The 288,358-nt window shown below is 38.5% G+C and overlaps 13 protein-coding genes across 32 annotated transcripts in view; 8 read left to right on the top strand and 5 right to left on the bottom strand.

The window, feature by feature from the left end:
- BMY3 (beta-amylase 3) overlaps positions 1-6,266 on the top strand; it is an 8,147-nt gene extending 1,881 nt beyond the window's left edge. Inside the window, exons 2-5 of the mRNA XM_077376472.1 lie at positions 1,761-2,246; positions 3,526-3,806; positions 4,477-4,709; positions 5,443-6,266. Coding sequence (XP_077232587.1) covers positions 1,761-2,246; positions 3,526-3,806; positions 4,477-4,709; positions 5,443-6,044 — 1,602 coding nt within the window. The 3' untranslated portion in view covers positions 6,045-6,266. The remainder of the gene's footprint in view (positions 1-1,760; positions 2,247-3,525; positions 3,807-4,476; positions 4,710-5,442) is intronic.
- A 5,046-nt stretch (positions 6,267-11,312) lies between these two features.
- Positions 11,313-48,325, bottom strand: LOC143869892 (uncharacterized). 5 transcript variants are annotated; one of them, XM_077376452.1, is made up of 13 exons: positions 48,172-48,325; positions 37,837-37,932; positions 37,640-37,726; positions 35,526-35,612; positions 31,053-31,099; positions 20,268-20,325; positions 18,800-18,913; positions 16,350-16,475; positions 15,620-15,728; positions 15,159-15,250; positions 14,624-14,841; positions 13,514-13,739; positions 11,313-11,546 (listed from the first exon to the last, which is right to left on the bottom strand). In XM_077376452.1, exons 3-13 carry the CDS (start codon positions 37,719-37,721, stop codon positions 11,494-11,496), a joined length of 1,212 nt encoding a protein of 403 aa, XP_077232567.1. In that variant the 5' UTR covers positions 37,722-37,726; positions 37,837-37,932; positions 48,172-48,325; the 3' UTR covers positions 11,313-11,493. The 5 variants fall into 5 exon arrangements, with proteins under 5 accessions (XP_077232567.1, XP_077232575.1, XP_077232582.1 ...); XM_077376460.1 differs by having other exon boundaries at positions 15,159-15,245; positions 15,651-15,728; XM_077376464.1 differs by lacking the exon at positions 11,313-11,546 and adding an exon at positions 11,659-12,484.
- An 8,384-nt stretch (positions 48,326-56,709) lies between these two features.
- LOC143869886 (eukaryotic translation initiation factor 5-like) lies at positions 56,710-63,257 on the top strand. The gene is made up of 2 exons (XM_077376447.1): positions 56,710-56,867; positions 61,305-63,257. Exon 2 carries the CDS (start codon positions 61,662-61,664, stop codon positions 63,021-63,023), a length of 1,362 nt encoding a protein of 453 aa, XP_077232562.1. The 5' UTR covers positions 56,710-56,867; positions 61,305-61,661; the 3' UTR covers positions 63,024-63,257.
- Positions 63,258-67,932: 4,675 nt separating this feature from the next.
- Positions 67,933-75,225, top strand: LOC143869876 (acyl carrier protein 1, chloroplastic-like). Of its 2 annotated transcripts, none has more exons than XM_077376442.1 (4): positions 67,933-68,120; positions 73,408-73,518; positions 74,094-74,216; positions 74,858-75,225. In XM_077376442.1, exons 1-4 carry the CDS (start codon positions 67,956-67,958, stop codon positions 74,981-74,983), a joined length of 525 nt encoding a protein of 174 aa, XP_077232557.1. In that variant the 5' UTR covers positions 67,933-67,955; the 3' UTR covers positions 74,984-75,225. The 2 variants fall into 2 exon arrangements, with proteins under 2 accessions (XP_077232557.1, XP_077232552.1); XM_077376437.1 differs by having other exon boundaries at positions 74,091-74,216.
- Positions 75,226-79,557: 4,332 nt separating this feature from the next.
- LOC143869864 (uncharacterized) lies at positions 79,558-88,458 on the top strand. 3 transcript variants are annotated; one of them, XM_077376432.1, is made up of 4 exons: positions 79,558-79,692; positions 81,249-81,346; positions 87,095-87,480; positions 87,586-88,458. In XM_077376432.1, exons 2-4 carry the CDS (start codon positions 81,268-81,270, stop codon positions 88,327-88,329), a joined length of 1,209 nt encoding a protein of 402 aa, XP_077232547.1. In that variant the 5' UTR covers positions 79,558-79,692; positions 81,249-81,267; the 3' UTR covers positions 88,330-88,458. The 3 variants fall into 3 exon arrangements, with proteins under 3 accessions (XP_077232547.1, XP_077232543.1, XP_077232539.1); XM_077376428.1 differs by having other exon boundaries at positions 87,101-88,458; XM_077376424.1 differs by having other exon boundaries at positions 87,095-88,458.
- A 13,749-nt stretch (positions 88,459-102,207) lies between these two features.
- LOC143869856 (protein RESTRICTED TEV MOVEMENT 3-like) lies at positions 102,208-107,295 on the top strand. Of its 2 annotated transcripts, none has more exons than XM_077376416.1 (4): positions 102,208-102,446; positions 105,374-105,482; positions 105,604-105,767; positions 106,636-107,295. In XM_077376416.1, coding segments are annotated over exons 1-4 (837 nt in total). In that variant the 5' UTR covers positions 102,208-102,445; the 3' UTR covers positions 107,199-107,295. The 2 variants fall into 2 exon arrangements, with proteins under 2 accessions (XP_077232531.1, XP_077232534.1); XM_077376419.1 differs by having other exon boundaries at positions 102,211-102,446; positions 105,604-105,761.
- A 1,991-nt stretch (positions 107,296-109,286) lies between these two features.
- LOC143869842 (MATH domain and coiled-coil domain-containing protein At3g58200-like) lies at positions 109,287-116,200 on the top strand. Of its 4 annotated transcripts, XM_077376408.1 has the most exons (6): positions 109,287-109,427; positions 110,506-110,554; positions 114,431-114,548; positions 114,672-114,829; positions 115,486-115,973; positions 116,004-116,200. In XM_077376408.1, the coding sequence occupies exons 1-6, from the start codon at positions 109,302-109,304 to the stop codon at positions 116,076-116,078; spliced, it is 1,014 nt and encodes a 337-aa protein (XP_077232523.1). In that variant the 5' UTR covers positions 109,287-109,301; the 3' UTR covers positions 116,079-116,200. The 4 variants fall into 4 exon arrangements, with proteins under 4 accessions (XP_077232523.1, XP_077232519.1, XP_077232516.1 ...); XM_077376404.1 differs by having other exon boundaries at positions 114,440-114,548; positions 115,486-116,200; XM_077376401.1 differs by having other exon boundaries at positions 115,486-116,200.
- Positions 116,201-123,346: 7,146 nt separating this feature from the next.
- On the bottom strand, positions 123,347-134,356 carry LOC143869837 (kinase family with ARM repeat domain-containing protein). The gene is made up of 11 exons (XM_077376397.1): positions 134,102-134,356; positions 133,816-133,905; positions 130,940-130,992; positions 130,724-130,799; positions 129,031-129,092; positions 128,864-128,942; positions 128,659-128,718; positions 126,891-128,552; positions 125,430-126,275; positions 123,723-124,892; positions 123,347-123,627 (listed from the first exon to the last, which is right to left on the bottom strand). The coding sequence occupies exons 1-10, from the start codon at positions 134,147-134,149 to the stop codon at positions 123,762-123,764; spliced, it is 4,107 nt and encodes a 1,368-aa protein (XP_077232512.1). The 5' UTR covers positions 134,150-134,356; the 3' UTR covers positions 123,347-123,627; positions 123,723-123,761.
- A 2,443-nt stretch (positions 134,357-136,799) lies between these two features.
- Positions 136,800-141,683, top strand: CSD1 (copper/zinc superoxide dismutase 1). 3 transcript variants are annotated; one of them, XM_077376392.1, is made up of 8 exons: positions 136,800-136,908; positions 139,048-139,165; positions 139,334-139,435; positions 139,564-139,659; positions 139,856-139,887; positions 139,991-140,066; positions 141,311-141,364; positions 141,474-141,683. In XM_077376392.1, the coding sequence occupies exons 2-8, from the start codon at positions 139,090-139,092 to the stop codon at positions 141,494-141,496; spliced, it is 459 nt and encodes a 152-aa protein (XP_077232507.1). In that variant the 5' UTR covers positions 136,800-136,908; positions 139,048-139,089; the 3' UTR covers positions 141,497-141,683. The 3 variants fall into 3 exon arrangements, with proteins under 3 accessions (XP_077232507.1, XP_077232504.1, XP_077232501.1); XM_077376389.1 differs by having other exon boundaries at positions 136,831-136,908; positions 139,077-139,165; XM_077376386.1 differs by lacking the exon at positions 136,800-136,908 and adding an exon at positions 137,220-137,244 and having other exon boundaries at positions 139,077-139,165.
- A 1,521-nt stretch (positions 141,684-143,204) lies between these two features.
- On the bottom strand, positions 143,205-168,263 carry PEX1 (peroxisome 1). 4 transcript variants are annotated; one of them, XM_077376368.1, is made up of 18 exons: positions 167,903-168,262; positions 166,754-166,927; positions 164,878-164,977; positions 163,401-163,895; positions 160,851-161,612; positions 160,628-160,719; positions 158,714-158,787; positions 158,238-158,460; positions 157,968-158,064; positions 157,671-157,825; positions 154,625-154,855; positions 153,854-154,054; positions 149,777-149,902; positions 149,613-149,674; positions 148,683-148,800; positions 144,740-145,024; positions 143,713-143,908; positions 143,205-143,633 (listed from the first exon to the last, which is right to left on the bottom strand). In XM_077376368.1, the coding sequence occupies exons 1-17, from the start codon at positions 168,095-168,097 to the stop codon at positions 143,870-143,872; spliced, it is 3,429 nt and encodes a 1,142-aa protein (XP_077232483.1). In that variant the 5' UTR covers positions 168,098-168,262; the 3' UTR covers positions 143,205-143,633; positions 143,713-143,869. The 4 variants fall into 4 exon arrangements, with proteins under 4 accessions (XP_077232483.1, XP_077232487.1, XP_077232495.1 ...); XM_077376372.1 differs by having other exon boundaries at positions 157,971-158,064; positions 167,903-168,261; XM_077376380.1 differs by lacking the exon at positions 167,903-168,262 and having other exon boundaries at positions 164,882-164,977; positions 166,754-166,797.
- A 2,218-nt stretch (positions 168,264-170,481) lies between these two features.
- Positions 170,482-214,604, bottom strand: LOC143869802 (protease Do-like 2, chloroplastic). Its single transcript, XM_077376363.1, has 21 exons — positions 214,317-214,604; positions 210,188-210,361; positions 207,663-207,716; positions 205,822-205,895; positions 205,582-205,645; positions 205,249-205,293; positions 199,644-199,751; positions 193,274-193,351; positions 193,087-193,153; positions 192,838-192,896; positions 188,794-188,893; positions 186,791-186,870; positions 184,431-184,487; positions 172,873-172,976; positions 172,079-172,166; positions 171,863-171,948; positions 171,661-171,685; positions 171,452-171,523; positions 171,236-171,286; positions 171,091-171,151; positions 170,482-171,007 (listed from the first exon to the last, which is right to left on the bottom strand). The coding sequence occupies exons 1-21, from the start codon at positions 214,506-214,508 to the stop codon at positions 170,772-170,774; spliced, it is 1,875 nt and encodes a 624-aa protein (XP_077232478.1). The 5' UTR covers positions 214,509-214,604; the 3' UTR covers positions 170,482-170,771.
- Positions 214,605-226,438: 11,834 nt separating this feature from the next.
- LOC143869782 (cellulose synthase-like protein H1) lies at positions 226,439-240,794 on the top strand. Of its 2 annotated transcripts, XM_077376340.1 has the most exons (9): positions 226,445-226,805; positions 227,025-227,349; positions 228,284-228,409; positions 229,017-229,133; positions 229,365-229,577; positions 230,332-230,452; positions 230,613-230,800; positions 231,458-231,808; positions 240,044-240,794. In XM_077376340.1, the coding sequence occupies exons 1-9, from the start codon at positions 226,549-226,551 to the stop codon at positions 240,599-240,601; spliced, it is 2,256 nt and encodes a 751-aa protein (XP_077232455.1). In that variant the 5' UTR covers positions 226,445-226,548; the 3' UTR covers positions 240,602-240,794. The 2 variants fall into 2 exon arrangements, with proteins under 2 accessions (XP_077232459.1, XP_077232455.1); XM_077376344.1 differs by lacking the exon at positions 231,458-231,808 and having other exon boundaries at positions 226,439-226,805.
- Positions 240,795-241,894: 1,100 nt separating this feature from the next.
- Positions 241,895-268,632, bottom strand: MEE32 (dehydroquinate dehydratase, putative / shikimate dehydrogenase). 3 transcript variants are annotated; one of them, XM_077376349.1, is made up of 11 exons: positions 268,477-268,632; positions 268,126-268,364; positions 257,802-257,907; positions 251,787-252,005; positions 248,122-248,477; positions 246,098-246,161; positions 245,633-245,741; positions 245,358-245,504; positions 244,452-244,600; positions 242,817-242,979; positions 241,895-242,216 (listed from the first exon to the last, which is right to left on the bottom strand). In XM_077376349.1, exons 1-11 carry the CDS (start codon positions 268,495-268,497, stop codon positions 242,173-242,175), a joined length of 1,617 nt encoding a protein of 538 aa, XP_077232464.1. In that variant the 5' UTR covers positions 268,498-268,632; the 3' UTR covers positions 241,895-242,172. The 3 variants fall into 3 exon arrangements, with proteins under 3 accessions (XP_077232464.1, XP_077232468.1, XP_077232473.1); XM_077376353.1 differs by having other exon boundaries at positions 248,122-248,468; XM_077376358.1 differs by lacking the exon at positions 268,477-268,632 and adding an exon at positions 262,902-263,005 and having other exon boundaries at positions 268,126-268,240.
- Positions 268,633-288,358: the final 19,726 nt, after the last annotated feature.

The following is a 288,358-nucleotide window of genomic DNA, read 5'->3' as shown; positions in this document are numbered from 1 at the left end:
TGCGTTTGTAATTAACAAACAAGTGGACAAAGTCCACATAGTGACTTTTTTTCTTGGACAAATTAGAGACAAAGGGTACCAATATATGACAATTACGGGACAAACTACAAAGAAGATGTATAGCAATATGACAATTACGAAAAAACTATTTCTCCTGAATATTTTTTTTAGGATATTATGAATGCTGGACACCTTTAAAAATATTTACGAATTCCGGAGACCTTAAGAGGAACAACATATTATGGAAACCTCTATAGATTGGAGGGCTAGGATCAGCCTATAGAAATGATTTTACGGCCACAACCTATTGATGTTGTGTTCCATCTCATGGACGGTTTGGATCAACCTATGATGTGGTCTATACAGTTCTTTGTCAGCCCGTGCATTGCACTGGCTTTTTACTAGTATATATATATATATATATATATATATTGCATTATACTTATTGCATTATACTATATGTTTTAGGGAGATGATTTTTTCGCACCCCGGTAGAATAATACGCACCCCTGTTAATGTGAATTGTCGGCAGAATTTAACGCTTTTTGACGTCAAATCACGTTAAAAGGAGTGTGATTTATAATACAGGGGGTGCGAAAAAATATCACCCATGTTTTATTGGTAGGGATATCGGTAGATTTATTAACTAAAAAATGATTGAAAATTAGACAACTAAGGATTTGTTTATACCATGCTTATCCGTCTGCCAAACATATAAACATGGGGAAGAGTTAGATTGAAAATATAACACATAATGACAGATTTTATGTGTTAAATTACAAGTGGGCCCACTTTTTTAATGATCCAAAACCATGCACCTGTTGATAGCCGTGTTTTAATAGGAGACAGGTTGTCTTTTCTCTTTTAACCGTGTTTTAATAATTGCACAAATCCAGCTTGTCTTTTCTTTTTTAATTGGCTTACTCTTATGAAGTGTAATGACCTTTGATAGCTCTTTAAATATAAGAGACAAAATGAGTTAGTGCAAATATCATAACATGGTTGTTCTGATATCATTTCCCATGGTTTATTTATGATATGTATGCTACTCAAATCACTGCTCAAACCAGTTCAAACCATAGTTGCCGGAAACTCCTTGGGCGGGTGGGAAACCCGTTTCCCCTAAAACATGTTTCTCGTGGGTGGGAAACTCGTTTCCCCTAGAACGTGGGAAACACGTTTCGGAAATGTTTCCGAAATATGATAAAAAATTGGAGAAATGTTTTCAAAATGCATAGGAACATATGAGAAACTTATGTGAATCATGTGTGCAATGCACAATAAACGTATGCAACACTCGTAGAAAACGCATGTGAAACGTGTAGGAAACATATGTGAAACTTACGAAAATCATTTTAGAAAAAAACACATCAAAAATTGTGGAATAGATATTAAAAAAGAAAACAATAGCATATATTGTAAGAAAAATAAAAATAAGAAAAATTCAAATAGAAATTTGAAATAAACAAAATGTAAATCTACAATACCACATATTTCGTGTTTTCATTGTGTTTCATGTGTGTCTTGTTCTATCGTTTCTGAAACGTTTCTAATGTTTTCCTAAGACGTTTCTTGTACGATTTTCTATTGTTTTCTCGTTTCTCGTTTCTCATAATATTGTTTTCAAGCATTTCACGTTTCGTTTCCCGAATTCGTTTCCCACCTTGGTAACTATGGTTCAAACCATAGTACTTGAACCAGTTTGGACCAAACCGTTTCAATCTTCTGTTTTGATAACTCTTTTGTTTATATTTTTCCAGGCAGATGATCGCGTTCGGTTATTCGTTGGGCTTCCATTAGACGTAGTTTCCCACTGCAATAACATTAACCTTAGCAGAGCCATTACTGCTGGATTGAAGGCCTTGAAGCTTCTAAACATAGAGGGAGTTGAGCTTCCCATCTGGTGGGGAATTGTAGAAAAAGAAGAAGCCGGAAAATATGACTGGTCTGCCTACCTTACCCTCGCCGACATGGTCCGAGACGCGGGCCTCAAGCTCCGTATCTCGCTCTGTTTCCATGCCTCTACTGATCCCGCCATTCCGCTCCCGATATGGGTGTCTCGGATCGGTGAAACCCGGCCTGATATCTTCTTTGCGGATCGGGCCGGAAGGCGTTACAGAGAGTGTTTGTCTTTGGGAGTTGATGATGTCCCGGTGCTTGAAGGAAAGACACCTATGCGAGTTTTCAAGGAATTCATGGAGAGCTTTAGATCTTCTTTTTCAGGTTTCATGGGCTCTACGATCACGGTAAGCAAAATCACAAAGCTGGAATTTGATATTTGAACCTGTTTTCTTATTTTTAAGTTTCAAATTAAACCGGGGTCGATGAGAAGGTCGAAAGGAAGTCTACTACTTTGCTTTATTTACAAATACAGTCAGTTTCACAATTTAGAAGCAGAGTAATCACATTTGAGTCAATTTTGTAAATCCGGTCATGCCATAAGTTTGTGACCAAAACCCCCATGTCATATTGTTTAGATTCATAAAAAGATCAAAATATCCTTATATGTGATTACCTTGTAAAAAGACCAAAATACCTCAGTGATATGGGAATTTCATTTCTACCCTAGTGGACAACCCGTGCTATGCGTGGGGTAAAAAATAAATAATTCGCCAAAATTTTGCCAATATACGTAGGATATTGAAAGATAGAAACAATTTTGCTAAAATCGTGGGACATAGTGGAGATTTTTTCTGCAATAAATGGAAACAATTTTGTGAATATACGTGGGATATTGAGTGATAGAAACAATTTTGCTTCAAACATGGGATATGATGAGATTTTTTCTACAATCCAAATATATCACCTTATAGAGAGAGTTTTACGATTTTTTTAGATGGGTGCCATCTGGCGCACCCACATCGTCCAGGATTCTGTTTAACATATATATTATATGATATACTGGCATTCTTGCCCCATGGTATGCATGGGTGTAAAAGAATGAGCTTCCCCATCAAAACATGAGGGGTAAAGTCATGGGGCCACCCTAAGCATGGGCTTGAGTTGGCGTGACACACCCTATCAAAATACATCATTTAGCATTACGAGTATTTTTGTCATTTTACAAGGTAATTTTCGACTTTTCATGTATAAGGTTATTTTGGTCTTTTTATGCTTAAAAAAAATTCTAGTAACCAACCCCGCCTTATTTAGGTCACAAATTGATGGCATGACCTGATTTGCAAAATTCACTCAAATGTGATGACTTTATTTGTAAATTGTCAAACTAGAAGACTAATTTAGAAGACTGTTTGCAAAATTCACTCAAATGTGATGACTCTATTTGTAAATTGTCAAACTAGAAGACTAATTTACAAGACTGTTTTTTTCAAATAAAGCAAATTATAAGACTTCTTATTCGTAAGTTCAAACCTTGAATGGTGTCAAAGGTTACAGGGAAAATTATCGAAAAAGGCTTCTAAATTTTAGATTCTTTACTAAAAAAATATAGAGGATGTCTCTATCAAATTAAGTTCCTTATTTCCTACTGAAACTCAAACTTAAAATGGTACTTGTAATTCACAGGACATCACTGTGGGTCTGGGGCCGGACGGCGAGCTCCGTTATCCCTCCATCCCGTCGGTGAGAGGCAGTCGTCAGAATCCGGGAGTCGGAGAATTCCAATGCTATGACAAACACATGCTCAACCACTTAAAACAACACGCTGAAACCACCGGAAACTCTTGTTGGGGCCACTCTGGCCCACATGACACTCCGGCCTCCGACCAGTCACCAGACTCTAACAGCTTCTTCAGGGAAAACGGAGGTTCGTGGGAGACTCCATACGGCCATTTCTTCCTCTCTTGGTAAACAAGCAATTATGCCAAAAGATTTAACTGTTAAGAGTTGGTGTTATTTAATCATTCATACTTAAACACTCCCCTCGCGTGTGGCCCCTTTATTTTAGGGTTGGCCATGCACGTGGATTTTAGCTCTTAAGGAATTGTTGGGTTTTGAACCGAGGACATTACTCCAAAGCCTAAGTTGGTAGAGGTTGTTGGATATTTTTAAAATATTCTATTTTTTACAATAGAAAAATGTGTTTTTACAAAGAGACACTTCTCTCCGTGCGAAATGGTATTTCCAATCAAAAGACACTTGTGTTGTAAAAAGGTGTTATTTTTCAAAATAAAAGGGTACATTCATTTGAAGGGTTGCCTTCATATCCTATAAAAGAAGGGTTGGGGTCTCATTTGAAATAGTTTTCGTTCACTTTTACTCTTCTCTATTTTTCTTATTATTTCAAGGGCAACTTGGGGTGCAACCCTTGTTCTTAGTGTAGGCATTGTATCCTCGGGACTTATTTCCATGGTAGCCACCTGCATAAGTGGGGAAATTAAAGTCTTTAAGAGAAAGCCTTTTGCTTGCCTTGCCTACTTCTCTTCCTCATTCTCTTTCTTGGTTCTAAACACTTCATCCACCATACCAATTTGTCCCAACAGAGGTGGTGTTATTTAATTTTTTATACTCTAACAGGTACTCCAGCCAGCTCTTATCTCATGGCAACCGCCTTCTCTCTCTTGCCTCGGCGATATTCCGCGATTCTCCGGTCATGCTCTCCGGCAAAGTCCCACTCATGCATTCATGGTACAAAACCCGGTCTCACCCGTCGGAGTTGACCGCTGGATTCCATAACACGGCCACCAGAGAAGGATACAATGCTGTAGCTGAGATGTTTGCTAGGAATTCATGTCAAATGATCTTGCCTGGTATGTTGAAACAACCTATTACTCCAAAAGCTTAAGCTGTTAGAGTTGGTGTTATTATTTAATCGGGATTTGCTAGGGCCCATCTCAAAAGGCATTTCGCAGATGGTCAGTTGCATGCCAGAGCAGCCACATAGGCTCATTCTTGTCTTCATTAACTGTGTGGCTGCTCTGACATGCATTAAACCATCTACGAAATGCCTTTTGCGATGAACCCTAGCAAATCCCTATTTAATCATTTATACTTCAACACCACCCTCACATGTGGGCTCTCTTTTGGGTTGGCCTTGCACATGGGTTTTTAATATTAAGGAGTTGTTGGGTTTTGACCATAGTCAACAAAACGTGGTTTAAAAGGATTTTTTTATTTTTATTTTTTTTGTGAATATTTGTGTGCCTTTTATTAGACGTGTTAAATGTGTTTTTTGTCAACTTTCCAACTTTACCCCATTATATTTTGTAAATGACTACATTTTAAACGCATTTTTTTGTGTTTTTGTTTTTTAACTATGTTTTTTTTTTAACCGCGGTATTAAACTTGAACATTTCCCATCCCATTTTTTAATTTAATTTTATTTTTTGCCTAATCGCATTTTGCTAACTTTGATTTTGAGCTGCAATGAGGCAATAGCTCTGATACCATGTGAAACAACCAATTACTCCACAAGTATAAGCTTAAGCTTAAGCTGTTAGAGTTGGTGGTATTTAATTAATTTAATCATTTATACTTAAACAGGTATGAACCTCTGTGATGAAAACCAGCCTCAAGGATTATATTCGAGTCCAGAGTCTTTACTCAGGCAGATCATGGAAGCATGTAAGAAACATGAGGTGGGTGTTACCGGGGAAAATTCTTCAATTACCATAAATAACGACAGTTTTAGAAAGATTAAGGAGAGATTATCACCGGATAATGTGGGGGTGCATTCATTCACGTATCAGAGAATGGGGGCTTATTTCTTCTCTCCAGAACATTGGCCTCTGTTTATGGACCTCATCAGGAGCCAAGCGGCCGGAGTTGGATTCAGACGATTTAGTTGGTTCTTCGACAATCTCTTTAACTTATGTTTCAGAATCAGGAAAAAATTTACAGATGCAAACAGCTTAGTTGGTTTTAGAAAGATTAAGGAGAGATTATCACCGGATAATGTGGGGGTGCATTCATTCACGTATCAGAGAATGTGGGCTTATTTCGACCTCATCAGGAGCCAAGCGGCCGGAGTTGGATTGATCAGACGATTTAGTTGGTTCTTCGACAATCTCTTTAACTTCAGTTTCAGAATCAGGAAAAAATTTACAGATGCAAACAGCTTAAGAAACCCATTTACTTTTCTGTAAATATCATTATCCAGTCGAACTGTACTTGAAGAAAAATACCAGTGAAAAGTTCATCTAACTACATGTCTTGTATGTTCTTGAATTTAGGTACAAGATTAGACCATGAACATAACTTAGGGTACATGGAAACGCTACAATTTTATGTGCAATAGTTCAGAAGAAAATGGCCCAACTGGAAGAACTGCAATTTTTTTAGCTTCTTATCCTTGAATTGTGTAACCAGAGATTTGCGTCTACATAAAGTCATGTTTGAAAACCATGAAAAATTATTCCATGGAATATTCATGAGCCTAAGGGCACATTGGCAGCCAAGATTTTGTTTTTTTTCATGTTGAATCCATTTCTCCAAGTGGTGAGAGAGGGGCAGAGCTGGTGAAGTGGCTAAAAAAATCAGGAAACTAGTGTTGAAGTGGCTAAAATCAGGAAACAGCCTATCCTATTTTGAGTAGAATTTTATGTTTCCCAATTTTTTGTCATTTCTCATCTCTGGAGACACTAGTTTCCTGTGTTTTGTTTCTTGATTTTTAGCGACTTCACCTTCATCTCCACTGGAGACACCAATTTATCATGACAAAAAATTCATGGTAGCTCAATGTGCCCTAATTGTATGGAAGGCGCTAAGGAGGAAGGAGAGGGATCTTTGAAAAAGGTAGGTCCCACTCTAAAAAAAATCATGTGCACCTACTTACGGAAACCATGTAACATGTATTTATTAAAAAAATTCATTGGACCTACCTTGTTCGAAGATCCAAACATTTCACTTATTTGGTCTAATGTAAATTATAGACCTGGCAAACGGGTGGGTCGGGCCGGGTCAACCCGCGGGTGATGCGGGTGCGGGTCCACGGGTCGGGTGAGAAAATGACCTGCATTTTGGCGGGTTAAAATTTACGTGACCCGCGCGGCCGCGGGTGGGCCGGGTCACCCGCAAATATGCCACAAATATGGGATTGTAATAATTATTTTGATTTGGCAGCCTCTATTTTTCCCGTAATTGTCATAACCTTCGATATGTGATTTGGTATTTTTTTCGTAATTTTAAAATTTTATAACTCTTTCTAGGTAATTTTTCATTCAAAACTTTATAATTTAGCTAATTTACTTTTTGTGGTGTAATGATTACTTTTTTACGGAACATTTTAGCAACATTTGGATGCGGCGCATCTTTGCATACACAAAGGCCACTTGCCGAGAAATTGCCAAAGGAGAAGCTTGATAGCAAATTCTAATAAAATAAAAACCACATTTAAATGTTATCAACACTACTGGGCACTCTCACTTTATGTATGGCCCACACCATAGGATGATCCAAACCGTCCATTAGTTGGGCCATAGCCTAAATAGGTTATGCTCCAAAAATCATTTCCATAGGATGATCCTATCCCTCCAATCTAAATGTTAGAGGGTTGATCCTAACCCTCTATAGATCGGAGGGTTAGAATCAACCGATGGAAATAATTTTGGGGCATAACCTATTTAGGGTATGGCCCATCTAATGGACGGTTTGGAACTTTGGATAATCCTTGCAGGACATACCGTACTTTTTATAAAGTGAGGAGTTACTCATAAAAAACAAACAGCAGTGATGATAACATTCTCAAAAAGATTAAAAAATACTATAAAAATGCGGGTGCCCACGGGTGCCCGCGGGTTGACCCGACCCGACCCGTGTTTTTGCGGGTTGGGTCACCCGCGGGTTGGTTTTTGACGGGTCACGGAAACTTAGACCCGTGCCCGCAAATTTGCGGGTGGGCCGGGTCGACCCCGGGGCACGGGTCACTTTTGCCAGGTCTATGTAAATAGGCCTTTCCCCCAAAAATAATCAAAACTCCAATATGTAGAGGTTTGTACTTTGTAGATGGTTTCGTCCATCTACAGATAAGAGGGTTACATAGTTTTCGTCTGTATACAAATCGAAGGGTTAGGATCATCCTAAAGAGATGATTTTGGGGGCACAAGCTATTTACATTGCGGCCTAACAAATGAACGGTTTGGATCTCCAAACAAGTGGGCCCCACCAACCACTTGGTTTAGATCTTTGAACAATGTGGGCCGCACTTTATTTTAAAAAAAAATACAGGCACCTACTACAGACTCCACATAACACTTATTTGTTACAAAATTTGTTACAAACAACCTTTTTCGAAGATCCAAACCATTCTTTTGTTGAGCCCCAATGTAAATAAGCATATCCCCAAAAATAATCTCCATTGGATGATACTAACTCTTCGATATGTATATGTTTATATATGGTGTTGTCCGTCTGCAGATTAGAGGGTTAGGATCATCCTATGGAGAAGATTTTCATTAGCATGCCTATTTATGTTGAGGCCAACAAATGAACGGTTTGGATCTTTTAACAGGGCGGCCCATGTGAGTTTTTTTTTTTTTTTTTTTTTTTTTTTTTTTAATATAGTTTATACGGTGTTTGTACATGGGTAAGATGAGGTATGCTTAATTACTTTTAAACTGTTCATTTGTTTTTCAAATACAATGAGGCCCATCTCCAAAAAATTATACAATTAAATGTTCGACCCAGTGCCCCACCCGAGAATCACCACGCGGGGGTCTTTTACTTGGCACGAAGGAAGTTCTTCATGCATTGTTCAACCACCACCTTCTCTCGCAACTTCCCTCTCTCTTTCTCTCATGCAAACCAACACCCCCATGCAACTTCCCTCTAGGGGTGTAAATGGATATTCGAAAATTCGATTACCGCCCGCATCCGAATCCGTTTAAAGCGAATATTATCCGAATCCGCTTCAAGCGGATATTATCCGAATCCGTTTATGAGATATCCGGCTCTTAGCGGATGCGAATCTGGTAAATGGTATATTCGATCCGTTTAACATCCGAATCCGAGAAGTAAATCCTTTTTATTTATTATTAATAATATCATTAATATTTATTTTTAGTAATGACACACTATCTTTTGTTTCTATAAGAAAAGTGAATATTCTTTTTAGAAAATATATATAAAAACAAAAATAGCCCAAACCCATTCCATCAAAATAGCCCAAACTCATTCCATCATATACAAAAAAAAAAAGGAAAAACCCAAAGACCACTACCAACACTATCATCCATCCCCATCGCCTCCCTCTCTCTCTCTGCCTTTGTTTTAAAAGGAAGAAGATGATCTCATATATTTTAGGGTTTGGGAGTTAATTTTGTGAAGAGAATGTAGATGTCTATTTTTAAAGTTTGGAAAATTCATTCGAGTAAGTAGGAGAAAAAAGATAAAGTGGTGCAATAAAATGTTCGAATTTACCGGATAAACGGATACGGATAATATCCGAATTCGAACAATATCCTACAGATACGAATTTGGTAATAGATATTAAATATCCGTCGAATCCGAATCCGAATCCGAATTCGGATAGTGTATACTGTAATCAAATTCGGATATAGCCATATCCGCTCCAAATTCGATACGTTTACACCCCTACTTCCCTCCATCATCTTTTTACATATAAGGAGAGAGAGAAGTTGGGTGGTTGTTGAACAACGCATGAAGAACTTCCTTCATGCCAAGTAAAAGACCCCATGGTCTCTCTCTCTATGTTCAACCACCACCTTCTCATGCAACTTCCCTCTCTTTCTCTCATGCAAACCAACACCCCATAAGGGTGTTCCAGTTTGATAATTCACAAATAGACCCCCACATGGTGATTCTCTCTCTCTCTCTCTCTCTCTCTCTCTCTCTCTCTCTCTCTCTCTCTCTCTCTCTCTGGGTTAGAGAGAGAGAAAGAGGAGAGAGATAGAGACACAGGGGGTCGATGTATCACTCCCTTAATATTTTGGTGTTAATTTTTACTGGTCGTGATCATGGCACGAGATCAAGGCCATTGTATGTATCAATGATGCATTCATTGACCAACGGTGGAGATGTTGGGCCCACCCTTGGATCCTCATAGCAGAAATCAAAAGATTTTGTGTAAAATTAAAAGTGGGCCCACTTTTTTTTAGTGATTGAAATTCGAAGGATCAATTACCAATGGGGAACAAAAATTAGGTGGAATTATCAACAGACCCATGCTTTTCAAAAATTATCAACGAGGGACAAAAGAGGTCTTGTCATTAAAAGCTGGACGAAAATGCCATTTTCTTAACCAACACGTTTTGCTTTTCCACTTTCCCTCTTCTATCTTCTTTCCCTCTTTTTTTTTTTACTTTTTCATTTTCAACTTTGTTTTTTTTTACCTTACCAGTCATCTTCTTCATCATTTAGCCACCATTGGAGGTGGGAAAACTCAAAATTTTGAAACGTGAGTTCATTCCCATCTATCTTTCAATTTCTAGGTTTTGTTTTTCATTTGTTTTAGGGTTTTGCATTTCTCCTTCTCCCTTTCAATGGAGGATGAGGAAGATTAATCGTACGATAGAAAGAAAAAAAACGTGAAAATGAACGAGTGAAAAAAACAGGAAGCAAAAACGTGTTCATAAGGGACTTGATAAGCCCATTCGGAATTTAGTAACCCCATTTTGATACTGGATAACCCCAACCCCAGAGACTTGAAAACCCCCTTCCAAAAGTCCAATACCCTTGGGAAATTTTAAGGGACTTGATAAGCCCATTCTTAAGTTGGTAACCCCATTTTGATACTAGATAACCCCAATCCCAAATACTTGAAAACCCCCTTCCAAAACTCTAGTACGCTCGGCCAATTTTCAGGGACTTGATAAGCCCATTCGGAAATTGGTAACCCCATTTTGATACTTGATAACCCCAATCCTAGAGACTTGAAAACCCTCTTCCAAAACTCCAATACCCTCGGCCAATTTTCAAGGACTTGATAAGCCCATTCAGAAATTGGTAACCCCATTTTTTATACTAGATAACCCCAATCCCAGAGACTAGAAAACCCCCTTCCAAAACTCTAGTACCCTTGGCCAATTTTTAGGGACTTGATCACCCCATTCGGAAATTGGTGACCCCATTTTTTATACTAGATAACCCCAATCCTAGAGACTTGAAAACCCTCTTCCAAAACTCCAGTACCCTCGGCCAATTTTCAAGCACTTGATAAGTCCATCCGAAAATTGGTAACCCTACTTTTGAGAGTTACTAACCCCCTTCCAAAGAGTTGACAAACCCCATCTGCTACAAAACCCCCTGCCTATAGCAACTCTTCTAATGGCAAAACACCTTCTCGGCAAATAACATTTTTTAAAATTTTCCATTCTTTAGAACTCCAGAATCAGAGAATCACTCTAGAAAATGGTTACCAAATGCAACCGCTGCAAGTTTCTTGGTTAATCAGAGGCTATCGAAGACTAAAAATTTTTAGAAACTCAATTTAATTCCACCAGAACAAATTAAGATGTCATCCTAAATCACTGACAGTCTGGGGAATGTAAGAAAAATGATGTATAACACACAATGAAAGAAATCGTGATGAAAACGTGTAAAAATTTTACCTCTGCAGCAAGCATTTTCCTGCCACTGCTATATAACAGAAACACTTCCATTTGGTTGCTGCACAGTTCCCAGGGCGGTACCTACAAAATGAGAGATTTGAGAGTTGGAAAAACCATCATCGTTAACATCTTTTTTTTTTTAAAGTTGACAAAATATATTTATACTATGAGAATTACATTGGGGACCAGAGGTCCCAACTTGCATTTACATGGCATAACGGTCAAGAGCATACTCCTCCTAAACCATCAAGTGAAACAAAAGTAGAAACTATTCATAATTACATCAAGATAAAGATGACTAATCCAGCCTGCCAGTTCAACAGCAAAAACCATCTAACAAACAAGGCTACATGCCTACCAACTTCCGCAAACCAAGAAACAGTTCTCCTTCACTCCAGACTTCCCGAGGACAAGTATAGGCTCAAAGGAAGGATATCACCCAAAGCGAATGACCGGAGTCTATCAAGCTAAGGGGAATCAACTTCATTGCGTATTCTCCACAGCTTCCAAGATCAGATTAGTGCCTGAAACAGCCCAGGCCAAAGAATTTGAAGCTTGGTGAAGATCTACATCGTTTCATTCGCTCGCGTACTTCCTCTGGATTAATTGATGCAACAATCTTAACAAAACAATTCCTCAAGAAGAGAACCACAATAAAGTGCCTCATAAAGCGAAAGACCAAATAGTCTCTCAAGCTTAGTGAGGATCTTCCACGCTTAATTCACTCCCATGGCCTCTCCTAAGAAATTCTAAAAGACTTTTAAACTAACAACCGGTCAATGAAGCAACCACCCTCCCACAAATCTATAAACATCACCAACAGCCTTACCCAAAACACCCAGAAGATACAGCCCACCTATTTAAGCTGACCTGCTTAATACAACCAGGAGTACGTCCCAACTAGATTCTAGAACCAAATCTCTACTCACCAGTAGCAACAAGGATCTTAACACAGCAGGCTCAGACAATCCGCTAACTATAAGTGGCCAGTCTAGGTACCATTCCAAAATCCACCTAACCTAGAGAAAAAACATCATCATTAACATCTGATCCCTACCATTCAAAAAAATAAAAATCTGATCCCTCCTCAAAAGAGAGTTAAACATATTGCCTGGAAAAATGCAGATCCAAGGAAAATAGACTGAACCCATTTAAACCAATTATAGTTGAACATGGCACCGAGAAAGGTCGATTCACAAATCTACTTAAAACTATTTATAGGTGAACATCAGAAAACAATACCCGAAAGGAGATGATTTCATACTGTTTCCCCTATTGTAAACCTCTCTGATTAGAGAGAAATTTTAAATAGAGAGGAGCAAATACATCAAAAACATGGGAGTCAGGATATGCCATGTGGACATGTATAAGTTGCTCACCCATGAAAGCAGTGGGTAATCTTTGATGGAAACAAATTGGGAGATGCTTTGCACTTTGCAGCACTTCCAAAGGCTGCAAATCTATTTAGTTTTGGGCAGTACATCTCTCCCTTTATCACTATCCAATCTTTCATACCCATCAAATGAATCGTTTGGTCACCCAAACAATGTGGGCCCCATGTGTTTCTGGTTGATCGACCAGATAAGTGATGTATGAATGTACAAGTATGTATGTATGTATGTATGTATGTATGTAGAGGTGCTCATAAGCACAAGGACAAATGGGACAAATGCATGTGTGCAAGTTGTAGGCATTGACATATTTTTGTAGATGATCATGCTGTAGTCTATGTATATGTAGTTTACCTGGCATTTTCCTTTCAAAACAAAAAGGAAGTCCTAGGAGGAAATAATAAGAAGGTAAACATTGAGGGAACCGAGAATTCAGAAGACTAACCATTCAAAAAAAAAAAAAAGGAATTCAGGAGACTAAATCTAGGAGTAGTACAGGAAAAGAAACATTGCGAGCTAGCTTATTTTAATGGCATTATGACAAATTGTCTGCCATCTTGTCGATGAATATGAGAAAAAAGGAAATGCACAATAACTTTTATGAAGAAAAAAGGAAAGATCCCACATAATAATATAACAGAAATTGTTAGGAACTACCAGAGTTGCCAGGAAACGAATAAGGAGTTGGAAGATATCTTGTTCTCGTCATTCCCATAGGCGCAGTATCAACGGCCACTGCAGATCTTGAGAAGCCATTGTCCCGGAACTGGTTTCCAAAACTCACGGACGATGAACACCCCCCTGAGGATCCCAAGCATAATTCCGAACTTTGTGCAAGAATCTGATCAGGTTTTCTTAGGACAGACATGGTATATGCATCTTTCTGTTTTGGAAGAAGAAGAGTTAAAAGATTATATTTACATTATCTAGCTATGCAGAACATTTCACACACTACATAAATAGGGAAATGAATCATGCACTATTGTTTTGATAAATATGAGCCCCACCAAAGATTGCTTATGGCCCAAAGATCTCACCCATTGGTGAGACATCATGTGTCTGACCAATGCCGTTGAGTGCAACTGTTGGACATGTTATTAGCATCTCACTAATCAAAGAGATTTTTGGGTCGTGGACCATCCACAATGGACCTAACTATTGTTTGGGCTCCAATATGCCCAACCATGCAGCAGTCTATAATATAATTATAGTCATGTACATTGTTGCCGGAAACATCATATGAAGGTGAGAAACACGTGGAAACGAAAATCCTTCCAAAAATAGGGGAAACGTTCGGATATCACTTCTATGAACCGTGGGCCATCCCTAAGAGGATCAGTGCCTCTTTCTCAATTTATGAACTGATTGATTGCTTCTTTAGTCATAAAAGAAACACAATGTTAAGATCTTGATATTACTTCTATGAACCAGGGTGTCACTGGAAATTCATGCAAATCAGGGGGACAACTCAGCAGATACCCCTATCACTTTCAAGATTTGCATTAACAACTTCAATCAAAAGTATTAGGGACCTCAAGGATAAGCAATCAATATCAATTTTATGAATTGCAGTAATGATTTCAATCAAAAGTATTAGGGGGCTATTCAGTAAACCCTCAGACTGATTCTACGTATTTAGGGACAAAGTGTCCCCTACAACTAACAAAAATATGCAACTACCAGAGCTAAAAAGAAATCCATTAAAAGAAGGAACCATGCATTAGGGGCAAAAGGGAAAAAAATTAAAAGCGGGAAAGCAGTTCAAACCTTCTTTTGAGGCAAATCATCCTTTTGCACCTCGAGCAACAAATTATTGGGTGATGAAACCTGTGAAGATAGCATAGTGTTGCCTTGTACTAGTTTTGGACTCAGTGAGTCACTGCCATGCTCCTTTTCCAATGCCTCATAATAAAGATGGCTAAGTGCAGTCCGTAGATGATTTCTTTGCGAGTGGTATATTTTGGTTGCAAGAGGAACTGGAATATCTGATTTTATTAACAACCATGATAGTAAAAGTCAAAAAAACATGGGACTCAGAAGTTCAAAACAAATCCAGATGTTAAATAAATGGGATAAAAGTATAAATATATTTCTTCAAAATTTTTAATTTTATATTTTTTCAAAATTTTTTAGTGATTTAACCAAAAGTGAATAACAACACAGCACTGCAACAAAGTTGTGATAATCAACAAAGAAGTATATGATAACCCATTCACCAAGGGCTAATTTTTTATTAATAATGACTGCGTCAGTGTTTGGACAATAGCTCAATAAACATCATAAAATTGAAGGTTAGCCTTACAGGTTTGTGCCTCTTGACTACTTCCCATTTCTGTTGCTACACCACACACCATTTCTTGACCGTCAGACACTAGCAAGGACTCCGTTGCTACTCTACAAGACAAAAAACAGACCTTCATTAATTTCTAGAAGAACAATGTTCTATAATGACCTAGGATTTTAGCAATGTAATTAATCCTAATCAGGAATAACTGGTTTACACAAGGAGAAAACAAATGAAATATCAAGCATGTTGTTGCCCAAGATTCCTATGAGATCAAATAATTTTTCAACGGAACTAAAAAGAGATCTCATGCAACACAATGAGACCTCTGGCAAAAGTACACAGTTACTTCGATGACCTTGGCACATGAAATATAACCAATTACCAACTATTCAAATATCCATTCAATCACATGATGTAGACAAATGACTTATTAAAATTTTCAATTATAATGTCACAGAAGTGTGTGAACATACAACCTAGTACGTTTTTTTGAAGGAGACATTACACCTGCTGAGTAGTCTGTACATCCAGGACTAACTCCAGAGCCATTCATAACAAAGGCACCATCAACGGAAGTTGAGGTTCCTGAAGAATGTGAAATAGAATGAGTCAAGATCCAAGTTCTGAATATTCAAGAGAAGAAACTCATTCTGCAAATTTATGTACCAAAGTAATAAAAAGAGGATAAAATAAGCATTCAAAAAAAAGTTAGTAAGAGGTAGTCATCATCATCATCATCATCAAGCCATATGAAATACTAAAATTAAAATCTCAATGAGGTTGATTACATAGAAAGCCTTCTCGTTGCGAAAGGGGCAAAGATATACATATATCCGTGTTGAAGACTCAACCAAGGTAAAACCGATTTGACTCAGGCAAGTCAAGATTGACACTGTCAATTTTTCATTAACTTCGGCAGATATAAAGTAAGCATGTTTCCATAACATGTAAAACAGTTAGGTCTCAGAAGACTCATATAATACTGGGATACATTATACATAGTCCTGAGTATGTTTTCATATCATAAAAACAATTAGGTCTCAGACGACTGATATAGTACCTGGATATACATCAGACCTGAGACTACTCTTTTAGTGCATATTGGGTGTCCATAAAATCGACTAATTGTGCTAAATTGCACAACTTAACCCGATAAAAAAGAAATATCAAACAGATGTCAGAAAAGAATAAGAAACTTGGATTTACTTTTTGCTTCTCTAGAGAGGGAAGAAGCCATTCCAGCCTGGTCATCCATATTTGACTCTGAAGCAGCGGTATCATCCACATCGATAGACTCAGATCTTTCTTGCTCCCCTACTGCTGTACCTTGGTCTAGGAGATTTTAAGGACTTAACAATTAAGAACTTTCACCGAAGGAATCATGAATAACACCGAAATAAATCCAACAAGCAGGCAACAATGAAAATGGTCTCTCAAGATTCAAAATACAACAGGAATAGTGAGTGAAAATTAAGTTTCACATAGGTATTGATCCTGACTTTGTGATTTAACCAACCTCTAACATGCTCAGCACAGAACGTATTGGGAAAAGAAGAAAATAACGGGAGAGAGAGAGAGAGAGAGAGAGAGAGAGAGAGAGAGAGAGGGACGCAGTATAGCAAGTATTCTATAGATCATAACTCCAAATCATGACAGTGACATAGATGGCAGGAAAATATTTGATTACGCACGAATAGATAATAAGTAGAGAGAGAGAGAGGCAGTATGGAAAGTATTCTATTGGAGTTTTTATATGATGCCCGACCGTGAGAATCACAAGGTGTTTTGACCAGATGAAAAATCAAGGGCTAGGTGGTTTGCTTTGACGGTCGGGCATCATATAAATTCTCATTCTATTGATCAAAACTCCAAATCATGAGTGACATAAATGGTAGGAAACTATTTGATTACGCACAAATAGATAATAAACTGCAAAATTCGTGGATTAGGAAACAGTTTACAGTTTTATTTGCAAATGTGAAGATAAAATGAATGAATAAAATTCCACCAATCACTTAATTTGTCACTTCTTGTAAACTGTTAACCTAGGTTTTGCCAACTGAATTGATTCCAGTACTGGCTATAATGACTTGATTTGAAGAGGTTGAAAAGAAAGACTAAAGATTGAAAAGAAAGACTAAAGAGGAAAAGAAATGACGACAACTAGCCTCTAACAAGCTCAGCACAAATGAGGTGTAAGAAAAGAAGAAAAAAGAGGAGAGAGAGAGAGAGAGAGAGACGATGTACAGAGTGTATTCTATTGATCAAAACTCAAAATCATGACAAAGTGGCATAAATGGCATGAAAATATTTGATTACGCACATATAGATAAGAATCTGTGTAGAAGAATTAGAGGTAGTGGGGGCCATCATTGTACACTTGTACATACATTTCATGGGATTTATTGGGGATTTATGGGGATCTCCGCTAACATTATGTAATGTTTTCACTTAAGTGCAATTAAGCGATTCAAGTGTGGGACTACTTTGGGGTTTCCCACTTACGAGAGAAATATAATGTTTGTGTGTTGGGACCTCCAACCTTACGATTCTCTTCCATAGCTTTTCTTCTCTTTGAATCTTGTGACTGGTTTGTACCCCCTCATAGGATTGTATTAGAGCAGATTCTGATTTAGGCCTAGATATAGATCATAATCCTAAGATTCCATATCTGGAAGGGAGATCACATAGGGTAGTTGAGGTCAAATAACTGGGAATCACATCCATGGGAAATAGTCATAATAACCACCCAGGATTGATGGTTGCCACAGTTAGATTTAACAGGGGAAAAAAACTACTTGGAAAGGGCACAATCGACCAGGATGTTTATTTGTAGCTGAAGAAAGTTAAGATTACATAAATGGGGAACTTAAAGAACCCAAAGAAGTTGAACGAACCCATGATGATTGGAAAGGCGGTAATCATATCGTGATGACCTGGCTCGTGCATTCAATGGAGTCAGGCAGCAGTATAAGTTTTCTTTTTCTTAGAAAAGCAGAGGATATATGGAACAGTGGCATGAACGTACTCTCAATAGGAAGATCAAGCCTAGATCTATCAAGTGCATAGAGAGATTGAGAGTGAGCAGCAAGGGAGCCTATCTATTGAAGATTCTTTTGAATTTTTAGCCGAAAAATGGGAGGAGCTTGACTGCTACCAACCTCCAGCCCCCCAATTCTTAAGATATAAATAAGCAAACAGTAACAGTGGAGGATCTTTGAATTTCTAGCCGGCCTAAATCCAGATTTTGAACTGCAACGAGTTCAAGTTGTTGGGAAAGATGAACTACCTCCCCTTGAATCCATCGAAATTATATGACAAATTCAGTTGGTCCTCATGGAAGACAAATCACTCCTCTTGGCTGGGCCAATGATGGCCATAAAAAAATTAAGATTTTGGCACCAACGTGGCAGGATCCAAATCATCCAATTCTTCCACTAAATATGTCAAAATGGCCCAACCAAAGTGACGGAGACGAGAGACAATTGACAGCATTAACTGCAATGCTATTTACCACAACCTGTGAACCCAATGTTTTCTAGGTGTTTAAGCCAAGCCTAGCAAAAGCATGATATATAAAGCAGCAAACGACAACAAACATTATCCACTGCCCATGTATATGAATGGACAGGAAAAAAATGTGGAACAGAGGATACTATCAGGGGCAGTTTGTAATTTTTTCCTTCCCTTTCTTGGAGGCTTCTTATGCCCAGTACCACCATCAAGCTCCAACCCAATGTCTTCTGTAGAATTTAGTGACCTACAGCGCTCTGCAGAAATTAAATGATGTTTTTTCAGGGCAGCACAACACAGTTGTTGCAAATATTGTTTATTTTGCTCATGGAGAAAAGAATTCAACAAACATATTTAGATAAATAGATGAAAAGGTCAGGATATTTAGGTGACAAGGAGACTCAGTTTACTTAAAAACTGCCATTCCAACTGAGGTCTCAGAGGCATCAATGCATCTTTTAAGAAACCTTTAAATTTTTGTCATTGTATCTAAGTGTTACTAATGTACTACTTAGATAGCTTAATGTATTTCAAGTTATGTAAGCAGCTTTTTCAGAATCTTTTTTTTTTTAAATTGCTTTTTCAAAATCTTATTTTCTATGAACTATAGTTTGTATGAAAAAATACTTTATTCAATATCATTATGTATTTTGCACAGAATATAAATAGAATATAAATGCACATATTGTCACCATCTCAAGCTTTCCAATGTTAGCATGTTCGACAATTCATGTCCATGGATCATGGATGATAGTAATACGTATGGCCATTGCTACAGTTGTATGAGGATACACATTTATGGATGAAAAATTGGAAAATCCTGGCTTGTAACTATGATATATCAATCATGGCAACTGCTTAAAACAAGTGGAGGATGTGTACACATGGATATAAGGAAATAGATGCCACAAATTTACACAAGGTAGCAAATGCTTGGATGGTGTAGCCCCGGATGTTAATAGTCAATGAGTTATACAAGCATTTAGTTTACTAATGGTTTCAATGTCAATCTATACATCTTACAAACAAGGTAATGAGTTCCATTTTCTAGAATAATCTACGAAGTTGTAATATGTTGATTTCCTTAGGTATTTTAAAATGAACTACTGTCCTGGAAAATTAATATGGAAAAGTGAATAAAGAAAAATGATTTCTCAAAGGGGATCAATACACATGAAGAACGTATTCAATAAATGTAATAATTTTATTGGCAGGATCTTATGGACCTTATCTTAGACAACAAGCTGTAGTTTTCGCACCAGTGCAGAGAAGGTAATCAAGTAGATTTCCTTGCCAATCTTGCCTGTGACATGAGATGCAATAAAAAATTTTGGAAGCGGAAGAACCTCCCTAGATCTGCAAGGGGGACTTTGAGATGTGATTTATTGGGTATTCCGAGTAGTCGTTTTAGTTGATTTTTTCTTCTGTTCGTGGGTTTTGACGCTAGGCGGCATGTCTTCCTCTAGTATTATTTTCTTATTATTAATAAAATTTAAGGTGCTGGTCCTGGTTACTAGAAAAACTTCGGGTTAAAAAAATAAATGGAATGATTTTATCACAGCGATTTTAGGTACTAGCAACTATATGACGGCAATAAAGAAAAGCCCAAACCTGCATGAGCTGCATATTGACTGGCTTTGACTGGTCTCTTACAAGCATTGCAGCAAACCTTCAGCATAATATTAAATCAGATGCATGACAAGCATATATAGACAAATGACACATCAAAACGAGAAACTCAGACATGTATCGACAACACATGTCATGCTTTAAAAAGTTAACATAATCAAAAGACAGACTTTATCTAATTAAAAGGCATTTTCCAATAGATGAACACCATAAGCCACTCGATATTCAAAAGAATGAATATTATGCTACTCTACTGAAAAACAAACAAGGATGTTACGAAAATTTGAGGGCAACAAACAATACGAAATGTACTTGTTAGGTGTTCTGATTCCAGTCACTGAACCTGCCTATATGATGTTCGAGGATATTACGGATCCTTAGGTCAGCAGTTATGTAACAGTAATTGACACTGCTAAAGAGGTTTGGGACTCCCTATGTGAATTATATCCGCTTAACAAGAATGTTTCATGTATTTAGCAATTAACCAAGAAACGTTTGTCTTGCAAGAAGGAGACAAAAGTGTTAGAGAACACTATGCTACTTTGAAAGGAATATGGGAGGAACTTGTGTACCAAATCTCACGAGCAATTCATTCACTCAAAAACAACAATGTGAAGAGTTTAGAATAGCCAAATTCCTCTCTGGATTGCAATCTGAATATCAACTTCTCAAGGCACAAATCGTAGGGTGTCTTTTCCTTCTTGTCAGGAAAATTGTCAAATTATTTTGTTTTCTTTAGTTCATTCAGATGTTTGAGATACATATTACAAGTTTATTCGGATTCAAATGCTTTGTTACCTTTGTAGGTGATTGTTCATGAATGACATGGATTTATTTAATGAAGGATCGTTCTGAATTGTTTACTATTTTTAAATCCTTTTATATCAAGTGAAAAACAAGTTCAGAATGAATGTTTGTTTTTCATTTTGATAGAGCAAACGAGTATAAAACTGCTCTCTTTAAATCTTATTGTGACCAGCATAGAATAATGCATCAAACTTCGTATGTGGACACTGCTCAATAGAATGGAGACCTCGGACAAATAATCAGCCTCTTCTTGATCAATTGAATGTCGTCATCTATTATTTATAGTAAATATCCATAGTCAATTTTGTTTCCTGATGCTCCTCTCTTTTCGCTACCTTTGTGTGTGCATGGATGTTTATGCTTTCTCCAACATCCTGGTCAATCGACTGCAGTCATCTATTATTTACCATAAATCTCCATAATCAATTTTGTTTGCTGATGCTCCTCACTTTTCGCTACCTTTGTGTGTGCGTGGATGTTTATGCTTTCTCCAACATCGATGGAGATCGATGTCCCTTGCAAACTTATTCTCGGTTGAGCCGCCCTCGAGGAGCCCCGAAGAGATTTTTTTTACTGTTATTTGTGCCCCTTAGGGATCTTTTTGTTATTTTTAGTGTTATTAAGGGTCTTTTAGGGCATAGTTGATTTATTAAGGTTATGTTAGTCTTTAGGGTGTTTTAGTCTTTCAGGGATTCTTAATTTAGCAAGTTTCTTTATTTTAGGACTCTTAATTGCCTGTATATAGGCTAAACTACAGCTTTTTGGTAAGTTTTGATGAATTGAAAATTTAGCCTCTTATTAGCCACCCATAGGCCCTTAAAATTCAAAGGTAACTTACCCTTACTAACCCCAACGGAATCCTTTTATTTTTCAGAAATTGTACCCGAACTCCCTGAACCCATACCTTCCCACCCACAAACTTACCTCTGAGAGCTTTATAATTTAAACCACACCTTACCTTGTTTGATAGATTCATCCATTAGCAAGTTTTTTCTTCAATTCCTTACCCAACAACCCCTTCCCCTCCACCAACCCATCTTCTACATAAATTCTTCTCTTCTAGTTCTAATTCTTTCTCCGCCTCTTCTAATTCTTCTTTCTTCTTCTTCTTCTTCTTCTTCTTCTTCTTCTTCTTCTAATTTTCTTTCCCAACCCTACATCCGTTAGAGCTTAGTGCATTTAGGAGAGCCATACAATTTCACGTGGGACGAGATGAGGACCATGTTATAAACAACATATGTTAAGAGATTTATTAGGTTTGACGCAGTCGAACTCTACTGTCAATGAATACTTATCTAAGTTTGAAGAGCTTATGCTAAGATGTGATATCTCTGAAGAACTTTCCATGACTGCAGGCAAGTTTGTATATGGGTTGAGGACCGAGATTAAGAGAGAAGTCGAACTCCATGCCCCTGAGAGCCTGAGACTATGGAAGAAGCCTGTCATAAGGCTCTTGAATTAGAAAAATATCTTAGGTACCCCAACCCTAGAGGTGGAACTTGCCAAATGAGAGAAACCCAAACGACTAGATCATGGTCATCACAGTAAACTAGTAGAGTCGTCCAATCAGGACGAGTTGCCTCAAGAAGCAATAACACGGTAGCAACAACTTTGGTCCCCCAGTTAGCACTAATCGGGATATAGGACCGATAACTTCTACTTCTCGTCAAGAACATATAACTTCAAATTTCTGACAAGTACAACAAGGTCCTGAGTGTTTTAACTGCCACCAGAAAGGTCACATTGCCTCCCGTTGTCCACAGCGCACCCTTACTATAGAAGAGGAGCATGGTGACCCCTTCGAGGACCAAGAAGTCGAGCCACTTGATCCGGTCGACTCAACAGAAGGAGATGGCCTCGATGGAGCATACGATGGCCTACGTGTTGGTGTAGTGCGTTGCATCTTGTCTACATCTGCAGAAAAGGGGAATTGCCAGCGCACTAACACTTTTCACACTTATCTTGAATGCGGAGGCACAGTGTGTAAAATCGTCGTCGACGGTGAGAGTTCAATGAATGCAGTCTCCCAAGCGAGTGTAGCTAAAATGAAACTCAAACTTGAACCACACCCGCAATCGTACAAGGTCGTTTGGGTTCAAGCCATCCCTCCCTGTTTCACAAAGGTGTCTTGTCCCCATCAAAATGGGAGATTACTCAGACAAGATATGGTGTGATGTCCTCCCCATGGATGTTGCCCACGTGTTACTTGGCCCTCCTTGGATTAATCATATGGGCGTAGTTCATTATGGGAGAGAAAATACCTATGTTTTTAAACATCGTGGTAAACAATTAAGCTGAAACCTGCACAACCTAATACCTATGTTTTTAAACATTGTGGTAAAACAATTAAGCTGAAACCCGCACAACCTACAGATAAATTTAAGGGTTCCAAGCTTAATTCATCTTCCAAGCCACCCAAACAAAAGGGTCTCCATATTCTGAATCGCAAAGAATTGGAAGGTGCCGATAAAGAGACAGGACATATGTTGGCCTTAGTGAATGAAGGAGCTCTTCAGTTCTCATCTGAGCAGACCATTGACCTACCACATGAGGTCAACCAGTTATTACAGGAATATAACGATGTGATTCCTGATGAGCTCCCTGCAGAATTACCACCCATGAGGGATGTTCAGCATGCAATTGACATGATCCCAGGTTCCCAATTGCCCAACTTTCCACACCACCGCATGAATCCTCTTGAGCGAACTCAGTTGCGTAGACAAGTCGAGGAATTATCAGAGCGAGGGGTGATCCGAAACAGTCTTAGCCCTCGTGTTGTACTCGTGTTGCTAACACCCAAGAAAGATGGGTCACGAATAATGTGCGTTGACAATCGCGCCATTAATAAGATCACAATCAAGTATAGATTTTCAATCTTAAGGACATGTTAGATCTTTTAGCAGGGTCTGGTTGATACAGTAAGATCGATTTACAAAGTGGGTACTGTTAACTTACCAACTTCTCCAATAGCTTAAGCTGTTGGAGAAAGGCGTTTTTAATCTTTTATACTTTAACACTCCCCCTCACGTGGGGCCCCTCTTTCTAGGGTTGGCCTAAACGTGGCACATGTGGCCCCTCTTTTGGGTTTGGCCATTGCATGTGGACTTTTGCTATCAAGGAGGTTTGAACTCAGGACCCTTGCTTTGATACCATGTGAACTTACCAACTTCTCCAATAGCTTAAGCTGTTGGAGAAAGGCGTTTTTAATCTTTTATACTTTAATAGGTACCACCAGATACGGATTCGTCAAGGTGATAAATGGAAAACTGCCTTTAAAACACCAGACAGATTGTACAAATGTTTAGTCATGCCCTTCGGTTTATCTAATGCTCCGAGTACTTTCATGAGGGTAATGACTCAAATATTACGTCCGTTTTTAGGCAAGTTTGTGTTGGACTACTCTGACAATATTTAATCTTTAGTCGATCAAAAGGAGTAGGGGTGCAACTTGGGTCGGGTTGAACCCGAATTTGGGTTGGGTTGGGTTTTTCTCAAAATCGGGTTGGGTTGGGTTGGGTTGGGAAAAATCAACCCGAATTGGAAATCGGGTTGGGTCGGGTTGGGGTGTCAGGCAACCCTACCCGACCCGAAACCCGATTTCAACTGAACACATTTCCCATTGAAGCTAGAAATGTGCTTAAATTTCAACATAAATTTATCATTCAGTTCAGTTACAGAGTTTTTATATGATGGATGCCTGTGTGGGAATGTGAGCAAAAAAAAAAAAAAAAAACAGTGGGGCCCACAAAAAACATGTGCATGAATTGGAAATCGGGTTGGGTCGGGTTGACCCAATTGCAAATCGGGTCGAGTCCAGCCGAGTTAGAAATCGGGTTGGGTCGGGTCGGGTTGGCAAAATGGGTTCCTCGGGTTGGGTCGGGTTGGCCTCAACCCGACCCAACCCGACCCGAGTTGCACCCCTAAAAAGGAGTACATCTGGATCAACTTAGGCAAGTTCTTGAGATTCTTTGAGAAGCCAAATTTTATGCAAATCTCAAGAAGTGCTCGTTTATGCAAACCCAAGTGATATTCCTTGGTTTCGTTGTTTCAGAAAAAGGGTGTTTCTACCGACCCTGAGAAAGTAAAGGCGATTGATGAGTGGTCGATTCCTAAGACGCTTTTAGAGGTTCGTAGTTTTCATGGATTGGTCACCTTTTATCGAAGATTTATTAAGGGCTTCAGTACCCTTATGGCTCCAATAACGGAATGCATGAAAAAATGAGAGTTCCGTTGGACCCCCGCTGCCACCCGCGCTTTCCAGAGTATCAAGCAAAAGATGATTGAGGCTCCTGTCCTAACTCATCCTGATTTTCTAAAGTCTTTGATGTTTCCTGTGATGCGTCCGGAGAGGGAATAGGAGGTGTACTTAGTCAAGGAGGACACCCTGTAGCCTATTTTAGCGAGAAACTTAATGAGGCTAAACAGCAATATTCTACATATGATAGAGAGTTGTACGCTGTCATACAAGCATTGTTTCATTGAAGGTATTACTTATTACCTTAGGAGTTTGTCTTGTATTCTGACCACGAAGCGTTGAAATACCTTCATTCACAAAAGAAATTAAATCAGAGGCACACTAAGTGGATAGAATTTCTACAAGAATATACATCCGTCCTCAATCATCGGGCCGGAGTTGAAAATAAAGTCGATGATGCCTTAAGTCGTGTGGTTATGGTCTTACAGTCTATGAGCGTCAAGGTCATAGGATTTGATAGGCTGAAAGACGAGTATGCCATATATCCCAATTTTGGCATCATCTTTCAAGATGTCCGTGATAGTAATCGTCGAGACCATGTTGATTTCTTAATACAAGACGGTTATCTATTTCGAGGATCTAGGCTGTGCATTCCCCGAACTTCACTTCGAGATTTCTTAGTTCAAGAATCGCATGCTGGCGGCCTCGCTGGACACTTTGGTAGAGAAAAGACAATCACATTAGTCGAGGATCAATTTAACTGGCCGTCTTTAAAGAAAGACATAGCGCGAATTGTGTCTCAATGTCACACCTGCCAATTGGGAAAGGCTACGAAGCAAAACACTGGATTATACACGCCTTTGCCTATTCCCCATTCTCCATGGCAAGATGTCAGCATAGACTTTGTCCTTAGACTGCTTAGGACAGCTAGAGAACAGGACTCTATCCTTGTTGTGGTAGATTGATTATCATATATGGCTCACTTTATTCTGTGCAGCAAGACAGCTAAGCCGTGCAGGTTGCTAAGTTGTTCTTTAAAGAGGTTGTCAAACTTCATGACTGCCTATTTCCACTGTGCCTGATAGGGATGCCAAATTCATTAGTTATTTTTTTAGGACACTTTGGAAACTTTTTGGAACACAATTGAAGTTTTCATCACATTTCACCCACAGACTGATGGTCTAACTGAGGTCGTTAATCGTGGTTTGGGTGATTTGTTGAGATGTTTGGTAGGAGACCGTCAAGGTACGTGGGATCTTTTGTTACCGACTGCTGAGTTCACGTACAATAGTTCCATTAATCGGACAACTGGAAAGAGCCCCTTTGAGAGTGTTCATAGCGTCAACCCTCGTCAGCCCGTTGATCTTATACCATTACCCCATGATACCCGTCCCTCTCAATCAGCCGATTCTTTTGCCCAGCACATCCGTGACCTCCATGCTGATATACGACGTAGGATTGCTGCAAGTAATGTTGACTACAAACTAGCCGATGATGTACATTGAAGGAACCTTGAATTTAAAGAAGGCGACTATGTTATGGTTCGTGTTCGTCCTTAGCACGTTACCCTCGTCATTCTTTCAAAAAGTTGCATGCTAGAGCCAATGGACCTTTTCATATTCTTCGCAAATACGGCCCTATGCATATTTAATAGACTTACCTGCTAATATGAATATTAGTCCCGTATTCAATATTGAAGATCTTATCACATATCGAGGTACCTTCGAGCCGTCTGCTATGCCGACAGATGTTTCTACAGGTCGGACTGCCAGCTCTTCTGTTCAAGCCCCAGTACCAATGGTTCCACCATTTCCACCACTTCCTGCTGACCAGATTGATGCGATACTTGCCGATGAGATCGTTTCATCAAGCCATGGTGGTTTTCAGCGTTATCAAGTGGCATAGACCAGATTCTGATGCTCCTTGGCTTACAGAGGAGGAGCTTCGTCATTTGGACCCCGATATCTTGGAGCAGTACCAGACTCTTCACTCTCCGGAGGAGAGTTCTTTTCAGCAGGGGGAAATGATGAAGATCGACGTCCCTTGCGAGTTTTTTCTCGGCGGGGCCGCCCTCGAGGAGCCCCGTAGAGATCTTTTTTATTGTTATTTGTGCCCCTTATGGATCTTTTTGTTATTTTTATTGTTATTAGGGGTATTTTGGGGCATAGTTGATTTATTATGGTTATTTTAGTCTTTAGGGTGTTTTAGTCTTTTAGGGATTCTTAATTTAGCAAGTTTCTTTATTTTAGGACTCTTAATTGCCTATATATAGGCTAAGCTACAGGTTTTTGGTAATTTTTAATGAATTGAGAATTAATTGATTGAGATTTCCTCCCTGAGTTCTTCTCGTTAATTTTCTCTTTTTCTTCTTCTTTCTTCTTCTTCTTTTAAATTCTCTTCCCCAACCTACATCAAACATCTTGGTCCCGGGTTAGATAAACTTGATCTTGTGTTATTAAATGCTATTTTCTTACGTTATTCCAGCTCTTAAAAGGGTTATCAATGTTACAATCCAATTATTAGAACAAAAAATAATTGTGTCAAGATGTTACAGTCTTTGAGCATCCACTAGAATCTTACGCAAGCTGATTAATTTGTTGATTATATTCCACTCTTAATCATCTTGTTATGAAAGTGCATATGCAAGTTGATTAATTTGTTGATTCTATTCCACTCTTAATCATATTGTTATGAAAGTGCATTATCTAGAGATTGCCAACACTACCCTTGTAATGCAAGAGTCTCAATAGGCACCTCTGCTCAGAGTGTACGAGAGAGATTCAAAGTTGTCTCGCAGACACCAGATTCACTACCTCAACAACAATTGACGCCGGACTCTAATGATCCAGCCAAGGTTGTTGAATGTTCCTTACATCTTCCTAATGCACTTTGAAAAGGTATGTGTCCTTGTGCAACCCATCCTATTTCTCAATTGTTTCTTTTCATCATTCACCTCCTACTTTTTGGAAGTTAGCTTCATCTTTTTTTCCCACTATTCCTTCTGCTCATATTCAAATCTTTGCCCCTCCTGATTGGAATAAGGCAATGGAAGAAGAGATTACTTGACTAAGTGAACGAAATGTGGCTGTTCTCAGACATTGTTGTAGGAAAAAGGGTTTTGGTTGTAGGTGGGTGAACACAGTTAAACATCACCCAGATTGGTAAATTCATTGGCCTAAGGCTCGCCTGGTTTCCAACTGTTAACTTACCATCTTCTCCAATCGCTTAAGCTGTTGGAGAAAGGCGTTATTTATCTTTTATACTTTAACACTCCCCCGCACGTGTGGCCCACTTGGCAAACACGTGGCACATGCGGTCCCACTTTGGGCCGACCATCGCATGTGGATTTTTGCTATCCAGGAGGTTTGAACTCGAGACCTTTGGCTCTGATACCATGTTAACTTACCAACTTCTCCAACCGCTTAAGCTGTTGGAGAAAGGCGTTATTTATCTTTTATACTTTAACACCAACTATTGCTCTAAGACCTATGGTATTGATTATATGGAGACATTCTCTAATGGGGCCAAGGTTAATTCTATTCGCTGCTCACCTGCTGCTAATATCCAAGCTATTTGTTTTATTTTATTTTCCTGTTTTTGTTGTATTTTTAGACCATCTCGGTCCTATTAATGAAACTTTACCATTCAAAAAAAAATATCCATTGGCTTCTCTTCTAGTTAGACGTCAAAAACTCCATTCTACATGGTGATTTGCAAGAAGAAATATTTATGGAGAAACCACATGGGTTTGTTGCTCTTTATGTGCTTCGTTTCAAAAATTCAAAGAAGCAGTGATTGCTTAGGGAATGAAGAGAAATGAGGCAGACAATTATGTCGTTTGTTGTGAGCATAAGTCAAGGATTATTGTGTTAGTGGTATATGTTGATGATATTGCTTTGAACAGAAACAAAGTTGCAGGTATTTAGAACCCAAAGGAATATTTTTCTAGCCTCTTTCATACCAAAGATTTGGGTCCTCTGTGCTACTTTGGGGGAATTAAGCTGTAAAGAGCAAAGCAACATATCAATTTGCCTCAGAGAACGCATGTGATTGCTTTATTTAAGGAAGCTACTAGTATGTGATTGCTTTATGTGAGGAAACATAGTATCATAGTTGATAAGCTAATCTAATTGACTATCACTCGACCAGATTTCTCCTTTCTTGTGTGGTTAGTTAATTTACGAAGTCACCTAGAGTTCCACAATGGGATAATGTTAGTGTTTTGAGATATCTAAAGGGAAGCACTAGCCAAGTAATTTTGAACAAGACTAATGGACATACGGAACAAGCCTAATACATACGGACATTGTAGGCTACACAAATGCAGGTCCACTATAGGATGTTGTACTTTGTTGGAGGAAATCTTGTCACGCAAGCACAAAAGCAAAGCATAGAGCTCTGGCAAATGCCACATGCAAATTGATTTTCCTTTTGGAGGAGTTAGCTTTCAACGTCAAGGCTCCACTCAAGTTCTATTGTGAAAAATCAAGCAGTTATTCAAATTACGAATAATCCCATGTTTCATGAGAGAGTAAATGTATAGAAATGGATTGTCATTTCGTTCGTGATAAAGTGATCAACAGTGAGGTCTCTACCCTAGATATTCTATCTCAGAAGCAGTTGGCAAATGTTCTCCCTAGGGTATAAGCTTTAGTAAAATGGATTTTATTTGTTTTAAGTTGGGAGTACAAGACATTTATGCTCCATCTTATTGGGGGTGGGGTGGGGTGGGAGGAGTTGAGAGTCTATTGTCTTAAGTTTATTGTACAGTACATGATAGGCCCCATCATATACGTCACTTGTGAATGGCATACTTGTAATTTGTGAAGTTGAGACATACATATATAAATATATATGTATGTGTGCGTGGAATACATGGGGCTTACTTTTTCACCCACACAAACTTCCTTCTTTTCCGAAACTTCCTTTTTATTTCCTCCTCCAGCCCTCCTCTCTAAACAAGTAACATAGGACAATGTTGATCATAAGTTATAGGGTGGTCCTTTGGCACCTCTTACAATTTGAAGCTTAGGTAGCACCCATATTCAAACACTGTTGAATTGCTATGCTCTGTAAGTGGTCCAAAGTACAGATTAATAAATTCATTGAAACCCATAACTAACTGAAGCCGAATCAAATTAGAAGTTTGATTAAGCTTTGGTTTGTCTACAAATCAATATTTGGTGCAGAAAATGTGTTCCAAGTCCCAAGTCACCATTCAGGAAAAAAAAATGTGTTCCAAGTTCCTATAGAGTCAGTGTTAACATTTAGAAATTCTAGTATCTGATAGTCATTTCCATGTCAAATAGACCTCCTAAGCCAAATAGCCATTTCCATGTCAAATAAACATCTCATATTTCCACATAAATCATGCCTGATGTCAACAATGCTAGGAGCTTTAAACAAGTGATCAATGTAGTTAGCAGATCCCAACATAAGAATACCAAGAATTTTTCAACTCGGTGAAAGAAAATAAGAACATCCTTCACTTTAGACTGAATACTTATATATTCATAACAAAGCAGCAATTGGAACAAATAGAGCAGATAGCTCCACAAAAAGAACAATTTCAGAAGGCAAGATACAGCATAGATGAAGAAGAAAGAAGTCCGCAGTAATAACTAACAAGTAATAATTCCAAGAAAGTCAATTAATTAGAAAGTTTAATAAGTCAAAGTCACTAGAACACAGTCTTATAGTTTTCCAAGGATAATAAGTCTGAAATTGATAATCCATCTAAAGATTCCAAATTATTCAAATATTACCAGATGCAAAGGATCCGTTAATGGCTTGCAATCAAATACATGCATATCTGCAAAAAAACAAGTGCCAAAAAACAGAAATTTAGGAAATTTAACATCAATCAATATGAGAATTTTTTTAGCTAGAAATTACAAAATAATTTCTTGAGCAGCAAAAGGTACCCCAACATCACTTTGATGAGTTTATGGCAAAATAGGGAAATAATATCAACTACCTACAATAAGATGAGTTACATCTTAAAATTTTCTAGAAAACACCGGAAATTTATAAACCAATGTCTTAGAATAAAAGTAAACATATGGCCAATCATTAGCCACTGAACGAGGTAAGCCATAAAATTCAGCCACGAAGGGAGAACTTCTATAAATATGCACAAACTTATACAAAATTTACCAATTTTTTCAAAACATCAGTCTACTTTTCTAAAAGTTCCAAAGTGTACAAGATGGTAGATCGGTGTACCCATTAATGTACCTGATGCTTTTCTCCATGGAACTAAACCACTGATTATGACCAAGAAAACCAACTGAAACTTTTCACTCTAAGTTTGAGTTCTCTCTAGGGGTGTTCATTATTCAGTTAAAACCGAATAACCAAACCGAACCGAATTGGTTCGGTCGGTTCGGTTCGGTTTTTTTCCTTTTCGGTTCGGTTTTGGTTTTTTTTTTTTTGGGGGAAATTCGGTTATTCGGTTTCGGTTTTCGGTTATTTCAGAAAAAAATTCAGTTAATCGAAATAACCGAAATTATGATAAAAACCGTTATTTTTTCAAAAAAAAGTGCTATATGGGCACTCCGTAGGATGATCAAAACCATCCATTTGATTGATCACAACTTAATTAGGTTGTGCTCAAAAAATCATTTCGATTGGATGATCCTAGCCCTCCGATCGAAACCAGGATTTTGCTTTTTTCCCTCTCTTTCTCCCACTATTCGGTTACTCGGTTATAACCGAATAACCGAATTTTTAATCAGTTCGGTTTCGGTTCGGTTTTTCAAATTTTCGGTTCGGGTTCGGTTACCGAAATTTGATAACCGAAATTATTTCGGTTATCAAATTTCAGTTATTTCGGTTCAGTTATAACCGAATAACCACCCCTAGGTCTTTCAAAAGAGAAAAACTAAAAGGATGTTTATTATAAAGAAGAAATCATCGCTCCCAAAAACATCCAGAAAAAAATAACACATTTGGTTGCGATCTTCTTACATCAATTGAAGTCAGACCCAATAAAAAAATATAGCATATAGAGGAAAAATAAAGAAGGCCAATTGCAGATAACAAATGAGGTATGGCATTTCATATTGTGTAGGGATTAGAAAAAAAATTACAAATGTGAACATAATGCATGCAAAGGGACATGCACCAAATGAATAATTTACAATGAATAGTACGTACATCAGATGCACACCATATAACTAATTTATGGAGAGGGCCTTAAGCCAGATCAATGTGTGCACTATAGGTGAACCATTTGCCTAATTTAAGTGGAACACATGGCTCATAACGATGGAATTAAATTTTAGCTTAAAGCAAGTTTATTGAAAAGCTATCAATTAGTTCTACAAAAAAAAAACAGAAAATCTATCACTTGCTAATTATTTTTTAGCACCAAATTTAAATAATAATATCAAAGATCATAGCAAAATATAATATATTGCAAGAAAAAACAAATTCATGCAATGAATTATATTTTGTGTGCGTATATAAAAGAAGAGTAGAGTAAGAAAACAATGTACTGTCCATCCAATCAGGCCCTAGCCTAAAGAAGAAATTTTTTGCCCCTCGATGGGTGGCACGTGCCATCACTAGTCCTATGCGATCACTTGGAGTCTATCCATTGACCTAAGATTGTGATGAGGTCCATAAAAGAGGACATCCAGACAGGACTTTGAGTATCCTAGAGTTTATGGAGGCCCAGCAGCCACTCATCACCTCCATTTGGTTCGATGAAGGATTTCTTAGCTTTGATTGAGATGGATTCCATAGCACATATTGACCACAGTTTCATAAAGCGGTTGATTTTTGTTACTCTCATTTTAATTTTTATTTTGCTGTCCTTATTATGGGGTCATGTGTCAATCTCTCTTTTAAAGAGAGAGCCTAGTTATACCCTACCATAACCACCAATTGCCATGTGTTAGTCTCTCCTTCAAAGAGAGTGCCTCAGGTAGTTATGTCCTATAAAAACCACCTATTGCCATATGACGCTCTCTCTTTTACAGGGAAAGTCCCAAGTAGTTACTTAAGTAGTTATGTCCTCCAAAAATCACCTATTGTCATGTGTTATTCTCTATAGTGACAGACCCATGTAGCATGTAACAACTAGAACCTCTCATCTCTTAAACAAGAAAGCCTTCTACACATTTTTTAAAAATGGTGGAATGAATACATAATTTTGGGATTGCCTCTCACTTTCTTGCAGGGTGTGACTCTTTGCAGATTCGTTGGTGTGAAAATTAAGGACTTCTTGGTCAAGGACACTAGTTTCACGTGTTGACACGGACAAGAAAGTGCAGAACATGGAAACCACCAAAAATCTAAAAACGAGACATAACATATACGAAAGAAGAGAAGAAATGAACAAAAAAGCATAGAAAAAGGGGTGTAAGGTGGGGAAACTACAGTTCATTGGAGAAGATGATGAAGAAGATGATGAAGAAGAAGAGGAAGAAGAATAAGAAAAGGAAGAGAGAAGATTCACAAATGTCTTCTTCATGTAGTAAGGAAGAGCTTCAAGCATCAGTAAGGTCAATAGCTCCCAAGCAGCTGCTATGTCCCATTCAAAGGCTTCAATAGTTTCCCAAGCAGTTTTTTAATGCAAAGTTTCCCAAGTAGTTGCAGCAGCAACACAGTAATAGAAAACCCAAATAGTGTGCAGGACCAAACCTTAAAGGTTAAATAACAAAAATACAAACGCCCTTATATTACTTACATTAGAAGAATAGAAGGAAACTTACGAATGTTAGTGTGCTTACGAAAGAATAAAAGTATAAAACACAATTTATCACTTTCTAGCGGCCGTGTCTAAACACGTGCTGAATGTCCACAGCAGTGTGTGTCAACACGTGTCGACACGCGTCGAGGATCTACGAATCATAGAACAAAATCCACCAATACTTAAGAAAAAATTGCCAAATAGTTAAAACTAAAATTCAAAACATTTCTTCTAGCCCAAGGTTGCCAGAGCTGGAATCGAAGGCTCCCAGGGAAGAATCCTGCTCAAGGTTGCCAGAGCGGGAATCGAAAGCAGGAATCGAAGGCTCCCAGGGAAGAATCATGCTTCCTTGTTCTAGCCAATCCTAAAAAATCAACATAACTATATGGAAAGCAATAGGCCACAGAGACACCAAAACCTCACATAAAATGAATGGAAGGCAACAAGCAACAGAGAAGTAAAATTCAGATTAAATGTTAGATTTTGATTTCTTCCATTAGTGAAACTAAAAACCAGACTAAATTGCTAAGAGATGTTGTGAATAGAGCACTCAACACAACTATAATGCATATAACCAGAAAAATTATGCACTAGAAAGTAAGAAACAGAATTTAAACTAAAAAATGGATATGAAAATAAAAATTATGAAATACAAAGAAGGAAGTAGAATATAAACTTAAAAATTGGGTAAATACTTTGGATATAGCATTAGAAATTGCACCAAGTTTTTGCATAGAGATCTCTAAACCAAAGAATGGATGTTATTATATTCCAACACACCAAATTAAGCAAAACCCAGTTTTTCGATAGAAAAAATAATAAAAAGGCAATTAATGGCAATTATATAAAAAGGGAAGACCAATGCAATTCTTACTTTATTGGGTGCAGATAATTTTTTTTATTTTGAACGGTAGCAGATTTCATTACTAAGGAGGGTGACTGAGAAAGTAAGAAACAGAATTTAAACTAAAAAATGGATATGAAAATAAAAATTATGAAATACAAAGAAGGAAGTAGAATATAAACTTAAAAATTGGGTAAATACTTTGGATATAGCATTAGAAATTGCACCAAGTTTTTGCATAGAGATCTCTAAACCAAAGAATGGATGTTATTATATTCCAACACACCAAATTAAGCAAAACCCAGTTTTTCGATAGAAAAAATAATAAAAAGGCAATTAATGGCAATTATATAAAAAGGGAAGACCAATGCAATTCTTACTTTATTGGGTGCAGATAATTTTTTTTATTTTGAACGGTAGCAGATTTCATTAATAAGGAGGGTGACTGAGAAAGTACGCCCCAAGAGAAACAAAGAAGAATGAAAATACAGAGCATAGAAACAAAAAATACAACCCACTTATGGGGGAAGAAAATCAAAAAATTCTAGACTCTGCTTATCTACTCCCTCCCCCTGGCTAATCTATCCGCAATCCCATTTGCTGATCTTCTTACATCCATATAATACACTACATAATATTATACACTATCAATAAGTATGGAACTCGATGAAATTTTAGAGCAAATAATGAAAATACCTTCTTCTTCAAGCAAATTTGCTTCATCTGCCTCACGCAACTCCCTACGGATGGATTGTGATGTTGCTTTCTGAAGGTTGGCTTCCTCTGCCAAGAAAAGGCAACCATTGTCAAACCACTCAGATGGCCAATATTTAAAGGAAAAAAATCATGATTAGCAAACCCAACACAACTCACCCAACAACTCAGATTGTAAAATAAAATCTCTGTTTCCACAAACCAGTTGTGGTATAGGGTTTTATAGGGTTTATACATATCTACATTGGTAAAATTTGTATTTTTTTACTCTCTTAGTTATTAGTTGCATTCTTGTAAATATTATGCATACTTAATATATAAGAGAGAGGGAGGGAGGTCGAAAGATATGTCCAGTCTCTCTCCCCATGATTTCTCTCATCTCCCTTCTCTACTTCTCTTCCATCACTCATCCTCCCTTCTTTATCCATCACTCTAGGGCTTTAATCAATATTTTCTGCAAGGTATCGGAGCTCTTTTCCTCAATGTCGAGTGTTGATCCCACCTCGCTAAGTTTGGTGTTTCTTCGAGTTTATTCCCGTGATTCAGCACCACTATATAACGTGCTGAACTATCAATAAAAGCACATAAACTATTGCAGAACTCCTCACAAGGATCCCGGAGATTGTTGGACGACTCAAACTGACTATTGTATACAAGGTTTGGTTGTGTTTCCTTTCAAGGCAGATTTTTAGGGTTTTCATTTACCCAACTTATAATCATCCAATTTAGATGAAATTTTAATCATGGAACACCCTTCGCATGAGTGAAAACACCCAAGAATTGTGGCCCCAAACACCAATCCTAAAGAGGGGGACAATTTCCATTTTGGGTTTTTCCAGGTTCCCGGCAGGTTGATTGAAAATCGATCATTTCTGATTTGTCCAATTGGCAAGTAATGATCCTTGAATTGTGGTCATTGTTGGTATAGATATACACAAGTTAATGAATTAGTACATGTGATTTGGAGTTTTTGAATTATTTAGTGTGTAAACAATCTTGTTGGGTGTTTTCCTGAGTTCTTGGTGTATGTCAAGACCTTATAAAACTATTGTTGCTTAAAGTTATTATTCGTTTATTGTTGCAATTATGAAAAAATTATACGTCAACCATCAGTACAACCAGTTCTACCAATACTGGAAATTCCAACATTATGGTGAATCTGGTGACTTTATGTTGATGCCTATGATTCTAGCCAAACTAAATGGACCATACTATTTATAGTGGTCACAAGCTATACATATGCTTGTTCGAGGACATGGCAAACACGGATATTTATAGGAAGATCCATAGAGCCAGAAAAGATGATCCAGCTCATGCTGGGTGGGAGACACAAAACCTCTCAGAAATGACATTCCTCAACAGTTCTTTGGAACCAGAAATTAGAAGCAAGGTTTTAAATTTCGGTTTTAGTTTCTGTTTCGGTCGTCACGAAAATGAAAATGTTTCAATTTCGGTTGTAATTTCGGTGGAAATCCTGTAAAGTCATGGAAAATATGGAAACATGTGTAAATGATAGAATTTAAAGATGAAACCTTTTTGGAAATTCTAGAATAAGCACAAATACACACTTACAAACCATCAAATAAGAAACACAATCATCCATAATGGTATAAAAACATCGAAAATTCAGTGACATACATTGTCACGCATGCCTGATAATTTAGCACTAAAACAAAAGAAGAGGATACAAAAGCAAAAATAAAAATCGCAGGGGAAGGAGCTAAAAAACCAAAATATCTGTAGATTATACATATAACACAAAATAACAGGGTCCTACAACAGAACTGGCAAGACAAACATCTCTTCTAGCTAAGCCCACTAGAATCCAACAAAGCTTTCCACCAAACCGCTACCATTCTAATCTTTCCCTAATATTTCACACTCATCAACACTCTCTCCAGCCAGTCAGTTAGTTGCTTCAAAAGTGCGAATCTTTGGTTTTTTTTCCTCTTCCTCTATCCCTATGCCATAGGTACAGCCTTTGAATCAAAAGAGTGAACAAAGGGCAGGGCAAGTTACAAGTCAACGCATGCCTTTGAACACTTACAGACACGATAGCTCAAAACCCATACATATCTACAATACTTTTGAAATACCTGTTGTTAGTTCTGGAAAATTTCCCGCTGCAAGAAGCCTCACCATTGCCGCCATTCTTCCCTTTACAAGTGTACATATCATCGAGACTAAGGGAAATATGTAATATATTAGGAAATATCAGCTTATAATATACTCCTTGTAATAAACAACAATCCTTCTAACTGAAAAAGGCATGCACATACAATATGATAATTACCTTACAGCGGAAAAGCAACCTTCTTGGAGAATAGAAGCATGAAATATCCAAGAACTCACATGGTTCAGCCACATTTGCTAGATATTACAAAGGTACCTAGAAATAAGAAAACAAAAACAGAATGTCAATTCGCATAGTAACACAAAAATCAGTCACATTTCCAGAAACTCAATGCAGCTGTACTCTTGAGAATGTTTAAGTATGTGTCCCTGATCTTGCTAGGTTTCCACCAAAATTCCCATCCATAACCAACATGTTTCCATTTCCATCGTGACTGAAATGCAAATCGAAACCGAAACTATAAACCTTGGTGTGGGGTACTGTTTTGTATTGGACCTGCCGCAAGTGTGACACATGTGGCTGTGGTGTGAACCACTATATGTGCATGCACTGCTGTAAGTGATGTACAAACTTGTTAGAAAGTTTTTCTGATGTGGTGTATGAGTCTGTAGTGGTACTACGGCAATGTAGTGCAGCTTTCAGCAAATTCTAAACATATGTAGTGCAGATCTGGATGTGACTGTGTGCTGATACAAGTACAGGTACTATGAACGAGTTGGGTAGAGTTGTGGGTCTACGAAGTGTGTCTACAAAGTGCAGGATTTCTGAAGATCTGTATCTGAGATTGTGCCTAAGCTGACCTAAAGCTATTTTTTTCTAAGAAATTATTATCCTCTTAGATTCGGATTTGTGTTGTGAGAAGTATGGCATCAAGTAGTGAATCAAAGATTTCCATCCTAAACTCTTCTAATACCTTGGTCTTCAAATAACATCTATGAAATTGAATGGTACCTATCATTTTCTTTGGGCACAATCTGTAAAACGATTTATGGGGCTCGTGGCAACTAAAAATATTGATTGACAATGCTCCAAGTGATGATGAGACAAAGTATGATGACTGGCTCCAGGACAATTAAATGTTCATGGTATGGCTAATCAATAGCATGGAATCTAATGTTAGTGTGAATGTGATGTTTAAGAAGTTGAAATTGTATTTGTTTCCATATAAAAAAAATCAGGTGTAAAAAAAATATAAATATATCAATAAGCAGATAAAAGTATTAAGGAGTGCTACAACACTCTTAAAGGAATCTAGAAGAATTTAGTCTCTATCAGCATCTTACCGCTGATATTGAAATGCAACGAAAACAACAGGATGACTTTTAGATGGCAAAGTTTGTCTGAGGACTGAATCCTTGTTTTCAGCTCATTCGGAGCCAAATTCTAGCCAGTGACCCTCTACCACCTTTCGTCATCACGATTGTGGCTGGGTCGTTGAACCAAATGATGTATAAGGAGGTGAGGGAGTCGGTGGATCACCTCCTTTTACATTGTAGTTTTGCTCACAAGGTGTGGAGCAAAATCCTGCAGCGGTTTGGATTGGATTGGGTGTTTCCAGAGTTGGCAAACCTTTCTAGCTGCTGGGAATTTTCCCCGTGGCATAAGAAAGGTAAAATTTTATGGAGGCCTTCACTGTTGGCTACAATTTGGTCCATATGGAAGGAGAGAAACACAAGAACTTTTAAAGGGCTGAGTAGGAGCCCCCATATTCTCCACCTTGGTTATTGCTCTTACTATTTCTTGGGCTAGATCCCTCCCCATGTTTAGATTTGTGTCGTCGTTTGACATGTGGCATGGTTGGAGGGAGGTTGTTTCTAGGGTTGAGGGTGTAAAGAAGGGTGGTCCACAATAGAGCCCTCCGCCGCCCCGTTTCCATGAAATCAATTCTGATGGATCTAGTCTTGGAGACCTTGGCCCGTCAAGAATTGGTGGCCTCCTTAGAGATGAGATGGGAGTTGTGATTTGGGCTTTCTCAGAACCGATTGGATTAGCGGATTCTAATGAAGCGGAGATTAGAGCGGCTTTACAGGGTGTTAGATTTGCCGAGTCTCTCGACTTGGCAAAGTTGATAGTAGAGGGAGACTCGCAGAATGTCATTAGTTGGTTGAAGGGTAGAAAATCTTCTCCTTGAAGATTCGTCGGTTGGATCAATGAGATTTGAGACCGGATTGGAGGAGTAGATGTGGTATTTCAGCATGTTAAGAGGTCAGCGAATTCTGAGGGGACGGCCTCGCTAGAGGCAAAGTGGGGAGGCAAAAGCAAGGTGTTGTTTGACTTCCTCCCCCCGTGATGATCGTCTTTGTATTGTTGTTCTCCTGTATTTGTTTTTTGTATTTGTTTTTTCTTCTTGTCGACTCTCTTAGTCGGCTTCTTCTTTTTGTACTTCTTGTTTGCTTTATTAAAATCATACCATTCAAAAAAAATTTGATGGATACGGATCGAATTTGAGGTCTTATTAAGGGTTTCAAATTGGGCGCTTCTGGTTGTGAGATTGCCCAATTATAGTGCGATGATGATCCTCTTCAGTATCTCCGAAGAGAAGGTTAGGAATTAAAGGCGTTTTTGGGATTCTACGAGCATTGTCCAATCAAAGGATTAACTTCTCTAAATCTTTTGTGATGGGTGTGCAATTAAGGAATGGAGAGGGTGGTGGAAGGCTTCACAAATCCTGGGTGTAGGGAGGCGATAATTCTGGACTCCCATTTGGGATTACCGTTGTGTCGGGCGTCCACTAAGGGTATATGGGCTGTCCACTAAGGATATATGGGACCCTGTGATCAATAGGGAGAAGAAGCTCTCCCCTTGGAAGAAAAGCTTGCTCCCTTTAGGGGGGCGCGGATCATGCTTATTAAAGTGGTATGGGTCAATCTTTTGCTTTACATGATGTTATATTCCAGTGCTTGATTAGTGTTATTACAAGGCAATTCAGTTTCAGATGAACGATTTTTGGAATGATAAGGAAGAGAACATGAAGTATCATCTGGTTAGCTGGTATCATCTGGTTAGCTGGGATGTTGTTTGTTGGCCTAGGTTTGAGGGTGGTGTCTTGGCATATGCAATTTAAGGGAGATGAATGAGTCCCTTTTTTTTTTGAATTATAGTGGATTATATTAATGAATGAAAATGGGGGGAAACCCTGAGACCGAGGTGGTCAATACAAAGATAGAATAAACAAATAAAGATACAAAAACAAGAGAAAGACCCCTCAAGGAGGGAGAAAATCAAAATGCTTCAAGGAAGCCCTATCAACTCCATCTCTAGAAGCCTATCATCCTCGGAGTTAGCCGATCTTCTCACATGGTGAAAAGAAATGAGAGACCCTTCGATGCGAACCGAGATCTCATCCATCTAATGAGTGAACCTCCACGGATGCCTAGAGGAACCTTGAAGCCATCGAATTACATTCAGCGAGTCGTCTTCCACCACAACCTTGTCTAGGTTGAAAGATTCTAATTTCTTTATCCCTTGAAGAACGGCCCGCACCTTCGCCTCATTCGAGTCTGCAACACCTATGGGACCTGAGAAGGCCCATATTGCCTCAAAATTCCTACAATACCAGATGGCCCAGGATTCCCCATACTTGAACCATCAAAGTTCAGCTTAAAAAATCCAAACTCAGGAGGACACCAATCCTAGGAAATAGATGATCTTTGCTCTCCTACCCAACATATCCCTCTCCACCCATGCCAAAGATCAAAGGCGGAGACGAATCTAAAAGGTGGAAGAATTCGCACCCAAACAATCGTTAACGATAGAATCTTTATGTAAAGGAAGATGGGGCTTCTTACTATTCCCCTGAAAACTCTCGCATGCCTTTCCTTCCAGATAACCCATAGCGTGGTTAACAATACCATTCTCCAAAGAATCTTCCCTTTCATCTGCCATGGAGCGAATTGCCAACTTTCCAACAATTGACTTAACTTTTGAGGAAATACAAAAGCCAAGCCAAACCTTTCTAAAATTCTACCCCGTATGAACCTTGCCAATTTGCAGTGGAGGAACATATGATCCACCGATTCTCCTGGTTCCACACAAGGCGCAATGGTCAATAATGAGCATATATCGACTACGAGGTGATCTACCGTGAGGATTTTGTCAAGACAAGCAAACCACCCAAAAGCGCAGACCCTAGGAGGGGCTGGGGTGCTCCACACTCCAGCCAGATGCGAAGAAGTAGGAAAAGGTGTGATTTGGTGAAAGAAAGATTTGACATTAAAGGTCCCAAAAGAGCTCTAGATCCAAACCCTACTGCCATCCCCATATCTCTTGATATAAACTGACTGCAGCGTCTCAAGAAAGCATGCTCTAGAGGACGGTAATTGGTGGGAAGAACAGTTCCATTTATGGTGGGTAGAAGCCAAACGATGAGTTCAACTTTCGAGGAGTTAAAATTTGGAGAGATATCCTGAGATCGACAGAGTTCTAGATGGGCATTAGGTTCATAGTAGATTATGGCATGTGGAATCATTTATGGCAAACCTTTGGTGCAATGATCGTCCTCTAATGGATGCCTTCTCTAGAGTCTTTTGAGTCTCCTCCAATAGAGGGGTGATTGTGAGTTAGTCCTTTGCCCATCAAAAGTGCAAAGTTGGGTGGAAAGTTAAGTTTTGCCAAAAATTCTACGTTAGGGAGACCGACATTGTAGTTTCTTTTGTGGTGGGATTGAAGTCAATCTTCATCCAAAAACAAAAAACAAATCAAGGATACGAAGGTTTGGATGCAGATTTTCAATATCTTTAGTTAGGTGGTGCTGCCCTTGGCATCCTCCCCTGCTAGGAGGTTGTGGGTGTCTCTTGCGTTTTGTCAAGTGTGTGCCCTTTGTTGATAAACTTATCTAGATAAGACTCTCACTACAGACCATCTCATCTCCGCTATAATAAACGGATTATGTATCATGTGTTGCACTACATAGAATACGGTGGAGATTTTAGCCTTCATTTTTTGTCGTTTGGTGTGTCATGGGTGATGTCGAACCATATAGAAAATTTATTTCAGGCTTGGGCTTATGATCTTTCTCGAACCGTAAGATTTCCAAGGGTTCAGGAAAGGTGTGTGCAGCATTCAGCAAAAGATCTTTTTGGTGGTCCGTTAGCAGCAGCGCTTCATGATTTCAAAGCTATTTCAGAGTCGGCTATTCAATTTTCCTTGGATGAGATCGATTTGAGCTCCCAGGTAGTCTCCCCCTCTTCCTGGGTTCATGGAGCTTAATTTGATAGTTGGTGCTCTTTTGCAAGGGATTTGTTTTCACTAACACTTCCCTTCCTTCACTCCCATACGGTGGAGGGTGATTCCACCAAACATCATCCATTGAGTGAAGGGCGGTAAAGGTTTTACATAGAGGTTTTGAGACGTTGTTGAGGAGGTCACGATTTCCGACATGTCTTTTGCTCCGCTAACAACTACCGTAAATGAGTTTGTCGGGAGTGGAATTGAGCAAGATGCATTAGACTTGTTTGATCAACTTCATCTTGAGGGACTTATGTACTTTTGGTTGTTTTTTTAATGTTGTCCTTGATCATCTCAAACAAGGGCCTCCCTTTTCTTTTCTTTATCAATAAAGCTTCAGCATTCAAAATAAAGAAAAACAGTTTGATTTGATTTGTTTTGCTCTTAGCTCCAGCATAATTGCTGTAAGATATTACATGCGCTAAATATTCATATATTTAGTATTTGAAGTAGGATCTAGAAAAGCTACAGCAAACACCAATTGGCGTTGCTACGAGCACAGCCATTCTGCCACTTGCAACAGACACAAGCCAATTATTCAATTTCATCAAATTGTCAGATATAAACAAATGAACCAAGAACCCCGTAGTTTTCAAGAAAAAAACTTCATCTTCCTATCTTTCTCAAGGAAAATAAAGATTCATTTATAAAAGAACGAATAGAAAAAAAATACAAAAAGAAACTGCTTCAATTGGTACAAGCCCGGAAAAAAAATTACAAAAGAAGCTGCTTCAATTGCTACAAACCATTTCAACTCTACATATCTAAGCTAATGCAGTTATTACGTCAGAGTTCAATAAAATGAACCACAATGAGACAAGGAAACTCGGAAAAGCAGAAGTGACAGTTAGAAGAAAAATATTAATTCACTTAAGCAAAGGGAATAAACGTTCAAATAATCTATGCAAAAAAGGTAACAGATAATTCAATGACCGAACCGTCAAAACATCATCTCTCCAGCAACAGCAATAGAATCAATGAGAGAATAATATGAAACAAAAACATAAACTGCACCCATTCAAATAGTAACAGCACTAATAATAATTTCAGAAATTTACAGAACCTATCAACCTTCATATTCCACGGCACCACCAAAACTGCTAGATCGGAAATTCCAAAAAAATATTTGTGTAAATTACATGGAATTAGCCTAAATCAATAAAGTATTAAAAAAACCAAAATCCTGTAGTTGTATCAAATAATCATATCATACAACAATCCTATAGCTATATCAAACTCCTACCAGCTAGAAATTTTCAAAAAGAAAAACATAATTATATCAAATAACACCCAAAAAATGAATCTGAATCGCACTAAATTGTCAAAATCAATAAAGCATTATAGAATCTAAATTTCAAGAGATCTTTCTAGTTTCTACCACATAAAAACAAACTCCTACCAGCCAAAAAAACAAAATTTCTAGAGCTAAAGCCATTCAAAAAAATCCTATAGCTAATTCAAAGAAATATATCAAACAAAAATCCTATAGCTATATCAAACTCCTAACAACCAAATATTTTTTTAAAAAATAACTAGATTAAAAAAACGCCTAAAAATAAATATTACCTCAATCAAAACAAAAAAAAACACATGAGATCGATCAAGAAACCCTCCAACGAAGCGTTCCAAATCGACTGAAAATCGATGTAACGTTGGGCAGGTCTTGATAGAAATAATTAAAAACGATGGATTTGTGTGAGAGATAAATAGAAACCCTAGGGCAGAGCTTTTATTTTTCTTCTTCTTTTTCTTGCTTTTTCTCTGTCTCTCTCTCTCTCTCCTTTAAGGAGAGAGAGAGAGAGAGAGCAAGAAAAAGAAAGGGGGAGACAGGGAGAAGTTGGGGAAGCTTTGTCCCGTATATGTAAATGGCAATCGGAGCACATGCTTGGGAGAAAGCGTATGGAAAAGCTAACAGATGCTTTTAATGAGGCAAAATTAGAACGAGATGGTGAGAAATGCAAATTAAGGAATGATTCTGTTGTAGGGGTAAGGGTGTCAATTTTGGCTGGGGTTAGGAAGCTCGCTCGGCTCAAGCTCAGCTCGAATCCTTAACGAGCCTTAACCAAGGTTTTAAATCTCGGTTTCGGTTTCAGTCATCAACGAAACCGAAACGTTTCGAAATCTGTAATAAATTAGGACAAAATCTTGTAAAAATTTCACCGAAACGAAACGTTTCGGCAGAAATTTCGGAAACGTTTCGGCGAAGTTTGGTACTTTTCCGACTCACTGTGAATTTCGTTTCGTTTTCCACCGAAACCGAAATATTTCGTTTCGGCCGAAATTTAAAACCATGGCCTTAACGAGCCTGGCAAACCGGCTCGGCTCCGCTCGTTAAGGATTCGAGCCGAGCTTGAGCCGAGTGAGCTTCCTAGCCCGAGCCAAAATTGACACCCTTACCCCTACAACAAAATCATTCCTTAATTTGCATTTCTCACCATTTCGTTCTAATTTTGCTCATTTAAAGCATCTGTTAGCTTTCCCATACGCGTTCTCCCAAGCATGTGCTCCGATTGTCAATTACATATACGGGACAAAGCTTCCCCAACTTTTCCCTGTCTCCCCCTTTCTTTTTCTTGCTCTCTCTCCTTCTTAAGAGGAGAGAAAGAGAGACAGAGAAAAAGCAAGAAAAAGCAAGAAAAAGAAGAAGATGAAAAATAAAAGCTATGCCCTAGGGTTTCTATTTATCTCTCACACCAATCCATCGTTTTTAATTATTTCTATCAAGACCTGCTCAACGTTACATCGATTTTCAGTCAATTCTGAACGCTTCATTGGAGGGTTTCTTGATCGATTTCATGCGTTTTTTCTTATTTTGATCGAGGTAATATTCATTTTTAGGCTTTTTTTAATCTAGTTAATTTTTTTTAAAATATCTGGCTGTTAGGAGTTTGATATAGCTATAGGATTTTTGTTTCATATATTTATTTGAATTAGCTATCGCAGTTTTTTTTATTGGCTTTAGCTCTAGAATTTTTATTTTTTTGACTGGTAGGATTTGTTTTTATGTGGTAGAAACTAGAAAGATCTTTCGAAATTTAGATTCTATAATGCTTTATTGATTTTGACTATTTTACTGCGATTCGGATTCATTTTTTGGGTGTTACTTGATATAATTATGTTTTTCTTTTTGAAAATTTCTAGCTGGTAGGAGTTTGATATATCTATAGGATATGTGTATGATATGATTATTTGACACAGCTATAGGATTTTTATTTTTTTAATACTTTATTGATTTAGGCTAATTTCATGTAATTTACACAAATCTTTTTTTGGAATTTCCGATCTAGCAGTGTTGGTGGTACCGTGGAATATGAAGGTTGATAGGTTCTGTAAATTTCTGAAATTATTATTAGTGCTGTTACTATTGGAGTGGGTGTAGTTTACTCAATAAGGCTCGCGAGCCTTATTGAGCTTGGCTTATATTATTCTCTCATTGATTCTACTGCTGGAGTGATGTTTTGGCGATTCGGTCATTGAATTATCTGTTACCGTTTTTGCATAGATTATTTGAACGTTTATTCCCTTTGCTTAAGTGAATTAATATTTTTCTTCTTACTGTCACTTCTGCTTTTCCGAGTTTCCTTGTCTCATTGTGGTTCATTTTATTGAACTCCGACTTAATAACTACATTAGCTTAGATATGTAGAGTTGAAATGGTTTGTAATAATTGAAGCAGCTTCTTTTGTAATTTTTTTCCGGACTTGTACCAATTAAAGCAGCTTCTTTATTTTCTTTGAGAAAGAGTCTTAGAAGATAAAGTTTTTTTCTTGAAAACTACGGGGTTCTTGGTTCATTTGTTTATATCTGACAATTTGATGAAATTGAATAATTGGCTTGTGTCTGTTGCAAGTGGCAGAATGGTTGTGCTCGTAGCAACGACAATTGGTGTTTGCTGTAGCTTTTCTAGATCCTACTTCAAATACTAAATATATGAATATTTAGCGCATGTAATATCTTACAGCAATTATGCAGGAGCTAAGAGCAAAACAAATCAAACTGTTTTTCTTTATTTTGAATGTTGAAGCTTTATTGATAAAGGAAAGAAAAGGGAGGCCCTTTGTTTGAGATGATCAGGGACAACATTAAAAAAACAACCAAAAGTACATAAGTCCCTCAAGGTGAAGTTGATCAAACAAGTCTAATGCTTGTCGCTCAATCCCACTCCCGACAAACTCATAAACAGTAGTTGTTAGCGGAGCAAAAAACATGTTGGAAACCGTGACCTCCTCAACAGCATCTCAAAACCTCTATGTAAAACCTTTACCGCCCTTCACTAAATGGATGATGTTTGGTGGAATCACCCTTCACCATATGGGAGTGAAGGAAGGGAAGTGTTAGTGAAAACAAATCCCTTGAAAAAGAGCATCAACCATCAAATTAAGCTTCATGAACCCAGGAAGAGGGGGAGACTACTTGGGAGCCCGGCGGTCCTCATGGACTGCACTCAAATCGATTTCATCCAAGGAAAATTGAATAGCCGACTCTGAAATAGCTTTGAAATCATGAAGCGCTGCTGCTAACGGACCACCAAAAAGATCTTTCGCTGAATGCTGCACACACCTTTCCTGAACCCTTGTAAATCTTACGGTTCGAGAAAGATCATAAGCCCAAGCCTGAAATAAATTTTCTATATGGTTCGACATCACCCATGACACACCAAACGGCAAAAAATGAAGGCTAAAATCTCCACCGTATTCTATGTAGTGCAACACATGATACATAATCCGTTTATTATTGCGGAGATGAGATGGTCTGTAGTGAGAGTCTTATCTAGATAAGTTTATCAACAAAGGGCACACACTTGACAAAACGCAAGAGACACCCACAGAGAAATAAAATCCAAACTTATCTTGAAGAGCTAAAAGCTAATCAAAAGATGAAAAAAGAAACGAACACGAATCATCATGAAAATAAGAAGCTGATGCTGCAAATCAAAATAATGATAATAATAAAACCTACGAGATTTGAAGATATTTCTACAGATCCAGATGAACTAAAAGAATCCAGATCTACAGATCCGAAACTGATTATTGGACTCAAAATTAAACGTAAAAATTTGAGTAGCATAATCAGTTTTAGACTCACAATCGGTTCTCAAAATGCAAAACAAAAAGGGCCTCAGACTTTTCATCCACGAACCGATTGCTTGCTTATAAAGACATACGATTTCTAGAGAAAAAAAAACAGTATCTGATTGCTAGATGATTAATGAAAGGAATAAATGAAAAATAAGGAGAAAAGGATCAATCATAAGGGCTAGGGTTTTACCTGAACGAAGTAGAGATAGAGAAATCGAAGGGGAAAAAAAATTCACAGTCGCCTTTGTCTCAACGAGAAGAGGCGTAGCGAAACCCTCATATGCTTGCTTGAATGAATCCTCACCGTTGGATGTCTACTAATCCTATCCGTTGGATGTCTCCCATTTGATGTGCCACAACGGTAATAGGCTGTGCCCAACAACTCATTTCCATAGGATGATCCTAGCCCTCCGATCTATTGAGAACTCCGTGATCAAACCTCTATAAAATGAACGGTTGGGATCATCTTATGGAGATGATTTTTTGGGTACAGCCTATTTACATTGTGGCCCACCAAATGGAGGGTTAGGATCATACTATGGTGTGGGCTGTGCAGTCCATTTTAAAAAATACGGGGATAATTTATCACTGCCCCATATTTTGTGTCAACAAAAACTAGTTGGATAGGTGGCAATTGGGAGGGATGTTTTAGTAGGGGGCAACCTCCTTGTGAAATGTTAGGATAATACTAAACATCCAATATAGTCACTTGTAATTGTTATTTTCCTCTCCCCCTTTGCTCTCTATTATACTATTATGACCCTTGGGGGCGTGTTTCTCGATTTTTTTTATTGCGTCTTAGATTCATTATTAATGAACTGGCAGGGGTCCAAACCCCAACTTGCCTACAAAAAATATATATGTAGGCTCTATCCATTTGGATTTTGAGAATTGATCTTGAGTACAAAATCTGATTCATGGGCTCAAAATTAAACACAATTTTGAGTTGAATAATCAATTTTGAACTCGAAACTAGTTCTCAAAATCCAAAAAGAGCACGGCCATAGCTTTTTATCAACAACAAAAAATTACTCATTCTTCGGATGATCAACTTGAATTTTGAGCTAAAGATGATCCAAAGCAAGGACTATCAGGTGGACGATTTGTAAGAGGTGGAACCCATTTTATATTGAAGTTTTTTTCATTTTAGGCCATGTGTTGGCTACCATGAAGTTCTTTGTAGCAGAATATTAACTTACCAATTTTGAGAGAGTGGTGGGGAACTAGGGAAAGTGGGAGAGGGAGAGGATTGAGAGGGCACGAGTGATGACGTGGTATGAAGTTTTAAAAATAAAGAAAACAAAATCTCTATTTTAAATAGATTTTTTTCCCCTTGTTTTTCAACCACTTCTCACCATCTCTTCACTCGTGCCCTCTGACGACGTAGGTTTCCGCCCTTGTGATCATGTGGTTGATAGCTCGCCGACTATAGACCTGCTCTCACAGGTAAAGCGTTAGGGGTTCAGGAGTTGTGGCTGCGGGAAGCCAATCTGACGCTCAAGTAAGAAATATGCACTACAGGATAAAACCAGCAAGGATACAACAACCAGACCTAAACTATTATTGTTCGGAACGTGTTACCAGACGGTGGCGATGTGGTGTTTAGTGGTGGCGATTGACGGAGAAGAGGGATGGTGAGCTAGCTTCCGCCTAGAGATGGAGATTCCAACCCCTCTATTTTGAGTGAGGCACTGAGGAGTGTTCCTTTTTTTTTCAGGGCACACTCCTTGGCCTTTTGTATGTCCTACGTGTCCTCCAATGACTAGTTAGGAGGTGATCATGAATATATACCTGAAAACTACTAAATTTGAAATTTCAGGATTTGATTTAAGTTCAATCTTATCTTAGGAGTTGGGATAATTTTGAGGCTTGAGGCTTGAGTCACTTTCTGCGAGTTTTAAGGTTCAGAGTACTAACCTGTTATGGTGAGCTTTGCTTGATCAATTAATTACAATGCCGATGTACAATAGTGAACTGATTTTTTTTTTTTTTTGGGGCTGTCTTAGTGCACTTTAAAATTCGTGACGAGAGGTGAAACTGAAGTCTAAGATCTGTTCGCCAGAGTGCATGCGGCACAAAAGGACCTGTTGGCTGTTTTGATGAGCTTTAGCGTGCGCAAATGGAGACCGTGAATGTCCTATGCTGACATGCTCTAAAAGAAAGGGAGATGTATTAAGTGTAGCAGTATGGTAAGAAAGACTGGTTTCTATATAAAATTTGAACTTGAATGAATGACAAAGTCAGACAAAGCAAAGGTCTACTATTGTAGATCAGTTGAAAGTACAAATGATATTGTTTTAGAAGATGATCATAAATAAATTAAGCAAAACATAAACATAACGACAAATTAGCATGGACAGATTATGAATAAGAGTATAAAGAGTTCAGGCCTTCCCCCGTTTGAGAGATGGATGCCGAACTATGCACGAGCCGGGCAGAGGAGGAGAGGTTGGAGCGGAGGGTCGTAAGGGGATGTTTGAAGGCCTTTTAGACTGCATCAAGCTGCTGCCCCGGTGATAAATGGTGGAAGGACAGTGAAAATATAGAGAAAAAATGAAAAAATGTAAAAGGCTAAGAGACAAAAATTGCAGATAATATAGAAAGAGAGAGCTTGAGAGAGAGAGAGAATTTGGAAGCTTGTAGTGTGAGGCTTGTGCCTTGTGGTTTTTTTCGTTCATCTTTTAGGGCTGTAGAGTAGGTATTTATAGGTAAAAAAAGAGGGAAAAACACACAATTTTTTAGGGATCAATTTGGGATTTTGAAGAATCGGATTTGGGTTTGATTTTGAAGTAAAGATGGCATCAAAGCAAGGATTTTGGTCCTAATTGAAGATTTGGAGGAGATTTATATCTCATTAGATGGAAAATGGACATTTTAAAACAAGATTCTTGGGCAATATTTTTTTAAAATAGATTTAGTGCTTGGAGGGATGGCGAATTTGCAAAAATACGTAGATTATGGCTGTTTAATTGAAATAAGAATGATTTTTGGGCAAGATTTGGAAGAGAAAAGGGAGGGAACATGGCTGGTTTTCCAATTTGGGCAAAAATTGCATTTTTGCTAAGAAAATCACGTTTTCTAGGGTTGATGGCAAGGTTTGGTAAATTTGGTTTGGTTTTTGGTCTTTTAAATACTTAAAATGAGAGGGGTATGGGGATGTAAATAATGGAAAAATCGTGGGTATTTTGAATGCTTTAGAAGAGAAGTGATTTTAGAAAATCATGTGCTTACAATACCGTGTATGTCCCAGACTCCCAGCTGGAGGAATGCGATTGGGGAACGCGCCTGTGTCTGAATCCTAACGGTTGCAGGTGATGTGGCAAGCAAGATCGTGGGGGATTACCTTTAGAGGAGTTGGCATTGAGGTCATGTGAGGTGTTAGCTAACATGGTGACACATGTCGTGATCTCAAAGGGGGTACCGATTTTACTCCTAATACCCTCCGAATTCTCTCCCTCTTTCACCTCCACCTCCCTCTCCCTGCATTTGATTAGCTAAAAAAAACTTTCATGGCCGCCAAACATGGCCTTATCCTTATGCTCCATTTTTTCGCTTGCATAAAATCGGCGTAAAACAAAATTTATGCTTTGTTTCACTTAAAATAGGCATAAATTTTGTTTTACGTCCATTTTACATTTAAAGAAACGGAGCCTTAGGACATGTCCCGGGATTTTTTTATTTTATTTTATTGATAAATTTGTTTCTCCGAGTGGCAATAGAGGTAGGGTGTGTGAGAGGGGAGACTTTAGATGGCACGATTGAGATAGGGGTGAGAAGTGGCTAAAAAACTAGGAAAAATCAAACATACTTTGAGTAAAGTTTTTTGTTTCCAGCTTTTTAGACTTTTTCTTACCTTCTCCTCATTGAATCCCTCTTGCATTCCATGAAAACAAATCCATCTCTCATCCTTCCTTACCCTTGTGTGAGCTAAGGGTGTGTTCAGAAAGGCCACGTTTGGATACCCACAAGATTAAGATTTGGATTTAGTTCATATTTTGAACTGGATCAGATCCTTTAGATTTCCAAATCAGTTACGACAGTGCAAAAAATTTCGATTTTGAAATCTGTTCTGCGAGACATTATTTGGAAATCAATATTTGTGGCAACTTCCTTCATCTCTCTCTCTCTCTCTCTCTCTCTCTCTCTCTCTCTCTCTCTCTCTCTCAAAACATGATCATGAAGATGATTGATGTAGTTTGTACTTAAAACTCAAATCCAAATTAAAATACAAATGCATGAGGTATCCAAATGGATTTAATATATTTAAATATATATATTATATATTAATATATACACTAAAAGAGTTGTCTATGGAGCGAAAGGGGGAGGCAAAATACGTCACTTCTTTTTTGGAACCCCATTTGTTACTTGGACCACCCCCTGTGGGGTAAAAAGAGTTGTCAAATAACACTAGATAGGGCTGTCCAGGGAAGATGAGGGGTGTGAATATATCATTGCCCTTAATATAAGCCAAGCTCGATAAGGCTCGCAAGCCTGGCAGAGCCGAGTCGAGCTTTTGAGCTTAACGAGCCGAGCAGAGTTGGGCCAAGCTCGGTTCGGCTCGGCTCATTTACACCCCTATGTAGGGGTGCAAGTTGGGTTGGGCTCAATCCGAACCCGATGGGTTCAACCCGATTTTCGCTCGGGTTGGGTTGGGTTGGGTTGTGCTAGGGTTGGGAAAAGCCAACCCGATTTGAATTTGGGTTGGGTTAGAGTTGAGGCATTTGCAAAGCATATCAATAGAAGGTTTAGACCATTCAGGTGTGGGACCCACTATTCCATTGTCTAACAGTGAGGTCTTGCCCTACCGATATGGGTGAAACTCAGGTTGGGTTGGATCAGGTTGAGGCCAACCCTAACCCAACACGAGATAGTATTCCCTCAACCTTAACCCAATCCAACCGAGTCTCAGCTTGAGGATGGTCAACCCTAACCCAACCCGCCTCTAAATCTCTCAGCCCTAATCCAACCCATCTAACCTGAAATTGGGTTGGGTCTGGATTCACCTACATCCAAGGTTGGCTATGGGGTCACCTAGTGCCAAACTGAAAAATATGATTACCTGAAGAAAACAAGATAAAAATTGGTAGACAGAGGTTTGGAGAGTAGATTATGAAGATAAGGAAAAATAAAACTCTATTTACTCAAAATATGATTTATTTTCCCTAATTTTTTAGCCTTTTTCTCACCCACTACTCATCCCTCTGAAGTCCTCTTCTCCCACCGTCCTTACCCCCACGCCCTTCTCGCGGTATTATAAACTATTCCAATGGAAAAACAATTCTTGCCAGATGCCAACCATGGCTTGAGGGTACGATAAAAAGGCCCGCAGATAAGCTCATATCTACAATTCCTATCTTTTAGGCGTAATGTGTGCGAAATAATGAGATTTTCTGAAGCGGACGAAGATACTCATTATCCAGTTTTCCATTAAATTGGTGAATCACAAAAACCATTCGGGCCCGTTTGGATACCTCATGCATTTGTATTTTAATTTGGATTTGAGTTTTAGGTACAAACTACATCAATCATCTTCATGATCATGTTTTAAGAGAGAGAGAGAGAGAGAGAGAGAGAGAGAGAGAGATGTCTCGCTGCTGCCGGAGCATCGTCGAGGAGCAGCGACGATGAAGGAAGTTGCCACAAATATTGATTTCCAAATAATGTCTCGCAGAACAGATTTCAAAATCGGAATTTTTTGCACTGTCGCAGCTGATTTGGAAATCTAAAGGGTCTGATTCAGTTCAAATATGAACTAAATCCAAATCTGAATCTTGTGGGTATCCAAACGTGGCCTTATTGAACACACCCTTAGCTCACACAATGGTAAGGAAGGATGGGAGATGGATTTGTTTTCATGGAATGCAAGAGGGATTCAATGAGGAGAAGGAAAGAAAAAGTCTAAAAAGCGGGAAACAAAAAACCCTACTCAGAGTATGTTTGATTTTTTCCTAGTTTTTTAGCCACTTCTCACCCCTATCTCAATCGTGCCATCTAAAGTCTCCCCTCTCACACGCCCTACCTCTATCGCCACTGGGAGAAACATATTTATCATAAAAAATAAAAATAAAAAAATCCTTGGACATGTCCTAAGGCTCCATTTCTTTAAATGTAAAATGGACGTAGAACAAAATTTATGCCTATTTTAAGTGAAAAAGAGCATAAATTTTGTTTTACGCCAATTTTACACAAGGGAAAAAATGGAGCATAAGGCCATGTTTGGCGGCCATGAAAGTTTTTTCATGGAATGTTAGTTAATCAAATGCTGGGAGAGGGAGGCGGAGGGTGAAAGAGGGAGAGAATTCGGAGGGTATTAGGGGGAAAATCGGTATCCATGTTAGCTAACACCTCACATGACCACAATGCCAACTCCTCTAAAGGTCATCCCCACGATCTTGCCTGCCACATCACCGGCAACCGTTAGGATTCAGACATAGGCGCGTTCCCCAATCGCATTCCTCCAGTTGGGACATACACGGTATATATTCATGATCACCTCCTAACTAGTCATTGGAGGACACGTAGGACATACAACATGCCAAGGAATGTGCCCTGAAAAAAAAAGGAACACTCCTCAGTGCCTCACTCAAAATAGAGGGGTTGGAATCTCCATCTCTAGGCGGAAGCTAGCTCACCATCCCTCTTCTCCGTCAATCGCCACCGTCTGGTAACACGTTCCGAACAATAATAGTTTAGGTCTGGTTGTTTTATCCTTGCTGGTTTTATCCTGTAGTGCATATTCCTGACTTGAGCGTCAGATTGGCTTCTCGCAGCCACAACTCCTGAACCCCTAACGCTTTACCTGTGAGCGCAGGTCTATAGTCGGCGAGCTATCAACCACATGATCACAAGGGTGGAAACCTACGTTGTCAGAGGGCACGAGTGAAGAGATGGTGAGAAGTGGTTGAAAAACAAGGGGAAAAAAAGAACTCTATTTAAAATAGAGATTTTGTTTTCTTTATTTTTAAAACTTCATACCACGTCATCACTCGTGCCCTCTCAATCCTCTCTCTCTCCCACTTTTCCTAGTTCCCCACCACTCTCTCAAAATTTGTAAGTTCGTATTCTGCTAAAAAGAACTTCATGGTTGCCAACAGATGGCCTAAAATGGAAAAACTTCAGTATAAAATGGGTTCCACCTCTTACAAATCGTCCACCTGATAGTCCTTGCTTTGGATCATCTATAGCTCAAAATTCAAGTTGATCATCCGAAGAATGAGTAATTTTTTGTTGTTGATAAAAAGCTATGGCCGTGCTCTTTTTGGATTTTGAGAACTAGTTTCGAGTTCAAAATTGATTATTCAACTCAAAATTGTGTTTAACTTTGAGCCCATGAATCAGATTTTGTACTCAAGATCAATTCTCAAAATCCAAATGGATAGAGCCTACATATATATTTTTTGTAGGCAAGTTGGGGTTTGGACCCCTGCCAGTTCATTAATAATGAATCTAAGACGCAATAAAAAAAATCGAGAAACACGCCCCCAAGGGTCATAATAGTATAATAGAGAGCAGAGGGGGAGAGGAAAATAACAATTACAAGTGACTATATATGTCTCCCTGTTTTTATCTGCCAATGGTCCACACATTGTATAACATATTCATTCATTATTGGATGTTTAGGATTATCCTAACATTTCACAAGGAGGTTGCCCCCTAGTAAAACATCCCTCCCAATTGCCACCTATCCAACTAGTTTTTGTTGACACAAAACATGGGGCAGTGATAAATTAACCCCGTATTTTTCAAAATGGACTGCACAGCCCACACCATAGTATGATCCTAACCCTCCATTTGCTGGGCCACAAAGTAAATAGGATGTACCAAAAAAATAATCTCCATAAGATGATCCCAACTGTCCGTTCTATAGAGATTTGATCACGGAGTTCTCAATAGATCGGAGGGCTAGGATCATCCTATGGAAATGAGTTTTTGGGCACAACCTATTAACGTTGTGGCCCATCAAATGGGAAGTTTGGATCACCCTATGGCGTGAATTGTACGGTCCATTTTGAAAAATATGCAGTGAATGGGGGTGAATTTTTCACTACCCAAACTAGGCTCTTATATTTTACCAACAAAACCACAAATATCACCTTATTTAGTATAGGAAAATGATATATTTGCCTCCTTTTTTATGTGGGACAGCCTTTTCTAGTGTAAAACAGAAGTCATAAGCCCACTAGATGGGGCTGTCCCAAGTGAAAAGGGGGCAAACATACCAAATACCTTGTAGTCAGGGTTTTAAATTTCAGTTTCGGGATGCGTTTCGGCCCTCACCGAAACCGAAATTTCAAAATTTCATCCGAAATGGGGTACACTACTAAAAAATAATATTTTATGGCTAGAAATTTGAGTTTTTTGGCTTGATTTTCTAGAAATTTTGGACAAAATATTAAAAAACCGAAATTTCGGTCAAAATCCAATACCGGTTCGGGCATCGGCGATTTCAGTGCTGACCGAAATCCGAAATTTTATCGGTCGAAATTTAAAACCATGCTTCTAGCACACATGACAATCTTATGACGAGGGTTTGGGACAACAAAATGACCTTGGTATCATTATGTTTTGCAATGTTAGAGCTAGGGTTTGGGACAAAGAAGTGACCTTGGTATCATTCTACTTTCTTTTTTAATATTTTATTTTTAGTCACCCTTCATCACACGTTTCTTTTCCGTTTTTTTATCCCGTCAATTTTCCTTGTTCAATCACGCATGACGTGGCATCTTCCACATCTTCAAATCAACGGATAGGATTAGTAGACATCCAACGGTAAGGATTCATTCAAGCAAGCATATAAGGGTTTCACTACGCCTCTTCTCGTTGAGACAAAGGCGACTGTGATTTTTTTTTTCCCCTTCTATTTCTCATCTCTACTTCGTTCAGGTAAAACCCTAGCCCCTATAATGGATCCTATTCTCCTTATTTTTCATGTTTTCTTCTCCTTAATCATCTAGCAATCAGATTGTGAGTCTAAAACTGATTATGCTACTCAAATTTTTACGTTTAATTTTGAGTCCAATAATCAGTTTCGGATCTGTAGATCTGGATTCTTTTAGTACATCTGGATCTGTAGAAATATCTTCAAATCTCGTAGGTTTTATTATTATCATTATTTTGATTTGCAGCATCATTTTCATGATGATTCGTGTTCGTTTGTTTTTTCATCTTTCGATTAGCTTTTAGCTCTTAAAGATAAGTTTGGATTTCATTTCTCTGATTGTAGATTTGATTTCCTTTCTGCGTGCGTGTATGATCGATCTTTGTAGAAATCATATGTTTTTTTCTAAGCAAACAATCGGTTTGTGGATGAAAAGTTTTTTGGAAGCTGTAGATCTGGATTTTGTTTTCTCTCTGGATTTGTAGAAATATCTTCAAATTTCATAGGTTTTAATACTATCATTATTTTGATTTGCTGCATCAGCCTCGTCTTTTAACGACTTTTTCCATCTTTCAATGAAGTTTTAGTTCTTCAAGTTCGGTTTGGATTTTATTTCTCTGATTATAGAATTGCTTTCCTTTCTGGTGTTCAATCTATGTAATCAGTTAATTTTAGGGGGAATTGAGATTGCAAGGATGTTTCGGTTTAGGTTAGGTTCATGTGAATGGATCTGGTTTAGAAAATATAATTTCATTCAATTAATCAGGGGTTGATAATCTGTCATTCTATACGATTTTCTGATTTCTGATTGAAATTTTGCTGGTGCATTGAAAATCAAAGAGATGAATGGATCTAGGCTGACTTTTTTTCCTGTGGTTAATCTATCAGGTTAAATGGATTTCTGTGATTAATCTATTTGGTTAAATGGAATTGATCTCATGATAATTTCTTTGATTAATAGCCGACTCCAACTAGTTTGGGACAAAGGCTTAGTTGAGTTGAGTATAATTTATGGATCATAACTTTGTCTTTTCTCGAATTCATCTGTCAACCTATTACTTCTTTTACTATTTATTTGAAGTCCAAGATACCATGGCCATAAGTGAATTTTATCAAGTAGTGAAGATCAAGAGCATGGTTGTAATTGGTTAGAAGTGGTTGACAAAATCATATTCTAGAATCTATTTTCTTATATCTAATGCCATAATTGTAATTAGATTGAAGGTTATTTTTTTGACGGCTCGCTCATGGTTACTGGATGTCCGATGTTCCTTCGAAGGGTCGGGAGCTTGCTTCAATGAGAGCTTGGTTCAGAAGCTAAATTATTCTTGCTTCAATGAGAGCTTGCTTCGGAAGCTTAAATTATTCTCGCTTCCAAAATTAGCAGAAGATCGCTTCCATCATACTCCATCTTAATTACAAGCTCCCTTGCTATATAGGTGTTAATATTTATTTTTCTAGAAGAGTATTTTTTTCCATTTGGTCATGCCAACTTAGTGTTTCGAAAACTAGAATTACTCTCCAAAGGAAAGTGTTTAAAGCATAAAAGAAATCATTGCAAGTTTTAACTGGTACTCATGTAAAATTTTCTTCAAAAGCATATCCAAATTCCTATGTGTCTTGTGCATTTCCAATCACGCCTCTTTGCTCAGTGCTTTCTGCTTCCTTCATTTTCTCCTTATAAAGCCCTCATTTATAATTTTCTCTTCAATCAATGTTTCTTGTAAATGCCTTCGACAAACTCAGTTCTAGCTTTGTGAAATATCTTAGTTTTTTCAGTATTTAATCCTTTTCAGTCCCAAACTTATTAAAATTCTGTTTCATGGCTGGAGGACACTTAAGTCAGTAACCTCACATCTCATTAAATAAAAAATCCACACAATCTAGCTGATTGAAACCTTTTTCTTTGTTACATTTCTATTTTTTATTGAGTTGTCATAACTCCAATTTTGATTTTCAACTTCGAGGATTCTTCTATACGGACATCGACAAGCTTAGACTCTGAGTTGTGTTTTCCACATTTTAGGGATGTCTTTTTGTCCCCACTATGGTTTTAAATTTCGGTCAGGAACGAAACCAAAATTTGGAATTTCGCGAAATACCGAAATTTCGAGAAAATGTGTATATATATTTTTTTTAAAAATGAAGATTACAAAATTTCGCACGAAAATTTGAAATTAATTAAATAATATTTTTTAACTATTACCAAATTTCGGACCGAAATTTCGGATTTCGGTGGGGTCCGAAATCGGTACCGAAACCGAAATTTAAATCCTTGGTCCCTACTACCGAAACCAAAATAAGTTGTTCATACTCTGTAGGCCATAGTTATACACACAGGTCCGATATGTAATTATTCGTAATCTATTTTATCATGTTTTAAGTTTTTCAATTTTCCATCTTACTTTTTCTTCAAGTCTTGCTGTTGACAATTTATTGTTTTTTAGTTGTCATTTCCGAGTGAGTGTGCTGTTGTGTGTTAAAGTAGAATTGCGGAGGGCTTGGACCTAATTACGTCTCCTCTGTTAAAATATGGTAGTGTTGAACAGGGATTGAGTTGAGCCATTTATTGTCTTCATGGCCATTGCTAGGTGCATGTTGTTAGGTCATCTGCACCTACCAATATCTATTATCTTGCAGTAAATGGAACTAGAACTTTTTGTCATATTACATTTTTTTCAAGAACAAGTTCGCTGATCTTTTGGATTTTCCTTTTTCTACCACATGATCTTACCTATTATCTACGTGCAAATTTTTTTTTACCAGTTCAAGATCTTCAAGCTTATACTGCTATTGTATCTTTGCAATCTTCACCAATTTAGCTTTACTAATGAGATTTCTAAATTTTAATTGCTGCTTCATTTAGAGGATAGAAAAAATGGTGTTTATTTATTGTATTGAGATTCTATTTAACTTTTTTTGTGGGAGTTGGAATTGTTGGCTCCCGTGGCCCACACAACATCATTAGAGATTGGTTTTTCTCACTTTACCATCCTGGATGCGCAATTGATGAAGCCAGTCTGCCGGTCTATATTAAATGCATCTTCCAAGTTTTTAAAACAATTGCTGGCTATCCTGTCTTTTTCTCCATGGATTTGCAATGTATTTAGTTTCGTGGCTGAGCCTCAAAGCCCCCGTACATACATTTCAGCGTGCATTCACACGACTTTGAAATATACACTGGACATGCACATTCACACATACATTTATGCCAACTTGAAATATTCTGGGTAATCTATCCTGCTTAGCTTTCATTTCATTAAAGGTTGTATTTATTTTTCATAGTATATTGACCTGGGCGAACTTTATGTGGCACGTCCTGATGATCGGCTTTGTTGATCTGGTGGGCAACCATTAATCCAGCCCATTACCTCTGTTTTAACTATGATCAGATGACTCTAAGTCATTGGTCAGCACTTGATTTAAAAAAGCATTTCGTTAGAATATTATATATTCTATGGAGCTTCAACCCTTCAAATATATGTGTGTGTGTGTGTGCGTGTGTGCGTGCGTGCGTGCGTGTGCGTGTGCGTGTGTGTCCAGAGCCAATGATCAAACTAGTGGTGACGTACCAGATCAGCCAATATCACCATAAAGTCCATGTATGTGGACTATGCCAAAAAAATGTTCTTTATTAATATTCTTTTGTTCATGTGATACCATGAGCCACCCTCACAACTTCCGGATGGCAAATCACTCAAGGGGCTATTGTTTGTGTCCAATTCAGTGAATTATACCCCTTTTAACATTCTGTGGGGTCTGTATGGCACATTCCCCAAGGCACCAGGGTTAGGATCTGCTTGGAAGATGGTGTCTTAGTTGAGGTTCGTGGATCACAAATTGGGGAATGCGGTTTTTGTCTCCTTGGCCTGCAAGGAGAGGTGGTGAAAGAATCTAATGGGGGCTGTGGTTTGTGGAATCAAATTATTGACACGAACCGTATGCCTTTTTTTAATGTGAAAAAATTCCTTGTGGAGGATACAGTGTGTATTAGTGATGAAATACTACGTTAATATTTCATACCCTATAAGCTGGTTTCGTTGTAGGAAAGTAATATTTAATTTAGGAAATAAACAAGTTTAGGGCTATGAGTTATCCGTCACTCTGAATTTATTGTTACAGGCAGTCGCTACCGTGTTGACATGGAAATGTGTGTCGACACATATCAGCATTCCTTTTAACACTTGTAAACCCCCCCCCCCCCCCCACCACACACACACACATGTTCGTACATACATGTTTCTGGGAATCCGTCCACATATTATAAGTTGTAGGTGAGGAAATTTTCTACTTAATTCTGTAAGCTTTGATTAAATTGGGGTTCTTATTGCATATCTCTTTGCGTTCTTGTCGCACTCTTTTGTGCTTAGGTAGATTATTCGATTTTCTATTGTATTTCTCTGAATTTAAATCATCCTTTTGTATTGATTTTGTTCTAATAGGAAGTTGTCTGCTTACCTGCAATCCTTCAAGTGCTCAAAGTGGAGTTCGTCAAGTTTGAAGCTTCTTTTATGTCTGAGCGGGCCTCTCTCTGTTTGGGATCAATTGGGTTGCTTGGAGACTGCTACCCTATATCAAGAAAAAAGTATAGGTTTTCTGCGGAGAAAGTTGGCTGTATGCATCTAGGGCCACTTCGAGATTTTACAGATTTTCGTGGTTGCACCTGGATGCAACCTTCTGCGATCTTAAGAGGTCAGCCTATTGAAGGAATCTCTTTGTTAGACAGTGCTACTAATTCTGTGTTGACCGCTAGCCTCTGCAGTCTCTGATACCATCATTTTAGCATTTCTTGAGAAAAGATGGCTTTACAGAACATTGGTGCTTCAAACAGTGATGATGCCTTCTATAGGTATAAGATGCCGAGGATGATAACCAAAATAGAAGGCCGTGGGAATGGCATCAAGACTAATGTCGTTAACATGGTGGATATTGCAAAGGCATTGGCCAGGCCTCCCTCTTACACCACAAAATACTTCGGTTGCGAGCTTGGGGCGCAGTCCAAATTCGATGAAAAGACCGGTGTTTCTCTTGTGAATGGAGCTCATGACACGGCTAAGCTAGCTGGGCTTCTTGAGAATTTCATCAAGAAATATGTTCAGTGCTATGGGTGTGGAAACCCCGAGACTGAAATTATCATCACGAAGACCCAGATGATAACCATGAAATGTACGGCTTGTGGCTTTTTGTCAGATGTTGATATGAGGGATAAGCTGACAACTTTCATTCTGAAGAACCCACCTGAGCAGAAAAAGGGTTCGAAAGATAAAAAGGCAATGAGAAGGGCGGAAAAGGAGCGGCTCAAAGAAGGGGAGGCTGCGGATGAGGAACTAAAGAAGATTAAAAAAGAGGTGAAGAAAAAGGGCACTGCCCCTTCCAAGGAGGTGGGTTCGAAGGTTTCGAGCACAAAGAAAAAGGCCAGTGGGTCTGATGAGGACCGCTCCTCTCCTGTTGCCAGTCAGAAAGATGAGAACGAAGTGGCCGAAGAAGATGATGATGATGTCCAATGGCAGACAGATACCTCATTAGAAGCCGCCCGCCAAAGAATCCAAGAACAACTAAGTGCTGTTACAGCTGAGATGGTTATGCTCTCTACTAATGAGCTTGAGGAGAAGGAAAAGCAAGCAAAAAATGGATTGAAAAATGGAAGTCCAAAACCTGAAGAAACATCTGAGAATTTGGCAACTGGAAATGGTAAAGCTGGGTTGTCTAAACATGAAATGCTGGTTTCGGAGATAAAAGACAATCTGAAAAAGGTTTCCACTCTGCAACAGATACAGTCCTTTGTAGTATCGTTGGTTGGGTCACCACAAGAGATTATGAATGCCCTGTTTGAAGCCCTCTTTGAGGGCATCGGAAAAGGATTCGCAAAGGAGGTGGCTCAGAAAGATGAGTTCCTTGCTGTGGCTATACAGGAAGTGGGGACAGAGATGATGCTGCTTCGAGCGATAGAAGTGTACTGTGGGAAGTCGAACCCTGATGTGGTGAAGGAGGTGGGCCTGGTTCTGAAAGCTCTTTATGATGGCGATGTGTTGCAGGAAGAGTCCATAGTAGCATGGTACGAGGACGGACTTGAGGGACGCAACAAGGACTCTCAGATTTGGAGGAATGTGAAGCCCTTCATAGAGTGGCTCCAGAGTGCAGAATCTGAAGAGGAAGACTAGACGAGATCCTCCTCTTGTGGTAAGAAAACTATCTCATCTAAATATCTAGTTTCCTTTCAAATTTAGTGAGTCTTTTTGCTGTGTGTTGGTTTCAAGACACTTGTGTCTGTGTGTGTGAGAATAAGGTTCCGGGGCTTGCCTGCTGATTTTAGTTACTATTATCAGAATACCTTAGACTTAAAGCTTGGCTTTTTGCCATATATTTGATATGAAAAAATGCAATTTGTGTTGTCATGTCTCTGGCATAGATGTTCTGCTGTAGTCTGGAATGATAAATGCATCTTAGAAGCATGGTTTAAAATTTTGACCGAAATCTGAAATTTCGGATACCGGTGGCGACCGAAACCGAAAATTTCCGAAATTCAATTTTTCTCCACCGAAATTTTGGTTTATAGACATTATTTATTAAAAAAAAAGTTTAATAAAATAGTTTAAGGGGCCATTTCTGTACATTGCATTTTATAATCCAGGAATGTAAAATCTGTGGTTTTATAAGCTAAAATCTGATTTTTCTAAGCTAAACGTGGATTTTACAATCCAAAAAATGTACAATCCAGGATTTACATCGTAAAAAAATCCAGGTTTTAGCTTTACAATTCTAAAAGAGTACAATCCAGGTTTTACCTTATAAAATCCAGGTTGTATGTGATAAAATCCAGGATGGGTTTTACAATCTTGGATTATAAAATTCCTTCATCACCAATGAAGCAGCTAAAGCACAAGACTCTTCACTCCCGTACCATCTTCCCCACCAGTCTGTATTTTCAAAAGTGGTATACTGTTTTTCTCATGTTGCAATACCCCCACTGGCCACTGTTGCTGAAGGAACCATATGATATAGAATATGGCTTCTTACTCCCATGATATTGGCTGTGCCATTCTTTAATAAGACGGTGGAATAAGCAAGAAACCGCTCGATCAATCTCAAACCAGTGAAGAAAGCTACTCCAAATGAGAAAGGACAATGAATGAGGAGGTGGTTGCAAGTTTCTATAGCATTTTTCCAACTAATGGACAAAGAATAAGGGTCTGTTCAGCTTCGCGAAGGAAACAGGAAGGAAAAGAAAATGACGTGGCAGAAGGAAATGGGAAGGAAAAGAAACTGTAAAGAAAGCAGCAGAATATGTTATTTACCACATATAAAGGAGAGCAAAAATAAATGAAATCATGAAGAAGAACAAATGAGACCAATAAGCCCCATATCATGAACCTTAACCAAAATGACGTAGCGGAAGGAAATGGGAAGGAAAAGAAACTGTAAAGAAAGCAGCAGAATATGTTATTTACCACATACAAAGGAGAGCAAAAATAAATGAAATCATGAAGAAGAACAAATGAGACCAATAAGCCCCATATCATGAACCTTAACCCTCAGTTCTGAAGAAGAACATGAAAATATCCCTAACCCTCGTATCGGATTTTTAGCAAAAACCCAAAACAAGAACCTAAAAACATGAATAACCCAAAAGAAGAACTCCAATGCAATACTCCTAACCCTCGAATTTTTAGCAAAAATAAAAAAACAAGAACACAAAAACCCGAAAACATGAAAAATAAAAACCCCAATAACCAAATCAAGTATGTTTGATTTTTTGTCGTTTTTTTTCCAGGGAATTGCTAAAAACCCACACACTATTAATATAGCAGATTTTGCTAAAAAACCTCGTACTACAAACCCTAAAATTCAGACGTTAAAATTTTTATATAAAGTAAAAAGAACTAAAAATTTTTGCTAAAAATCAGACGTTAAAATTTTGCTTCAGAAAAAATCTGGATCTTTGTCAAAGCACACATCCTCTACAATAGAAATCCGAAAAAAAAAAGAAAAAAAAGAAGAGGGGAAGAGTACAAAGGGAAGAGGAGACATACCTGTAGGGGAAGGAGGATGAGCGGCAGGAGCGGAGTCGTCGAGAATGGCAGCCATGAGAGAGCGAGAGGAGTGCAGATGCTTGGGGCGAAGAATATTGGGTTAGGACTTCTGTTTTGTTGAAGACAAAAAAAAAGAGACGTGAATCCTTTCCACGCGCTTTCCCTATCCCGAATCCAAGTCCAACGGACGGATTTTGAGTCGGAGAAAGTGGGTTGCCACGGCGGATAAGTGGGATTCCACGTAAGTCTCGTGCTTTCCGCTCTCTTTCCCTATCCCGCCAACAAAACATCCATTTTAGTGCTTTCCACGGAAAATAAGCCCATTTTCTTTTCCGTTTCCGTTACCTTCTGCCCAACTGAACAGACCCTAAGGGTGGGGGGTTGCAAGTTTCGGCACCATTAATTCATGGTTGCCAAACATGGCATGGCCTTAGCCAAATGATTTTTTTCCTTCCAACCGAAGCATTGAAGACTAAGGAGTACAAGGGGCCAATGGAAGAAAGATTTAATGGAGAAGCTATTTGGTATCGGCTCCAAATTCTCTGATCAACAACAGTCGACTCCCTTTGCTGAGGTCCTTTGGATTGCAAGAAATATTTTTTTCTCAGGGAATTTTTTTCATGATAAATCGGTGTCTCCAAGTGGTGAGAGAGGGTAGGGCAGTGGGAGGAGAGAGATTTGAGCGTGGTTTTAAATTTCGGTTTCGGTCCCAATTTTGGCTTTGGCCAAAACTTAAATTTCAGCCGAAATCCGGTAATATAATTTTTTTTTTATTTTTATTATATCCAAAATTTCAGTCGAAATTACCGAAATTTGGGAATAATACTATAAATTTTTTAAAAAGAATTCAATTTCCCCGAAATTTCCAAAATTTGGTAAACCCGGAATTTCGGTTTCAGTTTCAACAGAAATTTAAAACCATGGACTTGGGAGGGCACATCGACATAAGTGTGGGGAGACAAAAGCTATTGTCCTCATTCATGAGGTGGCTGGTCTGACATGCAACTGGCCAGCCGCGAAATGCCTTTTGCAATGAACCCTAGCAAATCCCTAATATGATTAAGGTTAATTTAGAGGCGTATCATAAGTGGAGGTCCCATGATGTAAAAAGTGAGTTTCTGTTCTCTCACAAATAAAGCTAATAACAACCCACGTTAATTGTGAGGAAAGTTATTTATTGCAATTATTTAATGGCGTGTTTTTGTGAGTTTGTTTCTTGGTAGGTATGTTGAGATTGAACCACCGCACTTACGGTTGAGGAATAAAGTCTTCACCAATTGAGCTAGAGAGGCCCAACAAAGTCTTCACCTATTGATCCAAGAGGTACAACAAAGTCTTCACCAATTGAGCTAAGGCCCTACCTTAGGCATGACTAAGTACCAAATGGGCGCACTTGTTCAACGATCTAAATAATTTATCTAGTAGGCTCCGTTCATTTGCTTCACTTGACTGGGAAAATACATGGATATGTTGTGGCAAATGGAAAGAAAATGGACGATTTTAAGCCACCAATTTGTATTTTTGCTGATGAATACAGACAATTGATTTCCCCCCTCACCATCCACTTAACAGCCACAGATCGGAGGGTTAGGATAATTTGTTGACGATTGGAGGGGGGCTGTTTGGATACGTGGATTTTCGAATCTAGGTTTTAGTTTGAAAACAGTGTAAAAGAGGGTTCATGATCAAGCTGCAGCATTTCTTGGATTTTAAGTATGAAATCCAGGTTTTAGATATCTCTCCCACATCCTGAGATTTCTAAAACCTGAAAACACGGGACGATCTGCTGCTCTCTTACTGTCGGAAAGAAGAGCGAAAAAATCAGAAAACGACGGCTGCTCTCTTCTCTCATCTCCCATCTACAATTTTGAAGAAATCAAGGATTCTAAAATCAGCATATCCAAACGGCCCCTTAGCATATAAATGGTAGGGGTTGTGGATCTACTTTAGATGGGATCCACCTATGTCTGGGCAGGATCCGTTTAGATCCCCTTACAATCTATTTTGAATCAGACAGTATTGAGTTCTCTAGGTCCTACTTATGTTGTACAGTGAAAGCTTAGGCTTAGAGAAGGGAACAAGGTTAGGCTTTGGATCTTATTAGGAAGAAAAGTTAGGGAAAATGAAATGTTATTAGTGATCTTGAATAGCTTTTTAAAATGTTCCTAATAAATGGTTTGGACCATTGAACAAATGCCTTCCAATTACACCTTTTTCCAGCTCATGTTTACGTGGACGAATGCTTAAGTGAGGTGTGAGTGACCCCATTGTAATACAATGAGGCTTATTTAATGCAGCTTATTGGGTCCCACCTTTGATGGATCTGAACCGTCCATTTGTTAGATTTGGCTTATGAACTATTCCCAATTCTAATTTCTAATAATATGTACTTCTCTGGTTGAATATACACAGTAATAACACTACATCTAGACAAAAAAAATATAGGGAAATGTTATCAGCACTACCATATTTTGATGAATGCAGTCCTAACTGTATTAAAAAGTAAGGTACGGCCTGCAGCATAGGATGATCCAAACCGTCCATTAGATGGACCACAGCCTAAATAGTTTGTGCCCCAAAAGATCATTTTCATAGGTTGATCCTAACCCTCCAATCTATAGAGGGACTGAATCTTAGAAGGTTGATCCTAACCCTCTATATATCCGCGGGGGAGGGGGCGAGATCAACCTATGGCCCATCTAATGGACGGTTTGGATCATCCTATGGTGCGGGCCATACTATTGTTGATAACATTTCCCAAAAAATAAATATTAACTATGCTAATGTTGACACGTGACCCAAAATGTACCTATGCTAATGTTGACACGTGACCCAAAATGTACCTATGCTAATGTTGACACGTGACCCAAAATGTACCAAAGAGGGGACTTCAAATGAAGCAGTTGGAAAAAGGGTCCCACATGTGGTTAAGATCAAAATAAAGAGAGAAATAGAGGGGTAGTTTAGTCATTTAGACTTCATTCCATTTCCAATCCAAGTCACGCACCCAGACTTCTCACACCTATTCGATATAAACAAGGCCAACAACAATCCTCTATATAAATGTGCCAACACCTCTTCCCTCCTCACGCTCTTCGTGCTCTTCGCTCTCTTCGCTCTCTCCAGATCTGTTTTAGGGTTTCGAATTTTATCAGATCTTTAATGGCTGCCGTTTCAGGGGCATCGATCTGCGTTTCTTCTAGTTCCCGTTTCTCGCAGCAGAACCAGGTATATTCTCGTTCCTCATATCTATTTTTTTCCCGCTAGATTCAGATCTAGGGCTTGCTTAATCATTGCGATTGGTGTTTCCGAAGTAGATCGGGAATTTGCATCGAATGATTTTTTTGTTGTTAAATGTGAACAATGATTTTTTTTTTTAAAGTGACGATGATGATCGATTTGTTTTTTCTTTTTCTTTTTGTCTTACTGTGATCGATTTGTTGATTTCTTTTAGCTTTTGGTTCGTTTGAATTTTGTAGAGTGATTTGGTGATGTTTTGTGCTAAATGTTTTTGTTATGATGATCTGTTGAGAATTGATCTATTTGAGAATTAAGTCGTGTGAATTTTGCAGAGTGATATGGTGATTTTTTGTAGTACTTCTCGTTTTTAGTTATGATGATCCGTAGAGAATTGATCTATTTGAGATTTGAGAATTAGGTCGTGTGAAATTTTTAGAGTGATGTGATGTATTTATGATGATCTGGAGAACAGATCTATTTGAGAATTAGGTCGTGTGAATTTTTTAGAGTGATGTGATGATGTTTTGTAGTCCTTCTCGTTTTTAGTTATGATGATCCGTGGAGAAGCGATCTATTTGAGAATTAGGTTGGCTAGAATGGCTCTCGATAGACCTGATCGGACTGGTTATAGACCTGGAGTGATTTGGTCAGCAAATCTTCGCTGTCTGACCGTAGCTATGAAGTGGATGGATGATAAAAAAAACCGTTGGAAAAGATGAGCAATTGTCCAATTCGAAGGGCAGAAATTGCACCGATCGAACTGCTAGGATTTATCTAATAACATAAATCTTTAGGCTGTCGTCCATCCACATGGTGATCTACCATATCAGAGTTTCCTATCACTATTAACATGTGCTAAATGTATGGTGGAGGCAGTGATGCATGGTTAGTGTGGTTCGAGCAAATACATTTTAGTATTTTCCTCTGAGAAAATTGACGCGGATTCATTTTAGCCATTAAAGTTTGGCAATTATGTGATATCAGGTGTCCATTATGTTGCTCATGTATGCTGGAGATGATCAGGGTTCTAAATTTCGGTTTTAGTGTCGGATTTGGCCACAACCAAAATTGAAATATTTTGGTTTAACTGGAAATTTCAGTCGAAATCATGTAAAATCAGGATAAAAATTTCGGTATTTTTAAAATTTTCACCGAAATGTCAAATTTTGTGTAAATTTCAGCAATTCGGTGGAAATTTTGTAACGGCGAAATTTTGTAAAAAAACAGTTCATGGTGTATTCCGTTTCGGCCGAAATTTTAAACTATGGAGATGATGAGCCTAGTTTCTATGGATCAACAAACCATGCTACTATATTCTTTGAGATTTTTTCTGTTAATTTATTTGATTTGCTACAATTTCAGCTCTTAAACCACTACACAGTATAATGACTGCTAGATCCATTTGTTGTCCATGAAATTAGGCAATCATCCTCTTGCTTTAGTTAATATGCATGTGATTAGTGCCAATGATGAGCTTGTGATCCCTCGTAGCTCAGTAAAACTTTCATGAATTTGAGGACTTTGATCAAGCATATTTTGCTGTTTTATTCAGCTCTAGAAATGTCAACAACAGTTGCCTGAAATTCTAAACGCCAAAACACTGGCTTTTTTCTGTTTTCTGCATAAACCAAATGACAAAATGAAAGTGAAAGTTCGATGTTTAAATCCTGACACTCGACTGAAAGCCATTAGGTCTAATGTAGAGCCAGGGGCTTCTAAAAGGTTCCGTACCCACTCCTTCCAGTACAGTTCCGTCTTTCCTGTCGTACCCTAGCATGGCAGTGGATGAAACATGGCTTTCTTGAGTGTGTTCTACATGCTTATCACATTTTTTGATAGAGTCCTTTGTGTTGATTGATGATTCTAATGGGAGTGGAATGTTTGAGACAAACCTATTGTTGTCTCCTCTTGGCTGGAAAGTTTGATGTTGAGCACCCACCCTCGACAAAAGGTTCCCCTTGGTGCACTTCAGTTTCTGTTGATCCAAAGTTGTACGCCTCAGGAGCTCTAGTTTTGTCGTGTATCATGAGCATTTCTTATGTTCTATATATGCTAACTGTAGTTAAAGGTGCTAGGCACACATCAGGCGGAAGGGCCCTTGGACTGCTTATGGAGCAAGCCATCACTTTGAAATGTGGGCACAATCTTATTATTGGATATCTTATGTTGTAACATAAGCATGAATGTATAACTTCCAAAAATCATTTCAACCCTCTGGAATATATTGAAATTTACATGAAGTTGTTTCTTATAGACACTAGTTGTTTATAAACTCATTGCCTAAATTTAAGGTATTTTTGGGACACAATCGTTCAATCAAATTCTAAAATCAAAGCACACCCATTTAGGCCATGAATTATAATCATTCAAGTGTTGTAAATGTAAGAAAATATCCACTCATCAAAGTACAAAACATTAAATTATCTGTTGCGATTAATAAAATTAAGGGTTTGGGTTTGAAAATCAAGCTGCGAAAATGGAGAAAACAACAGAGATACTTATCACAAACCAGAAATAAGGAGCAAAAGCTTACTAATCTTCAACAGTAAACTCACTTTTGGCCTCATCCCACAAAATGTGTCGTACAATTTTATTAGGGAAATGATTTCAGCGCTACCTTGGTTTGATAAAGATGCACGACAAATCTTGCGTTTAGTATTTAAAGGCCAGTAAGTGCTTTTTGAGAACCGAAATAATCTCCTGACAGCCCTTTAAATACTAAATGATAAGATGCTTCGCGCATCTTATCAAAACTTGGTAGCGCTGAAATCATTTCCCTTTTAAAACTTAAAAACTCCTAGATTTTTTTCCAAAAACTTAATATTAAATTTACATGAATTAGACATGTGAAGCTATTCATTTTCAAAAAAAAAAGAGAGTAAAGCTATGAGTCCCTAAAACTTGTAACTCTAATGAGTCGTGAAGTCTTGTTTACTAGTAATCGTTACCTACATTAACCCTTCCTCCCTAATCTACTATAACCCTAGTCTTTCATGCAATTCATGTTCGTTTCCAATGAGGAGTAATAGATGCTTCATGTTGACTTTCAATGACGCTTCCCACCCGTTTCCTCCTTTATTTAGAGCTCTTCTCTTCCCTCTTTCCTCTCCCGCATTGCTTCTCGCACTCGCTTCTCACCCTGGCAACTATGGGCTAAAGTAAGCAACTATGTATCTACTCATCAATGTTCAAAATATTAAATTACCTGTTGGGATTAATACAAATTAAGGGTTTGGGTTTGAAAATCAATCTGAGGAAATAGAGAAAAGAAAAGAACATAAATGCTTTAAGCTAAATTGGTAGATCATGAGTTTGATGCTTCATGCTTTTGTTTTTGCAAGGAATCCAAGGCAACGCTATACATAATATGAAATGCTTTGTTGGTCACACATTTTAAAACACCATAAGACGTGTGTCAGAGAAGTTGACGCTGATATTCGAAATACCCTTAATTTTTCCTTGTTCTTGGTTTCTGATAGCATTTTATATTATGTAATATCTATGTATGCATAGACAAAGGTGTATGGCTCGGGATACAATGGTCCCATGTCCAACTGGATGCAGATCTGTAATAAACAGGACACATGTTTGTTATGTGGAACTTATCGCTAGATGGGCTCATGGGCCCACCATGGATGGTCTAGAAACAAATCACTGGTTGGTGGGCCGCATGTGTTTGGGCACTGTGTATCAATTTCAGACAAGTGTTAGCAATTGATTATTTGCCTAGGATCACATTGGTTGATTTGATGTTTAGATAGTGAACAATCCATGATTTAATGTTCAGAGTCAATCTATTGATGTGAGTCACCATGCACAAATATTTCTCACATATACTCAACTCAACTCAACTCAACTAAGCCTTTGTCCCAAACTAGTTGGGGTCGGCTAATGAATCCTTTAGAAAAAATTCATGAAGAAGGTGAAAAGATTTACTCGGCTCAAATTGACTAAGTCTAATCCTGACACTAGTTGGGTTTGTCTACATGGATCATTTTCTTCCATTCTATCCTATCCAAGGTCGTGTTCTCTGCTATGTTCCTAGCCCTCAAGTCCTTCCTCACTGTTTCTACACCTGGGTTGTTTTCGTTCTACCCCTACCTCTTTTCTCACATATAGAATATAAAAATCCCTGCCTTATTGGACCTGGGACCATAGTATCCTGATCCCATATGTATATAGTTTTATTTCATCACTATTTATTTATATGCTATGCTTTTATGAAATACTTTTTGTGTGATACTATGACTTTCAATATTATAATGCAACTGTATGGATGGATGCTCCACATCGTTCGGTCTCTCTACTTTCTAGGGTCTGTTTGTTCCTATGCCTGACAGCTTTGCTCCATGCCTAACACCCACCCATATGTTTGTGGCTAAATTGTGATGCCTATAAAATTTGTATTTCACACGTTAACTATCATTTTATAGTTACAAATTAATATGTACTGCGCTTCGTATAACAACTAATGCTTATGAGTTATTAATTAATTGTAGTCCCTTTCACTTAATGAGATTTAATTCAAGTTAGAAACGTGGAAGAATTTCCTTTTTTACAATTTCTTTTTGCAAAGTTTTCTCTTAAAGACATCTAATGCTCATGAGTTATTAATTAATTATTCTCTTTAAACCAAATGCCCACCCATTGGCCATCCAACATTAATAATTTTGTAGCAATTTTTCAATCTTTGAGCGAATGTTTATAAACTTGTACTCCTGTCAAGAACTTGCCCAAGGCAAAACTGGGTTGACTCGTGTGAGTCAACAATTGACCTGTCAAATTTTGATTCAGTCTGGTCTGTTACGCATGTCTTCGATTGAACTGGTAGGGCCATCACTGAGTCAACTCGGGCAAGTCAATGAGAAATTTGAAACCTTCCTTTGAATATCCATTTATTATCTGACAGGACCCCCCCATTTCTTGTCAATTTCAAAATATTATGAAATATTTGTTTCTACTGTTGTGATTTACACATTATTTTTTATTAGACATTACATTTATATTTTGATTCCCAAATTCCATGTGAACGTTTGGTTTTACTCTGAAACAATGGAGGTTTATGACATCCTACAAATTGAAAAGGAAATATGAAGGCCATGACTCTTCTTTCTCTACAACTCTTTTTCTGATAACAAACTAAACATTTTATGGCCCTTTCATAGGCAAGAGAGAAAATCTGTTTTTATTAGATTTGAAGTTTAGTTAACGTTTTTGTTTCCTTGTTTCTCATAGAATCTAATAATCCAAAATCCTGGGGCTTACTGTTGAGCAGGCAGTGACTGCTATTTCTAGCCTGAAATCAGTCTCGCTTTCCGGTAAGACGAAAAGCTTTCCTTCAATCCGGTTGCAGCCAGTGCCATTGCGCTTTCGGGTTTCGTGTGTTGTATGTTTCTCTAATCCTGAAATGTTTTGGCTTATGCATTTCTTTTAATTGGCATTCTATCTTAGATACTGTTTTGAAACTAGGAGGAATGCTAAACTCAGGGACGGCCTTGCAGAAATCTGATGAAAGGGCACTCGCATTGGTTGCATGTCACCAAAGTGCAATTAATGCTCTTTGACGTTTACACATTATAAATGCACTTTGGTAACATGCAACCAATGGGTGCTCCCTTTCATCCGATTTCTGCAAGGGCGCCCTTCAGTTTAGCTTTCCTCTGAAGTTAGTAGTGCATTTAACTGCTAAGAGATTAGTCTTTTTTTTCCATATCAACTTGAGCATAGGTTATCTACAATTTTTTTGAATAACAGGAGAAACATAACATATGATACAATGTGTACATAATTACTCGTGGGCATGTGTTATATATACGCCAGGGGTTTTCATGTTCATGTGTTATTCAAGGGTTCCACAATCTTGTGGAAGCATTTAATCTGTACATAACTCCGTATCTAGTAGCTACTTGTAGATGCATTCTGTTGTAAGCAGCGACCAAGAATCTAAAATTTTCTTAGCAGGCCAAACCAGAGACAGTGGATAAGGTTTGTGAAATAGTGAGGAAACAGTTGGCTCTACCAGATGAATCCACTGTTTCAGGAGAATCAAAATTTTCTGCACTCGGTGCCGATTCTCTTGATACGGTACGCATGACCTTCACACCTATCCTCTTCGCAAGCCCTTACTAATTATGTTATTTAAATTGTGGATGTGCTACTGATGATTCTATTTTGCTTGGTATCTCCATATTATGATTTTATTTCCCAAATGTCATACCTTTTCTTTTCCACCAATTGACCTGCCCATGTTTGGCAATCATGAAAAATTATTCAATGAAATATTTATGGGCTCAGTTGTGTCAGATAGCGGGGTGGGAAAGATTTTGAGTTTCTAGGAAACCCCAAAAACTAGTGAAAAAATGCCTAATGAAAATTGATTTTCTGTTTTCCTGGTTTTTAGGACCTTTTCATGCACCCCCCCGCCCGCCCTAAAGTTTCTCCCTCTTGCATATCCCCTGTTTTTTTGGGAGCTTTTCATCCCCTCTCACCCCCACCCTCTAAAGTTTCTCCCTCTCCCGCCGACCTCTCACAATTGACCACACATTTATTTTTTAATGGTGGCCAAAAATGTCCTTGGCCTTAATGGAATTAGAATGCTCTGATGTTCGGCCAGTTCTGCGCTGTTGTTCTATAAAAGAACCAAACTGGTGCATTTAGAGATTGTGGTAGGCGTGTTTATTTATTTCTGAATCCTGATTAACATATTGCATTGTGTGCATTCACAGGTCGAGATTGTGATGGGACTCGAGGAGGCATTTGGGATCAGCGTGGAAGAAGAAAGCGCCCAAAGTATTGCAACGGTGCAGGATGCTGCGGATCTGATTGAAAAGCTCGTCGAAAAGAAGGATTAAAACAGGAAATTTTGGGGGGGGGGGCTTCTGGTTCGAGTTAGTTTCTTCGGTATCTTTATGTTTTCTCTCTTGTTTTTGCTTACCCTGTTCATGTGTTCCCATCATGATGATGATGAACACATTAGTTTTTCTATTTCCTTTTTTCCTACTCATGAATATTTAATATGTTGTTAAATTTTAATTAAACTTCTCCAGAAGATTTCTTGCATGAAGTGATAAAACTTAATCAGATACATTTTGCATGGAGTGTTTCTTTGTACCACAATTTGAACCTAGATTCTGGTATGAAAGTATAATTTTGATTTTGCCACTAATATCTCAAGATATTAGTGGGTTATATGACTAGGGCCATGTTTGGCAACCCTGAATTTTTTCATGGAAAATTTATATTTCCATGGAAATTTTTTTCATGGCTGCCAAAACATGGCCTAAGTGTCTGTCTTGCATGCTTAGGGCATGTTTGGCAAATGTCCTCTCAACGAAATAAAGAGGTTTGGCTACACATCTCACTCTCCTTAGCCCTTGTTTTAGATAAAATTTTTAGGAAGTGTTTGAATCAATCTAGGAAAAAAAATTATATTTCTATGAAAAAAATATTCCCTTTATCATGAAAAATAAAATTCCCGGGTCTAATAGGTTGAAAACAAGGAAACATTTTATTTTGGTAAAAAAATTCCATGAAAAATAAGTTTACCAAAAACTAGAAAAATCATTTTCCATAGAAAAATTCTGAAAAAAAAAGTTACCCGAGATAAGTAGGGGTGTCAACGGATCCACTTCGGGTCGGATCCACCTATGTCACAGTCACGATCCATTCAAATTCCTTATCGGTCGGGTCGGACTCGGATTGTTCTTCGGATCCTAATTTCCAAGTCATGATCACGATCCATTTTAATTCGGACCGTCCATCGGAGTGTCCTATTATGTCCCACTAAGCTAAGTAAACAACTATTTTTTTTTAAAACGAGTAAGAATGGCAGTCCACTATTAGTGTGTCTCTATGCATTTTCTTCTACTAAATTAAAAAATTATCTATGTTTAATCTATGTGTAAAATAATGCTTGTAAACAATAAAACTAATCAAAATTACATACACAAATATAATGTATAACTATTATCAAGAAATATGATTCATAACAATAACATTCAGTAATAAAAACTGATGAACTAATAATATATTCATGACGGCATATATGTTCAATAGACCAGCATAATGAAAGTAAAAACTGAGAAAATGAATCAAGAAAAAAAAAGACTCACCATAATAATCCTTTTCGTTACTAGGGAAAAACTGAAAGTCTGAAAATAAAGGAAAGGGAGCTGATATATTCGCCCCTTTTCATTACTAGGGACACCCGATTCAAAACCTCCTGACCGGCTAATGAGAGTATCCGGTTAGATATATTTAGTCCTTTTAGGAAATGACCAAAATGCCCAAGCAACACTCGTCCCGCATCTTTGCCCATTACTCTCGCCCAAATCCATAGGAGCCCAAGTTCAGAGATGCCCCAGGAAGTGCAGAAACGCCCTAGGTCTCTCTCTAGAAATCAACAAATCTGGAAATTTTGTTCTTTTAGAACATCTTAATTTGTAACCCACCAACAAAACGAGGAAGATAGAGACCATTGCTGCTTAGGAGAAGAAGCTTTTCTATTTTGACACCCTTCTCACTGCCACCCAAGATTTTTTAACATAAACATAAACTTGGAGGCAGATTTGGGCAATTTATGGGAGCTGATGGTTTTCTCTTTCGAAACCCTTTAATCTATAGAGAATTGTGAATGATTCACAATATATGATTCACAAGTTTTCTGCACAAATTGAAATTTTACTTACCCTTTTACCATCAGGGTCATCAAGCCTGAGGCAGCTAAGGAACTTTGTACAGAGAAAACTTCTCTGATTTTCTAGATACAGAATTTCGATATGATGGCCCCATGCCATAAGAATATCATTTTTATGCTTAGTTTCTATATCACATTTGGTTCCAACACCCATGTCCACCAATGAATAATGAGAGAGACAGGCGCTGGATTTGGTTTCTGAAGTTGGGCTTTGCATTTGGGCGAGAGGTAGGTGAGAGAGACAGAAACGAGATGGGATATTGGATGCCTGCATGGGTGTTTTGGTCATTTTCCAAAATAATCCCTACGTGTAATTGGCCACTTGCTTTAGCCGGGACAAATGTTTCAGAAAAGGTGTCCGCAGAATTGAAAGGGGCGTATATATCAGCTCCCTAAAGGAAATCCTGCTGCCTTATCTATTCATTAGTGATAAGAGATGTTTTGACCAAAATAACCTTCATAGAAATAATAGCATTTACAAAATTTGAAGGGTATTTTTGTCAAACATTTCGGATCGTGACTATCCAATGGGCATCTCTGCCGTGCCCATACCCAATCCGAAATTTTTCGGATCCCAGATTTTAGGGTCCGAAATAAGCCCATGGATCCTATTCGTATGTTTAGATCCCGTTCATTAATGTTCGGATTCGGACGATCCATTGGACCGTCTGGATCCATTGACACCCCTAGAGATAAGGTCTTTTACTGGAAAGTTTCAACTAAAATAATTTTTTACCTAAAAATTCATTGCCATACCTTAAAAAAGATTTCAGGAAAATTCTTTCATGGTATCTGTGGTTGGTATTACCCGTGGATCCTAATCAATGACCTACAAATCCTCTTCCCTTGGTTGCACAAAACCCGGGATGGCTTAGGGGTTTTGCTGGGTGTGCCATGTCTACAAACTTCTTGTTTGGTTAGCATTGAAATCCCTAGAGACTCCCAAAGATGTCTACTGGTTAATCCTTGCATGTCTGCTAATGCTTGTCTCTTACTAGTGACATCCAAGCCCAAAACCACAAAATGGTGTAATTTTGCTTGGATTTCTTGGGAATGATGTGTTTCTCTCTTTGCTTTCTATATTTGTAATGACAACCACTACCACTATTCTATGAGTCGGAAAACCAAATACTACTTGCCACTATTCTTCGAGGTAAGTTTGAGGCAAATTCTAAGCTTATCTCTATGAGTCTGAAAACCAAATACTACTTGCCACTATTCTCCGAGGTAAGTTTGAGGCAAATTCTACGCTTATCTCCTCCTCGTAGAGAATCTAACCGGGTAGAACTCAGCCCTAAAAGCTAGCTGTTAGAGGGAGGGTGCCCATTCCCTTATAACCCATTAACATCCATTTCACATGTCCAATGTGGGACTATTGCTTTTGGGTGGAACCCCCCCTTTATAACCCATCCACATCCATTTCACATGTCTAATGTGGGACTATTGCTTTTGCGTGGAACCCCAACAATCTCCCCCTCCACTTGGAAGCAACGTGGATCATCTCGCCCCTCCACGCGGCGGCAACGTGGGAACCACGAGATCTTCTCCGAAGGAATTCCACTATCCTAAGAGGCACACTGGGGTTACCGAGATCTTTCCGGGAGTTACCACGCCCCAGCTTTGATACCACTTGTAGAGAATCTAACTGGGTAGAACTCACCCCTAAAAGCTAGCTGTTAGAGGGAGGGTGCCCCATTCCCTTATAACCCATCCACATCCATTTCACACGTCCGATGTGGGACTATTGCTTTTGCATGGAACCCCAACACTCCCTATTGAGAACTTATTCCACTACTCACCTAGTCTATGTTGCACAATTAAACAGTGGCCCACACGTTGGGCCCACTACAGCTAACCTAATCCAAATAATCCACATTTGGGTTAGGAATATTATCAATTTAAATGATCCAGTGACTAGAGGCCTATTCGTTTAGATTGTGACAACCAATGGTGGGGGCCCCAACCAATTATTGGCCCAAAATTAAGGGTGATGATAAATTCGCACCCCGATAATTCGAACCCCTTTTAACGTGATTTGATGAATGCAATTTTTTTGTTATTTTCTCTTTTCATGCGAATTTATCATATCCCCAGCTTACCCATAAAAAAAAATAAAAAAAAAAAAAAATAATAAATAAATTTAAAACACCATATGGGTCCCAGCATTTAATATTAACCTAGTCTGGGTCCGGCCCGTTTACAAGGTAAAATATTGGCCGGCGCCCGTTGACACCGTAAAATCCTATTCTGATCACATGTAATAAAGTGCCAGCTGGCGGTTTTCCGACCGTTGGGAGTCCGTGAAGGCAGAAACCTTGGAAAAGGGCAAAAAATTCAAAAAAGAGCTGGTATTGTCAATGGTTCAGGTAAGGCCATCGGAAAATACCCCTATATTGATTGAAAATTACAAAGACTGCCCCTCTCAGAGTCTCATCAACCCAAAATCTGACAAGTACCGGAAAAGAGGCCGAAAAACGTGCCGCTTCTCTCGTCATTAGTGTCGGGTGGTTCAACCCCTTAGTAAGTACAATTGAGGGTATAGTAGTAATTTTACAAAACACCCATAATGTGTGTGTATTTTGAAGATTCTGTGGTTCTGCGTGAAGCCTCGCTTACTCAAAAGTCTCTTTACTCGCAATGAAATTAGAATTCCTTCACGTGGGTATTTTTGTCATTTCAAAACAAGGTTCTCCTCGATTTCCTAAAATTGACACGTGGCCTCCCATCATTGGTTAAAAGGAGTTGGAGTTGTAATTCCAACTCTGATTCTTGGAGAGCTCTTTTTAAAGCTTAGATTCCACAATGAGAGAGAGAGAGAGAGAGTTTGGACTTGTTTTCTTGGCAGCTGCTGAAAACCGAGAGCAGGTGAGTTTTGCTTCTTCTTCTTCTTCCTTTTCTTTTAACCTACACTTGAGAACGGTGGTTATTTTAGTGTATAGATATCATGTTTTCTTTTTCTCGTGTTTTGAATAGATTTTTTTGAAAGTTTAGAGTGTGTGTCAGATTCCGGCGAGAGTTTTCCGGTGGTGTTTGTAATCTCACTGGCTTTTTTCTCACCGTTATGGAAGAGAGCCTTGGGTTCAAACTTTTAACTTGGCCAAAATACCTCTATCTGTTCTGTCTAGGTGTTTCTGTGGATAGGCAATTTTTATGGGTATTTTAGGCATTTTGCATTTTTTGTATGTTTTAGTCAGAGTTTACTGTTTTGAACGTCTGTCTTGGAGTTGGAGCTGGGGTGGAATTTGAATTCGTATGTTGTGAAATTACAAAAACACCCATAAATTGTTTCGTTGGGATGGAATCTAAACTTGAACGTTACAAACATGTATTTGAATTTCCCAAAGTTTCTTTATTTCAACTCTTTACTGACAAAAGTACCCTTTATAGGAGGAGGGCTTTCTGGGCACCATGTAAAGGATCAAAATGCCCTCATATTGACGCATCAACTCAAGGGGTGTAAACGAGCCGAGCCTAGCCGAGCTTGGCCCAGCTCGACTCGTTAAGCTCAAAAGCTTGGCTCGGGCTTGAACCAAGCTAGAGCTCAGCCAGGCTCGCGAGCCTTAACGAGCCTGGCAAGCCGGCTCGTTAAGGATTCGAGCCGAGCTCGAGCCAAGCTTTGACCGAGCCGAGCTCGAGCGAGCTTTTACCGAGCCCGAGCCAAAATTGTGCATTAGTTGAGGGCATTGTGGGAAACTTCGTTATATTGCCGTGTTTTTTTTCCATTTTTTACCCTCAATTTCTGCTTTTACATGTTGATCTATGGTCAGATGATCTGAACCGTTTAAATGTTCGGTCATGGTCGGTTGATCTGGGCCGTCTAAATGATTGACCCTGGTCAGATGATCCGGTTCGTCTAAATGGTTGGCCCCACTATGGATCCCGCTCTGTGGATGGTCTAGATCATCAGGCGATGTGCTATGAAACACATCTCAGATCATCGAGATGTATGCTTGGGATAATCCAAGCAACCGTTTAAATGTTCGGTCATGGTGGGTTGATCTGGGCCGTCTAAATGATTGACCCTGGTCAGATGATCCAGTTCGTCTAAATGGTTGGCCCCACTATGGATCCCGCTCTGTGGATGGTCTAGATCATCAGGCGATGTGCTATGAAACACATCTCAGATCATCGAGATGTATGCTTGGGATAATCCAAGCAATGAACTTTACAACGGTCCATTGATTATGGAGCCCACCATATGGACGGTCCAGATCATCCAACCGTGTACAGCCACAATTAGATGATTATTTTTTACAATTAAATACTAACAAGAGTCACATGTTTCACGTGGGTGTCATAAAGTCAGTTGATTTGCATGTGGTGCCTCACCATATGAATACGTGTATGGTGGGATGGTAAGTTGATTTGGACTATGTTTTTTGGGATCATAGTAACATTTTATTTTGTTTTGGTCTGTGTAGGTAGGATAAAAAATAAAAAATGAAGCCATGCTACTCGTGGTGGTTTGATAGCCACAACAGCCCAAGACAGTCTCCATGGCTTCTCTCCACTCTTTCAGGTCCATTCCTCTTTCTTACTAAGCTATCATAACTATATTTTTTAGTCTTAAATCTTTGCTATAATGCATATTAATGTTGATGGGCAATGGATATAGGACCCATTTTCAGAAAATAGTTAGATTTGAGTTTTTGAAATGCCCTTTGTTTATTGCTTTTATGTTGTGTTTTCTGTCTTCCATTTCTCTTACATAGCTTATTTAGTGAACTGTTTACCCTGCACATGCAATTCATGTCTATTATACTAGTTGGGATTGTGGCTAATCTGGGTCTCATCTCTACCATACTGTACAAATAGAACATAACAATCTAATTGTCTTAGGTTGTGTTTGGATATAAAACTATACATATTAAAACTGCAATAGTCATAGGTAGTATTTAAAAAATTTGTAATCTTTTTTTCTTTTTGGTAGGTAAGTTGGGATTGAACCTCCAACTGCCAAGTTGGAGAACAAAGCCTAAAATGCAATAAAATCACAAATAAATTTGACTTTAGTCTTGTGCCTGTTAGGCCGACCCCCCTCTCCCCCTTTCTATTTGTGATAGTTGCAGAAACCTTAAGAAGATTGATCAAGAAAGTAAAAGAGCAAAGCGTAATCGAAGGCTTTAAACTGGGAAATCAACAGCTAGAAGTCTCTCATCTGCATTTTGCTAATGATACCCTGGTGTTCAGTGCTTCTGAAGTAAATAATGATTTTAACTTGAAAGCAATACTTAGATATTATGAGATGGAAACTAGACTGAGAACAAACTTTCGCAAATCTAGGTTGCTTACTATTCACATACCCGATAGTTTCTCTTTAAGGAATGCCAGGGGTCCTTTGTTGTGTGACAAATAAGTTCCCATGTACTTATTTAGGACTCCTGCTGTGTGTGGGAAGGTCGGGGAACGAAGAATAAGACTCGATATCCGCAAGGGTGGAAAAAAGATTGGATACATGGAAGCAGAACCTGGTCTCCTTGAACACTCATAAAAGCAGTATTAGCCAACATTCTCATTTATCGGCCATCAATAATCCAATGCTAATGAGTGTTTTTTAATAGAATTGAGCAAAGCTAAAGAAGATTCCTATGGGGTGGTTCGGACGAGAAGCGGAACTGCACCTTTTCAGTTAGGAGGAAGTTTGTCAGCCTATTAAGGCTGGTGGTTTGGGCATTAGAAAGTTAAAGGTGTAAAGAAGGCATTGCTTTGGAAGTGGCTATGTAGATTTGGGGAGGAGAGGTATAACCTATGGACTCGGGTAATAGAAAGTATATGGGTGTGAAGTAGACCAATGGTATTCTGAGGATAGGTTCAGACCATGGTTGATTTCGGTCGAGACCGACACTGAAACGTACCGAAACCGAAACGGGCGAAACTTTCCAAATTTTCGAAATTTCAGCAATTTCGGCGAAATTTGGAAAAAATATTATTTTTTATTACTTTACCGAAATTTTGGCCGAATAAAACGACATTTCATGCGCCTTTACCGAATTTCGGGATTTCGGCAAAAATTTCGGTTTCTGTTACCCCCGAAATTTCGGCCAGAACCGAAATTTAAAACCTTGGTTCAGACTTCAGACACAGTGGCATGATGGTGTGGAGAGATATTTTGAGGCAAAAGCATAAGTTTATCGAGGATATTTGATTCAGAATTTTTTCGAGCGTCAGGATTGCCAAGATGTCCATTTGAAGACAATGTTCTCAGATTTGTTCTCCGTAGCGGTGGATAAGGAGGTGTTTATAAAGGAATGTTTCGAGCACGTGGAAGGAAGGATTTCGTGGAAATTAAACTTTAGAAGGAATTTTTCGACATAGAGTTGGATCGGGTTGCAAGATTATTGAAGATAACAGAGGCTTCTTTTATAAAAAGGATTGGTCAAGATAAAAATGTTTTGGACCCGGTGTTCTTCTATGACATTCAATGTCAAGCTTTTCTACCATCATCTGATCTATAGCCCCTTCTTCTTCCTCTCATTTTATATAATCGTGAAGATTTTCCATTGCTAGAGCTTTGAATCTCAAGTAAGGTGACATCGGTATACTAAAAGATAGAGGTAATTTGCTCTCGCTTCCTCTCGATATCATTAATGAATGTCTCTAACCTCTTTGAATGCCACTCAAAGGTCATTGAAGAACTCCTTCGCGCTGCTACAGCAGCAGTCTCATAGTGCACACAAGAGGAGTGACTGGTGTGTGCTTATGTGGACCGGGTCAGGTCAGCTCTGGGATTTCATAGATAGATAGGTAGTAGTTTACTAGTAGTCTTCTTTCTTTGTAGTAGGGGTAGCTTTGTAATTTTTGAGTATCTTTGTATCCTTGGTAGTGAGGTAATCTTGTAATAAGGAAGAAGTGGGATGTTGAGGTGGCATGGTAGTTGAGATCACATGTAGACCATTGTCACTTGGCAAGGTTGTTGGAGGGGACCACATGCCTCTTGGCATGGTGCCATGTGGCAGCTACTTAGCAAGGTTGTTAAAGGTGGGGTTGGAGCCACATATGGTAGTGGGGAATTGGACATGTGGCAAATGGGGGACCACATGTGGAACCACATAAGCCCCTAGAATGGTGACAAGTGTCTTAGGGAACCACATGTCTGCATGGCAAATGGACACTTGCCTCTATCCTATTAGTGGCAAAGAAACAAGTACAATCCACTTGGCACATGTTGATTTGGTGCATGACCCTTATTTTGATGTGGAACAAAGTGGCGGATCAACGGAAGGCGCATATACTTTGAAATTTTACGAAGAAACAATTCAGATTTTCATAGAGAAAACAAGGGAAAAGGCAAGCAAAATCCAAGAATTTTGATAGAAATTATGAAAGGAAACAAACAAAATAAGCTATATATAAGAGAAAGAAGATGATTCTACATTGAATTCAAAGTAGAAAGGCATATAGAGAGTACACGACAGGGGCTTTCTTAGCTTTCCACCACATCTTTTCCAAAACTCCACCAACTCCCCAATGGGGCTGGAAAAAAAATCCTAAAACATCCAATCAAATATCCAAAAAACTCCTTCAAATGAGGAGGAATGGGGGTAGGCATCCAATCAACATATGCCAAGTGGATTGTACTTGTTTCTTGGCCACCAATATGAGAGAGACAAGTGTCCACTTACCCCTAGGACACTTGTCAGCATTTTAGGGGCTTAGGTGGTTATACAAGTGATTTTTCATTTGCCACATGCCCAATTCCCCACTACCACATGTGGCTCCAACATCCTTTAAAAACCTTGTGAAGTGGCAGGTTACCATGTGGCACCATGCCAAGAGGCATGTGGTCCCCTCCATGTGGTCCACATCCACCTCCAACAACCTTGCCAAGTGGCAATGGTCCCCATGCGATCCCAACTATCATGCCTCCTCAACATCTCCTCCTTCCTTATTACAAGATTACCTCACTACAAAGGACACTCATACACTCGAAAATTACAAAACTACCCCTACTACAAAGAAAGAAGACTACTAGTAAACTACTACGCATCTATCTATGAAACCGCTTTGACCGAGCACCCAAACCACATCATGTGCCAATCAAGCAAGGAGACCCGGTCCACATCATGTGCCAAACAAGAAAGGCACACAAGGGCCACTTTGATAGCTTCCTCAATTGAGTTGAGACCACGACGCCTCCACAATGCTCTGCCACGCCAACCGCACGAATGACCGTCCTCTCTGCTCCTCACATAGAGGTGCACTCACCTAGTCAGTTTTGCTTGACATCTCCCTCGTTGCCATCATGGAGGTTTTGTTACTCCTCAAGTGGCCATTGCTAATCATCTGCTACTGCTGAAGTTTTCAAGTGGCCATTGCAACTTTAGTTCCCTCCTTTTCTCTTCTGCTATTACTAGAAATGGATTATTAACTAAATTTTATAGACTGATACAATGCCAACCCACTGCTTAAGTTAGGGAATGGGCAGTCATTTAAATTAGGCCAAAGGGTGAGCTTGTTTCCATTAGTGGGAATGATGCTCAGTATGCTAGTCGGGTCCTAATAAGAATTCTACGACTTGAAAATTGAACTTGACTATTACAGTCTTACCTAGAGCTACTTGTGACATGCATGTTGGGCAATGGGAATTCCATGTTTTTAAAGTTTATTTTTAAATATGCTTGTTTGACAGGAATTTATTATACATTAAAAACTTGAGAAAGAGTGTAAATAGAAAAAGCAAAACACTTGAAAACCAAAATTGAAGTCTAGTATCCTAGTTAGTAATTCATTAACTCGATATATTAAAATTTAGAACTAGATATAGTGAAACCAAATGTATATATAGTTCAAATAGGTAGTGATTGCTCATTGATAATTAAAAGATATATTTTTTATTTTGAATTATCTCATATACTCCCCATAATTCTCAGATTGTCATCTGATTTTCATGTTGAGTTGTCATCCATATAGTTTCGTCTTATTGGCATTATTCTCATATTCATCATTTCCGTCTCTTCTTCAGTACTCATGTTGTGTGGGCTCTTATTTTTCTTCTACATTCTTTGCCTTACAAATTTCTACTTGGATGTGTTATTTTCAAAGCAACTCTTCTGGACATAACAATAAGAAAAAAAAAAACCTATATATTGCCTTGCAAATTTCTACTTGGATGTGTTATTTTCAAAGCAACTCTTTTGGAAATAACAATAAGAAAAAAACAACCTATATATAGTTATATACATCATGATCACTTATTTAGGACTACATATTAGTGGTTCATAAACACCAACATCTAATTTAGGAAATCACCATAAGAATACATAAGAGGGCAATCCCGTAGAGGAGGAAAGTTAATGTTGAGTGTTTAATGATATATACATCATGATCACTTATTTAGGACTACATATTAGTGGTTCATAAACACCAACATCTAATTTAGGAAATCACCATAAGAATACATAGGAGCACAATCCCGTAGAGGAGGAAAGTTAATGTTGAGTGTGTAATGATCTATACCATGGTTTCACATTCATGGTTGGTTATACTCAATATGTACTGCGTTTATACTAGCGAGTGTTTTATGTCAATTGTGCTTTGCCTGTGCATGTATATGTGCATGTTTGCTGCAAGGGGTATATTTGCTTGTGTCTATTTAACTCAAAGTTTCAAAACTCCACCCCATCATTGTAGACTCCCTCGAGTCGACTCCCTCTTACCTTGGTCGTTCTTGTCTTAGTCTGCATTTTGCCCTACAAAGTCAATTAAAACTCCTTTGACTCTCCTGAGTTATGACCGCATCAAACAGGACTCGACCGCATCAACCGAGTGCTCAATTGCGTCGTGCGTAGTTGACTAGGATTTGTTTTGGCCCGCATCCGTGTTTTGAAATACTGATTTAACTATGCATTTTCTAGAAGGGAAATGATAATTCGACCCCTTATTTTAGCCATCACCCTTGTTTGTCGATTTTCACTGCGAAGGGCTCTTGAGGCAGCAGATGGCAACATAATCTTTTAATATTAGAAGGTAGCCAGCACCTCTCTCTCTCTCTCTCTCTCTCTCTCTCTCTCTCTCTACTCTCTTTTCACTCCATCACCAAAAATATTAGTCTTTACTTCATGGTTTGTGGAAAACATAATATTGTAGCGGTGGAAAAATAATATTGAGTTTCTGAAGGTCTACACATCTGGGTTTCAAATTCATGGTTTCTTGATGTGGATTGTGTATATGCTAGTGAGTGTTTTATTCACTTCTTAGTATCATTTGCTTGTTTATGTATTTTAAGCATGCATTTGCTGAAATTGATACTTGTCTTCCATTCTGTCAGAGTTAGATGAGAAGACAAAGGCAATGGTGAAGCTGATCGAACAAGACGCCGACTCCTTTGCCCAGCGCGCTGAGATGTACTATAGGAAGCGACCCGAGCTAGTTTATATGGTAGAAGATTTCTACCGTGCTCACCGCTCATTAGCCGAGCGATATGACCAACTCAAACGGGAAGCCAATACTCGACTCGTGACAATTCCGTCGGGGTCATCTTTCTCGAGCAAGAACTCATCACGGAATTTTAAAAACCTGACAGATAAATCCTCCACGGACGACTGCCATTCCTTCGATTCCAAGGAATCTGAGGTTGATGACACTGAACATGAGGAAGCCCAAGTAGATATAGACATGGGAGAGGAAGTATCAAGCAAGGATACTAATGGTCACCTCTCATTAGCCAAGCGATACAATCAACTCAAACTGGAAGCCGGTACACGACTCATGACAATGCCATCAGGGTCGCATTTCTCGAGCAAGGATACTAATGGTCACCTCTCATTAGCCAAGCGATACAATCAACTCAAACTGGAAGCCGGTACACGACTCATGACAATGCCATCAGGGTCGCATTTCTCGAGCAAGAACTCGTCGCAGAATTTGAAAAACCTGACAGATAAATCCTCCACAGCCTCCTCATATTCTTTTGATTCCGAGGAATCTGAGGTTGATGACCCGGAACAAGACGAAGCCCAAGAAGATAGAGAAATGGGAGAGGAAGTATCAAGCAAGGTATCAAGCAAGGATACTTATGCTCACCGCTCATTAGCCGAGCAATACAACCAGCTCAAAGTGGAAGCCAGTACACAACTCATGACAATCAAGAACTTGTCACAGAAATGTAAAGAAGTGACAGATAAATCCTCCATAGCCTCTCCTGTTTCCTTTGATTCTGAGGAGTCTGAGGTTGATGACCCTGAAGAAGAGGAAACTCAAGCATCAAGCAAGGACAGCAGTGGAATTGAAGTGATGATGAAGTTGAGAGAAGAAATAGAGAGACTCAGAGAGGAGAATAGGATCCATAAGACAGAACTAATGGAGAAAAATGAAGAGAAGAGGGAGGTAATTAGACAGCTTTGTATGTCTATTGACATCTTAAAGGAGGAGAATTTTAGTTTGAGGAAGTGCCGTAAGGATTCTAAGAAAAGTAGTCTGTTTGAATTCAGTAAACTGAAGGGTGTATTCTCTGGTAAGTTATTTGGTGGGTATCCAAAGTTTCAGCCTACAGTGGCTCTGTAGAAAAGATTGTTGGTCACTGATTATTATCTTTTTCTTTGTGGGGGACACTGATTATTGATGGGGGCTAATGGAAATTGTAGTATTTAGAGCATAGGTTGTACCATTATAAAGGTTTTCCCTTTTTTAGGAGTTGATTGTGTAATCCTCTTTATAGCTCCATTCAGTTGTTATATTCTTTTGAGAGCTGCTAGCAAAAGACTGACCACCAAACCACACTTATTTCAGGGGTAGTTTCCGAAATCAGCCCCATTTTAGAAGTGATTTCTGTTTCATTTGATAGTTTCGTCTGACTGTTATGCATTCAGTTTTCTTATTTCTTTCTACTGAGATAATATCCACAATCCCTTGTAATCTTGATATCGGCGTTGCCCGATATTGATTGTTGATAGTTTTCAATGATTTTTTCACACGCCAAGAGAAAAAGGATAGAAGGGGGAGTCTGTTTCACCTCCGTCCTGAACAAGTGCGTCGTCAAAATCAGCCCATTCACTCTCCCATGAAAATGCTTAGATTAGTTTAACTGAAAAACCTGTTTTTTAATCTCAGTTATTGATGGAAAAATGAACGAGCTGATTTCAGATGACCCACTTAGTCGAAACAGAGTGGTTCTATCATCATAACTATAAGCAATTCCCAGTGAGAAATGTTTAAAGAGAAGAATATGATATATCATCTCCCTTTCTCCTATTTATAATATCACATGTATTTTCTCTCATTTTAATTTCTTCGGTCGTTTTGCTTCTTTCACACACTAGATTGATGATAGGGAAGCGAGGGGTCTTGTCTTGCAATAACAAAACAAATGGGTGCCGATAAGAGCATTCTCATATGTACAACTGACATTGGGTTTAAGCTTAGAATACTTTTTTTTTTTTTTCTTCCTGTGAAAGAGTACTCCACGGAGTGCTTATTATATAAGATTTGGGTAGCACATTTTCTGCAGGATCCTTATTTAAGGCAACCAAACATGGCCTAAAAGAGCATTTAACACTAAATTCACACTAAAGTCACTGAAAATATCATTCATTCTCTCCTATGATTTGACATGTAAAGAAAGAAAAATCATAACCAACTCTCTCTCTCTCTAACCATACTTGGGGTCTAGAACTTAGAAACAAGAAAATAAAGTTAATTGTAAAAAAGCTAAGAAAAGTTTACAAGTAAAAAAAATTGTACTCTTCACTTTATTTGTACATTTTTAATAGAAAATGATATTTTCACCCTTCACATTAGTCGTTCTATCTCATTTCCGTTGCCCTTTCCCTCCACAATGGGTAATAAATTTATTCTTGCTCTTTTTTATTGTTTTTTTTGTTTGTTATTACATTCTTTGTTAGAGTTATATTTCCTTCGGATGAATCTAAATTCCAGAGTATATCTTTTCACGGCTCTCATACAATATCGTCTTGCCTTAGACTTTTGCTGAAAGGTTGATATTCTTCCACTGATTTTGTTGAACACTTCCAGAACTGGATTTCGTTTGGAAATTAAAGACCGAAAGTGGGTAATTAACATCTAAGTACAAAATATGGGAGATAGCTCTTCTTCTGTATGAATAGTGGAGAGTGGTTGGCTGGACGGGTTTACTAGCTTTCGTTGGAATTTGAAACAACTAGAAATTGTTTTGAACTCTGTGGAGAATTATATTTATATGATGGGTGGCCTTGAAAACACGTGAAGTCTAAAAAAGTAGGTACGGCCCACTTTTTTTTTTTTTTTTTATGATCCAAACTGTTCATCTGTTTGGGCATAACGTAAATAGGTTGTGCCCCAAAAATCATTTCCATAAGATGATCCTAGCCATCCGATCTGTACTGATCTGAAAATGAAGATTTCTAAAAATCATTTATGGAATCTTCTACAGATTGGAGGGCTAGGATCATCCTATGGAAATGATTTTAAATACGTTGTGCCCAAACAGATGATCGGTTTGGATCATAAAAAGAAGAAGGGCCGTACCTACTTTTTTTAGACTTCACGTGTTTTCAGGGCCACCCATCATATAAATTCTCGTGATTTGGTTCCCAAGAGGTTAATTGTAAGGCCGCAAATTAAAAGATCATAACAAATAGAAGTAATGAACTAAACTTAAATAGAATCAAAATATGAAATGGAAAAATATGTGATTATAAATCAAAATACATGCACAGAGTGTTTGCATGAAACCATGTGGTTTTATTTAATATTGGTTTGAATCATGAATTGACAGTGACACAGATCTAATTATTTAAATTACTAAAAAAATGAGAAATAGTACGGCTGCTTCCATAGAGCATTACCACATTGTAACGCTGAAATGGGAAAGAATTAATTTCAGGCCATAGAAGATATAAAGAAATAGTCTCTCAAATAGCCGGTTCAGGCATGATTACACTATCTATGCTTCTCAAATTAAATAGGGACTTAAGCAAAATCTATTACCAATACAAAATAAATAATGAAGCTCTTGTTTCTTTCCATTGTAATAGCAAGATAAGAGATTAAGAGGAATGGCTTCTATAGCTGTAGATAGGACCTCCTAAATAACCAACAAATGTGGTTTAGAGGGTAGAAATCATTCAAATATAAAATCGACATATTTGTTACATGTTAGAAAAAACTTAAATGGTTGTAGAAACAACATAGGAAAAAATCCAACAAAAACAATTGTATTGTAATATCATGCACTTGAAATGAACTTCCATACAACATTAGATTCTAAAAATCACAGATAATCTATAATATCATGCACAACTAATATAAAAGAGAGCTACAAGATGAGCAATGAAGTTAAAAGAGCAAAAAAGAAGTCGCTAAACCCGGGTCTGTTACGAAGCTGCATGTATTAGTGCAGCATCATGAAACCGAAGCCGACTGAGAGAGAGAGAGTCTAGGGCATATAGGGCAGTGCCTAGAGAGAGAGAGAGAGAGAGAGAGTGAGTGCCTAGAGAGAGAGAGAAACATGAGAGAATTAATTGGCCCGATAACATTTGCGTTTGGGAAGGGAATGAATTAGACTGATAACATTTCCTAGCGCTTCAACTCGGGTCGGGCGGGTCGGGTTTTGAAGAACCCAACGGTCGGGTCGGGTTTTTTTCCGGAAAACCCACGATTCCCAAACCCGGCCCTACGAATGATAAATCTCCGGTCGGGTCGGGTTTTTTTATGTTGACGCAATTTTTTAAGGAAAACTCTTGTTTGGCAAGGCAGCTCAACTCATAGAAGTAGAAAAACTCGAGCATGGTAAACTCTTTAGTGCATTAACTAATAACTAGTCCAAAGAGAATAAATTGATGCATTACCAAATGAAAATGATTATACTCATATGAGATAAACAACAAACTATTTAGTGCATTAACTATTTAGTTGAAACTTGAAATCCTAAAGCTAAAGGGGGGAAATGAATAGAAGATGGAAAGAGTCCTTGTGATTGGGTGCATGCGTGAGTTTTAGTTTTAAGTTTTCACTTTTAAAGTAACAAAGTTTTAGAAAAAAAAATACATAGTATAACTTAAGTAACTCGGGTCGGGTCGGGCCCCTTCAAACCCGGCTTGACAAAAGATTCATGCGGGCTTTTGGATCGTAGACCCGGCTCAACTCGAATCCCGAGAAACATGAACCCAACCCAAGCTATTTTCGGGTCGAGTCAATGCGTGTCGGGTAAAACCCGACCCAAGTTGCAGCCCTAACATTTCCTATATAATGTGTTTGAAAAAATGTAAATAGGCATTAAATATGAAAAAGGAAATAGCAGAGTATAATGGGAATGACTCTTTAAATACCAATCTGAGATAGTAATTGGAAATGGTTAAATTTGAAACCTGAAATAGCAGAGGTTAATGGGAATGGGGCTTTAAATTGCATTATGATATGGTAATTGGAAATATCTTATTGAATTTTTGTTGTAATTATTGATTTTATGCTGATTTTTAGGGAGTTTATTCTGAGGAATGAAATCAATATAGAAGGAGAAAATCTCGATTTAGAAGGAGTGAAGAAAAATCTAAGGAATGAAATCAATATAGAAGGAGAAAATGTTGATTTAGAAGTAGTGAATCTTTTGGAAAGGAGACGTTTTAGGAATCCACAGAAAAAGAAAAGAGTCTTACTGAATTTTTGTTGTAATTACTGATTTTTAGTTTGTTTGGGAATGTCAGATTCTACTTTATAGGATATAGAGGTTATCTAGTGGAGTTTTTATATTATTAGGAAGTGTTGCAGGTTTTCTATTTAAAAAGGGCTGACGATGTAACTTGATATGCATGGAATGAATAAAAGAAAGAAAGAGAGGCAGTGATTCATCATATTCTACAGGGTTTACTAGTTTTGATTGTATTTTTTTTTTTTTTTTTTTGTAGCCTCATGAATTTGTTTTGAACCGTGTGAAGAATTATGTGATTGGGGTTCCCAAGTTGGTAGAGTTACGTACTAGCTTCATTTTATTTAGGAGCTCTGGAAAGGTGTATGTTTGGAGGGAGACGATCAATGGAAGGTATTATATATCGTGGAGTTCTTTCGATTGAAATAGAGTACTTTATATGGTGTAAGCCCGTATAGTCCAGTATTTTTCAGAAAGTATTGTACGGCCTACACTCTAAGATGATCCCAGCCGTCCACTTGATGGGTCATAACGAAAATAGGTTGTGCCTGAAAAATCATATATATTGGATGATAACGAAAATATGTAGAGGAACTGCGCGCATGTTATTGAAACATCTATAGATCGGAGGGTTGGGATCATACTATATGGAATTTGTTTTTATGTACAATCTATTTACATCATGGTCCATCAAATGGACGGTTTGGATCATCCTATGGTAGGTGCCTACAGTACATTTTGAAAAAAATACTGGACTATACAGGCGTACACATACTACTAATGATGTACACCATTGAACTTCTCTTTTTATCTTCAACAGTAACAAAGATAGAAGCTTCAAGTGGGAAAGTCACGTGGACCATCAACAACTTCTCTACACTGACCAATTATCTTGTCTCCGATAGTTTTCTCATCAGCCACTGTAAATGGTGCACAGATCTCCTCCTCCAATCAAGGCAGTCTAATTGGATCGAGGAAATTTACTTTCACACAATTAGCACACACAATACATTAGATTGCACGCCCAGGCATGTCCTATGATTGTACATTCAATCGGAACGCGTGGGGTTTTGGTTTCTTATTCAGCAGCTTTGGGTTTGTTTATTCAGCTGATTTTCATTATTCTGAACAGTCATGAGTTGGTGATGATTCCAATTTCTGTCCCTTTTTTTTTTTTTTTGTAGACAGGGAAGACAAATTCACTGCAAAGGAGAGTTCTTGGGGTTACCAATCATTCATGTCCCTCACTGAACTTCATGACCCAGCTAAAGGTATATTGTGAATGATACTTGTGTAGTTGAAGTCGAATTTACTGTCCCTGTTGTTGTTCCAAAGAAGCAAGCAGAGTCCTTCATGTTGATCAAAGCAGACGTGAAGGAGTACCCTAACTTGTACGCCTTCTTGGTTGAAATGCCCGGTCTAAAACTGAGTGACATTAAAGTTCAGTTAGTGGACAGTGGCAAGGTGTTGCTAGTCAGTGGTGATAAAAAGAGGGAGGAAGAAGATGGAGTCATGTGCCTAAGGGTAGATCGGAGGCTTGGCAATTTGACTCGAAAATTCTCTATTTCAGAAGATATGAATACAGATGCGATCTCTGCCATTTATAAGGATGGGATGCTCACTGTGAAAATCGATAAGTTTGAAGAAAAGAAGTTCCCCAAGACCATCGAAGTCGAGCTTGCTTGAAATGCTACTGCTTTTTCTGGATCATATTCCTTTTTAGGGGGAAGAAGATACATTTTCATAATCTTATTCCTATTTTGGTGCTTGAAGGTGCTTTTTCTGCATCTTATTCCTGTTTTGGTTCATGAAACTCTCTCTGTTATGTTCCTATAATGGTTTCTTTCAGTCATTATTATGTTCCAAACCGGCCATTTATTGGGCCACAATGTAGATAGGTTGTTACCCAAAAATTAATTCCATAAGATGGTCCTAACCCTCCGATCTATAGAGCTGGTAATGTTCACTATGGAAATCTCTGTAGATTGAAGGGGTAGAATCATACAATGGAAATGATTTGAGGGCACAACACAACCTATTTAGGTTTGGATCATCCCATCGTGTGGTCCGCACAATACTATTCGAAAAGTAATGGAATATATATAAACTCCTTTGTCATGTGATGTTATGGATGTAGCCACCAAAACCTAAGCAATTGGTGCATGGCTTTGGTTGATCAGGTATAAGATCATGAGGAGACTCACATGGTCTTCAAATGCCCGACATTTCCATCCATAAGATTAAGTTGATAAAAACAACACCTAAGCTACTCTTGGTGGAATCCTAAGCATGGCCGTACAGTTTAAAGGAGTAGGTTCATTTTTTTATTGGGTAAAATATGATTACAATACATTTTAAGTCTTAAATTACATATGGATGGTAGTTTCACTTTATTGCCTGTCAATTGGCTCATACCATCTGAAAGACGGTTTTGCCCTCTTCTTTTACTCTATTTTTTTTTTTCATCTCGGACTAGGAATAGGAAGCAGAAGAAGAAGAAAAGGTGGAAGAAGAGGAGGAGGAAGAAGAAAAGGTGGAAGATGGAAAAAGAAGAATGGGTGTCGGAAAAAATGGCAAGTGTTATGAAAAATGGACAGCGCTGACAAATGAACAAGAAAAAAGAAAACATATGAATCGGCGTAGGAAAAAATGGAAGGCATCGGAGAAAAATAGATAAGAAGAGGAATGAGAAGGAAAAAGAAGAATCAAAAGAAAAAAGTTGGGGTCGACTCGACGAAAGATGTGATCAACTCGGAAAAGTTTGGGTCAACTCAATAATAGAGATAGACCCCATCTTCTACCGAGTCTCCCCAAGTTTTCCCGAGTTGATTAGAACTTCTATCGAGTTGACCCCAATTTTATCTGGCGTCAATTCTTCTTCCTCTGCTTTTCTTCTTCCTCTTCATCTTCTTTTACCTCCTCTTCTTGTTCTTCTTTTTCCTCTTCTTCCAAGTTGCAATAATGGTCGAGATGAAAAAAAACAAAAAAATAGAGGCAAAATGATCTTTTGGACTGTACAAACGGCACTCTTAAAACAATAGAGATGAAACTACTATCTATACGTAATTTCAAGCTCAAAATGCAATTTATTCATCCTTTACCTCGTGTACTTTTCGCAAAAGTTGTACTCAATATGTTCGGCACTGGACAACTCTAATCCAATCCACAATAAATTGCCTCCAAAATGAGGGTTGCACTCCGTTTCGGTATCGTGATTATTGATCTAAGAGCTGCCAAGGTGCAGATAGAAGGGGACTTAACAAATTTGTAAGGGATGGTTTACGCGACTGATGTTGGCACTCCCAACTACTAATAATTAGACACAAACTCACCTTGTCTTTTCTTTTCTAAATAGCTGTCAAAGCTTATTACAATTCCAAAAAAGCTCCCAGAAGCCAATTAAAAAAGAAAAGCTGACTCTGTGCAATTATTTATATTGGTAGCGTCAGTATTAGCCGGGAGATGATATTTTCACCCCCCCTCCATTACGTGTACATCCCCCTTATAACCTGCTTTGGAGTGAAAAGTGGGCCCCTTTATGTCAAATCACATTATAAAGGGGGTGTGCAAGTTGTGGGGGGGGGGGGGGGAGGAGAGAATATCATCACCCATGGTTTATCATACTTTGATCAAAATGACTCTTTTTATAAGACTAGTAAAAACGCACGAGCGTGAACAAAGGATTATCATCTGTAAATTCTGTAAACCAAAAACATATTTCTTACACACCCTATGAAAAAAAAACAGTACTGTATAACTTACACCATAGGATGATCCAAACCGTCCAATTGATGGGCCACATCGTAAATAGGGTGTCAAAAACTAAGAATGTCAAAAAATAACGTGTTAATCTTATTCTTTGCTGGGTTACGGATTGGGTCGGGTTGCCTGATGCCCAACCCAACCCAACCCAACCCAACCCGAATTTTGGTCAGGTTGCCAAACCCCAACCCAACCCGAATTTTGTCAACCCAACCCGCCCAAAATTCGGGTTCGGGTTCAACCCGACCCAAGTTGCACCCCTATATAGAAGAGAGTTTTCATATGATATTTGACCAATAGGGCGCCCTTTGCCCCTTTTTTGCAAGGGCGCCTGTGAATCTAGCATTCCTCTTATCTTAACCCCCAGCCCTCTCTCTCTCTCTCTCTCTCTCTCTTTTCAACAAGTGAGTTTATTTTAAACCCCTCCCTCTCTCTCTATAAGAAGTTTGTTTTAAACCTCTCTCTCTCTCTCTCTCTCACATCTGCAGTAGGTATGCATACTGGGCTCGCCAATCACGTGAACAACACACTTTTCATAGACTTCAAAAAGAAAAGAACAAGAAGGAACTCCCACTAAAAAGAATACAAGAAAAGCAATAGACAAAAAAGTAAGCAAATGAAATGAATAGAGACTAGATATTGCTCCTCCAAGTCACCACCCGTATCATTCTACTCTCAAGCGCCAATTTCCACTCAATTATTCAACCATCACCTCGTCTCTTTTCTTCTTTACACATATACAAATCACATATTAAAAAAAATTAAAGTTTATTAATAAAAGCTGATTTTCTTGATTGCTTCACCACAAAGCACCATTAAAACCCATATTCGTCTTCTCCGGCTCCGATTGCTTCACCTCAAACCACCATTAAAACCCATCTTCAGACCTCTTTCCACCTTCTCCTCCATCACCACTAAACCCAACATTTTCATTTTCTTCAATCTCAGAAACCCACATCTACAGAAGCCAACTAACCTCTTCCATAACCACCACCTCATACCTCCAGACCTCACCTTCTTCAACACAAACCCATTTCATTTTACTAAGCCTCTTTGGGCAGATTTTAAGAGGAAGAAGAAAGAATAGAAGAAAGAAGGTTGGGCATAGATGTTGGCCCCAAATACATGGATCGATTATATTGTGTTGAGGTCAAAAGAGAAAGGTAAGGGCGGCCAAAGGGCACGTGTAGAGCTCCACCAAAAACACAAATGTAACACCAAAATAAGAACTCTTTATATATACCCAAACAACTTACAAAAGATTTCTACACTTGTTCTCCCTTAAGCCTTCACCCTTGAAGTTCCTCTCTTAACTTTCCCTTGAAGTTCTTAAGCTTACAATCTCTACAATATTACTCCATATTGGTAGACTCAAAAGACTACTAAAAATAGTAAATACATTAAACCATAGTTGTAGTTCCCATGAGTCATCTAGGAAGTCTAAGCAACTACATAGGAGATCCACATTTGACTTTATGATAAATTAGCTACACAAAAAGACTACATAGACTTTAATTTCCACAAAACCATACTAATATTAATTTTGATTTACTATTTCCAACAATAGAGAGTGGAAGAAGTAGAAAGAAGAATAAGAGGATTGGGTTTTGAAAGGTCATGAATTTGTGTTGCTTTGAGAATCTTTTTTCTTTTAATTAAAGCCTGTTTAGAATACTTCTCCTTGTTCAACTTTTGAGAGGTTTTGATTCTGAGCTCTACAAAGGTATCTGTTTGGAGGGAGTCGATCGATGGAAGGTATTATCGTGGACTTCTTTTGATTGAAAGAGAGTATTTTATTGAGTTTTCATACGGTGTAAGCCCTTATAGTCCAGTATTTTTTTTCAAAAAGTAATTTATGACCCACACGATAGGATGATCCAAACCGTCCATTTGATGGGTCATAACATAAATAAGTTGTTCCAGAAAAATCATTTCAATAAGATGACCCTAGCCTTCTGATCTGTAGAGGAACTCATGTTAATGAAACCTCTATAGATGATATCTCTTTTTTAGGTACAACCTATTTACGTTATGACCCATCAAATAGACAGTTTGGATCATCCTATTGTGTGTGCCGTACAATACATTTTGAAAAATACTGGACTATAAGGGCTTACCCATACAACTTATTATGTACACAATTGAACTTCGCTTTTTATCTTCGACAGTGACAAAGATAGAAGCTTCAAATGGAAAAGTCAGGTGGACCATCGTCAACTTTTCTGCATTTACCGACTGTCTTCAATCCGATAGTTTTCTCATCAGCGACTGTAATTGGTACACTGATCTCCTTCTCCTGTTCTTACTTTTAATATAACTCCTTTTTCTTTTTTTTTCCTTCCGAGTAATTAAGGTTGATTTGCTACACTTTCTTAATCTTCAATCCTTTCATATTTTGATATAGGAATGTAATGATTTATCCCAAGGGAAAGAACAAGGAAGGCCAATTTTCGATATTCTTACATGTTGCTGAGTCGACGGGCTTGCCTGATGGGTGGATTCGAGATGTGAAATTTAGCCTCACTGTGATTGACCAACTCAACAACAAGTCTACCATAAAAAGTACGAGTACTCTCTCTTTCCCTGAGCCCAGGGCTGGTTTGGAAGTGCAGTCTAATTAGAACACGGAAATTAACTTTCACACAAATAGCAAACACAATCCATTAGATTGCACACCCAGACATGGCCTATGATTATCCTAGGGTTGCAACTCGGGTCGGGTTTAATGCATGCGAAAAAAAGTCGTCGGGTTGGGTCGGGTTCAGTTCCCAACCGAGTTCGGGTCGCGTTGCCCGCGACCTGAGTGAAATCCAACATTTTTTTGTCAATTTTTTTTTTTTTTTAAGCTTAAAAACTCGCGTTGGGTTGGGTTGAACTCGGGTCGCGTTAAGGTTAGGGTTAGAAAAAAGGGTTCCTCGGGTTGGGTTGAACCTCATTGGTTGGAAATCGGGTCGGGTCAGGTTCGGGTTGGGAGAAAAGGTTCCCCAAGTCAGGTCGGGTTGGCCGGTCTAGAATTCGGTGGCTTTGGGTTTGTTATTCAACTGATTTTTGGGTTTTTATACGGTGTAAGCCCATATAGGCTAATATTTCCCCAAAAGTACTGTACAGCCTACACCGTATGATGATCCAATCCTTCCATTTGATGGCCCACAACGTAAATCGGTATGCCCAAAAAATCATTTCCGTAAGATGATCCTAGCCCTCCGATATATAGAGTAACTGCTTATTATGAAGTCCTCTATAGATCGAAGGGTTAGGATTATCCTATTGAAATGATTTTTTGAGCACAACTTATTTATGTTGTGGCCATTTTAATGAATGTTTTGGATCATCCTATAATGTGGTCCGTACGATACTTTTTGAAAAATAATAATATTAGACTATACGGGCCTACACCATATAATTGGTTATGATTCCAACTTCTTTCTGTTTTTCTGTAGACGGGGTAAACAAATTCACTGCAAAGGAGAGTTCTTGGGGTTACCAATCATTCATGTCCCTCACTGAACTTCAGGACCCAGCTAAAATCCGACAGGAGGCTCTGCAACTTGTCTCGAAAACTCTCTATTTCAGAAGAAGATATGAATACAGATGCAGTATCTGCCATTTATAAGGATGGGTTGCTCATTGTAACAATAGAGAAGTTTGAAGCCAAGAAGTTCCCCAAGACGGTAGAGGTCAAGCTTGCTTGAAATGCTGCTGTTTTTTCATGGTCTTAAAGCTGCTTTTTTCCCTTTCTTATTACTGTTTAGGTGCATAAAACTCTCTATGTTATGTTCTTAGGATGGTTTCTTTAAGTCATTATTACATTCCCTGTTAGGTATATGGATCATCCTTAAAATCGTTGGCATATTTTAAACTTAGTTATATATGGTGTGTAGCCCTGTAGTCTAGTATTTTTCAAAAAGTACTGTACGGCCTGCTCTATAGGATGATCCAAACCGTTCATTTATTGGGCTATAACCTTCGAGGTTGTGCGTAAAAAATCAATCACATAAGATGGTTCTAACCCTCCGATCTATGGAGGCACTGCACATTATGGAAATCTCTATAGATCGGAGGGTTAGAATCATCCTATGGAACTGATTTTTGGGGCACAACCTATTTATGTCATAGCTCAATAAATAAATGGACGGTTTGGATCATCCTATGGAGCGGGCCTTACAATACTTTATGAAAAACAATGGATTATACGGCCTTACATACACTCCGTTGTCGTGATGTTATGGATGTAGCCATCAAAACCTAAGCGATTGGTGCATGGCTTTGGTGGATGATCATGAGGAGACTCACGTGGTCTTCAAACGCCCGACATTTCCATCCATAAGATTACAAATTGATAAAAACAACGCCTAAGCTACTTGGTGGAATCCTAAGCATGGCCGTACAGTTTAAAGAGTAGGTTCCTTTTTCATTTGGTTAAATAGAGGAATGATAGATGCAAGGGGCATCTTTATGCAAGGGCTGGAGAAGGGCCTTTCAGTAGATACACGTCATTTTAAAAGTCAGTTGAGAAACTGAATTTGGTTGCACTTAATGACGTGGATCTATTCAAGGGCCCTTCTCCGGCCCTTGCATAAAGAAGGCCCTTGCCTCTATCATTCCTCGGTTAAATATGATTAAGACACATTTTGAGTCTTAAATTACATATGGATGGTAGTATCAGCTCTATTGCCTTCAATTGGCGCCATACCGTCTAAAAGACCATTTTGCCCTCTTTTCTTCTCGGAAGAGGAAGTCTTCTCGGAAGAGGAAGAGGAAGCAGAAGAAGAAAAAGTGAAAGAGGAAGAAAAGGAAGAAGGAAAAGAAAAATTGGCATCGGAGAAAAATAGAAAAGAAGAGGAAGAAGAAGGAAAAAAGAAGAATCAAGAGGAAAAACATAGAAGTTAAGGTCAACTGAGAAAAAGTTGGGGTCGACTCGATAAAATATGGGATCAACTTGGAAAAGTGTGGGTCAACTCAGTAATAGAGATTGACCCCATCTTCTACTAAGTCATCCCTAAGCTTTCCCCAACTTAGGATTTGGTCACTTCGACTTTGGATTCCCAATTTTTGTCTCCCGATTTTCAGCCACTTCACCCGCCCTACCCCTCTCTCACCACAACGATTTATCATAAGGAAAAAAATTCCTAGCTGCCAGACATGCCCTTAATCTTTTAGAATTCAATCCATTGGTGTTGATCAATTTGATCTCAAATTATTGAGAGACCCAAATCAGGATATCTCCCTCCCTCTCTCCCTCCAAGTTACCATTTTAATTAATAGAAAATTTAAGTTAAGGCTCCTATTTTTTTTATTTTCTTCTAATTTTCTAAGCTACAAGCTAATTATTAGGATTTAAAGTTGGGAAGTGATATTTTCGCCCCTTTTGATCACGGGCACCCCGCGTCAATGTACGTGGACATCAAAACCACTGGATTTTTCGGACGTCAAGTACATACACTGTCGCTGGGCGTCCTGGTGATCAAAGGGGCGTAAATATCACTTCCCTTAAAGTTTTGAGCTCTCATGCGGCTGTCTTACCAAATTAAGTACCAAGTTAAATTTGACCAATGGGGAAGCCCTTTGCCCCTTTTTCTGCAAGGGCTCCTGTGAGTCTAGCATTCCTCAGTTAATTTACCACTCAAAGAAAAAATTAAAGATTATTAATAAAAGCTGATTTTCTTGATTTTGCTATAATCTTCCAAGCTAAAAAGATAATTAGGAAATAAATTTTTGAGCTCTCATGTTGCTGTTTTACCAAATGAATTGCCAAGATGAGAAATTTCCCTAGTTACCAACTTGGAAAGTGATTAATAAAAAGTCAAAAAGAACATTCATTCCCTTTGCTCTTGCCCAAGACACCCCTTTTTTGGAAAGTGATTAATAAAAAGCATGGCCAATGACATGAAATGGGGTTGGCTGCAAAGAAAAGAGGTTGAGTATATTAATGTTTACCATTTTCCGAGTAACAAGAGAGTGAGCAACACTAGTAGGGGGCTGTCCAGGGTAAGAATAAGGGTACAGACTTATCATTTCCCTTTATACATACGACTAGGGTTTGCAAAAGGGAAAGAGGCGTGTGGATTTTCCCAACAGAGAGAAACACAGGGAGAGAGGGAGAAGAAGGAGAAAAGAAGCTCCGGCCACTCCTCCGTCCGACCACCCCATTCCCAACAATACCCCCCTTAAAAACCATTCTCAAACCCACTTTGCTGATATTATCATTTGGACAGAGGAGCTTTGGTAAAAGGAAAACAAGGCCAAAGTCCACCACCCACTTTGGACATCAACTCAAGTAACCCCTTCTATCCTTCTATGTAGCTTACGGTTGTAATGCAGATCATGTTTGCTATCCTAATTTGGGATTTTTCCTTCTATTTGGGATAATTGCTTTCCTTGAATCATGATTCTGCCTTGCATTATGATTGCATCAAATCAACTTAGCCTTACTATGTTGTTTGCTTTCACAAAGCTTTTGACAACTGTAATAATAACTTAAGGGCAGTTTTAATGACAAGAGATCGGAGAAGTTTAGTGCCATTATCATAGCAGAGCAATGTCTACATTAGGGTTTTTTGGCCGCTAATATTAGCACTGCTACGGTTTGTTAATTGTACAGACTCAGCTTATCTCTTTCTTTAGCTGATTAATTTGTGAGAGTTTTCATTTAAGAATTACAAGAACAATTTCAAGTCGTTTCAAATTCTAACGAAAGCTACTGCACCCTTCCAGCCAACCATTCTCCACAATGCTTATAGAAGAGAGATTTTATATGGGTGGACCCCTGAGTGGGTTAAAAAATCACCTTAATCTTTTGGTGGATAGTTTTGTGGGCTTTTTGGAAGGAAGTGGAGTGGATAAAACTGGGCCCAGCACCCCTAGTTTTGATAGGAATGGAATTAGGAAGCCCGTACAATCTTCTTCTCCAGCCCGAATCAATTTATTCCAACCATTGGAAAGTCAAGGTATCCAATTCGGTGTGGAGAGGGAAGTAGATCACAACCCAGATTTGGCTGCTGCTGGTCTTTCCTCTTTGAAGGCGAAGAGCAGAGAAGACGAGGTCGGCTTCAAACACCCTAATGCGGCGAGGATGAAAAGGAGCTTTAGAGACATCATTCAGCAGCAAGTGAGCCCTTCAATTAATGCGGATGGAGTATTCAAGAGGATTGTTGAAGATTTGGACAGCAACCCACTTCCGAATCAATTGTTTATTGGATCTGCGGATACCTTGGATTCTTGCCTGGATGGATGGTGCCACAACTCTAGCTTTCAGGTATTTGGGAGCAATGAAATATCCATCAAATCAATTGTCCACGACAGAGGTTAGGGGTCGGTATCCTTTGCGGTGCACCAATGGAAGGTACTAGCAATTTTCATTCGATTTTGGATAATGGGTTTCTGTCTCCTTTTGCTGAATTGCAGGGATTAGATGCAAGAATCAGCAGTGTATACGGGGCTTCTGACAGACAAAATCTAGAATTTTCGCCTTTATATTCGTCACAATCTTCTCCAATTTCTCTAGATGTGGCTTTTGATAAGACATCCAAGAATAGTCCAGGGCCTAATTCTCAAGTGAAAGTTTCTTCTTACGTCAGGCTAGGGGGTGATGAAGAGGTAGAAGGAGTGCATGTTTTAGATGGGGTAGAAGCCATGGTGGAGCATACAATTGGTGTTAGTAAGGTGTTAGGAGTTGAATACTCTGGTCCGGTGGGTGGCTTTCATGAGATGATTAGGGAGGCCGAGGTTCGAGAGGCAGAGGGAGTTTTGGCTAGGTCGGAGTGTCCTACTGAAAAGAGGATGATTATGGAACTAGCTAAATTAAAGACTGAGGTGAATTATGGGGGGAAAGTGCGTGAGGGAAAAATGGGTTACTCTCCCTCCGATTTGAAAAAAAGTGATGGGGAGGAAATTTGTCAAAGTTGGTTCCCTATGAAGATTTTATCATGGAATATTAATGGACTGGGTTCTCTCGAGAAAAAGGCTCAGGTTAAAGAAATGGTTAAAAAATGGAAGCCGAACCTATTATGGATTCAGGAAACTAAGTTGGAGGTAGTTGATAGATATCTATTGAGAAATATAGGTGTTAGGGGTGATTGGAGGTTCTCCTTTGTGGAATCAAAAGGGGCCTCGGGGGGTATATTAGTAGCTTGGGATGAGTCAGTGTGGTCGTTTAAGGAGGAGTGGAAAGGGTGCTTCTCCTTATCCATCGTCCTTTTGAGGACGGAGGATGCTTTAAGCGTAACTTTTACTGGGCTATACGGCCCTTCTTTAGGGGCGGAGAAAGAGTTGTTATGGGTGGAACTAAATGGGGTTAGGGGGAGATGGGACCATCCTTGGTGCATTGGGGGTGATTTCAATGAGATTAGGTTTGTTGGTGAAAGATTGGGGTGTAGGAGATCAGTTAAAAACATGAGGTCATTTGATGAGTTCATTGCAAAAAATGAATTAATTAATCTTCCATTGGCTGGATCTAGAGCCACAACGTAAATAGGTTATGTCCCAAAAATCATCTCCATAGAATGATCCTAACCCCCCAATCCGTACATGTTTCCATTATTTATCATCCCTATATAGATCAGAAGGTTAGGATCATCAAAATTCATATGGAGATGTCTTTTGGGGCACAACCTATTTATGTTGTATCCCCACAAATGAACTGTTTGGATCATCCTATGAAGTGGGCCATACAGTACTTTTTGAAAAATAATGGTTCATACGGCCATTCATCATATAAAATCTCGAATTCTATAAGCATTGTGGAGAATGGTTGGCTGGAACGGTGCACTTGCTTTCGTTAGAATTTTAAACGACTTGAAATTGTTTTGAACTCTCTGGAGAATTTATGTGATTTGGTTCCCAAGTTGGCAGGGTTTACTAGCTTTGATTGTATTTTGTTTTTTGAACCGTGTGGAGAATTATGTGATTGGGGTTCCCAAGTTGGTAGGGTTTTACTTACTAGCTTTAGTTGGAATCATGGTTTTAAATTTCGATCAAAATCCGAAATTTCGGATTTCGGTGGAGACCGACACCGAAATCACACTTACCCGAAACGGTATTTTATTTTAGGTACAACCTATTTACATCATGTTCCATCAAATAGACGGTTTGGATCATCCTATGGTGGGTACTGTACAATACATTTTGAAAAATACAGGACTATACGGGCATACACCATACAACTTATTATGTACATCATTGAACTTCTCTTTTTAGCTTCGACAGTGACAAAGATAGAAGCTTCAAATGGGAAAGTCAGGTGGACCATCAACAACTTCTCTACATTTACCGACTGTCTTCAATCCGATAGTTTTCTCATCAGCGACTGTAAATGGTACACCAATCTCCTTCTCCTATTCTCGCTTTTAATATAACTGCTTTTTTTTTCCTTCCGAGTAATTACGGTTGATTTGCTACATTTTCTTAATCTTCAATCCTTTCATATTTTGATATAGGAATGTAAGGATTTATCCCAAGGGAAACATCGAGGAAGGCCAACTTTCGATATTCTTACATGTTGCTGATCCGACGGGCTTGCCTAATGGGTGGATTCGAGATGTGAAATATAGTCTCGCTGTGATTGATCAACTCAACAACATGTCTACCATAAAAAGTACAAGTACTCTCTCTTTTCCTGAACCCAGGGCTGGTTTGGTAGCGCAGTCTAATTAGAACACAGAAATTAACTTTCACACTAATAGCAAACACAATCCATTATATCGCACACCCAGACATGGCCTATGATTAATAGGGTTGCAACTCGGGTTGGGTTTAATGCGAAAAAAAGTCGTCGGGTCAGGTTGGGTTCAGTGCCCAACCGAGTTCGGAGTCGAGGGTTTGGCAACCCGACCTGAGTGGAACCCAACATTTTTTTATCAAAATCTTTTTTTTAAGCTTAAAAACTCGTGTTGGGTTGGGTTGAACTCGCGTCGGGTTCAGGTTAGGGTTAGAAAAAAGGGTTCCTCGGGTTGGGTTGAACCTTGTTGGTTGGAAATTGGGTCGGGTCAGGTTCGGATTGGGAAAAAAGATTCCTCAAGTCAGGTCAGGTTGGCCGGTCTAGAATTCGGGGGATTTGGGTTTGTTATTCAACTGAATTTTGGGTTTTTTATACCGTGTAAGCCCATATAGGTCAATATTTCCCCAAAAGTACTGTACGGCGTACACCATATGATGATCCAATCCTTCCATTTGATGGCCCACAATGTTAATCGGTATGTCCAAAAAATCATTTCCGTAAGATGATCCTAGCCCTCCGATATAGAGTAACTGCTTATTATGAAATCCTCTATAGATCGAAGGGTTAGGATCATCCTATTGAAATGATTTTTTGAACACAACCTATTTATGTTGTGGCCATTTTAATGATTGCTTTGGATCATCCTATAATGTGGTCCGTACGATACTTTTTGAAAAAGAATAATATTGGACTATACGGGCCTACACCATATAATTGGTTATGATTCCAACTTCTTTCTGTTTTTTTGTAGACGCTGAAGACAGCTTCACTGCAAAGGCGAGTTCTTGGGGTTTCCAATCATTCATGTCCCTCACTGAACTTCACGACCCAGCTAAAGGATATATTGTGAATGATACGTGTGTAGTCGAAATTGAATTTACTGTCCCTGTTGATGTTCCAAAGAAGCAAGTAGAGTCCTTCATGTTGATCAAAGCTGACGTGAAGGAGTACCCTAACTCGTACACCTTCTTGGTTGAAATGCCCGGTCTAAAACTTGATGACATTAAAGTCCAGTTAGTGGACAGTGGCAAGGCGTTGCTCGTCAGTAGTGATCAAAAGAGGGAGGAAGAAGATGGAGTCAAGTACCTAAGAGCAGATAGGAGGCTTGGCAACTTGACTCGAAAATTCTCTATTTCAGAAGATATGAATACAGATGCGATCTCTGCCATTTATAAGGATGGGATGCTCATTGTGACAATCGACAAGCTTGAAGCCAAGACGTTCCCCAAGAATATCAAGGTTGAGCTTGGCTTCCCCAAGAATATCAAGGATGAGCATGGCTTCCCCAAGAATATCAAGGAAGAGCTTCCTTGAAATGCAGCTGGTTTTTCCGGATCTTATTTTTGTTTTGGTGCATAAAACTCTCTCTGTTATGCTGCTATAATCGTCTCTTTCACTCATATATTATTAACTAGTAAAAAACCCGTGCGATGCACGGGCCGACAAAGAACGGTACGGACCACGTGATAGGTTGATCCAAACCGTCCATGTGATGGAACACAACATAAATAGGTTGTGCCCCAAAAATCATTTCCATAGGCTGATCCTAGCCCTCCAATCTATAGATGTTTCTATAATTCCTCTTATCTTAAATCGGATGGTCAAGATCACCTTATAGTTTTTTAATTAAAAAATTATAAAGGAGGTGGGTAAGATCGAAATTATACGGCTTTAATGGGTGCCTTTGTTAAAAGCATAAAGGGGGGGTAGGATTGAAATTATATGATTCAATGGGTGCCTTTGTTAAAAGCATAAAGGAGGGGAGTAGGATTGAAATTATATGAGTTGAATGTGAGCATTTGTTCAAAAAAGTCAAAAAATGTGACTTGTAATTCTCAGGTGATTTTCAAAAAAATCAAAAAAGCCCTCCTCTTTTCATCCCGGCTTATTATAGTAGATATCGTGTGATCCCGTATAGTCTAGTATCTTTCAAAAAGTACTGTCCAATACACTCCATCGGATGGATCCAAACCGGGCATTTATTGGGCCACAATGTAGATAGGTTGTTACCCAAAAACTAACTCCATAAGATGGTCCTAACCTTCTGATCTACAGAGGTAATGCTCATTATGGAAATCTCTATAGATCTAAGGGGTAGAATCATATTATATGGAAGTGATTTTGAGGGCACAACACAACCTATTTATGTCGTGGCTCAATAAATGGACGGTTTGGATCATCCTATCGAGGGGTCCCCACAATACCTTTTGAAAAAGTAATGGGATATATATAAACTCCTTTGTCATGTGATGTTATGGATGTAGCCACCAAAACCTAGCAATTGGTGCATGGCTTTGGTTGATCAGGTAGAAGACATGAGTAGACTCACATGTAGGGTTGCAACTCGGGGCGGGCGGGTCGGGTTTTGAAGAACCCAACCTTACCCGAAAAATATCTCGGGTTGGGTCGGGTTTTTTTCCGGAAAATCCACGATTACCAAACCCGGTCCTACCCATGATAAATCTCGGGTTGGGTCTGGTTCTTTTACGTTGATGCAATTTTTTTACGTTGGCAAGGCAACTCTACTCATAGAAGTAGAAAAACTCAAGCATGGCAAACTCTTTAGTGCATTAACTAATAACTGGTCTAAAGAGAATAAATTGATGCATTACCTAATGAAAATGATTATACTCATATGAGAAAAACAACAAACTATTAGTGCATTAACTATTTAGTTAAAACTTGAAACCCTAGAGCTAAAGGGAGAAAAAGAACAGAAGATGGAAAGAGCCCCCGTGATTGCGTGCGTGCGTGAGTTTTACTTCTAAGTTTTCACTTTTAAAGTAACAAAGTTTTAGAAAAAAAAATACATACTATAACTTAAGTAACTCAGGTCGGGTTGGGTCGGGCCCCTTCAAACCCGGCTTGACCCGAAATTCATGCGGGCTTTTGGATTGGAGACCCTGCTCGGCCTGAAACCCGAGAAACATGAATCCAACCCAAGCTATTTTGGGGTCGGGTCAAGTTGCAGCCCTACTCACATGGTCTTCAAATGCCCGACATTTCCATCCATAAGATTAAGTTGATAAAAACAACACCTAAGCCACTCTTGGTGGAATCCTAAGCATGGCCATACAGTTTAAAAGAGTAGGTTCATTTTTTATTGGGAAAATTAAATATGATTAAAATACATTTTGAATCTTTTAAATTACATGCGGATGGTGGTTTCACTTTATTGCCTTTCAATTGGCTCATACCATCTGAAAGACCGTTTTGCCCTCTTCTTTTACTCCCTTTGCTCACCCCTTTTGCAAAAGCATGGCCATGAATGACATGAAATGGGGTTGGCTGCAAAGAAAAGAGGTTGAGTATATTAATGTTTACCATTTTCGAGTAAAAAGAGAGTGAGCAATACAGTAGTAGGGGCTGTCCAGGGCAAGAATAAGGGATGCAAATTTATCATTTCCCTTTATACATATGACTAGGGTTTGCAAAAGGGGAAGAGGCGTCTGGATTTTTGGGGGGTTTTTCCCAACAGAGAGAGAAACACAGGGAGGGAGGGAGAAGGCCAAAGTCCACCACCCACTTTGGACATCAACTCAAGTAACCCCTTCTATCCTTCTATGTAGCTTACGGTTGTAATGCAGATCATGCTTGCTATGCTAATTTAGGATTATTCCTTCTATTTGGGATAATTGCTTTCCTTGAATCATGATTCTGCATCAAATCAACTTGGCCTTACTATGTTGTTTGAGAACTGTAATAATACTTAAGGGCAGTTTTAATGACAAGAGATAGGACAAGTTTAGTGCCATTAGGGTTTTTTGGTCGCTAATATTAGCACTGTTACGGTTTGTTAACTGTACAAACTCAGCTTATCCCTTTCTTTAGCTGATTAATTTGTGAGAGTTTTCATTTAAAAATTACGTTTCAAATTCTAACGAAAGCTAGTGCACCCTTCCAGCCAACCATTCTCCACAATGCTTATAGAAGATAGATTTTATATGATGAATGGCCGTCTAAACCATTATTTTTCAAAAAGTACTGTACGGCCCACTTCATAAGATGATCCAAACCGTTTATTTGTAGAGCCACATGGCCCAAAAATCATCTCCAAAGAATGATCTTAACCCTCCAATCCGTACATGTTTCCATAATTTATCGTCCCTGTATAGATCAGAAGGTTAGGATCATCATATGGAGATGTCTTTTGGGGAACAACCTATTTATGTTGTATCCCACAAATGAACTGTTTGGATCATCCTATGAAGTGGGCCATACAGTACTTTTTGAAAAATAATGGTTCATACGGCCATTCATCATATAAAATCCCGAATTCTATAAGCATTGTGGAGAATGGTTGGCTGGAAGGGTGCACTAGCTTTCGTTAGAATTTTAAACGACTTGAAATTGTTTTGAACTCTCTGGAGAATTTATGTGATTTGGTTCCCAAGTTGGCAGGGTTTACTAGCTTTGATTGTATTCTGTTTTTTGAACCGTGTGGAGAATTATGTGATTGGGGTTCCCGAGTTGGTAGGGTTTTACGTACTAGCTTTAGTTTGGTTGTGAAAGGTCGTGAATTTGTGTTGCTGTGAGAATCTTTTTTCTTTTATTTAAAGCCTGTTTAGAATACTTTTTCTTGTTCAACTTTTGAGAGGTTTTGATTCTGAGCTCTACAAAGGTGTCTGTTTGGAGGGAGTCGATGTTTGGAGGGAGTCGATCGATGGAAGGTATTATCGTGGACTTCTTTTGATTGAAAGAGAGTATATTATTGAGTTTTCATATGGTGTAATCCCTTATAGTCCAGTATTTTTTTTGAAAAAGTATTGTACGGCCCACACCCTAGGATGATCCATACCGTCCATTTGATGGGTCATAACGTAAATAGGTTGTTCCAGAAAAATCATTTCAATAGGATGATCCTAGCCTTCTGATCTGTAGAGGAACTGCATGTTGTTGAAACCTCTATAGATCGGAGGGTTGGGATCATCCTATGGAAATCTTTTTTTAGGTTCAACCTATTTACATCATGTTCCATCAAATAGACGGTTTGGATCATCCTATGGTGGGTACCGTACAGTACATTTTGAAAAATACTGGACTATACGGGCATACACCATACAACTTTTTTTTTTTTTTTGAAAGATGACAATTTTCATTAATTCTCAAACTGCATTCGGGACTAGAAGTCCCAGCCTGCAATACAAAAGATTAGCATGTTTTGGCATGGGCATACCCAATACCTATTTGAAGTAAACCATACAATTATAACAGACAAACATAAAATCCCTTTTCCTCCTTTTCTAACTTGCTTACTTTGAAGTACCTAATGCTTTTCCAAAAAACTTTCAATTGTCCTTCTGAGAATGCCCAAAAGTTCTGGATAACCGGAACGATAATTCCTCCCCGGAAACCCTAAGCCACACACTTCTCAAGATTGTCCAAGATATGCTGGATCATAAAATCCGGCATTTCTACAAGAAGCTCCTCCATAACTTGCTCCAAACGACTAGGGATTTTTCTATCTGCAATTCTTTCTTTCACTTGTTTATTGGCGTCCCAATTAAGCCTCCTCGTATCTTTTTCTTCTGCCAAAAGGAATTTAAAGAATGGATGTGCGAAGAGAAGCCGATTGGGTTTCCCTAATCTCCCTTGACCCAGTGAGACGGATTAGGGTGAAAGGGCATTCCTGAGCCTCTTGTCTGAAGATGTCCCATTGCTTTCGAAGTAAATCGTCAGCTACTTATCTGGGCCAAGGGTCCATTATAGCGGCCTTTCCTTCGTCGTAAATCATCTCTTCCATCCTCCTTAAAAATCTTCCAGAATCCTTGTCTCTGTAGACAAACACAATATTTTGCCTTCATAGGAGACAGAAAGACTAGGAGAAGCGCCAGGATTTTCCATTCTCAAAATATAAACCGAGAGGTCATAACCCAGACCCAACACAAAACCAGGAAATGACCCGAGAAGCAAGCAACAAATTCTCCGGAGAGTCGCAAAGAAGCAAAGCAGAGAAAGAACCTTAGAAGCAAACCTAGAAATGACTACGCAACTAAACCCAAAAAGATCAAAAATATAATAAGCGAAAGGACCAAAGGACCCCGCCTCGAGAACCCAAAAAAAGAAAGAGGAAATAGACGAAACTACCCTAAAAAACTAAAGATCAAAGCCAGAGACCCTAAAAAGCTAGAAACCAACCCACAAGGCCCAGGCTAGCCCACACCGACAACAAAATTTGAAATTTGAAATCAAAGGGGGGGCGGAAATGTCTACGTGGCCCCGACCCAGCCCACGATCGGGGGCGAATCCAAACAGCCGGAAAGCACCCGTTGAGCCAAAGGGACAAAAGATCCAGAATTATCAGGGATTTCAATTCCAATCCTATAGGTATGGTTTAAAATTCTAATTTCAGCAAAGGAGCCTGAGACAATCCGTCGAGAAGCAAGAATTTTGACCGAGACAAAGCTCATACAGTGCTGCTGATGTCCTTCCAATTTTGTTTCTAGGACTCTACCAAGCAAACCTTCTATGGCCACCACCGTTGATATTGCCCAAGCATGTAGAGGGATGCCATAAAGGTTGACCTACATAGGTTCCTCCCCTTGAACGAATTCCTTTTTCTAGAGAGTAAGCAAACTCAAATAGGGTGCCAAGGATTCAGGACTAGTAGAAAGAACCTTGAGAGCCTGCACTTCAGAGTCGAACATAAAAAGAAGCTCATCTTTTGACAAAATACATTGTAGCGATGGAATGTTCCAAGTGCTTTTTGCCCAAAACCAGAGGCCTTCCAAAGCTTCATTAGGGTTCTTCCTTTTCCCAATCAAGCAGAACTTTAGGGATTCCATCTGAACGTCCACTTCTGATGTAGAGCTACCAGCGGAAGCGCAATTGATTGAAGCAGCTTTTATAAAATGACCTAGCACAAAAACATTAAGATGAAATCAGAGGGTTCATTACTCAGCCTTCTAAACTCCAAGTCATACATGACGTAATCCCGAACAGCTTAGCCTCAAAATGTTACTGGTTCACTGTGTCTCAACAGGATCAGTTGATCTTCCTTGTGCTCATTAACAGATATCAAATGGAATAGCCTTGAAGAATTAAGATGATCCAATCACCCAATTTTGTCCAGTCCTGCACTAGCTGTCTGAGAAGTTATTGAATTTGAAGATTAGCCTCACAAAAAATTTTTTCACAAATTACAGGTTTTCCTTAACTAAACAGAACTACCAGTTGCATTTCAGGCTTAGGGAATGCTGATCCATAACAGCTGAATTCATCAAAATTAAGGCTCATTGTCAATTACTGCATTTTCCTCATTGAGCGCAACATCATATGTTGGCTTATGTTAACTGTGGCATTTATTCAAACATGAAACGAGCATAATTTCCAGGATGAGTTATCCATAAGAATACAAGCTGCTTACAGGCACAAAACAAAAGAGAACTTGAACTACCAATTGTCCTCAAAGATCGGCATACACAGACAACTCAATTTGTGCTCGCTATTAGCTCAAGTAGTTCAACAGATCTGTTTGTACAAGCAAATCGCTCTGAGAACTACACAGATTTTACACTCATTTTCTGTGTCAACTGCTCAAGAAGAAAAAAAAAACTAAGTAATGTAGAATGCAGAAAAATCAATCGTATACTTTACCTGAGTTGAGGAAAATTCCTTTGAATTCATCAACAACAAGCACAAGATAGAGAGAAATTCAGTGTTCAAGATCCAATCATGAGGGGGCAAAAGGAACACACCGAATTCCTTCGAGAACAATAAATTCCGCGCATGTAGCACATTCTCAGGAACGAAGAGACCGTGGCTTCAAATCTGCTCGTTCTCTTCGTAATTTCCCGAAAATCACAGACTCTCTTTCCTTGGAAATTTGAAGCTATTGCGGCTCCAAACGAACTCAAATCTAATTCTTCCAAATTTCAAAAGTTTCAATATCAAGGTCTGCCTAAAAATGAGATGGGAGTTGGCTTTTATAGCCAATTACAAATGAAACTTTTCCTAAACTACCCATAGTTTAAGAAAGACTAAAAACAGACATTACCAATTGTAAATGATATGTAAGGACACAAATGCTTGGAAAATGACTAAGTAAAATCACTAGTGCAACTATCAAGAGATGAAAAGGACAACTACCCTAAGGAGCCAAATAGGGCCAATGTCTTTTTGAGGGGGCTCCTGCATCAACTTCCTTACCCGAGATGCTCAATATCGGGGATCCTCCAATCTTATGAGATATAGTGCCCGTGTCAGGCCATGGATCATCATCCCTCTGGCTCAAAACTGGGCTGGCTAGGGGGCGGGCTACAAAGCGAGGAACCCATTTGGAAGGGGTTCTACTTCGGCGACACCAACGACAGTTTTCTCGCCACTCGAAGTTGAAGTACCGGCAGGGAAGACATTGCCAATCCCCCTATCTTTCTTTCGATTTCTTTTGAAAACATCCCACCCCACCCCACGCACCCCCCACCCTGCCAACCTGAGGCGTCACAGATCAATTGCATATTCTACAAATTTTCCATAATGTCGTCATTGCCAATATCATAATTTCACCATACAACTTATTATGTACATCATTGAACTTCTCTTTTTAGCTTCGACAGTGACAAAGATAGAAGCTTCAAATGGGAAAGTCAGGTGGACCATCATCAACTTTTCTGCATTTACCGACCGTCTTCAATCCGATAGTTTTCTCATCAGCGACTGTAATTGGTACACTGATCTCCTTCTCCTGTTCTTACTTTTAATATAACTGCTTTTTTGTTTTCCTTCCGAGTAATTACGGTTGATTTGCTACATTTTCTTAATCTTCAATCCTTTCATATTTTGATATAGGAATGTACTGATTTATCCCAAGGTAAACAACAAGGAAGGCCAATTTTCGATATACTTACATGTAGCTGATTCGACGGGCTTGCCTGATGGGTGGACTCGAGATGTGAAATTTAGCCTCGCTGTGATTGATCAACTCAACAACATGTCTACCATAAAAAGTACTCTCTCTTTCCCTGAACCCAGGGCTGGTTTGGTAGCGCAGTCTAATTAGAACACGGAAATTAACTTTCACACTAATAGCAAACACAATCCATTAGATTGCACACCCAGACATGGCCTATGATTAATAGGGTTGCAACTCGGGTCGGGTTTAATGCGAAAAAAAGTCGTCGGGTCGGGTTGGGTTCAGTACCCAACCGAGTTCGGAGTCGAGGGTTTGGCAACCCGACGTGAGTGGAACCCAACATTTTTTTATCAAAATCTTTTTTTTAAGCTTAAAAACTCGTGTTGGGTTGGGTTGGGTTGAACTCGGGTTGGGTTCAGGTTAGGGTTAGAAAAAAGGGTTCCTCGGGTTGGTTTGAACCTCGTTGGTTGGAAATCGGGTCAGGTTCGGGTTGGGAAGAAAGGTTCCTCAAGTCAGGTCAGGTTTGCCGGTCTAGAATTCGGGGGATTTGGGTTTGTTATTCAACTGATTATTGGGTTTGAAATGATTTTTTGAACACAACTTATTTATGTTGTGGCCATTTTAATGATTGTTTTGGATCATCCTATAATGTGGTCCGTACGATACTCTTTGAAAAAGAATAATATTGGACGATACGGGCCTACACCATATAATTGGTTATGATTCCAACTTCTTTCTGTTTTTCTGTAGACGGGGAAAACAAATTCACTGCAGAGAAGAGTTCTTGGGGTTTCCCATCATTCATGTCCCTCACTGAACTTCACGACCCAGCTAAAGGATATATTGTGAATGATACGTGTGTAGTCGAAGTTGAATTTACTGTCCCTGATGTTGTTCCAAAGAAGCAAGTAGAGTCCTTCATGTTGATCAAAGCAGACGTGAAGGAGTACCGTAACTCGTACGCCTTCTTGGTTGAAATGCCCGGTCTAAAACTTGATGACATTAAAGTCCAGTTAGTGGACAGTGGCAAGGCGTTGCTCGTCAGTAGTGATCAAAAGAGGGAGGAAGAAGATGGAGTCAAGTACCTAAGAGCAGATAGGAGGCTTGGCAACTTGACTCGAAAATTCTCTATTTCAGAAGATATGAATACAGATGCGATCTCTGCCATTTATAAGGATGGGATGCTCATTGTGACAATCGACAAGCTTGAAGCCAAGACGTTCCCCAAGAATATCAAGGTTGAGCTTGGCTTCCCCCAGAATATCAAGGATGAGCTTGGCTTCCCCCAGAATATCAAGGATGAGCTTGGCTTCCCCAAGAATATCAAGGATGAGCTTCCTTGAAATGCAGCTGGTTTTTCCGGATCTTATTTTTGTTTTGGTGCATAAAACTCTCTCTGTTATGCTGCTATAGTGGTCTCTTTCAGTCATATATTATTAATATTACCTGTTAGTTATATGGATCATCCTTGAAATCGTTGGCATATTTTAAACTCGGCTCTATATGGTGTGTCCCCATATAGTCTAGTGTCTTTCAAAAAGTACTGTCCAGTCCACTCCATAGGATGGATCCAAACCGGGCATTTATTACCCAAAAACTAATTCCATAAGATGGTCCTAACCCTCTGATCTATAAAGGAAATGCTCATTATGGAAATCTCTATAGATAGAAGGGGTAGAATCATACTGTATGGAAGTGATTTTGAGGGCACAACACAACCTATTTATGCCGTTGCTCAATAAATGGACGGTTTGGATCATCCTATTGATGGGTCCCCACAATACTTTTTGAAAAGTAATGGAATATGTATAAACTCTTTTGTCTTGATGTTAGTATGGATGTAGCCACCAAAAGCTAAGCGATTGGTGCATGGCTTTGGTTGGTCAAGTGGATGATCATGAGGGAGACTCACATGGTCTTCAAATGCCCCACATTTCCATCCATAAGATTAAGTTGATAAAAACAACACCTAAGCTACCCTTGGTGGAATCCTAAGCATGGCCGTACAATTTCAAAGAGACCGCTGTGCCCTCTTCTTCTACTCCAATTTTAAGAAAGAGTGGAAGAACAGGAAGAAGGATAAAGAAGAATTGGCATCGGAAAAAATGGCAAGTGTTATGAAAAATGGACAGCGCTGAACAATGGAAAAGAAGGGAAAGAGATGAATCGGCATCGGAAAAAATGGAAGGCATCGGAGAAAAATAGATAAGAAGAGGAAGAAGAAGCAAAAAAGAAGAATCAAAAGGAAAAAGTTGAGGCGACTCGATAAAAGATGTGATCAGCTAGGAAAAGTTTGGGTCGACTCAATAATAGAGATTGACCCCATATTCTACCGAGTCATCCCCAAGTTTTCCCAAGTTGATCAGAACTTCTATCGAGTCGACCCCAATTTTATCTGGTGTCAATTCTTCTTCCTGTTTCCCTTCTCTCTCTTCTTTTTCCTCTTCTTCATGTTCTTCTTTTTCCTCATCTTCCAAGTTGCAACAATGGTCAGGGTGGTTGAGAGGAAAAAATTAGAAGAAGTAGAGGGCAAAATGATCTTTTGGACTGTACAACGGCACTCTAAAAACAATAGAGATGAAACTACAATCTATACGTAATTTCAAACTCAAAATGCAATTTATTCATCCTTTACCTCTTTTACTTTTGGCTAAAGTTGTACTCAGTATGTTAATTATGTCAGGCCCTTGACAACTCTTATCCAATCCAACCAAAGCCTCCAAAATGAGGATTGCAATCCGTTTCGGTATCGTGATTATTGATGATCAGAATGCTCACGAGGTGCAGGCTGAAGGGGAGTCAACAAATTTGATAAGGGAAGGTTTAGGCTACTGATGTTGGCACTACCAGCTTCTAATAATTAGACACAAACTCACCTTGTCTTTTCTTTTCTAAATAGCTGTCAAAGCTTATTACAATTCCAAAAAAGCTCTCAGAAGCCAATTAAAAAAGAAAAGACAAGCTGAGTCTGTGCAATTATTTGTATTATCTTAAACGAACAGGACCTTCTTTTTCTAAGATGTTATTTTGATCAAAGGGTTGATCAACGGCTTAAGACTATCCTGTTACACTTGTTGGATTTTCTTTGACTGTGGGCCCATGTGCAATCTGGAATGAAGAGGGTACTAATTTGAAATTACTGTGGAAATCGAGATCATGAAGTGATTTTGAGGTATATGGGTAATTGTTGCTCCTAATCTTATTTGTGAAATGGATGGATTGGTGTAGGCCTAATTATATTAGGATTAGAGTGATTATCAGGTAAGCATATATGCCTTGCCTTACTCCTTTTTATGAACTTCTGTCACCCGTTACCACTCCCAACAAGTTCTCAAGTAAAGTTTATATTAGAATACCACCATTGAAGATGGCATAGAAAATTACCATCATAACTGTCTTTTTAATGGTATTTGACCAATAGGCAATAGGGGCGCCCTTCGCCCCTTCTTTTGCAAGGGCGCCTGTGAATCTAGCATTCCTCTTAAAAATAAAGGGATAATTACATTTACAGCCCCTCTAGTTTCTGACACATCCACTTCAACCCCTATAGTTTAAAAAGTGACAAAGACATCCCCTCTAGTTTCGTTTTGTTTAAGATTTGCCCCCTCAGCTGAAGGTTCGTCCATAGATTGAAGGGTTAGGATGATCCGATGGAGCTGATTTTTTCGGCACACCCTATCTATATCAGGACCCATCAAATGAACGCTTTGGACCATCCAAATAATGTGGGCCCATACCCGAATCCAAACACTACCAAAAGCTTTGGATTCCTCTCTCTCTCTCACTCTCACACACACACCTGCAGTAGGTATCCCTACTGCTCTCGCCAATCACGTGAACACCTCGCTTTTACTGAGAGCCACAGACTTTAAAAAGATAAGATGGTACTCCCACTAGAAAGAATACTAGAAAAGCAATAGACAAAAACGTAAGCAAATGAAATGAATAGGGACAAGATATTGCTCCAAGTCACCAACCTTATCATTCTACTCTCAAGCTCCAATTTCCACCCAATTATTCAACCCTCTCTTTTCTTCTTTACACATGTACTAATCACATATAAAACCCAACCAAATAATAGCAACAGAAAGAGAGAAATCTATTACCAAAATAGCACTATCAATATTATATCTTATAATCATTGAACAAAGAGATTAAAAATAAAGCTCTGCCTACTGCCTTCCAAAGAGGTTATAAAATATGATAAATAAAGATTAACAATTGAAACACTTCCCTTAGTTCATAAACACCTGCAAGTAGGAAAAGAGCAGTATACTGACAGAGATAGCCAAACAGAACCTTCCTGAATTTAGAGGAGCTGAGATAGAGGTGGAGGATGCCATGGCAGTGAAAGACCCAGATGGAGAAACTGCAGAATACGGGCCCGGTACGGCCCGCTCGTCCGGATTCGGAGGGCTCGGATTGGACGGAATTGTCGGCATTGACCCGTTCGGAGAAGGTCCAAGTGGGTCAGTAGGCGAAGAAGGAAGTAGTGGCGATATGTCCGGCGATAATGCCGGAAAAGACTCCGGCGAGAGACTTGGAAGTGTTGCCGGCGCCTCCGAAATAGTGGAAATAAGTATCTTTGAATGAGAAGAGAGAGATGGACTGGAAGTGGTACAAGTTAGGAAAATTGCCATGGATAGAATAAGTGGGAGGATTGTGTGTCTTGATAAGGAGGCCATATTAAATAGGGAAAGGAGAGTGGACTAAATGGGTTTGAGAACTCAGAAGAGTAGAGAGGAGAATGGCACTAAATGGGTGTGAGAACTTGCAAGAGTAGAGGAGAATGATGACCTTTAAAAGGCCTTGGGGAAAAGTGGAGGGGGGAGGTTATTGTTTGAACAGGGGGACACGTGGCATATAGCCATTGGCTGGAGATGGGGAGGGCACAGCTCTGCATGTTCAGCTAAGGGACAAGAAAGATATATTTCTTTTTAACAAGGTGTTTTTGGCTGGTTTTTTTTTATTTTTTTTGGATGTGGAGCTGCTGAACTGTGATCATTGTTTAATTGAAATAGAGGGAATATTGGTAGTTTCATTGCTAGATAAATGGAATGACCAAAATGCCGCTAACAAGTAGGGAAATCCCCAAGAGTATATAAAGAAAATTTCCACAGAGGAAAGACAGGCCTACTACCTGACTTGTTATCTTGGATGGACCAGCATCCTTCTCCCATTTGTTTTGGAATTCAGCAAAGAGACCCAGAAACCAAAATGACCAGAATGCCCACAACTAACAGAAGGAAAAGATGGTTTAAGGTTGTAATAGTGATGATTTAGTGGGGTTGTTTGTCATTTCAAGGATGTGAAATGTGGGTTTTTGCTGTGATGGGAAAATGGACAAGGAATAAAGTTTTTTCTTAAAAAGAGTAAATGAAATTTGGATCTTCTGCACATGCAAGCTGGTAAGTGACAAACAATTCCAGACAGGCAAAAGCATATTAGCATCAATCACTGCCAACTGCTTCCATCCAAAACTCTCAAAAACCATTTGAATTTCAGGCAATCATAGTATCAACACAGATTATCTTGTTGTAGAGTTAAATTTTGTTCCTCGCGTTAGTTTAGAAGTAGTAGGTTTTACAGTAGAGAAAATAATATGAAAAATAATTTACAGTACCCTCTAAGAGGCTGTCATGGGTCTTAATTTTTACCTAAGGCTCTGTTCCTTTCGACGTAAAAATAGACATAAAATTTGTTTTATGTTCAATATTTTAACATAAAACAAATTTTACGTCCAAAAGGAACAGAGCCTAAGTGACAAACCCGTATGGCGCCCTAAAATGTCACATGCTAAGGTTGCTAGGCCCTGAAGGCCCTACACACTTTGACACCTTGTTTTTTTTATTTGAATGGTACTTGACACCTCTTGTTGCTTGGTAAATGCTCATGATCTCCAAGCCATTCGAGCCCACCCGTGCTATTGGTTTGCTCTTGCTGTGAACCACTTTAAGCCCACTCCTCATTCAAGTTTTCAATGCAGGGGTGATACCTATGTGGTTCGATCTATGTCATGATTTATTGTGAACCAATATTGCCGAACATTGGTTTGTAATGGGTTCACTACAATACGTCAATACTAGCAAAAAAGATAGCACAATGAAAGATACCTGGTTCGATGCCCAAATTTTGACTCCCAACTTTCATATTCCCAGGTCTATATACCTTGCACTTTGAGTATCTACTTCTCAACTCCCATGAATTTTGGTGTTTGAGGAGGATTTGAATGCTTCTCCTAAATATGGCCTAAGAAAATACATGGGCGAATCAAACGAGCAAATAAAAGTGAACTGATGAGCAAATAAAAGTGAACTGATGGGCTTCTTAGGCCATAAAAGTAAATATGGCCTAAGAAGCCCATCCGATCCATAACAAACCAAGTTCGTATAAAAGTTGTGAACCATGAGCCAGATCCTGAACCAAGGGAACCGATGAACTAGGCAACATAGCGCGAGACTCATTATGGGCAAGTTTGGCAAGATTAAGAAAATATTCCATGGAATTTTTACATGGCCAGTTGTAAGAGATGTGCGAGGGAGGGAAAACTTGAGAGGGTGAGTGAGGGGAGCATGAAAAGCGCCTAAAAATCAGGAAAACAAAATACTAATTTTAAGCAGGTATTTTCTTTTCACTATTCATTAAGAATTTCTGATGTTCTCTCCACTCCCACTAACTCAAGTCTCTCCCTCCTCCACCCCTCTCACACAATTAGGTCCACCAATATACTATGGAATAATTTTTCACGGTGGCAAAACATGGCCTATGTCTCAATACTCCTCTATGAGTTTCTCTTCCCAATTTAGTCACATGGTACAATATCCTAACACAAATGACTGCCCAAACATGCACACTTAACTGGATCGAACAAGAAGCAACTACTCCAAACAAGAGGGTTTTCTAAGCTGGGAATTGCTCCAGATCAGTATTAATTCAATTTATTCAGTTAATTACGGAACACAGAGAACTAACAAGTGTGGAAACTAATTTTGTATGCCTGAATAGAAAGTTGCTGATATCTTTCGGAGAGCACTGGTTAAGAGAAGAGGAGTTTTGCAAGGAAATTCCAAGGAATTTGAGAATCATGTTCTCAAATAGGCATAGCGGACGACAGAGTCTGGACTCCAGAATCAGAAGGAGGCTTCACCGTTAGATCTTTCTTCTCCTAATTGAACAATGGCAGAAGGAAATCGATACGTAAGGCACGGATCTGGAAATCCACTGCTCCACCAAGGGTTGAGGCCTTTGATTCATGAAAGTATCAATACTTGTGATCGGTTAAAAAGGAGAAAATTTCAAGTGGCAAGAAGGTGTGTTTTATGTATGCAGTCGGAGGAGACTCTGGATCATCTGCTTCTACATTCCCCCTTCTCCTTTCATATATGGTCAAGTGTGATGCATTTTTTTGGAGTGACTTGGGTCTTCCAAAAAAGAATCATGACAGTGTTGCTTAGCTCAATCGGTGGTGCATTTGGAGGCACAGGACGGAATTTGTGGAAGCTGCTACCGTATGCCATGGTTTGGAACATTTGGAAGGAAAGGAATAGTCGGATTTTTGAAGGAAAGAAGAAAAGGGTGGACTGTGTTGCCCTCGAAGTCAAATTGGATCTCATCACATGGGTCAAAGCAATGACCCGTCTCCCCTACGGCTTTGGCGAAATATTACGTAACTGGACAGCGGTAATCATGGATAGGAAGGTCGCTGTGAAGAAAACTCCTAAATGGGTACCACCTCCGAACGGTACATATAAACTTAATTCTGATGAAGTTGGATAGGAAATCCGAGAAAGGCTGGAATAGGCAGAGTGATTCGCGATGCCAAGGGTATCATAAGGATGTCATACTCAGGTCCTGCTGGAATTTGTGATGCTAATGAAGCTGAAATTAGAGCATTTCCATTTGGACTCAAATGGTATTATACAAATAACTTGGGCCCGCTTATTATCGAAGGTGATTCTACCAACGCATTTGCGTGGGCTACTGGAGACTCGAGAGGACCATGGAAGCTACATGCCTATATTGCGGAAATCAGAGATGATTCGTGTTATTCAACCGGAAATTCAGCATTGAAGGAGATCAGCAAATGAAATGGCGGATGGCTTGGCCAAGGATGGTATATTGTGGGAGTCTATGTCTGTCATTGTGTATGCCGATGCGGAGGGTTTAGGGATGAATAGCCTCTGCGCTCTTATTTTTTCTTTCTTCATCCATTGTACGCTTTTTAGCACAACTATAGCACGCTATGTCTGGGGACTCCTGGTCCCCTTTGTAATTTCGTCCTTGGTAATATAAGTCATCTTTAAAAAAAAAAAAGGCATAGCATGGGGAAAAGTCCTAGAAATATATATATATATATATATATATATATATATATATATATATATTTCTAATTCTAATTCTAGGAGAAATAGACAGTGAGACCATATAATTCCTCCTATATTGCATGTTTATTTGATTTGGGAGCTACTTTCATTCATTTTCAAACTAAAGATCTAGCTTACTCTAACAGTAAGAACAGGATATACTCTTGTCCTCTTATTTTCTTCATACATATGATTCTTGCACTAACATATGTTTTCCATGAAGTTTGGCACAGAATTAGACACAGACATACACTTAGAACTTACCAAGAAACAACAGTGCATTGACCCTGATTTCCCTTCCCTCAGTATAAAAAATCAACACATTCTGAAAATGCTACAATTATACAAAAGATTATACAGAGATACGCCAATCGAAGTTTGGGTTGATTGATAAGCTCCAAAAAAAATAGATGGCCAGGTGCCGTTATCTAAGGACCAACTTGGACTCACCTGAAGAGGGTCACGAAGCTCCCAGAAGTCAACAAGCTTGGGCAAGACCAACCTCCACCAAAGGAAAAATGGCATGCCACTGCAAACCCAAGGAATGAATTAATACTACAGAAGAAATAAAAGAAGGCCCGACTTCAAATAAACAAAGACGAAATTCGGGTAAAATGGTCATACCAGTACATATCAGACAAGAAGATTGATGACCTTCTGACTTCAAATGCAACGAGGCAGCCGCTGCAACTCTACACCCACTTGCAAAGCTGCATCTGCAACAGCTGGAATGCTCGAGCTTCTGAGCTCGGACACAATAGCTTCGATTCTTGTGATTTCATGTATGGATATAGACAGTATCATAGCCTGAGAAAGGTACTGCCTACATGAAAAACCAAGAGCATGCAAAAGACGCAGCAACACTGAGCTTGACACACCACGACGCCAGGATTCAAAGACACCGCTTATTTTGGCGAGGTTTGTTAGCAGACCAGTCGTAACTTCCCTCGGTGCTGCCTTCATTAACAAGATCAGACACTCTGATGCTAAAATTGACACTTGTGCGTCATGGGCCCCACTCAACTCCAAAAACACACCAATGTTGCTACCAAAATCAGTTATATCCTTAATGCAGTTCTGTGGGTCAGCAGAATAACTCATATCAAAGGCGGAATCACTTAAAAGGGTAGGTTCTTTTGAATAAAGTACGTCTTTTCTGCTGCCTATGGCCCGTAGAATTAATGCCTTGCAGAGACCTAGGGTTGGCTCGAGAAAATCATCCATCTCCTTTGCATTCACAAATTCGAGCAGGTTCCCTAGCTGCCGGACCACTCTTAACTGAGAGAGTATCTTACAGTCCATTTCAGGAGCGGAAACTAGAGCTAGGCAGAGCTTAACGTTGTTAACGTTTGCACTAGAAAGGTCGCCGAGCAAAAACTCAAAGCACCGCGAGACTGTTTTCGAGTGGAGAATATCGGAGACTTTAACATAATTAAATTCAATGAACATCACCAAGAGCTTCTGTGCGTACATGGGAATGGGATCATCATCCTCAATGAAAATAGGGTATAAAGGGAGAAAATATGTATCAGATAACAACTTTAGATCCTTGACTCTTTGCTCATCCTCAGGTTGAGGTGTGTTTGAAATTTCAGTCAAGAACACAACCAGCACATCAAATAAAATTTTCAGGCATAAAAATCTGGCATCTCCATCTTTGTTGCCCTTGTACAAAAGTGCCAGACTTGGAAGAACATGACCAATGAAAATGTTAGGATCTTCAAGAACGATGGACGGCTCCTCAGTGATAGACTCAAGAACTCGCAGTAGGGTTATCTGGAAATCATCTCTTCCCTGTATTCAAAAGCATGTAAAACCATGAATGCATGTTAAAGACTGTGGCAAACTATTTGGAAGTTTTTTAACCATTAAAAAAAAATATTTGGAAGATCGGGCTAATGACATTTACCCTCCAATTAATTTCAGTTTGTAAGCAATAGAAAAGAAGACGAAAAGAAGGAATCCACAGAAAGTTGGAGACAAGAATTTCTTACTAAATGAAAAACTGCAAGCACGATTCATAACCTATCTCACAAATATCGTTCTTGAGAATTTCTCGGCAAGGGAAAATCTCAGGATATATTAATTTTATTTTTATTTTCCAGGTTTATATCGGGAAAAATGACAAAATAAAATTATTTAAAATATATAAATTAAGAAAAATATAAATATCATCATATTATCGCGGTAAATGAAAATATCGCTATATTTTTTAAATTCGCTGGATTATTTCGGGATTTTGTCGTTTTATCAAAGATTCAAAATGTCGTAAAAAAAATGCTATATTTTGAAATATCGGAGATATTTGTGACAGAGTTCATAACTTAATACCTGGAAAGGTGACTCCAAAACCTTGATGAGATTTGCTAACTGCTGCAAGACCTGACTGCTCACGACTCGGTGCTTAAAAGAAGAGCTACCTAGAAGATAGAGGATGACAGGAAACAAATGAATGTTGGTCCTCGAGTTAGTCCGGCCAATCAGTGTTTGGCGTTTCCCTCCGGCCATTTGAATATCCCCTGATACAGTTTCCAGCAACCCCGGCACTGTGGCGGCAACAACCTGCACAAAAGCCTCTGTACATTGTTGTACATAGCTATCCTTCTCTTTCACCAATCTGTCCACTGCCGAGAGTAATCTCCCATTAGAAAAGAAATGGGGCAGCCATCGGCGGCTGCTCTTACAAAGGAGAGCCACAGAAATGAGTGATTTTCCTCGTAAGACTTCACTCCCCTGCTCAACAAGCGATATAAGACTTGGGACGAGGAGTTTTTCCTCTAGTAGTTGTCGCCCTATGTTTACAAACATATGACTTCCAAGCATAGCCATATTGAGGAGATTTAAGCTGATCTGTTGTTCGCGGGGGGTACCCTTGATAAGGGCAGACATGGTATCCCTAAACGAAAGCTTCTCTAATATTGACTGTATGGTTGGAGGGGTAAAACGAGCCAAACGTACCAAACAAGATCCAGCGGTGAGCCTTGTGCTCTCTTGTTTTCCTGTAGCCTTGTATATGTAGCAAAGGTTTCCGATAACATCCTGGCTAGTAAAGCGAGAAGCCCAATCCCCTCCTTGACTGCAGATATTCTCGATCGTTCTTAAAGCATACAGCTGAGTAACATCATCCTCACCTTTGCGTAAAATAGATGATACCAATGCAATCAGGGAACTAGGAACCTGTAAATAAAGTGAATCCATCATAACATAAATCTAGAGAATCCTTGTACACAGCACAAAAAAAAAGAAAAAAGATGAAGTTTTGCACGTTGACAAACTAACAAACCAGTAACACAACTTCATATTTGGGGACTACTCACACACAAAGCAGATGGCAATTGATGTGGAAATGGGTAAGACCCAAAATACCCTGCACACCAAATTCTGCTAGCCTCCAATTTGTAATTGAAGGTTAGAAAAAAAGAGACAATGTTCCAAGGAAATCTCCAAAAATCATTGGGTTAGGATACTCTGAGAAGAGAGATTTTTGGGAGCATAGCCCATCCATAATGGGCCCCAACAGATGAATGGTTTGAATCATCAAATAGATGGGGGCCACCCTTAATTTGGCCTGCAAATGTATTTCCAAGGAAATAAATGCCACTTACCATATAACAGCTCACTTACACAAGAAAGTATTTGCATACGACAACAATACTCACTTCTGAGACTTTACAATACTAAAATGTTCTGTGTATTAAGAAACCCTCTTAATGGATTGAAAATATCAATTATCAGTTTATCACCATTTGTTCACACAAAGAAAGATTTAATATAATATGATTGGGTTCTAACCTGCCATCCAGATGCATATCGGTTTTCCTTTGATGGAGACTCTAATACATTGCCATCTTTAGCATTCTCATTTTGTGTGGAGATGTAGAATAGCAATTCACCCAAAGCAGCCATAGAAAACCTCCTCACTTTGTCTTGTCTATCTCTGAGGCCATCTGTCAATGCACCCACAATCCCAGAGCTTGCCAAATCAGTTTCGATGAAAGTGGAATGACGAATGAACAGGCCAATCACAGAAGCTAGTTGAACGCGTAAGACAGAAGCCTTTGATTGCCGTAGCATTTTGACAAGAACCAGCATTATCGGCCCATTAGTTAAGATATTTGCGGCATCGGGGTTCCCACTTAACATTTCAAGGTACCTGATTGCGTTTTGCTTCTCTGAGACAGGGGAATTTCCACTTAAAATGAGTGTGATCTGACTACATAGTGCGTCCAACTTCTCTGATGGTAGCTTCACAAAATCACATGCGGGCAATGCATCAAAGGGAAGTGGAGGCATTGCCTCCGAAGCTTTATCACCTTTCCTGCTAGGCATAACTGGCCTTACCGAGAGATCGGATGGATGCCACAGGACTTGTGGGAGATTATTAGAAGACTTAGATGAATCCGAATCAGGAGCAGTTCCGGAACCTACTTTAACTCGTTGTGCTCTTCTTTGAAGTCCAACACCAGGTGGAGTAGCAGCCACCACCTCAGCTTGTTCAGAATATGGCTCGTGTTCACATGTTCTTGAGTCATCAGGCACAATTATATGGCTCTCTGGCGGGATATTTGATTGGCTCATGTTATTATTCGTCTCTTCATTTCTCTCTTGATCTATATTTTGATTTGACAGTTCCTCTGTAGGAGTACAAGCTGGACTATCAGCTCCTTCTAATTCATCATGAGTGTCCTCCTCTGTGTTCTCGTTAAAATCAAGCTCCATATCATTGTTCTCAATTTTCACTTCAGCATCATTCTCGGAGCTTTTGGGTAAGGGCCTCCGATAATTTTCCTTTTCGTTCTCCCTCTGCAAATTTGATTTTGCAATCCTCGAAAGCCTAAGCAAATTCACACCCTTTGAAACATTTGAGGCCTCTTTCTGTCTCTCTTCAACAGTTCTACCAGAACCCTTTGTTTGGTTTTTTCTACCACTGGCTACATTCTTAACTGGTGTTTCGGAACCTCTGGTTCCTGTAAAAGAATTCTCATCCTGCTTACGGATGCCATTAGGATCCCTTTCGCGAGATCTTGGGGGTGTTTTCAGTTGGATAGGTTTATCACCGTTGTGTTCTGAAAGATATGGTTTAGCGGCAAGGTGGACCATGTTAGTGAAAGCAGGCTGAGGAGGAAGAGATATTGAAGTGAATTTTGTTCTCCAAAAGCTATGCTCACAAATCTCAGGCCACTGTATCCTTTCAGCGGGATCCTTTATCAGTAGACGGTTGATCAAATTGACAAAAGGGCTACTTGGATTATCTGGGAGACGTGGTGTCGGATCCGAGAGGATTGATTTCACTAACTGAGTGAACTCTTTGCCTACAAAAGGAGGCCTTCCAGCATAGCATTCGTACAAAACACAACCAAGTGCCCAGAAATCGGAAGCATAAGAATGAACTCCTTCATCCTGAAAAAGTTCAGGTGCCATATAGCAGGGTGTTCCCCGCTTTGCCTGTGGCAGCTGAAGCGCAGAGAAACCAAAAAGATGAGGATATCGCTTTAAAAATTAAGCAAGACTATGGTGCAAAAGCTATTGCACCAGAATTCAAAAGTATAGAGGAACAAACCATAGAAGGGGAAGTTTTAGATATATCACTTAGTCGTCTTGCTAACCCAAAATCACAGAGCTGAGAAAGAGATAAAGAAAAAGTTAAAGTGGGGGGCAGTTTTATGGTAAACCTACATCTGAAGGTTTAAAGTACTAAAACAAAGATAAAAAGTGATACTAATTTCAAAAACTAAGGTGTGAAATAAATATAAGTATATGAACACCTTCATGCGACCATTCTCATCCAGTAAGACATTTGACGGTTTTAGGTCACAGTAAATTATCCCCTTTGAATGCAAGAACCTGAAATAATATCATCCCTGTCTAATTTTAATCCAACAATAAAAAAATATCTTAAGGACCATGAGTGTCAAGGCCAATAAATACATACTGCAGAGCCTTGACAAGGTCACGGGCAAGGTCGTGTATGGAATCTTCGGGAAGCCGAATATCCTGCAAATCCGGTTTGTACATAAGATAGTTTTCAAGATTTGTGGAACAATAACAAAACAATGGAATGCCCTTCAGATATACTGAATATAATTATGTACACATGATGGATGGGTGACTATGAGACCTAAGCAGTTAAGATTCAAGGAAGTTGAAAAAATTCCAATATAGAATGTGAGAATGAGAACTAAGAGAGAATATGTAACCATACGGCAAGCAATAGGGTCATCAAGAAATTTTCTTAATGCAAGAAATGCTAGACTGGATCATAAAGAAAACAAAGTAAAAAGGTAAAGCTGCCGGAATCCAATACTCTTACATATTTATATTAGTCAAGAAAGATTATTTAAGTATTTAACAATAGGGCGAGCAATCAGATCAACAAGAAGTTTTTCTTAATGCAAGAAATGCTAAATTGGATAAAAAAGAGACACCATGGGCCTGGCAAACACATAAGAAGCCTATACCCTTCTCCATTTATATAAGTCATCAGTAGTTTTCTACATTTGTGTCCGTTAAGTAAAATCTAGTGTTTAGTCCAATGGAGAAGTCCACATATACAACATGAAAAGCATTTTCATGATGAGCGTCCAAGTTCTTATAAAGATTTTGTGACATCTATGAGAACTACTTAAGAGTTTGTTGTGCGGCTTACGACCTACAACATTCTGCTAAGGCCATTCAACTATGCAAGAATCCTATGCAATAGTTATATTTTCCATCTCTCTACTGTTACCATGGTTTCACACAGTTTCTTAGTCAAAATAGAAATGGCATTATGCTTAGTTCATAAATAAGAGAAAACACTCCAGCCGTATAGTTTACTGCCAAGATAGAATACATGCATTAGTCTTAACAAAATGATTACTTTGAATTCCGAATCATGCCTAGCCAACCTATTTCGCAATTAAAAATTACTAATTAACAACTCATGTTATTAAATTTTTAGAATGGCTACTAGCAAAGCTTTAACAACACCTACCTGCATTTGAGTTACCTTCTTTGTCACAACCAAATTATGCCTATGATGTGCTTGAGTTGCCAGATGATAAATTATGATCCATGAACAGTATTTGCTTCTTCCACTTTAAAGTTTAAACATGTGGTACATCTAGATCTAAAACTTAAGCCAAGGTGCATACTTTTAATATGCTTCACGGCAGGAAGGATTTGATTTATATTTTTTTTTAAATACAGAAAGGGTTTGATTTAGACGGCTGATATACACCCTGTTATATGAAATATTAATGATGGCACTGATGGGTAAAGAAAATTTCCTCGGAAGTGAAAGATGAGATATCTCCATTAGTCTCATGCTGTAACAGCAGAATTTTAATAGAATAACTTGATTTCCAGATTGCGAGCATCCTTCTGTCAGCTTCCTTTAATAGATAGAATTATATTTACATAAATTATGACATTTGAAGGTACACAAGTTTATTTTGAGTATTCTCTTGTAGGGTGTGATTTTCCAACTCAAGTGTTTCATTTTTTAGTCTCATTTCTTCTACCTTATCTTCCAATTGATTTATTTTATGAGATGAGCTAGACCTTACTTCTTCAAACAACCGGCTGTGATAACAAAGATTCGAAACTCAAAAGGTCGTTCAAACAACTAGAAGAATCATCATTACCTGACGCAATAAAGCCAAGAGGTCTCCACCGACACAATATTCCAAAACCAGCCATAAGTGGGCAGAAGTTTCATACCTAATATGCAGTGTTCACGGAAAATGAGAAAAAGAAATGACCAAGCTAGACAATGATACAATTGAAAATTCAGCACCAAAAAAATCATATCGTGGACCTACTGGACCTCACAACACAATTCAAATACCAGCATGACTTACCATGAATAAAATTTTAGTACATTTTGGTGGTCTAAAGAGTGAAGGATCCGTACCTGCACAATCAGAAAAAAAAAACAAAAATTTAACCAAAGGTTGAAACGGAGAAAAGAAAACAAAGACACTTCCTCGTTACATTTAAATGCCCTTCATGAACATCATTTTACAATCATTGCCACGTGACAGCAATAATTATTTTGTAGAGAATCCAGGTAAACATAAATAGGAAAGTGGGTAATAGCAACCCAGTAGATATGGCAAGAGAAAGAGGGTAGCATCTTCAACATCAATTGTCATAAAAAATAAAGTGGAACGAGCCAAATAACATATGAACTATGAAGCAAATGCGACGTTAAAGCTTGGATGGCATTCTGCAGTCAGTGGGTAACTAGTGATGGTAAGCTCGTGATCGATGGAGACTCTTCAAACATTATCCCGTGGTTAAAAAAGGACAGCCAAGGTCCTTGGTGATTGGCAATATGTATCAATGAAATCATGGACAGAAGTAGAGGTGAAAATGACCTCGTGGATAGAGTTTCTAAGAGTGGTGTTTGTAGATGAGAAATTTTTATTGGGCAACATCTGCCCGATGATGTTCTAATGTAATTTATTCTATTATTAATAAATTTGGTAAGCCTTTCAAAACAAGTTGGTGGGTCACATTTTATAGAAGTTAACATTGGCATCAACAATATCCAGTTGTGCAATTAGTACGCTAGTTCTACTAAAAACATATATTTCAGTTTGCATGAATGCATGTATAGTTATATATGTATCTGAAATATTTTCTCAAACTGTCAGTGCATGAACTTTTCTTGTGAAAGAACACTTTTTGTATGTATATTAGTACCATTGAATTATTAGTGTATAAACTCTTACAATATATAGTTGCATAAGCTTTTATGAGCTTTATGTTCCCTTTTCAGCAGTATTTGTAAGCCCGGTGGGCTTTTGGTTGTTTCTCTGTTGGCTTGTAGCCCTTCTTCTCATATATTTTTTCCATTTTTTAATGATATCTCGTAGGGGTCTTGCCTAACCCCAGCTCACTCATTAAAAACGAAAAGAAAGAAAGAGGTGAATGAATTTTTTCACAAATAGATTTGCGGCTTCGCCCTATAGACACTACTAATCCAATGATACATATAATACTACTATATGATCTTTGCACCTATAATATATGATCTTTGCCCCTAATCCCTAGGGGTCACATAGGGTATGGTGAGTCGTATGGGTGCCATTAACCTAGGCATCAGACTTCCCTAGGTGCAAAGGTACCATAGGATAAGGAAAATGCCTTTGACAACAGAGGTTCGCAAATCACCCCTGAGGAAATCATAAGTTTATCGACAAACGATTTCATTGGGTACTAATGTGAATAGTATCTCTCCAAGACGGATGCCTCAGCATACCCAATCTCTGCATTTATGTTTCCATAACAGTAATCCTCAGTAAAGCATGTCCAATTACAAAATAAATTTCTTTCTAACAGAAAAAGTAAAACATGAGTACCTTTAGTGGGTATCACTATGTGTCTGTCTGTTAACTAATGTCAGTTGGGCAGCTCCTATAATGGCTAATTCATTTCATGGTTTTAAATTTCGGTTTCGGTGTTGGTTTCGGTCACCACCGAAACCGAAACGTTTCGGTTTCGGGCCAAAATTTCGGCCGAATATGATTATGATTTCGTTTTAAAAAAAAAACAATTCGACCGAAATATCTAAAATTTCGGTGGAAATTTTGTAAAAAAAGGCTAAAAAAGAAATTTCAGTGACATTTCGGCGAAATTTCGGAATTTCGGTGAAATTTTGCCGAAATCTTGTAAAGAAACGACTTCATGTAAATTTCGTTTCGGCCGAAATTCAAAACCATGATTCATTTACATCGGGAAAAAAAATGAAACTATGGACAACATTAAAAATGGGAAAGCTCTGGCTGCTAGGCACATGTCAGATATACTATAAATATCTTACTGTGAATAGAACTTTGAATTCAATGACAAAGACTCAAAATAGAGTTCAAGAAGGTGAAGGTGAAGTGAATTTACTCTGCATCAAAATTACCCTTAAAAAAACGACATTATTCTATGCCCATTCAAATAAAATAAACAAAAGGTGACTGAATTGTAGCAAACAAATTTATAGAATCTTAGGGTCTGAGTCATAGTTTTAAAACTCCACTGCGTCATCGTGGACTCCCCCGAGTCGACTCCCTTTTACCTCGGCCGCATTCCGCATTTTGCCCTATAGAGTCAATAAAAACTCCTTTGACTCCCCCGAATTATGATTGCATCAACCGAGTACCCAGACCCGCAAACTGAGTACTAGACCACGTCGTGCCAAGACGACTAGGATTTTCTTTGGCCGCGTTCTGCGCCGCATCCGCACTTTTAAACACTGGTTTGAGTACTAGTCCAGTCAGATGGAGTTTTGTTTATCGACCCTTATAGCAAAAACTTTTTCTTATAGGTAAGCTGGGGTTAGGCAAGACCCCTTATATTACAATCAAGAGCATAAAGCACAACCCCTATCTCTAGAGACAAGAAATGGGAGAACAAATGATATCAAGTGATCCAAATTCTTCGAACTAACCCTAGAGACAATAACTAGGGGAAATAGGGAAAACGTGGACGTAGCTCAATTCTCAATGGATAAGTGCTGAGTTACATGATATGCAGAATCCCAAATAAGTCAAAAGACTCAAAACCCTAAATCCGACGAAGCAAAAATAAAAGAGATATGGAACAAATGTTAATTTGAACTCATTTCTTATGCTATTTCATCATTAATCGAACATAATTACTTTCCAATCAAAAGAATTGAATAACTAAAACCCCAAAAAAAAAAAAAAAACCCTAAAAGAAAATGGAAAGGCAAACTTACTTCTTGCAAAACCTTGCTTTTCTGCGACTTATCGACGCTCTTGATTGCATAATACTCTATGGTTTTCTTCTTCCTTCCTTTGTAAACGGTCTAAAAATCAAGTAAAAAAGAGAAATTATCATTAAAAAAAAAAAGCATCGAGAGTGGATATTTGTGATAAATAGGTAAAATGCCACTCGATCTAGAACTGTCTGGATCTGTTCTTCTATAAAAGATGGAGAAAACAAACCCTAAAAGAGATAGCGAGAGAGAGAGAGAGAGAGAGAGAGAGAGAGAGAGGACTTACAGAATGCTTGCCACGGCCTATGGCTTCGTAGATGTGGTAGTGATTCATTTGTCCTCAAATTAGGGTTTTGTAGAGAGAGAGAGAGAGAGAGAGCTAGGGTAAGGTATTGATGATAAATCAGAGTAAAATCCTCAAATTAGGGTTTTAGAGAGAGAGAGAGATCTGAGTAAGGGTGAGGTATTGATGATAAATCAGAGTAAAATGGGATTTGAATGCTTAGAGAGAGAGAGAGAGAGAGAGAGATTTGTTTTTCTTTTCTTTGTTTTATTTTGGTTGGGCGGGAGAAAGGAAATGGAATTGAAATAGAGAGGATTAGAAGTCATTATTGGCGCTACCATATTTTGATAATGGGACGAACTCAGCTTGTCGGTTATATAATAGCTTTATATGACCGTTGATACCCTGTCAAAAAGTTAAAACTGTTTTGAATTTTGAGTTCCTCAGCTCTTTTATAAAAGGCGATACGGGATTTGCTAGGCAATATCAAGAAAGTAATTTTGCGACTGGCTTTTGCATATGAGAACAACCACTTGTTAGTAGATTTTGGCTTATTCATTTAAATCACACGAGATGCTTGTTCTCATATGCAAAAGCCAGCCGCAAAATGGCTTTCTGAGAATAATCAGTGTGCTTTTGAATTGTAGGAATCAAATGGTGGAATCTGTTTAAAAAGTATGGGAATCAAGTGCTGGAATTGGATAGCATTTGGTTCAAAAAAATGAACGGAATTAGGGGACGAAATTGACCCAGGTGGAATTAAAGGAGAAAAACTGTGGTATTCTGATTCTGCCCTCCGATCTATAGGGTCGGAGGGTTAGGATCAACCTATGAAAATGATTTTTAGGGCACAACCTATTTAGGTTGTGGCACATCTAATGGACGGTTTGGATCATCCTATGGTGCGGGCCATACCATACTTTTAATAAAGTGAGGAGTGCGATCATTTCCCAGGTTTTTCAATAATTTTTTTTCAGAAAGGAAGCGAGTAACAATGGAGAGAAACATGTTTAGTATATGGTATTGGAGATTTTATACGGTGCCCTGAGCATGAAGTCTTGCGTACGGTAGGTGGTACCGCCCTTAATATTTGATTGAACAGCAGCCCACTCGTCGGATCAAATATGAAGGGCGCCACATGAAACTTTACGCTCGGGCACCATATAATTGTTGGATATGTTCTAAATATAAGCCCAATAGATAATGGGCTTGGTGTAGTGGGCCCATATGGGCTGGAGCCCATTAACCTTATCAAAACCCATATTTTTTCTTCCCACCACCTCTAACAATAATTTCTCATCCTATGAACAATATTTGGCGGGACCAACAAATGAATGGTTTAGATCATCCAGTTAAATGGGCCCACTATGATTTTTAGCGGCATATTTTCCATTTCTCTCTCAACGTGCATCATGCTTGATGCAATTTCAATCGTCCAGACTCTAGAACCCTCTATAAATAGATTATTGTCTCCATATAAATAGAAGATTATGGTCAAAAAGCGTGGGCGTAAAATAATAAAAAATGGCCTTAATTTAAGAGAAAAATAAATCACATTTTCAAAAGAGTTATTCTTTCCATCATTTACAAGGGCATCCGAGGAGGATGAAGTGACCATGTTGCCATAATACATTTCCTTATTACTAAAGGGAATTTGACTATATCAAGGGAAATGATAAATGCGCCCCTTTTCATCACTTGGGACACCCCAGCTGCATTGTACCTGCCAATCAGGTCACTTCATTCCTTCAAATGTGAAGTACATCAGCCCCTTTGAAGTCATAGATACACTCTAGTTGGGTGTCTCAAGTGATGAAAAGGGGTGCATTTATCATTTCCCTATATAAAACCTCTGAGCTTATAGTCCAATATTTTTCAAAAATACATTATGGCCCACTCCATAAGATGATCACTTCATTTGTTGGGCCACAACGATAAATAGGTAGTGCCCCAAAAATCATTTCCACGACGTTCTTAACCCTCTTAGCTGCACATTATGGAAACGTCTATAGATTGGAGGGTTAGGATCTAGGATCATCCTGTGGAAATGATTTCCCTCAATTGGATGGAGGGTTAGGATCATACTGTGGAAATGATTTCCCTCAGTAGGTTGGAGGTTTGGGATCATCTTGTGAAAATGATTTCCCTCTATAGGTTGGAGGGTTGGGATCAAGTTATGAAAATAATTTTTAGGGCACAACCTATCTATTGTGTGGCCAAACAAATGAACTGTTATAATCATCATAAGGAGTTAGCCTACCTTTTGGAAAATACTATACTATAAGGGGACACACCATATAAAATATCAAGGTTTGGTTACCTAAAAAACGTGATGCAGCACAATTTTTAAAATGTTGCTGTTGGATCAAATATCAAGGGCCATATTTCTGTCGTACCACTTACACAAGCCTGCCCAATCGGGCACCATATAATAAAAAAGTAAAGAAAGTGTTTTGCTATTATCACTCTCTCTCTCTCTCAACAAATACACAGGATCATCCATCCGTTCATGTCTACAATGAACGGATGGGATGATCCTGTGGATTCATTTCACGTGAATACATAATAGAGGTCAGAGTCAGAGTCAGAAAACATATACATTTGGCCCTTGCTTTTACTTGAGACAGCCCACTTTTAGTGTAAAAGAGTGTCATAGACTCAGAGGGGGTTGTCCTAAGTAAAAAGGGGACAGATATATCACTCTCCTTGTGGGTTGATAAATTAAAGGATTGCATTTCAATGCCACCACCAACCACTCCGTCTTCCTCTTCTGCTTCGGTTTCTCTCTTTCTGTAAAGGGGTGTTCTGAGGTAAAAACTCACCCTCTTTATTTCTCACTTTTCTTCTTCTATTCGATTCAAGTTAGGGTTAGGGTTAGGGTTTTAGACTTTATGTATTATGCTCTGAGATTTAGGGTTTTTAGACGTTGACCATGAAGTGACTGTGATTTAGGGTTTTAGACCTCTGATTTTAACCCTATCATCATACGATAGAATCAATACCTTATCTTTTGGACCTTTCTAGCTTTCTTTGTACGCTGATCTTTACTTTTTGTAATCTTTTAGGGTAATGATCTAAGTGCTTTGCCTTTTTGGTTTTTCCTTCTGTACTGTGATGGATTTGGACACTGAGGTTTCAGATCTAGGGTTTGTTTGGATGATCTATGGTTTTTATATTTTCCCTTTCTTTTGATCTTGATTTTATGACTTAAATCAGGCTGTGATGTTTTGGTTTCTATGTGGGGCTTGATTTTTCTTCTTCTATAAATTGTCTGTAAGTGGATTGATTTGTTGCGAGAATATGATGGTTCTGATTGAAACTAATGAGAATAATAATTATCTGGGTAATCTTGATCCTTGTTATTTTACCCAAGTGGTTTTGACTTTTTTTTTGTTTTTGTGTTGGTTGTAGCTATCTTGCTATGTGATTCATGTATCTAGTTTATTTGTCCTTTTTGGGTTTTTTTCCATTTTCTGCCTGTATACCTTTAGATTAAGTGTAGGGTGTTAATTTCTACTTACATGGATTGAACGATTTGGATTATATTGATTTTAGGGATCTTCCTAAATTATATTTAGTCCATATTTTGTGGGTTTCCAAAATAAGAGCATACTGCTGTAATTGCTGGATTTAGGGAATAATTAATGAACCTCTCTTCTTGTTCCATTCTTCTTCTGTTTCTCCCTCTTATTTTTATTCTATAGAGCAGTGCTTTATCAATTGAGGAGTGTTGGAATGGTAACTTGAATATTTTACGCTGTTGTCTTTGATTTGTGATAAAATTATATCATTTGCGTTTGGTGTTTAGAATGTTCCTGTTTTGGGTTTCTTCTTGGCACCGTGTTTTTTTCTCTCCTTATTTTATTGGGTATTTTTTTCAGTTCATTCAACTGGGAGCCTTCATTTTTTTTACTATTTTGGAGGTGTATGCGTTATTTGGCTAAGTGAAGACACGGGCAAATATGCATATAATCTAATTTGAAATGAAAAGATGTGTGGAATTAATTTCCATTGAGATGGAATTTCATGCTTTATGCTTTCTCGAATATGCCTTGTTAAATGCATAGTTTTAAATTTCGGTTTTGGTTTGGACCGAAACCGAAAGTACATTGAATCGGATTTTTACAAGATTTCCCACAAAAATTTGGGGAAATTTCGCCGAAATTCCAACCGAAAATTTGTTGTTCACCTCTATCTTACAAAGTTTCTACCGAAATGTTAAAGATTTCCACCGAAATTTCAAAAAATTTCACTAAAATTTAAAGATTTCCAACGAAATTACCAAAATTTCCACCTAAATTTTATACATTTCGGTGGAATTTTTTAAAAAACTAAATTTTTTGTCAAAGTTTTGCATGATTTCGACTAAAATTCGAAACCGACATTTAAAACCTTGGTTAAACAATTTATCTCTTTAGATTAAGTGTAGGATGATAATTCCTGCTTACATGGATTGAATGGTTTAGAGTAGTTGATTCTATTGAGGGGTGAGGTAATGATAACTTGAATATTTTGTGCTGTTGTCTTTGATCTGTGATATTAAGTTATAATAATTTGCGTTAGGTGTTTAGAATGTTCCTATTTTGGGTTTCTTCTTGGCACCATGTTTTTTTATATATCTACTTGTTGTATGAGGTATTTTTCAGTTCATTCAAATTGGGGCCTTCATTTTTAACTATTTTGGATTCATGTGAGTTTTTTGGCTAAGCGAAGACAAGGGCAAACGTGCATATAATCTAATTTGAATTGAAAAGATGTGGAACTAGTTTTCATTGAGACGGAATTTCACTGTTCTTTTGTTTTTTCCTCATTTCAACCATGTTTTCTGAAAATGTCCTGTTAAAGATAAAACCAGGAATCCATATTGCTAAGAGAAATGCTCTTCCTTTTATGGACCTTTGCAGTTAATTTTGATCTTCTCTTATTTAGTTCTTTCCTCTTTTATGTAGATTTCTCTTGATTCTGTGTTTTGCTTTAGATCACATACCACAATGGTGAAGGCCGTTGCTGTTCTTGACGGGAAGGAGGGTGTCAAAGGCACTGTATACTTCACTCAGGAAGGAAATGGTAATTTGATTTCATTTAGTGAATTTAGTTGAAAACTTGGAATAATAGCTACCTATTCTTACAATTTCTTTGTAGAAATTAAACTATTCTTTGAATTTTTCCTCTTTTTTTTTTTTTTAATAGTGAGTTTTTCCCTTGTTATTTATGTGATTTTTGTGATTGTATCAGGCCCAACTACTGTGACTGCAAGTGTCACTGGTCTTAAACCTGGGCTCCATGGGTTCCATGTCCATGCCCTTGGTGACACGACAAATGGCTGTATGTCGACTGGTATGTGGCCTTTCTAAAGATCCTCCATATATTTTTAGCAGGAAACAAATAAAAGAATACTGACAGAAATAGGTTTTGGTTGTTCATGTTGTTTTTTTTTTAATGATTGTTGGTTGTCCAATTTGTAGGACCTCATTTTAACCCTGCTGGCAAAGAACATGGTGCTCCTAATGATGAGAATCGCCATGCTGGCGATCTTGGGAATGTGACAGCTGGTGAGGATGGTATGTATTCTTTCTTCTCCTTGTCTTTTTTTTTTCTGTATAATTATTATTACTACTACCTCACATAGATAACATCTGTGTAACCACCATATTGGCACATAATTTAGTAGTTATATTTCAGTTCTATGCACGGGGAATTATGCCTTGTGAATTGACGTTATCCATTTATAGCTTTCTGTTGGTCTTTATGTTTCAGGTACTGTTAATTTCACCACTGTTGACCATCAGGTGAATTGGTTTAGACCATTGCACTTTATTTAATCTTTATGCTATAATGATGCCTAATCATTATTTCATGTCGGATTTTATAAGCGCCGTTTTATGTTTGCAGATTCCGCTCACTGGACCAAATTCTGTTATTGGAAGGGCTGTTGTTGTCCATGGTGATCCTGATGATCTTGGAAAGGGTAATATTATATTGTCTCTGTAAATTTTAAATCTTCATCATTCCTCTCTAATATCCTAAATTCCTAATATCTGACAAAGATGACCCACCTGTGCATGCTCTATAAAATTGTTGATTTCCAGTGAAATTCCTTAATTACGTTGTCATGAATCTGATTTGAAAAGGAGGCAAACCAGACCTAGCAATTAAGTACATAATTATGCCTTTTCTCTGTAATGTGCTAAGGGACATTTGTCTGTTTGTTTTTTTAAATGGTAATATTTCTTTGGTTTGAAAATTTTAATTCATTCAAAAAATAGAAACTCAATCTTATTATCTTGGGTTAATGATAAACGACTTATTAGTAGATTAATAGATCACTTCGGGATGGCATATACATCGCACATACTAGATAAAGTAAGACTTTGGGTTTCATTATTTTGACTGCCAAATAACCAATTTGCTCCCGAGAAGTACTCACTTCACACTCAGTTTGGCCTGATTAGTGTTCTATTAGAGGTCAAATAGCGGTCAAAGTCTAGGAGAGCTTACACTGGAGTATACCATATAGCATGGTTTGATGCCTGACAGCCCTAGATGCAACAATGAAGATGGGAAAATCCATGAAATGAGCAAATTGTGCTGAGGATTAGTTGAAGTTATTTAGCTTATTATATCCATCAACAAGGATCAACGATTAGCAAGTCGGTTATGTTTTCCAAGTCACCATTTAAAAATATGTATTTATGCCAGATTTATATAGTTAGTCGCTAACTCTCAGTCTGCCGCAGGTTTTGTTTCCCCTTTCTATTTAGAATTTCTTAAGAACTACATGAATCAATCCTTGATTCGCCCGAGTTGACTAAGTTTTTGCTTCACTGAGTTCATCAAGAAATCCTTTGACTTGCCAAAGTCAATAAAAGACTGAGTCATTGACTTGCTTGGGTCAATCCATTTTTTTGCTTGGTTGATTTTCATTTTGAGAAGTATCCCTAGATCCACACTTAGTTATTTGTTCCTATTATTGATGCCCCTAGATGCTTTTTGGGTTGCAGACAGACATGTGGTTGTTGTATCTTTTTCATTCTCTCGTCTTTTGTTAATTTTCTTCACCATTCAAAAATATCAAATGTTAAAAAAAACTGTTTGCTGGTGGTACATTGAATAGCATGATAAGATGATTACAATAAATTTTCAGATTGTTCTTTGGGCTTTTTTGAGCCATCTAAGTAGGCAAAGCTTAAAACTGCTACCTTTGTTTTTCAGGGGGACATGAACTCAGCAAAAGCACCGGAAATGCTGGTGGCCGACTAGCCTGCGGTGAGCCCAGTTGTTCTGTTTGCACTCTCTCTTTACATGATCAAATATCCTGTGCTCTTCCTAATTTAATCTTTACTTTTATCTATTTATTTTTATAATTTTTTTGCAGGTGTCATTGGCCTTCAGGCGTAATCTTCATCGGCTTTAGGTTTTATTAAACAATGCAGTTTGAATGCAGGTTTTGTCATGTGAGGACACACTAATAGATGTTGTAATAAAGAACCTGCTTTTATCTTGAGAGTATTCTGAAGGAAAACTGCTTGGTTTGTTCTGTCACTTGCTATCTTTTCTGCTTGGGAAATGTATTTCTATTGTTATACCTCTGGGATTCCAACTTTGTTCTCGTGTGGTAGTTGGTTTGGTATTTCTGCTGTTTCTTCTGCGCGCTCTGTTTTTATTTTTGTTTAGTTGGTTTGATGTAGGAAAGATTTGCCGTTTGCTCATCTCCTGTTTCATAAAATTCTTTTCTCAGGAACAAAGTTTCCTCAGAAACATTGGAAAAAGAATCCTGCTTTACTTCGAAATTCTTTTTTATGTGCAAATGGTTTTGAAGTTGAATATTATTTGTGAAATGGCTGGTGATGGTTTCAGAAATCATATGGTCGTTAGTTTTAGAAATGATAATATGCAATGGCTTTCATCGAGGCCTTGATGTCCCATTTGCAAGTAAGATTATTAATCTTATTGTAGCTATTTTCCATGGATAGCCATCCCTGGAGTGACAGAGATCGCTGTAATCTTTGGAATAGAAGGGTTAGGTAAGCCTATCAAGGAAGGGGAGAAGGGAGGGAGAATGGGGATTTTGAAATCTCAGATGTGAACTGAGATTTCTACATCCGAAAAGACCAGCCTTTCTCCTCTATTTGAGAGGAGAAAGAGGGAACTCCACTGTTGCCCTGGAGAAGGAATGGGAATTTTGAAATCTCGGATGTGAACTGAGATCTCATTAGCCGACCCCAACTAGTGTCAGGGTTAGACCCAGTCAATTTGAGCCGAGTAGATCCTTTCACCGTCTTCATGAAAATTTTCCTACTTCCTGCACTTGCCTATGGCTCCGCATTAAAAGCTAGGTTAATTCAGACCTAATAAGTGCAAAATTACCGCATTAAAAGTCTTACAAATGTGCAGTTCTTTATAGCTATTGAATGCCTTTTTTAAGTTACAGGGAACACCCAAACCTGACAAGGGTGACACTGCTCACAAGGAAAGGGTGCCTTCTATCACTAAATGAGACTATTGACTATTAAATATCAGACATTACAAACAACTGCTCACAAGGAAAGGGTGCCTTCTATCACTAACTGAGACTATTGACTATTAAATATCAGACATTACAAACAACTACGTATAATGAAAGTGTAAAATTTTATCTTGCAACAGGGCAGGCTCTTATAAACTCAGCTGCCGTTGGATCAAATATCAAGGGCAGCCTATGGATTACAGGCAGCTACGGGCAGACACTATATAATAGCACCAATGAAAAATCTTAATATCAATATGAGAGCGTCTAGGCCCCATTTTTTCATGAGTGAAGAGCCACCTCATACAGAATTTGTCTTATTAAATTAATTCATATGATGTGGCTCTTCTATCCTGAGAAAGAGGGGCAACAAATTGGCATTTGCGAAATTGCCTTGAGGAATTCTATTAATACATAATGCTGCATTATAATGTAGTTTAAATATAAAGCAGCTATTCAAAATCTCCTAGAAAGAAGTAAACTAAAAAACAAACAACCTAACTATCTTACAATCAAAATCCAAGGATTTTCAATCCCACTAAAAAAAAAGAAACAAAAAATTAAAAAGAGGTAACACCTGATGCATGTCACGCGTGCATAAGATCATATCTTAACAATAATCTATTGGAAAAGGCAAAAAGAAGAAAGGTAACACCTCGTGTATGTCACATGTACATACGATCATATCTTACAATAATCAATTGGAAGTGAATTTCATACATTTAAGCTCTAAGTTCCTATAATCTCTATTTTTACCTTACAAAAAAAAGTAAGAGCACACTTTTTTTGCATGAATCATGTTCGTGCATAGCAATATGCTGTTTTTTTTTAACACTTTATAACTTTAAAGAGTTTATTATACAGTCACCAATAAGCACAGATTTTATAATTTACTTTCAATGTACAGGAATATTTTGCAGGAAGATCAGAAAGTATCTAGTAGCGTACTTCAAGTCAAGGCCTCAGCTGCTTTGGATAGTGCCCAGTGTCCCAACAATTTAGGCCGAGATCAGTTTATCCACAGTTTACCTGTAACAAAAAGAATAAAAATCATCCAAGAAACTTTGACTTGGAGATGCCTAAAATACTCAAACAAATACAATATTACCTTCCTTGAGCTGAGAAAGATGCCCGTGATCAGTATACCGCCTTTCAGATGAACTTCATTGGCTTTGGAAAGTGGAAACAACAGACAGAAATGGGATTTAGCTTGTTTCACTTCACAAGCAATGGCTGAATCCTTGGTTAATGCGCAGTCTGTGCTCCTAAGCTAGAGTCGCTTTTTTGCCCTTTGCATCCCTTGACTGCAAGACAAAAAGAACCTGTCAGAGAAGCTTCATCCTAAGAGTGAAAATCTAAAAGAAGAGTGTGGGTATACACTTAAATGGAGAGAGCAAGAGCGCGTCTACATCCTTTAGCACTTTAGCTAACAATGACAGATCAGAAGTGTGGAGTATACATATACACTCCACACTTCCTTGGACACTCGTAATTTAGCTATCAATGACCAATCAGAACTGTATGGACACACATAATCTACACTCCATTGACACTTGCATAATTTGGATTTGCTAGGGACCATCGCAAAAGGCATTTCCCATGCCGGCTGTTGCATGAGAGATCACGTTTCAACAAATTTTGTCTTATACCTGAGGTGGCTGCTCTCTCATGCAGCAGCCTGCCTGCGAAATGCCTTCTACGATGGTCCCTAGCAGAAGGCATTTTGCAGACCGGCTGTCGCATGAGAGAGCAGCCACATAGGCTCACTTTTCAACAGAATTTTTCTTATTCTCTGAGGTGGCTGCTGTCTCATGGAACAGCCGGTCTGCAAAATGCCTTCTGCAATGGTCCTAGCAAATCCCTATATATATATATATATCATGAACTGTGGAATTTCATAATGTAGAACATCATATATAGCATATGTTGAAGAGTTTGATATTGATATTCTAATATAATATATCAGCATGATAACTATGAGTGCAGCTACATAGTTAAGCACTCGGGTGCATACGCACGAGTGAGTGAGTGTGTGTGTGTGTGTGGGGTAGCTCCATGTATGTGTCATGGGCATGTGTGTATGTGTGTTAACTTATGTGTGCATTCAGACACATGAAAGGGGCAGGAGTGGGGACCTGTGAAGCAACCGATTTCCTTGAATCCAAAAACTGACTATAGATGCCATAGAGTTTATGTTTTTCAGATTCTGAAACGGAGGGCCTCGCCCTGGAAGCAACGGACTTCAGAAGGGCGTCATTGATAACTGGCATTTTTCCAGCTTTATCACTATCCCCACTTTCTAGAAGCTCATGAACTGACGCAAGCTGTGCATCTGACAGAAGAGCCTGGAGGTCAGCACCACTAAATCCTTCACTTACAGAAGCAATGGCATTTAGGTCAACATCGCTGGCAAAAGGAAGCTGAGACCATGCAGACAGGAAGAACAAACAGAAAGTTAGGGTTGTAGTGAGAGAACCAACCAAACACAAAACAGTAACATAAGGAGCATCAAATACCATTGTCAGATTCAAGCAAGGATTCAGATTTCGGTCCCTACTGAAACCGTTTTTTTTTTCCACAAAAAAAAATAAAAAAAATAGGTCATTTCGGCCGAAATCTATGCTGAAATCTGAAATTTCATAATTTCGGTCCCAACCGAAATTTAAAACCATAGATTCGAGTAACCAGGAATGAAAATTTTAAGTCTAACTAATGGAGATATACTAAACCAAAATTCTGCTACCATCACATTGACATGCCTTTTTATTAAAAGGCCAGGGACCATGAACTTTGCAATTGGTCTTATATTTTATTTATTGTGCTGATAGTTCTGCTAATATCCAGTGTCGGCTGGATGGAGTTGTGAAGGGGACATTCATAAGCGAAGTGGCGGAAGAGAGAAAGGCGGAACTGATTATCGGATTCAGCCAAACCTGATAAATAGGATTTATGAGTTTGGCAGGGATGGAGGAAACAAACTGAACGGTCAAGATTCAAGAGCAAGCGTTTTTCCCAGTTCCTGATTTAAAGCTTATTGCATAGTTGCACAAGCTGTTAATTAGAAGAAAATGTTGTTGCACTATTGTAATAGAAGAAAATGTTGTTTCACTATTGTAATAATAATAAGTGCGTTTCCCCCTTATCCCTATTTTTTATTCCAGAGTTTAAATTTATTGTGCAATTGTACTTTGAAGTTGTTCATTACAAGAAGAGAAAAAAGAAGAAACATTTCGCATTAATTTACTTTTAGATTTGACCTTTGGAGTGTGGAAAACAAATTACTTGTAATTTACATAATGTTGGTTGGATTGGATTTACTTATTTATAGATTTGCAAAATACTGAAAAGTAGATCATTCCATTTTATTCGCATTTTCATTATTTTTTCACAACTATATCAAATTATTTTTATTTTTTTCCTAATTGTCCACTTCCCCTGCACTTCCTTGTCACTTCATGCTTCCCACAATTTCCTTCCCGAAAGCCCTCACCTCCCGCTTCCAACACTGAGAACCTTGGTCTCGATTGCACCCTTGTTGGCTGGCTCAAGCTCAATTTTGATGGTGGTACCAAGGCATCCATAATGACAATGCCGATACCAGTATAACACAATTAAGAAGGATTATCTTCGATTCTAATGGTAGGGTAGTCTTGGCTTTTATAAGTCATTGCTGTCCAAGTTGAGGTAGAGGTACCTTGGTTTAGACTTTAGAGTTTAGTGCTTCGAGGATAGTGTTGGGGCGAGCGGAGGAGAGGAAAAAAGGGCGATTTCTTCTCCCACTCCCTAGGTCGATGGAAACCCTAGGGAGGGAGGCAATTTCTTCTCTCTCTCTCTCTCTCTCCTTTTTAGTGTTTTTCCCCTCTCTCTCGCTGGTCTCTCTCCCTCTCTCCCTTCATGATCTCTCTTTCTCCCCCTATCTCCTTTTCTTTCATTTTACTGATCTCTCCCTGATATCTCTCTTTCTGCCTTTTCCTCTTTCTATCTCTTCTACTTTCTGATCTCTCCCTCCCTTTCTCTCCCTTGATGGGAAAGGGAGGTGTTGGTGGCCGAATGATGGCCGGAGTTGGGTAGATCTCGCAGGGGATGCAACAATGGTGGCTGGAGGTGCGGAATGGCCGGATTTGGGTCTGAGTGGGCCGGATTTAATGGGGAAAGGGTCGGAACTGGGTAGGGTGGATGGAGAAAGTGAGCTGGTGAGTCGGAATTGGTGGACGTGGCAAGAGTATGAAAAAGGGTAGCCATATTCGAGGGAAAAAAAAAAGAGGTTGGATGTGGAGGTGGCAGTAGAGAAAAAGTATGATGGAGGATGCGGACGGCGGTACTGAGACGGCCGGTTATTTCAAACCCTCATCTCCCTCGTGAAACAAGGAAGGCACGTGGGATGTCGGAAATGGTGCGGCGGATGACCGGCAAAGGGCTTTGGGTGCCGTGGGTAGCTGGATCAGGGGGCCGTGTTGAGTGGATGAGGCGATGGGTAACTGGAGATAGCGTTGGGGTTACCGTCTGGAGTTTAAGAGGTGAAATATGGGTTTGATCGAGGTGAAAGGTTGGGGCTAGAAGGGCCGGGGTGTTAGGTTAGGATAGTTGTTTTGGGTTGCAAGTAGTTAGCTGGAGTGGTAACAGGCGGTGGCTGGAGAGGTAGTGGTTCAGGAAGGAGGTAAGAATAGGGTTAGGGTTTTAGGGTTTGGTGGAAGTGAAGAGGAAGAATGTTATGGTGAACAATGGTCTTTACAGTTAGGTGGAAGAAAGAGTAGGGTTAGGGTTTTAGGTTCTGGTGGAGGTGAAGAGGAAAAAGAAGAAGTTATGGTGAATAATGGTGGTCTCTAGGGTTAGACTAGGGTTTTTAGCTTGGTGGTTTAACGGGGATTCCCCGGGACGGGCGTGGCGCAAGGTGGAGGCCACCGAAGATCGGATTCGATTGGTTGGCTATTGTGCACGGTTAGGGGCGCACAATAGCTTCAGGCCTTTGAGTGAGATTTTTGAAAATCGAATTCACCAGTTAGAAAGTGTTGGAGAAGTCTGTGTGACGTGGCAGGTCATACATATGACTTGATGGGGCCCACACATATGGCACTTTTTGTTGGATTTGATTCAATTGAGAACATTGGGCAGCGTAAAGGAAAGGTAAGGAAAGGAAGGGGGAAGGGGGGAAGAGGAACGGGGAAGGGGGAATGGGGAATGGGGAATGGGGAAGGCACCCTAGGCTGCGGTAGTAGATGATGAATTCGAAAGGAAAGTGAAATAGTTACTTGGCATGGTGGCAGCGCATGGAAGTGTGGACCTCACTGTAGCGGTTGACCCAGAAGATCACTTCTTTTCGTTTTTACTGGCCTAGGAGTACGCTCCTGGCCTCCCTTAATTGATTCTATGTGATGCAAGTCGGGACTCCTGGTCTCCAATGTAATCTTCATAATATCAATGAAATTGTCAATTTAAAAAAAAAAGGATAGTGTTGCAATGAAGTTTGATTAAAGGAGATTGGTTAAATACTATAAATTGGTCTAGGTCTCATTGGCAGTTCAATTTATTTAGGGTCATGAAGGATATCTTTATCAAGTTTGATGGGTGTCCCTTCACCTGTATGCACCGTGCAAGTAACTCTAAAGCCAGATAGATTGGGAAAGTTTGGAGTTACTTGTATATACTATAGAGGTTGTGTGGCATCATATGAAAGATATCTTTATTAGGTTTGATGAGTGCCCCTTCACCCTTTTTATTGAATGGAAATCCTTCTCCCATATCCACTGTGAAAGAAACTCTAAGGTAGATAGATTGTCAAAGTTTGGAGTTACTTGTATAGAGGTCATTGTGTGGCATCACATGCCATAGTTATAAATTCTGTTTATGATGTTCTTTTTATTTGTTTTCTGACCGTTACTGTGACCTGTGTTGCCTCTACTGTATACTTTCTTTTCCTTCTTTAATTACCTATTCACAGAAAAAATGAATATTTATTCTCAATTTCCTGGTTGAGGAAAAAGAGAAGAGATGTTCATTGAATCATCAAAGTCAGCTTCAAACTCCAATAGATCAAGTACATAAAGTTTTGGGTTAGGTTATTATATTGTCATAACTAACCTTCCTTGAAAGAACTGTAAGAATATCAACCCGCTCACGCCAGGATGGAAAATCACAGAAAAGAAGGCGATCAAGCCTCCCAGGTCGCAAGAGTGCAGCATCAAGTAGATCTGGCCTACTGTTTAATCAAAAAGATAGAAGAGGTCAATACTCAACCAGCAAACAAGAAAGAAACCTTCTTTATGACTATAACATTTACTACAACATCGATAGTGATACCCACAATCTATGACTATCCATTTTTCACATCTATCAATAGTGTCTATAAGCTCTGTTGATATCAGCCACTGAACTTTGTTGTGTCAAAATCCCTTATGTTACGTGTATGTGTACAGAAGAACTATGTCACAAATTTCGTTCTCGGGAATTTCTCAGCAAGAGAAAAATCTTGGGATATATTTTTATTTTTATTTTTTTTGGGTTTATAGCGGGAAAAGACGATAAAAATAAAATTAATTAAAAAATATATAAATATATAAAATTTAAGAAATAAAATAAAATAAAAATATTGTCAAAATATCAGGATGATATCGTGATATTATCGCGACATTTTATGATAAAAATGAAAATTTCACTATATTTTTAAAATCTCGGGATTATCTTGGATTTTGTCATTTTATCAAAATGTTGCGATAAAAACGCGATATTTTGAAGATATCAGAGATATTTAGGTTCAGAAGTGTATATGTTCAACCCAAAACAAATGCAACCTTATTGATGGAAATGACCACCATGTACTCTGTGGTAGTAGTATAACTAATAACTGTTAGTTGCAATTTCATGAAGAACAATATGTGAATTGGATGTACCATACAAAATACACAATATCTATAAACTATTCCATTGGCTCAAGATAGGAGCCAAATTTAAACTACAATTTATGAACACATGTTAGTGTGCCATCGAGAGACCAGTTCAAGAAAGGCTAACCTTGTTGCAGCAAACACAAAGACCCCAGTAAGGGCTTCCACACCATCAAGTTCAGTGAGAAACTGGAGCAGAAAAGGGAAATAAATACAAAACCATGGACAAGTGAATACAGAGAAAATTAAACCAGAGAACAGTACTCACACATTCAATGTTACAAAATTAACCTGATTAACAACACGGTCAGTAACACCAGTATTATCATGCCCTCTCTTTGGTGCAATAGAATCAAACTCATCAAAAAACAATAGGCACGGTGCTGCAGCCGCTGCTTTTGAAAATATATCACGAACCTGCATTAGCATTAGCATAGAAGCATCACCAATTTGCACCAGTCATCTATTGTTTATTGAATGCAAAGTTTTTTTAATGGTTATTGAATGCAAAGTTCACAAACGTGAAAGTCAAATCTCACTTGACAACGGCTCAAGCCTGAATCGATTTGAGATTTGGTCAACCAAACGATATAGTCAATTGAATTTTCTAAAATACTAAACTGATACACATGTATGTGAGCTGATAACTCTCACTCTCCAGGTCAAGGGGTGAGACTCTTATCTATCATCTTTTGAAAAATTCCTTCATCCACATATAGGAAAAAGCTCCCACCCTCATTAATTTCCGATTGAAACTTGTATCCATTATCCTTCCAACACGCAATGTGAGAGTTGGCATTTTCTTATGTGTGTAAAAATATGTGTATTAATATGTATATAGGGAAATGATACTCACACCCCTTTTTATAATGGCACCCCTCTTTTGGTTTTACACTTTTCTGATTAGCAATTAAAGGATGTTATAGTTCCCAAAAAGCTATCAACAACAGTAAGAGTGTTGTAATGTGTTATATGTACAATTGTTATGTGTAAGCTACGTATGTGTTACTCTTTTTAGTGTTTACCCTTCACAAAGGGTACCTAATTTATTGTGATAATGTATCTCCCCTTAGGTTAATATATGGTAACGGGACTCTCTCTCCTTATGCTCTTTCACACAAATATTTCTCTCTTCTCCTTCACATTTTACATGGTATCAAAGACTCTCCTAGGCTAAACATTTTGCTGATCTGTCTTCATCCCAGACATGATGGCCGGAAACTGTTTTTCTGTTCGTCTTTATCCCAGACCTCAGCCATGGTGAAGGCTGAAGAAAGCAACAATTTTTACAAGGGAGAATGGAAGGAAGTTGCTACTAATAGGGTCGTTTATCCTTGTGGGATGCAGATCTAACAGTTTTTTTTTCTCCTTTTCAATGCTTCTACGAACTATGGTCAGCTTTTTTGGGCTTTTTCCTATTCATATATCCAATTTTCTTGTAAATCTGGTGTTTGACCTTTGCTTCAAAAAGGGTAACAATGTATTTGATTTTAAGCATTAAGAACAAATAAATGTCTGTAAAACAGGATGGAGGAGGAGGAGGACGTGGTGGTGAGGGCTTTGGCTCAAAAGGCAACAGTCGAGATCTTAAAGGGCAAGTCTGTAGAAAAGACTGATAAGGATAAGTTGAGCAGATGGTTGGGGGATTGGAGGTGCCTCTACTGCAAATACCAGAATTTCAGTTGGCAGAAAAGATGCAGAAGATGCACTCATAGGGGGAGTTAAGCAAAGAGTAGGCAGCAGCCTTGGGGATTGGTTTTGCCCTCCCTGTAAATACCCTAAAAGCCTGTCTGATAGGGGAAAAGAGTGATCACAATGGGACTTTCGAAGACCTTTGGCTTTGGGCACAAAAGTATTGGGATATTCCATCCTTACAGTGCCCCTGTATCTTGGTGAAGGATGAGCTCCTTTTTATGTTTGAATCAGAAATGCAAGCCTGACAGATCCTCACTAAGTGTTCTGAAGCTTTGGGGAATCAATTGCTTTCTCTCTCATCGTGGAATAGGGAATTTCTTCAAGCTGAGGAAGCCCTCTGGGTTAATTTCTATGGTATACCATTACATGCTTGGGCCACATCAACGGTGGAGGCTATAGGAAGCATCTTTGGTAAGGTTCTGGAGACAAAGATGGAAGGCAATCCCCAACATTGTATGAGGTTTGTCTCGGCCAAAATTCTAGCTCCCCGATGGAATTATCCAGGTACCCTTGTTAAAATCAGGATCCTAGACCACGACTATACAACTGGGATTGAAATTCAAGCAAAAATAGGTGAATGTTCATCCATTATTGAACCTTCCAGCTCTTTGGGGCGACGGTCGCCCCCTATGGTTGAGACCCCTTCGGATTTTGCTGGTTTGGGCAATTCGTCAGTGTCACCGGCCAGAACCTTCATGATGGTGCAAGGTCGGCCCTCCGGTGATCTCTTGGAACCCTCGTTGGTGGGATGCTACAACAAGAGTTTTGGTCAGCCTCATGCGGGGCTCGGATCTAAGTCAATTGACCCTCTTGCCCCTAGAAGGAAAGGTTGGTTGGATCATTCCACTAGGATAAGCAAAAAATCTGGTCATTATCCAAAAGCAAGGAACTCTTACGAATCCCTCAAACCTCGACTTTCTGGTGAGAATCATCTTAGGTTAAAATTCAAGGCCAGGATGTCAAGGTCAAAAGGAAAGTTACTTAAAAGCAATTTGGAGAAATTATCGGGAGCTATTTTAGTAGGGATGGAGGAGAAAAATTGTAGCCGGCCTCCAAAATCTTCCACACCGATTTCCCATTTCCCTAGGGTAGGTTTTGCCTATGGATAAGTTATCAGTAGCCTCCCCTAGCCGCTACCCTGGATTGGCTTAGGGGGGACTGGGGGCCCTTCCTCATAATAATTTCCCTAGGATTGAGGATAAAGAGGCTTAAAGCGTACTGCAGAAGTTTCTCTTATTTTACTATTTCTTGGATGTTGGGTAATGGGCCAAAAGTCAGGATTATGCCGCCCATCCTGACGTGCCCCCATGTTTTGAGCAAATGCCCCTTTATTTAGCTCTTTTATCTAGGAGTGGAAACTGTAAAGGTGTGGTATTGGATTTGGAGAGCATCAATAGTAAAGTATTTAGAAGGTAAGTATTTTCGTGCGATAGTGGATATTGGGGGTTGGTTATTGAACGGTAACCAGCATATAAGAAGTGCGAAGGAGAGTCCATTGGAATTACTTGGAGTACCGGGCGATCCTTTCTCATCCTCATCCAGACAGGAATGGATAATCAAGGTAGTTTGCTTGGTTCATCTTCATGTTCCGGAAGTCGGAACAGACAGTTGTTTATGGAGCTTGTGGTTTTAGAAAAAATTCTTAATATGATGAGGATGATGACCTACGATGAGGAGAGAGCATACATTAACGACCCAATCCATAAAGAGATGGCGGCTGATCTCCTCAAGAAGCAATGGAAATTATTTAAACTAGAGACCCAAGATTGCCCTTGGACACTCTTTAGCCTCTGTGGGATAGGCTCGGTCAAAGAATCCCACTCACCGTTGCATAAACATCCTTTCTTCAAACTAATTTTGAATGAAGAAAGGGCTCAGAGTAAGCTGAACTGGGAAGCTAACAAGGCGGTGGGCATCCGGCTGGTGGAAGAAAGGATTGCTAGCAGAAAAAATCCTGATTTCCTGGATCGAGTTCAGGAGGACCTCCTCATAGAAATGCCAGATTTCCAAATCCAGCACATTATGGAGTTGGAGAAGTGTTCGTCATAGGTGAGCCGCTTAAAGATGAGACGCTACTGGAATTCTATGAACAAAGGGTGGTTTCTATAATTTTTGGTATACTGTTAGAGTTTTAAGTCATTTTGGTGACCTGAATACAAATGGAGGAGGATTGGAGGAATCTCTTTGTTTTTCGTGATCATATATTAGGTTATCTTTTGTTTTGTTTTCGGGACTCCTGGTCCCAACCCTTTTCTTTTGTTTTGTTTTCGGGACTCCTGGTCCCAACCCTTGTATAGTTGCTTCAACGATTGAAATAAACTGTCAATTTTTCAAAAAAATATAAAAAAATGTCAAATAAGATCATAACCACAGTTTTCAATCATGTCCCTATCAGGTCATGATATTTCCTCTACAACTGCTGAGAGACATGATCCTTAAATTAATTTAGGTAAGTTGTGATCGAACCTGCGATCTCGAGGTTGAGATACAAAGCTATCAACCATTGAGCTACGGGCCCAACCCCCAAATGATTAATTCTATATCAACTTAAATGCCATAATGGTCAAATCATTACCCTATAAACTAAATCAAAGCTACATATTATCCAGATATCATAAAATATAACTTCAATTGTGATCAATGGTATTAAGCAAGGGGCATGAGGTTTCTCACAGCTTGCTCTGAAGCACCAATGTATTTGTTCAGCAGCTCAGGCCCTTTCACAGATATAAACCGTAAAGAACAAGCAGCAGCAGCAGCCCCAACAATGTGTGTTTTGCCACACCCAGGAGGCCCATACAGGAGAACATTTGATCTTAACCTTAAAGGAGCATGTGCAAAGATCTTGGGAAATTTTGAAGGCAATTCGACCATCTGCCAATACAAGGCAAGGAATACTATATTAATAAAATGATGAACAATAAAACATGGGAATTGCTAGCACCCATTGTAGAAGGCATTTTGCAGATGGCCTGTTGCATGTGAGAGCAGCCACCTCGTGAATGAAGACAACAGCTGCTGAAAAGTGAGCCAGTGTGGTGGCTCTCACATGCAACAGCCCATCCGCAAAATGCCCTTTGTGATGGATGCTAGCAAATCCCAAAAACTAACATTGCTTCACTTTTCACATCTCAGGCCAGGATCTCAAGATTCTCCACAAGACGTAAAATGACCTCAAAGAGATGCAGGTGCATAAATAATTCTTTGGATAAAAGGGTCATTTGTAAACTTAAGGACATAGAGGGCGAGCCTTGGTGCAACGGTAAGGTTGCTCCATTGTGACCTGGTGGTCATGGGTTCAAGTCACGGAAACAGCCTCTCTGCAAAGCAGGGGTAAGGCTGCGTATATCTAGCCCTCCTCCCCAGACCCCGCAAGGCGGGAGCCTCGTGCACTGGGCCACCCCCTTTTTTTATGTAAACTTAACGACATCAGCAGGTAAAAACCTCTTGAATGGTATTCCGGATGTCAATAAGCCCACCGACATCCTCCCATCCAGTGCGACCACCTTCGGAAGCAGATTTTGTAATGCCACGCATGGCAACTGGAATGAAATCATGCATTGCTTGTGAAAAATCTTTCCCCAATAAAACAGGCTTTCCATGTTCCTCAACAACACCATCAGAAGACAAAAAGCGACCAACGGCAGCATGAACAGCCCTATCAACCAATATTTCCTGCAGACAAACAATTTGGTTTAGAACCAAACGAAGTACAAAATAATCCTTTTTTTTTTTAAAAAGTACAAAAGAATCTCATACTCAGTTTTCCACCACATGCAATACGGGGATATAACAACACATGGAATAAGGAAAGGACACACTATACAAGAAGCAATATTAATGTCATGCCCTGACCCGACTGAGTAAATATTGTCTGATTCTGGGTTTTCCCACCCTTGCCAGTTCTATTTTCTTGCAGCAATACCATGCCTGACCCACTCCGCGGGGTCAACCCCTTGCAGATGCTGAAAACGCGTCTCCACAGGGAGAGGGAGAATCCACATATAGCCCAGCAATCTTCTCTCCCTTTCCGATGTGGGATCTTATAATTAATTTTTATATTAAATTATTAATAATAGACCTAAACTTTATGAATATACGTGACAAATGTTTAGTTTTCCAAATAGGACAGGAGATGGATGAAGCAAGAAGATGAATATGAATATAACAAGCAAAATTGTATATGATTCAACAATATCATAGTACAAGTAGCCCTTTCAACAGAACCAATATGCCAGCATTGTTTAGACACTTTAGAGTACATTAGTACATAATGTCTTGTAGAAGCATGAGAAATTTTCAAGGATAGACTTGATATTTTCATGAACCATTTGTTTACATGCACTAGTTCAAACAAGCATAAAAGAAGAATGTAGCTGGATTGTAATCTACTAATTGGAAGGAAAAAGATACCAGGAAACAATATCAAGAAAGGCCAACAGTAACTCCATTAACAACAATGTTAGTTCCATCAAACATAGATATTCCTCCAAAAAGAAGCATATATTACCCATACTGCTCCATTCTTATTCTCTGCAATCTTAAAGATCCCACATAAATTTTTGTTTTCTGCTAGAATCAAGTCATATATGCTTATGATATTCTCATTGGTTGTTCGGAATTTTATCTCTCTAGAATCGGAATATGCCTCCAAGAGCATTATGATCTGCAGCTCAAATGGACCCTAACGAGATCCTTACTTATTTTTACTGTGTCTTGCGAGCGCGATTGGATCAGCAAAGGTACTCACTCGCATGCTCCCTTAACCCAAACCAGGAATGGACTTGGATCAATGGTTCCACGTATCTTCACAGAAATTCATCCTGTCCCATAAGTCACGTATGATAGAATGGCTGACCGATTATATCTCAGGCTCTCCTTAGAGGATGTCACGAATCACGAAGACATCTTCAAGTATGGTCTGTAAGAATCATTATGAATGTGTAACAGAATCAAAATGTTATAACTTCAATGGATGTGAGATAGGGTCAGTTGCCTTAAAATATTTATAGTTAGGGTCGGTCGCCTTAAAATATATAGCTGCCTAAAGATTTGTAGGTCTAGACATCAATAACAAAAAGATATGGTCCCTTTAAAGGAAAGCTAAATCCAAAATGAGGGCACCCAAGATGGTCGTAGGCCTTTTTTCTAAGTCTAAGCTCGCCTATTGTCAAATTGAGAGATGCTTTAAGGGCATGCCATCGAGGCTGGCTGATATTACAAAGGCAACCAAAGGAAAATGAGCTTCAAGGGAATTCAAATGATGATGGCGGGGTAATCATCTCCTGCAAAACGATTGGTCAATGTTGCAACGAGTGGGAGGGAGCCCTATTCACAAGGGAGCTAGCGGCAGGGTAAATGCTGGAATCAGAAATTCAAAATAAGATATCGATTCCAGCGCATGATTCTGGCAAACCAAACGCATCCTAAGTGTGTTAGTAGTATACTATATCATCATATGTTACATATTTACATTTATACGAATTGCATATGAAAGGTGGTGCATGTATTATGCATGAATATTTATATGAATTAAATGTGAAATGTTGTATGTACTGAATTAAATGCGCGATGGTGAATTCCACTAGGTGTTCAAGGCTGTTAAACCATTACGGATGGCTGTCCTTCTTATATGATGGTTTCTAACTGTGTATTTGTGAGTAGCATTTCCTGAAGTTTCATCTTAAAATTCTATCATTTGCATATGTTTCCATACGTTTTCTGATTTTATACATTTTCATCAAAATTTCCAATTGAAACCAAAATGTTGTGTTTTCCGTTGCGTTCGAAAATGAAAATGAAACTGAAGTTTAATACCTTGGTCACACAAATGACCTTTTGGATTTAAGGCATCTTGCTTGGTGTCCTGTTATGGATTAAAAGGAGCTCTCTCTCTCTCTCTCTGAACTTGTCTGATGCAACCAATCAGGACTGAAGGATCTGATCCATCTCTTTAAATTTTTAAAAAGACCTTCGATGATTTATTTTATTTTATTTTGAAGAGAGAGAGAGAGAGAGAGAGAGAGAGAGAGAGAGAGAGAGAGAGAGAGAGAGAGATGTATTTGCACACAAACAAATTTGCAAACCATGGGGTGGAATCTACTAGTCCTTCATTGTGGCAACATGTACGTGGCAAGTTAATATCGTAATTTGTGGAACATTGGAACATCTCAGTGAATCTCTTCAAATATATACATGTTTTTGCAACCTGATGTATCTTAATGTTACCCTAACATATTTCAAGAAACATAGTTACTTAAATTTTAAGTCTCATAAAAAAATTAAAGCATTAGATATTAATTCTTACCCATCCTTAAAATACAGACCATGAATTGAGTAAGAAATAGAAATTAATGCATAAATAAAGTAGGATTATGAAAAGGTTGGAACTAAGTTAATCACCATCCATAGTATACTGGATAACATAAATTATGCTATGAAATATTTCAATTAACTTTGTCAAAAAAAAAAAAAAAAAACAAACAAATACCAAATCGTATGCATCATATCCGTCACATTTGGAAGCAACGTCAGACAGGATGCCTTCAGAACATTGTAAGGAACGCTTATGAATTTCATGCTTTAATATAGCTCCACGTTCTGAGACAGCAGGAGCAGGCAGTTGCACGTGGAAATCAAACCTCCCTGGGAAGAACCAAATTCAAAAATGAAGTACGAAAAATAAATGGACCAAAAAAATAATTTGATGATACGGTATGAATTTATTTTATACACATATTATATGAATTTTTAAAATGGAATCCAATTTTGGGAGTAAATAATGAACAACCTGAGGAGCTCAAAGATTGGGGGAGATTCCCAAGCGATTGAACGGTTGCCATAAATGCAATGGCTCCGATACCACAACAATGCCGCCTCTTTTCCTGATCAATATATAGATAAAATAAATAAAATGTGATGGCTCAATATCAAAGCAATTAGAAGTACCTTCATTTGATAGGAGAGCTTTCCTAATGGATTAAAAAATTCAGAAATGAAAATCATACAAGACATTTGAGAAAGAAATTACTAGAAAAGTTAACAACCAATCAATTACCCCGTATTCGTCAATAATATCTGTAAGGAATTCCACAAGTGCAACGACAGAAGTAGAAGGTTTAGATCCCTCAGACTCATAAGAGGTTGAAACAATACTATCAAGATCATCAAAGATCAGAAGAGAAGGTGAATGCTCAAGAGCCTCAGATATGTAACCAGCAAGTGCTTGTCGTATTGTCAGGGTCTTCTCTGTAGCAAGTTTTGAACAACTTATAAAAACCCTGCAAATTTGTCAGACCTTATGAGAGTTATAACAATGGGAATCAACTTTTCAAATTTTTCTCTCGTCATTATGGAAACCCAAAAGAGATAATCTTCAATCTCTGGGAGTCTCAATCTACCTCACATTTTAAAAAGAGAGAGATTCAATGTCTTGGAGTTTCAATCTACCTCACATTTCTAACAGAGAACTCAATACGGTTTAAAGAACTGAAATAAATGGTACAACTGCATCATAAAATATAAATTACATACGTGTGTGCTAAGATTTCTTCATTCTCTTCTAGATATTTAGCAACGGCTGTGGCTAATAATGTTTTTCCTGAGCCCTGCCAAAAAGAAATACTCATCAATGAGACACACTACATCAACTTAAAGTTTGATCAGGTAAGCAGTATAACGAATCCATAAAAACGAATTAATTCCGGATATTGAGGTTCCAGTTAGTTACAGCCCCACTTGTGGGTTGATAAGAAATCACTCCACCGTCAGTTTAGTCATTTTCAAACCATTGAAATGTTTCCAGATGCTCACCTTAGCATACTTAGCATAATTACTATTTACTAATCATCCACCCAGGAAAATATAATTGTATACAAACTAACAAGGTCAATAGAGAACCAAATATGTTGATCACTCAAAGGTGCACTAGAAATGGATGGATTAATGTTCAAAGCCTGAATATATTATAGATTGTCTAAATCCATAAAGGGAGAAACGGAATAACAGATGGATCTAGAATACATAGCAACACTTCAAGAAGCCAAAAAGAAAACATGCATGACCAATTATGGGTAACCTTCCTCCAAAGCAAATTACTAGCAATGTTACAACACAGAAAATGAGGCCTAAACCACCAAGGTATGGATACGAATACATTGCCCGGGAATGACCAATACTGTAAAGAGAAACCCAAAATACAAGATATAGAGGTGGCATAATTAATGTCCTAGAAATATGCATATTTTTTCACAACCCTCAGTAAAAAATATGCATGAATACATGCATACACCCAACCTCAAAGTCCAGTAATCCCCTAATCTATGTTTACATTCTACTTAGTGATTTTAAGCTAGCCTTTCTTCTCTTTTTTAATGGGTAAAATATCCCAGAACCTAACATGAGGACAAAAGTCCATCACATTTTACAAAATTATATTAGTGAATCATAACCTCTAATTTTTTCAATTATCATCACCGATCTCGTTGTTGAACTTTGGGCTACTTTTTGGAAGCAAAAAGATGGAATCATGACAAATAAGCGAAAATAATTATCACAGACCACAGAGAGACCATCAAAATGTGCTATATACCGCTCAAAATGGCCACTCAGATGTAGATATGCCTCCAGATATTTTGCATCCTACAAAACTTCTATAATAGCAGTTTTTGTTGAACTCTCTCCTAGCTAATTTCGGATCGGGACCATCAAACGGTGCCATATACCGCTCAAAATGGCCACTCAGATGCAGATATGTCTCCAGATATTTTGCATCCTACAAAACTTCTGTAATAGCAGTTTTTGTTGAACTCTCTCCTAGCTAATTTCCGATCGAGTGTGCATTCATATTTCTTGTTGACTTGATTTGAAGGATCCCCATCAATTCTCCACTATTTGAAGAGAATTCATTCTCAAATGTGGAAACCCGATGCCAAGGTCCAATTTTTCTCAATTGAGAAATTGATCCTAGGTCATGAGATAATACAATCAACCAGTTAAGTCCATTTGAAGTTCCAAGGCTGAGATTTTTAACTTTATTGAAAAGTGAATTCGTGAACCCAGCAATCATCTACATGACACGATCCTTAGTCCCAAGAACACAAACACATAAGGCACATTCAGTAGCTCAAAGAAGGAATTGCATAAAAACAAATATGTATTTAGTACAGCCTACAGGGAAGCCAACAATCAAGGTATGCTGACAGCATTTTTGACTGGGTAACAGAACATAAGGAACAATAGGCTTGAAGTTGCAGCCACAAAAAGAAACAAAATCTAGAAAATAATAAAACCATTAAAACATACATACAACATGTGCAATATGTTTATCTAAAAGAGGCGAAAACAAATAAAATAATAAAGGAGTGTGACCAACTTTTTAGGATTGCATTGGACATAGACAACAAGATGTAACCCAAAATGAAAACATATAGGATATAAAGAACTCACTGGAGGTCCATGAATGAGAATGTGTCCAGGAAGAGAAAGATCGAAAGTACTGAATAGCTTCGCTGAATTTGAACATAATAGCACCATCAAGCCTGCAAAGAGAAATGAAAATGATGAATTCTAGAACTTCATAAACATTAGCAAATTTGCTAAAAAAAATCAATCGAACAAATTTTTTTTTTTTTTTTGGTGGTAAGAGACTGCACAAAAAGAACATGCATACGGTTAATGACATCGCGAGTAGCTGTCTCCATCCAGCTCAAAGAAGAAACTCCCAAACTAAAGCTTCTGAGCGAGCTTCTCTCTTTAACAGAATCAAAAGAAACAGGCTCGCCTAAATCCAACTTTCCAAACATAAGTTCTAAGCTTCTGAAATTATCAATGCTCGTGTTTTCTGTCTTAACGGCAAGCTCGTAAACCTCACGCTCGCCACCACGAGAAGAGTCCTTTAAAGTAGCCGTTAATAGATATATGATTTCAACTAAAGATTCCCCCGTCTTATTTCTTTTCTCTAAAGAATTACCAGCTCCTGATTGTTCATTTGTAATGCTTCCAGGCTTAAGACCAATCACTTCAAAGTGAAACAAGGTTTCATTTCCTAATACCACTGAACTCAAATCCATTCCACCGGTATGGGACGCAATTGCTTTGAGCTGTCCAATAAACCATGCATTAATAAGACAACCATTTTGCTTAGTAAGGTTGGAACTAGAAGCAGCCTCTTCACCTTCAGATCTAGGCGATCCACAAGAGAGAGTAGCAAGTAATTCTTCATGAAATGACCAATCAATTATATCAGCATTGACAACCAAATCATTCCTGAAAGGCGTGTTTTTACTCCTAAGAGTTTTGCGGCTCTCGAGCATGTCCAGACCATCTTTATTGAGGGATTTATCCTTCTCAAAAAACTTAAATTGACAAGGAGAAAGTTTCAACAGAGGAATATCCTTTTTGGGAGCTTTGCTGTATTTCATTACATAAACCCCTGCAAGCATAAGTGGCCCACTCATTCCAAAGGTATGATTTGATATGCATAAAAATACAGAAACAGAGGTGAACTATTCAAAGTTCCTTAGCATGATAAGATAAATGAAAGAAAAATGGAATCACAATTTCTTTTGTTCGATACCCAGATATAGCTTGGAATGACCTGTTCATTTCATCCTTTGAAGTATAGAAGCTAGGAATGACAGTGATTAATTTGATGCAAAAGCGGGCACTCCATGCAAAGTCGACAAGAGTTTCAAACTTAATGAAAGACGTAAATAACAGAAGATTCTGGAGACAAGCTGATAAAGGAAGCAAATTTCATCAAGATATAGTCGATAAAGAAAATCTAATCTTCATGATTAAGGGCACAAGAGTTCTAATCTGATAAAAAATAAAATTTACAAATTGCATTATATGCCCATTAAATTTGAAATAAATTTGAAAAAAGTATTAGCTCCCAAATTCACTCAAGTAGCTATTGTGCTGAGAACATAGAAAATGATCTGATTTTATCATTAAAAAAAATAAAAGAAAAGAAAAAGAACTGACTTGCAACTCTTGTGAACATTCACCACTTCACTCTGAATTCTGAAAATCATTGTTATCTTCTAAATTTTTTGCTATCACTTAATTTATTCGCTATGATTATGAAGAGTGGGAGATGATTCTGAAAAGGGGAGAGGGGTGTTGCCTTGCGGTTGCTTGTGGGGCAGGAGGAGGGGGAAAGAGCTCCACGAAAGTTTCAACCAAACACTTTAGGGCTCTTTCCAAATATCTATAATAAAGAGCTACCCATGTGTGGTTCTTTCCAAATCCCTATAACAAAAAAGTTTCAACCAACCACTTTAGGGCTCTTTCCAAATATCTATAATAAAGAGCCTACCCAGGTGTGGATTCTTTCCAAATTCCTATAACAAAAAGCCTTTCTCCCTGTGGAATTTCAAATCGCTACAACAAAGATTCTTCCTTTGAGCAAATTCTTATCAATGTTTCTACGCCCAGGAACCCCTCATCTAGGAGAACTACTGCTAACTATCCGAGCAAACAAGTGAAGACTATCAAAGTCATCTGAAGATAAAAATCCCTCTTCCGGGAAAGGTTCCGAAGTTACAAACACCATGAGCAAAAGAGTCCGTTTTCCAGGGAGGGGGGGGGGGGGGGGGGGCTCCAAAAAGGATTCAACATTTAAAATTGTGTGAACCAAAGAGCCATTCTTCTAGGAGGAATCGTACAAAAAGGATCAACACAGTGGATGATGCACTATTTTTAGACACCGGTCAATATCAAATGAACATCTATCAAAGTTATCTGAATTTTTTTAACTGATTGGAAGAGATTCAGAATAGAAATACATCTCCACTACAAAGACAATGATAACTTATCATCAGAATTCTGCTTCAGCTGACTTTTTCTGGAGTCTAAAGACAAAAACTATATACCATGCTAGATAACATAGCATCAACAACAAAAAATAGTGTTACTATATGCCAAAATGTAATAGAGTAACAAATAGGAGCACAAAACACACACATAATAGGAAAAATGTTTGAAGATCCAGCAGAATTGACATACCAAAATTGTCATGAATTACATTACCTGAGAAATATTGAACATAATAATACAGTTCTAGTCAGCAAATTTAGTGTTATCATGTATAAAATCTTAAACGAGCTGTACAATGACTTCAAATAAATTTAATATATTCCACATCCACATTCAGTCGGAATGAGAAACATGTTCGGCATAATAACCTCAAGTAATGCTTAGCAATATTTGCACTTACATGAACGTAGATCTGCACTTAAATAAAGACGAAGAGATTGAGGAAGCATGACATGTCCTTTCGCTACTGTGTCTGAAAATAAAAGACGAACAACAGAATGCCTATAAACCTTCTCGGCAATTACTGAACCCCTAAAATTTCCTTCCTTTGTAGATAAAACATTCTTGTTTCCCAGGGTACTATTTTTTTTGTTCCACATTTTCTCATTCACTGGTAATCTAGGCAATATAATAACCAATTGAAGATTATCAAACAATAAATTTCTAGCTGTCTCCGGGTGAATGAAAATAGCAGAAGTGAGCACTATGCCAAGCTCAACACCGTTGATCTCCATTCTGTGAACCAATTTCCTGTTTGGGGCTTGAACACGCAGTAGTGCTTTTGACATTAGTTGTTCTTCCACAGAATTTTGTTTTTGGGCTACTCGATCTGAATCCAAAATATTCTTGCGCCTCTTTGGTGCGACTGCGACTTCAGTTCCCGGCACAAGTTGCACTGAGAAACAGTTTAAAAGAGTCAAATGTAATTCTGAAACACCCAAGAGTCAATATGGATATGCTCACTTGTGTCCATGGTTTTAAATTTCGGCTGAAATCTGAAATTTATACCAAAATCGAAATTTTAAAAATTTCGGACGAAATCTTAAGATTTACACTGAAATTTCCACAGAAACCGAAATTTCAACCCAAATTTCTGTTTCGGCTAAGGCTGAAACCAAAACCAAAACCGAAATTTCAAACCTTGCTTGTGTCACTACAACAAAATAAAGTTACCCACACAAGCCAATGCATGCATGCAGCTGCAATATTTACAATTAAATAGAATTCGCCTTTTACAATTGGAATACCTCCAATGACTGGAGCGATAAAGGACAAAGTATACGACTAAAATCAAATCTAAAAAAAAAGAGAACAAAACCAATTAATGAAACCACGATCCTCAGTCACAAGATTCATGGCAGCTTGTAGTATTAGGTTTTATTAAATCTCACCAAGATATGAGTAGAATACTGTAAGTAATTTTTTAACAGATTTTTGCTTCTCTAATGAGAATTAAACTTGAAAATTCAAAAAAACAGTTCAAAGACATCGCAGTGAAAGCCTCAGTTACAAGTTTGGCATAAAATAGCAACATAATCTGTTGCTATTATGACATAGGACCTTAGCCTACACCATGCTTCTATGTTCAGCTGGCCAGGGAAGGAAAAAAAATTGAATTTGTAATAGGTTGTGAAAAATGAAAGGAACCGTAAGTGCCCATAAATGCTTCGCAGAATCTCTCTCTCTCTCTTTTTTTCTGAATGATGGTTCAAATTTTATTAAAGAGCAAATTTTTTTTTAAGGTGTAGGCTACCGAAAACGAAATTTAAAAACTTGCTGCCAAGTAGTTATATCAAAATTGTTGAAATTATGACCTTCAATAAGTTAAAGACGACAAGTGGAACATGAAGTGAAGTACATAATGAAATTCATCTTACCTACCGATTTCCTAGGAGAAGTTGAAACCACAAGAAACACAATGACTGTGTGGCCATGCAGCCATAAAGGGAATCGCATTCCCTCATGAACAATGGCAACCTGCATTTAGTATTTAGTTATCAATTATTTGCAGAAACAAACCAACAGTCATCAATAAACAATAATAGCACACAATCCACATAAGCCACAAAACATGGATACTGTTGAGTAACCAACTTCTCCAAAAGATTAAGCTGTTGGAGAAAGGCGTTATTTATCTTTTATACTTTAACACTCCCCCGCACGTGTGGCCCACTTGGCAACCACGTGGCACATGTGGTCCCACTTTGGGCCGACCATCGCATGTGGATTTTTGCTATCCGGGAGGTTTGAACTCGAGACCTTTGGCTTTGATACCATGTTAACTAACCAACTTCTCCAAAAGCTTAAGCTATTGGAGAAAGACATTATTTATCTTTAATACTTTAACAGATACAAATGCACATACATCAAATAGATAAGGATGATCATATGGAAATTCATTGATGCCTCGGACTAGTACATATTTTTATTCAAAAAACCTTGTCTTCATGGAACATAAGATATATCAACAATTTCAAGAGAAATGAAAAAAAGTATATGGTACATTGAATTTATAAACAAGTGTGAATGTTGTTATTTATGGAAGAGTGATACACACTACTTACCCTAAAATGACCAATACTACGCAAGGTTTTAAATCTCGGTTTCGGTCATCAGCGAAACCGAAACGTTTCGGTACGAAATTTCGGACGAAATCTTGTAAAAATTCACCGAAATTTCGGGTGAAATTTTGTACTTCACCTACACGTTTCACCGAAATTTCACCGAAACGTGTTTCGTTTCGGCCAAAATTTTGGAAACGTTTCGAAGAAGTTTGGTACTTTTCCGACTCAATGTGGATTTCGTTTCGTTTTCCAACGAAAGCCGAAACAAAACGTTTCGACCGAAATTTAAAACCATGATACCACGAGAATGTTGTTCTTGCTTATATTTACAATTTTTTTGCGAATAACCATTGATGAAGAGCCTAAGTTTTCAGAAAACAGTAAGACTCCCCATAATTTTGGGAGATTATTTTTTTGTGCTCATGCTGAGTGTCCCAAAATATGGCCATCTTGTAAAACAACCAGAACGTCTTGAAAAAAAAAAAACATATAGGCCAAAAATCGAAAGCTAATTTCGATTGAAGAGGCCATTGAAGAAGTCCTACACCATATGGTGCAGACAAAATGAATGTGAAGAATAATATACTGTAGATAGACATCCATATGTAATTCTGTAAGGAAATTAATGATAACAATATTGAAAACAAGGTCCAGCAAAAGTCTTACCCAATATGCTACACACAAACTCACCTAAAGAACATTGCTCCACTAAGGCACTAAATTGCCCTTCCCTTAAACCTAACTAACTGATCAACATGCTACGAAATTGCCCTTCCCTTAAAATAAACTATCCAATCACTCCCTAACCTAAGCTTATACCCACATTTGATGCTCTTCTTTTCAAGTATCTTATGCTTATATATGGGAAGAACTGGATCACTATCAGACCTTACCATGGAGAGGTTGAGTCACAGATGCATAGTTCGGAAAATTGACAGAGCAAAACCCGATAAATAAATTCTTCGTAGGTTTAAATCCTATTATTAAACGACCACGATTGTGATGTTCTCCAAATTATGGAGAATGAAACAAGGTTTCCTAAACAAGTCAGAAAATCCAACCGTAGCCAATAACAAGTCATACAGCCCAAAAATGGAACAAAAATTAGACATAAACTGCGATATTTTATGGGTAATTATTAATTGAAAAAAAAGGAGGGCATCCAAAAGAGTTTTTTTAAACAAGGCACCTGTCTCAGTATAGCCACCTCAGCAAGCTCAGAGTTAAGCTCCAAAATTTCCCAATCATCCACTGTGCTAGGCTCTATTGTAACTAGTGTAGCTTTGGGCAAATTAGCAACAGCTCTTACCTGTACTTCAGTATGATCTAGTAGCGAAATACATTCTGCGAGTTGTTGAGCAACCTACATGGATGGTAAAGAAAACTTGAGACACACAATAAAGGATGAAGGGTAATAACCCAAAAATAAGATGTTCAAAATTAATAAAAGAGCCCACTAATGCATAATGCAAATCATATGCATGAAACATTGCAAAAGAATCGAATGAGTGTGCACCAAATTGAAAGGTTAGCAATGACGGCAACATAAACAACACCTAGCCAGAACAAATACGGCAATAAACTTCCATATGTTGAAAATGTGAGCTAACAACACAAGATTCCATATCAAATACAATTACCCAAACATACAATCTAACCGCTTGATGCCGACAGAAAGTCCAACCTCGATTTTTATGAAGATAGAATGCATTACAAAAAAGGTTAGATAACATTTTTTAAATTTTAAGCGCATTGTAGCTTAATCAAAAAAATTATTCACCCATATGAGATTAAGCTATGGGAGACCCAGATGGAAACAGTGCATTAGTTCTCAATCCTGTTTTCTATTATTATATAACTCTCCTAGTTCTAGAGTACCGAGGCAATGGCGCATCTCTTTCCATTTTTAATCACACTATTATTTCAAAGGTTTAAGTAGACTAATTGCAGGGGCAATCATTAATTGAAGGATTTACAGTAAAAAAAGAAAACTTCAAACCAAGAAATCTCAAAAAATGGGGTTTTTTTTTTTGTTTTTGGGTGAGGAAGCTGGGGTTTGATGGGACCCCTACCAGAAAAATCTTGGTCTGAAGTTCATTTGCGATTCACAAGAAAATCAGAACAAAAAGCACATCAAACTAAAAAAAAGACATAAAAACCATAAAAAAGACAAACTTCAAGCCAAGAAATCTCAACAAATGAGGAAGATCTGACAAGAACAACTTGAAACTTCACTTGCGATTAACAAGAAATAACACTAGAAATCTTTAAAAATAAAGCGGGATTTAAAAGTTATAAAGAAGAGAATAATTTAAAGAGGTTGGGAGGATTAGATTACCTCAATAGCCGAAGATTTAGAAGCAGAACCAGACCAGGCCAAATTCCAAAGACCTCCAGCACGAGAGCGGAGCTCGAGAGCGAGAACAGGAGGAAGAAACCCTAAGTGTGTGGATTGTAGGGTTTGGATGAGAGAAAGAGGGAGAGATACAAAACAACTCTCAATCCCTCCAATTACTTTCACCTCAAACTCCATTCCCCAATTTCTCTCAATCTTTCAAAAAAATAACTCTAACAGTAATCGATTGCTTGCCCTAGATTTTAATTTTCACAGATAGAGAGAGAGAGAGAGAGAGAGAGAGCTGAGTTCAATTAGATAGACTCTTTGTAGACTGAATTTTCTACTCTCGAATTTTCTAGATTTTAATTTTGACGCATCAGTTTTTTCTAGTAATTGTCATAACTTTTTTTGTAATTTTAAAACTTTATAACTATTTCTAGGTAATTTTTCATTTAAAACTTTACATTTTGAGATTTCACTTTTTATTTTGTAATGATTATTATTATTATTTTTTTGCTTTCGGTTACCAATCGCATATTTCACCGAGTATTGGTATAGGAGAAGTTTACTAGCAAATTTCTAAAAAAAAGACGAAGAATGAAATGTTATCAACACTAATGTTTTCTTATTTGGGCACTCTCACTTTATTAAAAGTATGGTATGGCCCACACCATAGGATGATCCAAACCGTCCATTAGATGGGCCATAGCCTAAATAGGTTATGCTCCAAAAATCATTTCCATAGGATGATCCTAACCCTCCAATCTGAATGTTAGAGGGTTGATCCTAACCCTCTATAGATCGGAGGGTTAGAATCAACCAATGGAAATAATTTTGGGGCATAACCTATTTAGGCTATGGCCCATCTAATGGACGGTTTGGATAATTCTATGGTGCGGGTCATACCGTACTTTTTATAAAGTGAGGAGTGCCCTCATAAAAAAATAGTAGTGCTGATAACATTCTCCAAAAAATACGGTAAAAATGCGGGTTTTTGCAGGTTGGGTCACCCGCGGGTTAGTTTTGACAGGTCACTAAAACTCAGACCCGTGCCCGCAAATTTGCGGGTGGGTCAGGTCGACCCGCGGGCACAGGTCGCTTTTGCCAGGTCTAGGCACGGCAGCCTTTCCAATTTGTGGGCCCGATATAAATATCCACCGTGGGATGAAGTGGTAAAAAGTGGGCCCGCTACGGATGGGCAATCTTCATCTGTTGGTTGGCAGGCGGGACCCAATCTTAAGCATGTTTCTTTCTATTGTCATTAGACATTTTGTTTCAAGAAATTTTTTTTTTATTGGAAAACATTTCCCCCTGTTAAATCACTTTTGCCAATAATCACAGGCAAACAATTCAGCAATTTCTTCTTTAAGTTCCCTCTATTTCACTTAAGTGGGCTCGGAGTTGGTCTCGGCCATGAGCAGGATGAGCTACTATTTTACCCCTCAAGATTTGATGGGGGTGAGGCCCACAATTTTACATCTCAAAGATTTGATGGGGTGGGCCCACCATCTTTACTCAAACCAATGAATATAAGGTGAGTCCACTATCTTACACATGTTTTTCGTAGGGTGGAGCCCACCATTTTACACCCGAATGCTAGATCACAGTATGCCCAAGCATCATGGTTGCACGACTTTCAACTGGAAAGTCAGTGGAAAATGGTGCGAATTTTCCTTGAGAACCAAAATCCAATGTTTGGTTGCCCTTTCCAAAAATTCTTTCTACTTCCCTCCTCTCTTCATTGTTTAGCTCCAATGGACAAGAATTCAGTTCTATGCATCTCTCTCTTCCCAGAGTTAGACCAAAAAAGGAATGGCGTAATTTCTCAATACATATCGAATAAAGCATTTTATATGATAGTCCAATATTTTTTTAAAAAGTACTACTATGGGACCCCCACTTCGTAGGATGATCCAAACTGTTCATTTGTTGGGCCCCAATAGGTTAAAATCATTTCCATATGATGATCCTAACAATCCAATCAGTGGGGAGACTTTAACTGAAAATCATTATAAAAATCTCTATATATCAGAGGGGTAGAACCATCCTATGGAGCTGATTTTCTGGTCACAACAGCCTATTTTCATTGTGGCCCAACAAATGAATGGTTTGGATCATCCTGTGAAGTGGGCCCCCACAGTACCTTTTGAAAAAAAATACTGGACTTAAGCATACACCATATAAAATCTCATGAACATATATGGTACACTCCTTGTATTTAAATGTATTATTTCTTCTTACCTATTTTCATAGCTTGTAATCTTATATGATCCTAACCTTCTCATATATTTGGTGTAAAATGGACATTTAGCTAAAAAAGTGGAGGTATAGAAACCTCTACAAATTGAAGGGCTAGGATCATCCTGAGTAGAATATTTTGATCAACAAATGAATGGTTTACATCATCCAAATACGATCATCCTGCGGAGAAAGAAAACATATACCGACACTCATTGTATTTAAATGAATTATACTGACACAACATAATTTCTCTGGAAGTAATTAGAAAATAATTGAAATGGAAAAAGAAGAAATGGAATTTAATCCTATTTGAAGAACCAAAAAGACAGAAATGAAAATTACTGCACAAATCATATTTAAATGTATTATTGCTGCCTGCTTGAAATTTATATCAGAGTAATTAGAACAAAACTGAAAAGGAAAAAGAAATGGAATATAATCCTATCTGGAAAAGAAAAAAAGATGAGTAATACTTCAAAAACCTAATGATACATAGAACACCACCATGGAGCTACATGCCACCAATTTTGCATGTACTTATGCTCCAAACTGAATAAGATAGGATAAAAATGGAAAAAAATAAATAAATCGCAAACTGAACCAAGGCTGTATCTTTAACCATCAATCATCATGCCCAAAGGAGCCCATCAAATCCAAGTTCCAAATTTGAAATTGGACTATCCTCAATATCCAGATTTATTGCTTGGTTATCTTTCAGATATGGCTCCAACAAATCCAAAGATCTTTCAGATGGAATACCGTAATCCTTGAGAATACAGGGAGAAGAAGCGGCAGCGGCCTCTCGTTCCAAAACAGCAAGAAAGTTGTCCTCGAACTCGAATACTAAGTACTTGTTTTCAAATGCTATTCCAAGAATTAAACAAGTCATGAGAAGTAGAACAATTTAGATAAGGAAAGCAGTTATAGAAAGGGTTAATACTACTTACTGTCAACAAGATGTGCTAGATGTCGTATATTTCTGATTCGTGTCCCATTGAATTTCAAAACCTGTTACCATTGTTTTGTATCTTTCAGGGAATAATATGGTATAACTAGGGATATATGTTCAACAAAGGGTGAATGATCGCTTACCTGTTGATTGCTCATATTCTCATAGCCAATGTTTACTTCATTTGCCAAGACCTATGGAAGCAAATGTAGATGTGTGAGGAAATAATGACACTTCCCATGCATTCCTAAGCCAAGGGTCACCTTTCCATATTAACACATTATGCGTGCGTGCGTGTTGGGATGTGTGGGTGGGGTGTGTGTGTGTGTGTTGGGGGCGGGGGGTTGAGATCCTCTAACCTGAGATAAAATTACAATCTCTTCTCCTTTGAACTTTGCGGAAGAGTATCGTGCCTTTGTCAACAGTTTCAACTGGAACAAAGGAAAAGAAAGAAACACTTGCAGTCACTCTTAACCAGAGATGGCTATATAAAAATGGCTAAATGATGATATTAGCTCTAAACATAAGCAGTATATAAAGTGACTATTTACATGATGATTTAACTTACCCCTATTGAGTCTTCGCACTCCTCACTGTCATATTAAAAATGTCAGTTTAGGAGATTTGTTATTAAAATGTTACATTCACCAAAAATTATTCAATGTCATACTCCTGATACTAACATCCAATAAAAGCTTCAAGGCTGCCAAGGATAGTTATAAACAGATCACCGTGGGTTGCAAAAGTGGGAAATATTGAACAGAACTTACTCTATTAGAGGTTCTGAGAGTGGAGTGAACACCAGACCAGCAATGATCAGATATGAAGGTTGTCCTCCTTCAATGTGATATGGCACCTTGAAGGGGTAAAATAACAACATATTTAACTTTTTGAACATAAAAATTGATTAAACTAGGATTTAATAAGTCAAGAAAGAACCAATTCCATATTGTTCTATACAAGGAGATGAGGTTCTAACTGCGCACCAAATGAACACGCGGATGTAGAACTGTTTGAACTTTCATGTGAGTCCCATCCCGAATGATACCAAGCTCCGCAACATCACCTGAGAACCTGATTATTCAAATTGGCATGTTGTTCAAGAGCCTGTGTTACTTGTGCCTACATACAAATCAGAGTTGATGAAAAAACTCGGACTAGAAAAGGAAAAAAACATGAGGATAATTGTGTTGAAACATAACAGGTACAAAATCATGTTGCACACACACACATACAACTGAAGTAATTGCAAAATGTCAAAATATAATCCATGAGGTAGGACCGTGGTATTAAATTTCAGCCAAAATACCGAAATTTCCACCGAAATTTTAAGATTTACACCGAGATTTCAGTTCGGTTGTGGCCGAAACCGAAACCGACATTTAGAACCTTGGCTGGGACTGCATGCATTTGATGTTCCTCAGGGCATGTACCTGGTGGCTGTGGACATGAAAAGGTAGGCAACAAGTAGAAGAAAAGGCATGACACAAGTAATGCCAATCCTGTTTCGCAGTATACCATGCAATGTAGTAGGATGCCATAGCATCCTAATAGCATGTTAAAAAATTATATGATTGGTGATACAGAAATGATCCTGATTTAGGCAGTAAATAAACAGAGAAAAAATCCCAAAAGCAGGTGGAAATTGTTGAAGTATAAAAGATAAATAACGCATTTCTCCAACAGCTTAAGCTTTTAGAGAAGTTGGTAAGTTAACAGAAATGATGAAAGATATAGTTCCAAAAACAATTTCTACACAATAGGGAAATAAGCACTTCACTTTTGACTTATAAGGTAGCGGAAGACGATACGCTCAGTTGACCGGAATGGAACTGTTCCTTCACACCCTATAGGAACACCATCAAAGCTTACAATCACATCCCCCTGGAAAAACATAATATCTCAAATATTATTCTAGGACTGATTCACCAAAAAAAATCACAAAAATTAAAAAATCTACATGCTTTGAAATATATTCAATAAACATTAAGAGTCAGATTAAAATGCAATGCAAGGAATAAAGGTACCATGAATTTTGAGAACACTCTAATAGCTAGGGCTAATTTATACAATTTTGAGAACACTCTAATAGCTAAGATTATTAATTTATACAATGGAAGCAACAACAAATAGCACATAAATGGAACTGTTCCTTCACACCCTATAAGAACACCATCAAAGCTTACAATCAGACCCCTCTGGAAAAACAAAATGTCTCAAATATTATTCTACGACTGATTCACCAAAAAAATCACAAAAATTTAAAAAAAATTTATCCTTCGAAATATATTCAATAAACATTATGAGTCAGATTAAAATAGAATGCAAGGAATAAAGGTACCATGAATTTTGAGAACACTTTAATAGCTAGGACTAATTTATACAATTTTGAGAACACTCTAATAGCTAAGATTAATTTTATACAATGGAAGCAACAACAAATAGCACATAAATGGAACTGTTCCTTCACACCCTCTAGGAACACCATCAAAGCTTACAATCAGACGCCCCCTGGAAAAACAAAATGTCTCAAATATTATTCTAGGACTGATTCACCAAAAAAAATCACAAAAATTTAAAAATTCTTCATCCTTTGAAATATATTCAATAAACATTAGGAGTCAGATTAAAATGCAATGCAAGGAAAAAAGGTGCCATGAATTTTGAGAACACTCTAATAGCTAGGACTAATTTATACAATTTTGAGAACACTCTAATAGCTAAGATTAATTTATACAATGGAAGCAACAACAAATAGCTCATAAATCACATATTATAATCAATGTAAATGAGGTGGACACCTAATGTCAAGGTTTGGATACTCACAGAATGGAGATCCTAGGAGCTAATGGTGATTACACCTTGATAGGATTAAGATGATTCCAAAGGAATTCTGACACTTTAAATAGAGAGGAGTCCCAAGTCCTAACCCCCTCGAGACCTCCCATCGAATGTACCCAGTAAATTTATACTGAAGCCTGGATAAAATTTGGGAAAGCTGCATTTCTCGATAATGCAATTTCTGTCAAGCCTTCAAGTTCTAGAAATATTTAATTGTGAATGGGGCTCTCCGTGAACACAATTAGAGATTCGATCTAGAAGTCTTGTACAACTCATGCAGATCTTCTAAAGCCCGTGTTTCTTTCATGGATTAACACCAAAGAATAAATATTGAAGTGTTGGTCAATGGATAGAAGCATTACAATCCCATATAGGGATTTTCCATTTTTCGTTTTGTTTTCCCTTTTGCAACAGTTTAGTTATTTCTTGCTAAATACTTGTAGATATGTTTTATGAGGTGTTATAAGGTAGATCTATCATCTATGTACCTTTATGCTAGATCTGTCCTTTTCCCACTATTCTTCCTTTTTTCTTCAGATTTTTTTCAAATATTTTTATTTTTTCCAAGATGATCCTCTATATTACTTGCTACAGTATATAGGTGTTTTTGTTAATATTTTAGGGGTAGATCTATGCACTTGTGTAGAATATCCATCATGTTTTCTACAACATGATATTTTTATTTTTTTAATGTTTCTTGTTTTTTTTCAAATGAGTTGTTTCATTAGTTGCAAGACACATGTATACTCATGTCATTGGTAATATTTTAGGCTATGCACGTACCTACGTGATCTATCTTTTTCGATTTTTTTCCATTTTTTCTATAACTTGTTTAAAATGGTGTCGCAGCTTTTCGGTAAGATAATACAATATCTATGCACTCTTTTTAATGATTTTAACAGTTTTAATGTTTTTATTGTTGATTTTTCCAGTTTTCTAAATAATACATAGAAATCAATAGATGCCGAACTCGAACACACATCTATGATATATTTAGTGGTAATTTGCCAAGGTCTAAGAAGAGGATGAGATGAATTTTTCTTCTGCAAGCTTTCAATGCATAAAACATGCATCTGGGTTGGTATGAGGGAGGGAGCATTGGCTTCAAACTGCTTAGCTATGTGGGAAAATATGCCAAGATTGGTTACAATTTGTAAGCCCAAGGGTACATCCCTCTCTTGTTTTGATGATCAACAAATCCAAATTGATGGTAGTTGGCTAATGGTTGTTCAAGTGTTGTGATTAAGACAGGGTTCATTCATGTCAACACTTGAAGCAAGAAAAACAAGGGCTAGTCTTGAAGAAAGTCAAGTCTTGGTGGTCTCCCTTCAAGCCGTATGGTGTATTGAAGAATCAAGGGATCCACAAGTGCAAGAACATGTTTGAAGACTATCTCAAGACAAGGAGAAGATCGTGCAAGCGCCAAACAAGATTGAAGATCAAGAAGACCTAAGGTTGTAGTTAGTAGAATGCAAGGGAGTCCACTTGGCATTTTGTGTTTGCATGTTTTAATGTTTTCAAATCATCTCTAAAACCATTTTTCTAGGTGCATAAATGTATTTGAAAACGCATATTTAAAGCCCAAAGACCATGGCCCAAAAGCCCCTGGATTTTAAAGTTAAAAATAGATTTTCACTCAGGGCCGGTCGACCGGGGCATGCTGGGCGACCGCGAGATGCTTACTGGAATTTAAAGACATCTCGAAACTTCTCGGACTGGTCGACCAGGACAATTCGGTCGACCGCGGATGCATTTCTGAAAATTCAGAAAGCATCCAGATGGGTATCAGAGGTCGACCGCCAACCCCTCGGTCGACCGCGAAAAGTTTATTAGGCAAAATAAATTTTAGAAACAGTAAGCTCATGGCGAGCGACCGCGAAGGTCCGGTCGACCGCGTAACCCTTTTTCAAGCCAAAATATTTCTAAACAGTACGCTATCGGCAGGCGACCGCGACTACCTCGGTCGACCGCGGCGATAAAGATTTTGAAAATAAAAAAGGGCGTCCGATAAGGGCGGGCGACCGCGGTGGCTCGGTCGACCGCAGCGGACTAACAAAAGAGACGTTAGGGTGTATAGTGGGTAGGTGCAACCACCCAGTTTTATTACAGTTTTGCCCTTGTTCTCTCCCAAATGAACTAGGGCTATTTAAATCCCATCAAAGACCTGCTCTATTAACCTTTTGAATATTTGAATATCAAACCTAGAGTCTTCTCTTGAAAAATCAAAAGGATTCTTCTTCAAATCTCTTGAGCATTTAAACTTGCATTTACTTCTTGTCAAGAGGTTCTCCCTAAGCTTTTAGTTTTAATCATTGGGAGTCCTGTGAGCTTTGAGAGTTGTATATGCCTATAAGAGGCTTGAGTGTTCTTCATTTTCCCTTCATGTGTATGTGAGATTGCAAAGAGGAGTTTCTTGCTTCAAGGCCGGAGTGCAACGAATAAGAACATCTTTGGAGGTGGATTTGTAATACAAGAGTGTGTCCCCTTGTGGAGGTGGTGAATGTGTATACGCTTTGTGAGACGACGTCAAGGAGTCTCACCATAGTGGAGAAAATCCCAAGGAAAGGCGTAGTACTTGGGTAGTGGAGAAGGTCAAGTTGTGACCAAACCACTATAAATCATCGTGTGGTCTCCTTAGTCTTCCTCCTCTCTCTTGTGGTGTTGGTAATCTCTTTCCCTTTTATTTTTAATATAACTTGAACAAGGGTTAGAACTAATTAGGCCAAACTCACTTGCCCTAGCTTTTCAAATAGAAAATTTTGAAAATACCAATTCACCCCCCTCTTGGTTGTTGCCATTCGGGATTTCACTTGGTATCAGAGCTAAAGGTTCTTAATAGAGATTTTATATCCTAAAATCTACAAGAGAAAGATCCATGGCAACCGATCCTCCTCCATCCTCATCCAATCTCCTTCCTCCTCCGGTAGCTCCCTCGGGGTATATTGAGGGTCATGCCTCAAATAGACCTCCGTATTTTAATGGACTAAACTACGGGTATTGGAAAATTAGAATGGCCTTTTATTTAAAATCCGTAGATTTTGAAATTTGGGAGTTAGTCCAAGATGGGTATATTGAACCCACAACGGATAGGAATGAATGGAGTCCCGCCGACAAGAGAAGGGCTACATTGGATGCCAAGGGAGTAACACTACTATTTTGTGCTCTTTCTCCTGAAGAATTCAATAGAGTCTCGACTTGTAAGACGGCGAGGGAAATTTGGACCCCACTTGAGACAACCCATGAAGGGACAACTCAAGTGAAGAAATCTAAAGTAAATATGTTTATTTGTGACTTTGAAGCCTTTGAGATGCATGAAGAATAATCTATCTCCAACATGTTCACAAGGTTTACTAATATTGTAAATGAGTTGAATGCTTTAGGAAAAACCTATACAAATTATGAACTGGTCCAAAGGCTCCTGAGATGCTTTCCTGACTCATGGGATCCAATGATCACGGTAGTAGAGCAATTAAAAGACTTGGATACCCTTGAACTAAACAACCTCATGAGTAACCTCATCACTCATGAGATGAAGATGAATAAGAGGGAAAGCAAAAGAAAAGGAAAGAAGGAAGAATCTAGGAAGAATGATGTGGCTTTCAAAGCCAAGGTGGAAAGCGAAGAAGATGACAGTGAGAGAGAGCTAAGCATGGAAAACCTAACTTCGGAAATGGCTCTCCTCTCCAAACGGATCTCGAGGTTTGGAAAGTTCAATCGGAAAAATAGGAGCTCAAGAAGAAGCACCTCCCAAAAGAGAGATAAAGATAGAAGAAGAAAAGATAATGATGATGATCCTATTCGATGTTTCGAATGTGGTAAATGACACATTCGTACTCACTGTCCATTATTCAAGAAGAAGGAAGATAGAAGAAAAGGAAGAGACGACAAGAAGAAGAAGAAGAGTTTTAGTGCTAATTGGGATGGGTTGAGCGATACATCAGATAGCAAATCAAGTGGAGACGAGAAATCCAACTTTGTGTGCTACATGGCAAGTGATTCCTCCAAACTCAATGTAAGTCAAATCTTACTCTTTTGTTCAAAGTAGTGATAGTGATAATAGTAGTGGTAGTGAAAGTGATAATGAAAATGAACAACCTACCATGAATGAATTAATTGATACCTATCAAAAAGTCAACAAGGTACTACTTCTTAAAGTTTCCAAGAACCAAAAATTAAAGAAGTCACTTGAAAATATAACCAAGGACTTTGGAAACGTGAAAAATGATCTTGATGAAAAATCTTCTCTAAATGATAAACTCTTCATGGAAAACACCTTGCTTAAAGAAAAATATGAAAACTTGAAGTGTAAGTTTGATCATTTGAAAGAAGAAAATGAAAAATTATATATTGATATTGAAAAGATATGTGATGAGAACAAGAAACTCAAATGTGAAAATGATAAACTTGTTCTTAGACATGCAAAATGGAAATAACAAACTTGATGAGATATTGGCAAGCAAGGTTTCTATTGGGAAGCAAGGTCTTGGTTACCAAGATTCCCAAAAGAAGGTTGTTCATAAAACCAAGTTTGTTAAGTCCAAAACTCCTTACAAGAAGTTTAATACCTTCTCTCCTACATGTTATTATTGTGGAAAATTAGGACATTATAATTATCAATGTAGATTGAGAAAATCATCTAACTTTGTTTAGGTAAGAAATGATAAGTCTCTTGATACTAACAATGGAGGACCCAACATAGCTTGGGTACCTAAGGGCAAGACTTAAATCCTTCTTGTAGGGGTGCTTGAGCTCAAGAGCCACAACGGATAGATGATACCTGGATAGTGGATGCTCAAGGCACATGACCGGAGACCCCACCAAATTCTCAAGCAATGTCATGGGAAATCAAGAACATGTCACCTTTGGAGACAATGGTAAAGGAAAAATCATTGGGGAATGTACTATTAAATTCAAAGATCTTAGTATAAAAGATGTTTTTCTTGTTGAAGGCATACATCAAAATTTGTTAAGTATTAGCCAACTATACGATGTTAATTGTGAAGTTTTGTTTAAAAATAACAAGTGCATAGTTAAGAAAGAAAATGAAAGTAAAATTATATTTGCAGCGGCTAGAGACGGAAGCCTATATTCATTGGTCCTAGAAGAGCTAAATGACCAAGACGTGAAATGTCTTTCCTCTGAGGAAGACAATTCATGGATTTGGCACAAAAGGCTAGGACATGCGAATATGGATCTAATGTCAAGGCTTGCCTCAAAAGAAATTGTGAAAGGTTTACCCAGGTTGAAATATGAGAATGATATTTAATGTAGAAGTTGGCAACTTGGTAAACAACACAATGATTCATTTAAACCCAAGCACATCATATCTATTTCTAGACCATTACAATTATTGCATATGGATTTGTTTAGTCCAATGAAAACATGTAGTCATAATGGTAGAAGATATGTGTTTGTGATTGTTGATGATTTCTCTCGATTTACATGGGTTTGTTTTCTTGCATCCAAAGATGAAACGTTAGAAAATTTTTGTACTTTATGTAATAGATTACAAGTTGAAAAAGGTTGCAAGATTTCAAAAATTATGAGTGATCATGGAACCGAATTTGAAAACATTCACTTTAGTTCATATTGCAAAGAACATGGAATTGATCACAAATTTTCAACACCTAGAACCCCACAACAGAATGGTGCAGTGGAGAGGAAAAATAGGGTTTTTCAGGAAATTGCTAGGTCTGCTTCATGACAAAAATGTGCCTAGAAGTTTTTGGGCGGAAGCCGTTAAAACGGCTTGCTATGTCATTAATAGAGTCATGATTAGGCCTCACACTCACAAAACACCTTATGAGCTTTGGAATGATAGAAAGCCTAATATTAAATATTTTAAGGTGTTTGGATGTAAGTGTTATATCTTGAATATAAAAGATAACCTTCATAAATTTGATGACAAATCTGATGAAGGTATTTTCCTTTGATACTCTACTAGAAGTAAATCATATTAGAGTATTCAATAGAAGAACATTATGTGTTGAAGAAGTCATTCATGTGAGATGAACTTAGTGAAGAAATGAAAAGATCACATGATGATGAAGATTATGAGGTTACTCCCCGAAATACAAACCTAAACGAAATTGAAAATAAAGTGCCTATTGATAATATTAGCGAAACCCTAGAGACACTAGAGCTAGAAAGTCCTCCTAAAGAGGTTGATGATCAAGGGAAAGGGAAACGGATTTTATCCGGTCATCCAAGTACCCAAATCATCGGTGATACCTCTCAAGGAGTCAAAACAAGGTCTCAGTATAGAAATGTGTGTGAGTTTGCTGCATTCTTGTCACATATAGAGCCTAGGAGTATAGATGAGGCGGAGAAAGATGATTTTTGGATTATTGCCATGCAAGAGGAGCTACATCAATTCGAAAGAAATAAAGTTTGGAAATTAGTTCCTAGACCTAGAGACCATCCTGTGATCGGCACTAGATGGGTCTATAGAAATAAGTTGGATGAACAATGGGAGATTCAAAGGAACAAAGCTCGATTAGTAGCCCAAGGTTACAATCAAGAAGAAGGAATCGACTATGATGAAACCTTTGCACCCGTAGCCCGGTTAGAGGCCATTAGGATGCTTCTTGCATTTGCTTGTCATAAAGGATTCAAGCTATATCAAATGGATGTCAAGAGCGCATTCCTAAATGGATACATAATGGAGGAAGTTTAGTTGAACAACCTCCCGGATTTGAAGATTTCAAATTCCCTAACCATGTCTACCCTTGTATGGTTTAAAGCAAGCTCCTAGAGCCTAGTATGATAGGCTTAGTTCATTTCTACTAGCAAGGGTTTTGATATGGGTAAGATGGATAAAATCTTTTTCATCAAACGTCAAGAGAGTGACATACTCATTGTACAAGTATATATTGATGATACCATCTTTGGATCAACAAATGAGAGTATGTGTAAAGAGTTTGCTCAATGTATGCAAGATGAATTTGAAATGAGCATGGTGGGAGAACTCAAATATTTCCTAGGTCTACAAATTCATCAATTAAGAAATGGCATATGCATTAATCAAGAAAAATATACAAGAGAATTGCTTAAAAAGTTTGGGATGGATAGCTTTCCAACAAAGCCTACTCTTATGAGTACATCCACCAAACTAAGCAAAGATGATCCTAGCCCATCTATTGATCAAAAGAAATATAGGGGTATGATAGGGAGTCTACTGTATTTGACTGCTAGCCGACCGGACATTTTGTTTAGTGTTTGTCTATGTGCTAGATTTCAGTCAGACCCTAAGAAATTCCATTTGGAAAGTGTCAAAAGAATATTCAAATATCTCAAGGGGACTCCTAGCCTAGGTTTATGGTATGAAAATTCCAATGACTTAAACCTAGTAGGGTATTCGGATGCTGACTTTGCCGGATGTAGAGTGGATCGAAAAAATACAAGCGGCACTTGTCAGTTCCTAGGTAGATCCCTTGTTGCTTGGTTTAGTAAGAAGCAAAATTTGGTCGCCTTATCGACTACAGAGGCCGATTATATTGCTGCAGGAGCTTGTTGTGCACAAATCCTTTGGATGAAGAACACCTTGGAAGACTATTGTCTTAACTTTAAATGTGTTCCAATCCATTGTGATAACACTAGTGCTATCAATCTAACCAAGAACCCTATTCAACACTCTAGAACAAAGCATATAGAGATAAGACATCATTTTCTTAGAGATCATTCACAGAAAGGTGACATATCAATTGAGTACATTCACACTGATGCTCAACTTGCTGACATATTCACCAAACTCTTATGAGAAGAGAGATTTTGTGATCTTACGAGTGGTTTGAATATGTGGTCACTTCAACAGGTAAAAGAATTTTGAACTGGCATGCATATACATATACTCTATATATTTGAATGATTGCCTATTATGGAAAGCATGGTCATGATGTCAACTTAACCTTAAAAGCTACTCAATTTGTACTCTTAATCCTATTACCCGAAAGATGGAGAGTGTACTCACATTCTAATTAAGACATCTAATCATTAGGCTTCATGCCTCATCAAGACCATGATCATGTCCATTTGTTCTCTAAATACTATATGTATCTAGGCATGTATTCTACAAAAAGGGGGGAGAGAAACCGGCTTTTATAAAACAAAATATATTGAATGGTTTGGATCACTCCCCAAAATGTGGGACCCATGTGATTGGGCAAGCTAGCTCACCATAAGTTTGGTGAGCTTAAGCTCACCAACAATTTCCTCATATATATATACCCAAAAAGGGGGATTTTCACGTGTTTTTATCATTCCGCATTTTTTTTTATGTGACAAAAGAGGGAGAAGAATGGCAAATTGCTTATGTATGTATGTGTGTTCTCACACTTTTGTGTTCCATGCATATGCTTTCCCTAGCCACCATGTTAGCCCTACCTATGCTTATCTTGTGCCCATTGTCATTTGTTTAAAATGGATTCATAAATCTTTTAATCTTCACATTTATGATAAGCATATATTGAGGGGGAGGCAAAATTTGTATAAATGTGTTATCAAAGGGGAGCCTCCAACCCCATAATCAATTTAGGCTTGTCATCATAAAAAATGGGGAGAATGTAAGCCCAAGGGTACATCAATCTCTTGTTTTGATGATCAACAAACCCAAATTGATGGTAGTTTGCTAATTGTTGTTCAAGTGTTGTGATTAAGACAGGGTTCATTCATGTCAACACTTGAAGCAAGAAAAACAAAGGCTAGTCTTGGAGAAAGTCAAGTCTTGGTGGTCTCCCTTCAAGCCGTATGGTGTATTGAAGAATCAAGGGATCCACAAGTGCAAGAGCATGTTTGAAGACTATCTCAAGACAAGGAGAAGATCATGCAAGCGCCAAACAAGGTTGAAAATCAAGAAGACCCAAGGTTGTAGTTAGTAGAATGCATGGGAGTCCTCTTGGCATTTTTTGTTTGCATGTTTTAATGTTTTCAAATCATCTTTAAAACCATTTTTCTAGGTGCATAAATGTATTTGAAAACACATGTTTAAAGCCCAAAGACCATGGCCCAAAAGCCCCTGGATTTTAAAGTTAAAAATAGATTTTCAATTAGGGCCGGTCAACGGGGGTATGCCGGGCGACCGCGAGATGCTTACTGGAATTCAAAGACATCTCGAAACTTATCGGGCCGTCGACCGGGACAATTCGGTCGACCGCTGATGCATTTCTGAAAATTCAGAAAACATCCAAATAGGTATCAGAGGTCGACTGCGAAAAGTTTATTAGGCAAAATAAATTTTAGAAACAGTAAGCTCATGGCGGGCGACCGCGAAGGTCCGGTCGACCGCGTGACCCTTTTTCAAGCCAAAATATTTCTAAACAATACGCTATCGGCGGGCGACCGCGACTACCTCGATCGACCGCGGCGATAAAGATTTTGAAAATAAAAAAGGGCGCCCGATAAGGGCGGGCGATCGCGGTGGCTCGGTCGACCGCAGTGGACTCGCAAAAGAGACGTTGGGGCGTACAGTGGGTAGGCAACCACCCAGTTTTATTACAGTTTTGCCCTTGTTCTCTCCCAAATGAACTAGGGCTATTTAAACCCCATCAAAGACCTTCTCTATTAACCTTTTGAATATTTGAATATCAAACCTAGAGACTTCTCTTGAAAAATCAAAAGGATTCTTCTTCAAATCTCTTGAGCATTTAAACTTGCATTTACTTCTTGTCAAGAGGTTCTCCCTAAGCTTTTAGTTTTAATCATTGGGAGTCTTGTGAGCTTTGAGAGTTGTATACGCCTATAAGAGGCTTGAGTGTTCTTCATTTTTCCTTCTTCTTCCTTTCATGTGTATGTGAGATTGCAAAGAGGAGTTTCTTGCTTCAAGGCCGGAGTGCAACGAAGAAGATCTTTGGAGGTGGATTTGTAATACAAAGGTGTGTCCCCTTGTGGATGTGGTGAATGTGTATACGCTTTGTGAGACGGCGTCAAGGAGTCTCACCATAGTGGAGAAAATCCCAAGGAAAGGCGAAGTACTTGGGTAGTGGAGTAGGCCAAACTCACTTGACCGAACCACTATAAATCATCGTGTGGTCTCCTTACTCTTCCTCCTCTCTTGTGGTGTTTGTAATCTCTTTCCCTTTTATTTTTAATATAACTTGAACAAGGGTTAGAACTAATTAGGCCAAACTCACTTGCCCTAGCTTTTCAAATAGAAAATTTTGAAAACACAAATTCACCCCCCTCTTGGTTGTTGCCCTTCGGGATTTCACAATTATGTAACAAAAAGTTAGATAAGTCCTCTGCTTCCATTCAATGAACAAGTTGCAAACATTCTCACCAAAGTCTATCAAGAGGATGAGAATAATTATTATTCTGCAAGGTTTAAATAGCGTAAATCAAGCATCTTAACTTTTGGGTTGGTATGAGAGAATAATGTGCATTATGATTGATCATTTGCATTCTATGGTACAGATAATTGTTCAAAACCACTAACATTCATTGTGTAAATATTTCAATGCATGTGAAGGATTATGTAGATTTAAAGTTTCTCACACCACATACCTCGTTTAAAACATTGTTTGCAGCAGAAGTGGGTTCAACTCTTCGCACCAATACACCCTGCAATGCTTGAGATAAAAAAACAAATTAAGAGGCCAACAGACGGGAATTTGGATGCTCCGACAGATACAAGACTACAATGATCAGTGCAATCAAATGAAGTAGATACAGCTGAGGCATATTCTTATAAAAAGGATTGTCAGATGTGTACCGACTCAAGGAAGCAAAGGTTGTCCTATGTTGTAAACAATATTTTATGATCTGGAATAAGAGGAACTCTTGCATACTTCTATGCAAATGTCTCCATTTTCTGTCTTCTAATGATTTTGTTTTTGGAATTAGTATTGACACGCATAGATTTAGGCAATTTCCACCATGTTAGCTTGTTTAGCGGTCATTTGGATGCAAGCATATGGCTAGGGGTAAATCTGTTTCATGGAGAATCAATTTCAAGGGAAACTGATTTACCTTGTTTGGATGATAAACTGAAATCGAATTACCACGGGGTAACTCACAGACCACCGAGCCAACTTAGGGAATGATCGGGATGATCATTCCATGGCAGGGTTGACTGGAGCTTAGGAGACAGTGGACAATTGAGGGGATGACTCACAAGGGATCGTTGGTGAGCGATGGTTGGAAATGTTCATCGAAAAGTGATCCTTTAGAACCTCATCAATCTTGCAAATAACTCGATCAACCTATTTCCAAAACTCACATATTGGAAATCATCATCAACACCCTCTTGCTTCTACGGTTTGAAAGCGCCTCCTCTCAACACCCTCTTTCTTCTGCTGGTAATGGCGATTGTTGTTGTTGGGGTCATGGAGGGATCAGAGGAGAGAGGTTTGAGGCAGTTCAAGAGTTTTAAGGCACGTCGCTTCTGCTCAGAGACTTCTTCGCAGCACAAGATGACAAACTGTCAGTGCTGTGTTTATGTCAGTAAGACAAGCTTCTTGCTTGGGTATTTGAAGAAGGGAAGGGCTATGGAAAGAACGCAATGTTAGAATTTTCAAGGGATATACCAAAGGGGCCCAGTACCTTTTCAATAAGGTAATTGCGCTTACAATATCATGGGTGAAAATTCTAGAAAGCTTTAGGTTGTATCGGCATATGATTTATGGCATGGTCGGAGGGAAATTGCAACTCATCGAGAAATAAGCCCACAATTACTCAAAAATGGACTCTGCCGGACCATAAACTAAACTTTGATGGGTATAGTATGGGAAACCCACTGGCATTGGAGGATTATTGCGGAATGAGGAACGGAGAGTAATCTGGGCATTCAAGGGCCCGATTGGGGTGGCAGACTCTAATGAAGCAGAGGTTCTTGCCATTCATAACAGATTTAAAAGACTTCAGGATGTGGATTTGAACAGAATAGTGATAGAAGGAGACTCAACATCATCAGATGGTTAAGAGGCACACGTACACCACATTGGAGATTTGCAGCTTTATTTGATGAAATCCAGGATAGATTGGGTTTGGCATCGGTGTCTTTCACCCATGTTAGACGGTCAGCTAACGGGGAGGCGGATAAATTAGCAAGAGAGGGAGTATCTAGGGAGAGTCTAGAACTATTTGACTTTATCCCTCCCTAGCTACTAATATCTGTATTGTTCTAACTATTCAGATCTTCAGATAGTTTCTCATTGTATTTTAAGTGGCAATGGAGTTGGAAGCAATGAGTTTCAGGGCTGGAGGAGGCACTGTGCGTGAGAGAAAGAGAGGGTATGAGAGCTTGCTTTACGAGTTTTAGGATGAAATCACATTCAGACAAGTTTAGGCGGGGAAATCAGTTTTTGGGTTTTTGATGAATATATTTATCAAAAATCAACCCATCAAAATGGCATAAAATGGATTTCCGCATAAGATGATTTAGTCTCCGAAGGTTTTATCTGCATCCAAATGTCCCCATATTTGATTTGCTTTTGCTTTTGGGCCATGCTTAAGTTTAAGGTATCGATACCAAACCCAATCAAGGGGTGAATGCAAGTAGTTGCTATTTAGAATTTATTTCCCATATTGAGATGTATTATGCACTGATCTCTAGTAATATTGCTCTGCATTTTTATTTTATCTTCTCAATGAAAAAAAAGCCGACATTGAGTGAACAAAACAAGAGGCAAAAGACATGCTCCATCACATCCACAAAGTACCCTTAATATTTCTAACATATACACCACTGGCATAAGAGCACACACATGTACACAACATATACAGAGACGTATATACAAACCACATACAATGAACACAATTTTGAACCACTCTTAGGTAATGACTCTTCGAATAACCAAAATAAGGAAATCACCATGTTTGGGGAAAAAAACTTTAAGTTTAGGCCTCTACATAGAGATGCATACCTCATTAGAGTGTACTTTTAAGCATGAACGTAGTGCTGGATTTTCCAACTTCTGAAGCAAGACTCCAAGAGAGGGGAATCCTGGATATTCAAGTACAAAAGAATACATTAGCTAATTCCACCTAGGACACCCTGGACAAATCTAAATGCACCAAATCTTTTACTTAGAAATTACAAGTGCATGCCTCATATGAGTGCAAGAAAATTACTCATACTCTGAGATTCTACACCGACAAATTCAAATGCCGAGTTCACACAAATGTTCTAATAGACATGAAGTACAGGTGGCCACCATAAGGTGCACACGTGCAAGCATGAAAATATAGAATCAAAGTCAAAGGAATGGCAGATAATTTTACCTAAATTAGATTCTTTATCTGAGTTAATTATGCTAGAATAGCAAAAAATACAACCTCCAATAATTCAGTTTGTCATTAGATGAAACATATGGAGCATGATACGCTTATGGGGAGAAAGATGAAGCATGGATTAAAGATAAACGACTTTAATGAAACAGATCCAACAAATAAGGCAGATAGTATATAGTGCAATTAAAAAAACTAGTTTAATCTAAAGCATAGCAGTGAGAGACTATGATGAAGGCTTGATGAAATTTGCAATAAACCCCCCACATACTAGGACATGATTGAAATGATTATCAAAAGGAGGGATGCTAAGGAAATATCAGTGATTCCTGATGCAAAAATGCACGTACAGATTGTGCTTTCCTCTCTTCAAGTAACAATATGAAAATAATCTAAAATTCAGGACTTGACTAAGAAAAGAAACCGATGTCCATCCCCTTGTTTTGATATTGATCCTCATCTCTAAACTCCTCCAGTGGCTGTTGCAATTTGCAAAGAGTGGGAGAAGTCTAAAATGAAGAGGATTCTAACATCAAAACCCATGTTGCATCAGTACGGGTACCAGTGTCGGAATCAGACATAGGTATCGAGTGTTGGACTCGATAAACTTCAAAAGTATGATTCGTGGATTCGCCAAAATATTTTAATCAAGTCTCATATTTTAATTTTCTTTTACATAATAATATTCTTATAACAATATTAAAAAAATTTCATAGGTTAAGTAGATACAATGTTTTCTTTCCATTAAAGAACCTACTAGAAACATGGGTAAAACTCAGAACATGATGTAATTGTAAAGTTGGGGTAGTAGTATTCAGAAAAAACACCATTAAAAAAAAAACACAATTAAAAAAAAGTAATCAGAAACAACAGACCAAAAAGATGTAGAAGTTTCTCAGCGAATCATGAAGTATCAGAATCCGAGATGGGTCTGAGACGGGTACTTCACCCATTTAGAAGAATCCATGTAGCGTTGATTAAAACAAGGGGATGCAAGTATTAGCTCTGATTAAATTAGAAGACTTCAGAGTCATGCCATTTGAACTTATTATTGTCGTTGAATGTTTGGTCATTCATAGCATGCCGTATAATTAGAGTGAGCATAAGAATACATGCTTAGAAAACATCATATAAGCAAGACAACCATCCATAATGGTTTAACAACATGGAACACCCAGTAGGATGCATTGTCGCATGTCTAATAATTCAGTGAATACCATATTTCACAAGCAATTCATATAAATATCTATACATAATGCATACACTACATTTCACAATCAATTTATCATAAGGTGAAGCCAGCATCAAAACGGCTTGGTATGTAAATTATGGAGGGCAATACTGGATACAACAGTCTACATTGGTATTTATCCTGAAGAGAAATATAATCCTTATTTACCATGAAAGAAGATACTCACCCTAGGATTTCATTTCTACAAATTTGTATTATTTAGGTGTTCACTAAATGTCACAAGGTTCAACCAAAATTCATAATTGGATTATGCTCATAAATAAACAAATTTGTACTATTTAGGAGTTCACTTAATGTCACAATGTTCAACCAAAATTCACAACTGGAGTATGCTCATAAATAACCAAGAAGGATAGGTAGAATCTAGTACAAGTTAAAGTTGCTTACCTGTATATTTCCCATTTCTATCATAGTCATTCAAGAAATGTGACACAACTGTCGTGGGAATCACATATCCAATATTCTCAGCTTCTTCAGATCTGAAAACCTAAATGAAATGTCTGATAAGAATCAAATGCAACATGGAATAAGATAAGTTGAGTAATTCTTAGACTACTAGAACAATAATTTATGAGAATCAACTCCCCACCCCCCACCCCACCACAAAAGGGGTGGGGGGGGGACCTTAAAAAAAAGCAAAAACAAACTTAATGAAATTATGATAAAACCACCCAAAAAAACATGGAATAAAGACTGGTTTTTATTAAGGGAAAACAGCAAAAAACTTGATTACCAGCTTATAGCCCACACTCTTTCCCTATTTTCAACAAAAAAATTCAGAATTCTCAAGCTTTCTTAAAATGACATTCCCCTTATGACTACTTAAAATTGACTTCGTGCTTCCTACCAAGTAAATCTTCCAATTCCAACAAAATTTCCAAATCATGCATATCTGCAGTATAGACTGTCTGTTTTAGCAACTGTACTAAAATCTCAAAAAATCTGGAAACTCGTACAAAAAATCTGTAGAATAAGCTTTCATTTAAGCAAAATGTGCCGACCCATATAAATCATGACAAATGGCTTTCGACAGATGACAGTTAGGTATAACTTTCTTTATCTTTGATAGCATGTTAGATTTAGTCAAACTTTTCTTCTTTATTGAAGGCTCCGGCTTTCAATTTGGAATGTAGAGGTAGGTTCCCTATCCGGTTGTGTAGGAGCAAGATTTCCACCAAGTCGACCTTCCAAGAGATTGATGGATTGGTCCAGAGAAGTATTGGCTTCCGCCAGTTGAATTCCAGTTCGTTATTGCATTAAGACTTGTATGTATCAAGCCATATCATCCATGGCTTCTAGTTTGCTTCATCGTAGCTTGAAACTCATAGCACCTCATCCCTTGGCAGAAAAAGCCCCAAACCTTTCTGAGAAACCAGTACTTAAACATCTTCCAGACAGAAAAAGTGAGGCGTCACCCCCATCTCCTTTGGATAATTCCTATCAATAAGTTCCCTCACAGCAACAGTATACGAGTCTCTGCAAAATTCAAATTAAGGTCATTTATAACCGAAACGCACACCATAGAGGTCAGATTTACGCCTACACCCTCCATTAATTTCAGGCGAAATACCTCGTTGTCTACCTCATTTCTCAAAAGGACAGGCACATGCCCATCTCGATCGCCTAGCTCCACCTACAAGTAGGTAATGGGCTCGTCCCAATGACACTCCTGCCACAGACAATGTTGCTTTGCCATGTACCCTAGTGGTAGGTGGAGACAGTATGTAGGCTGCCTACACAGTTTGAATTCATATGGGTAGACGGTAGACTCCACTCTCGTCACACCATCTTGTCTCCCCACTTCTGCCCAACTACTCCTATTCTTTACTGCCCTAGAAACCCACCAACCACTATTGTCCACCTGATGAGGGATATCTTAATTAGTCCCAACAGTCACCCCTGATCTTCATCCTGGAAAGATACCCAATTGAGTAAGACTGTGATTCCCAGCCCCTTGAAATGGGCCCCATCACCTCTACCTTCTGGCACCCGGCCCCTTAAGGCGACGTCCACGAACTTCCAATTCTTTACAGGAGGACTCCTAGAATTATTCCGAAAGGATTGCTACAATCTGACATGTAACTGCTGCTCCTTGTCATGAACGTAGTAAGTGAAATCCTCCACCAAAAGAGGGTTTTTTGGCAATTGACATGATGCCCTCATCTCCACCAGGACTCGCAAAATCTAAACTGTGAGCATCCACCGAGGCTGGACCGATGTCCAGGACTACGCTAATGCATTCACACCGCACCCTAAAAGTATCCACGCCCATCAGTGGAGTGGGATACCAACAGATCTCACCCAAAATGGACTTATGAGACACCCAAGGAACAGAGTTCCACCTACAGATAGACTTAATAGAGGCCCAGTTCTTTTAACTGAAAACCTTCCACCACCATACTTGCCGACTCAATGGAGGGGAAGGATAAGAAGCCATCAAGGCCTACTCACTGGCTTCCACTCAACCGGCATGTCCCCTCGCCATGAAGCTTGCAGCCAATTGGTTGCTTCCGCCATTCAAACAACATCTCCCGGTGAAACCTCTAGTCAAAAGGACGAAAAATCCTGGCAGGCCAGAGCCATTTCATCGTCTAATCTCATCACTACAGCTCCTTTGTCGATCTCTTCTCGCTCCACAGACCATCAACCAGTTGGGACAAACCACCTAATCCTTGTACAAAAAGAACCAGGGGTTTCTTGGCATCAGATGCTGTCTAAAGGAACTCCTGCCAGCAGGATCGTTCCTCCTGTCATCGACCACAGGATGATGAGCACTGTGGCTATCTGTATCACATCTACAACACCAATTTCCTCATTCCTAAAGTTTATACATCCACAGGGAACACAAGGCCAATCTCTAGGCTTCCATTCTGACAGCATAGAGTGTTTCTGGAAACCAACTCCTTTCACAATCTAAGGTTTGCGGCTGAGCAAATTCACCTGTCAGCTTCCTCCACAACTACAGTCCCCCACATCCTAAAAGAACTTTTCAATACACTGCCTTGAGACTCTCTCTCCAAATCTTATAACCTTTGTTCCACCTAGGACTGTAGTCCCAGCCCCAACATTATTTTCTCGTTTTGCAAAGAGAACTAGCCATCCAGTGCATAAATTGACCACCCAGCACATAAGGTCCAGGTTACCTCTCCTGCACCTACCAAAACTAAGCTTCCCAACTCTAGGAGTGGCTCGAGTTGAGCTCTCTATCTCTAATGCCCAAAACAAGCATCCATCCACAAGATTCTGAGCTGAGGCAAATAAATAATAAGAAAGACGGCATCCTTTGACCTGTCACCACAATCCTAGAAATAACTTAAGCTACACAGCCTACCAATGTTTAAAAATGCGGATGCGGGTAAAAAATGAGGCCAAGAAAAATCCTTGTCGACTCAGCGCGGAAGTAGCAAAGAACACGTTCGACGCGACTGAGGACTCGGTTGACACGGTCATAACTCCAGAGAGTCAAAGGAGTTTTTAACGACTCTGTAGGGCAAAACACGGAATGCGGTGGCATAATGCGGAACGCGGCCAAAGGAAAAGTGAGTTGACTTGGGGGAGCCCAAAATGATGCAGGGGAGTTTTACAACTATTGAAGCCTACACTTGATGAAGATTGCCTCAAAGCCTCCACATTCCTCTCAGGTTTTCTAGAAGAGAGTTGTTCATGGAATTTTGCATAAAACTTTCTAGAAATTTGCTGGAGTTTCTGGACCATTCCAATATTATGTTGAGTCGGAAGACACAGTTATCTTGGTTAACATGAAAGTGGCTCTAGCTGTGCGTATTAAGTGTATATTCAATCAATCCTTACATTCTTGAACAGACAACTCAACGGTCAAGACATTGGTCAATGTAGAACCCACTTTTATATACTGCAATTTTTGTTTTTAATGAGGCTAGGTTGCAACTGATGCCCCGGTAATGGTTTTGCTTACCCTCCGAAGATCAAGTTAGACCAGAATTTGTTATGCCAATTATTTACAAACAGGTTGGAATTTTAGCATGGAAAGTTTCATCCAGATCATTTGTAATAGGGTGATAACATCATCAACAAAAATATACTCAATCAAAATCCCAATTATGAGTTTTCTTACATCAATAAGACCATAACACGCAAAATACACTTAGTCCGTGTTCATGTAATGAAAATTCATTTGCCCGAATGCACTGAATATTGAATGAACATGGCATATATCTAATGCTTAAAATATAAAGATAACATAATGATCAAAAAACAAAAAATGAAACTATAATGTATAGTTATTACACCCACTTCAAAACATGAGTAGTCTTCATGCCAAATAGAGGTACCATAGCATCGCCTAGATTACTTGAAATGTGCATCCAAAGGTATTGCAATGTCGTCATTAATCAAGACTAATCCAAAGTGAAGATAACACAGTAAAATTTGAGAATTTAGCAGGAAATCTACCTGAAATGCCACACCAATGCACTCCCCTTGGTCATTGAATGCAGGACCACCACTATTTCCTAAATGATGACAAGTATAAAATATTTTTCCACACCTCTAAGAAACAAACGAATGAAGAAAGTATCACAATTCTCAACATCTAGATAAGTAGCAGTTCTCTTAGTTTAATTACCGGAAAGAAATAGCAAACACAAATTTCGAAAAGTGGAAAATATATTGGTCAGATGCTTGGCCTTGGAGTCCACTAACCAGGATTTATTGCCGCGTCAATTTGAATTCCCAGTAAATCAGATGCACCATGAGCATATGAGGTAACCTAACAATAATGCAAGAAGAACTAACTTCAATAAATGCATTGAATGTCAGATTAATGTCACATCAGCAATGAAGTTCAACAACATAATAGAACTTGAAATTTCATAGTAACCAATCAGACCTCTATTCGTGATACCACACCCTTTGTCACTGATATAGTATCACCTCCAAATGGGTATCCTACGACAGTTACTGCATCCTGTACATTGAAAATAATAACTTTTACATTTTAAAGAAACTTTAAATCATTATACAAAGGGGAGAAAGGACAGGAACATATCCAAATTCCAACACAATCACATGTTTTTTTTGGACAATTACAGGCCTCTCCTACCGAGTTTATGCCATGAAAACAGTCACGATGACAAAAAAGGCTGGATAATGGCATGTACTTATGTTTACATTTTGCAACAAGTTTCCCATACGCAGAATGGATGCCAAATTTCATGAAAATTAAAAGGTGCGTGATAAACTCTACAAACTAAATTACAGACCAACTTAAGATAAACACAGAAGTGCAAGTTGAAGTTAGATCAAGGATTGGAAGCAGTATACAATATGGTACGAGTTGGGATCTATGCTTTGACGCATCACTCTAAAGTTTCAACTTTGTAATGAATAATTTCATTTTTTTATCTTTTCTACAAGATAACATTATTCTTATAAAATAAAATGACTTTGTAACTTTGTAGCGCGTACTTTATTCAATTGATTGCTCACTCATACTTCACCACTTAGTAGTTTCATAGTTTGTATTGCCTAATTCCTAATCAATCTTGTACTACAACACATTATCAGTTCATGAACTAATAACTCTATAAAACTATCTTTTGAAAATATATAACGAGAAAATATGTCGACAGTTATAACAGTTAACAGGTGGCCAGATACAAAAAACCAATCCCCTATATTGCATCTCACTGTTAATAAATGACATTGATTATCTAATGCATTTTTATAATTTATCATTTTTGAGTTCCTTTGGTTTGTTTCTCAAAAACAAGTGTGTAACACTATAGACATTGTGCATCGATAAGATGTCTCGGATTTTGGGGTATCCAATACGCAATATTGCAATGCAGAAGACCTTTAAAATTTATTCTGCTCGAAAAATCAGAGATGAGCAGGAAAAAAGGTCACAAACCCAAAAGAAAATTTACAGTTCAAGCTCCTACTCAATGAGTTTGCCCTCAGAAGGCTTTAACAATACTCGCTAGGTTTTATACATTAAAAACTTGGTAAGGAAAGACCAGATTAACTCAGTTGGGTTTTAAGTTGACCAGCAAGTTTTCAACTATTAGTCAAACCAATATATATATATATATATATATATATATATATATATATATAGAGAGAGAGAGAGAGAGAGAGAGAGAGAGAGAGAGAGAAAACGGTTCCTACACATATGTGTAGATAAGTTATCTACACACTAGCTTAAAATACAAGTGGGGGCCACATTATTTGGGTGATCCAAACCATTCATTTTTAAGGCCCTCACATAGATAGGGTGTCCACAAAAAATCAGATCCATAGGATCACCCTAACCATTCGAACTGTGGAGGCAAAAAATGGACTAATTTGTGAAGGTTTAAAGACATCCATTTTACCTCCACAAATCGTAGGGTTGGGATGATCCTATGGATCTGATTTTTTGTAGACACCCTATCTATGTGAGGGCCTTTAAAATGGATGGCTTGGATCACCCAAACAATGTGGGCCCCCACTGTATTTTAAGCTAGTGTGTAGAGAACGCTCTACACATATGTGTAGGAACCGTTTTCTCATATATATATATATATATATATATATATATATATATATATATATATATATATATATATAGAGAGAGAGAGAGAGAGAGAGAGAGAGAGAGAGAGATTTCGGGATGGTTTTTTCATATAAGGTTGAAGGACAAAATTTGTTGAAAGATGAAACTTGTGTGAGTGGGAAACAAGATCACTCAAATGGTCTCATTCTGGATCAGGGCAGTGGACTTAGACAGGATTCATGTGGCAGCACCAAACAGGGGAAATATACGCATTTTGATCTCACAGATATAGAAAGCCGAAGGATCGATAGCCAGGATTATTCAGCTCCAGCTCTTGCTTGTGAGAATAGGAGACGATATGTGCTTACCAGAGACTATAGCGCCATGGGTGTTACTTCTCCAAGAAGTATCTCAGCTTCACAAGGCAGATTGTTAACTTCGAGGTATCCCTCTCAGATAGCAACTCTACATAGATGAATACCAAGGGTGTCAACTGTCAAGAACAGGGGAGATCTGATGTCATTGGGATATTTATATTTGCAGGATGAGATTGAAATTCCTGCTATTTGTGCTGTTAAAAGGCAATTAGGGAGGCATTATCATGAAGATGGCCCACCAGTTGGCATAGAATTCCAGTCACTTCCTCCTGGTGCATTTGATTCACCAATTGGGGATCCGGTACATAAGCCTTACTATGTTGAAGATCCTATCTTGCCAAATTCTCATGGTGTCACCAAAGCGAATAAGGGAACCAATGTTGCCACAGTATTTGAAAGATATAGATGGGGTAAGCGGCCTCACAGCTCATATCCCAAAGGGGTGGGTTTCAAAAGAACAATGTGTTCTTTTGATACTCAGGATGAGTTCACTAGCTACCCGCCAGTCAACAAACTTTCACTAATTTTGACAATCATGCCTCTGATAGAACTCTGCTATGGAAATAGCTGATTATTCCCTTGGGGATTCTTCAGAGTTCAACAGTAATAACTATAGGCAGAGTATAAGAACAGGGTACAAGAGAGGTTTGCTTCCCACAAAGATCATCGTCTCTGGATCTATGGTGGGAAAGTAATTTCCAATGAGATACCTAATACTTGAAAACAAAACTATAGCATTGGTGCTCATATGTTTAAGAAAAGGAATGGCTGAGGGTAAACCTGCCAATTCGGTACTTCGGGGCAGGAAGTCTCTATATTCTGAGGACAAAGTGCAGCCAAGAAGAAGGGCAAAGATAGAAAAGCATTATAAAGAAAGGGCAGTAAGTACAGAGTGCACGAAGCCAGTTTAACTAAAGACACTAAAGAAAAATGAAACAAAAATGGAGAGAATGAAGGGTGACGAATTTCAGAAGCAGGATTATGCATTGAAAATGCCTTCTGCATAGGTACAAGAATTGTTATGAAAAAAATCGATCAAAGGGTTGGGTGGGGAGATGCCAATCAACTTCAATGAGGATGAAACTGCAGGAAACAACTCTTCCACGAACTGAGAACATGAATAATGACAAGGATCCTTAAACGCGTGTAATCAATATCTCGAATTAGAAGGTAACCGAGGGCAAGATTTTAATTTCAGTTTCAATTACCACGGAAATGGAAACATTTTGGTTTCAGTGGAAATCTTGTAAAATCACGGAAACAAATGGAAACATATGCAAATGATAGAATCTAAAGATGAAACTTTAGGAAATGCTAGAACATAGTTATAAGGTCGGAAAACGGATACGGAAACGAAACCTGAAATGGAAACGCGTGAAAAAAAATTGAAGGGGAAACGAGAAACGGGAAACGGTAGAAAAAAGCATGTGAAACACATTAGGAAACGTCTTGGGAAATGCAAGGGAAACATTTGATAAACATTTGGGAAACACGAGGGAAACGTTTGGAAAGCGCGAGGGGAAACGTTCAAAACTTTAAAACATATGTAATGTATATATTCGCCCCTTTTTTACAAGGGAGTAGGGACGGCCCTCTTTAGTGTATTTATGACTCCTCTTGTTAGACTAGATGGGGTTGTCGATGGTAAACTAAAGGGTTCCCTTTATATACCCTTAAAAGTAAAAAAAAAAATCAAGAAAACGTGTTTCCATGAAAAGAAAAAAAAAGCGTTTCCCATTCTTGGAAACGCATTTTCAAGATATGGAAACGTGTGTTTCCTATTCTTAGAAACGCGTTTCCAAGAATCCATACGTTTCCCCGAAATGGTTTTGGTATTTTCTAGGCATTTCCTTGGTGTTTCACAAGCATTTCACATTTTTTTTAAAATCCGTTTCGTACCCGTTTCGGAAACGCGTTTCCCACTTACCTTAGGCGTTTCCTGCAACTATGTGCTAGAATAAGCACAAATACATACATAGAAACCATTACATAAGCAAGACAACCATCCATAATGATAAACCCAGTCACATGCATTGCCGCACATGTATGATAATTTGGCACAAACCAAATTTCATATATAATTCATATAAATAATTATACATAATACATGTACTACGTTTCACATGCAATTCATATAAATATAATTATGTAACACATACCGATATAGTATTCTACTGTTACACTTGTGATTTTGGTTTCGGTGGATCCTATAATCCAATCAGAATTAAGTACTATTTTGGTGCAATTCTTTTTCCTTATTACTATATGGATATAAGGTGGGAATTCTTATTCCCTACTGGTGAGGATGGAAATGGAAACATTTCAGTCGTTTCGTATCGTTTTCGGTGGAAATTTAAAATCATGACCGAAGGATATGAACCCACATTAAGGCATGGAAGGTAGATAAGAAAGGCGGTTGATGTCTCAAAGCGGAACACTATACTACCTGTGGAAATGTTGGGGTGAACACATATGAAACACAAGGGAAACATGAAACATATGTTTTTTCTTTATTTAAAATTTGTTAATTCCAAATTCCTATAGGATTTTACTAAATACATTTATAATTTTTTCATAATTTTTATTTAAGTAGAGACATACGTAGATGATTTATGTTCTTTATTTATTTTATTTTTAGCATAATTTTCTACTATTTACATTTTTTATTACAACATATGCTATTGTTTTCCTTTTTAATATAAATTCCACAATTTTTATTGTCTTTTTTGCAAAAAAAAAAATCAGTAAGTTCCACACATATTTCACATCAGTTTTCCATGCATTTCCCATACATCTCTCGTGTGTTTTACCCATGTTTCACATAAGTTTCCCATATGTTTCCAATGCGTTTCCCATGCGTTTTGGAAACGTTTCCCCAATTTTATTTTATCAAGTTTCAGAAACGATTATGAAACAAGCTTCAAGAGAAATGTGTTTCCCACCATCCCAAGGAGTTTCCGACAACCTATGGGACATATCTTGGATATGGTTTCTATTTCTACAGTCGATAACGAAGTGACAGATATCAATACATCTTTAGTTCTGAAATACAGATAAGGTAAGGCATCTCAAGAGAAGTATCAGTAACTGTCCAATGAAAGCACACTATTTGACTAGTGCTAACTTCTTGGTTTTTTTATACATACTTTATTTGAAAGCACACCGCAAGAGAATTAACAATAGCTAATATTTGAAATTAGGGAAGGAAGGGGAGATTGAAGAGGATGTTAACCACAGAATAAGAGCAAGTTAGTTGAAGTAGAAGCATGCTTCAGGAGTTCTGTGTAACCCTAAAATACCTACCAAGTTGAAGGGAAAGTTTTATAAGACAGTTGTGAGGCCAGCCATGTTGTACCGCTCAGAATGTCGGGCCACCAAGAAGCAACATGTGCATAAGATGAGTGTAGCGGAGATGCGAATGCTTAGATGGATGTGCGGCCACACAATTTTAGATCGAATTAAGATGGTTTGGGCATATCTAGCATAGGCCTTTGGATGCTCCAGTGAGAAGAAGTGACTCGTGCCAAGTTGCTGCAGCAAAAAAAAGAGGTAGGGGCAGACCGAAAACATCTTGGGTAGAAACAGTGAGGAAAGACTTGATGGCTAGGAACACAAAAGAGAACATGACCTTGGTTAGGAGAGAATGGAAGAAAATGATCCATGTAGACGAACCCAACTAGTGTCAGGATTAGACTTGTTCAATTTGAGCCGGGTAGATTCTTTCACCTTCTTCATGAAAATTTTCTAAAGGATTCATTAGACGACCCCAACTAGGTTGGGACAAAAGCTTAGTTGAGTTGAGTTGAAGCATTAGTACCTGTCCAATGAATTTTTTCTCCAAAACCCACTTCCGAATGATTATGTGGAATCTACCTTAGATTATCACGAGGCTTGACAATACTCGCAGGACAATAATGTCATCCTCAGTTCAATCCACTCCACAGTCTCATTTTTATAGTACTCACAAGTTGTTTTACGTTGTGATAGTCTATATTATTAGGGGTAGTTATGTATTTTGAATGATCAACGATTAATTCTTCATTTAGACAAATAGCAGTTATGGTTATTGTCCGTTCTATTCCATTTATGTATAGAAGACTTCAGCCTTCATTTTAAATGATGAAAGTTATTTCCAGGTCCTTAAAGTGTACATTACAGAATGACTCGTATTGAGCCTGTAAGGAACAAAAGAAAAGCTCCCTAGTGATTAACAGAAATTCCCTTCTTTCACTATCCATTCCATGGTAGACAAACAACAAGTGGAAAGCCCTAGAAAAAATACATAAATTCTTCTTTAAAATAGAGCATCTTGGAAATAGTTCCTGAATGGAGGATAGGATCATAACCTGAAGACATGGCAGGCGGCCAAAACGGAGTGGCTCGGACCCTTTCCAGAATTCCTCACTCTCTACTGAAAGCAAAGCAATGTCACATTCAACACCTTTAGCTAAAACCTGTGCAGCAAATCACTGAGGAAGTTGTTAGCCACAAAATCCAAGTCCTGATGTTCAATAAGTGTCTACGATACTTAGCTTGGAAGACCAAATCATTCAGAAAAATTCACTCGAAAAGAAACAAAAACCAAAACTACCCTACCCATCTCTAGCACAAAGAAATAGTAACAAGGCGACTATCTAAAACCTAGAGCAAATTTAGGGATTGGAAAAAGCACATACAGAAAGCAGTTCTAAAGCCGAAGCAACATAAATTTTGCCAATATGCAAAAAAGCTACATGAAATATATCATCAAAAAATCAAGTAGAAAGTTAACATATAAGAATTATATTAGCAATGTGTAATAGTTAGAGGAGCAAAATGGATAAAACTCAGAAAATCACTGGTCTACAATTTTGTAAAAAAATTGGGACCAAGAAAAGCAAAGACAGGTGTTCAAATAAGACTCGTGTCTGCAGCCTAAAAATGTACCCTGAATTTATTCAGATATGCTTCCGGATTTCTTCAGCGAGTCAATGTCCTTGAAAACAAACAGAACTATGAAAATGTGCCCCATTGACCCGATCGAAAACTAACAGACGATATGCCTCATGGCAAGAAAACATAGCCAGACCCATCAGATGAAATTTTCCAATATCGCCTTTAAACTAAGTTTGGAACAATAGGCCTCTATAGTCTATACCCAATACTAGTCTGGAATGAGGCATATCCAAATTTGACCATTAGATATGTTTAACAGAATATTAAAAAAAATTAACACATGTGAGATGTGACAAAAAAAAGGATGGTGACCAGATAAGACACACAGAAGTCGCAGACACTTAATTTCCCTGTGTGCTGCTGATAAATCAATGACCACCTGAAAATGCAGTATTTTTTTAAAATAAATACTGGATAGTTTCTAAATAATATGCAATTTCTGGAGAAATGGAAACAACTAATAGAGATCAACATTTGTTGCAAATGGAACTACTAGGATCAACTCCATTGTTTATGGATTTTTTTTACATCGCACTTTAAAAATCCATACTATCAAGAATAGGGAGAAAGGAGCCACCATTTGAAAACTAATCATTTCTTTATAAGGTTAACCTGAATGTGTCTAATTCATTACATGTGCTTAGGCACAAGGCACAATCTGATGGAAAGCATGCAGACACAACTGACGGATGAGGATAATGCTTTTCAATATTGCTCCTTTTCTATGCTCCTCGGTTTCGGTGAGGTCATGTACATACTCATGGTTTTAAATTTCAACCAAAACGGACATGCAATGACTGAAATGTTTCCGTTTCCATCCCCACCTAGCAAAATCTCAATAGACCGTTCTACTTCATCATTTCCATCAAAATCTCGAAATTTCAACCAAAATTTCCGAAATTCCCAAAATTCAATCGAAATATTTGAAAGTAAACAACAACAAAAATGGAAAGATGTTATGATACAGTGTCTGGAGCTATTTTTTCTCAAAAAAAAAAAAAAAAAAAAAAAAAACGGCCTTAATCTACTGTAAGTCGAAAAAACACTGCAAATCAAAGAAACACATTTTTCCTGCTTTTCCATGGATTTTTTTCCTGGAAAACCATGTTTTGGGAAATGCTAAAAAAGTTTGAAATTTCTTCTGAAAAATTCTGTTTTGGAAAACCCTAAAAAGTTTAGAATTTTTTCCTTAAAACGTGTTTCTTTGATATTTTTTCACTAAGGCCCTATTTTCGGTTTGAAACATTTTTAGTTTTACTAAGGCCCTGTTTTCAACCTTTGATTTGCTGTATTTATAGATAAATTTCAATTCGGATGTAAAACGGTGCAAATAGCAGTGCCAATACCAATTGCAAAAAGGTAGAAAATTTTAAGATTTTTAATCTTTGTCAACATGCATTGTGGGCCCATCTTAGTTGAATCAAAGGTGGGCTAACTTTTCATTTCAGTGTGAAGAGCCAAGGGAATTTCAAATTTCAAAACCTAAGCATCATACTAAGCACAGAAAGGGGAAGCTTTTTTTGTAAGCCGTTTTACTTGCATTTCATTTAATTTCATTAATGTGGAGAATAATATTTGGTAGATAGCATCATTGAACTGCACAACAAAGTAACAGTATCTTATGCATGGGATCTCAGATCGGCATGGGAGCAATAATATTTCGTAACTCTATGTGGTATTGACATAGAGTTGGGGTCCTTGGAGGGGAGACTAGTCATTGTACTTTCTTATACTTCATTACATTGTACTTCTTAACCGACTTTATTGTTTCAGACATATGCGACACGCATGTCACTACGTGCCCGATGTGATTAAGCCATTATGGATGGTCTTCTTGATTAATTTATGGTTTCTAAGTATGTATTTGTGCTTATTCCTAGTGTTTCCCGAAGCTCCATCTTAAAATTTCATCATTTGCATATATTTCCAATTTTCCATACATTTCCATGATTTTACAAGATTTCCACCGAAATTTACAACTGAAACTGAAATGTTTTTGTTTCCATCCCGACCAAAACCAAATTTTAAAACCTTGTGCATACTTACTCATGCACCATTAAGGAATCCATTACTAATTAGGTCTCGTTTGAGATGAATGAGTGACACTAAATCATGTTTCTAGGAGTTGAGACATAAGTGATAAGGTTTGACTTTTTCATCAATGAAATAAATGATGAGAATAAATGCATTTTTTCACAAGCCCGGCAACATAGTTGCTAGGACAACCTCCGTGTATGTATCTCCTTAACTGGGTTATACAAGAATATCTGTGTGGAATATCAATGGTGTTTTCAGGTCAAGTCTTTATTACTATTTTCTTGTTGAGATCTTCAGAACAGCCTCTAAGCTTTCCATTGGGTGGGGTGCCTGAGTCTCCCCTAGAATCAAGGCTTTTGTTGGACAGTTTTGCAAAAAGTACAAACACTTGTGACATATTAATGAAGAAGGAATTGAGACTTGAGAATATGGGTTTCTTACATACGGAAGCTGAGAAATTGGTGACTCGTCTTTTCATCCAGTGCAAGTAGGCAGCCATGGTGTGTTTGTATCTTCTAAAGAGAATTGGAATCCTCTGGGTCTTGGCTGCATCTTTGTTAGATCTATTCGGGGAATAGGGGACAAGGTATGGCACTTTGAAAGATCCATTCCTTGGCATTTGGAGAGGGAAATTAATTTATCTATTATCTAGTGGGCCTTTGAGAGAAATTCTGGAGAGTTTCAGTTAGTGTTCTATTTTGAAAGTGGAAGGAAATAGCATCGAGAGCACTCCTAGTGTTGATAAGCTACTTGTGAGAAGGTTTCCTCATCCAAACTTAATAGAGTTAAATGAACTTTTGACTCAAGTTAAATTACTCTAAATTTTTAATTTTACACTATGTAGATTGGATTGAAAGATTCCACTGCAGTTTACAACAACATTGTTCATTTGATAGAAACTGGACAAATCTTAAAAGGAAAAAATATATACACATATGCCTAGTGAAATAGATGATGTCTCTTTATTAAGAGCTCAATTGCTTTTTGAAGACTTGATGGTCGCAACAAATTTCGCATGCATGAAAAAAGATAATCACAAACATAAAATGCATTGGGATCAAATTTCCCTCTTGCGAGAAGAGGTTAAATAATTTTGGTAGGGATCGTACACTTCCGGATTTATTGGCCGTTAATTACATTTCTTGAAAAAAGAAAAATACCTCTGATTATCCATCAAGAGGTCCCTATCTAACTACAAATTTTAGTTAATTATCCTCTAGAAAGATCTGATTTTTTGTTAACAGATCCTTTCGGATGTAATTTCTTTGTCCTTGGGACTTTCTTCATTTTCCCAAACTTTCTTCATCAAGCCTTTGGGGACCCGCCATCTTTATCATCCTTCTCCTGGAAGAGAAAGGTCTTTCTCCTGGAAGAAAAAGGTCTTTCTCCCTTTAGGGAGTCTCTAGGAAGATATCCTAAAAGGACCTTTAGAGAGTCTCTGGAAAGAGATTCTAAAGGGATTTTCTTCTTTCTCCCAAAGGAGAAAGGCTTTCTTTCTTTTAGGGGAACCGCCGTCTTTAACTTTTGGGGGGAAACCGCCGTCTTTATCATCTTTCTCATGAAAGAGAAAGGTCTTCTCCCTTTAGGGAGTCTCTGAGACAAGATCCTAAGGGGACCTTTAGAAAGTCTCTTGAAAGAGATTCTAAAGAGATTTTCTTTTTTCTCCCTAAGGAGAAAGGTCTTCTTTCTTTTGGGGAAACCACCGTCTTTATCATCTTTAGGGGGAAACTGCCGTTTTTATCATCTTTCTCCCGGAAGATAAAAGTCTTCTCCCTTTAGGTAGTCTCTGGAAAGAGATCCTAAAAGGACCTTCAGAAAGTCTCTGCAAGAGATTCTAAAGGGATTTTCTTCATCCTTCTAATGAAAGATAAATGTCTTCTTCCCCGGAGAAAATCTACGAAAGAAAGAAAGAAGAAAAAAAGAAACTGTTAGCCCAAATCTTTTCTCACATTTCTCTCTTCTTTTTCTTCAGTTTCTCCTTTCGCGTAGCTTTTTTTCCTAAAAGACCAGGTCCCTTTGCTAAAGGCTCTTCCGTCTATTTACAGAATTCTCTTGAAGTGGTTGGCAATCGTCACCTCACCCCTTTTTTCTCAACTTCACGATCTCCACTTCCCTTTTTGTGGGATCTTATGTAACTTCTTTTTGAAAAGTGGACGAGTCACTTCTCCCTTCTCAAGAGTCATTTTTATCCCATAAAATTTAGGGATTTGTCTTTTTATATTTATTCCTTTTTCTTTAGGGGATAACGTGATTGTAACCACCCGATTTCTTTGTCTTCTTATTTTAATGAGGGATTTTGCTATTATGCCATTTTTTTTATAAAATTTCAAGTCCAACACTTGAACCATACTTTTTTGGACATAGAGCTAGGGACACAAGTTAAATGACCTTAATATTCTAAGACTTAGTGGAGAATTGATGTCAGTTTACAGATAATTCAATTGCTTTTATGAAATGATTTTTTAAAATTTTACTTTGTTCGAATTACATCATTACATTAGTAGTTCAAAAATGTAGTTAAAACTTTTAAAGATTTTATAGTAGTTGAAGCAATACTTTATTTGATAGAATCCCTATAAAAATCACAAAAAAATAATAAATGAAATAAACGAGTTACATACATATACCACCAGGCCAAGAAGTTTGTTGAGCAAAAACCCATGAAAAAATGATTGGAATGCAGAGCTTGCATATGATATTGAAACAACTTTACTAGAGATTAAAAACAGATTATCTACCAAAAAAGAAAGCATAGTAGAGAAAAGGATCTCACTTGCATATCATATTGAAACAACTTTAGTAGAGAACAAATGCAGCTTATCTAACAAAAAAGAAAGCATAGTAGAGAAAAGGATCTCATAAGTTCATTTTTTATTTTTTTTGAAATGTGGATATCATTAGTTCATAGCCTACTGAAAAACCAAAATCAAGGGGGCACAAACAAAACAGAAAATTATCCTTACTGATAAAGTGAGATACCTTAGCAACAAATTTGGTGTCATCTCCCCTTCTTTTCACTTTGACCTGCAGTGATTGACAAGATTAAATGAAATGCCAGTAAAATCTAACAGTGCATCATCATGGCAAAAGACAAATATAAGAATGGAACAGTTATGATTGGTCAATTGTTAAAATTGTATCTATGATGGGAATTACATTTAGAAGTTTGAGAAACTTTCTCCACAAGCATCTTAAATTGATCATCATAACATAAAGAAGCACAAGAAATTTGAAGAGGCTTTCGTTGATAATAATTGAAATGTTTCAATGTAGAAATCCAGTTTCACTTGAAGTAATAGATCATGTTCATACCTGTGTACCATGTTCAACACAATGTGCATTTGTCAAAAGCTTCCCATCCCCTATCATAAAAGCACTGCATAACTAAGAATGCATCAGCAAATGTTTTTCCAATGGTTAACCAGTAATTTTCTTTTCTTTTCAAAAAAAATAGAAGAATATAATAGAAAAGAAACTATTGATCAACTTGAGGAACATGGGAATAAAATCTACATTTTACAAGCACTATTAACCATAGAGTTCAATACATGCCTTCCTGTACTTGTATACTGTCTTTGTTTTTGCCAAGGAAGGGAGTAATCAGGCTCAGTATGAGTACAGTAAACCTAGACAAAATGTGAAACAGACAAGTATCATGAGAAAAAAGCAAGAGACACATCAGAAAATTGAGCAATTAAAGTGCAAACGATTACCAAATCAATTCTGTACAGCAGCAGAGAGTATTGATGTTTTGAAAACTAAAATATGCATAATATCAATACCGGAGGTAAAGGTGTTTTTTTTTTTGAATGGTAACCGTAGGTAAAGATTTTGTGCATAATATCAAACTAAATGCCCTGCTTTTTCTAACATCTCCTTACAGGATATTATCAAAGACTGGATTGTTATTTGACTTATTTCCATGGACTACTAGACCCTTACTTTCCCTCTGGATGTCTAGAGGCCCCTTCCAAAGGGTGGATTAAGCTAAAGTTTGATGGCAGAAGCAAGCCCAACCCATAGGGAGGGTACAATTGTTCCGCTACCCATAGTGGATTAAGCAGGATTCTTGGAGATTCAAATACTTTTTTAGAGAGATGTTGGATATTGCTGCTTGATTGGAGCGTACTTTTCTCACATTCATTTGGAAGAAAATGCCCAAGCTGACACACTTGCAAATTTGGTGTTACGTGTACAGAATTTACAATTTGGAAGAGATGCCAATATTGTAATGCTGGGCTTTCTTAGCCTCTTTTAGCTTCATGTTCATGCTCTTTCTCAGCTTCTTGTATTGTTTTTGTTATCAATGAAATACATGTTCGAAAAAAAAAGGAAAAAGATTCTTTGCAACATAAGAAGAGGAGCATAGAATTGAAATGTCATGATAATCTGCTTCAGAGATAATACACTAAATTGTATGAAAAAACATGTTTTTTGGGATAGAGGTGTTCCTAAGGGATTAAATTTATGTTAAGAGATTGGGAAGAGGAAGAAGGTTTGGCGGAGGACGACTAGTTGGAATATGGAAATATCAAGATTGGTGTTACAAGAGAAAGTTCAGAATTTGGAAGTGAAGGTGAGCAAGAAGGATGCGTGAAATCGGTAGCAATATTGTCGATCAAAAAGGAAAACTGAAAAAGAGAAAATTGTCTCTACATGGATCCCAAAAAAAACAGCAATGAGCAACATCCTTGTCTGTGTTAAGAGCATCATGGGATGGGTGAAGAAGAAGTGGAAATGGTGGTCGATGTCGAGGAGTGTTGGAAGATGAAAGAAGAATTTGACACATCCGGCCTTTGCAGCCAGTATACTGCTGGCTCAGCCCTAGTTTCACAGCTGGATATCTGACATTAGGATTTCATTGTGAAATAAGATTGGTGTGAAGAGGAGGGACGAGCTTTTTTCCTCTTGGGTTTTAATAGAAGGGTGAAAATGCAAAGTGGTATTTTTGTAATTATGAGATTTTACTTTCACAAAGATTAAAAAACTGAAAACAATCACTTGTTTGCCTTTGAAATAGGGGTAACGTATGTCCATTGAAATTTTGTGAAGGTGCTAATGTGAGTTGTACTTGTTACACGTTACAAGCCACCTTATATATGTGCAAACGCATGTAGGTATATAAACATAAATATAGATATATGATATATCCATACATGCATACATTCATACAAACTGACATAAACTGTGTGTGTGTGTGTGTGTGTGTGTGTGTGTGTGTGTGTGAGAGAGAGAGAGAGAGAGAGAGAGAGGACCAAGCTAAAACTCAAGAAAACAGACTTCAGGCAATTTAAATAAAGAACCACTGATAAGTACTTGTTAAATAAAACAATTGACAACTACAACTCATCAACAATCATCCAATGAAAGAAATCACAAGCCATAAGGACTACCTTCACAACAGCATTGAGGAAAGTTGCATCTTGAAGACTTCCAGAGTCGATAACCTGAAAATATGGTATCATTTCTTAGTGCTCAAACAGTCACTGCAGCATGACATGGGAAAAAGTAGAACACAAGAAAATAAAATTTACTTACAAGCTAGACCAACATAATTGAATATAGAATATGAATATGAAATTACCAACATAATTGAAGACAAAATCTACTGACAAATCATCAACATAATCGTTGGTCAAACCAACAATTCTCTTCTCAAAGTAATAGTTCTTTTTCCGGTATGTAGCTCCACGAGCTAGAAGCGCATCATCAGGGCAGGGCGAAAACGAACGTAGGATCATCCTTATGGCCCTCTTCTTGTTTATTTTGTTTGTCTCTGGTCCAAAAAATGGTATTCCAAGCTATAAATAATAGGATTAGGAATAAGATAAACATCAAATCCTGTTGTTTTGAACAACATAGGGGGGCATATCTTTCTCTTCTTGCTTGGATTACCATTATCCACATGTACCACATCCACTTTGCTAAACTATCTAGAACGTGCCTTATGTATAGAAGTACAATTCCAATTGAGATGAAGATGAAAATGCTTCACTGTAATTTTTTTTTTTTTTTTTTAATGGTGGGCAAAATCATGGTTTTAAATTTCGTCCGGTTAGGGTGGAGTGTAAAATCTGCACATAGTTTGGAGTAGAAAGGAAGAGCTTTGATGTGGCACTTTTTGCTGGATTTGACTAAGGTTACTGGGTACTGTAAAGAGTAATGGATTTTAGTTTGAGCCAAGGAGATTGTTCCTGGGCATCTTATACTATGTAAATCTGGTGGGACTACTGGTCCCCATTGTAAGTTAGCTAGTATGAATATATTTGTCATTTTTCAAAAAAAAAAAATTCGTCTGGCTAGGTCCAACACCGGAAGTACCTTGTTTCGGTGTCTGTCTTGGATTTCGGCCGAAATCCCGAAATTTCAGGCAAATTTACTTTTTTTCCAGATTTTCATAGTTTTTGGCGACCGAAATTTATGGAATATATGGAATGCAACTTTAGTAATGTAAGGAGGCGGGATGAGGATGTAGTAAATATGACTGGACAGGAGGTACCTAAGAGGGATATCTTTCGCTATCTTGGTTCAATTCTACATAAGGAAGGAGAGATTGAAGAGGATGTAAACCATAGAATAAGAGCAGGTTGGTTGAAGTGGATGCTTGCCTAAGGAGTTTTGTGCGACTGTAAAATCCCTACCAAGTTGAAGGGAAAGTTTTATAAGACTGTTGTGAGGCCAGCCATGTTGCACGGCTCAAAATGTTGGGCCACCAAGAAGCAACATGTGTATAAGATGAGTGTAGCGGAGATGCGAATGCTTAGATGGATGTGCGGCCACACAAGGTTAGATAGAATTAAAAATGAAGACATTCGTAAAAAGGTGGGGGTGGCACCAATTGAGGAGAAGATGAGAGAGCACCGTTTAAGATGGTTTGGACATATCCAATGTAGGCCTTTGGATGCTCCGGTGAGAAGAGGCGACTCGTGCCAAATTGATGGAGTAAAAAGAGGTAGGGGCAGACCGAAAACAACTTGGGTAGAAACAGTGAGGAAAGACTTGATAGCTAGGAACATAACAGAGAACATGACCTTGGATAGGATAGAATGGAAGAAAATGATACACGTAGAAGAACCTTGGGTAGAAACAGTGAGGAAAGACTTGATAGCTAGGAACATAACAGAGAACATGACCTTGGATAGGATAGGATTGAAGAAAATGATACACGTAGAAGAACCCAACTAGAGCCAGGATTAGAGCAGGATAGATTCCTTTCACATTCTTCATGAAATTTTTCTAAATGATTCATCTAGCCGACCCCAACTAGTTTGGGACAAAGGCTTTGTTGTGTTGAGTTGAGTTGAGTTGAGTTATCTTAGAATGTCATAACCAGAAAATACAAAGAGAATCTGAATGTAAAGTCAGGATAAAAGAAAGGGGCTGACTTACATAACATCTAGAACTCATCTCTTCCTATAGTAATGTTGACTTAGTACGAAGTAAGGGTGACAAAAGACAAAAATTCAAGTAGTGAGCCATCCTAAAGACAAAATTTATACAGCAAAGCAGTAAGAAATATAACACAGTGACAGGTTCAATATCAAGCCATGAACTCCAAAAAGGCAAAAAAAACATGGGTGAAGCACGTTCTCAGAGAGTTTCAACTTTCAAATACAAAGGAAGCAACAATCCTATTTTGCAGTAATAAGTACTCTCCGCAAGTTTTCAAATCCATTTTTTTTTTTTTTTTTAATAGTTTAATTTTTAGACTTGAATAAGGATTCAAATCCATATTTTTCAGACTGATATCAGAAGATAACTCCAAGGATTTAACAAGAGAAACAATTCCATTTGCAGATTTCTTACTTTGATAGTGATACAGAATCAACACAAAAAATACTATGAAAAGAATCAGTGAAATGCTCTATGTACATTCAAATGTAATCTAAATGTTTTCAGATACGGCCAGTGACCATGCCTGTTGTTCCTTCAGATCATGCATGAACCCCTTCATGTCTTTCTTCTGAAGGCCAAGTGATTTAGATACAATTGACTGAGATCGTCCCATCTCCCCCTTAGCACCATCTGGCGGCAAATTATGTCTATCATCTTTTGATCTTCTAGGAAACCTCTTCAGGGAAACAGATTTAATCTGAACAATGTAAATGCATGTTCAGGAGAAAAGGCAAAATTAATTTACTGACCACTCTGATGAGAAGTAAGAGAACAGATCATAATAAAACAAAGAAGAATTTGAGATATATGTTGGGAACAAAACCATGTATTATAACGCAGACAGTGGCAAATGGAAATCTCTAGCAGTATGATACTCTACTAATATCCAGTAAATAGAGTAGCACCTTCTCTCTAATGTTTTCCTTTACATGGTGTCAGCAGTCCATTCAAGATTTAAATCTTAAACTTCAAAGTTTGATGTTTAGGAACTTACATTACATAGATTATATATTAGTTGTAACTCCTAGAGAATGCATGCTACACTGCTGTGGAGTCTTCTTTTTCAAAAAAGAAAAAAATAAATAAATGACTTCATACTGAGAGAGAGGGAGAGAGAAAACACTGGAAGAAATAAACGTAAAACAACATAGTTATAAGAGCTAAGAGGAGCACAATCAAGAATAAAGTTCCTTAACTCCTCTGCCTTGGTAGGCCAAGCAATTGATGATATTATTAGCTATTACATGCATGTTGGGTATTCAGTCTGTGGGACCCTCGAGGCGACGGCGGGATGAGACCCCGCAGCCTCGATCTCCACAGGTATATAAAGGTAAACAGAAAAAAGAGGGTCCCCAAAATCCCAGTGAACTCTGTATTCGGGCATCAAAGGAAGCCGATCAACTGTTAAATCCATCTAATAGCATGCCCCCCCCCCCCCCAAACACACACACAAAAAAGAAAGAAAAATCAGCGAAGGTTATGCATTATGGAAAAGAAAAGAAATGATCAAAATTAAGTAACGGCAGCTTCGCTGTGAGTTGAAAACAAGTTACATTATCTCCGGTAAAATGAATTTATACCGAAATGCCCAAACATTTATACAAATCGACAATTTTGTGATAATATGACAAGAAATTGAACTTTTCACAACAATAAGTATAATGTGGTCTCCCCAGGATATTACAGCGACCTATGACTTGTGGACACGGACACGAGTGTCGCGTGTCGACACGGACACGGAGTGTCGGACACGGCAAACCCTCAAACTTTAGAAACGGGGACACGGCAAAAATAGAAAGTATATGTAATCATGATTTGTGGATATGGATTCGTGTGTCTAGTTTCGACATGGATATGAGTTGTCTAAATGAGGTAAACACAATATTCAATAAAAAACAGAATGTCACACTTGACACGACAAAAACATGTCCACACACCTACATTAAGTCTAACACTTCCAACAATACAAGCAAAAGTGTCCAAAGGAGTGTCGACATGTGTGGACACGGGTATCGTGTCGGACACGACAGGTAAGTGAGTCGGCAGTAAATTCGAAGTGTCGGCCAAATCATAGATCGCGACAATATCCCGATAATCTCATTATATGTGTCCTTTTTAACATTAGTTTTTTATTATTTAAAAAATTTCAATTTTTTAAATTTTTCTAATTTTCTTTTTTCCTTTTTTTTTTTTAAGTAAGGCCGATTATATTGAGAAAAAAAGGAAGAAGAAAAGCCAAAAGGATGAGGGGTCCCAGAAAAAAGAAAAGTAAAAGCAAGGCACAAGCAAGACTAGAACGAGGCCTAGCGATTGCAAGACAGGGTAAAAAGGGTGGCCCAGTGCACGAGGCTTACGTGATTGCAAGACAGGGTATGAAAGAAAAATCAGCCACTGAGCTGTCAGGGCGAGGGGTAAAACTAAATCTTATATCTAAGCTTGCAGCCAAATCTTTGGTGTGCATAATGTAATTTGCAAACCTCCAAGGCCTGTCACTATTCTTCAATGCCCAAGCAATGACAGTGGAAGAATCGCCTTCTACCCAAATGTGCTTCCCAAAAACTTTAAAAGCAGCTTCATTGGGAAGAGAAGGAACCCATTAAGCTATGATTTTGAGGGGGATGGATCAGTCCCAAGCAATCTCTCTCCATTTCACTATCAATTCAGAGATGGAGAATGTCCATCCCTCCATTTGGGTTTCAGCCCAAAGGAGGATTTTTCAATACAATTGATAAGAACTCCTATGCTTTTCTCCTTATTCCTGAAAATTATATTGTTTCTCTAACCAAATTTCCCACAAAATTGTGAATGGAGGAACGCACCACAGAAATTTTCCTCTTTTGCCAAGTTTTAGAGATTTTCCACAGAAAAATGCAGACTCGAGCAAGAACGCGGGCAAGGTTAAAGGGAGACAACTTGAGAGAGTTGAAGATGACGCAGGGGAGTTTTGAAACTATGAACAAAACATTTGAAGATGGCAAACTAGATCGCATAGGTTGTCTTGAAATGGATGAAGATATGAGCAGAATATTCCCCTTCAGATCGGCTGGCCAACCTGATTTTCTTTCTCAAATGCACGTAGCGAGTGTTGATGCTTTCCAAGATAGTGGTCCAACTGAAAGCCACGGCCCGAGGAGGGATGGAGGCACACAAAGCAAGCGCTCTGGCGAACATTATGCCGGGCTACGAAGTTAATAGACTAAAGTAAGACTTAAAAGAGAAGGTATGCATCTTCTATCAGCTTGATGAGGAGAAACATATGTTTGATGGAGCCTCTCCAACATCATCAGAAAGTGTTCCACCTGATCTTTGAAGTAGCGTCACAATTTCAATTTCCAATCCACCTTATCGCCATTCAAGCTCACCATGTCTGGCAACTTAGCACCTCCGTTAACAGCAACCACGTAAAGATCGAGATAAGACAAGCAAATGGGTTCATCTAGCAGTCACTTGTCTTCTCAAAATTCAATGTCCTTACCATTGTCGATGCACATCATTATGCCTTCCTACGAATGAGACCTCAATTAAAACTTATCATGCCATACCTACGAATCCAACGAATAACCAAAGGTTCCCCAAGATCTAGCATTGTTCAGGCAGAAGTGAGAGCAGTGTGAAGCAGGATCAAGGTTGCTCCTCAGTTAAGCCCGTCAAAGTTCTAGGTTGAACGCAACTCCATTAACCAAAGGTTCCCTAATATCTGGAGCAGGATCAGGCTTGCTCCTTAGTTCCACCCATAAAAAATCTAGGTTGAAGGTGACTCCCTTAACCGTATGAGATGGATTCGAGAGGAGTCAATTCCCCTGTGGAGGTCAGTGTTTCAAAACACAGACGAGGGTCAATGCGGTCGAAGAAAATCCTAGTCGACTCGACACGAGTGCACGACAAGGTCGAGTACTAAGTTGAGTACTCGGTTGACGTAATCATAACTCGGGAGTGTCAGTGTCAAAGGAGTTTTTATGGACTCACTTGGGCAAAATGCGGAATGCGGAATGCGGCCAAGGGAAACGGGAGTCGACCCGGGTGAGTCCATGATGACGCAGGGGTGTTCTAAAATTATGGTGGAGGTAGGGGTGTTCTAAAATTATGGTGGAGGTTCTAACAATACTTTAGAGAGATAAAGGACATTTGATTCCAGTTTGAGTGTTATTCAACATTCATTGCGAATGAAACGATAGGGCTGATCCCTTACCAAATTTTGGTGTTTCTAGTTTAAAATTGATGGTGTGGCATGAGTTGCTCATTTGTAATCTTTTTGGGTGTGACCTAGCATCAGTATGTTGTTGTTTTTCCTTTCAATTAACCCTAATAACGCTCACTCACTATGAAAAATAATAATCATCAACCAGTAATACACTCCCAGGTTGCAAAATTAGGAAATTCCCACTAAGTTTGGATTAATTTTCAATTAAACCTAATAGAGCTCACTCACTATGGAAAACAATAATCATCAAACAGTAATACATTACCAGGTTGAAAAATTAGGGAATTCCCACTAAGTTTGGGCTAATTTTATATTAACCCTAATAGTGCCTACTCACTATGGAAAAATAATAATGATAAAACAGTAATTCATTCCCAGGTTGTTACATTGTTATGAAACATTTGATTACAACAACGAAAGAAAGAAAATTAGGGCAGAATAAAAGCCTTACCTCATCTTCTGTGGTTTTCTGAGAGGAACCTTTCCTGAACGATTTTGTTCTAGAATGTAAGGGTTTATCAGAGCAAAAGGTTCTGTGCAAAGAACCAATCGGGCAATGAAAGAAAGAGAAAGGGAGGGAAAGAGAGGTTTCGGTGAAGGAGAGAAAAGAGGGGAAGGTGATTGGTGCTGCTACAATCGCCATTGATGGAATGAAGAGAATCGAAGAAAGAAGAAGAAGAGTGGAAATGAAATGGATGAAGGGTTCGGATAAACTGTCTGAAGAGTGCCGGTGATGATAAATTCGCACCCACTTTAGGATAATTCGCACCCTGGTTGACGTGAATTACGTTAAATTTAAATTGGATGCGAATTATCCTATAGGGGGTGCGAATTTAATATCTTCCAGCAGACTTTAACGCTTCATCACGTTCCAGGGGCGCGAATTATCCTATAGGGGGTGCGAATTTTTCATCGCCCAAAGAGTATTCTAATTTGACAATTTGAAAGAGAGATATCAAGTTTCAGTTAATTTTGCAAATAAGGGCATGCCATCAACTTGTGCCCTAGTATTTTTTTTTGGGAAATGATTAATGGGCCCTTTTCATCGGACACCCAGCAGCAGTGTATCGATGACTGCACAGGGGCTGATTTACTTCATGTCAGAAGGATTCAACGGATTTGATTGCCACGTACCAGGGGTGATGCCAGAACTTTTGCACAAGGGGGCAAAAATTATATTTTTTTTTTCTCCAAACAAATGAAAGTAATATTATAGTTTTCAAAAAAATCCCTCTATATATTCCATCACCAGCGGTGTAAACATCACTTCGGCTAAAATGCCCTTAGCTATATATTTCAATCTTGTTCCGGAGAACAAAACATATTCAAGTGAGGAATGATAGAATAAAGTGCGGCATACAAAAACCAGCTACAAGGGCGCCCCCATCGGTCAAATCTTAAGAAAGTGAGAAAGTGGATCACTTTCTTAAGATTGGACCAATGGGGGCGCCCTTGGAGCTGGTTTTTGCAAAGGCGCCCTTCAGTCTATCATTCGTCAAAAAGTGGAATGTTAAATTCTCTTGCAAACCCCACTGGTGGAACGGGACCAATGTGCATTTATAACTTGTATAAGTCAAAGAACAATAAATGGATTCTGTGACATTCACCAATGGGGAGCCCTTTCATCTGTTTTCTGCATTCGGTGACATTAACCAATAAAGGTATATTTGTTCTTTCCCAAAAAATTAAGGGGGGCAATTGCCCCCCTTCCCTTACAAGTGCCGTCGCCCCTACCACGTACTGCAGTTTGGTGTCTCATGTGCTGAACAGGGGCAATGATTTTTTCACCCTATGTTGGATTATTCGTCCCACTTTTAATGCGATTAAAGTCTGCCCGTAATTCATGTAGGGGCGCATAATCCTACACGGGGCGGAAAAAATCATCTCGTAAAAAGGTCAAAGTGTCCTAAATGTGAAAAGACAAAAATTACCTTCTTAAAAGACCAAAACACCCTCTATGATGAGTTTTAAATCATGGGTGCGCGAATATCATTCCTCTTCCATATGTTGGCCGTATCCTATACATGGACTAGAGTGGAGATAGTGGGACCTACTCCATCGAAACATGAGGAAATTTTGTGGGCCCCACTTGACACATAGGTTTGAGTTGAGTTGTGGGGCACACATTATCAAAATATATTGATGAGCATCACAAGTATTAAGTGTTTTAATAAAATCGTTTCTGTCTTTCCCATGCAGGACATTTTGGCCCTTTACGAGTCAAAAAAAAATCTACCATGGGTATTTTGGTCACAAATTGATGGCTTCTGCTCTAATTTTTGTCTTTATTTCTCCTTATCTTCTCATTCATGGGTTTTTTTTAACGAGTGCCCTAGTTTAAGGTGGAAGGAATTCTGCACATGTTTTGATAAAAATGACTCAAAACATTTGTAAAATTCTCAAACGATGTGAAAAATGATTGGAAAATTCCTTTCCCAATGCATAACAAAACCCTTCTCTAATTACGTAAATCCGGAGAATGATATATTCGCCCCTTTTCCTTACTAGGGCAACCCGCTTGCCGCGTAAAAGGGTAGCTATAACCTATAAATACACCAAGGGAGGTGGCTCGGAGAATAAAAGGGGAAAATATATCACTTCCCTAATTTGACTCCACATTGAGTTAGTCTAGGAAGACGCTAATGTGTTTCCGTAAAAATAACTTCTCCCGAGTTTGGGCGTTAGGCGGCTCTGTTTGGTTGCCAGAATTTATTTGGATCTTGGGATTTTTGTAGAACAAAAAACTTCAAAACTTCCTAGGAGATTGGTGGGGAAAAAATTCCCTAGAAGTATCCCGGTAAAATAAAAATCGCATGTTTGGTTGACCGGACTATGGTGAGAAAAAAACTAGAATTAGTTCCCACATAATGACCAAAATACCCTTCGTTGAGAATTTAATTTCCAAATCTTTGTCATCTACGGCTGAAATCAATTGTGATGCAATTGTAGGTATTAATTTGAAATTTAAATACCGAATTAGATCATTTTAGTCATTTTTTGTTAAAAACTATTTCCACTATAACGGTTTTATTTCTCTCTCCTGGCATCCTGAGGGCAGTGGTGGGTCCTCTTGTAATTTTTATTTAAACATTGGTTATTTACGTTGAGGACTGACAATTCCAATATGAACCCACTACCAAGGTTTAAAATTTCAGTTTCGATACCGGTTTCGGACCCTGAAATTTTGAAATTTCGGTCATTTTGGTCGAAATCTGTTACAAAACCCAAATTCAATATTTTATTCAATATTAAATTTCGGCCGAAATTACCGAGATTTCTGTAATTTCGGTCAAAATTTTGGTGAAATATTAAATTAATATAAAAAAAAAAACAGATTTTTTTGGTCAAATTTCGGAAAAACCGAAATTCCGACCGAAATTCCCAAATTTCGGCCGAAATAAATGACTGTTTCGGTTTTGGGTGATTTCGGTGTCAGTCTCCACCGAAATCCGAAACACGTCCACATGTAAGGGGATCAGATAAGTTTACCGGAATCAGGTCTTTGAATCGGAATCAATAGGTCGAATTTTGGCCCCCAGGGGAAGGAAGGTGGGGAATGCTGGAATCTGTTTCCCGCCCTAAGAAGTCGTATTCTAATTTTGTACATATCAGAACGAAAATTTTATTAGAATTTTTAATTTAAATTTTATTTAATTTTTTTCTCATTCTGTTTAAGGGAGAATCGAAATAGGAATCATAATAGGATGTTGATTCTGATTCCTAGTTCCGGCAATCCAAATGCAGAGTGATTGCATTGGCATTAGATGATCCTACTATCCTAGTCCAGTGACCAAGAATGATACACTAATTGAGATTGTTCTTGGTGGAGATAGAACTCCTTGGATAAGTTATTTCTGAGATTGGCTACCCTGCTTTGATAAATGTATCTTGAATAGACCCTTTGTATTCAATACCTTATCACCAAATCATTTAATCCAACTCAAAAGAACGAACACCCAAAATTCCAGAGAGAGACTAGAGACTTGGAAGCATAGTTTGTTGATTGCATTCCGTTTCTTTCTTCTGTATTTCGGCCATTTTAGCGTTCATTTTGAAAAAGACGATACAACCACAGAATTCTTTATTAATAGTTATAAAATAAAAAATCTAAAAAAAAAATAAAAATTGCTAGAAAGAAATAAGCAATCACTATACGAACCAAATTTAACAAAAGAATACATTTTATTAGTTCAAAGTAAAGCATTAAATGGTTGGGTGGTAGAAGTAAAAAAAATAGATAGAAAGGTTGGGTGGTAGAAAGAGTGAAAAAAATGAGGGCTTATGGAAATATTTCAACCCAAATTCCCAAAAATTGACCGAGTTGCACCGCTACACACGATGTGTGTGATCATGACCATTGATCTGGCATACCGTCATGTGGTGACCGACGTGGTCTTAGGTTCGGAACAACAGACATCTCATCATGGTTTCAAATTTCGGTTTCGGAATGCGTTTCGGTGAGGATTCACCGAAACCGATTTTTGCCCTCACCGAAACCGAAATTTTGGCAAAAATCCTACGAAACTATTAAAATTTATATTAAAATTTTATTTCATACCAAATTTTGGCTGAAATTTCAGGAAAATTTTAAATTATTAAAAAAATGAGATTTTGGTTGATTTCTTTTAAGAGAACAAACCCAGAAGGAAATGATATCTGCACTCCATTGTTTTACTATTGGAGTTTCTCGCTTTATTGAGAGCTTCTTGGTAGCTCCAACAGTCTTCAGTGGCTAGTAATTAGAAAGTGACAAATAAAGAGAGATTTCAAATATCATTTCCCTATTAAGTACTATTAGAGGAAGTTTAAAAGTGGGTCCCATGAAAAAATATCATTTCCCTATAAGTACTATCTGCACTGCCAGCCAACCGATAATTTAGACATATAAAACAATTTCTTCGTAAATTATCCTAACTAATTTTATAAGTAATATGAGGACGACCAGGCAGACGTGATCAATGGTAAAGATCAATTTAAGCATATAAAATGGACAACTCAGATCAATCAAAGGTGTAACCATGAACTGCCCAAGAGTTGGGATGGAGCATTTGACCATGGTTATGAGTTTTGGGTGGACTATTGATCACATGCGGTCCACAAGTATTGTTCTAGAAATGCCACTAGGTTTTGTCGTACTTGAACAAAGGAAAATGATATCTCCACTCCCCTTTTGTTTGTGATGTCTCATTATCACAAATTCGATGTTATGAAGCCCATAACTCTTTGAGGGGACAAGAGCTTGGCCTGTCTCTATCTTGGATAAGATATGATCAAAACTAAATACTCACCAAAAACTTTAGATATTGAAATCTTAAAGACTGAGTTAAGATTTGAATATCTTATGGAGACGTCCTCGACCTCTCCCTTCCCAAGACCCCAAAACCAAAACCCCTTTTTCTTCTTGAAATAGACACCAAAAACTCTAGATAGACAAAAAAGCGAAAAATCTCCAACTCAAGCCCCACATGGATTTTCACATGGAACTTTCATGATGGGTCCACAGGTGAGAGGGTTTAATAATTAACATTTGTGGGGGACAATGATTGTTCCACTATAAACTTTGGACAATGATTGTTCCACTAGCTATCAACTTTTTTTTATTTTAATTTATTTGGTAAATGACAATATTAGGGTTAGGGCACCGAGCACTTTCAAATCTGGCTAATCCAACTCAACTCAACTCAACTAAGCCTTTGTCCCAAACTAGTTGGGGTCGGTGATGAATCCTTTAGAAAATTTACCTCGCTAATCATAGTACTAAAACTTGTTGAGTGAAAAAAACTCTTCCAACTAGTTTACGTTCACTAGAGTCTACGCTCTCTGTGGTAAATTTGTAAGAAACTTACATATATTCGAACGAAAAATATGTGCATTGTAAGAAAATGTGCTCAAAATGTTGTGGAGTCGTCACTTGTTAAAGTATAAATGATTAAATAACACTAACTCTAACAGCTAAAGCTTTTGGAGTAATTGGTTGTTTCACATGGTAATCAGAGCTATTGCCTCAGGGCAATGTTCAAAACCCAACAGCTCCTTGATATTAAAAATCCATGTGTACATCCAACCCAAAAGAGGGGCCACATGTGCTACGTGAAGTATAAATGATTAAGGGGTTGTTTGGATACGCGGATTTTAGAATCCGGGATTTCTTCAAAATTGTAGATGAGACATAAGAGAAGAAGTGGACCAGCCACCGTTTTCTGATTTCTCACCCTTCTTTCTGTCAGCAAGAGAGTAGCACTGTAGCAGGTCATCCCATGTTTTCAGGTCTTAGAAATCTTAGGGTGAAGGAGAGATTTCTAAAACCTGGATTCTTACTTAAAATCCAAGAATCGTTGTCAGGATAACATACACCAGTTTGATCATGAACCCTCTTTTACACTATTTTCAAACTAAAACTTGGTTTCTAAAATCCACGTATCCAAATGGCCCCTAAATAAAATGAACTCTAACAACTTAAGCTTTTGGAGTAATTGGTTGTTTCACACTACTAAGTCATTCAAGTTTATTACACTTGACCAACTTCCGAGTTGAATCGAGTTTTTGAATTATGCTGATAATTGGATAAGAAGAGTGTTTTTCTGGTTGATCTGGATTACTGATTGTTTTTATTGTTCCTACCATGCATTTATAATCATCAGAGTTCTTTAGATTGGATGGATGGTCAGGATTTGCATGATCAACATGATTTTGGGGTTGCTGCTCGCCCAAGATCAGACCCACCAAATGAATGGTGGGATGGGTGTGGTGAGCGATAAGATGGAATCTGAATAGCTTGACATGTGAGCGTGGTCCCATTTTCACTAAAATAACAAAAGAATGGAGTGATTGCAATTGAATTTGGAACTGCTTGAAATATACAAGAATTGTCCAACTTCTTCTGGTAGAGTTCAATAACTATAAGTCAATTAAAACTGTTAGCTTCCATCTTTTTGTTTCCTAACTTTTTTTCTCCTCTCGGGAAGGCCAATGAAAGTAAGGGATTGCAAATCATTATCCTTTCCAGAAAGCTAGCAAACTACAACTAATCCTAATGTTTAAAAACTGATGAGTGTCATTATCTTAGAAATCTTAGGGTGAAGGAGAGATTTCTAAAACCTGGATTTCTTACTTAAAATCCAAGAATCGTTGTCAGGATAACATACACCAGTTTGATCATGAACCCTCTTTTACACTATTTTCAAACTAAAACTTGGTTTCTAAAATCCGCGTATCTAAATGGCCCCTAAATAAAATCAACTCTAACAACTTAACCTTTTGGAGTAATTGGTTATTTCACACTACTAAGTCATTCAAGTTTATTACACTTGACCAACTTCCGAGTTGAATCGAGTTTTTGAATTATGCTGATAATTGGATAAGAAGAGTGTTTTTCCGGTTGATCTGGATTACTGATTGTTTTTATTGTTCCTACCATGCATTTATAATCATCAGAGTTCTTTAGATTGGATGGATGGTCAGGATTGCATGATCAACATGATTTTGGGGTTACTGCTCGCCCAAGATCAGACCCACCAAATGAATGGTGGGATGGGTGTGGTGAGCGATAAGATGGAATCTGAATAGCTTGACATGTGAGCGTGGTCCCATTTTCACTAAAATAACAAAAGAATGGAGTGATTGCAATTGAATTTGGAACTACTTGAAATATACAAGAATTGTCCAACTTCTTATGGTAGAGTTCAATAACTATAAGTCAATTAAGACTGTTAGCTTCTATCTTTTTGTTTCCTAACTTTTTTTCTCCTCTCGGGAAGGCCAATGAAAGTAAGGGATTGCATATCATTATCCTTTCCAGAAAGCTAGCAAACTACAACTAATCCTAATGTTTAAAAACTGATGAGTGTCATTATCTTAGAAATCTTAGGGTGAAGGAGAGATTTCTAAAACCTGGATTTCTTACTTAAAATCCAAAAATCGTTGTCAGGATAACATACACCAGTTTGATCATGAACTCTCTTTTACACTATTTTCAAACTAAAACTTGGTTTCTAAAATCCGCGTATCCAAATGGCCCCTAAATAAAATCAACTCTAACAACTTAAACTTTTGGAGTAATTGGTTGTTTCACACTACTAAGTCATTCAAGTTTATTACACTTGACCAACTTCCGAGTTGAATGGAGTTTTTGAATTATGCTGATAATAGGATAAGAAGAGTGTTTTTCCGGTTGATCTGGATTACTGATTGTTTTTATTGTTCCTACCATGCATTTATAATCATCAGAGTTCTTTAGATTGGATGGATGGTCAGGATTGCATGATCAACATGATTTTGGGGTTGCTGCTCGCCCAAGATCAGACCCACCAAATGAATGGTGGGATGGGTGTGGTGAGCGATAAGATGGAATCTGAATAGCTTGACATGTGAGCGTGGTCCCATTTTCACTAAAATAACAAAAGAATGGAGTGATTGCAATTGAATTTGGAAGGCCAATGAAAGTCAGGGATTGCATATCATTATCCTTTCCATAAAGCTAGCAAACTACAACTAATCCTAATGTTTAAAAACTGATGAGTGTCATTATCAACAGGAGGGAATACAGATATCATTTCCTTTAAAAAAAAGGATAGGATGTACCATGTGTTCCAATTGCCGGAGACCATTCCATTATTGGAAACACAAAAGAGAACTTGAACTTTTATTCCTTATTTTAAACCTTTCATTGGATGAAAAACTACATAGAAGGTGAAGGTGAAATCCAAGAAAGCGGAAGGAGAAAGGATAAAATATTCCAAAGAGGTCAGAGAAGATATCATAACTAAACTAAAGATAGAGAGATTATAGAAAGAGAATCCAAGAAAACCAAATGAGAAATGACAAGCGATTCCAAAGAGATTACAAAAGAGTTCAGGCGGCTAGAGATAGTGACTGAATATAGTGAGTGTATATACGGAAGACCCAAAAAGATGAAACTAATAACTGGAGAAAAAAAGCTAAGAAACATAGAATAAGCCAAGAGAGAGAAACAAATGGTTCACAATTTCCGGCATATTAAATAAATGGAGATGATTTTTTCACCCCCATGTAGGATCCTGCGCCCTCCTTTTAACATGAATTGTGGCAGACTTTAAGGCTTTTTTTCAAATGTAAAATCACGTTAAAAGTGGGGCGCATAATCCTACAGGGCGGTGTGAAAAAATCATCTCCCTAAATAAATAGAGAAGTCTTATTTTTGAGATTTTATAGGCTGTGTGCCCACTGCTTCATAGGATGATCCAAGCCGTTCATTTGTTAGGCCACAAGCTAAATAGGTTGTATCCTCCCTAGGATGATCTCACGCTTCCAACCTGTGGACGTTTAAAATGGACGGCACGGTTTGGAAACCACCATGATCGTAGGGTTAGGAGATCATCCTAGGGAGAATATTTTCTGGGCACACCCTATTTACGTCGGGCCCAACAAATGAATGGTTTCGATCACTCAAAATAATGCGGACCCCACTGTATTTTTGGGGCCGCTGTCGTCCACCATATAAATTCTCTTTCTTCCATTTCATACTCAATTACTGTAATTTGAGTGGAGAAGAGAAACTCTCACTCAATTTTCCTTCTTTCTTGTTTTTAATACCTTCGAGAAGCCAAATAATAAGTAGAGTTTTAAAGTAATGAAAGAGCATGTTGACTGAAATTTAGATTCTTTCCTACCACTTTGAGTGGCAAAGAGAAACTTGTGCTCTAAAAAGTGTATTAAATTGAGGTGATAGGTACATTTTTGTCCGTACGGGCGAGGCTGAAAAGAACTCGATCTACGCCACTCTTTACGTCAGCTAAAATATTTTCATGCAAAAGTGCAATTAGTCATCAAATTTTCTATAATGTCTGCTAAAATATCCATGCAGAAGTGCAATTATTTTATCGATTTTTTCTAATGAATATGGACCATCCACACTTGTTTTTCTACACGTATGTCTCACTTTCGATCTCCCGTGACCCATCACACTAAGGGATGCAAAAGTGCAATTATTTAGATCTCACCATTGATTGTTTGCGGTGGTAGACTGGGCAAGTAGGTTAGATGAGATGAACATGATGGATTGGGCAACTATATTAGAGCAGAATTATCTTAATCTCATTTTTCCATATGTCTATCCCCCAAGTGCTCTATTAAAGCTTAGGGTTAAGTGTAAGCAAACAAAAATAGTGAAAACTCATTTCTGATCAACATGGTATCAGAGCAGGTCAATTGAACCTAGCCTAGCACTGATCATAATTCAAGCACTTTCGTTCTCCTGCGGATGACCAATCTAGCGGTCTAGCTGGCCCACCCTAACCATCACCAACATCCATCTTTCTTATATAATCCACATCATATAGTGTTAATCTCCTATGGATCCATTTTTGTCTGATCAAAATTTCAGCACCTACTCCATTCCCTCATCTCAGCATCACATTGGAGTCCGCTGCTGTATCTCTTCTCGAATTAAAGACGCCCCAAACCCAATGAAGAAAACCCGGCTCCAAACCGGTTTGGAGGAACTTCCCCCAACCCCTGCTAATAGTCTAATAGCAAGGGGTGTGGAAATATCACTTACTTTTGAAAATAAAAAGTAAGCATGGAATTGATATTTCCACACCCCTTACTATTAGAGGAGGTACTTTCTCCGGACCGATCTGGAGCCAAGTTCTGTTCAAACCCAATAAACCTCGACCTCACTAACATGATGATCTGACCAACATGATGGTTTGACAGATCTAGCTAGTGGGCCTTACTGTCCGGATTCTGTAGCATCACCATCATCGTCACACCTAGTCTGCCTAGTAAGGCAATATAAAGATGGCTGATTAACCATCAAAAAAGAAAAGATGGCTGAAAATAAAACCCTCAAATTTTACTATACCACTCACTTTTGTGTTTAGCATAATCTGTAACTTCAAAATATACTAACACCCCATTCCATTTCAATTTTTTAGATTTTTTCCTTGCATTTTAAAATCCACTTGTTTTAGTCCAAACACCTCTTCCCTCGTCTTATGAGAAATACCCCTTCAATTTGATATCCACACCCTCTTAAAAAATCAGTGTCATACGATATTACTAGCTGGCCGATCTTCCCAAGGTTGATGATATTTTTCGTCACCAACCTAGCCACTAGCCACTGCTCTTACTTTTTCTTTCAATTCTTTCTTATGGTTTTACAAACTTTACATTTTTGTTTGTTCTATTTTAGTTTTGGTACCTCACTTGAGGTGAGTTCTTGAATTGGTAGCTCTATTCATTGAGGTGCCTCGATTATCTTCTAGGTCATAACCGAATGAGTAAATCATGCTCACATGAGGATTGATACATAAAATTTAACCACAATGACTTGCCCATAGAAGCTCATTCTTGTTCATTACAGTACTGGTCCATAGTCATCAATTTCCATGAGGATAATTATTCCACACTGACTCATGAAGACCTGCGCACTTCTCGCTCACTAAGACAATGATTTATTAAGACATATAGAAGTTACTACGCTCATCTTCCAAACTCATCTTCCAAAGGACATCTTATTCAGCATCATTAACAACACGCACCTATCAACATCATCATTGAACATTCATCAACTTTCAACATTGTGCACAGAATTGGTGGATTTTTATTACATTTATTATTGAAGATACTTTACTGTAATCAAACAAACGTAGATTTTCAATCCACATACGATTGATGGGTCATATTAAGAGTACACGAGATCATCGATATCACGGCTGATTGTTTCAATTTCAGATTAGGCAACTAAGTTAAATGAGGTATGTAACCAGGATAAATAAGGTAACACCATCTTTCTATATTTATTAGGGCTGCAACTCGGGTCGGGTTTTGGAGAACCCAACCCTACCTGAGAAATATCTCGGGTCGGATTTTTTTCCGGAAAACCCACGATTCCCAAACCCGGCCCTACCCATGATAAATCTCGGGTCGGGTCGGGTCGGTTAGGGTTTTTTCACGTTGACGCAATTTTTTAAGGAAAATTCTTGTTTGGCAAGGCAACTCAACTCATAGAAGCAGAAATTACACTCACATTACACTTGAATCAAACAATGATGTAATTACACTCACATTACACTTGAATCAAACAATGCTGTAATCAAATAATGTTGTAATTACAATCAAACAATGTTGTAATTACAATCAAACAATGCTGAATCAAACACTTGAATCAACTCAACTCATAGAAGCAGAAATTACACTCACACGCAATAACAGTGGGTGCGTGGGTTTTCACTTTTAACTTTTAACTAACAATAGAAAAAAATGTACATACTATAACTTATGTAACTCGGGTCGGGTCGGGTCGGGTTGGGCCCCTTCAAACCCGGCTCGACCCGAGATTCATGCGGGCTTTTGAATGCTCGACCCGGCTCGACCAGAAACCCATAAAACCTGAACCCAACCCAGGGTATTTTCGGGTCGGGTCGATGCGGGTCGGGTAAAACCCGGCTCGAGTTGCAGCCCTAATGTTTATCCCCTGAGTGCCCTATATAATTAAGCACTCCTCAGAGTTATGTGTAAGCAATCATGATTAGTGAAACTCATTTCTTAGCTGGATACATCAATGAGTACAAATTGTCCCATTCATGACTACTCTCTCTCTCTCTCTCTCTCTCTCTTTCTTTCTGTATATATGTGTGTGTATTGTGGTATAGAAATTAAAGAACAAGGGAGAGAATCACATCCAACCATCTCTGCCTCCATTCATGGCCGACTCCATCTATCTCCCTCTCCAAGAGAAGATCCCACTCAAAAACACTCTCCACAGAGCTGCAGATATTCTAATCTTCATTCAACTCCTCTCTCTTCTCTCTTACCGTCTTTTTTACCTCAGAAACCATGGAATCATTTGGCTCTTTGCTTTCCTCTGTGAATCCTGGTTCGCTTTCGTCTGGGTCTTGTTTATGAATTTCAAATGGAACCCTTGTCATTACAAAACATACCCAGAAAGACTATTGCAAAGGTAAATCTTAAAAAAATATACAAATCAATTCATGGCTTATTCAGCTTATTTTTTTTTCATGCTTTTTGCAGGTAGAAATGGGGATTTATGGGTTATGAGCTTCTAGCCTATTTTGGCCATTCCAAAAAAAAAACAAAAACATTGCTTATTCAATACATAGCCTATTTCATACGTGGCTTATTTGATTTGATTTTATCTTTTCTCCTTTTTTTTCTATAGGTTTCCAGATCCTCCTTCAGTAGACATGTTTGTCACAACTGCAGATAGTTCCCTCGAACCGCCGATCATCACGGTCGATACCGTGCTTTCATTATTGGCCGTTGATTATCCGGCTGATAAGCTCTCATGCTATGTTTCTGATGATGGATGCTCACCTATCACTTTCTATTCATTGGTTGAAGCTTCAAAGTTTGCTAAGATTTGGGTTCCATTCTGTAAAAAATATAGAGTTACAGTCAGAGCTCCTTCACTGTATTTCTCTGCTGAGCCTAAGATTCCCTTTGAGCATTCATCTGAATTTGGTGAGGAATGGAGAAAGATAAAGGTCAGTAAATAAATACGTAAGTAAGGTTATATACATCTATAAATATGGTAAATGATATTTCCACCCTCTTTTCCACCATTTCCTTAGAAAAAGAATCTTCATTAACATGCAAGATAAGCACATACACATATTAGCACCATTTCCCCAAAATAAAAAACTCCACTAATTTCCTTTTTTTTCCATAAGAGAAGTTGAAGCAGGAAAGGCATTTAATTGTAACTGCTTAATAAATGACTAAACAAGTAATCATTAAATTACGGTCAATGATATACATTATGGGCACATTTGGCTGCCAGGAATTTATTTTCATGATAAATCGGACATCTTCAAGTGTGAAGTCTTTGAAAATTAGGGAATAAGATCTTGGAAACGGTTGTTTCCATGATGAGAAGTTGATAAAAATCGGAAACAAAAAACTCTGCTCAAAACTGAATCAACTTTTTTCGGATTCTTAGCAACTTCTCTCTAGGATTTGTTTTCCTGATTTTCAGGGACTTCACACTTGAAGATGCCCGATTTATCATGAAAACAAATTCCTAGGACCCAAACGTGCCTTACATGTAGTATAATTTTGGGGAATGTCCGGGCAAAACTTTTGCAACGGATCGTTTAAGCTTTTAGAGTAATTGGTAGTTTCACAATTCACATGGTATCAGTCACAGCTGGTCCTGAGTTCAAAACCCAATAACTCATTGATATTAAAAATCTAAATGTAGGGCCAACCCAAAAGAGAGAGGTCACATGTGCCATGTGTACGGCCAACCAAAAAAACAAAAAGAGGGGCCAGACATGAGGTGGCAGTGTTAACCTATAAATGATTGAATAACACCAACTCTAACATCTAAAGCTTATGGAGTAATTGCTGTTTCACACAGTGCTCTTCAGTTTAGGAAAATAACTATAATTGACAGTAGTTCATCACCTATATGTGCAGGAGGAGTACGAGGAACTGAGTCAATTAATTAACGAGGCAGTGGAGGGACCCACACCGCAGAACCTGACTGGGGAGTTTGAGGTTTTCTCCAAGGTAGAACGTGGGAATCATCCGAGTATAGTTAAGGTATTGGAAATGAATTTCATGTGTTTAGAAATTCTTCTCTATTTACACCCTCTTCCTTTGATATATGCTCCCGTTTTCAATTATTATTATAAGAGGTTCGATTTTTTAAAACTAAAAATAATAAGATGGTCCTTATTTATGGTGACATGTGTAAGAAACAAAGAAGAGAGTTTCAATCTTAAGAAATTGCAAAAAAATACATTGAAATGACTAAATCCTTGAATAAAACCATTCACGTATTGGGTCTACAACATTGTTTTAAATATAGTGACATATAGTCCAAGGGTTAAGTGTTTGTGGTCGACCGACTGTCCGGTCCGTCGCTAGAAATAGAGTGGGGCCCACATTATTTGGGTGACCCGAATCATTCATTTGTTGGGCCCTGTAGTAGGTAGGGCATTCCCATAAAATCTTCTCCATAGGATGATCCTAACCCTCCGGTCGACCAGAAACACTTTTTCGATAGTCCAAATGTGTGCGGTTTTTATATGGTGTTAGTAAGTAGTTGCAAGTATTTTTAAATGAATACAGTGGGCACTGAATAATTTGATGATCCAAAACAGAGAGGTTTACTTTCTAATGTGGATTGTTGTTTAATTTTTTGTAGGTTATATGGGAGAACAAGGAGAAGCTTCAAGATGGGGTGCCACATCTAATATATGTTGCCAGAGAGAAACGGCCAAAACATCATCATCGTTACAAAGCTGGGGCTATGAACGTTCTCGTAAGTAAAGAAAATTCCAAATACACAGAGACAATACATAGGATGACCACAGACAGGGACAGACCAAATATGGTTTGTTTGGATGCAGGGAAATTTTATCTTGAAAAGCTTTTCCATGGGAAATTAATTTTTCAATGTTTGGTTAACTCATTTTAATTTTCCAATAAAAATTATAAGGGCGTGGCAATACCAATTCCCTTCATTTTTCTTATCTTTTTCTTGGATGAACAGACAAGAGTGTCCGGAGTGATGACGAATGCACCATTTATGCTCAACGTGGACTGTGACATGTTTGCGAACAATCCACAAATCGTTCTCCAAGCAATGTGCCTCTTGTTGGGGGCCAAGAACGAGCAAGAGAGCGCTTTCGTTCAGTGCCCCCAGTTTTACTATGGAGGCCTCAAAGACGATCCTTTTGGAAACCATATGATAGTCATGCAGGAAGTAAGTAAACAAATTTCTTCCCTTCTCTTCTTCTACTTGTAACTATGTGTAACAAGAGTAACACAAATGTTTAAAATCTCGGACTCGGATAGGAAATCACCTAAGACTCAACTGAGTCGGGCGAGCTTACACAATTGACTTTTCTTAGGGCAAAAGGCCCAAAATTGTGTGACTCGGCTGAATCGGACGCCGAGTTTCTAGGACCCGTCTGAAGGTGCAACATGCCCAAGTTATTTGGGAAATGATATCAGCATAACCATGTTTTGATATTTGCACGAACCCATCTTGTCTTTTATTAGTTAAAGAGCTGTATAAGGTTATTACAATTCCCAAAAAGCTCTCACAAGCCAATTAGAAAAGAAAAGACATGCTAAGTTTGTTCAATTATTAAAACATGGTTGTGCTGATAACATTTCCCTTTTATTTTCCCTTAAAAACCGTGATATTTGTTTTAGGTAAATGATTTTAGCGCTCCAATATTTTTGATAAACATTCGCTCCACATGCTTGTCGTGTAGTATTTAAGGGCTTTAAGAGCTTTTCGGAAACCGTAATATTCCTCTGACAGCCCGTTAAATACTACACGACAAAAGTTGGAGCGCATGTTTATCAAAACATTTGGAGCGCAGAGATCATTTCCCTTGTTTTACGCTCAATTTAAGTCGAAAGAAACAGAGCCTAATGTAAAAAGATGTGGGTCAATGAGTTTCCATTTTTGAAATGTAGTATGTGCATTACTTGTGATTTTTACACAGTATTTGAGCCCTGGAATAGCGGGAATTCAAGGACCCATGTATGGAGGAACAGGATGCTTCCACAGAAGGAAAATCATTTATGGGCTACCGCCGGATTACGATGAAATTAATTTATTCAATGGTAAATCTCTCTCTCTCTCTCTCTCTCTCTCTCTCTCTTCTTTGTTTATTTGATATTGAATATACCCAACTAATCTAAGTCCTCAATTAAGTAGGGAATGTGTATGATCATTGGATCATTTCTATCCCTTTTTTAGCATGATTATATTTTCTTTTGTTAGATAAATTACACAAAGAACAGCTTATGAAGAGATTCGGAAATTCATCCGAATTTTTAAACTCGGCCGCTCATACTATATCGGGAGCAACCAAAGAAATTCTTAGTCGGGGCGATCTTTCGAGCTCTCTTGACACGGCAACGAAGGTTGCCGATTGCCAGTATGAGTTCAACACTTGCTGGGGTAAAGAGGTGAGCAAGCACAAAAACTAATCATATTTTAATTATGTTAATTAGCTTCGTTAAAAAGGGATTATACTATTAGATGCAATTTTGAATGAATGATTGGGCCCACCCACATGGCTTCAACATGATCGTTAATTACGATTGTCCCATTTGATTGATTTTAGGTTGCACGAGATTTCAATGATTGAGCAAACACAACCCTAATTAACGATCCGATCAATGTACCACAAATGTGTTAGAATGTATTAGATCAGATCTTTATCTAGAAACAACTGATTTTCTCGCTATTTTCTTTGGATTTTTCAATATCTTTCAAAATGGACAGTTAAGAAGTCCTCAAATTTTCGTACAATTTTCTAAAATCTTTCAAAATGTATTGTTAAGAAGTCCTCGGATTGTAGATTGGCTAGAGAGGGTGTATCCAAGGAGAGCATTGAACTGTTTGATCCCTTCCGCCCTAAGTTGTATAGTTTATTTTAACTATCTTCTTTGTATCTTGGGGACTTTCTCGGTTCCTGTCTCTTTAATGAAATTTATCATCATTCAAAAAAAGAAGAAGAAGAAGAAGAAGTCCTCGGATTGAATGGTTAAGAGTGTCAAATTTATGTAAGTTCCCTGATGAAATTAGATCTTTTGGGCCCACCATAATACGGGTCATTGCAGGTAGGATGGGTGTACGGATCTGCCACTGAAGACGTACTGACGGGGCTTAGGATCCATTCGATGGGTTGGGCATCGATCTATTGTGCGCCGGACCCACCAGCTTTCCTAGGGTGTGCACCTATGGGTGGGCCGGCTTGCTTGACTCAGCAAAAGAGGTGGGCCACGGGCCTTCTCGAAATCTTTGTGTCCAGTCACAGTCCTTTGATAGCTACAGCTACGAAGAAGCTTCGTTTCAGGCAATGCTTAGCCTACCTTCTTCCAATGGTGTGGGCCCTCCGCTCTATCCCTGAGTTTTGTTATGCCACTTTGCCCGCCTTTTGTCTCCTCACCAATACCTCTTTCTTGCCCAAGGTACGTGAAGACTAATTATATTGTCTCTGTTCACTAATATTTACACATTACAAGAAAGTAGGGTTTTGCCAGTAATCCCCACCACTCTAACCTTTACCGGTAGAAAAATTTTCCCCTCTTTGATTCTGTTTCTTTCCATGTAAAATGGACGTAAAATTTTGTTTTATGTTCTTTTTTTACAACATAAAACAAATTTTACATCCATTTTTACGTCGATAGAAACGGAGCCTTTCGGTAAAAGTCAACTTTCTTGTAGTGACACCCTCTGTTTGGTTGCTTGTGGATGGGTGGGAGATTAGGAGAAGAAGAAGTTAACGGGAGATCAAAAGAAGATCAATCAGCCTCTAGGTTGAAGAACGTATCCTTGACCACTGAACTAGAGGCTTAAACCCCATAAAAAAAAAAATAAAAATAAAAATAAAAAAAAAATAAAAAATATATATATATATATATATATATATATATATATATATATATATATAGAGAGAGAGAGAGAGAGAGAGAGAGAGAGAGAGAGGAAACTGTTGGTGCGCTTAAGCGCCCAATCACATGGGGGCCCACTTTGTTAGGATGATCCAAAGCATTCATTTGAAAGGCCCTTACATAGATGGGGGGTGTACCAAAAATCAGCTCCAAAGAATCATCCTAACCCATCCGTTTGTGGAGGTCAAAATGGACAGACATTGTTTGTCCACAAATCTGCGCATTTTTGTCCTCCACAAATGGAGGGGTTATGATGATCCTATGGAGCGGATTTTTGGTACACTCCCTATCTATGATAGGGCCTTGCAAATGAATGGTTTGGATCACCATAGAAAATGTGGGACCCATGTGATTGGGAGATTAAGTGCACCATAAGCTTGGTGAGCTTAAGCGCACCAACAGTTTCCTTACATATATAAGCGCACCAACAGTTCATAGATTCAGGGGCATTTCATCTGCACTATATAGTGGAAAACCATATAAATGTGAAGTTTATTTTAGTCAATTAAACTCAGCATACATGTAAATTTCTCTACTTGTATTATAAATCTTATAGATAATGAGAAAACTCAGGTGGTCCCTAATGTTACAAAATATAAAGTTTGTCAGGTGGGTGGCCTTGAGGCTATTTACAATCTTATAAATGTAAAACTTCATTTAACTATTATATGCCTTACATATGTATATATCTATGAATAGCCAACAAACAGCCTAGCTCGATCCCAAGCACTACCCTCAGTTGCAGCCCCAGGTCCATATAAAGCAGTCAATCTACCAGCAGCAGAGGCTGCAGATACATGTCCACCTATTTATCTACTACCATAAGCGGGAGCAGTTGCAGGTATCGAGTGTTGTGAGGGCTTTCATTTGTGCGTTAAGGGCAGTTTCTGTTATAGCACTAGGAATCGAGCTAGGCTATTTGTTGGCTATTCATAGATCTGGAGTTCTCTTCTATTGCTGATTTAGCTGCCTTCTTTCAGAACCTTAGTAGCGAGTCTCTTGTAAGGGGGACAGGCGGTGAGATTCGTGTTATAATCTAAGGCTTTACTTTTATGGCAGCTGCAAAAACAAAAGAACTCCATCCTTTCCCGCGTCTCCTACTCCTACCTTCGTACTGCAAGCCAGCCTTTAACTCGAACTCCCGTTACCGCTGTCCCTATTGGCTTGTCTCCATTCGTTTGCTTTCCCGGATTGTGCCATCCTATTAGCCTCCCCATGTTTGCCTTCCTTTCACTCCGGCGCCTGTCTTGTAATTATTAATTAGTAATTGGCTGATTAAGATCAACTGCCTCCACCATTGGTTGTTCTTAATCTCAATCCCGTAGGAATGCTCTTGGTCTTGATAAAACCAGATCAGGATCAATTGCCGCTATCACTCCCTATGCTTCTGCGTCTCATACCCCAACCCCCTTAACTAATCGATGCGTTTTGGGGGGGCTGCTCCCTTTGGCAACATGGGGCTCAGGAACTAACTATAAGTATGCTTCGGGCTCCCGATCCGAGAGGGACGCGAGATGATGATGGGTCAACCGCGACTGGAGCTGCTGCTTCCGCTTGGTGAATAGAATAAGCCCTCATTCTGGTTTTGGATAAACGACTTTATTTTGATCTTCTATTCTATTTCCATCTGCTTCTGGAAGTGGATATGCTAAGCGGTGGCGGTGCCTCTCCCACTGCTATTGGTGGGTTCGAATATGGCACAGGAGTCGCTGTTCGGACCACTGCAATTATGTCTCGATCGAATATCCAAGAGGTGACTTGTACACCTTTTTAGTTTGACTCTGCTAGCTCGGAAGCTGATGGATCAACAATGGTAACTCGAACTGGCGGTATAGCTTTGTTGGGGGTGAACTTACTGCTCCCGGCTTTCCCTCATAGAGGTAGACAGGCATATTTTGGGGTTCAAAGTCGAGCGAGGTAAACGACTGATCTTAGTCAACTCGGTTAGCTTCCTCTGCTTCAGGTGGTGGGACAACCACTGATGCGGACAAAGGCTAGGTAATGTCTCTCCAACTAGCTCTACCCCGGTCACTGGGTCAATTATCGGCCCGGTGGTTCTTTGACTGGAACCGGAATAGATCTTGGGCGAGGTGGTGGTAGGGAAGCTGCTGGTACTAGTATCGAAACCATAAGGGGCGTTTACGCTGGGACTGAAGCTTTGATACTCGTGCCTACGCAGCCTCTGTTCGCATCTCTCATCGATTCCCCTATGGAGAAGAGGAATAAATAAGAGCATTCATTGGTTGGACCTTTATGCTATCAGCCTCTGCTATTGAAACTCTTTCTATACTATACGAGCTGCAGGATCATTAGTATCACCCACAAAGGCATACATAGAAGGCAGTATCTCACCCGGGTCGAGATCTGAGGCCGGTGCAACAATCCATTGATCCACCGGAATAAAAGCGAGCAGCATTTAAACCACAAAAGCGATTCACTTGGTTCCAACAGCAGATCAAAATCGGGGAGCAGAGCCAATCACAGATTAGGATCTCGTCCCACCTGAAAATTGCGTTGAAACAGCCCTTGATGACCCAGAACGACTGAGTTGTAGTTGAACCATATCCGGTGAGAGATTTGGTCAACCGAGTTGAAAAAGAAGCACCTTGCCCATATTGATACCCCGAAAAAGGTATTCCAGTTGCATATCGGTATCTATACGCCTCTACTCGGTTTGATAGCTTGTTAAGGTTTGGAACCCTTAGCCGGGGGGAAGGAGCTTACCTTGGATGACTTGTTCCTCACCTCAGGGTCATCAACTGAAACTACTGATGCTTACTCATATGCTGGCCGGTCCGGTTAAATCAAATTGGATCTGCCTTAGTCTATACCTATATGGGTAGTGCTATTCCAATTGGTTCAAGGTAAGCAGCTGAAGCAACTGCTGGGGGTACCTATCCAACTGTCTCTGCCGCTGGTGGAACTGGATATCGATCCAACGGGTTCGGACGCGAGCGAAGGGAAGCATTGTACTATGGTTCATTGGGTGAGGATGCTAGGTTACCAGGTTCTCAAATCGGGTATTGAACCGTCTCTTCCTCTTGCTGCAACCTTTGCCTCTATCTCTACTTCTGGGTCTTGATCTTGAACTCAAACTGATGCCTAACTGCCTGAATCTCTGCTTCCTTCTACTACCAGCGGGCTAGCCTTAGTTATGATTTGTATATCGATCCCTTGGTTGGAGGACGGATCTCGCTACATACTAAAAGGATGTTAATCGCCGCATTGGAACTACCTACCATGAACCTTCTACCCCGAAATCCCACCACTTAGAGTCCATAAGAGGTTGCGGGATGGGAACTATCGGGGCAACACCCTACCAAGGGAAGGGGAATCCATCAAGGTTTTTGGCTCGCAATAAAGCTAGGGTCCTGATCGAGCAACTAGTAGTCCTATCTATCTACCTCTCCAGACACAATATCTTGAGTACCTATGATGGTGACCACATCTGCTGGCATGTGATGTTTGGACATAGAATCGAGTCCTTGTGAATGGGCAGAGCCAGGTGCTCTTATTTTACGACGGTAGGGACGATTGCTTCCATTACTGACCAGAAACACACCAAATTCTCCTTTAGGTGCTTCAACTGCGGTATAGGTAGAAGGAGCTGGTACAGAAAAACCTTCTGTATAAGGTTCGAAATGGTGAATTGAGGTAGAGTAGACCGATGATCCTGTAGTCATTTGGCCGGCTATTGAAAGAAAAAGCTTGCATCTGCTCCCTCTATTGTATAACCGGTCCCATCTCTCTCCAGACCTAACGTGGTAGTTTCCCATCATAGGGCTTTCTATCTATAGATTAAGCTATTACCAAGGAGCTAATTCGTTCAGAACTCAGTTGACTGCTTCTATAGATAAGGCGGAGCGTCCTTGGCTCAGCATTATAGCACATAGGGCTTCAGCGCTTCGCTAACTCGAAGCGCCTCGCTATGAGAATGACGCTTCGCTAATGCGTTGCGTTGTCAGCTTTGCTACCGACGCTTCGTTCTGAAAGTGCTCTGCACCGACGCTTCATCTTAAGTGCTTTGCTACCGAGGCTCAGTATAAAGTCCGCTCCGCACCGACGCTTCGCTAACGATCGGCTAAGTCTTGAACCTTCGTGCTGACCGTTCGCTTTCTCAGTAGCGAAAGCGCTTCTCTTTGCCCCTTAAGTAGAAGGATAATATTATATATACACGGTCACGGTTATCCCGGACTGCGTTCCGAAAAAAGTGGCCTACTTGAAAGAAAGGGCGGGCACTCTCGGCTCGGAGGTAGGCACTCTCGTGTTTCAACCCCACTATACTTTGATAGTTGTGGGGCACTGTGTACTTACAGCCTCTACGATAAGCAAGTGAATGGGGCCGGTGCGTGGCGAACGGAACGGTTCATCAAGCCATTTCTCGCCTCAACCCCCTAAATAGGAAGAGGGGTACTTTACAAATAGGGGGCAATTGCTTCACACCTGACTGTGATAGCCCTCTCGATACCTTATTGGAGCTTCGTCACTAGTGGCCGGTTTCCCGTCGCTAGAGCGTTTTCCCGCCCCAACGAGGAAGGTGTTAGTGGTTTATCATTGGGTAAATAATGCTAATCCCTCTTTTTGTGCTACTCCTACTCCTAGGGCGGGAAGAAGATAAGAAAACGCGAAGCGTTCTCTTGGTTTCCCAACCCGTTGCTTCTAAAGGCTGCCCTCTCTCGGCTGGATGTTGGTCCAGCCTACTACGAGGATCCCGTATCCCGTACATCGTCTTTCTCCCTCCTGGGTCCCGTGGTTCCTATGCCGCCGCATTTCCCGGTCCTTTTCTTTTAGTGCTTCGACCCGAAGCGATAGCTTCTAGCTAGTTCAGTGGATAAGATGGCTGCGCTCCAGCTCACTCAAGAATGGGACTGCAGTGGTCCGCCGGCAAGCTCGTTCTGATCTTGGACGCAGTACATTGGAATCCTGAAGCACCACCACGAACGCTACCGCGCGTCCGCCTGCGGTGCGGTAAGGCACCACCCTGTTGTGCCAGCAGCCAACTCCGGCGTGTCAGCTTAGTTATCCTCATCAAGCCACAACCTTGATGTCTAGCTTCCCAACTGGTAGACGGTTCCTTTTCCCCCAGATCAATGAAGAAGGGAGAAGTCAGTTGATTCTTCCGAAGAACCGGAAGCGAAGCGCTATGCCGGGGTGAGGGGACGGGAAAAGAAACTGCTCCGAAGAAAGAAATTGGGGTTCCCCATGCTTCTCCACGCCCAACGAGATGCGCCAACCTCGGGATGCTTTACTCCTAACCCCACAAGGTTCCAAGACGGAGCTTAACCTGAGTCTCGGTTAAGAACGGCGATGATCTACGTTTCACACGGCGCACGATTCCATGGATAGTTTCATCCGACATCGTGATGGAGGACATAGCTTACGATCATCGGCTTTGATCATGCCACTAGGCATTTGATTAGGACATCGCACAATGATCCGAACACTTTGTCGCATCTCTTCGATACGGATACAGTTAGGGGTGTAAATGGATATTCGAAAATTCGATTACCGAATCCGTTTAGGAGATATCCGGTTCTTAACGATCCGAATCTGGTAAATGGTGCATCCGATCCGTTTAACATCCGAATCCGACAAGTACATCCGTTTATCCCGAATATCCGCATCTGTATCCGTATATCCGAATTCGTATTCGAATTCGGATATCCGGATTCGCATGCAAACTCGGATATCCGGTTACGGATGCAGATATTCGCATTCGAATTCAACTTCAATTAGATAATTTTGGATATTTAACCAGTTGATTTAAAGTTACAGACATGAATCAAATTCGGATACGGATACGAATTCGGACATTCGGATATGATTTATTCGAATTTGGATATTCGGATACGATTTGAATCCGGATAAACGGATACGGATAATATCCGAATTCGAATAATATCCGTCGGATGCGAATTCGGTAATGAATAATAATTATCCGTCGGATTCGGATACGGATATTGAATATTGTAATCGAATACGAATTCGGATATAGCACTATCCGATTCGAATTCGATCCGTTTACACCCCTAGATACAGTAACGATCATAGCGATCTCCTCTGGTACCTACTGGTACGTCAGGATCCGATTGGTCATGAACATCGTAAGGTGCTGCTCTTCGCGAATCCCAGCATACCCCAGGTTGGGATGGGTAGGCCCACCACTTCACTTTCACTTAGGCCCGGGCCAAGTCAGTGGGGGGGGGACCCTGTCGGGCTCCTTCCCCCCCAAAACAAACTGTACGTGGGAGTTTCCCTTCATACAGCTCGAATCATTCTCAGATGCCCCTATTAGTCATGGAGGAATCCTTTCCTTGTTTGTTGGGTTGGTTCACGCGCGCAAACTAGCACCGGCCGCAACAGCAGGGGACTATGACCAATAGAGTCAGACACTTAGCTACATCCGCACGCAACAGAAAGGAATGTGGTTCTGGTTGAGGCTTTCTTTCCCTTGCCCTTAACAGTCAGAAATGAAGTGGTAGTGGGGCGCAAGTTAGTGAAGGGCGCGGAGTCCGTGCCTTCCGTACCACCACAAGACTGGTCGTTCTTGGGCGGATCCCGCTCCTAAACATAAGGGATAGGGGGAAGGGGGCCGGGCCTATCATATCAATAGGGTTGTAGAAAGAGAACCCGGCCACCTATTTCATTCGACGTTCCGGGGCAGGGGCCCGCCCGATTCGACCGACCAATGGGGCGAGCTGATCTGCTTTGATCCAAGAGAAAGCCCAGTCAGCCACCTTTTCGGTGCAGGTCACGTGACCTACAGCTCGGCCTTCGCTTTTTGAGGCTTCCTCTACCCACATCTCTATGTGCCCGCAGCACTTCCATATGGAGAAAGATGGGCTTACCATGTTCCATCAATAGCACCTAACCTATGCCGATTTTGGCGGACCGTGCTCCACCCCAGTGAACTCATGCGGTTCCGACGTGCCCAGAGGCCAGAGGCGAATCCGTTCACGGTCCGTAGGACCAACACCATTCGAAGGTGGGTGGCCCGCCCCGCCTAGAACAATCATGTTTGACTGGGCTTACACACATTCGCTCACTTACGCTGTCCCCCCTCAGCTCACCCTAGTCCCGGGTACGTCGTCTCCAAGGCTTCACACCAAGTCTTCACTGACATAATATGCATGCTTGAGTAGGGTCAGGCAGAACCGTTGTTGCCTGATGGGAACTTCCCCCATATTGCTATCAATGTCTTCATGTCGCACGACCTCTTAACATTACACCACTGAATCCCCAATCCTTTGCTTGCTGTGCAGTGACAGTACCAATATCCACTAATCGTTGTTTCCAGATACGGTTGCCGGTTGACATCTCTTCTGATTCGTCGATACGAGAAGCAAATTGTTGTGTGGAGGAATCAATATCTCGACATGAGAATATATATATATATAATATTCTCATAATAATATAATATTTTTAATAGTTATATAGATATATACATATGTAAGGCATATAATAGTTAAATGAAGTTTTACATTTATAAGATTGTAAATAGCCTCAAGGCCACCCACCTGACAAACTTTTTATGTAGTAACATTAGGGACCACCTGAGTTTTCTCATTATCTATAAGATTTATAATACAAGTAGAGAAATTTACATGTATGCTGAGTTTTATTGACTAAAATAAACTTCACATTTATATGGTTTTCCACTATATAGTGCAGATGAAATGCCCCTGAATCTATGAAATGTTGGTAAAAGATCCTCTATAATTCCTTAAATACCCTTGAATCTATGCAATGCAGGTGACAGAGCCCGCGGTGTTGATCCCCACTACCCTTTTCGTAATTTACCACTTCTACACTCTCTCAGAGTTCCTCGCCTGCCGGCAATCTGTCGGCGCATGGTGGAACAATCTCAGAATGCAAAGAATAACATCGGCAACTGCTTGGCTGTTTGGTGTCTTGAGTGTACTACTGAAGCTCCTAGGTTTATCCGAGACCCTCTTCGAAGTAACGCGAAAAGACCAAAGTACCCTTGACTCCAAAAATAATGTCGATGCCGGAAGGTTCACCTTCGACTCTTCGCCGCTCTTTGTTCCAGCCACGGCTCTTCTGTTGGTGCACCTGACCGCACTCTTCGTGGGCTTTTTAAGGGTTCTCTCCGGTGGGCTCGAGCCCGCTTTGGCCCCAATTGAGATGGTTTGTAGTGCATGGTTGGTGCTGACCTTGTTGCCCTTTTTAAAAGGGCTTTTTAGGAAAGGAAGTTATGGGATTCCATGGGCCATCATATACAAAGCGTTGGCTCTTGCATGGTTCTTCTTTCACTTTTGTGGAAGGGTTAAAAACATCCAAGAGAGGTAAAGTTGAAAGTCTTTGGGCCGGGTTTTGGGTTGATTCCAACTCATTTTTTAGTAAAAAGCTCAACCAAACCCGGCCGAAGCAAGTTGCAAAGTTAATCTTGTCCAACTTATTATGTACTCTTTTATAATGTCACCTTTAAAGGTGGGGGCATGGATTCATTTGATAAAGGGAATATGTTTTGCTTTGATAAAAATTTATTTCTTGAAAGAACATTGCAAGACAAACTAACTGAAAAGAATTCTTGGCTTTGCTAAAAATAAATAAATGAAATGAACAGGATTGAAAGGTGACAATGTGCATGTGAGCCTCCCAATGATGATATCACTGTGGGGTTCTCCACTTCAGGATTCGTTTCAAGGCTCTGTTTGTATTCATTTTTACAACATGAAATAAATTTTACGTCCATTTTTACTTCGAAAGAAACGGAGGGGGTAAAACAAATTTTACGCCCATTTTTCCTCTTAAAAATGGCCAAAATTTTGTTTTATGCCCATTTCACACCTGAAAGAAAGTATTAGGCCATGTTTGCAATCATGAATTTTTTTCATGAAATTATCACATGATTGAGAGGGTAAGATGGGGCTAAAAAGAAGGAAAAAATCATTTGTAATTTTATTAGAGTTTCTTCTTCTCTCTTTTTTTTTTCTTGTTTTTCAGCCTCTTCACATCTTTCATAGCTCAGGCGCTCTCTAGTCTCTGCTCCTTCCACCCTCCCTAGCTTTCTCTAGCCACTTGATAAACTAAAATTTCATGGCAGACAAACATGGTGCTAGTGAAAAATAATAAGATAGCTCTTCTATGATGTTTTTTAGGGAAGAAAAGGGAGAAAATCTTGTTCCAAAGCCTTGTTTCAACTGTTTCTCTTTTTATACTACTAGTTGATGAAGAGTATACTAGGATATGCTATACAAAATACCCATTGATCAAAAGTAGAAACTCAATGTTCTATTTAACATGGGATTAGAATGGATCAGAATAGATATGAATTTCTCTTTATCAAGGCCCGGTTCGTTTGGGATTTTTAGAATTGATTATGAGTCCGAAACAGATTATTTGACTCAAAATTAAACAAGGTTTTGCATCAGTTTTGGGTTCATAAATCATAATAAACTCCCCAAATCCAAAACGAAACCATACATTTCCCAATGTTGTGACAGCTCCTAACATATCATTGTGACAAAAATGGCAAGCCGAAACTGTTAAAAAATAAAGTAACTTCACACTCAGTTTCTTTCGACATATGCCCATTTTCCAACTAAAAGATGATGGGAGTGAAAATTTGTTTGACACAAATTCTGAGAAGAAATAAACAGAGCATTTATTAGTGAACTCAAATATGAAGTCAACATCTGAGAAATCCTATTGCAGCAAACCAATCTCAAATGGGATTGAGCCTCTAACTTAATGGTCAAGGCTTTGCTCTTCAACCTTGAGGTTCAATCCCAGCTCTCAAGAAAAACAAAAACATTAAATACTACAACAGAAGAAAATAAAAGTAATTATATGCTCAAATAAAAATAAGTCATAACAATTTATAAAACCCACTAGGAGATTAACATAAGCAATTGCACCTAAACGTATCTTGCTACGATCTCCCGCATGTGTTTTTCAGGTGCTGCATGAACAAATACAAAGCCAACCAAGATTATACAAAAATGGTTAATAAATAGAAAATGTGATATACAAACAGTATCTGTCCATTTTTGGCCCCACAAATGGACACCCATTGGTGATCCAATGGAGCTGATTTTTGGTACACACCCAATCCATGGAAGGGCCCATCAAATGAATGCTTTGAATCACCCAAAAAATATGGGGCCACATGAGTTTTTTGGGGCAGCTGCTCAGTTAAGCTAACTGAGCAGCTGCGCAGGAACACTTTGCTCATATAGAGGGCAGTGTTCCTGCGCAGCTGCTCAGTTGCTCATATATATATATATATATATATAGCTTGAGGCTTCCTTTCTTTCGATGTGAAATGGGCTTTTCTAAAACAAAATTTACACCCATTTTTACAAGGGTTCCATTTCTTTCGACATAAAAATGGATGTAAAACAAATTTATGCTCATTTATGAGTGTAAAAATGGGCGTAAAATTTGTAGTTACACCCATTTTCCGTCGAAAGAAACAGACCCTAAAGTACAAAATAGGTTTTTACACCCATTTTATGTTGAAAGAAACAGAGCCATAATGAATCCGCAGTGTCCATCTTACCTGGCATACCCGTGAACAGTTCAAACTGTCCCATTGCTTGCCTTATGAACATCTCGACCCCGCTCACAGTAGAAACTCCAGATTCCTCTGCTTCACGCAAGAGTCTGGTCACCTTTGGGATGTAAACCGCATCAAAAACTACAGAATAGAAGCTCAGAGCTTGCTGCACAAACACATGGCCAGTTACTTGATTAGGTACAATCGCGGTTTTAAATTTTGGCCGAAATTTAAAACCAAATTTCGGCTGAAATTATAAGATTTCACCGAAATTTCCACCGAAACTGAAATTGCCTTCGAAATTTACAACGAAATTTCATTTTCGGCTGAGGCTGAAACCGAAATTTAAAACCACGAGTACAATAATACAGAATAATGCTTATTTAACTCTCGCCATAGTGAACAAGCTAATATGGGCACTGGTACTATTCAAGGTTAGTGCATGTTCTGTAAGCATTTAAGACCAAAAACTGGTTGAATTGGGAAAATAGATAAACAGACAGCAGCTCCATGCAAGGTGTGAGGCACTAAAGTGCCAATCACTTATGCCATGTTTGGCAACTTCGAAAAAATATTTCATGAAATTTTTATAGGGCTAGTTGTGAGAGATGGCGGAAGAGGGGAAAACTTGAGATTTGTGGGAGTGCGGGTTGCATGAAAAGCTCCTAAACTTCAGGAAAATAAGAACAAAATTTAAGTAGGTATTTTCTTTTCACTATTTTTAGGGATTCTTAATGGTCTTTCCACTCCTGCTAACTCAAATCTCTCACTCTCCTTCTCCATCCCTCTCATGTCTCACATAGTTGGGCCTGCAATTATTCTATGGAATAATATTTCATGGTTGCCAAACATGACCTTAAGGGTGTGGGTTTCTCCAAAAAGCTATGGGTATTATGTCATATTAGAAAATTAAAAGGAAATGATAAAGTATAGACAAGACAGATAAGGAGGTGTTTTGGACAAATGAGATCATTAACAGATGCTGGTAAGGAATATTGCAAAATTACGGCATATAATTAACATCCATCGATGTGGTAGAATAGTCATTAACTACTTACCAATAACAGCAAGATGTAGAGACCTTAGATACTTTTTCAAAGATAATTCATTAATACATAGGTATAGGGTGGAGTTTAATCATTACAATATCAACTAAGCATGCAAAGAGTGTTTTCACATGTGAAACCCATGTTTTTTTTTTTTTTTTTTGAATGACCATGTGAAACCCATGTTAAATGGATTCTTCTGAATAGGCAATGTATCCGTGTAGGACACGTGTCAGGTTCCAATACTTCCAGATTCTCTGTGAAACTTCTAAATCTTTTTTATCTGTTTTTCTTAATACTACTAACACAACTTTACAATTACCGTATGTTTTAAGTTTTACCCATCCTAATTGTAAGTTGTTTAAATGGAGATAAAACATTATATTCTTATCCACTTAAAATTTCAATATATTATTTGTTAAAACCATATTATTATGTTAAGAGTTTAAGATTTGAGAATTGATTTAAATATATTAGTGAATTCACAAAGCTTACTTTTCGAGGTTTGTTGAATCCGACACTAAATACCCGTGTCGGATCATATCCATACCGATGCAACATAGTGTGAAACAAATGGATTTAGAAGGCTAACCTTAGATATGGGTGTCCCGTCAATATTTGGGTGCATTCCCATAGAAGTTGTATTTGCCAGGATCATCCCATTCGCTGGATGGAAGCTCTCTAATTCAGCAAGGGAAATAGCATCTCCTCCTACTAAATCGGCAAGCTCTCTAGCTCGATCTAGTAGTCAGAAGAAAGCATGGATCATTATCCATGATAACCAAAAGATAAAATGAGGATTAATCTAAATATAGAATTTTCATTAACTCTCATATGTTATTGATCAGTATTCCAGTGAACTGCAAACTCAACACCGTAAAAAAGCTAGGGATGGGGGCATGCTACAGCAAATGACATTAAGAAGACCTTTAGAGCAGCAGAATGAAAGGTGCCACAATGTAGGGGTGCAACTCGGATCGGGTTCAACCAGGAAAAAAAAAAAGGTCAGGTCGGGTTGTGTTGGGTTGAGTTCGGGTCAGGTTCGGGTTGAGTTTTCCCAACCGGGCTTGATTTCGGGCCGGGTTCGGGTTGAGGACTTGGGCAACCCGACCCGAGTGAAACCCGACATTTTTTAACCTTTTTTTCTTTTAGTAAGCTTAAAAAGTCAGGTCGGGTCGGGTCGGGTCGGGTCGGGTTGGAAAAAAAAGAGTTCCTCAGATCGGGTCGGGTCAGGTTGAACTTCATCGGGATGGAAATCGGGTCAGATTCGGGTTGAGTAAATGGTTCCTCGGGTCGGGCTCAGGTTGGCCTCAACCCGACCCAACCCGACCCGAGTTGCACCCCTACCAACATGGTTGAGAACAAAAAAAACAGATAGGAACCTCCACTCATATGTTGAGTCAATGCCATCAGAACACAAACTCCATGCCTAGTCATTAAATGGGAATATCATCACTCGTTATGAAATAAATATCATAAGATGTGAGGGTAGTCTTACCATAAGTGCGGTTGGCGATCACAACTTTTGCGCCCTTCGCTTTAGCACCAAAAGCAAGTGCCTTACCAGCACCACCAGCTCCAATGACGACAAATAGTTTACCAGCTAGAGGTGAACCAGTTGCATTGATCCCTGTATTATGTGAACCTGTATCAAGGTGAATCCCAGAGCAATTCAGTGATAATACTAAGTTCAAGTAACATATTAGATATTGAATTGCGATATTTATAGATTGCTAAAATGAATTCCACAAAGCTAGCAAGGATGCGTAAGACCTCTAATTCCATCCTCGATGGCAGAGATAGCACCTATGTAGTCAGTGTTGTAACCAATTAACTTTCCATCACTCGGTCTCCTAATAATTGTATTCACAGCTCCTATAGACTAGAAGAATTAGATAAAAAAGAAAAGAAAAAGAAATTAGTCAGAGGTGACATTGAAAAGAATACATGAAGCACAAATTCTTGAAGATAGAAAGAACCCAAATCTATCATTAAGTTATCAGCAAGGTTTGAAATTTCGGTTTCGGTTTCGGCTTCGGCCTCAGCCGAAAACTAAACTTCACCGAAATTTCGCTGTAAATCTTATAATTTCGGCTGGAATTTTTAAATTTTGTTTTCGGTTTTAAATTTTGGTCACGTCCGAAATCCGAAATTTCGGATTCAGGCCGAAATTTAGAACCATCTTATCAGAGGGTCTACAGCTGAATGCCATAAATGTACATTGAATTCATCAATTACCTTGGCAATTGGATCAACCTCATCACAGCATTGAACTGCAGTCTCCTTGTGAGGCATTGTACAGCTGCATCCAAAATAAAATTACACCGATTTAAATTAATTACAAAAATATTCATCCAGAAAATTCCAACTGCTACAAAATAGGTGTCCCTAATCAGTAAACACTATGATCAACACTAAAATTCACTATTTTGTGGCAATGAATGCTGGAACTGGGGCCTCAGGCAGAACTAGATGTGGGATGCACAGGCCTTTTTTCTTTTTCTTTTTTGAAAATTAAGAACTAGAGCACACGCCTTGGTTGCATTAGGTATCAAAATTGTTAATGCAAAAGAAAATTGTCCATCATATAAGGAAAGGGGTCACAAATCAATCTTTACCAATAAAAAACTTGCAGTGCAAACATCGAAGGACCAAGAAGTAAAACCATAGTTACCAGGGTGGAAAACGAATTCGGGAAGCGAAACGTGAAACGGAAACAGGAAACGCATGGAAAAAAATATAGGGGAAACAAGAAACGAGAAACGATATAAAATCGTATGGGAAACGTCTTTGGAAACGCATTAAAATCGTTTCAGAAATGATAGAAAAAACAAACATGGAAAACACGAAATATGTGGTTTTGAACATTTAAAATTTGTTAATTTCAAATTTCTATTTGAATTTTTCATATTTCCATATTTATTACAATATATGCTATTGTTTTCTTTTTTAATTTCTATTTCACAAATTTTGACGTATTTTTTCCAAAATGATTTTCATAAGTTCCACACATGTTTCCTACACGTTTCCCATGCGTTTTCTACGTGTTGCATACATTTATCACGCGTTTCACACATGATTTACATAAGTTTCTCATATGTTTCCCATGCGTTTCGGAAACATTTCTTCAATTTTTTTATCATGTTTCAGAAACGTTTCCGAAACGGGGGAAACGGGTTTCCCACTCACCCAAGGAGTTTCCGGCAACTATGAGTAAAACCATAGTTTCAAAACTCCCCCGCGTCATTGTGGACTCCCCTAGTCGACTCCCTTTTACCTTGGCCGTGTTCTGCGTTTTGCCGCCACGTTCTGCGTTTTGCCCTACAGAGTCAATAAAAACTCCTTTGACTCTCCCAAATTATGATCGCATCAACCGAGTACTCAGCCGCGTCAACGGAGTACTCTACCGGGTCGTGCCGAGTCGACTAGGATTTTCTTTGGCCGCGTTCCGCGCTGCATCCACGTTTTTAAACACCGAATAAAACACACTTTCTTGACAATCATAAATAAAATGAATTCCCAAGCTGGGATCTTTCCAAACACAAGTAAAACAAGGAAAACTTAAGAAGAATACTCAAAAAGTCACAATCAAATCGTCAGTACTTAGCAAAGTTAAGAACCAAAGAGTGTTATGGTCCTTATGTAAAAGGTATTTTGCAATTCTGGGAGTTACTGTAGAAAGCTCGACCCCTTAACAAACTCCAAAAATGCAATAACTGTGTGAAACTTGTTAACTTACCAACTTCTCCAACAGCTTAAGCTATTGGAGAAAGGCGTTATTTATCTTTAATACTTTAACACTCCCCCGCACGTGTGGCCCACTTGGCAAACATGTGACACATGTGGTCCCACTTTGGGCCGACCATCGCATGTGGATTTTTGCGATCTGGGAGGTTTGAACTCGAGACCTTTGGCTTTGATACCATGTTAACTTACCAACTTCTCCAAAGCTTAAGCTATTGGAGAAATGCGTTATTTATCTTTTATACTTTAACAAAACTCATGAGAAAGACCAAAGAGAAAGACATGAACAACAAACAAGGCAGCCTCCTATATCCAATTTTGGCGAGTGGAAAGAAAATGTTGTAGACATTCACCATGGGATGATTATGGAGTAAACATTGCCTTCCAACATGTCATTAGATAACCGAAAATCAAAACAGCTCTAGTGATTAACTGTAAGCACGACAACTTTAGCAGGAATTCAAAATATTGAAATACAATTTAAAGCATTTTAAGTTGTTCTCGAAGGATGATTGAACCTGAATCCAGCAAAATCCGGAGCCGAATACACTTTGAGAAAATTTGCAAGGTCATCCACCAACAAAGGCACATAAACTGCATTAAAACCAACAGATCTAAAGGCTGCATTGTGCAATAGTGGTGATTTGCTGTGACCCACAGGCTTCCCAATAAGTCCAAATACTTTTGTATCAGCTCCTATGTTTTTAAGATTGTACAAATCAAGCAAATCTTTGATTGTTGGTTGCCCAGGAGCTGATTCTTTTCCGGCACTAACCGAGCCAAAAGTGAGATATCCACCAAACTTGGGGCAAAGCAGCCGTGAAATCGCACCCCTCTCACTCATAACCAATCCAATAATTGGCACCTGAAAACTCTATCCATGTCATTTGCAAGAGAACTTTAAAATATTATAATTGTATGGAAATCTTTAGATTGAGATACATAGGAACCCTAGTTTGTATCACAAGCAGAAACTTATAGTAAAACATTGATCAAAGAAGCTTCCCTTGGCACAAAAGTAAATATACTGACATATTCACTATTATAATTGGAATCACATGAATTCAAGTGCAAGGCCATTAATTAGAACATACAAAACTTCGTACATGCTTTACAATCTATGATACGACCAGAAAAAAAATGAAGGGATTTGAAAAGGACCATGAAACTTTGAGAAGCATTGCACAAATAAAGCCCATTTTTTTGTTTTGAATTGGAAAAAAGAATAATACCCATTTTTTGTTCTACTTATTATAGCAGAAACTTACAGTAAAACATTGATCAAAGAAGCTTCCCTTGGCACAAAAGTAAATATACTGATATATTCACTATTATAATTGAAATCGCATGAATTCAAGTGCAAGGACATTAATTTATAAATAAAGAAAAAACTTAGTACATGCCTGACATTTTATGATATGACCGAAAAAATGAAGGTATTTGAAAAGGACCATGAAACTTTTTTAAAAGGACCATGAAACGTTTAGAAGCATTGCACAAATAAAGCCCATTTTCTGTTCTACTTATTATCATTAATTAATGCAAATATAGAAAACCTACAGAAGTGAAGTCCAGAGACCTACATTGACCACTAAATGCCACCAATGTTATCAATTGATTGCATGTTTAAAAGCAATGTTATTTCTGGTGTAAATCGTATTGTGGTCTTATGTTTTTTATCTTGTAACCAAGGGCAGTCATTTGTCATCTTTGTGCTAAGTCATTGTAACCAAGCTGTCAGGTATTGTAGCACCTCCACAGTTAATATTGAAAGAAACCATAAATAGTAAATACAGATCCATAAGCCTCAAAGTATTCTCTTAGTTTTTAGTTAGTTGATCATGTTGAAGAATAATATATAATTGTTTAGTTATTGTAGTTTTGCTCTTCTAGTGCCATTTAAGTTACTGTTGAAGGCCTTTTATTTTTCGTTTAGAAAGATGATAAAGATTGATATTAAAGAGAAAAAATAATAAATACGATGACGGATGAGGTAGCTCCATGAAACAAAACAAAAACATACAAAATTAAAGAGGTAACGAGCCTCCACTATACGTTAGGAGAGTCAATCACCCAAGAGAGCCTCAAATAAGTTGTCTTAGAGAATAAAAAGGCTGACAAGGAGAGCACGTGTGTCCGCTTCATTTGAGTCTTTAATCCCAATCAAACCTGAGCAAAGTTTTACAAACTCTCCCCGCTCATTAGAAAACGCCCCACCAAAGTTGGCAGACCCCAGATTGCCTATTGAGCTCAACTCAACTCAACTCAACTCAACAAAGCCTTTGTCCCAAACTAGTTGGGGTCGGCTAAATGAATCCTTTAGAAAAATTTCATGAAGAAGGTGAAAGTAATCTACCCAACTCTAGCTGGGTTCTTCTACGTGGATCATTTTCTTCCATTCTATCCTATCCAAGGTCATGTTCTCTGTTATGTTCCTAGCTATCAAGTCTTTCCTCACTGTTTCTACCCAAGTTGTTTTCGGTCTGCCCCTACCTCTTTTTACTCCATCAATTTGGCACGAGTTGCCTCTTCTCACCGGAGCATCCAAAGGCCTACGTTGGATATGTCCAAACCATCTTAAGTGGTGCTCTCTCATCTTCTCCTCAATTGGTGCCACGCCCACCTTTTTACGAATGTCTTCATTTTTAATTCTATCTAACCTTGTGTGGCCGCACATCCATCTAAGCATTCGCATCTCCGCTACACTCATCTTATACGCATGCTGCTTCTTGGTGGCCCAACAGTCTGAGCCGTACAGCATGGCTGGCCTCACAGCTGTCTTATAAAACTTTCCCTTCAATTTGGTAGGGATTTTATAGTCGCACAAAACTCCTGAGGCAAGCTTCCACTTCTAGAGGCTATTAGGAGGCAAAGAGGCCCATAGTAAGCACTTTTTCTTTACTCGAGTGATTCCAAGGTATAACTTCCAATGGCATCCAGTAACCCCCTCCGACAACCACCATCTCTCTTTTTCCCTTAATCACCATATGAGCAAACAGCAACGGAGAAGATTTCTTCACATCAATGATCCTCCATGCCTTTCATTCCATAAACCCCACATAATAACAAACGACATCTTGTTGAGGAACATATTGGTCATTGCAAATTATTGGTTTAAAAAGGATATTTATCTTCTCCTTGAAGGACATTTCAACCATCATAAATTGTTGGCTAATAAAAAAGATTTAGACTAGGGGGATCGAGCAACTTGGACTCCTATTCAACCCTCATCCATTTCTCATCGCTACTTCCTCTACTTTTCACAAATGTTCAAGCTTCCCTTTTTGGAAATTCTAACAGCTGCTGTGTTCTTGCATCAATCATATACTTTCATTTGATAGTACAGCAGAATTCAAATCTTTAGTCCATTGACCCATTCATTATGTTGAAAACTTAAAATTCCCATTTATCTATGACATAAAATCACATATACTACCAGAGGAAATATCATAAACCTGTATATAGTCATCAGACTTTGTTGCTTGGGTAGGCCCACTCGAATGCTTTCAAAAATCCAGATTTCCAAAATTTACGCAACAAGATAGAGTAGTGTGGGAAGAAGCAGAGGAAATAATACATTTAAAAGATCTTAATTTCATAATTTGCACAAGATCTAATTGGTTTCTGAAGTTTCTCTCATTGTAGCCAAATTCAGCCGGAGGAAAAAAGGATTATTTTTTTCACATTAGTATCTAGTAAAGCTGATTGATTCACTAAAATGTAAGCAGATATGATTGATTTGCTAAATTTTCATGGGACAGTTTTCCAATTGTTCTTTTTAAGTTGTAATTTGTGTAATGACTCCGGTAGTGATTGGTGAGCTCATGTTAATCTGGTAATATAACAGAGTTCCAATGCTATTTGAACCCAATATCGTCAGCAATAAAAGCTTGTAACCAACAAATAATTCAGAAAGTAGTTCAAAAGGCAACATCATTCATGATAATCTTAAAACAGAGCTAGTAGGAAAGTTGGGCCACCACCATATCATAACTTATTAAAAATTAACAATTGATCATACAACTTTAGTTTCTGTTTCACAATACAATAGAGAGACTGTTAATAGGTGAAAAAGAATATCTCCAAATTTCACAGCACTCACAGTTGCTTGAAATTTATACAACAGAGAGCACCATGGCAAAAGAATAATAATAATAATGGTTGGCAAAAAAATTTCACTTACTTGACAATGTACAAGTACTTGAAACATACGTGCCACGTCGGTGATGTCAACAGCATATGTTGCTATTTTCACTATGTCAGCGCCGGTGGCTTGTATCGTTGCCACAAGGTTTCCAATTTCCTCAGCTGATGGAGTACTTTGATAGTTATGAGAAGAAACAATGACCTTAAACTTTTCAGGCTTATTCCCAGAAATAGAGCTCATGAATTCATGAGCAACCTACAAAGATTGGTGACGTATCAATAGCTTGTTACTTTAAAACCTATAAAATATTCAAGCTAGGAATTCTTGAGCTGACAAAACCATTACACTAAAATTATCCATGACAAAACATAATTACAAAACAATAGAAGAGTTAGATATGTGAGATATAAAAGCAAAGACTGTTGGCATGCCATGAAAGTTAATATGATGTCAGAGTTACCCAACTCATACTATTTTGATAATTACATTGTTATTTGATAAATAAAGTTTTGTCAGTTATTCCACATCAGTGCAATGTTTCAGTGCTTCAGAAATATTGGTTGGTTTACAATTGGTAATTTGGTTTGGGTTCAAATTACATACAAAAAACCTGGGTTTTACAAAACAATAAATCATCTCTTTAATTAAGTATCAATTATTTCTATAATTAAGTGCGCAGAAATCACTTTTTTTCTTTCTTTCTTTTGTGTTTGTGCATGTGCAGATTTGTAGGTGCTTCAGACCCATTTGTGTTTATAAACAGTGTTAAAGTATAAAAGATAAATACTGCCTTTCTCCAACAGCTTAAGCTTTTGGAGAAGTTGGTAAGTTAACATGGTATCAAAGCCAAAGGTCTCGAGTTCAAACCTCCCGGATAGCAAAAATCCACATCCGATGGTCGGCCCAAAGTGGGACCACATGTGCCACGTATTTGCAAAGTGGGCCACACATGCGGGGGAGTGTTAAAGTATCAAAGATAAATAATGCCTTTCTCCAACAGCTTAAGCTTTTGGAGAAGTTGGTAAGTTAACAAACAGAACTCTGACTCGCAGTGCAGGACTGTCACTGTCAGCATTATCCTCTGATAAGTAAGTATGCAAGTGTTTATTTAGTGATTAACAATGTGAAAATAAATTTATGCAGTTAATTACTGGTTTTCCTTGTTATGAACTGAAAATAGGCTGTAGACTTGTGGGGTTGTGGTTATTGTAAAACTGAAATAATGAGAATAGGAGAAGAGAGAAAAGGGGAGAGAATCACGAGTGAGAAATTCTTTCATTAATTTTAAAAATAGGGCTTACAATAATTTATAAACAATACTGTATAGGAAAACACTTCTAAAACGGGATCCCGTATCGAAAATAAAGAAGGGGTGAAAATGGCCAGACAATTTGGCCATTTTCACGTGTTTTTTTATTTTGTAGGGATATGCGCTCCCTTTATTTGTCTTATGAGTGTGTGGCACAATAGAGGATCCCGTGCCTTTTTTTTTCAGCACGGGATCCCATTTCCTAGCAACCCTCTACTATATAAAATGTTTAAAACACCCATGTGGTATATTTCTAACACTCCCCTCAAGATGAAAGGTTCTTTCGAACATTCTCAGATTGCTAATCAAGTTATGATGTTGGTCTGAGCTGAGTCCTTCGGTAAATAAATCGGCAAGCTGATCTTGACAAGACATATGTGAAGGAAGCACTTCACTGTTCTTTACTTTATCTCGAACAAAGTGATAGATGATCTTGATGTGCTTGGTTCTAGCATAAAAAGCCGGACTTTGATCCAGTTTGATTTCACTCTAATTGTTGCACAAAAGAGAGTATGTATGAGACCTCAAATGTCATTCCAAAAGAATATGCCAATTTCACTCTAATTGTTGCACAAAAGAGAGTACGTATGAGACCTCAAATGAGACCTCGAATGCCGTTCCTATAGAATATGCCGTACCCATGTACATTCGGTAGTGGTTGACACTTGACACCATGGCTCTATTTAGCTTATGCACTGGATCATTCTACTGTTTGCTACATTTTACTTCTCCATGATACAAGGAAGCCATTCCAAACACACACAAAAGAGTTCCAGAAGGACACATATTAGGATAACCAGTATGTACCCTTCTACCTGAATATCTCCCCCTTTATGCACCTATAATGAAGTCTATAATCAATTGTACCATGAACATATTAAAGAACCCTTTTGGCTTTTTGTAAGTATTCTTCTCTGGGGTTATGAAAATGCTAACAGACCTGTTTCGCTGCATAATTGATATCAGGTCTGGTGACCATTAGGAAATATAATGGGTTGTGATATGTAGTCAGATCAATGACCTTTACACCTTTATCGGGAATCTTTTTGTTAAGCAATCCACGAGTGCATACTTCTTTATAGTTTATCATCCTAAACATGTCTAGAATATCAATGACATACTTTGGGCTAAAGTCATCCCTTCAAGAAAGTAACTTAGCAGACCCAAATCATTCGTATCAAAGTCTTCCCTTAGGAGTAATTAGAGTGTTCATATTTTGTAGTTATCATACGACTATACAAGCGAGCATCATCAAACATGACGAGACATGAGATTCGTATCTTTTAGATTTGTTAACTTAGCAACTTCTCCAAAAGCTTAAGCTGTTGGAGAAAGGCATTATTTATCTTTTATACTTTAACACTCCCCCGCACGTGTGGCCCACTTGGCAAACACGTGGTACATGCGGTCCCACTTTGGGCCGACCGTCGCATGTGGATTTTTGCTATCCGGGAGGTTTGAACTCGAAACCTTTGCTCTGATACCATGTTAACTTACCAACTTCTCCAAAAGCTTAAGCTGTTGGAGAAAGGCGTTATTTATCTTTCATACTTTAACAAGATTGGTATACTTTAGTTTATGTTCTATTTGCAAATATCTAAGATGAGTAGGAAAAGGCCCAACATTTCAAATATCATGGAGATGAAGTGAATGTATCATACTGATGTTAAGCTAAATGGGCCCAGTTACCTTCCATGGGCTCAATATGTGAAGTAGCCCTTGGTGCAAAGGGAAAACTAAAGTTTGAAATTGAAAACAAGCCTAGTGAATCTAATCATAACTACGAAAATTGGCTCAAAGAGAACTATTAGATTATGACTTGGCTTTCAAATAATATGGAATCACAAGTTAGTGCAAATGTAATGTTCTTTGACGCGGCTAAGGAGGTGTGGAAAACAATACGTGAGGCATATTCTTTGAACAAAAATATCTACAGTGTGTTTAAAGTGTTTGAGAATATATTCTTGTTTCAACCAGGAAACAAGAGAAAGTATTACAGTACACTTCTTGATATGTGGGAAGAGTTGAACGTGTATCAACTTTCCACATCTGATTAGGATCTATTGAAGAGCTATGAGAAGAGTTTAAGATTGTTAAGTTTCCTTCTGGACCTTCTGGATGGGTGTCTTTGGTTTCCTTTTACTGACCATCTTGGTCTTTTTTCTTCTAATATATTCCGTTTCCACTTGCCATTCAAAAAAAAAAATAGCCTTTATTTGCAACTTCAATGCATTGGGATTTCTAAGTCCTCTTCACATCTTTAGTGTTGGTAGAGGACATGGAAGTTGTGATTCAAAGGGAGGCAGTGGAAGAATTCTATGAGTTAGCTCATATTGATGTAAGATGATGTGATTGAAGGCCCTTATGGAAAAGGAAGGTTTTTCGGTAGGTAAGCTTCGAGTGACCCTCCAACCTTGAAAAACAAATCCTTAAATAATTGAGCTAAAGAGTCAACCCAGAAGAGAAGAGTTTTATGATTGACAAGGCAATGATAATGTTTGTGACAACCAGGCAACCACTCACATAGCGAGTAATAGTGTTTCATGACAGAACCAAGCACATTGAAGATGATCGAAATCTTGTTCCTGAAAAGGTAACAAACAGTGCTAAAAAATGTGGATGCGGCGCGAAACGCGGCTGAAGAAAATCCTAGTTGACTCGGCAGGATGCGGTTTAGTGCTCGGTTGACGGGGCTGAGTACTCAGTTGGCACGGTCATAATTTGGGAGAGTCAAAGGAGTTTTTACTTTTTATTGCCTATGAAGGGCAAAACGCAGAACACGGATGCAGCACAACGAGGAATGCGGCCAAGGTAAAAGGGAGTCAACACGGACGTGGGGGAGTTTTGAAACTATGGTAACAAGCAAGCTAGTATCTACTTTGAGATGAAAAGATCAACCAGTGGTCATATTTACAAATGCCCTTGTTTTATTTAAATTCACTTTTATTTGTTCCACAAGCTGGGCATGGTATCTACGATCCAACTTGTTGGGAGTGTTGAAATTATAATGATATCTATTTTTTTTGTAATTAATTGTCTGGGTTACGAAGTTACTCAACTCAACAACTCAACAAAGCCTTTGTCCCAAACTAGTTGGGGTCGGCTAAATGAATCTTTTAGAAAAAATTCATGAAGAAGGTAAAAGGAATCTACCCGGCTCTAATCCTGGTTCTAGTTGGGTTCTTCTACGTGGATCATTTTCTTCCATTCTATCCTATCCAATGTCAAGTTCTCTATTATGTTCCTAGCTATCAAGTCTTTCATCAATGTTTCTACCCAAGTTGTTTTTGGTCTGCCCCTACCTCTTTTTACTCCATCAATTTGGCACGAGTCGCCTCTTCTCACCGGAGCATCCAAAAGCCTATGTTGGATATGTCCAAACCATCTTAAGCGGTGCTCTCTCATCTTCTCCTCAATTGGAGCCACCCCCACCTTTTTACGAATGTCTTCATTTCTAATGCTATCTAGCCTTGTGTGGCCGCACATCCATCTAAGCATTCGCATCTCCGCTACACTCATCTTATGCACATGCTGCTTCTTGGTGGCCCAACATTCTGAGCCGTAGAGCATGGCTGGCCTCACAGCTGTCTATAGGTTACGAAGTTACGATAGGGCTAATTATCACTAATGGCATTAACATAGATGTTGCTTTTCAGCCTATTTATAAATTTAAAGCTATGAGTTTTGTGGGGAAAGTCTACCAAATCCTACAACATCTTTCTTATGCCTACTTCTATCCTTGCTTCTTCTCTTCTACTCTCTCCTCTATCCTACAGAATGTGTGATCTTCTCCAAGACTCTTCTTTCTTTTACTTTGGCACATGACAAGGAGGAATGTGTGCTCATTTATTAATATTACAATTACAATACTTATTATTACAAACAAGTACCCTCTTATGAGTCACATTACCAATGGCTTTGTTTCAGAAACTCCACTCCGCTTCCTTCCCCTCTTTTGGCCAAGAAAAAAGAAAAGAAAAAGAAGGGCATGAACAGCCTTAATAGCAATATCAGACACCTGATCTTGACTCTGGGTACTTAACCAATACGTCACGCCGGTCGACCACAATTATGTATTATGATTTATTAGTTTTTCTTAATCATAATTCACAGATCAAAACTAGTACACAATATTTGTATAATAATAAGAATCTACAAAAAACTCTTATACTAAGCTCCAAAGTTTCAAATTGCCTGGTATTCCAGTGTTATGATGCATGTTTTAATTAACTGAATAGATAGTTACTTTTTTACTTTGTTGGTGTTGCATAAGCCTTCTTCTCCAGCTATCTTTAGGAAGAAACTCAAAAACCCAATTGGCTTGACCAAATTTTGAGTCAACTTAGACTTGGACTCCAATGAAGCCGAGTGTAGTTTCAAGTTTTCAAACCTTGTCCACTGTACTTGAAAGAGGGATGCTATAGTGAATCAAGATGGCAGTGCCATAAAACGATCATGCCACAATAAGGAAAATGAAAACACAATTTGATTGTGGAGTTTATGGGGTTTCAGCACTACTTAAATGTGTCCAGATTTATAAATTACCAAGGCACAAGAAAGAATATGATCTTGAACTCCATGATCAGTAACATATTTCAATATAATAAAATGAATCCAAGAACTATCAATAAATGAGTTTGTTGACTAACTGACATACCAGCTAGAAATAAAGGTACCTCTTATGTTATCAATAATTCTAAACTATTTAGAAGGTATTTTACAGAAGTCAAACAGAATGCAACCTTGAGCTCAACATCAATATAATCAGCTCCCAATTCCATGGCCAGACGGAGGGCATCCAATCGCTTTTGTTCGTCACCTTCATACTGACCACCTTCCCATTTTGGTCTGGAATAAACACATAAATTAGCAAATATGATAGAAGAACGGATTTTCTACGCTGAAAACCTTTCAATAAATTAGGGAAGGCAACTATTTATTCAATAAAAAAAAGAAGATTACTAGAAACAGAAATTGCAGTTCAGAAGAACCTTTTCTATTAACAGAAAGTAAACATGAAGCAGATATGATGATGCAAGCTAGTTAAAAGCACTGAACATGAAATTTTATCTTGATCAATTTATGTCACATCAACAGTAACAGCAATCAACAAACTTACCAAATGAATGCCTTGGTGCTGTGTTCCCAGAAAGGCGATGAACGCAAACGAGAAGTAAAGAATGCCTGGTGTTGTGTTCCCAGAAAGGCAATGAACTCAAACGAGAAGTAAAGGAATGGCCTTGGTGTTGTGTTCTCAGAAAGGAAATGAACTCAAACGATAGGATAGGTCATAGGAAAGACAGACCATGATGCTTTTGTGCATAGCACAAAGATGAGATGACACTATAATGAAGAAATCTCAAATTGTACGTAAGAACTTCGTGATCATATAAAATGCTTACTTGCAGACTTGAGATTAATTGCTAGTTATCCAAGACGGAATTTCGGCTATCCAAATTGCTAGATAGGATCTTTGAATTAAGTCCATGACTGAGGATCCTCGTATGTTTCATATTAACAAATTGCTGCCAATTGATTACAAGCCTCACCACCTACTTGGAACAGTTAAGTGGTATATAAAATGTTATTGTTGAGAGTGTATTTACTATTTATTAGAGTAATCAATGCCAAGTCTTATAATTAGTCAATTACCATTTTGTAATCAATGCCCAGTCTTATAATTACCATTTTCTGTTCTATTTTTCAGCACTAAGTCCCTTTGCTTTGAAACCCAGAAGCCAGATTCTCCTACACAGGATCTGGTCCTACATGCAAATTGTATGTTCATTGTAAGCCTACAGTTTCTCTGCCTCCAGGTTGCAAGATCAGCAATGGTAAAGAATTCAATGCATGCAGATCTTTAAGAAGTTTTATGATTTCGAAGGGCATTGGGTTTCCTAGAGCAGTTAAACCCGACATTATTGGCACATGCGTCAGACCTAACACATGAATTAAATTGTCATTTGGGTACAGAAAATCAATTCCCAATATTCTTCAAAATAAACAGCCAACACCAGCATTCTAAGCTTAAGATAAGCATTAAAACGACTAAATTGTGAAAGAACAAACATCAACATCGGTACGTGATGCAGTGTAGATCATGGCGGATGAGCACAAGTTTTTATCCGATCGTCAAATCAGAACATGATTAATATATTTTAGGGGCTACTCGGGATGAGGCATCTATCACTGACCACTAGGCCATTACATGACCTCGGATAATCAATTCGATGTCATCTGATGAGTATTTTTTTAGCACTTTCTCATAATAAGGACATTTTTCTCTTTTTTATATTCTTGCAACCAGAATTACTAGTCACTTTAGGATTTCTATTTAGAAAATACGTGTGGCTCCCTAGCACACGAATTTATCCCTCTCTATTCAGGTAATATGTTTTTGGTTGAAACCCCTAGGTCGATCAGAGTGCAGTTTCAAAAAGTTTATAGCCGTATTTTTCCATAATTCAGTTTGCAACCTAGCTTGCATTCGATCTGGCATCAGAGTGAAGGTTGCCGCATCAACCACAGTATGCCACCCGGAAGGAGGGTCGTCTTTATGGCTGGGATGGAAGAATTGGGTTAAAGGGAAGAAGTGGCAAAACTTCTTCATCAAATTTAAGCCCTATGGAAGAGGAAGATCATGAAGAGGAACTTCATTATCCCTTCCATGAAATAGCACCAAGGCAATCCACGCTGGAGAGAGATCTTACAAAAGTCCTTAGGCGCTGGGAATAAAAAACCAAGATCAAAATCTAGAGTTCCCTGGCAGTCTCCCAGCAAAAAAAAAGATTCGATTAGATTTACACTGTGGAGGAAGCATTGGATTTTAAGGAAGTGTCTTAAGGAAGTGTCAGATTAGATGAAACTGAAAGTGGTTTTGGCTGTAATCCGCTTGAGTATGAGCAGTGGTTTGGTGGAAACAGATCAAGGTCATCCGTGAAAGGAATGGGGAAATAGTTGATTGGGATAAGATGAAGAAGAAATGAAGAATTTCTTCCTCGCAGCTATGTCTGTTTGATGCAAGGTTTTAAATTTCAGTTTCCGTTTTGGTCGGCACAGAAACGAAAACATTTCAGTTTCGGTGGAAATCTTGTAAAATCGTGGAAAAATATGGAAACATACACAAATGATGAAATTTTAAGATGAAACTTTGGGAAATGCTAGAATAAGCACAAGTACATTTTTAGAAACAATCACATAAGCAAGAGAGCCATCCATAATGGCTTAATCACATCGAAAACCTAGTGACATGCGTTTTCACACATGTATAGAACAGTAAAGTCAAAAAAGAAGTACAATGTAATGAAGTATAAGAAAGTACAATGACCAGTCTCCCCTCCAAGGACCCCAACTCTGTCTCAATATGATGTAAATAGCTCTTCTTCTTCTTCTTTTTTGAATGATTACAATGTGAATAGCTTTATACTATGTAAAACATAACACCTTTCCATTTTTTGTCGTTCCGACCATTTTGATTGAATTTCGGTCGGAAATAATGACCTAGAAGGAATTCATTGAGATTCCATTTCGGTGGGGATGGAAATGGAAACATTTCAGTCCTTTCGGGGAAATTTAAGATCATGGTTTGATGTAGCAACGCTTGCAAAATCTCTGGCAAGGCGAAGGTACTGTGGATGCATACACGGGGCATTTTTACCAATTGGTAGCGCAAAAATGATCTAGCCAGGACTGATGAGCTATCAGTTGCACGCTATGTTGGGGTCTACAATCGAACAAACAAGACACCCCAACTTGTTCGATATATTTACCATATCAGATGCACATCAAGGACCACCAACCCTAGAAAGGCAATACTCGAAGAGGCAGGCTAAAAACCCTAGTTCAAAGATTGGATGGTGAGGATAGATTGCTTGAGTGACATTCAAGTAAGGGTGTCAATTTTGGCTCGGGCTCGGAAGCTCGCTCGAGCTCGGCTCGAATCCTTAACTAGCCGAGCCGAGCCGGCTGGCCAGGCTCGTTAAGCTTAACGAGCCGAGCCCGAGTTAGGCCAGGCTCGGCTCGGCTCGTTAAGAATTTAATATATTTAAATATATATATTATATGTTAATATATACACTAAAAGGGTTGTCCAGGGAGTGAAAGGGGGAGGCAAAATATGTCACTTTTTTTTGGAACCCCATTTGTTACTTGGACCACCCCCCGTAGTGTAAAAAGAGTAGTCAAATTACACTAGATAGGGCTGTCCAGGGAAGATGAGAGGTGTGAATTTAATATAACCCAAGCTCGATAAGGCTCGCGAGCCTGACCGAGCCCGAGCCCGAGCCGAGCTTTTGAGCTTAACGAGCCGAGCCGAGCCTGGCCAAGCTCGGCTCGGCTCGTTTACACCCCTACATTCAAGCCAATCCCTGCCTATAACCGGGGGAGTGCAACAAAATGCAACACCGAACCAGTCACAAAAGCCGGCCACTACCACTACTAGTCTGTAGTGCTTCAAATGTGGGAGTCAGGCATAGGGGTGCGGCTTGTCGAAAAAATTTCAGCTAACATGGGAAGCAATTGTTCATAGACAAGGAGGAGATATATGATTCAAGCGAGGCCAACCTCAACAATGGGCCTATTTTGACTTTTTCAAAGACAACGAGCCACATAAGGTGATGTTGTTGGATAATGTTGGAGGTGTCCTAGTGACCAGGAGGCCGTGTTTCATGCCCAAGGAAACCGAGGGTGACACTGGCTTCGAAACAGCATATTCCGTACCTCTTGTACAGTCAGGCAAAAGGTATCTTGGGTAGTGACTGATTTGGGGAGTTATGAAATGCCATATTGAAAAAGGCCTTACAAAGCTCCAGATGAACAAGCACAAACATCCACATCCTTACAAAATGGCATGGGTCCACAAAGGACATGAGGTAACAATTTCAAAATGTTGTAATGTTCCTTTTTCAGTTGGGCAAAATTACAAAGACCGGGTAGGCGAACTCGCTCTTGGAGAGAGGTTATATACTGGAGAGCCTTAGCCCTTGCATAACCCCTGCCTTGTTGAAACCAAAGAAATATAGTTAATGAAAAATGTGTGTGAACAGTAGTGCGATAAATAAAATCATAGTAAAGTATTGTTTCCACATTCCAATATTAGATGATGCATCGGAGCAACTCTCAGATGCCAGAGTATTTATGAAATTAGACTAAAAAGAGTAAGGATCAGTATATTCATACTAGGCTTGGGACTGAGTGGAAGACGGTCTTTACGGCTAGAGAAGGTCTATATGAATCGAATGTGATGTCGTTTGGGCTCTCTAATGCCCCTGGCACGTTTATGAAGGCAATGAACAATGTGCTTAGATCATTCATGGGGCGATATGTAATAGTGCATTTCGATGATATCTGCATTTATAGTGATGAATTTCAATGATATCTGCATTTATAGTGATGACATGGTGTTACATTTGCAGCATTTATGTGAGATTCAAACTATTTGTCAAATGGATATATTATTTGCAGCCTTGAAAAAATACTTCTTCATGGTTGATAGAGTAGTGTTTGTGAGCTATGATGTCTTTATTTATGGTATTTCGGTGGACCACAAGAATATAGAAACTGTATTTGAGTGGCTGGTTCCTTAGAATGTGCACTTATCTCAGAGTTTTCACGGTTTTAGTATAGGGGCAATTTTTATGGACTCATAAGGCAGAACTAGGTTTTGAAGAGATTAAACGTAGATTATGTTCAGCCCCGGTACTCACATTATCCAATTTCAAGCAACCTTTTGAAGTTCATTGTGATGCATCGAAGGTCGGACTGGGCGCAGTCCTCAGTCAGTTTGGTCAAGAAGTGGCCTATTTCAATGAAAATTGAAATGGTCCGAATTTAAAGTATAATACCTATGATGTTGAGTTTTACTGGTTGGGCTTGGACAGATTCTCAGGCATTGGCGGCACTACCTCTTTCACAGAGAGTTTGTTTCGAACACGGAGATCATGAGGCCCTGAAATAAACCAATGTTAACCAGAAACTTAGTAGTCAACATGTTATAATTACAAGTGTTGACATTTGTTTTGAAGCATAAGTCTGGTGAGCTAAATACAGCTGCAGATGCTTTGAGATGGAAGAGTTCTCTAATTATCACCATGCAAGCACAGGTAGCGGGCTATGATGCTTTAATAGAATTATATGCTTCTAATCCTTTCTTCTCTAAAGTGGCGATACAAGGTAGGAATCAACCTGACTATGAGTTGTTGACGGGATTCCTCTATTTCTTTTTCGTTCTTTTTTTTTTTTTTTAATGGAGACGGGTTCCTCTTTTGGGGTATTGGATTGTGCATTCTCAAGAGTACTCTATGGATGAAAATTGTGCAAGAATTATGAGGTTAAGGGCGCGGCAAGACTTTACAGTTCGTTACTTCCCAGTACTAGTGGCCTCAAGTGCACTGGGATGTGTTTCGATTTGTAAACTGATGTCACATTTGCCAGGTGTCAAAGGGTACACCCACTAACACTAGATTATATCGACCTTTGCCAATGCTTGAGGTCCTATGGTAAGACATTATCATGGATTTCTTCTTGTAATCAGATTGGATTTTGATTAAGTAAATAGTCGTGATGCCCTAGCACATGAATTTATCCCTCTTTATTCAGGCTGTAGGTTTTTGGTTGAAAAATCTGTATCAATTAGTTCGGTTTGACAAAGTTTGTAGCTGGATTTTTCCATACTCAATTCAGTCTGCGATCTAGCTTGCATCATATGGCCATTGCCCAAGCTTTTAATTCATGCATTCCCCTCAACAACTTAAAGAATGTATTAAATACTGTTAGCAGGGCGAAATTTATAGACATTGTTAACTAACCAACTTCTCCAAAAGCTTAAGCTGTTGGAGAAAGGCGTTATCTATCTTTTATACTTTAACACTCCCCGCACGTGTGGCCCACTTGGCAAACATGTGGCACATGTGGTCCCACTTTGGACCGACCATCGCATGTGGATTTTTGCTATCCGGGAGGTTTGAACTCGAGACCTTTGGCTGTGATACCATGTTAACTTACCAACTTACCCAAAAGCTTAAGTTGTTGGAGAAAGGCGTTATTTATCTTTTATACTTTAACAGACATGAACCACCTTGATCATGCTACTAGTTGTGGGTGCCGGTTTTTTCCCGAGCGCGCGAGGCGGCAGGGGATCACCACGTTGGGTTTTCTGGGAGTTAGTTGATCTGTATTTCTTGTGAACTCGGGATCATAGTCCGAACTGAACAAGAAAGAGAAACTCAGAGTCACCACCTAGGTTAGGGCCTAGGACCCGTGCATGTTCTTCCGATGAAATGGGGATAGATACCCGGATTTCATTAGAGGAACAGTAACCAAATTCTTTTGCTCTGGGCCTAGAACCTGTAATTTTGCTCTGTTTATTAAGGCATGGTCCTTATAGATATCTGAGTAAGGGTTATGGTTACAATTGGGGAAGGTGTTAGACACCCCTCTTTCCCGAGTAAACCCGATCTCTTGACTTGATTTGGCATTTTTGAAGAATTTAATCAGGATAACTTATCTTTTTATCCTTTATTTGGATTAGGCTTAAGTCCAGAATGTAAATAAAATGAATTTACAAAAGAAAGAAAATAAGCGGTTGTTATCCTGATTGAAGTCGTAAGTTGTGATGAGTCCCGAAAGATCTCGCAGCTGACCATAATCAGGTTAACTAAATCAAACGGAAAAGATAGTACAGAAGGAAAAATAAAGTCTGGGTTTATGATTCCCTCCGTTTGTCCAACACCGTGGAGCACCAGGGCTCTCGTCTCTGTCTCTTTTGTCTATGGTGGGACCGGAGACTGAGTAGTGGGATAAGGAGAGGGAACGTAGCCCTATTTACAGAGAGGAGAGGGGTTTACGTTACATGATTTAGGAAAAAGGGAGCCCTAAATCCCATAACTACCCTGCACCGAGTTTGTAATAGAAATGCAGAAAGCTGGGAAACAAATGTAAATTTACCAGATGAGCGCTTGTCAGGAAACCGGCAGCATAACGACGTTGAATGGACGAAAGGGCTTCGGGTTTGCCGAGATTTAGGCAGCGCTATTTGGTACGAAGGGACTTCGGGTTTGCCGAGATTTCGGCAGAACAATGACGCTATTTAGACAAAATGGCTTCGGGTTTGCCGAGATTTCGGCAAAATAACAGCGTTGTTTAGACGAAGGAGCTTCGAGTATGCCAAGATTTCGGCAGAACAACGGCGCTATTATCGAAAAATAGCCCAATGGTTCTTTGAAATTCAATAGAACAACGACGCTATTTGAAGGATGTCGCTCTGAGCCTTCAAAAATTCGGCAGAGTGCCGACACCCAGTGTGAGCTACCTAAGAATTTATCTACTTTCTCTCTTCTAGAGTAAAGAAACTAGGATTTTCTGAGATTCAAAAGGGAAAACCGGAAGGAAATCCTCTGAAAATAACTTAAAAATCAAAAACAAGAAATTTAAAACCTTTTCAGAGAGTTAAAATCTGATTTTACTCTTACCCCTCCCCCTATTTATAGGGTTTGGGTCCAATTTTCTCACTCTGCGAAATTGGGAAAATCCAATTTTGCAGAGTACGAAATTGGACCTAACACTGACATGTCGGTGTCAGGTCGGCAACATTTCGAAAAATGTGATTTTCGTCTTTTTTTCTCGAAAAGTGCAATTTTTCGTCTCTTTTGACGGATTTTCGAAAAGTTTTGGCGGACCGTAACTCCTCCATTTGGACTTTGAATCACACGCGGTCAGATCCGTTGGATTCCTCGTTCTGAGGAGAATCCAATGAACCTAATATCAATGGTTTCGGAACACGAAGTGTTTTTGGGTAAAAACGGATATTTTTAACTCAAAGCTAACTACTCGGTTGAAACGCCGTGTGAAAACAGGTTTTTTGGTTGTGCCGTAAAAGGCAGGACGCCGTGTAAAGACGGGCTTTTGTTACACCTCTGGGGTAAAGTTAATTTTTGAGAAATTCCCTTAGTTTCATCACCTAGAGAGAGACTGAGAGAAAGACAGCAGGTACTCTGGGACTCGTCATGAGACTCTTCCTAGCGGCAACCTATCATTAGTTTCATCTAGACAAAATTGGGTGTCTACACTAGTAGGGGTGCAACTTAGGTCAGGTTCAACCCAAAAAAAAAAGGTCGAGTTGGGTCGAGTTTTCCCAACCCGGGTTAATTTCGGGTCAGGTTCGAGATGAGGGTTTGGGCAATTTTTTATTTTTTAGGCTTAAAAACTCGGTTGGGTCGAGTTGAACTTGGGTCGGGTCGGGTCGGGTCGGGTCGGGGTCGGGTTGAGGTTGGAAAAAAGGGTTCCTCGGGTCGGGTCGGGTTGAACCTCTTCGGGTTGGAAATCGGGTCGGGTCGGGTCGGGTTGAAGAAAAGGGTTCCTCGGTTCGGGTCGGGTCAAGTTGGCCTCAACTCGACCCGAGTTTCACCCCTAGTAACTAGTTCTGATCGAATTGGATAGAAACCACTCAAGTATGAACTATTCGACATTCTGGTAAACGGATATAGTCCGAAGTGTAAAACTGTGAACTTAGGGGGAACTCATTCTACTTCAACTTTGTAAGGTACCTAACCACAATGCCAAAAGCTCTAGATCTGATGGAAAATGTTAAGCAAGACCCTTTAAACCTGTTCCATACCAGATGCTGCTGCATCCGCCGTCCTCAGTCACCCACTCTGTGACAGCTTTCACTCTAGCCCTTTTTCCATTTAGCCCTTTCCACCTGATGGCCCTTCTGTGACCGCCCACTCTGTGGCAACTTCACTCTAGCTTTTTTTACCAGATAGCCTTTTCCAGGTAATCCTCTCCACAGTTCGCCCCTGACTAGGACGTGGTGACTGCTCTCATACCAAATGTTAGTTACCTAACCAATACACCAAAAGCGCCAAAGCTTATGGATCGTGTTAAGATAGGCCCTTTAAACCTATTCCACACCAGGCAAGGTCCCACGTTGTGAGAAATTTTGATAAGATTTCTATTAATCTTGGTTTCTTGGATGAATTGCAAGAGCCCTAATGTGTGTTTATATAAAACACTCAGAGGGATAAATATAAAAAAATGCTATGACAAACATGGAAAAAGATAAGAATGCAATATGCTATTCTGACCTAATTACTAATTTAATCTAGTTGCCTAATCTAGCTAGGTTACCTCATTTAACCCACTTACTTAATCTACCACCAACATAATCCAATGGTGAGATCTACACCAAATCCAATGGTTGGATCTCACATATTCTAAAACCTAGTCTCATACCTAGGCATGCCTCACACTCAGGACTATAACAAAATGATAGAACACTGATCTATCGAAATAAAAAATAGAGAAGAAGATGATAGAGAAAGAGGGAAACAATGAGTTAATTCGAGGAAACTCGACCTCCAATGTGCCAACTGATGGGGTATGAAAAACAGCAACTAATTAGCTGTCGACACGTGGCCCCAGGATGGCCCACCACAAATCCAGCGTCGGCCCAGGGGTAGTCTGGTAATTACCTAAGAGTAGGTAAACTTAAACCCGTAAAATGCCGACACCTGTCCTGGGGTAGGTAATCCAACCACCCCAGGTTTCCCTCTATAAAAGGCCTTTCAAGGCTCAGACCAAAGGGTAATAACTTCTCAACTAACACTCTTAAAAATTCGCTCGGCACTCCTGCTCGTACTGACTTGAGTGTCGAAGGGCCTGTCCGGAGTAACGACTCAGGGTTGGTCTTCTGACCTCGTTTGCTCCTGTGCAGGGCTCACCTCCTTCACTTCGGGTCCTCGGGTCCTCCAGCTCAGCTCAGCTCTTACGTCACTGCCGTATCTGTTACCGATTTTAGGCCTAACACTAACTGCACCAATTGTGATTATTCCCTTAATGAATAATCATATAGCATCTGCATTATATAAAAATTGAAGAAAGTAAAATAAGAAACAGAAATCATCAAAGTAGGAAAAACAAATTAAGGAAACCTAATATAATAAGGAATTAACATAAAAAGGAAAACAATCTAAATAAATAAATCAGGTTCTGATACAGACTTTTTAGAGAAAAACCCTGAAAGTACACAGAAGATTGAACCAGAACAAGAATAAGATTGAATTTTTATACCTGTAAGTGACTAAGACAGGGAGAGGCTTATCTCTGAGGAGGATTTCAAGATCAGATCGAGGTCTAAGACTTTCCAAATAATCGATTCTGAGCTCTATGACGTCTGCACCAGAATCCTTTGCCTGAACCATCCCAATCAGCATCTCATCGACTGATTTTGAGACCAGAGGAACACAAATGAGTGATGAATTCATCCTCATTATTCCAGATCCCAGATGAAAATCTGAAGCCAACAAACCCTACAAATTCCCCAAAAAAAAACAACAAAACCCAGATGAGATAAGAAGAGTATGTTAGCAACAAAACTCTTCTTCCGAAGGGTTAACGAAAATATATAGGAAGAGCAAATACCGAAATGCTGCTGGATTTCATAGAGAAAGAATAGAAGAATAATAAAAAGAGATGGAGTAGAAAAGGTAGGCAAGAGGGATGACTTAGTGGGAAAGGGGAAATTTTTTGTATTTAGTCTATTGGGTTGTTGGGTTGTCCAGGGGTTAGGTAGCCCTCAAAGTAGGAGTCTCCACGACTCTACCTGTGTGACTGTGTCTTTGTCTGGGGCAGGTGTTTACTTCGTAGCGTAGTGGCGTGAGTGATCAGTGCGTGTAGATGAGATCTTTACCCTTCATTGGATGGGAATCTTGACTGTTGGTTGTAGGGGTGGTAGATTTGGTAATTAGTTAGATTAGGCAAAAAAATTATACTTGGTAATTGGGTTTGGTTAGGATGTTTCTATCTTAATCTTGTTCAGGAATAAATCCTTATCTAAACACTCATTGGGTATCTTTGCAGATTTTTCAAGATTAGCTAAAAATCTCTAATTTATCGTGGTATTGGGGAAGGTCTATCTGAAGGGGTGCAACTTGGGCGGGCTCAACCCGAACCCAACAGGTTCAACCTGGGAAAAAGTCAAGTTGGGTCGAGTTCGGGTTGAGGGCTTGGGCAACCACCCGACCCGAGTGAACCCAACATTTTTTTTTATTTTTTAAGCTTAAAATCTTAGGTTGGGTTGGGTTGGGTTGGGTTGAACTCGGGTTCGGCTTGGCAAAAAGTGTTCCTCGGGTCGGGTTGGAACTCGACTCGGGTCGGGTCAGGTTTGGGTTGAGCAAATGGTTGCTCGGGACGGGTTCGGGTTGGCCTCAACCCGACCCAACCCAACACGAGTTGCACCCTATAATATCTGACTCGAACCTGCGTGACCACAACACATGCAGTTCTGTTCTCAGCGGATGACCGATCTAGCCGTCCATTGAGACTTTATTAACTCTAATTGCTACTCACGGTTGTAAATCCAGCACAGCAACCATCGCCTCACTCAGGACTATCTCTGTTCTCGTCAAAGGCGATCTTATCTCTATCTTTGTCGGCATTCATTGACCATTCTCATTTCTCCTCAACCAATTATTTTTGCATTCTCCAACGACGTTTTCATCTTTTGAAAGTTACATTGGTGTAAGGTTCACGTCAGTAGTGACGACAAGCTAGAAGAGTCAAATCAAAATACATGTAAGTAAAAAAACAACACCAACTCCTTGAAGAGGTGAAACAATACCCCTCTCATCTTATTAATACACATCATTGATTCGTTTTTATTTCTATACCTCTTCTCATTCCAATCTTTCATATTTCTCTGATTTCTATTTAGCATCCCCCTTATACTGATATTGGCACCCCTTTGTCATTTTAGTGCACACACTACTACTACCTAATCTTCTGCAACATACAACACTCCCCCAATATTTAATATTTACCTACCAATGCAATATACAACCCTCCACATATTTGATATTTGCACTCTCTTTTCATGTTTTGTCCAAATGTTTCAAAGTTTGGTACTGTTATCAATATTTATCATCATTGTCCTAGTCATTGGATGTTTTATCATCATTGTCCTAGTCATGGATGTCACTTTTTCTCTTCTTCTTTCTTGCTTTTTAAAAACATATCCTTATTCTATGGTATATAAGGGTGTCAATTTTGGCTCGAGCTCGGAAGCTCGCTCGAGCTCGGCTCGAATCCTTAACGAGCCGAGCCCGAGTTAGGCCAGGCTCGGCTCGTTAAGAATTTAATATGTTTAAATATATATATTATATATTAATATATACACTAAAAGGGTTGTCTAGGGAGTGAAAGGGGGAGGCAAAATATGTCACTTCTTTTTTGGAACCCCATTTGTTACTTGGACCACCTCCCTAGTGTAAAAAGAGTACTAAAAAAACACTAGATAGGGCTGTCCAGGGAAAATGAGGGGCGTAAAATTAAAATAATTCGAGCTCGATAAGGCTCGCGAGCCTGGCCAAGCTCGGTTCGGCTCGGCTCGTTTACACCCCTAACGGTATATTTTAGTTGAGGTCCTCATTTGAGGTGAGTGCCTAAATCAATCGAGGTGCCTCAATTCTCTTGAGATGCATGCCTGATTGAGTAATTCCATCTCCCATGAGGTTCGATATCTAAAATCGACTCATGATGATTTGCTCATTGAGACTTCCTTTTGCCCTTGAGGCATTGGTCCATAATGACCCACTTTTATGTGAATCGATATTCGAAATCCACCCATGATGACTTGCCCATTGAGGCTTGAGTTCGATCTAGCTCATCGAGGCAATTATTCCTGTAAGTTAGTAAGCACTCTTCTTGTCACATTTCACAAGCGACATATTCTTCAGCAACAGGCATCAGTCAACATCTTCAACAAACATTGGTCATCAATATTCAATAGTGTGCATCAAATAAACAAAGTTTTATTGTTTTTTTTTTTTTTTTTGGGTACTCCATTGCAATCAAACATATGTAGTTTTTCAATCCATATGCATTTTGAAGAGGCATGTTAGAGTAGATGAGATCTTGACCCTTGATTGTAAGGGTGGTAGATTAGGTCATTGGTGGGATTAAGCAACTAAGCCAGATGTGGTAATTAGGTTAGATTAAGATGTTTTTATCTTTATCTCATTCCAAAATAAATCTTTATCTTTTTTAATGTTTATCCCTTTGGTGTTCCATATAAACACAGATTAGGCATCTTTGTAGATTATTTAAGCTTAGTTAAAAGTCCCTAATTTGTCAATCAGCAGGGGAGGCAAGCCTTGGATTTACTTGGAACTTACCTCTTAGAATAGTGGCAAGTAGTGTTTAATTGTCAACCTCAAAGTAACGGCAGGGGGTGTCATTACCAATATAGAGAGAAGATAGAGAGAGGTAAGAGAGTGACAGTGAGAAAAGGCATCATTCTCAAGAAATCCAAGCAAGTGAGGTGGTGTGAAAGTATTTGACGGTAAAAAATTGAAGAAAAGTAGAGAAGAGTGTCATTAGTAAAATGACGAGCTATAATAGATTTCGTTATTAAAAAAAAGCGGTAAATATATTTTCTTTAGGAAATTATATATTCACCCCTTTTTTACTTGGGACAGCCTGGTCTAGTGTAAATGAGTAGTCATACACATGGTTTAAAATTTCGGTTTCGGTACCTGTTTCGGACCCCTGAAAATTTGAAATTTCGACCGAAATTTGGTAATAATTAAAAAACTTATTTAATTCATTCCGAAATTTTGTAAAATTTCTCTTTTTTTAAAAAAAAAATTGCATTTTCTTGAAATTTCAGACCGAAATTCTCAAAATTCCAAAATTTCAGCCTTTGATTTCGGTCGAAATTTAAAACCATGGTCATACATACACTAGAGGAGGCTATCCCAAGTAATAAGAGGGTGGTGAATCTATCACTCCTATTTCTTTTTAGCACCGTTCAGTTTAGTTCAAAACGAAGATGGTGTTGATGGTTTTTTCTTTTTCAGACTTTACCACTCTCATCTATCTCCCTGTCAAACATTCACTGGTTAAAGGGATTTTGCAGAGTTCAAAATGAAGATGGTGGCAATGTTTTTTTTTTCCAGAGATTTTGGGTAGAGATTTCATGGGAATGGAATTCCTAGTGAAAGGGTTTTTCTTTTCTCTTTTTTCAAGACTTCTTCCATCACCATCTCTCTCATTTCGATATTTTATAGAAGAGGGTTTTTTGCACCAACATTTTTTCTTGTAGAGATTTTCGTGCAATGGAAGAGGGATATTTGGAGTGAATTTTTTGGTGATGGAGCAGGGTTTTTTGCAAAGATTTTTGCGTGATGGAAGAGGATTTTTATAGAGATTTTTGGTAAATGGAAGAGGGTTTTTTGCAGAGATGTTTGGGTAATGGAAGAGGGTTTTTAGAGATTTTTGAGTTGTGAAAGAGGGTTATTTGCATAAACTTCTTGGAGGAGGGTTCACTCAAGGAAGAAGATGAATTCTTTTTCCTACACAACCAAACACCTTTTTTTTCCCTTTTCCCTTTTCCCTTCTCCCTTTCTTTTCTTTTTCCTTTTGCCACATCATTTCCAAGGGATTCCTACCCAAGGAATGAAACAGAACACAGCCTTCGTGAAAAGTTGCATTTTTCGTAGAAAGTACAAGAAGGAAAAATTATTGCCACATGTGCTATGGAGGAGATGTGCATAATGCAAGAAGAGGTAGAGATTTCAACCAAACAAAGGAAAAATCGAGTCAAAGTGAAATTTAAGGCCCGTTCTTGTCATTTTTTACTAAGATAGGATTATACCTACTTTTATCATTCCTTTTAGATTATTAACTTTTCATTCTTCCTTGTTCAAGAAGATAAGAATTTCATCGATAAATTGAAAATGAAAGGAGTATACTTAGTTGCTTTAAATTGCTCAATAAATCTCCTTTCCTTTGCTCTTGAAATTGTTGGGTATATAGTATAACCCTATGTATGTTCTAATATAAGTCCAATAAGATAATGGTCCAGTGTAGTGGGCCTAATTGGGCTAGAGCCCATTAACTGGTTATAAACCTAGTGTATCTCTATATATAGGGGCTGGAGGCAACAAACTTGGTATTCCAAACTAGATGCCTAGGGTGTAATGCTTCAAGCAACCTTGCCTGACTCTAACAATCTTGAAGCATTAACACTAGAAACCCCAAATACATTTTTTTTGGGACGTCTTTGCCTCTATCTCGTTTTGTTTTTCCACCAATTGTTCCATCAGAGACCTTTGTTTTTCAATTGGTAGACACGACTTGAAGAACGGCAGAACCGAATACCCTCTCTATTCCACCACGTCCCCATCTCTCTTCTTTCTTCTTTGTACCAAGAGAATTCCGTTTGGAAAGAGGAAACGTTGCTGTTGGGTAAAGAAACGTCATTGATCTCTTGATTTTGATTGGGTTTCAAAACCCTCACCAACGGCAGTAGAAGAAAGAAATAAAACTCTTGTTTTTTTTTTTGGGTTCTCATCCAAGATTCGTTTTGGGGCTTCCAATATTTGGTGTCGTTTCTCCCACGAATTAATTTGGGAGTGAGATTTTTACCCACAGATGAGAGGTTCCTCTCTCATGCCTAAATAAGAGATATCTACTTCTCGTTGAAGAAAGCAACGAATTGATCTATTTGAAAAGAAACAACACTCTACTACGTCTCCACCGTTGGGGATCCTTCGATTGATTTTTTTTTCTCACAGCAGATTGGATTAGAAGAAAATTTCGTTTGGGCGTGAGGCTATCTGTTGGAAATAATCCATGTAGTGGTTGAGAAGAAGATAAGAAGATGCTTCAAGGCGCGTAAACGCTCTCCTTATGACTGTATTCGCCCCCACCAGTAGTGTGCAAAGGAGACCACGAACTCGCCTCCAAGATACAATGAAGCCCGGTTCCAAACCGATTGCTTGACGACGTTCTGCACCGAATGAAATCAAGCTTGAATCACCTTTGAAATTTTCAAGTAATTGAGACCCAAGTGTTCTGTTTCTGCAGAAAACAGAATACTTGAAGAGAACTTCTAAAACAGTAAAAACAGAAACTTTGTAGGGGTTTAGAGAGAGAATTATGCTGGAAATAGCAATTTTGGATATGACAAAGTAGAAATCCGAATTCTGTATAATATGAGTATTTTCTACTGTTTTTATAGAGCTTCTGGAGGCTTTTCCCGTTGAAAAAACCCTTTCTGAACATCCTTTCAGCGGGTTTGAATTCCGACCATTAGATCGTGTCTAATCGCAACTCTACGGATCAGATCAATCCTGGAGTGACCGTTGGCTTGTGTAAAAAATCCTTCCAACTCCGAACCGCTAGATTGCCCATCCATGGTGCAGATCGCACCCTTTGGGCCTTTGACCATTGAGTAGATGGGACACCATCTAACGGTCATCTTCCACTAGCCGTTACACTACGATCTGACGCTTCGGATCGACCTGCTCACGCACTATCCATTGGAGCCCCTAGGCCTGCTAGGCCAACCGTTGGGTCCGAACTTAGGCCCAACCCGACCGAACCATTGGGTCGCTCCTCGTTACGATCCGGCGTGCGAAGTGCAAAGTGCGCCTAAAAGCGCCAATAAAGTGCCACTATGCGCCCTATAGCCCATTGCCAACGTCGCGCGCGCGTGTGAACGGTGCGTTGCACCATCCCGCGGTTCAACCCAAGGCTAAGACCCATTGTGCACCATAATAAAGTAAAGTTCACAAGCCAAACTTTTTCTTTCTTATGAGTCGGTATGGGACTATCTTTTTCACACTGCTTTTGCACTCTTCTCTTTCTCTTGCAAAAAACAACTCTTTCCAAAGAAAAGTTTTTCCTTTTGCAAAACACACTTAGAAAATATTTTCCAAACACTGTCTTTTGACCAAAAATAAGATTTTGAAAATCAAAATGTAACAATCCCCCACAATTTTCAAAATAAAAAAATGTCTCATCATACTTAGAACTCTTATGCATAAATGAAGGTATCTTACGATTTGAACCTTCATTTAGTGAGAACATATCAAAGTTGACCAGAATTGCATAGTAGACGTGTCTTTGAACTAGCTATTCTATACGGCCAACCGGATACGTTTCACATATAAGAAATTATTCTCCTCAGGTGATTCTTATAAGCCGACACGTGTATTGGCCATGTGTCTGTATCTCGGTTTCATGAGTGCTCTAGAGATTAGCCTAGTCTCATAGGAAGTGGCACCACTTCCACACTCACATAGGTAGGCTTACGAGTGCCCCTGTAACTATAGCACCCTAACAACCTGGTTATAAGCCTATTAAGAGCCTAAATGCTCAACCTCCTCCGTTACACATTACAAGTTCCAAGCACTTTCTTTTGGGATGGCATTTATATAATGTACATGTAGACACCCAATTTTGACCGAGCCCTAATAATTTGGTTTAGGTTGAAACCCTAGTGAATTAAGGTTTTTGAGTCCCAAATTCTACCCTAAGCTAGGTTAGGGTCTCACCAAGATCCCCATAAAATTTTGTCGAAATCCGAGCGCGTTTGTCTACCGAACGAATCGAGACAATGAGTGTAGTGCAATTGCAGAAGGAGGGTGAATTTATCTTGAAAGGGGGGTGAACTAATCATGTGATAGACGAATTAGGTGGCAGATGGGACACGATTTGGTCGTGCGCCCATCACTTTCTCCGTGCAACCGCGCGCCAATCAATTGGGTTGTGCCAATATCTGCGGGCCCCATATGAGTATATAAAAAAAATCAACAAGAAAATGGGAGAGATTTTTTTTTTGGATTTTTGCCTGAAATTTTAGAGAGATAGAGAGTGAGAAATTAGGGGGAGAAAACAGATCTCACGCCTCAAACCCTTCTTCTCCGACCATCTCTGATCATTCCCGGTCATTTTTTCCGGCCACTTTCGCTTAATTCTTTAGCTAGTTACTCTCTCTGCAAATTCAATCTATAATCTGAATTTTCTTCATTTGCTTTAGATCTTAGAAATTTTTCTTCTTCTTCTAAACCCTAACTTTCTTAAACTTTAGAATTTCTTCTTCTCAGGTTTTAGAACCCTAAAATCGAAGCTAGAATTTCAGATCTGTTTATTTCCTTTTGTAGAAACCTTTCACCCAGTTTTGTATATCTAGATTACTTCTTGTAAATCTTAGATCCAAGATCTGTTGAAGGAAGAGCTAAGGGAAATCAAAAGAAAAAGTGATTCAGATATCTTATTCAGTAACATTGGTCATAATTTTAGAATCTGTGAAGAAGAGAAGAAATTTCGAGGTACAATTTCTATATTGCTCTTACTCATTTTCTCTGTTAGTATTTATTTCCTCTATTATATGTGTGGTAGCTATTGGAGATATTTCAATGATATGCTATAGATAGAAGATTATCAGATCTATGTGATTTTTTTTAATAGTTCATTTATTATAGATTTATTCGAATAGATCTTGTGATGTTCTAGGAATTAGACTTAATTACCTTGTTAATGTTTTTAAGTAAGATAGCAGTTTAAAAATCAAATTCATAAGCATATCCAGACTTTGTTGATGCATATGTGCTGTTCCTTTTACTTCATTGTGATTTTTTGGTATTGTGATGCGTAACTGTAGCCTTTATTTCATTGTAATTTCTGAGAGCTGTTTTATGTTATTATGTCCTGAAAGCTTTTATTTCATTATTTCAATTGGCTTCCTTAAAGGTTTTGCCACCAGTACTCTTGTAAATGAATTTTATTGTTCAGTCACCATTTAAAATGAGATAGTTAATGTTATGATTTTCATATTTCATTAAGTATTTGGCTTTAGTCAAGAAGAAAAAATTAATTTGTATTTTTAAGTTCATAAAAGTAGTTATAAATACAGGATTTGAGTGATAACTTGTTAAATGATTATACATTAACTGATAAAGATAATTATGTGCTCTTTAGGGTGTAATATTAGTATAACTAAGGAAAAATCAAAATTTACCATGGTCGATTTTTCTGAAAATGATTTTATACCTTCACAGATCAGTTTTCTGTATCTCATTCACTTTAGATTTTCAGCCTGGTTTAACAAGCTTATACTGCACATTAAATTGAAGCCATTCTATAAGGTTAAAACCAGGATTTAAATCAAATGGATGATTTGTACTTTATGTCATTTTCTTAGATCTTGCTAGCTTCACAGAGTATAAATTGGTTCACGTGGCTTGTGTTTTTCTTTTTAATTGGTTCATGAGGGTTTTTGGAAACTATAATAACATTTGGCAGCCCTTTGAGTGTAGTAAGACATGATTCATCAATGCTTATAATGAATATGGTTGATACCATCTTATTATATGAATTCATTTACATCTTTCGGTTGGTTACTTCTAGGAGTAATATTTATCTTAGTTTTGTTAAGGACCATTATTATTCTGGTAAGGGTTATCATTAATCAATAGGTATTTTGAACTATACAATTTCTCTTGTGTTCAGTAGCCCATTGAGGCAATGTGTAGCAAAAACAAGTGTTATGTTAATTGAAATGCCTGTATATGTGTATACGTATGTGTATGTGTATGTGTATATACATGTCTGTATGTCTATGTGTGCCTTACGTATTTCCATACATGTCTATGCTTATGTGTATATATGTGTGGACCCCGATCCGGAGAGGACGAGTGCGGCGAGGGACGCGAGGTCCCCACAGCAATCCTCTAAGATCTCCACAATGTGAAGGAGAGCTCTGCCAAGGAACTCTCGAAACGGATGCCACCCTCACAGCATAGCACGAGTGGCGATACAAAACGAATGAGATACATCCTGATCAGGAGCCAGGGCTCGAAACCGAGATGTACCTAAAAAGAACTCAGAGTCGCCATCCATGGATAGGCCATGGAACCCTAAAATCAAATCCTCTGTGCAATGGATAACCAGAAATATATATGGGTTCGTGCCTGGTTACGAATGGGGAAGGTCTGAGAGCACCCCCAATTCGCCCGAGTGCAAGCACTTGGTCTCTTATGCCATTTTCATTAATTCCAAAGAAGTTTGAGTAAAAATCATGTGAAATGGGAACAATCCTCAGGAATCGTCTACCTAAGCATGCATTTCCTGAGAATGGAGAAATAAACACGTAAAATGAAATGAAAAATGTGTCACCTAAGCAAAGCTAGGTTATGAGTGACATGCCTAATGGGTGTCTAAGTTTCTGGTGGACACGCACATGCAAGCTACAACCAAAGGTATAGTATCAGTACAAGAAAGTAAGAAAACATATCAAAACATGAGACACAAATCTATGCTATGTATGACGGGACAAGACAAGTCCTAACTCTAATGCAGGACTGGACTCGGACCAGAATGGCCATCCATCCTAGCTGCGCTACGTATCCCGGCCTCGGGAAGAATCGGAGTCCACGTAGTTCGATGCCCTATTCAAAATTATGATGCCTAAGACACCTAGACCTCTATCCTAGACTCGATCTAAAAGACCGGACTAGTTATTAAAGCTTCTTGAACTATTATTTAAATTCCAATGAATGGTGGATTTTAGGACATCCTATATGCCCTAACTAAATGCAGATTGATTAGCCTTAAGCTAATGCAGGTGGTTCCTACAATCCTATGTGTAACTAGGCCGTGCAACCTAATGAAAACCACGGGATGACTATATGCCTAGTCTAGCCATCGGTTCGACTAAATGTCTAACCGATCGACTCGAGGCCTCCTAACTCTAGGGACACTCACACGACAGGACATACCATATCAATACAAATCAAGACAAACTCCTAACTCTAGAACACAACCTAAACAGCTAGGACATACTCCTAACTCTAGAGGAAGATCTTTTTGAAAATGGTTTGAATATTTTTGTAACTTTGAAAGATTTAAAATTTTTATTTTTAAAGGTTTGGCTGGACTTGGGATGTGGATCCCAAGCTGCACTACGTACCTCGTGGAAGAGGATCAAGCCAACGTAGTTCGAAACGAACTCTCTACCTATCAAACACTTACGGCAAATCAACTATGCTCTAATAATACTATTATAAGAGCAAATGAGTCAAAGACTCTCTAATGACAGTAACTGGAGAATAAATGAGTCAAAGACTCTCTAATAAAAGCGACTAAAGGATAAACGAGTCAAAGATTCTCTAATAAGAGCAACTGATAACACTGAAATGAGATAACGAAGTCAAAGACTCTCTAATAATACTGCAAATGAAACAGATGAGTCAAAGACTCTCTAAAAACGGAAACACGAGTCAAAGACTCCAATGACACCAACTAAAAGATAAATGAGTCAAAGACTCTCTAAAGGAAAAGAAACACGAGTCAAAGACTCCACTAACATTAACTAAAGGATTAATGAGTAAAGACTCTCTAAAAGAGATGAAAAACACGAGTCAAAGACTCCACTAACACCAACTAAAGGATATATGAGTCAAAGACTCTCTAAAGGAAAAGAAATACGAGTCAAAGACTCCACTAACACCAACTAAAGGATAAATGAGTCAAAGACTCTCTAAAAGAGATGAAAATACGAGTCAAAGACTCCACTAACACCAACTAAAGGATATATGAGTCAAAGACTCTCTAAAGGAAAAGAAATACGAGTCAAAGACTCCACTAACACCAACTAAAGGATAAATGAGTCAAAGACTCTCTAAAAGAGATGAAAATATGAGTCAAAGACTCCACTAACACCAACTAAAGGATATATGAGTCAAAGACTCTCTAAAGGAAAAGAAACACAGTCAAAGACTCTACTAACACCAACTAAAGGCTAAATGAGTCAAAGACTCTCTAAAGGAAAAGAAACATGAGTCAAAGACTCTACTAACACCAACTAAAGGATAAATGAGTCAAAGACTCTCTAAAAGAGATGAAAACACGAGTCAAAGACTCTACTAACACCAACTAAAGGATATATGAGTCAAAGACTCTCTAAAGGAAAAGAAACACGAGTCAAAGACTCCACTAACACCAACTAAAGGATAAATGAGTCAAAGACTCTCTAAAAAAGATGAAAACACGAGTCAAATCAGATAATATAAGATTGAAAATCTGTGATCAAGATGAGATGAGATAGCATAAGATTGCTTTCAACGGATGGATCATGAATGACTAATCCTATGAGATCTTTGGAAATGAATGGGATTTACATCCTAACCCCAAAGGAAAAGTTTTTTAATCTTCGCACATTTTATCAGTGTTACCTGAAGGCATCAACCCTAACCATAATCTAGCGGAGTGGAGAAAGGATGTCGACTCATGACTTTGTTTGTGTACCTAGGACCGATCGTAGCCATTGGAAGATGGACTACGGCCTAATCTAGACACAAATGGGTAGGATATCCTAAACTAGGCTCACACACGTGATGCACATGTGTTCGTATACTACATGCATGTGTGGGTTAATCTAGGGGTAAGGCCAAGAGTTCCCTTAGCGCGAATCCATGTTCGATATACTGTACCAGTGTCCGGCGTATCAGTACGTGAACAAGAGATCCGTTTACGTACCATAAAGGTACTAGGCTAAGGGTGGAATGCTTCTCTAGCACAGAGGCACCAGGTGATGAAATCCCAGTCAACCATGCTAGATAACACTCCGGGTTCCTAAAATAGGACGTGTGTGCATGTGAGATGCAGGGGTTTAGATGCAAGTGATGTAAGTGTGTGCAATAAGTTCGCGCAATCTATGATGCCTTCAGGTTTTGTTAGATTAAGTTTGAGTAAATGTGATTTTATCAATGGATTTTATCAATTTTAATTTCGAATTTCGAATGTTGAAAATCACTTGGTAGTAATTAATTTCGAATTTTCAATGGATTGTATCAATTTTAAGCATATGAATGATTTTACAAGTGAAATTATTGCAAACGAATTCGAAATGAGTTGAAATTTCTACAGCAGCAAGATGGGAATGTATGTAGCTTAATAGATGAGTTTTGCAGATTTTTACATTAAATTCATATTTAATCTTGATTTAACAATTAAATGACCAGATTGCCAAATTAACACAGAAACTACAAGAAATAGACATATAAATTCTATGAAATTTCTACAGAAATAAGATATCAATAAAATGAGCATGCGGTGAGAATTTCATAAATTATAAAGACTATTTACTACCGATTTCGGATTTTACAATTTTCAGACCAGATTAAGAATTAACACTACATCCCATATGAAAACAGATCCAAATCACTCGAAAATTTTACAGTAACAATAAATATGGAAGATAAGACTACTGTAAAAATTTTAAGAATTTTAAGGGTGATTTGATGTCAGTAACAAGTCTCACAAAATCTGATAATTTTCAAAGAAAGCATTAAATAATATACCAAATAAACTCCAAAAATCCTTAAAAATTCATGGTAAAATGAATCAGTACCATATTAATTTCCCACGAAATTGCATTAAATTTGGAATCTGTTTGGTATATAATTTAATTTTTCTTCGTCAAAAGATGTTTTTTTGAAGAGTTTTCTATTTTTAAAACACAATTTGCGGAAAAAATCAGAAAAATTCGGAAAAATACAGAAATATTTTGAGAAAAATGCACCTACCTGTGGTGAAGATCTTGCCGCCGCCGATCCGATCCGCCGTCTTTCGCTTTCTCTTAGAGGGAAGGATTGGGAGGTGATTGGGAGAGATAATGGAAGAAGAATATAGGGAAAGGGATTTGAGGGAGTGATTGGAAGAGATAATGGAAGAGAAAGAGATAATGGAAGGTAAATCTCCTCCTCTTTCTCCTCCTTTTTTATGGATGGGAAGGAAGATATATATAGGGAGAGAAAGAGAGAGAGAGAGATGTGTTGGTGGAGAGCTCATCATGTTGTCCCTCTTAGTGGAGAATCCATCATCATTCTTCTTAGTGGAGGGCCCATCATGTTTCTTAGTGGAGAATCCATCATCATTCTTCTTAGTGGAGGGCCCATCATGTTTCTTAGTGGAGAATCCATCATCATTCTTCTTAGTGGAGGGCCCATCATGTTTCTTAGTGGAGAATCCATCATTATTGTTCTTAGTGGAGGGCCCATCATGTTTCTTTAGTGGAGAATCCATCATCATTCTTCTTAGTGGAGGGCCCATCATGTTTCTTAGTGGAGAATCCATCATTATTGTTCTTAGTGGAGGGCCCATCATGTTTCTTTAGTGGAGAATCCATCATTATTGTTCTTCATAAGAGGCCTCACAAGAGGCCCTACTGAGGCCCCACAATGTGGGCCCCACAACGTGGGCCCCACAATGTGGGCCCTCGGTTGATTCGAATTTTAAACAAATGTTCAATGCGGGCCCACCAAACGGGTCCAAATTCTCCCTCGCTTGGATTCTTATGAATAATCTCTCTCAACCTCTCACGGAAAAATGCGAAACATGGCGGAAATGATCGGATGGGGTTTCTCCCAAGCATAGCGAACTTGGGTCCGGTCAAAATGGGGTGTCTACAGATGCCCCTCTTTGGCAGAGCGTGTGTAACACGCGAATGGCAAAGCTGAACAGACGACACATTTTGACTGACCCGAAACCAAAACAAAGCAAATTTTTGGGTTTTCAGTTTTAAAACGATATTCACAAAGATAAAACTCTACTAACAATAGGGAGATAGTCTCTCACCGACTCTTAACTCGGCAACTAAGACATCTCAAAGAGATAGTCTCTCCCTAATACTCATGACTCGACTATCTAAACTAGATAACAAAAACGAACGAACAATTATAAAAACACAAACATTTTTTCTTTTTCTTTTTTTTTATATATCAGGCTAAGCCAAAGTACACATAACAATTGCTCAAAGAGCACAAACCAAACAAACAAACCAATCACTTCAATTGCTCAAAGAGCTTTCATTTTTTTTTTCTTAGAAACCACGTTGCAATTTGTCTAAGACAAGCACAAACTCAAACACTTAAAGAGTTTTTCCTTTTTAGAAACCTGCAAAAATAGGCCAAAGACCAATGTATTGAAACTCGTCCAAAACAAGTTCAAAACCAAACACTCAAAGAGTTTTTCCTTTTTAGAAACCTGCAAAAATAGGCCAAAGACCAATGTATTGAAACTCGTCCAAAACAAGTTCAAAACCAAACACTCAAAGAGTTTTTCCTTTTTAGAAACCTGCAAAAATAGGCCAAAGACCAATGTATTGAAACTCGTCCAAAACAAGTTCAAAACCAAACACTCAAAGAGTTTTTTTTCTTTTTAGAAACCTACAAAAATAGGCCAAAGACCAATGTATTGAAACTCGTCCAAAACAAGTTCAAAACCAAACACTCAAAGAGTTTTTTTTTTTTTTTTTTTTTAAATCATGCCGATCAGTCAAAGACTCGACCAATTATTACGGTAATCGAATATTCAAGCTAAACTCAAACTTCTAATACCCGAGGCGAGACTAAGTCTCAAGCCCAGCGATAGTTATACAGATCATTGCTGAAAATAAATCTGTGTAACTATCCGAGTAACTCTGACTCCTCTCTTTCAAGGTAGCGAATCACTCCGGATCATGCGGTTCTGCTAAACAGTTCCACGTAAATCCAAATTCGTAGGTCCTGCTAAACAGTCCCCTACAAACCTCTTCGCAGATACACATGACTCCTAACACGTTAGGAAGCTGCACATTGCGGGACGATGATTAGGTAAGTCACCACTTGACATTACACTACTAATCATCTGGGTACTAAGTACCAGAGGCGAGACTAAGTCTCAAGCCTAGCGATAGTTATACAGATCATTACTGAAAATAAATCTGTTTAACTATCCGAGTAACTCTGACTCCTCTCTTTCAAGGTAGCGAATCACTCTGGATCACGCGGTTCTGCTAAACAGTTCCACATAAACCCAAATTCGTAGGTCCTGCTAAACAGTCCCCTACAAACCTCTTCGCAGATACACATGACTCCTAACTCGTTAAGAAGCTGCACATTGCGGAACGATGATTAGGTAAGTCACTACTTGACATTACACTACTAATCATCGGGGTACTAAATACCCGGGAGAAGGAAGAAAAGACCAATCCGTGTAACACAGGATCGGAAATATTTTCCTTATTAAAACATTTCAAAAAGACCAAACCGTGTAACACAGGTTCGATAATTTCCATCTCTATTAAAATCTTTCAAAAGGACCAAACCGTGTAACACAGGTTCGGTAATTTCTATCTCTGTTAAAAACTTTCAAAACGACCAAACTGTGTAACACAGGTTCGGTAATTTCAAACTCTGTTAAAATCTTTCAAAAAGACCAAACCGCGTAACGCAAGTTCGGTAATTTCAAACTCTGTTAAAATCTTTCAAAAGGAATGAAGAATTTACCATCTTTGATCGATTTCACTAATGGGCCAGTCATCTCTTACCAAGAATAACTAGGAGCGCATGATCTTTGCTGAAAGCAAAACTCAAATAGATTGATGAGATTTTCAGGTGCTGACTCTCTTTAACAGGTGAGAAGCATTCTGATGAGGTTTGAAGGATGCAGGAGTAGATTTTATACTCCGCTGGGAATTAAAGTTTCTGAAACTGACTCCAAAAGAAACAATTGGATCAAGGAATTCAACTCAAAGAGTATGTTCAAGCTTCTCTGGTTTCTATTTGCTAAGAATAGATATCCCAGTTATCATTGTGTAATATCTTTTATGACGTAAGTCATAAAAGATGCCCCTAGTATGATGTGCTTCCATGACAAAGTCTTAAGAAAGCAGAACCAAGGTAAGTAGGAAAAATTTGAGTTTGCATGGGTTCTTTCTTTGGTATAGTGGTAAAACCAACTTCACAAAGGCTAGATCTAAGATTCTTCCTTTCATTGCTGAACATTACTTGAGGCTTGATGTCTCTGGTAGGTTTGGACCAAATGTTTCTTGCCCCTTCCTTGATTCTTAAACCAGGATCTACTCTAGATTTTTCTTTACATTTCGGAAGGTATACACCCATTCTCTCCAGTGCCAAACACTTTTGATTCTAAAAGAAAACAATGATAAACAAGGAACAGACTCCTGAAGACTCTTTCAAAGAAGACTTACAATATTCAAATGATTTGACTAAATTTTGATTCACTCTTAAATCAAATGTATCATTTTTTAATGGTAAGGTCAGCCACTCTCAGAGTAGTCTAAAAAACTATGTCAAGATGGCCTAATTTCCTCCATCGGGATCTCCGTCATGGTTATTACCCCTTTCGGATTGCTCGGTCTTAATGCCCATAGTTTAAAAAGGTGTCAAAATAAGTCTCGCTGACACTACTCGGATTCCAGGATTCTGCCCTGTGCAGAGGTGGCTTCTCCGTCTCCCTGATTTCTCTCTTCAAAAGAAGTCATAACTTTTGCTTTCCAAGCTTTCAGTCTGAAAGACCACTTATCTCAACTTTTGCTTGTACTCAAACTTGGGAATTCTACGTAACTGAGGAACTCCTTCTGCTTCTATTCAACTCAACTGTTCATGGGAAGTCTTTGCCCTTGACTGGATTACCTCTTCAAGTTTTCAATCCAGCAGACCACTACCCTGACTTTTTGCATAAGCTAACTCTTTTGGCTGTTAACTTAGCAAATGTATATCTCTAGGCCGCCCTTTCGGGTTTTCAACCTAGTGGGTCTTCAGACTCTCATTCTTTTCTTTCTGTTTTTCTTTTCATTCGCCTCGAACCTTTGCTTGTTTCACCAGAAGGACTTTCTAGGTGGGCTTGGGTTCGAAAGGGTTGAATACCTAAGGTTCTAAAGATTTGAACCGAATCTGGTCTAGCCAGACTACCTACGTACCCCAAAGATGGAGGATCAGATCCGCGTAGTTCGCTTTGGGATTTTTCAAAGAATGGTTTAGCATTTAGCTTCAAAATTTTCAAAGGGGATTTTATCCCAAGGTTTGACCGAACTTGAATTAATCAAGTTGCCTACGTACCCCTGAAGAGGTGGGGATCAGGTCCGACGTAGTTCGGGTGCATAAATGCCCCGGGTTTATAATGTGTTTGAAAAGAAGTTGTTTTAATTTTGCTTTTGGCCCAAAGGGTTTACAAATGGATTTTAAAACATTAGGATTTTGGCTATAAAAGCTCAAACGATCAAGGATGGCCTCCTGATGTATTTGATGTACAAGCCCTTTTGTTTAAGGTTCAAAGCCTTTGAAAATTTTTTTTTTTTTTTTTTTTTGAGGAGTCTGGTGGTTTTCTGGCAAAACTTCAACCACTGTGCTCCACTCCCGTCTCAAAGATCTTGAATTTATGCTCAAGATTCCACAACTCTGTCTGAAAATCTTCTCTCAATATCTCATCAGCTCCACAGGATGCCTGACGCTTATCTCTTTAAAATTTTATTCCTCAACTGGATGTCTAAAGCAGATGAAGTCTTGCTTTGATCAACGACAGGGCATTCCCCTGGTTTATCCTTATAGGATCAAGCAAAACTACCTCAAACCCCTCTAAACAGGTTTATCAATTCTTTGCGCTCCTTAGGAGATAAAGTTTTTCCAATCCATCCATCCCGAGTTTCGGATTTCGATACCACTATCAATGGCTTTGATTTCTTCTTTAAGTGGCTATGCTCGACGCTCTTCCTCTCGTTCGACCATCTTTCAGATCTCGAGGTGAATTTCGTCTGCATTCTCATCCGAGAAGGGGGTCTTTAGTTGTTTAAACATTAGATCTAAGAGTGAATCATAGAGTATCAAAGATACGAAATCAACAATTTTATTGAATTGAGGACTGTAAGTACATTGATGATTTTTGACACACCTCAATGGGCTCTTCAACAGTTCTGATAGAAAACAGAATACTGACTCTGTATAAGAAAGATTGACAGACATGACTTCATTTTTTTTTTTTTTAACATCTACGTAACTGAACTTTTTCAACTTAGAGAGAAGAAAGTTGATGTACACTCAATGAAAGACAAATCTAAAGATACAGGACACTTCTTCAAAAGTAGTGAACTGACACTGAAAGCTTATAGGTGATACACCTTTCCTCATGATAATGATAACTATAAAGTTCAATCCCGGAGTAGAAATCCCAGAAAAGGCAACTCCACAAGGTCTAGGTTAAATGGGGGCAACAAAAGGCTTATGTTGACAATGTGGGTAAAGCAATAGATTGCCTGGATCAAGTATGATTAGAAATAGTCAGTCTTTAGAAAAAATGGTCTTTCGCTAAACATAGACTCTTGACTTGGAAGCACACACACTAGATCAATAGTCATGGGATAAAGATTCTGAACAAACAGAGAAAAGAGTAATCTTGAAATACACCAAAGGGTATTTTATTCTAAAAATCAAAGAAATACTGTCTATGAAGGTCAAAGCGAAATAGACAGTGATATTATGACCTACATCAACAGGGTTTTAATGAATTCTCAATCCACACCTTGAAGTCTCATTTGAGTATAACTGCTCTTCTTTTTGGGAATGAAAGAGTCAGGAACGATAAACATCCATAATCAAAATAAATTTCGATCTCAGCAATGATCATGCACTTAAAGAATACAGGTAAGATCAAACTTTTCCATTAATGATTTTGATATGATCCAAGGGTAAAAGATATATGATAGGTAAACATGGATCAAAAAATCAATGGCTCAGATAATAGACCATGGCCATAAGAATGACAAAAGTAGGGTCAAAGACCAGATCTAAAATCTGAATGATGGATATCAACAACTGTACGATCAATATGAGATGAAATGATAGACCATGGTCATAAGGACAGTAAACGAGCTATCGGCCAGATCTCAAGACAAACAGGTTGACAAATAAGGATCTAATCCTACTAAATGATGTATACATGAGAATCAAGACAAGGCAGACTGACTCCAAAGGATAGCAATCATGCTTAACATACTTTTGGATAAAATCCAGCAGCATAACGGCTATACGAGGAGGTCAAGGTCCAGACTAAGTAAACTGACTCTAAAGAGTAGCCGTCATGCTCAAAATGTTCTGGATAAAATCCGGCAGCATAACGACTATACAAGGGATCACCCTAGCTCAATCGAAAGGTATGAATAACGGTTACTAGAGAAGGGTGATCAACAGATGGACTAACCAAAGGTGAGAATATACAACAATGGGTCAAACCCTATAATCAACAGATCAAGGGCTAAACTCGGCCAAGGTAATGACGGTCAAAATCCACTGACTAGATCTAGATCTAAATTCGGAATGGATATAACCGACTGAAAGGAATAAGGAATCTCTGACTAAGAGGAGAACCATAATATACATAATCAGTATATATAAGTAAATACACATACACACAAATCCTAACCAGGGGCACCAGCCCTAATTCTAATCTAACGGAGTCAAGGAAGTCTCGACTCAAGACAGACTGGTGAGTGTACTAGGACAGTGTTGTAGCAATGTAAAAATGAGCTACCCTAGTCTACAAATGGGGCAAAGCTCCTCTAGGCTCCACATGTGTAAGCAACAGATGTTCGACCCTATATGAATGCAATATACACACGGGTACTCCCTAGTTGGGCTTCACTAGGTCAGTAAGTATATATATAATATATATAAAACAAAGT

The sequence above is a fragment of the Tasmannia lanceolata genome, unplaced genomic scaffold (genome assembly GCF_043159265.1).
Source record: "Tasmannia lanceolata isolate RefF3 unplaced genomic scaffold, GAP_Taslan_0.1 ptg000002l, whole genome shotgun sequence".
Classification (NCBI taxonomy): Eukaryota; Viridiplantae; Streptophyta; class Magnoliopsida; order Canellales; family Winteraceae; genus Tasmannia; species Tasmannia lanceolata.
This window is presented reverse-complemented; position numbering and strand designations above follow the sequence as displayed.

Bases quoted from the DNA above. Each gene is read 5' to 3' on its own strand.
- LOC143869837 (XM_077376397.1), bottom strand. From the start codon at position 134,149: ATGAATCACTACCACATCTACGAAGCCATAGGCCGTGGCAAGCATTCT. The intron at 128,943-129,030 runs GTATGTATTTAT...ATATTATTTCAG, and splicing joins GACCTTGTCAAGGCTCTGCA to GTTCTTGCATTCAAAGGGGA. The intron at 128,553-128,658 runs GTTTGTTCCTCT...TCTGCGCTTCAG, and splicing joins CTAAAACTTCCCCTTCTATG to CTGCCACAGGCAAAGCGGGG.
- LOC143869886 (XM_077376447.1), top strand. From the start codon at position 61,662: ATGGCTTTACAGAACATTGGTGCTTCAAACAGTGATGATGCCTTCTAT.
- LOC143869864 (XM_077376424.1), top strand. From the start codon at position 81,268: ATGAAGCCATGCTACTCGTGGTGGTTTGATAGCCACAACAGCCCAAGA. The intron at 81,347-87,094 runs GTCCATTCCTCT...CCATTCTGTCAG, and splicing joins GCTTCTCTCCACTCTTTCAG to AGTTAGATGAGAAGACAAAG.
- LOC143869802 (XM_077376363.1), bottom strand. From the start codon at position 214,508: ATGGCGATTGTAGCAGCACCAATCACCTTCCCCTCTTTTCTCTCCTTC. The intron at 199,752-205,248 runs GTATCTCACTTT...TTTGCTGCACAG, and splicing joins ACACCAAATTTGTTGCTAAG to GTTTTAGCTAAAGGTGTTGA. The intron at 171,686-171,862 runs GTAAGTTCTGTT...TTAATATGACAG, and splicing joins CTCTCAGAACCTCTAATAGA to TGAGGAGTGCGAAGACTCAA.
- CSD1 (XM_077376392.1), top strand. From the start codon at position 139,090: ATGGTGAAGGCCGTTGCTGTTCTTGACGGGAAGGAGGGTGTCAAAGGC. The intron at 139,436-139,563 runs GTATGTGGCCTT...TCCAATTTGTAG, and splicing joins AAATGGCTGTATGTCGACTG to GACCTCATTTTAACCCTGCT. The intron at 140,067-141,310 runs GTAATATTATAT...TTTGTTTTTCAG, and splicing joins TCCTGATGATCTTGGAAAGG to GGGGACATGAACTCAGCAAA.
- LOC143869782 (XM_077376340.1), top strand. From the start codon at position 226,549: ATGGCCGACTCCATCTATCTCCCTCTCCAAGAGAAGATCCCACTCAAA. The intron at 230,453-230,612 runs GTAAATCTCTCT...TTCTTTTGTTAG, and splicing joins TGAAATTAATTTATTCAATG to ATAAATTACACAAAGAACAG. The intron at 230,801-231,457 runs GTGAGCAAGCAC...GGGTCATTGCAG, and splicing joins ACACTTGCTGGGGTAAAGAG to GTAGGATGGGTGTACGGATC.
- LOC143869842 (XM_077376401.1), top strand. From the start codon at position 109,302: ATGACTAGGGTTTGCAAAAGGGGAAGAGGCGTCTGGATTTTTGGGGGG. The intron at 114,549-114,671 runs GTACACTGATCT...ATTTTGATATAG, and splicing joins CTCATCAGCGACTGTAATTG to GAATGTACTGATTTATCCCA. The intron at 114,830-115,485 runs GTACTCTCTCTT...GTTTTTCTGTAG, and splicing joins CAACATGTCTACCATAAAAA to ACGGGGAAAACAAATTCACT.
- PEX1 (XM_077376368.1), bottom strand. From the start codon at position 168,097: ATGGAGTTTGAGGTGAAAGTAATTGGAGGGATTGAGAGTTGTTTTGTA. The intron at 158,461-158,713 runs GTATGTAATTTA...ACAAATTTGCAG, and splicing joins GAAGAAATCTTAGCACACAC to GGTTTTTATAAGTTGTTCAA. The intron at 143,909-144,739 runs GTCCCCACTCCT...TTTGTCTTGCAG, and splicing joins GGAAATCGGTTGCTTCACAG to TCAAGGGATGCAAAGGGCAA.
- LOC143869892 (XM_077376452.1), bottom strand. From the start codon at position 37,721: ATGATATGTACACTTGTAAAGGGAAGAATGGCGGCAATGGTGAGGCTT. The intron at 31,100-35,525 runs GTATTTTCATTA...GTTTTTTTGCAG, and splicing joins AAATTTGCTTGAAGAAGAAG to ATATGCATGTATTTGATTGC. The intron at 15,251-15,619 runs GTTGTATGTTCA...TTTGTCTTGTAG, and splicing joins CCTTCAAAAAAACGTACTAG to AGTAGCAACGGAGTCCTTGC.
- LOC143869876 (XM_077376437.1), top strand. From the start codon at position 67,956: ATGTGCCAACACCTCTTCCCTCCTCACGCTCTTCGTGCTCTTCGCTCT. The intron at 73,519-74,090 runs GTATGTTTCTCT...AAATTTTCTTAG, and splicing joins GCTTTCGGGTTTCGTGTGTT to CAGGCCAAACCAGAGACAGT. The intron at 74,217-74,857 runs GTACGCATGACC...GTGCATTCACAG, and splicing joins GTGCCGATTCTCTTGATACG to GTCGAGATTGTGATGGGACT.
- MEE32 (XM_077376349.1), bottom strand. From the start codon at position 268,497: ATGAAATCCAGCAGCATTTCG. The intron at 252,006-257,801 runs GTTGCATTCTGT...CAATCTTTGTAG, and splicing joins ATATTGATGTTGAGCTCAAG to GTTGCTCATGAATTCATGAG. The intron at 246,162-248,121 runs GTTCAATCATCC...TTTTGGATGCAG, and splicing joins CCGGATTTTGCTGGATTCAG to CTGTACAATGCCTCACAAGG.
- LOC143869856 (XM_077376416.1), top strand. The intron at 105,483-105,603 runs GTACACCAATCT...ATTTTGATATAG, and splicing joins CTCATCAGCGACTGTAAATG to GAATGTAAGGATTTATCCCA. The intron at 105,768-106,635 runs GTACTCTCTCTT...GTTTTTTTGTAG, and splicing joins GTCTACCATAAAAAGTACAA to ACGCTGAAGACAGCTTCACT.